We start from the raw sequence: 288358 nt of genomic DNA, 5'->3' as shown, positions 1-288358 counted from the left end.
TCTCTCAGCCAATAGCTCTAATCTCAATACTTGTTAAACGTAGGTATACCTGCATATATTATTTTATATCTCTGTTTTTGCCAATCATGTACTCCTTATTGTATGCTACCAGGGCCTGACTGGGAAACAAAATAGAGATGGGCACTATAATAAAGGTGGCTCTTATTAGTGAATCAGATAGTTAAAATGTGGCCCACATTTCCAAACAGGGCAGTTAACTTGCAAAAACGCATTGTATAGGTGTTTTGCAAGGTATGGTATACTACATATTTGTGCTTGGTGAAGGCAATGTTTGAGGTAAAAGAGAACTTAACAGTATAAACCAGCCAACAAGACCATACAACAGGCCCAACCCCCTCCCCCCAAAATACTGCCCACACACTGGAGACATGTTCCATCCCCTTCATGCCAGTCTGTCAGACATCCTTGAGTTTTTATCTTCAGCAGGAGTTAGGAGTTCTTCAGTTCTCTGCTTCAGCAAAAGTCAGGAGTCTTCCTTCATGCAGCTTTGCCTTCTTCTGATGCAGTTCTCAGAATGTTCAAGGTCTCTCACTTTTCATGGTTTTTAGTGGAGGGGGGACGGAAAGTTCCAGAAAGTGGCACCTCTAACCTATCCAAAGATGGCACATCATCATACTACCCCTGTCCCAGTACTACTCCATAGCATCATGGAGAATTTCAAGATGGTGTCTTCAAGTTGTCACAATTCTCTAATATCCTTAAGCCACTGTAGGAAAATGAATTAGTATTTGGGGGTTGTGACTACCCACCTAAAGGAATAATTACAACCCTTGTTAGGGTGAACCCTGTAAGTCACTAAATTAACCTGCGCTCAATCCCCTGGTAGCTATGGTACAAAGCAGACAGGCCTAACTTAGGACAATGTTTACCACTGCTTTCTCCCTGATAGACATACTGTTAGGAAACCATGATATACAATCTGCAGGAAAAACTTGAACCCCTAGAAAATACTTGACTTAAAAAAAGTAAACTCCATTAAACCTCCTACCCAGCTTTTTATTTATGGGGAGGTGTTGTCCACATTCCTGCATGCAATCAGCTGTACTAGGGGTCTATTGTCCATCTGGAGAACAAATGGAAGACCCAGGAAAGATACTCAGTAATTAAGTGTGATGAACTAGCCTGCAGCAATAACTTTTAGAGTCATTCCTATCAATTTTTTATAAAGTGGAATGATATTGCTCCGCTTCCATGAATATGAGATACAATCATCCTTTATACAGTGGTCGACAACTGTATAGCCCAGGAATTGGGATAGGATTTTCATACACTCACTGTGATTGTATCTGGACATACTGCTCGAGAACATTTCAACTCATTGATTACTTTAGTAATTTCGGCTATAGATAAATCTTGATAAGCAGTGGAACAAGGAGACTTAAGTGTCAAGGAGGCATATTGACCAGCTGTAGCAGCATATAAATACTCCATATGCAGCCATCAGTGATTTTCATCAAGTGACATTGTTTTATTGGTTTAGTCTTTCTCCAAACATTTTGCAATAATAAGCCAGCATTTGCTGGTATTTGTGGTAACTAGAGCACGATGCATGGACCACCATATATTTCCCACTTAAGAAACCTTTTGTTGCTTTTTGGTCATTTTAAAGCACAATATTGCCTTGTGTGATTTGCTAAAAGGGTGAGAAGATAGATGTACCAATTTAGCAAACCTGCTATGACTAAAAGCGAGTAGGTTCTCATATGAAAGTATGTTTATGTTGTTTTAGATGGAGTCTATAGCAGTTTGAATTAGCATTTTTGTTGTTTTATTGAAAATGTGACTGTTTCCATAAACTCTGTTTGAATGGGATCTTACACTCCTGTTACACCAAGAACCATTTATTAAAAGTGAGTCAAGTTGACTGTAGAGCAGTGAATAGCTGGTGATGATTGCTCCATAGGTTTGTGCTTAATGAAATACTGGATACAGATTTAGAATCCAGATAACGTATAAATGCATAATCCAGTAGAGACTTAGGGACTGATTTGGATGTTGGGCTGGTGTCCAACATCCTGAGGTTTCCCTGAGGGAAAACCGCAAGGGGATTCTGCTCCTCTTCTGACGGGCGTGTGAGCCTGTCGGAACAGGAGCAGAACAGTAAGCCTTCCCGACATGTTGGAAAGTGGCTTTGGGAGCTCCTAGAGGGTCCCCTTTCCCACGGCCCTCCTCATATGGGCCGGGGAACTTATGGTGCCCTCCTCAACATCCCTGCACTGTGCGGCAGCCATTGTGCAGGGATGTTTACCAACTTCCATTATTCAAAGGGAGCTTGTGCCGCCGGCGTTTTCAGCCAGCTCACAAGCACTCATTGGAAAATGGATGTTTCCGACCACAGTATGTGCAGTGGCATCCAAATTAAAGTGTCGGAACCGCTGACCTATGGTCTGGCGTTTTCTTCCCTACAACGGTGTCTGGCGGATGCAAGTCCACCCAACATCATAATGAGGGCCTTAGGATTTCCACATTGCTATTTTGCCAAATGTAATTCTAGTGCCCATTCTAATAATAATTGGACTTGCTTGTCTTTTCCTTTTGTTCGGGATTACTGGATCTGCTAGCTTCCAGACAATGTCAAGCTCAGAGCAACTATGCTTCTTATAGAGAGAGGAGGACATTTTGGAATGAAAACCCTCAACAATTATAAAAAGGGCATTAGGAAATAGGTTTTCTACATTTAGGATTGCTTTCTGAAGATGTAATAAATCATTATTAAAATTGTAGGTGGGTGAAAAATATACATTGCATATGCGATATTGTAGATGCCATCAAGGCAAAAATTTAAGAGAACACCAATCTAATGAATTGCCACCCCCTGTCTGATTTTAATAAAATACACAAACTCGTTTTAACATGACTTTTTTAAAAAGGAATTGATGGAACCGGGAAGACCTTGAAATCATTGAATTCAAATTTGTTACATAAGCTAGTTTCTTGAAGGCAACCAACTATAAATTATTCAAAAAGAGCTAAAAAGTTAGGATATGCCAACAGGTTTTTTCTGCCACCTAAATGCCAACTACATAAGGAGCAAGAGTTTCTGACATCAGGCAGAATTTAAAACCTTAGGGAGCCAAGAACAATAGTCCTTACCCCTATCATCTGCGTTGATCAACATCTAAGGCTTTTTGTAGATCTGTCTAAGGCCATTTTGCTGATAAGCCTTTACATTTTCAGCCTTGAAGTTAAATATAAAAGGATGGAGTTTTCAAATACTATAAAACAGTTTTAAAATGCTTTTACGTTCAAAAAGCAACTCTTCTCCAAGGTAGAAAAAAGGTCCGAAACTATGATAGAAGGTTTCGACAACTGACCTGGGATCAATTTGAAATCAATTTTAAATCATATGTCAGGTATTTGCTAAATCCAACATCATTTGAGTGGGTGGGATGAACAAAGTAAAAGGCATAGTTAATGAATTCAATACACTTTTATCAGTTTCCAGGGGATAATTCAAGAGTAGTTTCTGATCTCGTAGTACCCCAGAATAGTTCCTAACCGAACATGACGTCCTATGAGGCTTGGCAGTTATGGCTGGACTGTTCCCATGAGGTACAGGGTCAAGACTGATTTGCATATGGCTGGGTTCAAACTTAAATGGCATGGTGAGCAAACAAACAATGGATTTAGGCCCAGATCGCTGTACTGAGGTGAATGTATGACATTGTTCTGCATTCTGTCCATCAACTTGTTTTTGCATTTGTCACCCTGAGAGTGGGAAGGGTATGCCCAGCCGTGGGTCTTGTGCTCTCCATGCCACTGGAATCAAGCTATCCTGGCAGAAGAGGGGTGAAACCTGGAAACCGGTCCTAGGATGCTGGTTTCCAGTCCAGGGAGGACCTGGCTTGGCAGTTCGGCTGGACTGTTCCCATGAGGCACAGGCTCAAGACTGATTTGCATATGGCTGGGTTCAAATTGGAACAGCATGGTGAGCAAAAAAACGATGAATTTAGGCCAAGATCTCTGTACTGGGGTGAATGTATGACATTGTTCTGCATTCTGTCCATCAGCTGTTGTTTTTGCATTTGTCCAATGAGGCAAAGCCTCATTATTTGCACTCACCTCTGGTGTACTGACTTGATGGCCTGCCTGTTTGTTTTGACAACTTACTCCTTCTTGTAAAGATTTTTGTATTTTCTTTTCTTTGCTGGTTTCTTTTTAATTCTCCTTTACTTTGCACACTTTTCCCCATTTTGATTATTAAGCTCTTCTTTCCCTTGACTGGAGTGAACTCCTTGCCTTACATTCATTTGTGCTTGACAAGGAGGACTTTGAGTCCGATATTTGAATTATCTTTTAAAAAAAAAATGTTTTAATTGAGCAGAGCATTAGATTCATGAAATACATAGTATACTTAACTTCATTATTAAAACAAGTTTTTCCAAAAATTGAAATGACACCCTCTCCATACATAATAAAAGAAAGAAAAAAAGGCTACGGCTAAAGCAGCTAATCATACACACCTTCACGAATAGACAACGTGCACATTTATCTTAAAACACAGCACCAATGTTGAAAGTTCCTACTGCGTTTAAAGTGCAATACCAATAAAGTGCTAGTGCCTTCTTATCACCTAAAGCCCTCTTAGCTACAACATTTTACAAAAAAAAGGAAAATTATGGCTGTGGCGACTGATAACCTCATTGATTAGAAAAATACAAAATACGTCATTCTATAAAGTGCTAGAACTATGAAAGTGCTAGAAACATTTGAATTATCCATGAGTCAGAATCTTCATGCTTCCACTTGAATAAATGGGGGATCCTTTATCTGCATTGCTTTCATATACCAGACGGGTCCGTTTCCCTAAGGGAAACTTGAGTTTCTACTTGGCCACTTTGATCCAGGTTTGCTCACTACCTGAGATTTATTGTTCTCAACCAAATTTCCTTTCTGGGACTTACGAACTCCCTCATCTGATGTTAGAGTCTTCAGGTAAAGGGAGAACATTGACAATGACTGCTCCTGAACCATAAGTTGTTTCTTTTTTATTTAAGATTGAGAATAGAACGAAGTGCATGCACAACATCAATGCAGAAACAGAGCCCTCTGAGGCTAAGAAATGCTTTCCCCTGTGCCTGTTGTTTGCACAAAAGAGGCGTTACGTTCCATTATGGAAGCATGCTTTAGCAATAATTAGTTTTTAGTCTCTGTAACATCCCTCATAGAATTGACAAATTCCTCATTCAAAAATCCAGGTATCCAATCCTCTAAGGTATGGCATTCATTAAAGAATGGCAGAGAATAGGCGTAATATGCCTATTGGGGCTTTAAGATATTTAGAATCTGTCCTTCTAGAGAAGAAGACCACATTCAATGAACAGGTCCATGGTCCAGTTGAAGCTTGGGCAGGCAAGGGTGTAATGTTCTTTGCAGATTTGGTTAGTTATTTGGGGTAGAATCACCATGGCTCTATGCTCATGACTGGTTCTTCAGTTACCAGATGTCGACAAGGTCTTGTGGACCTTTCTACTGAGAAGTTTCTTTGTTAATATGTTCATATTAGTAAGGGAGCATAACAGATATAGCCAGCACGAATGTCAACATTTTCCCCCACTGGTTGCCCTCCAAAGGGGACCTTTTATAGGGTATATGCCCAACCGCAGATTCAAATCACAATTAGTCCAATTATTATGCCCTGTTCTCTATCTCTTGACAGCCAAGCAGGAATCTGCAAATTTGAGGGCCAGAGTTGAGAGAGCTCAGACTGATATCCCAGCCTGTAACAAGTCACAATCAACCCCTGATGTCCTTCTCTCCACATTAAGACTATTAAGATGAAAGCTTTGTTTTACATTTTGTAAATTATAGCATTAAAGTGTCATAGGGTGGGGGTTGAAAGGAACCAAAAAACACTCAGAAAATGGTCTTTTTAAGGAAGTAATCCTTAACAAAGAAGCAAACTCGGAACCCCAGTATGTACTATGTACATCCCTTATGATGATGGTGATGACGACAAAGACTTATTCACAGTGCTTCTCTGTGTATATTTCGGTATGAAACAGAAAGATAATCTATTCCTATAAACTAAAATAGGCATAAAATCCTCAGAAAATTTTGAATATGAATGAAATTGCACAAGGGATGTGTCTGAGTTTCATGGAGAAATGAATGACCCCTATGTGCCAAATACAAAACCATACCTGAATTTGTCTCCTAATTTGACACAGGAAGTCAAAAACGATATATTAGTGTAAAGCGATATCTGTTGGTGACAATGTGTGAAGTATTTAATCATGCCAGTATGTTATGTTAAAAGCATTTATTAAGCGCGAGTACACCAACGCTTGCTTGGTGCTCAAGTGAGGATAGGGGCCATGGCAAGAGGGAAGCTCAATCAGAGTATGCTTGGGTAAACAGGCAGGTCTTTAGCTGCCTCCTGAATTGGGCAAGAGAGGACAAAGACCTTAGCTCCACAGGAAGGGAATTCCAAAGTTGTGGTGCAAGGACAGAGAACCGAAGTCCGCCATACTTCTTCCGTTTGGCATTTGGAATTTCCAGCAGGTTGAGATGAGATGATCTAAGGTTACGAGAGGGACTGTAACAGTGGATACACGCCGAGATGAAAGCCGGACCATTGCCATCTAGTGCTTTAAAAATAGTACAGCCCATCTTAAAAATGCACCGCTTACTCACTAGGAGCCAACGTAAGCTTTTCATTAGTGGGCTGACATGATGCCATTTAGGCTGATGAAAAATCAGCCTGGCCGCCTGATTCTGAACTAGCTGAAGACGCCGAAGCTGGGATGCTGGAATGCCCACGTACAATGAGTTGGCATAATCCAGACAAGAAATCACTAGAGCAAGAGTGACCAAGATCATGGCTTCCCTGCTCAGAAATCTGCTGATCTTCTTTATTTTACGCAACTGAAAGAATCCAGCAGAGACTACGAGCTGATTTGAGATTTCATAGACAAATCATTGCTAATAATAATCCCCAGACTCTTCGAAGAAATAGCTGGCGTAGGGGGATTACCACTTTTAGGGGGCCAAAAATTTGAGTGCCAAGGGATAGCCAACCCACCTGCGAGGTTTAGCTCAGTTTTCTCCGGATTCAATTTCAGCTGGTTGTTATTCATCCAGTCACTTATAAAAACCATTGTATCTTGGATGTTGGACTCAGATGATGGGGATGAATCAACATTAAACATCAGTTGAAGATCGTCAGTATAGTAAAAAACACTGACATTCCTTTCCCTCAGAGAGTGAATTAGGGGTAGAAGATAAAGATTGAAAAGAAGTGGAGAAAGAGAGGAGCCCTGGGGAACCCCACAGGTAATGTGTCTATTATTAGAAGAAATATTGGCAAGGCGTACCGCTTGTGTCCGATTGCTCAAGAAGGAGGAAAGGCACTTGAGGGCCAGACCCTGGAAACCAGTTTTCCTGACACGGTCGATAAAAATACCATGGTCAATCGTGTCAAAATCCGCCGATAGATCCAGCAGAATCAGGGCCTGAGTAGTACCTAGATCCGCCCCCCCGAGTACATCCATAACAGCGAGGATGACAGACTTGGTCGAGTGTGCAGGTCTAAAACCAGCCTGGCGAGTGTCCAAAACCTGGAAGTGTTCCACTACAGAGCTGAGACAATTAGTTGCATGGGCCTCTAAAACTCTACCCAGATAGGGCAACAGTGAGATGGGCCGATAGTTACTGAGAGCGGACGGGTCGGCGCCCAGTTTTTTCAAGATTTTCCGGGACAATGCCAAGCTCAAGAGAATTATTTAACAATAGCCAGGGAGTATCAGGACTAGTAGTAAATGCTTCTCAAAGCATATGCGGGGGACAGCAATCCAGGGGAGAGCCAGAACTGACCTTTTTTAATGGGTTCAGGAATGTTTCTTCCTAGATCGGAGGGATTCTGTCAAGATGATGAGGACAGAGAACTTTTTTTAGAGCAAGTCGGCCACATGCCACCGAAGAGATAATAGCCTTGATGGTGGCTATCTTCTCTAAAAAATAAGAGTTCAGAGAGTCACATAAAAACTGCGAGGGTACCGGCCTAGGCGTGACTCTATAGATTTGGAAAGTTGGTCAACTATAGAGAAAATCTCTTTAGATTTGTTAGATGCATTAATTATTTTTTGAGAGAAGTAGCTAGCCTTTGTTTGGGTAATCAGATTTTTATATCCTGTCATCAGGGCTAAGAAGAAAACCTTTTTTCTGGAAGTTAGTGGCGATGCCATTGGCATTTTGCTTGTCTAAGTGCTAGTTTCTTTGATTTAAGATCTTCCGAAAACCAACGTTGAGCGTTGTGAGGTCTCATAATCTTGTTTTTTTTTGAGTGGTCGACCCAGTCACTGACTGACTTAAGCCATAGGTTGATATTCTCTGCCTTGATCTGAGGATCTTCTATTGGGGGAGGAGAGGTAGTGTTTAAACATAGTCGAAAGAGGTCCATATCTGCTCTATTCCAATTTCTGTACATTTGATTCTCTATTAATTTGGATTTAGGTGGGAGAGTACATCGAAGAGTGAATCTGGTCAAATAGTGGTCTGACCAGGCACGCAGAGTTATCAAGGGGATGGAAATCTCCAAATTAGAGGTCCACACTTGATCTAGGGTGTGCCCTTTTATGTGGGTGACATCCCTCACATGCGAACAGCAATTCATCCCTACGAGCAGATCGACAAATTCCCTTGAGCTGGAGCTTTCCTGGATATCTCCAGGCCAGTAGTTAAAATCCCCAATTATAATTATCCTGGCGTGGTTGATGACAAAGTGAGATATCATTTTTCCTAACACCTGAGGAAAAGTAGGCATGTTGACTGGTGGTCTATACAAATAAATGATAGCTGAGGGGAGTCAAGTTTTAAAATCAGAAAGTCAGTAGCTGACAAACCAGTAGTTTCTAAGCCTGTAAATTGATGATCCTTATGGATGATTGCAGCAAACCCGCCCCCAACTTTCCCCGAAGACCGATTGGCTTGAAGGATGTAGTAGCCATCCGGAATTGCCGCTAGTATGTCTGGGGCGCAATCATCGGTCAACCATGTTTCGGTTAGAAGGAGAATGCCAGGATTTTCTGTTTGTAGGAGTAGTGAGATTTCCACTTGTTGTTTCTCCAAGGATCGGGTGTTTAAATATTTAGCTGTAAGTCCTGAGGGTTGCTGAACCCAAGGGGGAGGGGAAAGGGGCCGAGGTTGATTCCTGGGGGAAGGATCTAAAATTAGTTCAGGAAAATCATGTCTTTGTATAAAATGTATCACCTGTTCAAGGTTCAATTTTGTAGGCGCGTCGATTTGAGGCTTACCTTGCCACAATTTTAGCTCATTAGTAGAGTATCTGTGAAAATGGACATAAGGGGTGGCCCCTCGCCCTGGCCAGCCTTGGACGGGTGCAGACGGGCTTTCCTTTGGCAGTAATAGATATCCTAAACACAGATAACATCCATACACATCCTGAAAGTTGGAAAGCAATCACAAACAAAGCACACAAATACAACAATAACCTTGTTCAATTCCATTGCCTCTGCTAACCCCATATGGTAGCCCAGTAGATGTCACATGCACAAAATCATTCATGCTAACTCTCAGGACCCTAATGTATAATCGGTACACAGTCAAAATATTGAGTTGTAAATATCGACCTACCAAAATATCGTGTTTGAAATTTCGAAGGTATAGAATATCGATGTCAAGAATATCGTTGGACAGAATATCAACCCTAAGGTAAGTAATATCGAAATTATTTATATCGATGTAAGTAATTTCGAAGTTAGTAATATCGATAGCATATATATCGATGTCACTAATTTCGATGACACTAATATCGATATTTGTATGATTTTTTTGTTTTTTATTATGTATGTGTTATATGTTTTACTTAAGTATTTAAAATAAATAATATTATATGTGTATTAATTTTATATATTAATAACTTTATTTATAAGCAAATTATATGTTTTAGTACCGGAGCGGGTTGTGGGTTTATAGGGGAATAGGGTGGGAAGTAATTTAATTATGTTTAATTAATTATTAATTAGTAGGAAATATAAATTATTTTTAATGAATTGCTAATTAATTTTAATTAATTGGAAATTAATTTTAATTAATTGATTAATTGATACATATGTTCTGTAGCGGGTGGTGGGTTTATAGGGGAATAGGGTGGGAAGTAATTTCATTATGTTTAATTATTTATTAATTAGTAGGAATTATAAATTATTTTTAATTAATTGCTAATTAATTTTAATTAATTGGAAATTAATTTTAATTAATTGATTAATTGATACATATGTTCTGTAGCGGGTGGTGGGTTTATAGGGGAATAGGGTGGGAAGTAATTTCATTATGTTTAATTATTTATTAATTAGTAGGAATTATAAATTAATTTGAATTAATAGGTAATTAATTTTAATTAAGTGGTTATTAATTTTAATTAATTGGTAAATAATGTTAATTAATTCATAAATAGATAAATGTGTTCTGTTGCGGGTAGTGTGTTTATAGGGGAATATGATGGGAAGTAATTTAAATGTAATTAAGTAATAATGTTTTTAAATTAGTTGTTTTGTTAATAATATAATTGATGATTAATTATTAGTTGGTAATTAAATATTATAAAATGGTATTTTTTAATATTTATTTTTGGTTAAATATATTTTGATAATCATGTCTTTAATAATTATGTATAGGTATTGTGTATGGTTTATATTTATTTAACAGTTTATATTTGTATTACTAAAAAAAGCTTTTATTTATAAGTATGTTATTTTAACCCCTACGCTATCCAACACTTTCCCTACTGTTGCAGTCTCTAGAGTTGGAATAGTAATTGTTACCCCTACGCTTTCCAACACTTTCCCTACTGTTGCACTCTCTGGAGTTGGAATAGTAATTGTTACCCCTACGCTATCCAACACTTTCCCTACTGTTGCACTCTCTGGAGTGGGAATAGTAATTTTTACTCCTACGCTATCCAACGCTTTCCCTACTGTTGCACTCTCTGGAGTGGGAATAGTAATTTTTACCCCTACGTTATCGAACGCATTCGCTACTGTTGCACTCTCTGGAGTGGTAATAGTAATTTTTACCCCTACGCTAATCAACGCTTTCCCTACAGTTGCACTCTCTGGAGTGGGAATAGTAATTTTTACCCCTACGCTATCCAAAGCTTTCCCTACTGTTGCACTCTCTGGAGTGGGAATAGTAATTTTTACCTGCACGCTATCTAACGCTTTCCCTGTTGTTGCAATCTCTGGAGTGGGAATAGTAATTGTTACCCCTACGCTATCCAAAGCTTTCCCTACTGTTGCACTCTCTGGAGTGGGAATAGTAATTTTTACCCCTACGCTATCCAAGGCTTTCCCTACTGTTGCACTCTCTGGAGTGGGAATAGTACTTTTTACCCCTACGCTATCCAACGCTTTCCCTACTGTTGCACTCTCTGGAGTGGGAATAGTATTTTTTACTCCTACGCTATCCAACGCTTTCCCTACTGTTGCACTCTCTGGAGTGGGAATAGTAATTTTTACTCCTACGCTATCCAACACTTTCCCTACTGTTGCACTCGCTGGAGTGGGAATAGTAATTTTTACCCCTACACTATCCAATGCTTTCCCTACTGTTGCACTCTCTGGAGTGGGAATAGTAAATATTACCCTTACGCTATCCAACGTTTTAAATAATTAATGTTATAAATATTAAAAGAATATTTAATTATTTATATTTTTTACATTTTATTTATGTTATTGTTTTATGTTTGTAAATGTATTAGTAAATTAGAATATATTATATTTTTTTATAAATTAGTAAAATAATTATTACTACTTATTTTTCACTACATATATATTATATATTTACTGTATATATTTAATTAATGTATTATTATTAACCCCTTCACTGCGGCGGCTGTTCCGCCGCAGTGCTAGGGGGGAGGGGCGGCCGCATGCTGGTGACGGAACCGCTCCGTCACCAGCCTCAGTTGAGCTGTACTCATGACGGAGCGGTTCCGTCATGGCCCGCCCCGCTCAATGGAACGTCCAGCGCAAGCGCGGAATTCGCGCTGTGCAGGCGTTCCGAGCGGGCCATGACGGAGCTGCTCCGTCATCAGCACAGCGCACCTGCAGCTGATGACGGAGCGGTTCCGTCATCATCATCCAAGGTGTTAAATATGTATTATTTATTAATTTTAAACATTATTAGATACTTTTAACTATGTACATTTTATTTATTAGTGTTATTTACTTTATTTGACATTTATATTTTTAAAAAAAAACAATATTTTTAACATCGATATTTTTAACATCTATATTATTTTTTCGATATTTTTGTACTTACCATGTTGTAGATAGGATGTCGATATTCTTGCCCTCATATTTTTGACTCGATAGTCCTGTAGGTTGATATTTTGTAGGTCGATATTTTGTCAGTGATCCTGTATAATCTTCAAAGAAGTTTTGTTAACGTTCTGTAATAAATCAATCAATAATCTCTTCTTACACATTCCAGTTGTAAGTTACCATCCAGTTTTAAAAGTTACTAATAGCTCATAATAACACACATAGACTGCATTGCTATTTTCAACACTCGAATAAGTAAAAAGAAATACAAATAATCAAAATCCCTGCATAACAAAGAATTTGTAATCAGATTTGTTTTCCGTTGCTCTCAAGTAATTGAATTAAAGTGTTAATAAAATATTTTAGTAATTTATTAACAATTAAGGATTCAGTGTATAGTAGGATGTCTCACACTTCTCTTGCTGCATGAGTATTATCCCTGCAGGGTGTGATGATTGCCATGACATTTGGGGGCCGATTATGATCGCGGACGGACTTGCGTCCGTCCGCGATCACTGAGGAGGAGGGGACGTCCGCATGGGCTGCGGAGTCCCCTCCTGTGCGATTAGGATGTGACCCCCACCCTGGAGGTCACATCCTCTATTTTTAACATTGCTGCGGGTGCGGCTTCAAGCTGCACCCGCGGCAATGTTAAAAATGCAGTCATTGCATGTGCACGCAGAAAGAGGCAGGCACCGCGCGGTGCCTTCCGCTTTCTGCATGCACATGCAGGGGGGTACCATAGGTACCCCCCATGTGCACCCCCCACACCCCCTCCACCTAGGGGGCCCGCAACGGGCCCCGCAGTGAAGTTCCGTATGCTTTTCCACGGCGGAAAACCGCTGCGGAAAAGCATAATTAAAAGCCCATCCTAATATGGCGGACGGTGTCTGAGAGACACCGTCACCATATTAGAGCTTTTCAGCCGCGGTTGTAATCCGACCGCGGCGGAAAAGCTGCGGACAGAAACCAGGACCCACCAGCCATCCTAATGTGGCGGTGGGTCTTTGGTCAGTCCGCTGCGGTTTTTCCGCATCCTCTGGGCCGCCAGTGGCTTCCGCCGCCCCCAAGGATGCGGAAAAACCGCAATCCTAATGAGCCCCTTAGTTGGGCGTGGTTTGTTTGCTGAACTTGATTTCTACTTTTGTCAAGATTCCTCCCAAATCCGGGATTTATCCCTAGCTGTCATGAAGCTCCAAAAGGGGTAAGATTTGTCTGGTTACCAGGCATATCACTTTCTTTTTAAGCAGGTATTTCCTGTACCTTCCTTTCGGATTTTCTTATGTGAATGTCCTAGTGCTTTCATTCAGAGGTGTGCAAACATTTCACGACCTGGACAAAACTTGCTCATGCTATGATATTGTGTAAAGTGAAAATGAGCTGAAAACAATAATTTCTTTATAACATCTGCACATTTTTTCAAGTGAAATAAACGTGCTATATGGTACCATGGATGATGTGGGCTTGTGGCTGAGTGAATGGAAGCTTGTTCTACAAATCTATCTGTATAAACGTATCCCAGGGTTGCTCCAATCTGTTGGATTCATTGATTTGGAGTGATGTAGTATGGATCAGTTACAGATGTCCCTTCACAAATGTTTCATTGGGTCTGGTATGTGGTACTGCTTTACTACTGCTGAAATTTGCATTTCCCTCAATGGTGTTATTGTGTGCCGGTGTGAAATAATAATACATCATTTGTTGAAACCCATTTTGGTTATACATGTATTAAAAAGTGGTTAAAGTAAGGACTTTGCACCTCAATCTGTTCTTGAAAGCATTTGCCTGCTTGGCACACTATTTACTGTTGTGCCTAGATCAGAGAAAAAGAAAATGTTGAAGGCGGGATGTGAGAATAGAGCTAAGTGAACCAGTCGGAGAGAGTAGCTGGTGGTTGATGATTAAGTAAATCTTGAAGCAAAACACATGGGAATTGAGTGGCAAAGCTATTTCGTGAGTAGTGGTGCCATATTCCTACCTTAATCGTGAATTATGCCTGAATTTCCAGGCCTGGTTCACAAACATTTTTTAGTCGTACTTCTCTACTTTCTCAGTATCCAGCTGAGTGGACTAGTGCATTCACTGCAGCGATATGTGCTATACACCCTCACTGCTGGTTCTGATCACTACAATTATACTCACCCTTATAAACATGGGGGCAAATTTACTAATATTTCTTGCAATGTAGTGGAGGAAGTGATTTTACTGTGTTGCATTGCTTGAAAGGGTGAGGGCAAAATTGCACCCTTTTATAAAGATATGGTACAGTTATGTTCTCTCTTATCCCTGGAACGCTTGTGGCTTCCTAGTGTCGACATAAACACCCCGGTGTCATGTCGCAAGGGTGCTTGTACTGTGGTCAAGATAATTTTTGTGCAGGAATAAATACCTTCTGGGCCACAAACTATCCTTTAAGGCTATTGCCTCTTCGCATATGTGTTGCAGGATGCAGTACACGGGCAAAGAGAAAAAATTGAGGAGAAATGAAGCTATTTCTACTCGTTGTACCAGCCTCAGAAAGGCAGACCATTATGGCACAAGCTCATGTTTACAAGTCTTTGTAAATATAGGTAGGCATCAAAATACATTGGTGGAAGCACAGGAATACCATCATCATCCATGCAGTGCTTACTTGGTGCAAGGCATTATTTTTGTAAATCCCAAAATAGATTGTGCGTCAGGGCCCATATACTGCAACTGCACTAAAAAAGTAATACAACGCCTACACAAAATCTGTGTAAACCTGGCTCTGGGTGAAAAATGTCCACATTGTACAAAATGTGGAACACAGAAAAACAAATACAGAAAAAAGGGCATTAAAAGGATAAGGCTTAATTTTAGCGAGGGGTATGCATTTGGTACTACGTATCATAATTAATGGTAATGAAAGCTTTTGAACGTTCTGCAATAACAGTCTCCATTAAGACTCAGTTTCAAGGAACCTTGTTAGGTATTTAGCTTTCAGGACAATATTGTGAGTAATTAAGTTAATTAATTTTTCAAGGATATTACCGAGCCCTTGCTGCGTCTGTCAGTTCCCTACCAATGACTAAAGGCAGACTCTGAGCTATTCATTATTTTAATATCAACGATTACCCTGCAATTTAGGCATTCTACCCAGCAATGAATGTCAGCAAGAGAAGCCGATTACCAGCTCTCGTGAGGTGACTTAAAATATGTGATCTAATCGTAATGCTTCACAGAATGAGCAGAGGGGAGTATACCTTTTCAATAATGTCACAATTAGAGAACATTAGGGTGTGTTCAAAGAAGGTATTGCAAAGTTAAAGTTATTCATGTTGCTTAAAATTAGGAAACCGGTGAGAGAGGGTGACTGTGCCAATATTTCTGTGTAATAACCCTACTATTTGATATCAGTATGATGTGTGAACCCAATTTGTTTTGATTAATAATTAACTCCTTGCATGCTCGTGACGGAACTGCTCTGTCCCGAGCATCGGTTGAGCTGTGCTCATGACAGAGCGGTTCCGTCATGGCCCGCTCGGCGTGCCTGCGCGCCGCGAATTCCACACCTGCGCTGGACGCTCCATTGAGCGGGCGGGGCCATGACAGAACCGCTCCGTCATGAGTACAGCTCAACAGAGGCTCGTGACGGAGCGGTTCCGTCACAAGCATGTGAGCGCCGCTGGGCCCCCCCTCCCCCCTAGCGCTGCTCCAGAATTGCCGCCGCAGCAAAGGGGTTAAAAGAATACAAAAAAAAATTAGGAAACCGATCATTTCAAATGATTGCACACTGAGTGCAGATGTATCATTCAGTTGTGTCGCCCTTGCGCAACGCAATGGGGTGCAGAAGAGTTGCAACTACAAAGTCAGATTTATTAAGCCCAGAAAGGTCACCTTCATGGCCTTGCGTCGATTGATTAATCTAGAGTGATGCAACTCAGTTGCATTTCTCTGCCCAAGGAGGTTTTCCATGGATAGAGCATGGGTGTTCTCACGCATCCACACATGGATTTTGGGACATTCCCAGACTTATCATTACTGGTAGACAGGGGAATTCATCAAATGGAATGCCTCCCCAAGTGAGAAGTAACAAAGACAAACATCTTTATACTCCTTGGGGCATATTACCAAGGGGGTTTATCTCCGCTTTTTTGGCTTTAAAAGCTAAGAAAGCGGAGATAAAATAATCTCCCTATTACCTAGCTGTCGCTAACACCAGTTAGCGACAGCTAGTAGGAGATAGCGACCATCTTGGGTCCCACTTTGCATGTCAGTAATAATTATCACTAATGACATGCAAAGTGGGCGTGCCAAGATGTTAGCGACTGGAAACAGTTGCTAACATCGCTATCTCCTATTACCAACTTTTGGAGATATTCGCGCTAAGCGCGAATATCTCCAAAAGCTAACACCTGCCCTGAGCAGTTCTTAGCCATGTTATCCAATGGGAGGTGGATAACATGGCTAAGAGCATTAGCTCGGTAATGCATGAATATCGCTGACTTTTCAGCGATATTCATGCATTGCGGCGATTTTTATCGCATTTGCGATAAACCTTGGTAATACCAAGGTTTACTTGTGGTAAAAATCGCCGCAGCTCAGCGGTAAAATTTTGTCTCTAACCAAGCAATAGCGATAATTATCGCTATTGCTTGGTAATATGCCCCCTTGTTTCTTACTCTGTGTGTTCTGCATACTGCAGCACACATAGAAAGAGGAAAATGCCTCAGAGGATTGTTTTTGTGCATGAAAGTACCCCCTCTTACACAAAAACAATCCTTTCTGCAACACAGGCAACCTTGTACTGCAGCGCAAGGGTGCCTGCATTGGCGCTGAGTCAACAGTTGTAATGTTAAATACTGCGTATTTCTGCCCTTTCTCGCAGCGCAGCAAGGTGGCTTTCTGCGCTGCGTGAAAGCTTGATAAATCTGCCCAGAGTATTTGCAAAATCAAATTTGTTTTTTTTGTTTTAATCTATTCTGAAATACATGTAGCTGGAGCCTCCTTTCGGAGGCATGAGATCAAAAACACTACCCCGGTAATTAACCTTTGATCAACACGTTTTCCGAAATGATCTTCGTTTGTTAAACAAATCTAAAATATTCATGAATTTATGTAAATTTTAAGAGATGTGCTCTTTTCCCTACAAATGCAGGCGTTTGATAATTTTACGGATGTGTTGTTCTGTATGTGGTTCACTTTACCAAGGCTGGGACAAATCCTGCCATTTTAATATCAAATGTACACATATAAAATGTGCTGCCCATATTGTGTCCTTCAGTGAATTTGTCGTGGTTTGTGAGTACATTAAAATAAATATATTGAAGCACAGTTGTCACTATAGGGAATTATTAATAAAATAGCTTGGTAAATACGGATGTCTGTCTTTACACTCCTGTGGTTTATTACTAAATGTGGTGCATCCCTACTCGCCCCCACCCAGCGCCTTTCCAAGGCAGGTCATTAGTAGACTGAGCTATCTGAGCACACACTATTACATTATGCAAATAGAAAGTAGGGCAGGTGGTATCCAAACCCATTTCTTCCAAAATGAAATTATAATCCTATTATGATGTTCTTGTACGCATCCATTTATTTTTAATTTTTAACAACATTGCCTGCAATAATCTTGAATTAGCTGATGAGTGCAGCTGCAGACATTTCTTCTCAGAAATGTCAACTTTTACATATACATGTGGGCCGGATTTCGCTGGCGTGTATCATACGAGAAAAGAAAGATTCCTAATGCAACTTGACAAGATGCAATGCAGTTGTCACCCTGAATCAATGATTTATGAAACTGGCATTTTTAATCAGCTTCTGTAGCTAAAAAGTGCAAGGCTTGAGCAGAAGCACGTGCCACACAGTTCACCGTGCACTTGCTGATTCATGTATGCCAAGCCGGTCTGTCATGATTAATGCCCAAAGCATGCATTTTGCATTAATCCTGTCTTGCAAAATTTAATGGACCAAGATAGAGAATCAAATGAATACACGCAAGTGTACCATACCTCTAGAGAGCACTCGCTGATGGCTGGAGAACTCATGCGCGAGGGTGTGCTTGGGATGCCTTTGAGATCATTATGGGATGCTGACATTATTTCCTGCTGATATTTCCGAAACTGAATGATGCACTATTATTAAATCAAACTAGAAAAGCTTTGCAATGGGTTTATGGTTTATATTTCATGTGTATGATTTATATTTGTCAGGTGGAATATGAATACCGTCAACTATCTTCCTCAAACAAGATTTTGCCACTTATTCTTATTTTTATGGATGAGACAATTCATCAATTAAGACATATTTGCTCCATTTCGCATCGTTTTTTTTCATTAGTTCATTATGAACTTGAATCACATCAAACTACTTTTTGGTATTTTTTCAGGGCAGTGAAAAAAAACGCATGATGGAGCACATTTTCAAAAAAAATACACCAACGTAGCGGAGCACACAAAGAGGCTACACTGTGTTGTGTGACCAGGAGGGAGCACGGAGCGCCATATCTGCAGAGATATGGGGGCATATTACCAAGCAATAGCGATAATTATCGCTATTGCTTGGTTAGCAATAGCGATAATTATCGCTATTGCTTGGTTAGCGTGAAAAATTTACCGCTGAGCTGCGGCGATGTTTACCGCAAATAAACCTTGGTATTACCAAGGTTTATCGCAAATGCGATAAAAATCGCCACAATGCATGAATATCGCTGAAAAGTCAGCGATATTCATGCATTACCGAGCTAATGTTCTTAGCCATGTTATCCACCTCCCATTGGATAACATGGCTAAGAACTGCTCAGGGCAAGTGTTAGCTTTTGGAGATATTCGCGCTTAGCGTGAATATCTCCAAAAGTTGGTAATAGGAGATATCGATGTGAGCGACTGTTTTCAGTCGCTAACATCTTGGCACGCCCACTTTGCATGTCATTAGTGATAAATATCACTTACATGCAAAGTGGGGCCCAAGATGGTCGCTATCTCCTACTAGCTGTCGCTAACTGGTGTTAGCGACAGCTAGGTAATAGGGAGATAATTTTATCTCCGCTTTCTTGGCTTTTAAAGCCAAAAAAGCGGAGATAAACCCCCTTGATAATATGCCCCATGGTTCTCTCCTCCCCTCTCTCTGGCACTGATTTTAGCCGCCGAGCGCCACACACACACACCTTAGCACCATAGCGCTAGAGTGTGTGTATAAGTCTAGCATAGGTTTTGTACAGGCAGGGTACCCTGCCTGTACAAAATGCCATGCCTAGACAAGTTTTATAGCTTTTCCCACTTTGCATGTGTGTTGTACAGTGCAGCAACAATGCAAAGTGGGAAAAGAAAGGAGAAATAAAAGCATTTCTCCTGTTAGCACCTCCTTTGAAGTGGTGTTACCCTTTGAGGCTAGACCCTGTCTACAGTTCTTTATAGATAGGGTTTTGCGTCAAAAGGCATGGGTGGTTGCATGGGAACGCCCATGTACCACCCATGTAAGGCCCCTTTGGCGCTAAGTCACGCCTACCAGTGCTTTGCGCTGCTTTGTGCTACTTTTAGGGTACTTTCCAGCACAAAACAATTTTTGTACTGGAAAGTAAATTCCCCCAAAAACATTTAGTGCTGGTTAGCAGCACTTTTGTGACGCTAACTTCATCGCAAAATGTTTGAAAATCAAGCCTGATATTTCTAGTGTTAGGAGCGCGATTCCAGTTTTCGGCCTGCTTGTACTGCTCTACAAGGATATTAGAATTATAACTAGTAGATGTCACTTAGAATGTGACGGAGGTATGTTCTGAAGTTATTAGTGTGCCTTTGTCTGCCTGCTGTAAGGTTGGTGGTTTCAGAGAAGCGTTTCAAACTGCATTAAGTATATTTGGAACACACCTGCTGTGTCTGGAGTCGTACACCACAACACTTTCGTTTTGGGATGAGCAGAAATCCAAACATGGCCTGTACCTGGAGTTATCAGTTCAAGGGCCTGGTTTCAAGTAGCAAGAACTAGTAGGACCATAAAAACGCATGCAGAATGTATGTTACCATGCAGTAACACTTCACCAGTACATGGTAACTACGATTGAACCCCATGAAGTGGTGAATTGTCACGTGGAACTGGATTTTTCCAGTTGTGAAACCACAGAGAATTCCTGATTCTTTAGTGTTTAAACATCAACAAAAAGAGAGGTAGGGAGAAGGCAACACTCTTATTCCCCACTAGTCATCATAAACAACAAAGAAAGAGTGTCCATAGTTTGTCAAGAGAAACAAAGACTAGAGCACAAAGGAAAACAACACCTGTTTGGTGTGTTTAGAAAGCCCTCACTCACTGACCTGGCCGGTGACATGCTTCATCATTGGGCCCCACTGGGAGTGGCCGAGTTCCACCCCAGAGTGCTTGAACGCCAGATTTACTGCGGAGCGGGTAATGTGAAGTCGTGAGTGCTAAGTGATTGTGTTGGTGATTAGAGAAAGTGTTAGTGGTGGGTTTAAAAATGATTTAATTGTATCAAAAAATGTTTTATTATCTGATCAATAAGACATATTAAAATAAGTGTTGGAAATTGAATGGCCTGTTTCCACTAAGTTTAAGTGATGGTCAACATGTTTCTGCCAATGTCGGTGTTAATTTACCTGGCATTCGTCAGGACCTATATTGGACTAAACCCCAGTGGTATGAGCACGCTAAGGCCCACCCTACCTAGGGACGTGAAAGTAAAAGTAAATTTAAAAAAGTGCAAAAGAGGAGTGAACACAAAGATTCCCTTTTGGTTGTCACAATTCTGATTTTAGAGGGTGAAATTCCTTCCTGGTAAAATTGGTTCCCATGATAAAACAAATGGGAAAACTGGGTGAGGGAACACCAACCAACTCGTGATCATGTAGAGTAGTATCCCATACTATAATTCTATTCCATCTGACTCATAATTAGGGCCAAACTGGAGGTGAGCCCATGTGTGAAATTACAACATAAGACTTCCCAAATAATCTTGAAATGAGGACATAGAGGTGTAATACAAAAAAACGAAAGGCTATGTGAGCACTCACAAAAGCCAAATTATTTTCCCATTGCTTTGTAAACTGCATTCATTATATCTGGATTATAATTGTAGCATTTACATTTTGTTTTTTTTCTGCACCATGACTTTATGTAAGGTAAACGTGGCACATAATACACAAGACAATTTACATATTGAAAACAATTTCCATCAGATTTTGAACCAGGTTCTTGGTTTCATTTACTTGCTTTTATTTATTATTTTATTTATGTACCTCCTGTTTCAATGCAAGAGCTTTTTGATAGGTATGTATAGTTTAAAAGTATGACCGTGCCACGGGACATTATTGTTTCTTTTAGCCATGTCCCTCAGGGCCTGCTGTGGCTTCATCAGCATTTGGAGAGGCCATAGAGAGTGAGGAAAGTAAGGCATATGAAGGCTGAGCACAGCTTCCATACCTTTCCCCATATGGCACCAATTTACCTTTGTACGTACAGAAGAAGCCAGGAGCGAGGTTGTGCAGGCTAGTCTGGTAAAATGTTTGGCAGACAAACTAGGGGTCATATTTAAATATAAAATTCTCTTAGCAAGTACAATCGTCTCAGTCCGTGGGGTATATAAAGTCCTTCTCAGCAGGCTAATCTGTATTGCAAAATCGTTGATTATGAAAGGGAAGACATGCTCATCCAAAAACAGGCCTATGAAAAAGTACTCTAACTCCTGAGGGCCATTCAGGCATGATGTCTATTTCTCATGGTGCCCTCTGGGAGATATATATATAAGTCTGTATGTATAGCTTTACAGAGGTCATACAAAAATCTAGACTTCAGCTTTGAGTTGATGAGGATGAGCCCGAGAACTCAGACTGATCCAATGCTCACATTGGCAGCGATGGTCCAGTGCATCAGGGATAGGCTGATGGTTCCCTTTGATGATCCTTACTCAATGAATGAGGTATTTTTTTGGGCCTTCTCCTCCACCCCCTCCATTATTCTTATGGGCTCATTGAAGTGAACAATCTTTGCAATTTGGAAAACAACAAGGAAAAGACTTTCATGAGTGGACTCATGATCAGAGAGAGCCCCAAATGAATACATTCTGAGCATCCACCATTACTTCTCTATCACAGCCAGCCAAATCCTGACTATGCTGAGTTAAATTTGGTTCCAGTGGGAGAAAGTTTAAAGCTTTTTCTAGACCCTTGGAGAGAATATTTAATGAAACAGTGGGTATTACAGGTTATTATAGCCGTTTATTAGCTATAGCTCAAGTCTCATCCTCCAAAACCATGATTTTGCTGCACAACTCTACCTTAGGAACTCTATAAGTAAGAAAAGCATTATTGCAAGCATTCAACAAGTTATTCTAAAAAAATGCAATAATGAAGGTTCCCCATGAAAAGAGAAAATATGGGGCTTTTTGATCCTGTTTTTAGTTTTAAAAAAAACCTTTGAAATAGTTGTGCCATATCTATGGGTCTGATTACAATCTTGGCAGACAGGGTTACTCTATCACAAATGTGACGGATATCCAATATGCCCTATTAGAATTATTAGAATTTGATTATATCCTATGGAACTTGTAATATGTCCGAAGGGATATCCATCATGTTTGTGAGGGAGCATATCATCTGTGTATCATGCGTTCTCTACCATTCTCTACCATTAGAGAACGTCCCTCTGGGCACTGCTGTGTGTGAATCACAATGGCATAATTCAGACTTTAAATTGAAGTCTCAAACAATAATTGAGTAAATGTGAACTCAAGTTGAATCCAATCTTTATTCATGCCATAAAGATGTATGAGTTTCTTTTCAACAGGGGAATATCATCCTGACAAAGTATCAAACAATCTTTATCAATAATCAGGCTCAAGGTTGGCCCTTCATCAGGGGTAATCTAAACATGAAAAAATAATGTAACGTTAATTCGGTGGGGGATCACATCCTGTGAACATCTCTCTGATCGTATACTATTTACAAGCTTCAACAAAATGCAAATATGCAGGGCTGTATTAACGTTATTAACCAGTTGACTCTGGTAGTGCAAAAACGTGACGTGATTCATGCCAAAGTTCAAAGCGGAGTGCGGTTTGTTTGAAAGAATGTGCGTCGCAATATTTAAAACAGGTGACACATGTTTCCAATGTGCGGGTGTCAACATCTAACACACGTTGCTTGAATAATGTGCGTCACAGAGGCGGGAGGTAACTCAGAGGTTCCCAAAACCAAATTAAAAGACAGAGGCTACCCTAGAAAACTAATATCTCACTCATTTAAGAGAGACCGTTTTTATAACAGAGTGGCAATATTCAAGGGCAAAAAGAAAAAAGAGATGACCAAGTTGGTGTTTGTGAGTCAATTCTATGAAATCAGCAATAAGATAAAAAATTTGAAGAATAAACATTGGAAAATACTGAACAACGATGAAAGTGTGACATTAGAGAAACCTATTTTTGATTACAAAAGAAACACCAATCTCCGGAACCAACTGGCCCATACGTACAGGGAGGAATTAGCCCAGAATCAAAGGACGATTGACAATACAAGAATGACTGGAAACATTAGATGTGGCAACTGTTCCCTATGTGCACAGTGCATTGTGAAGGAACTTCAACATAATGGATGAACCATAGTTGCTCAGACTCTTAACAACTGCGGTAGCAAGAACATCATATATCTGCTCAAATGTCCCTGTCGACAAGCTTATGTGGCGGAGACTAGCCGAGAATTGCGTGTCCGCCTCCTAGAGCATCGATCTGCCATTAAGACTAGGAAGATAAATGCTCCCTTAATGGTCCACTTTTTAGAACAGGGTCATAAAGAAACTGATTTTGAATGGTACATTTTGGAAAATGAATGTCACAATGAACAGAAGAGGCGGTAATATGGAAGCTAAGAGGAAAGCGAAAGAGCAATGGTATATTTGTATCCTGAACACTGTCAGACAGGGCCTTAATTCACGAGAAGAATGGGAGCAACTCCTGAAATAGAATTGAGATGAGACGTCTTTTGATCAATATTAACACTACACAGGCATAATGGGTGGGCTCTATGCCTATGAACACAAAAGTCAAGCCTGCTAATTCAATACAATTTAGTAATAATATCTTTCGGACCTATAGGCGAGTGGGCATTACAATTGCTAAAAATTGAAATTGTTTTACTATTAGGAGGCATCACTCACTAGTAATACTTATGGGTGATTAAAATAATAAAGTCTTTTAAATATAGATTATGGACAGACAGTGTGCCATAGATGCCCGTCTTCATAAAGATGTAAAAAACAACTGACTGAAACCGACCTTGAAATGGTGGCCTCCAGGGGGGGTACTTAGTCCGTTATTCGGGTAGTTCACATTAATTGTTGGGCATTCTATTTTAGCAACATTCACTAAAATTAACAAAAGTTTCATTTTTATTTAAATATATATTGGGGATTAACAGCTTGCCAAGTTTTAGCATTGAGTATAAAAAAGGACATCTTAAGATGGCGGCTACTGCAAGGATGTTTAGTCCTCGTTTTATTACCATAGACTTGAGTGTTAGTCATTGTGGCCGGCACTTTATAAGCGGAAACGGAAGCAAGTCGGCGTTTACTGCTTTGCCCTAAGGAATCCGGAGCAGGCTCGGAGACTTGTTAGTCCCAGGAAGTTTTTCCCTGTAGGCACGCCAGAGGGGTATTTCAGGCTGAGGCTTACTGTCGGGTGTTTGGGTTAAGGGAGCCCGTATTTTTAAGCCCGGAGCATTAATGGATCACGTTTTATAGAATTAGTGTAACTCCATAGAAGCGGTGTTAGTTTCTGTAGTCGTTTGACGGTTTTTCGGAACACGGGCCCCAATTAATTCTTATCGCATTTGGGAGAAAGGAAGTCTTAGCTTTAACTTTGCATAAACCGGACAAATACTTAGATACATCAGGGAAGTAGAGTCGGGTGATTAATATCAACTTGATCACATTTAATAAATGTTTGTAAGTAAAGTCTAGAGTAGGCTTATGCAAAGGAGGGCTTAATTTTAATCTTGCCTAAACTCTACATATACCTATATAAGTAGACAATGAAGTTAGTGATAGGCCATGATCATTAACATCAAGTAATTATCGATCAAAGATTAAACCTTTTGGCTTCATATATTACTGTGGCCTTTTTTGTTATACAGGCGGGCTTTTGAAGCATATTTAATGAGGTGCAGCCCATATCTATGTTTTTTTAAAATAGCTGAACAACTGTGGGCCATAGCTCTGGTGGCCACAAAAGTTTGGACCTGAGACACAGGTACTATATACCTTATTCATGTTTTTTTGGGATCACTGACATAATATAGAATGACAAAATATAGACTTACCAAAATATAGTCACCAAAATATAGAATGCCAAAATATCGAATTCCTATCTACAAACAGGTAAGTACAAAAATATCGAATCCAAAATATAGTCTGTAAAAAATATAGTCAGTCAAAATATCGAATTTTTTTAAATGTCTTAAAAGTAATTTAAAATTAATGAAATAATAAATATAATTAACTAAAACATACTTAAAAATAGTCAAATAACCTTAAAATTAAGATATAATTAATTTAAGTTATTAATAAAAAAATGTACAATATTTTACCGTAGGATAGCAGGAGGGTAAAATTTAATATTACCACTCCAGTGAGTGCAACAGTAGGGAAAGCGTTGGATAGCGTAGGGGTAAAAAATACTATTCCCACTCCAGAGAGTGCAACAGTAGGGAAAGCGTTGGATAGCGGGAGGGTAACAAATACTATTCCCACTCCAGTGAGTACAACAGTAGGGAAAGCGTTGGATAGCGTAGGGGTAAAAAATACTATTCCCACTCCAGAGAGTGCACCAGTAGGGAAGGCGTTGGATAGCATAGGGGTAAAAATTACTATTCCCACTCCAGAGAGTGCAACAGTAGGGAAAGCGTTGTATAGCATAAGGGTAAAAATTACTCTTCCCACTCCAGAGAGTACAACAGTAGGGAACGCGTTGGATAGCGGGAGGGTAAAAATTACTATTCCAACTCCAGAGAGTGCAACAGTAGGGAAAGCGTTGGATAGCGTAGGGGTAAGAATTACTATTCCCACTCCAGAGAGTGCAACAGTAGGGAAAGCGTTGGATATTGAAAGGGTATAAATTACTATTTCCACTCCAGAGAGTACAACAGTAGGGAAAGCATTGGATAGCGTGGGGGTAAAAATTACTATTCCCACTCCAGAGAGTGCAACAGTAGGGAAAGCGTTGGATAGCGTAGGGGTAAAAAATACTATTCCCACTCCAGAGAGTGCAACAGTAGGGAAAGCGTTGGATAGCGGGAGTGTGAAAATTACAATTCCCACTCCAGATAGTGCAACAGTAGGGAAAGCTTTGGATAGCGTAGGGGTACAAATTACTATTCCCACTCCAGAGAGAGCAACAGTAGGGAAAGCGTTGGATAGCATAGGGGTAAAAATTACTATTCCCACTCCAGAGAGTGCAACAGTAGGGAAAGCGTTGGATAGCGGGAGGGTGAAAATTACTATTCCCACTCCAGTGAGTTTAACAGTAGGGAAAGTAATGATTTAATATATTACTAAAAATAAATGAAATATCAATACCAATAAAACATTAATTGAAATGAATAACCAATTTAATATTATGTAATAATTAATTAGAAATACAACTACATATTAGTTATTAAAAATTAATAACCTATTTATAATTATTCAACAGCGAATTAATTTTAAATAACAAAAACTAATTATTAATAAAAATTAATACTAATTAAAAACTTAACAGTAAATTCATTATCAATACACAAAAAGTATTTTTAATATGTAATTAATTACAATTACATTACTTCCCACCCTATTCCCCTATAAACCCACATCCCACTACAGAAAATACATTAATACAATTATCATAATTATCAAATATTTAATTAATACAAAATAATTACCAATTAATAAAAATTAATTGCCAATTAATAGAAATTAATTACCAATTAAAAATTAATTAATAATAAATTTAAAATCAATACGAATAAATGAAAAAAATATTTCTTTATTACAATTAAATTACTTCCCACCCTATTCCCCTATAAACCCACAACCCGCTACAGAAAATAAATTTAGAAAATTAACATAATTAACAATTAATCAATTAATACAAATTAATTGGCAATTAATACAAATTAATTACCAATTACAAAATAACAATAAATTCAAAATGAATACCAATAAATAAATAAAAATATTTAATTAATTACAATTAAATTACTTCCCACCCTATTCCCCTATAAACCCACAACCCGCTACAGAATTAAATTACGCAAAAATTAAATAACATAAAATTCATTACTTAAAATACATTAAACATACATTACAAAAATTAATATACACTTTTCACCTATATACTAACATACAAAACACTTTAAAAAAAATGATATTATTAAAAAATAGATATATTTAATGCCTATATTGTATATTTCGATATTTTGACTTCTATATTTTGAAAATCGATATTACTTACCTTAAATTCAATATTTTTAACCACTATATTGTGTCCATTCGATATTTTGTCCATTCTATATTTGATTTATATATGACTGTTTACCGTTTTTTTGATCAGAAATAAAATAGCTGAGGAAAAACTATATTGACCAGTAGAATTCACGTTGCTCTATTTATAGTTCAACCCATGAGGCTGTGATCCCTGGTCATTGTTTTATGTTCGGCGGCCTAAAGAATCAAGTGGCATTACAAGAAAGGCTGTTAAGGTAGAAAAAAAACTTTGAAATTAACCAAAAAACTGTTTTGTAAGGATTAAGCAAAAACAGAGAATTTAGAGAGGCGTTATTGGATATTAACACATACTATGTTGCCCATGGTTATGTATTATATCTCCTAGGGAGGACATTGTGCACCCTCATATTGAGTGGCAGTAGCAAGGTTTTCTGGTGAAGAAAAAGGTTACTGTGAAAGGAGAGATATACCATCCTCTAGTCATTTCAGAATCTGTTGGGTAATACCCTGGATACCACATTTATACGGTGAATGTGCATGTGAATTGTTGAGCCAGTCTATTGGATAAGTGGCATGAATCAGTATGGAAATCACCATTTGAGGAGCCAAGACTGTAATATAGGAAAAGTTCATTTTAAGTATTTTAATGAAGAGAAAAGTTGTTCTGACTTTTTTTTAATTAATGCAATATAATGTGAGCAGCAAATGTGAGTTGCATGTAATTGATTTCTGTGTACACATATCTCATACATATATTTTGTGGTACTGTATTATTGTCTTTTAGATGAATGATTTGGGAGATTTGTATTGTGCAATTGTCAGCCTGAAGAAGGTGGTGAACAACACGATACCACTGAAACATGTTGCTTCTTTGTGAAAGCATTTAAACAACACCTGGCTTGTATAGAGCAGTTTGTGGTTTAAGAAGATTTTGAAAACACATCTAGTTGTTTTATATATAGAAGGAAAGGAATGTTATTGATACATCAAACTGGGAACATCAGCAAGTAATCCTATGCATTCGAAGGGTCTAATGAACTTTTGATATACAGCAGGTTGTTGTTTGTTCGCTTTTTTATAAGGTTCTCCCTTGATTATAGGAATGAAATGTTTTTAACACGTTCCATGCTCCCGTCGGCCAACAGCACTACCTCGCGGGTGCGCGACGGAGCCCCGCCTACTCAATAGAACGCCCGCACCGCGGCGGATAAACCGCCACGGGTAAGGCGTTAAATTATGATTGTATTGATGTAATATTTGTGTTTATTTTGACATATTTTATGGTATCTGTTTAATTACAAGTAACAATAAATACAGAATATTTTTGATATTATACTCTTGGTTTCTATTTAGTGCTGGTAAGTGTCTTATGATTGAATGTGAGTTGGTTTTGCTGTATGCTTTATAAGGAGCCCAGAGGGATCTTTTGTTTGACATACGTGTCTACTGTTGGTGTCCTGTCCCTTTGGCAAGTAGGACCCCTCTTGCCTATTTATGTAATTTGAGTCAGGTACAATGTATGCAGGGTGGGCGTTCCGTCGCAAGGAACCCTCATAAAAAATCGTAATGAAATCTACACGATTTCACTGAATCACTTTTACGACTCCGATGCATCAAAACCTTACGCCTGGTTGTAGCAGGCATAAAGAGTGATGCAGCACAGCAAGTATAGGCTGCCTCTGAGCAGTGCTGGAGTTGGGTCGCACTTGCGACACGACTCCAGCCCTGCGTCACCTTTGCGCTGACAGATCAGTCACACATCTATCTATCCTTGCCCCACGGCGCATCCACCATCCATGGTGGCGCAAGGGGTTTCTAACGTGACACAAAATATCTGGCGAATTCCTTCTAATATGCAGGGATGCGCCAGTTATTGTAAATCTGCCCCTTTGTTTTTAGGAAAAAATGGCACCAACAAAAGGTTTGCTGTGTAAAGTCACCATCTTCCCGGTTTTCAGGAACATGTACAGCTGAATGAACAACCCTTTATTTTTTACCACAGTTTTGGCAAGAGGCAGACCTAATTTGTGTGGTTTCAGCCTATTTCCAGTTTGTAGAAACCTATGTGTGCTCCTAGAAAGCTACAGATTTCTGAAAAGTAGACAACATTTTGAATTCATCAAAGGATTCTGTGTGTAGATCTCTCAAGTGTTTGCTAAATATATTAATTGCTAAAATAACAAAAAAAATTGAAAATGTGTAGGAAAAAACAGCCATTAGTGACAATGTTTTCATCTGTAACTTCTTGTCAAAATGGGTGACTTACAAAAGCAATATACCTTTGCATTTGCTAGATCCTTCAAATCATGGAAATATATGGGGTTCATGGTTTGCCAAGAGCCAACAACTGAGCGGCACCTTAGAAAGATTTTTCATTGTTTACCGACTATACAGCAACTCAAATGATAAAATATAAAGTGAGAAAAATGGGTATGGAGGGCACCTATGTATTTCTGAAATGTGCGCTAGTTTCCGAGATTAGGAACAGTGGTTATTTGCACATCTCCGAGTTTGTGGGTAACCATACTACCATGTGATTTAGAGGGCAATTTTCAAAATCTCTTATTTCTTACACATTGGTTTACATTTGGAAGGCACAAATGCAGAGAAATCCAATTGGTAATAACAAATGTTCTACAATTATGGTACCTCACTTGCGTGGGTATGTCTAGTGCCTGTGACAGGAAAGGGTAGTACTTAATTTGTAGAAGAATAAGTGCTGGTGCCCAAAAGCTTTGCTCAGAAGCCCGCACATGGCACCGGCACACAGAATATCAAGGTTGCAGAGCCTGTAATCAACCTTGTGCCACTCTTTACCGATTTACAGGAACTCCTTGACTATTTATGTCTCTCTTGCAAATTCCTGCTTTCTCCCACTATGACGGGTTTTCCGCCTTTCTCTTTCTCTCTGCTTGTGTTGGATGAGATAATATTTATGTCACTCCTATGCAATGAGAGCCAGTGGCCCATACCGGACCCTAAAATAAATGCAAGAGGCCCCACCGCCAACCACCAGCTCAAATTAAACACTGGAAAAGGGCCCAAAACGCAAAATGGACACATCAGATTTTCCTCTGAAAACTGAATCAATGTAATGTAGATGGATGTAGATTTTGGACCCTAGCTCAACCTGCACCTAGGGAAACGTAGCAAACGCACACATTTTTTAAATTTAGATATCAGGGGAATCAAGGGTGAGGTGACATGCGTGGCTCTCACAGTGTTTTCTTACACAAAAGCCCTTGAAAACCTCAAAGTGACGAAAAACACACATTTTTCACACTGAGGTGAAACACAAAATCCCTACCAAGAAGCATTCCCCCAAATCTCCCGATAAAAATGGTACCTCACTTGTGTGGGTACGCATAGTGCCTGCCCCACGAAAGGCCTAAAACATAATGACTGGATTTGAAAATGGACCTAGCTGTGGTATTTGGGCCCAAGCGCAGAGATCACCTAATGAAACCTACCAAACCCAGACATTTGTAAAAACTAGACACACAAGGAAGTCCACAGTTGTGTGCCTCATCTGGATTCTATGATGTTTTTCTTACTCACAATACCCTGCAACCTCAAATTCTGCCTAAATTGTGCACTTTCCTTGCATTTAAATAGTGTAAACTTCGTAAAATCATAGGGATTCACAACATTCTTAACAGCCAGCATTTCCTTGCTTCTCAAGATAAAAATGCTGCCCTTCGTATGTGGCTGGGCCTAGTGCTCGTGACAGGCTTGCATTAAACCAAGGTCAGTGGGAGTCTCTTCGGGTGAGAGACTTTCTAGAAGTAGATAGTCACTTATCCGCCACAACTGCAGTAGTACATGGGTGAGATTAAACCTAAAGTCATTAGTTCAACACCTGTTATTTTATTTAGCCCATCCACATAAGCTATGTAATTACAGGTTCTTAGTACACTGCACCTCAGAAAAGAAATGGAATGGTGGTTACATGATTGATAATTTGGGTTTCCTCTTGCCCCACTGATCCCATTGATGTTAGCAATTGATGACAGTGACATAGGCTGAGGAGAAACATTGGGGGATCACAGAATACAAAGGGTGTAGTCAATAGTGAATGCAAATTAGCCTTCAAACTGTAAATAACTGTTTGAAACTTACTTTCTCTGACATCTTTCCTCTGTTTCATTGGCAGATAACACACACAACCACTCTGGGGGTCGGAGACAGCTAGTTCTGGGTCATGGCCAGCAGAGCAAGCACGCTGGTTGAAAGTTTCCATAAAAGGGGTCAAAACTAGCAAGATCATGACTTGCATCTTCTTATGTGTTGTATAGCTCCCCCTCCCCCTCTCCCTAAGTTCATTACTGGCATGTGTCCTACACCTATAGGGTTTTATTCTGTTACTTGGTCTGTGCTCCCTTTTGTTAGCCTTTGTGCTACTGCCTGTTCTACCTTTACTCCTGCATTCCTTTAATACCACAATAACACCATTGCAGCATTTGGTCTGATGGATTCCTCAGTGCCAGACCATTCAGGGTCCCAGTGCATTTCCAGGTGCTTATATATTTGATCATTCTTCATTCATCGGAACAACCCAGTGAGTCATTCCTAAACTTTGCATGCAACCATATGCTTCAATGGTCCTGCATTTTATCTCTAATATTGATGCATTATCTGTTTTTCTAGGACTTTGTCCAAACCCCAATGTTATGCTTCTCTAGCATTTTCCATGCAAGTACCAAGGCTATTTTGTGTGTTAACATATAACAGTATTGTTTTTTCTCTCTCTTTCTTACACCTAAACTTCTCCTTCCCCATTCAGAACTCGGCAGGTTGTTATGCTACTCTGCCTCTTGTAATGTGCATAAAGAGAGTATGGTGGTGTAACTTCTGATTCCAGTGCTCCATATTCTCTCTCAGGAGATGAGCATTCCTCCCATGCAACAAAGTCCTAAGTTAACCAACAAAGGGTTTAAGAGATCATGCCGTCCAGCTGAGGTAGCCAACTCTTTGCAGTAATTGGAAGAAAAATATCTCCTATCTCTAATAGCAACATTTATTGTGAGGTTGTATAATGTAGTTGCTGACTGCCTGAGTAACATCTTCCCATCTTCCATCAATCTGCATTTGAGTTGGGAGGATTTTTGGCACTGATCGACTATGTTGTCCATGACTCAATCAATTTGAATCCAGGAAGGGCACGATTCTTCCAGTATTTTACTCAGAGAATCAGAGCCCAGAGACATGGCTGATGCATTCACTACCCTTCCTACGGCTAACAGAGCTTCTTTATACTTTGCCTCAAATTCCCCTACTTCCTATGATGCCTATGAATATTCAGACAAGCAACACAAATCATGTTGATATCACCTTTTTGGCCAAGTAGATCATGGTTCCCCTTGTGCCCTGCCTATCACAATGACCTCTAGTTTACCTTCTAGAGTTCTGCACCCATTTATTGGGCCACAACTATTTTATCATGCCACATTCCACCTGTAGGCAACAGCCTGGAAGTTGAAAGATTAGTGTTTCAACAAATGTGTTGCCCAGAGGGGATAGCATCTTGTATGCAAGAAAGCTGTTGTTCTTCCACCTAAGTCTCATATGTTAGTAGGTATTGATCACGTTTTTCTAAATGGTGTCATAAACAAGGAATACAAGCCTTTTCAAGCAACCCCTTCAGAATGTTAGACTTTGTAAGGATCAGTTTTTTAACTATCTACATATCCCCTCAGGGTTCCGTCGGCAGCCATCACAGCTTGTGGGGAAACCAACAAATTCTTCAACTTCAATAGGGGATTTAGAGAGGAGCCATCTACAAAGTTTTTAGCACAAGAAGCCATGCACGTATGTTAGAATGGAATTTGCCCTTGGCCCTAGAAGGTATGTATTACTTGCTGTTTTAACTTTTGGAATAAATGATATTGTTTTGTTTTTAACATCCAAAGTAGTTTTTTTGCTTGCTGTTATGTCTGCTCACCAGTTGGAGGAGTTAGATGCATTAATTATAATTATGTCTTAGCTTAAGATTTTGCCACTCATAGTTAATTTATTACCTGGACAGGGGCTTGTTCCTAAATCTAGTTCTAGATATAATCTATCTCAGGAGATTGTATTGCCAGTGTTTTATCTGCCACTATCAGCACCTGAAGAGGATGCCTTGTACACTTTAGATGTAAAGTAAGCAGTCCTTATTTATTTACAATTAAGAGTAATTTCATTTGTGCAAATCACATAGTCACATTTGGACCTGTTGTTAATGCAGAAAAGCCATCACAGCTATCATTAGCTGTTGGGTAAAATTTACAACTGTTTCTGTGTACAAGTCTGCAAAACAAGAGGTGGCGAATTACATTATTGATTTTTCTATTAGAGGAATATCCTCTTGGGCAGATACTAGGAATGTTGTATTAGCAGAAATGTGTAGAACATCTACTTGGACTTATTCAGACACAACTGTAAATCAATCTATTACAGCTTGCCTTGTGGTGACTTCAATCGCTCTGCTGCTCCCAAGATTACCCGAATAAAGGAAGGAGAGCTGCCGCAGTTGATGCCGCGGTGAACTGAAGGTCCCACAATCCTCCTTGACAACTTATCTGTGCCTCATTGCACCGGATCAAAAGGCACACTGCAGTCTCTGAGGTTGAGGGCTGTGTTTTATTGTTGTGATCACTGTTGCCTGGGTCAGGATCTTACAGTTTGCCTTGTTGTGACTCCAATTGCTCTGTTTCTCCCAAGATCACTGGACCGAAAGAAGGAGAGCCGCCGGATTTATACCTCTGCTGCTGGGAAATACAAGTCCCACAATCCTCCCTGACATCTCATCTGTGCCTCTTTACAGTGGATCAAAAGGCATGATACAATCCCGCAGCGCCGGACACATGCGGGCTGCGCCTGGGCAAAGCCCAAAACAAGGGTGAGTCGGTCCGCTCCCATTAAAGCCCGTAGGAGGCTGAGCCAGGCGACCTCCTTTGGTTCTTCAATGAGGGTCTGACAGTGGTTAAGTTTCTTGCTCCTCATCATATTTTAAGGTACTGTTGTTACTACCTTTGAGACCAAATTCTGCTTTCTGTGCGCATCTACTTTGGGATGTTATTTGACTGGACTGAGACTATTTGTTCTTTGCTTTTTTAAACAAGCTGCTTAATGTGCTCTTACTGTATGACCCTACACTGAGAGGGCACTTCTTCTATTTTATCTCAGTGTTATTTCCAGTAAGTCTTTGCATCCCTTGCATTTGTGCTCAGTGTGATAAGTAGTGTCTTCTGCCTAAGAAGAAGGGACTCTCTGATTACATGTTAAGGTCATTGCACTAGCATCTATGGGGAAAAGAAAATGGCTGACGCTCAGGCTTAACTGTGCAAGGGTGTCTGCATTTTAGTACAGAATGCAGCACATATTAAAAGAGGAAAAAAATAGGAGAAATAAGGCTATTTCTCCTCATTGCACCTCCCTAACACCACTCCTGGGGTGGCGTTAGAATCTGATGCATTCCCAGGTTTACGATTCCTCATAAATCTGCGAATGCTTCAAATTCCATGGGTGCTGTGTGGGAACACCCACAGCAACACCCATAGAACGCCCCTTTCACACATTGTTCTGTGTGTAAGAGACACATATTTACAAGGCCGTGAAAAGCCACACAAAGTGGCTTTGTTTGGCCTTGTAAATAGGCTGTGGAACATTTAGCCACCGGAGCGTCAACAAAGTGCCGCTAGGGGCCTCACAATTGAGGACGTAAAAGGGCAAAACTGGAGCCATCTAGATTTACCCAGAAATGTGTTAATGATAATATGGGGTACATCATGACGTGCCCAGAAAAAAATTCACACCCTGGTTTTTAACAGAATATAAAAGGCTATGCATGTCAATTTCAGGTAGCCGATCAGGCTTAAACCTACTCTTGTGGTTGTTCCACATAGATGGTTTAATGCGGCATGTTCCACGACACATAGACATTTAAAAGCAGCACTAAAACACACAGCACATAATCCCATGGATATCAAAAGAGCCAGACTAGACTATCAAAGAGCTATTGAGAATAGGAAGAGGGAAATAAGGGAAGAGGCCTCAGAGGCACTATCCATGGTCGCCTCTTTAAGAGATACCCCTAGATTTTGGCAGGTTATAAATCATACCTTTTTTTCAGATCCTGATACCTCCAAGGTGGAGTTCATAATCACGGAAGATCAGTGGGTAACACATTTTAGAGGTATTTTTCAACTCATTGACAGAGAGTTATTGCAAATCAATCACCTAGATTGCTCCCTTTGATAGATCGAGCCCCATAACCCCTAAATACCCACATTGAGGTGAGTGAATGGGTGCTAACAATTAATAAATCTGACTATAGAAAGACACCCAGCCCCATCGGGTACCAGTGGAACTTTTTGAGACAAACACTGACTTATGGGACCCTGGCTTAACAAATGATTTAAGAAGTGCCCTGGAGGGAGCAATTCCGGAGTCGTGGAGATCTGCTATTCATGTACACATTTTAAAAATGGGAGACAAACTAGCTCCGGCCTGTTTTAGGCCTATTTCTCCAAACAGAGGAGCAAGGGAGGAGTGGTTTGCCCACTCCTAATTGCACATTGTACTTATTTTTGTTTCACTATTTTTGTACTGCTGATTCTGATCTAATGTCATTTGAGATTTTGTCTATGTAAAATCAATTTTGATGTACTATGAATTGCCTATTTCTCTATAAAAAACATAGCTGTACTAATAAGCGCTACGTCATGTTTATATGAACAGCTTTTGTAGTGATTGTGGATTATTTGGACCAATTTAAGTCATAATATTGAGTTTTGTAAAGAAAATCCTCCAGGAACACTTTTTGCTTTGTGAGTTACTTTTATAAAATGGCATTTTCTCTGCTCTTACTTCTCATTGTGCCTTACAGCCTGTCTCCAATACACGTCTGGAGTGGCTGAGAGCTACATTTTGGGCATGCCCTCTAGACAGCCACAAGCACCTGGACTCTGCCATCTGTGAGTCCAGCACTGCCAAGTGATGCCAATCCAATCCTGGGCCCTTAAAAGCTGACTACCGCTGTAAGAAACAATCCAAATCAATGCAGACAAGCAATCAATCAGTTTCTTGTTGAGCACGACTAATCACCTGTTAGGGTCTCAAGACGCTGTGGGGGGGATCTGCGGTTCAGTCTAGGAGCCAGATCTTGAGGTCCTTCCTGAATTACTCTTTCTGGGCAGGGAGGGGGGAGCGTATACTTACACCTGAATAGGCAGTGTCTTGTTTCCCACACAGAGGGCTTATTACCCCCTATTGATAGTCTGGAGCCAGAGCTGGGAAGAAAGGGGGTCTGTGTACTTCAAGTGCCTGCTTTGATGTCACCCCCACTTGAAAGGCACAGCTGGGTATAAGTACTGGGCCTCTCTCCCTACCAAAAGAATACACTACTAGGCATGTGAAACACTCTGCCAGGAGTAAAGACTGCTGTGATACAAGGAATGCCATTCTGCTCGACAGCTGATCTGGAAGAACTGCTCATCTTCTTTGCTGTGCTGCTTGCTGCCTGCTAATCTCTGCCCTGCTGAGAACAAGGATGGGACCCATCTCACTTGAACCCAGAGTGACGACAAGGGCTTGCTGCCTTGCCCCCTGTTGTGAAGTTTCAGGGCCATCAAATACTTCTTTCAATGCTGCGACAGCACCTGGACTCTGCCATCTGTGAGTCCAGCACTGCCAAGTGATGCCAATCCAATCCTGGGCCCTTAAAAGCTGACTACCGCTGTACGAAACAATCAAAATCAATGCAGACAAGCAATCAATCAGTTTCTTGTTGAGCACGACTAATCACCAGTTAGGGTCTCAAGACGCTGTGGGGGGGATCTGCGGTTCAGTCTAGGAGCCAGATCTTGAGGTCCTTCCTGAATTGAGCCAGCGACAGTGACTGCCTGAAATATAGAGACAGGGAGTTCCAGGTCTTCGCAGCATGGTAGGAGAAGGATCTTTCTCTGGCCGAGGTCTTGAGGATTCAGATGATGGTGAGGTTTCATACGTGGTCTGTGGGTGTGTGCGGGGACTAGTGTACCAGGTGTTGTCCCAGGTGGATGGGCGGGAGCCCAGGAGGAAGATTTCGTTCTTGTCTGAGTTGAGCTGAGGCAGGTGGCATCTACCTTGATCCCTTTGTGAAAGTTGCTCTTGGCTGCTGTGGATTTATCGGAGAGATAGAATCAACTTGGTGTCATCAGCGTAGGAGATGAAGTGGCTTTTGACAATGGCTGCAAGGACATGTAGATGTTGAAGAGGGTGAGGCTCAGGGAGAATCCCTGAGGTACCTCGCAGCTGATCTCTGTGGGTTCTAAGTGGAATGGTGAAGTCTGATTCTCTGTGTCCGGCCCTTGAGGAAGGAGTGGATCCATTCTAGGGCTTTGTAGCGGATGCCGGTTTAGTGGAGTTTTGCACAGAGGCTGTGGTAGGAGTTGGTGTCAACGGCCACTGAGAGGTCCAGGAAGAGGAGGTCTGCAGTTTTGCCCAGGTTGAGCAGGGTGCAGATGTCATCTGTAGTGCCAAGGAGTGCAGCCTCGGTGCTGTGTTTGCTTCTGAAGCCTGATTGGGAGAGGTTCAGGTTGTGGTTTATTTATGAACTCAGAGAGTTGGGCGTTGATGGCCTTCTCGATGACCTTGGCTGGGAACGGGAGCAGAGAGATGGGTCTGTAGTTCTTGAGGTCTGTCAGGTCGGCAGAGGGTTTCTTGGGCAGGAGGTGGATCTCGGCATGTTTCCAGTCTGTGGGGAAAGTGTTGGACTCAATAGAGCTTTTGATGGTGCAGCAAAGTTCAGGGGCAATGGAGGTGCTGGCTCTGTTGAAGCTGTGGTGAGGGCAGGGATCTGAGGGGACTCCAGAGTGGATGCTCTTCATGATTCCGAGGATGTCGTCTGAGGTGCGGGTGGTCCAGTTGGACTGGGTCTGCTGGTGTCTGGAGGAATTGGGTTCAGTGGTTGCTGGTGGGGTAGGTGGGTCTTAGGTTGTAAAGCTTTTGCGAACTCCTTGATCTTGTGTTGGCAGAAGGTGGTGAGGTTGCTGCAGAGGTCTTGGGAGGGGGAATGTCTGCTGTCTCTGTGCTGGGTTTGGTGAGTTATTTGACCTCTGTGCTGTTGTGTGAGTTGGCAGTGACGTGTTCCTCTATGGCAATTTTTGTTGTTGTTCTGAGGAGGTGGTGGTGTACTGTGAAGGCGGTTTTGAAGGCTGCATGGTATGCCACGATCTAGCTTATCCTCCATATATTCTCGAGTGATCTGCAGGTGCGACTCTTTCAAGGTGGGAGAGAAGGAGTTGGCTTTCTTGGAGTACTGCTTGTCTGTGGGTTTCATGAGGGGATTCAGTGTGTTGGTGCAGTTGGCGATCCATAGGTGGAGGTTGCTTGCTGAGGAACTAGCATCCATGGATGTCGGTGGTAGACTTTTGCTGAAGTAGGTGGTGAGATGGTCTTCAGTGAGCATGTTCCAGATTCTGCAAGGATAGCAGTGGGCATGGTGGTGTACAGTGGGTTTGGTGAAGGAGAAGTGGATGCAGTGGTGGTCTGTCCAAATTATTTCAGAGGTGTGGCTGATGGAGATGTTGTTGCTTGTGGAGAAAATGCGATCAAGCATGTGTCCTGCTGTGTGGGTTTTAGAGGACAATATTTTTTTGAGTCAGATGGTGGCAAGGTTCTCCAGTAGGGATGAGTGTTGCGGTCGTTGAGATTGTCATGGTGAAAATTAAGGTCGCCGAGGAGGATGTAGTTCGTGGAGGCAAGAGAGGGGTGTGCGATGCAGTCAACTATGGATTCTCTGAACGGTGGATGGGTCCGGGAGGTCTATAGATGAGGGTGCTGCAGACTGTGGTGTTCGGATTGGTCTGGACCTGGACGTGGAGGTGCTCCATGTTGGTTGAGTGGTCACCCGAGCTAGTTGTGAGGCAGATGGTACTTTTGTTTATAATTGGCGAGGCCTCCTCCTGGTTGGATGGTGCGTTCCTTGTGGATGATTTTGTAGCCATCAGGGATAGCGGTGGCAAAGTCCGGGGCTGAGGTGCGGTTCATTCAGGTTTCTGTGTTGAAGGCGATGTTGGGGGGAGATGGATTCAAGCAGGTCCCAGATCTCCATGAAGTGCTTGTATAGGGAGCGTGTATTGAGCAGGATGCACTTCAGGCGGTCGGTCCAGTTCTTGTGGGTTGTGCAGTAAGTGTGTCTGATGTAGGGAGGCAGGTGAAAGTGCAGTTGCTGTTGCAGTTGCGGCAGGTGAATGGGCCCTGAGTGTCATTCGGCGATGCAAGGTGGCAGGTGGTGGACGAGGAGGGTGCTGGCATCGTATCGTTGGTAGGTCTCGGAACCATGGTCTGTGGTGCTGGGAGCGGTCCAGGATCGGATGAACACAGAAGGGTTTGCCTTTGGCACACCTGCTGCACAGCCACGCATCGGCTCCTATTAAGCAGTGTTGGTGAGGAGGATGGCTGGACAGCTGGGAGGTGGGACACTGCACTGGAGGGGGGCAGGGCTGTGGGGAATGAGCAGCAGCCAGGGCATTAAGCAGAGGCACAGAAAGGCATGGATTAAGAGGAAAAATTGAGGAAAATAGAAAAAGAGCAAAACATAGCAAAAAGAAAGTAGAAAAAGAAAAAAAAGCAAAAGGCAAAAATGCAGAAACAGGAGGAAAAAAGGAAAGACGAGAGACTTTCCACTTGCCACCAGGGATGAGTCACAGGCTGGTGCCTGTGGGTGGAGGAGTGCCTCGAACACAGGACCTTGAAGCACAAGGGGCAACAACTACGAGGTGGAGCTGTGCGGTGGGGGAAGCAATGCACTGACACAGTGATGACTTCGATCCAATAGGAAATGAAACATTGTCCTTCAGCACAGGAGCTGATCAGCAACACAGTTTTGACACTCTGAGCGGCTCAACAACAATACACAATGCAGCTTGATGACAACGCATTGCCTGCATCATAAAGGGGTTCGCTGACAAAGGTTTCATCGTGTGCGTGGATTAGAAGTGATGCATCGAGTCTTTGGTGTCGACACGTTCTCCATCCAAGGTACTTTTTCAGCAGGACCTTCTTGAGTCCTGTTGGCGGCCTACCCTCAATTGTTGTCGGCCTGAACTTTGGATCTACCTTTGTCCAACATGTCCTAAAGTAACCCCGAAGTGCTAGTTGCTTCTAGGCACTACATTTTAATTTAATATTTAACAATTCATAACTCCGGTTTTCTTATTGGATTTTTGCTGTTTTACTCATAAAAATTAAAATATATTTTTCTAATCCTTTGTGGAGTATTTTGTATGGTGTTTTCATTGTGTACCTGTGTGTTTATATTGCACACGTACTTTACACATTGCCTCTTTAAATAATCCTGACTGATCTGTGCCAGGCTACAAGAGGGTGGGCACAGGTTATCTTCTAGTGTGTATCTAGCTGACCCTGACTAGAGTGGTGGTTCCTGCTTGGCCAGGGTACATACCTCTGCCAACCAAAAACGCCAGAGCTAACAAACCTGATGCGATGGCCTATTAGGCTATTAGAACGGTATTACAGATCTAGGCCCAGATTACAAAGAATTAGCATCTAGTTTACATTACTTTTCTAACAAAAACCCAACAAAATGTGTTAGTTTGAAATTTAGCAATCATTTATTACAAGTAACGCAAAGCAGCGCAATGCACTTCCTTGCATTAATTTGCGTCATGGGGGAATTCTATGACTGGAGCATGGACATTCCCAAGCAATCACACATGAGTTGTAACACAAATCCTTATCCACAAAGAATTCCAGACAAGAATTTGAGCTAAAATTCTTCACTTTCCTGAGGCAGGTGTAACAAGAAAAAATATTTTCATTTCTTCTTGTGCTTCCCTGTTGGCATGTGTGCTACATTCTACAGTATAACAGCATAATTTTACATAAGGGACATCTTCCTGCACATAAAGTATGATTAGCACAACACAGGCACCCTTGCACTATAGTACAAGTGTGTCTGCATTGGTGAATTGCAGCTTATAGTGCACCACCACAAAGAGAGAGGAGAATTTTATTAGAAATGGCATGGTTGTGATCTCTCCCTTTCATGCAACACAGCGCCACAACTTTACTTGCTTTTTTGTACTGCGGAATTTCTCTGTTAATCTGGGCCTTATTGATAACAACGTTGTTCTGGGCCAGCTACAGATTTATGGGTAAATGGATGGAGGATAAAGGAAAGGTAAAAAACACAAATGTATAAAGCAAATATGCTTTTCTAGGTTGAAGTGACACTGAAATTATCAAACTATGGCTCAGGACGCTCCTCACTCTGTAAGAACAGGGAAAAATAATTCTTGGACTATGAGTAATGGACACAAATATAAATGCTTTGTGGATAAAGTTTTATGAATATTTTGTGTACGTTTTGTACAGACGGTGTCCGAAAAACAAAAAATTGGTGAAATTATAACCAAAATAATGAAGAAAAATCACTTATAAATAAATGAGATTTATTAAGAATAAAAAATCCAACTATGCATATTGTTTAATTCGTATGTCTCGCACAAAATCAAAGTAAAAAAAGCACACAGTATTGGCATTCTTTTGTTAATTATTGGTCAATTCTTACATCAGAATTTATGCAAGGAGGCCCATTTCCAAAGTAGGATAAAATAATTCTCTTCAAGGAAATTATAACAATTATCAGCTAAAGACTGAATGATAATATCAAGATCCACCACGCTCCCTGATATGCTCATGTATACCTACAATTCATTTAAGATGGAATTTGAAGTCGTTTCTAGTGGGAAAGTAGAATGTATTAGAGAGCGAGATTGGCACAGCTCAACTCTTCCATATCGCATACTGCTAAGGAGGACAATAAAAAAACAAAAGGTGCAGGGCGAAGACTGGTAAACCAGCTAGCATGAAAGCTGACAAGCCGCAGAGCGCAACGTGTTGGCAATCGCCAATATACACCGTTTCTATAGTCAAATACCTGTCTTCCTACATTGACCTCGAATAATATAATCTGCATGCAGAACCACAGAGCTTCCTCTGCTCTGATGCCCCAGCTGCCACAGGTTGGTATCCCACATACGCTGTCCTGTATAAGTATATGTACAAACTCAAGTTTCTCTTCTGACTATGTGCAGACAGCATTTTCATTTCCTGACAGTTTCACTTTCTCAGTCACTCTTTGCACATAAATCTCCCTAGGAGTATAATTTGCTAACTGAAATAATTGTTTTAGTCCCAAGCAATTGGAAAAATGAATAATTTGTTCAATTAAATTGCCTCTGATTCGAATCAGCAGTCGGAATCGGGCTTTGGGGGACCATGAGTGGGCCCTCCTTCACCCGGAGCCTTCTCAATCAGGCCCATGGGGTACCCATGCTTCCCCCCTTACCAGCCATGCACAGTCTGGCTGGCACCAGGGGGATACCCGCCACAGGGGGCCCGATTTTCCCCTGCCACCTCTTTCTTCAATGGGAGCCTATGATTTCGGTCGGAACAAAAGCTCTGATTGAAGTCAATGGGAGTCCAACCAAATCGTATCTGGAAGCATCCGGATGCATCATACTCAGTCCGGTGGACTCTCCCGATCCGATTCGGTCAGAAAACAGTCCCATACCCATTCGGTCTGGAAGCTTTCCAAACAGCATCGGAATCGAGCCCTATAAAGTGAAAGTACTGAAGACCACTTGTGACCTTCTTTTTAGATTCTGTTTCAACCTGGTGATAATGGGATTTTGAGCCCTTTCCTTAAGCAGCCATCTTGCAATCAATAAACTCAGAGGTTATTCCAGAGGTTAGTACCCATCATCAGGGGAATATCACTTGACTTTATAATGAAATCATAATGAGGTGTACTTTCTTTCTTAACACGACACAGCAACTATTAAATGTGTGAAAATCGAAAAGAACAGCTTATGGATGCAGAATGAATTTCAGCACTGAAATGTGTTATCTTCCAATAAATTATCATCCGTGGAAGGTGAAATATTAAATGTAAATCAGCTTTTGTCCTAATCTAAATTACCAGGACATGTCCTTTCTGAATGTAAACACAAGCAACCACAGACAGGTTTCCACCTGTTGAACTTGGCCCTTTCTGCATGGTCACCTCCAAACATTTTGCCTTCACCCATCCTGTTTTCAAAAGTTTTTATTGGCATTAGAACTATATGTACTTTATCACTGCTAACCAGTGCTAAGATGTTTGTGCCCTCTGCTTTAAAGATGGTAAAATTGGCTTTCACCCAATTGTTAAATTTAACTTACCTGTAAGTCCCTCGTATATGGTAACACCGGTACCCAGGGCTCATACGTTTGAAGCTACTAGTGGGAAGCAGCACACATTGTGTCACCCACTAAAAGTAGCCTTTTAAAATGTCTCAGGCCTGCCATTGCAGCGTGTAGTGCAGTTCAAACTACCGATTCGACCTGGCGAACTAAACCTTCTGCCAGGCTAATCCTTGCTTTTTAATACTTACAACCCACCCCTAAAAGAGGCTCTAAATAGCCCATAGAGCAGAGTGCATTGTATTTGAAAAGAAGGACATGTGTTTTTAGGATTTACATGCCCTGGTAGTGAATGTTGGACCTGGCCCTTTTTGCAGGGTCACATCCAGAAATGCTGCCTTCCTTCTCCTTCTTTTTGCTGAATTTGTTTTTGTTGGCCTTAGGACTCTGTGAACGTTAACACTGCTAACCGGTGCCAAAGTGCTGGTGAGCTCTTCTTAAAACATGGCAAAATTGACTTATACCCAATAGGCATATTTTGTTTACTTATGAGTCCCTAGTAGAGTGGCACTACCTGTGGCCAGGGCCTGTACATTAAATGATATTAGTGGACCTAGAGCAGTGGTTGTGCACATAGAGGCACTGATATAGCAGCCCTTTAAACATGTATCAGGGCTGCTATATCAGTGCCTCTATGTGCAGTTCTACACTTCCATTTCGACCTGATATAATAAACTTTTGCCGGGCCCAGACCTTCCTTTTTAATACATTTGTCACTAGGCTAGGCTTCTATTCCCTGCACAAATCAACCATATTGTGGATGACCCATCACTCTTCTTTGACAACCCTGCAGATGTGTGTGACTAGATAGAAAGTCAACAAAATGGAATGACAGCACAATATCTCACTGCCTGCCCGCAGAGGCACTAATGACGACAGAGAGAACTATCTGCAGGGGCCTTTTGCTTAGGAGGTGGATGGATCTGAGCAAAGTAGTCGCTCTGGTGGCTCTGGGTCAAATGAGTATCTCACTACTCAGCAAAGAGGGAACATTTGTCGGAATCATCCGGTGCTGGCATGTACTCAGATTTGGCCATGGAAGGCCTGCATTTGACCCTGCATGCAGCTGATTATCTATAGTCTACCTCCCTCTGACGCCCTTTCCTGTGTCACTAGTGAACCGGAGATCAGAGAATGGACTTGAGACCAAACTTGATTACTGGCCTGAGATAGGAGAAGAACAATATCAGGGGCTACACATCGAGCTAATTACTTGGGATGGTGAGCAGGAGGCAACCATGCCACAATTGGATGTACTGTGATAGGTAGTCCTCCACTGTTGCTCCTCAGGGCATCCTTTCCACTGGAGCAGAGTTGTAATGAGGTTAATGGTTCGACGAGTTTTGGGCACCTGACCGTTGTCAGTGCCCCTTGGGCTGCAGGAGTTTGGAACAGTTTGACTAAGTTAAACAGGTACATGACTTTCAGGCCACTACATCCCACATAAGCATCCACTAAAGTGGGGCAACCCCAGACACCAGTATGCAAGCCTATGAGAATGTTTACTGCTCAGGGGCCAGGGAGACAATACTACTGAATCTGACCTTGCTAACACATGACCTTTCAGCTACCTAACTGTACCACTCTCAGGTGAATGTCAGAGGCATTCAAGCTGCCCATAAACTGCATCAGGTATACTCCTATCTGGAAAGGAGATGAGTTGACTTTTCCCTCCGTCAGGAAACACACAGCAGGAATTGAGATCGCAAGTCTACAACAGAGATGGAGAGGACAGATTCATGCCACAAATATTTCCACATTTGCCAGGGGAGCACTCATTTGGATCTCGGCAAGGGTCCCTTTCAGATGCACCAAATAGAAGGTAGACAAGGAAGGGAGATACACAATCATTTGATGGGATCTTGATGAGGCACCAATAGAGCTTTGAAGTATCTATAGCCCCATGTTTTGTTCCTGGAGTCCTTGTCCTGATATTATATTAGGAGACATCACTCATGTGGTTAGAATTAAGCCCGGGCGGAATTCACGTAGCCGCGCTATGCAAACCTATGCAAAGCGGCAAAAAAACTCCTCAACGCTATGCGGAGTTCTGCGAGCATGCACAGTTGCTTGTTCCACATGCTAGTGAGATGTTTCTGACGTTCGCAAAGCAGTTTGCGTGTTCGTGGGGAAATATCGCACACACTTCACCGCGCAGTCGCCAATGGGCGTGGCCATCTTGTTTTTCTACTCTGCAAGGTTCTGGCCCTTTTTTTCATCCCTCTCCAATCTTTTCAATCCTTTGTTTCTTACATTGTTTTTTATTTATTATCTATCCCTCTCTCTACCTAAGTGTATAATTTGCATTTTATTTCTACTTTTACTGCGTTTTTGTACTGTTTTTCCATTACTTGCTTTTCATTTTTTTTACTTTTCTACTTCTTCTCCTGACTTTATTTTTACTGCTACATTTTCTTTTCTGCCCCCACCCCTCCACAACCATGGCTGAATTTGAAATTCACTTCTTTCATTGTATGCAGCTAGAGGGGGGAGTGGGCGATTGGTTGCATACATTTTTTACCTGTCCAATGAGTGCACAGTTCTGGGAACAAGTATTAAATGCCTTAAGTAAAGGATTGTATGGATGGATTGAACCAGAGGCAGGGATGGCACTTTTTGGATCCTACAGACATAGGCAAAATCAAACATTAAGAAAAGAGGCTGAAGTATTTATTACTATTGCTTATTTAGTTGCTCGATTGTTGCTCCTCCAGAATTGGAAAACAAACAGAGTACCTACCTATCAGGAATGGTAAAACAGGATGTGTTGAATTAAGAAGTTTGATGAGGCACATGCAAAAAGGGTTGGTGATACCAAAAGATTCTCTTGGCAAATTATGGAGGAGATTGAAAAGGAAGCAGGGTAAGATCCAGACCAACAGCATTTAAAATCCTTTTTTTTTTATGCTAAGGAGAAACATAATGATCATATTAGAGGGATTGTGGCATTTCGGTGAAGAATATTTAAATGTTTGGAAGGTTTACTTTTAAAAAGATGGTTTCTTGAAGAGGTAGAGATTGAAATTTGACGAGATGCACTTTTGAGTTATAATGGTTTCTGCTAAATTAAGCACTAATGCACTTTTATTATAAGCATACCAAAGTATTTCTTAAATACTGGGACGGTGTGATTATATTTGTATGTGTAGTGTAACCTATTATGGATTGCTCTATATACAGGTAAAAAACTTACCAACGTAAAGAAGGTCTACTTTTGAATAAGAAGGGCTCATAAGAGAAATTTGATGAATTGCACATTGAATAAGTAACAGCTGGTTGCTATATCTAGCACTGTTTCACTCTATTGAAAGTACTGTTGCACTCTATTGGAAGTATCTCTGCCTATCTGTTTTTTGCACATCAACACTTTGTTGGACATGACATCAGCACTTTGTTGGACATAGTAAGGATGCGATGTAATGATGAAATGACAATTATGAATATGCTGCATCCTATACATAACATCAGCACTTTGTTGGACATAACAAGGATCCAATGTAATGATGAAATGACAATTATGAAAATGCTACATCCTATTTAAAAAGAAATTAAAAGGAAAGATTCCTCAATGCCATTGCAAGTAACTCTAGCTCTATCTACCCTGGTCTCCTTAGGTATTCTAGATAGCTTTTTAGGTGATAGTACCAAGTATGCAGTCTTTATTAGTGAGTGTCAATTGCCCTTTATGTACATACCTCAGGCCTTTCCTAACATCTCCTACCTAAAAGGAGTGGCAGTAAATTGGTCCATACCACTATTCGAAACAAACAACCCCATTGTGCACATGTGCACTGCTGTTAAAGCAACTATTGTTTGCAAAACATGTGTTCATCATTCTTGTGATAAAGAGCTGCTAAATTTGTGGAAAGACACAAGAGACCTTTTAGCATATATTACCACATTCAACCAACGTATTGCAATCCTGCGTATACCTGTTGGTTGTCCTGATACAGTTCCCCACCTAGCAGACATGCTGCGATCCAGTGTAGTTTGTTTTCTTTTCTCCCATCCCAATCCCTCTTTCCCCTTGGGAACTTCCATAGGTACTGTGTTATCTAACTTTCGCTGCTACCAGGGTTAGTTCTGAGAGGGAGTACTGTCTAGTCGTCACCCCATTGTAACTACCTGGAGTTCAGGTGAGTGGATTGTGACACCAGCCATAAATGTGAATCCTCCAAGCCTCTACTTCAGACTCCTTGACTAGGGAAAGATCAGAAGAGGACTAAACCAGCTATCTGAGAGTTGAAAAAATGCCTACCGACCTGGGACTGATCTCCCTCGTGTACCCAGGAGAAGGAAGTGGACCTCCTGTTCAAGGTACAGGGATACAACAAGCTACAAGAGGCCTTTTTTGCACCTGTCCAGAAGATCATTGGCAAGTGGACCTGGAAAGCATGCTGCCTGTCACTCAGAGTCTTTGAGTGCCCCCCTTCAGGTTCTGGGATTCTCTAGAAGTGTACTACTGTGGTGGATTTGGTACCTAAAGGACTAAAGTCAAAAGGTAAAATCTTTGACCAGGGTGTACCTGGTTGGTTTTTCCGACCCACACTCCATCGCAGTCACATCAAATTGAGGCTAGGTCCAGGCCTACAACAACCATTTCCTATTTTTCATATCTTTGTCATTGTGTTTCTCTTTTCCTAATTGGGATTTTTATTGTTTTGTATTTCAACACCCTGACAAGGATTGTGGCTATTACATGAGTGGAATATATACCCAGTCATCAAATAACTACATTTCTCACAGTGTCTTAATCCAGTATAGTTGGAGCTCAACAAAATAAACTGTGTTCAGATTGTCATGCTCATACGTACATTGTTCTCATAATTACAGCCACAGTCAGTTGTAGTAGAGCATAATTAACTGTGTTCAGATGGTTGTGGTCATTCTTAGGCATTTACCACATGATTGCAGCCACAGGGAACACGCTTTACTAATTCATTTGCTTCTTCAGGAGATCCAAATAGGTGGTCAATCAACTTTTCCATTCAGGAAATAATGGAAATATATTACCAAGCAATAGTGATAATTATCGCTATTGCTTGGTTAGAGACAAAAATGTACCGCTGAGCTGCGGCGATTTTTGCCGCAAATAAACCTTGGTATTACCAAGGTTTATCGCAAATGCGATAAAAATCGCCGCAATGCATGAATATCGCTGAAAAGTCAGCGATATTCATGCATTACCGAGCTAATGCTCTTAGCCATGTAATCCACCTCCCATTGGATAACATGGCTAAGAACTGCTCAGGGCAGGTGTTAATTTTTGAGATATTTGCGCTTAGCGCGAATATCTCCAAAAGTTGGTAATAGGAGATAGCGATGTTAGCAACTGTTTCCAGTCGCTAACACCTTGGCACGCCCAATTTGCATGTCATTAGTGATAAATATCACTGACATGCAAAGCGGGGCCCAAGATGGTCGCTATCTCCTACTAGCTGTTGCTAACTGGTGTTAGCGACAGCTAGGTAATAGGGAGATAATTTTATCTCCGCTTTCTTGGCTTTTAAAGCCAAAAAAGCGGAGATAAACTCCCTTGATAATATGCCCCAATGTTATTAAATAATCTGCGGAATAGTACAGTAGCAACTTTGGATCACCTAAAATTCAGCAAATTAATCGTTACTAGCCATTTAATACCTCAGCTAGCTCTTTGTTTTGTGTGTCATTCAGTTAATAGCATTAAAGGCTCTATTAGGGATGTCTCGATGCAGGGTTGTTAATGCCGCGCCTCCTGAAACAATGACACTGAGGTTTACATTACCTATGATAATTAAAGGGGGATTAAGAGTTGAACCAACACATTTCGTAAAATGAGGAATTACCAGGGAAATCTGTTTTTCCGATTTCAGTTCCCCTAATAGCTTCTCGTTTTGTCCCCGAATTTCACCCGGAGGTTTTAGCTTCTTTCAGCAGCTGAAAGTAAACAGATCTGCAATATTTTGGCAGAACCCAAGGAGTCCAATTGGTCAAATAATTGCTGTTAATTGCTCCATCTGGACTAAAAGTGATCTGATAATGGTCAACAGGCACTTTTAAAATGCTAAATAAACAAACATGACATGGCTTGTTTGTAGATTATGTGGATTATGTGGATGAAATTGCCTTGTAAAGTTGTTTACAGAATTATAAGGAAGTATATTTGTTTCTTTTGACGCTTAATCCTGTAATTTGCAATAAAGTAACAAACTGAAGACCCTGTTGAAAATGTGTAGGTTTGTCAATGCCAGAGAATAAGAATATAACTAATGCAAACCCTAAAAAGACGATTTGATTTCTACTTTCACTTCATATTCTTCAGAACTCCCTCGTGCCTCAAGATCTAATGTAAGAGCAGAAGCTCATATCTACACAATTGCATTATTTGTAATAACATTCCCAAGTGATGCAGTTAGATTTTTTAAACTAATCATTAATTGTGTTCAGGTAAGTTAATATGGATAAAAATACACCGCTAAGAACACCATTACACAAAAGAAAAATAATGGAATTTGTTTATCTGAAGTTTTATATTAAGTGCAAGCTAGACAGAGACAGAAATATCAGGAGAATAGCTGATGCTATTCAACCCTAAATCCGTTTAACTATATCTGCCAGAGTTCTCATGCTGCGCAGAGCTGCAATATAATATATCAAATTTCTGAAGAGGTTCAAACCATTACAGGACAGTATGCATTAACTTGAACCCTTTCAGAAAGGCTCTTGCTATGAAATATCACTATGAGTAATGCAAAATATACAAGATATATTTAAAATGAAGTGTTTCAGAAGATAGATTACTAATTTGGAGAGGGGTGACCTATATCAACTAAACAAACACATTCTGATTACATCTAAACCTCATCTCACGAAAACAATCATTAAAGGTGATTTGCTCCTTCTATGTGTGCATATTGGGAAAAGGGTGCAGCCAGACACTACATAATATATCAGAAAAGTTTGCTCCTTTGCAGCATGGTACATGCAGTCCACAAGTTGTGCTCCCATCAGTGTTGACTGCAGTGTCAACACTACAGTCATCACTAAGGCATTACGCTCCCTTTAGTGTTGACTGTAGTATTGACACTTCAGTCAATACTAAGGGGAGTGCAAATAATAGACTGCATGTGCCATGATGAAAAGGAGCAAACTACACCCTTAGTGTTGACTGTAGTGTTGCTACTACAGTCAACACGGAGGGAGCTCAAACTGTGCACTGCATGTACCATGATGCAAAGAGTAGACCTTTCTGAGTTATGATTTAGTGTCCGGCCACACCCTTTTCCCTGCCCAAACCGATTTTCATGACCTCTTCAACCATTTATCACATGTTCCTAATGTTCCTTTTTCAAAAAATTGCATTCTGACCCATTGATTACACTTCATCCAGCCCAAGTTGGAGAGTACAGCCTGAGCCAGAGAATATGGCCCAGGTGTGAAGAGTGCGGCTCAAGTAGGAGATTCCGGCATTACTGCGGAGGTAAAGATACGACTCGTAAATTACCTCTGTGAATACTTTTATCTCAGATTGCCTTTGTGAAACTGATCCAATGTTACTGTCCTTCAAGAGCTAGCCTTAAAATTGTCACTGCCACCTGGATCATACATACCTCCAGAAAGTTAATGTTTTTCAACAACCACTTTGGTGCCATGCTCTCAACCACAATATCGCACATAATTCCTGCTTAGAAAATCCAATACTGCCCACTGCATCCATGTAGAGTTCAACCTCATCAATTGAAATACTCTTGCCTCTGCACAATGAAACAACATTCAATTCAGACAAAAATATGTGACATACTTTTAAATATGCTTTAACTCCCTTTGACAGCCTGGTGAGATGTGGCCTGTGCCGCAATTCTATTGTTGCTCTTCACAACCTCTTAAAAATAATCCTCCCTGTGGGATTACTGACTAGCAAATTTAGGCCAGTCAGTGTCTGTATCTTCAAAAATGGTTCCCCTTTTTGTCAACATGCAGAAATGAACTGATGTCCTGCAGGTCTGTACTTTCTAACTGGGAAACATTCTCTTATTTAACCGTGTCCAGCTCAGTTCTCAAGAAGGAAAACAGTGTTGCTGGTCCGTCAAATTTCTTTGGCGCTAGTGGTACTCCAATCCTCACTGTCATGGAACGTAAAGACTGCAAAAATCTTCAACGTTCACCTGACTGATCCATGTCAACAAACAAATATTAGTCTAAGTAATTCACATAGTCCACTCTCCTGCTCACATCTCCTCTCCAGAAAAATACTGACATTCTCAAAGACAGCTCTAGACAACCTATCCCCAAGGACAGCCACCTATAACAAAAGCATTTTCCATTCACCACATTTTCCTCCTCCATCCTCCCATTAACCACCAATGCATTGCTTAATTCATAAATATTCTCAGATATGGGTAAACCTTGGATAATGGGTGAGGCACCACTTTTTGATGTCCTTTGTTTGTTTTCCTTAGCATCACTAGTGCCTACCTGATTGTCTTCCCTTGACATCTGATCAGCCCAATGTGCTCTGTAGTTCTGTCATGACATTGCGCTCTGGGATTGACACCTCTTCAACTGCAGCACTTGTGTAGGAGTCTTCAAGATAATTCACAATCATTGCCCTTGGTCATAATGCCAGTAATTCTCCTCTCTCTTCAACTGGTCATCACTTATATCAGGTGCCCTTGCTTGTTAAGGGGGCTGACAGAAAAGATCCCCATGTTCCTCCCCCTCACGTCAAACCAACAGTTTGCATGTCTCCTTTTCAAGGCAAAATGTTGATGCACTCCTTGTAACTTCCAAAGTGCTCATCATGATACGACTAGGCATCAACGCTCCTAAACCCATCTTACAAATGACGAACATCCTTCCCAAACTTCAGTCACATTGATGCAAGATATAGCTCATCCTTTCACATGACACGCATGACAAATGCCATTCCTGCTATATAGTTGTTAAATAACCTATACACCTGCTGGGTGGAGGACTTTAACAATGTATAGTGTCTCACTAAATATAGTGGATAGTGACTAAGGACCATATGTATCAAGCCTTTTGCGATTCGTTAAGGCTGAAATTTGCAGAATTGTGTCCTTAGCGTATCACAAACGGCCTTTTTACCGATTTTAAAATGTAAGAAACATTAGCAATATAAGGAATCGCAAAAAATTGCGATTCCTTATTTTGCTTAAGCATTTAAGGAATCGCAATTTTGCGATTCCTTAAATGCTATGTATGAAGCTTGTTAGACTTGCGATTTCAGGTTTAGAAATCGCAAATTACCACCAACTTGTAGTTGGTGGTAATTTGCGATTTATTGTAAATATGCACAATTGTGCATTTGTGAGGGTGGCATATAATGCACATACATGCCCATTGGGCATGTATGTGTGCCATATGCACACACATGTAATTTACAGGGGTGCACCCTTGCAATAATTCTCAAATTGCGATTAGCAAATTGCGAATTCGCAATTTGAGAATTATTTCGCAATCATTCCTATGGGCCTCCTAGCCCATCGGAATGCATTGGAAATTATTCCTTAATTGCGTTTTCGCAAAATGCAAATTCGCAATTAAGGAAGATTAAGGAATCGCTAAAAAAAAGCGAATTTCTTCATAAATACCATTTTGCGATTCCTAAATAGCGATTTCTTAAAAATCACTATTTAGGAATCGCAAAACGGAACTATGATACATATGCCCTAAACTATGTGAATATCTGTATCACTTTGTCAGTTGTTGTGTAAACTGGTTCTCCAGTTGGTTACTAGCTATGTAAAAGTCTATGTTAGTTATTGATTAGTTAACTGAGTATTTGTATGGGAGAGTGAATGTGTGTGTGGTTCGGAAGAGGGTGTGTGACTGCCCAAAGATGTGTGAATAGTTGATTCAGTAGATATATGAAGTTAAAACTACATGTTCTAACAGTTGTTTGGGTGAGTGAATATGTTTATGGGTGTGGTGATGAGCAAATATATTTCTCAATGGTACATGTTCAACAAATTATAAAAATAAAAGGCAGTGGATGTGTCAGTTGTATATAAATAAGTATACATAAGACTCAATGATTGTGTGAGTGACTGTATGGATAACTGTATACTTATAATAATGATTTTATAATATACTAAATATGACTTACTATCAAAATGAATAGATGAAGTGGTGTTTGTATAAGTGTGTAGCTAAATAAGTATGTAAGTATGATCCATTGTTTGCATAAGTGAGTAGGATAACTTCATATGTGAATTAAGTATGGGCGAATTTAGCGAATCTCGCGTTCGCGAATTTTGCGGATTTGCGAACTCGTAATCCGCAAAATCATCGAATTCTCGCGAATTTGCGGATTTTTTTTTTTTTTTGTGTTCGCAAGGATTTCTGCCAGTTCGCGAGGGTTTCGTACCAGTTCGCAATTGCGAACTTACATTTCGTCTCGCAACGGTCGCGATTATGTTGTTTCTACGTCTGGTTCATCATCACAGGTTCCCAGCACCCTCTGTTTCACCACTGCCACCCTCTGTTACATCAATGCCACCCTCTGGTTCATCATCACTGTAGATTATGGGGGGGTAAAGCAAGTACACCAGCCCTGCTTCAACTGACATGAATTAATTTGGGGTTAGTTTATTAATGTGTCACTGTTTTAAAATTCCAGTCTGGCACCTGCTTCCTTATCTGTCATTTGCTTTCTGTTGCAGTGCATTTTTTTTCCAGGACCTTTGTGGCCTACTTGTAGCTATTCTATGAGCCTGCTGTAAGGGTCTGAGCAGGGTCATACAATTGTTGCAACTAGCAACTGAATTCTGGAGGGGCCCCAGTCAGGAAGCACTACAGGGAATTGTTACTAATGATGAGTTTGAACTCTTGCACCTGCCGAGTGCTTTCAGTTTTGCAAAACTCGTTTTACTGCAATTTTGCGGGATTTGCAGGGCGCGAACACTCGCGAGATCGGATTCGGAAGCTGCGAATTCGTGCAAACATGCAATTTGTTTTTTGCGGCATGTTAGTTCGCAAGGTTTTGTGCGTTTTTGCGAGACGCTCGTAGCGCAAGGCGCGAAGTTACTCTTGCGGTCGTTCAAGGGCGCGGCCATCTTGTTTGCCTGACGTATTTCCGTTTCCGGGCGCGAGGTGTAATCTCGCAAAGTGTGAGGCTCACCAGTACAGTTTCGCGAGTGTTCGCAAGGAAAATCTCGCGCGAACTTACTCGCGCGGTCGTGAACGGGCGCGGCCATCTTGTTTCTCATTCATTGCTATGGTTCTGGGCATGGTCTTTGTATCCTCTCTAAATCTCTGCCATCCTTTGCTTGTTTGAAGTTTTTTTATCTATTTTACTTATTATCTATCCCTCTATTTTTCTAGCCCTATATTTTTGTGTTTACTGCTACTTTTGGTTAATTTTAAACTACTTTTTTAAACTCTTTTCTTTTCTTCTCTTCCCTATTCTATTTTCTTTATTCCTTTCTGCCCAGACCATGGTGAAGGGAGCCGGGAAGCATCCCGAGAAGGGGAAGGGTCCCGCACCCCGTGTCCGGCTCCCGTGCGGGCGTTTGAGGGGGGAGGAGGTCGTACCCAGGGAGATCTTTACCCCGGAGGAGGTGGGCCAACTCATTTTTTATGTTCAGCGCCGCCTCCCCAGGACCATCATGGGAGACGGCAATATCAGTGCCGGGTACGGGGTCCGGGAGCGCAGGAAGCGGTGGGAGAAGGTGTGCCAGGCCATTTACCACCACTCTCGGGTCTGGCGCACCTACAACCAGGCCACCCACCGCTGGACGGATGTCCTGACCCGTGAGCGAGATCTGCTCGACCTCCTTGGCCTTGAGATCCCCGGGTTTGGTGAGTAGTAGTAGCTATTTCTTTACTACTATGTTTTCTCCTGCTGTGTTATTATATTGCAAATTTTTGTTTTTTACCAAGAGCAATAATGCTGCTCATTACATTGCAGGTAAAATATATTTCAAAATCTTCTGTGCATTTCAGGTACACTGCTCTCCTTCTTCTCAGTAGTGTTGCTACTATGCTTATTTGTTTTAGATTTTGTGTTCATTTCATTGGCCTGTGAAATTATGTATGAGTGTAGTTTAAAGAACTGCGTAATGCTACACACTAAGGTTCAGATTTTTAATTACCGGCGCATCCCTGCAAAGTAGCAGGGATGCGCCAGTAATTGTGCGTCACGCCACCATCACCCATGGTGCGCCGTATTTACAATGCGGCGCACCATGGGCCCAAAACGTCACCAAAGCGTTACGCATCTGTGCCGTAAAGGCGGCGCATTGCTGGAGTTGCGTCGCAACGATGGTGCAGCTCCATCAATGCTCTGGGGTGCCCTATCTCCCCAATGCTGCGTCAAGCCGTACGTCTGCTTCAAGCAGGCGCAGGGTTTGAGTCACGCATCATTGTCCTCAAAGTGACTGATTGAAATCTTGTAGACTTCCCTCAGCCACTTTTAGGATGCGTTCCCTTGCGCCGGAACGCCCCCTATTGGCGCAGGGCTTTACAACGTGATGCATCTCCCATATGCGTCACGTTGTTAATATACACCGCACCATTGCGCCTCTTTTGTGCTGCCGCTGCGTCACAAAAGTCACGCAACAATGAAGCAAAAGAGCCGCAAGGGGCTTCTAAATCAGCCCCTACAGACTCAAGTCCAGTCCTTCCTTTGTACACATGGCGATAAGAAGAAATAGTGGTGGTGGATTGATAGTTTGAGTATTTTAATGACTGGTTAATGTAGTAGGAAACTTTAGTGGTGTCGCTGATCTTCAATCACGATGGACTTTGGCTGTCACTTCGCGTGCTGCGGACTGCTGCCTGCCAATCCTAGGCAAACCTTTTTAGTACTTTGTTTAGTGAGTTACATAAGGTAATTTCCAATTCGACGGTCCGCAAATCAAGCAATACTAAAGTAATAACGTAGTCAACCACATGAGATTGGTCAATAATATATCCTGTGGAGTAGTTGTCTATTTGCTATTTCGCAAAAATATTTTGTTACTTCTTTTGAAATGTTTGATTTGGCTGACAAATATCATCCATGTTTTCTGTTTTTCTTTCTTTCATGTTGTACATCAGCTTCCCCCAGGGGCAAGAGGAGGACACAGGAGGAGGAGGAGGGTGCTGTTGACGATGCAGGCCAGGACCGGGCAGGCGAAGCCTCCTTTGCTGGCCCCAGTAAGTTTTAATTTTATTATAGAGTACTTATTTTTTCCTAGCGTTCCTCATTCGATTTTTTCTAAATCGTCTTTGATCTTCTTGTAGACAGGATCTAAATTCTTATCCTGCCTTGACTATGACTCCGTGTGGTATTACTAGATTATTCTTATTAGTCTGTCTGTGTAGCTAACTAAGATTGCACATTTGGCATTTCCATTGGACTCCCATTCTAGTCAGCAATAGCTCTATGCACTGAGTGCAGTCCTCTGGGATTGTCCATAATGTCTTTTCAAGTATTCTAAATGTTTATGCTTTGACAATTGCCAACAATAAAAAGGTGAATGACCACCAAGAAAGAATAAGATACTACTTTACTTTTGGTTTGGATAGGAGGACAATCCATTCTACTACTGTTGCAGGGACAAATCTGCACAAACAGAACTATGGACACTAAATAATGCATTGCGTAGCTTATCAATTATAATAGGTGCTGTTAGACTTTCCACATACCTCAGTGATAACAGACTTTGTAGTTGAACCCCCAATCTCCTTACTGACTAGATAGTGTGGCAGAGTCATTTAGCTCCCAAAGTCACCGATGGCAGAGGCACGGACTTATGCTTGCAAACATTCCAAAACCTTTAGCTCATCCACTCTAGTCTGGAGGACCAAAAACCACAGAGTCTATTTGAGTGTAAAAGCTTTATTAAAAGTGAACACATTTATTGAAATCAAGTTTGTCATAAAAGTAAACGTTTAACTGGAAATGGAAAAGTGCTTAGTGCTGACGATTAATTGGACAGATTTCTTGTGGTCGAGCCGAGCTCTCACCTGGTTTGAACTTGATCCTGCTCGTGTTCTTAGAAGTCAAGCTTCTGTCTGTTAGGAGAAAAAGTGGTGCATGTTAAAAATAAAAAGCAAGCATTCATCAGTTGTGCCAAAAAGTGCAGCAAGACAACAGCCTTCCCTGGAAAAAGGGACATTTTTACTTTACAGTAGACAGTCACAAATTATTAAATTGTATACTGTTTTTTTCACATTTCTTTCTTCCTCCTAGACCAAATATTATATAGTAGTGAGTAGTGTATTCTAACATTATTAAATGTACTTTGTAGGTGGAACATCTGGAGGCGGGGCCAGCGTCGAGGTGGTGGTGGCATTGGACGAGGACAACTCTGGGGAGGAGGCGGTGGAAGTGCCGGACAAATCTGTGGGGGATGACACGGTGGTGGCGGTCAGAGGTAAGCTATACATTCCTTACTCCTTTGAGATTGAAGACTGCAGAGTGTGCTTTCTGCACGGGTGTATTATAAATAAACCAGGTAGTAGCCTCCTCTAAATGTACTTCGACTTAGCTGTGAAGTTTTTGGCGAGAAGAATCCCAATCAGATCTGAGGTGAACTTGATGGAAGGGATGAACGAAAAGTGAAAGAAGGGTGTAAGTAAGTGTGGAATGACGAGAAATGTAATGATGACTGGCAAAGAAGAATGATATGTGTTTGCTTGGTCCCCGAGGTGGCTGGGAAGGAAAGAATATGGTATTGTGCATGGCTGGGTGAATGATGAAGCAAGGATGGGTGTAAGGAGAACAGCCTGGGTGGGTGAAACAGAAACTGTATGTGTGCATATACTTTGAATGGATGGATGCCTGGATCATTCATGGTACTATCTGACTCTTAGATAGCATATGTGTATCTAGAGAGAGTAGACGGTCACTGGATGAACTAAGTGTTACATTGAAGAGCATGTAACACCGCACCCGCACGTCCGTTCCAGTGTAGGAAAGGCAAGGAAAAGAAGTTGTAATTTTGTCCAAATACTACCATGAATAGTAGCAGTAGTTTGTATTGCAACTGCAAGCACAGCATATATCCGGTTATTACGGTGGACCCTCCCTACCTCTCTTAATACCTTTAGTTTAGTAGTAGTACGTCATTCATGTGTGGGAGTATCACTGTTCACTCAATAATAAGCAAAGCACCTAAAGTCATCCCATATGTCATCAAATACATCCCATGTGAAGTGATAGATAATCAGATTATTTAGCTTCTTTATTTTCCTTTTCTAATACTCATTTGCACTGTAGGGTGAAAGCTAAATTAATTAAGCAGTAGCCCTTTTAACAGAGTATTCTCAGTGCCACCCTTAATAGAAAAGTAAGAGCTTCACCACCTGCATGTACTGGACCGGTACAGTAACGCAAGTCTGTCTCACTCACCATGGTGTGCGTCTGTTTTTCTCGGGTGCAAGTTCACTGCGCTGGCATTATGCCGGCTTGCATAAGATAACGTACCAATTTTCCTAAACAAGAGAGAAGAAGAAGAAAAAGACTGGTGTACTGTCATAGTCGACTGCAATGGGAGTCCATAGTGCTTGTAGAATTTGTTCCTTAAACTCCCACTAATGTTAGAGCAAGGATGAAGAAGTCGGAGGTTACATAGATACTGTCCTCAATAGTTATGTACTGTGCTTTCAATTTGCTACTTGTACTGTGACAACTTTCTGCTCAATCATTTTGTGTTAATCTTAAGGAGCATTGGTTACAGACTATGTCTTTCTTTCTTCATGTAGTTGCTCCTTCCAAATCCAAGACACCATCAAGGAGGAAGGAGCTGGCTTGAATGGCCCGGCAACGGAGGCTGGGTGCCACTGTCGCTGAATATCGGCGGCTGGTGGCCCGTGAGGAGGAGGAGACGCAGTCTGGTACAACAACAACGTCCATGGGGACAGCTGCATCCTCCTCCGTGCGGGCTGCCAGCCAGCGCAGTGCTCCAGCGGTACGGAGCCGGGCTACCAAAGCCAAACGCCAACGCTGAGCAGCAAAGACAGCAGCTGCCCCCCACAGGATTTGCAAGGCACACCGGCGCCGCTTATCCCTCAGACTGCCCTACCTGGAGCAGGAGGTCCTGAACTATAAGAACTTGGTGGAGGGCCTCCGCTTCGAACTTGCCACCCTCCGCAAGGAGCATGATGCCCTGGCTGCTAAAGCCAACAGCACCCTGCCATAGTGTCCCTTGCCCCTTTTTTAGAGACTTTTGGGGGGTGGGGATTGGGAGTTGGGTTTTTTGGGTACTTTTGAAGGACAATCGTTGGGGTTAGGGAGGGTCTTGCGGGAGATTATTTTGTTAGGGCTATAAAAATATACTTTTTGAAACTTTATCTGACCATACCTGTTTTTTACTGCTTTTGAGTCTGGTGGGTGGGGGTTTAACAGTAAGTTTGTTTTCCTGAATAGTCCTAGGACTTTAGTAGTACTACCGTCAATCTCTCGTCTCTCCTAATACTCCATTATACTACCTCCAACCAAACACCTATCTTACCTGTAATTTCTGTTTGCAAGTAGGGCTAGGCCCAGGGCTGGCTCCACGGGAAACTGCGAATAAGGTTGGCAATCCTGGGCGGATAAAATTATCTCATAGCGGTGGTACTAGTGGTGTGACACAGTGGCAGTTGCATGCCTATGAAAAAAAAGAAAATGAAATCTGGTTTGTCCTCCTGAGCAATACAACGGTACAATAGAGAATATAGCAGGTGACAGTACACTAGAACAGTGCCACATTGTAGCCTAACAAATGGTAAAGTATAACAACTAATTCGGTTGAAGTTCTTTGACATTAGCCATGGGTCTTTGTCAAGCAGAGTAAGAATATATCCTCGGATTTCTTCACCAGCCTGTTGGTATCACCTTATCCTCCCTAGCAAGTGTGTGGATTTATTGCTTTAATTTAGTCACACATCAATCAAAACCACACAGCCCAGGGGAAGAGGGTTAGGGTTTGAAAAATGGATGGGTACGGGGGTTTTGGGAAAGGTTTTGTGAGACAAGAAAAAATAGCACAGCATGGACAGACAATTGTGAACATAAACAAATCTTTGGGTACAAACCAATCCATCAATCTTTGAAAGTGCATGCACTACTGCATGCATGTCAGTGAAAAGTAAGTAGTACTTTCGACAACTGTGGAAGAAAGAATGCGACAGTACAGGGAGTGTGTGGAAATATTGATAACTATATTCAACATAGGGTCTCTGTTGCCAGATACCTGAGAGCCTTGCTGGTCACTATAAATCCATTCACAACACTCAATGGGGTTGGTCTGGAAGGTATAGTAGATAGAAAAGGAGAAATTGCTCTTTTTCTAGGTGTCCCCTCACTCACCAGGGTTGCCCCTTGGTGACATGCTTCATCATTGGGGCCATCCCAGTCCTCTACGGGCTGGGGCGTGCTGCGACTTGCGAATTACGTAGGAGCACTTACAAATGACTATGTGTGGTGCAGATGTGATAGTGGAGTGGACTAAGTGATGTGTTGAGGGATCAATTTAGAAGCAGAGAGAGATCCAAGAAATGCAGTCACAGTCATAGAAAAACACAATGGATACTGTATCTGTATGTTGTTGTAGTTGTCCTGTTGAATTTGGTAAGTAAGTTGCATGCAGAAAAAAATTCCTCTTATTAGCGGCACTCCTCCATTGCAGCTGACGCTTCATCCATCGATGTTGGTCACCACCAGAAGACACCCTGTAAAAAAAGCACAGCATGGACAAACAATTGAACATAAACAAATCTTTGGGTACAAACCTATCCATCAATCTTTGAAAGTGCATGCACTACTGCATGCATGTCAGTGAAAAGTAAGTAGTACTTTCGACAACTGTGGAAGAAAGAATGCGACAGTACAGGGCGTGTGTGGAATTATTGATAACTATATTCAAGATAAGGTCTCTGTTGCCAGATACCCGAGAGCCTTGCTGGTCACTATAAAACCATTCACAACACTCAATGGGGTTGGTCTGGAAGGTGTAGTACATAGAAAAGGAGAAATTGCTCTTTTTCTAGGTGTCCCCTCACTCACCAGGGTTGCCCCTTGGTGACATGCTTCATCATTGGGGCCATCCCAGTCCTCTACGGGCTGGGGCGTGCTGCGACTTGCGAATTACGTAGGAGCACTTACAAATGACTATGTGTGGTGCATATGTGATAGTGGAGTGGACTAAGTGATGTGTTAAGGGATCAATTTAGAAGCAGAGAGAGATCCAAGAAATGCAGTCACAGTCATAGAAAAACACAATGGATACTGTATCTGTATGTTGTTGTAGTTGTCCTGTTGAATTTGGTAAGTTGCATGCAGAAACAAATTCCTCTCATTAGCGGCACTCCTCCATTGCAGCTGACGCTTCGTCCATCAATGTTGGTGACCAGAAGACACCCTGTCCACTGCCTGCCTGGCGGATGCTGAATTGTGGCTCGCTAATGTGAAGCCTGACTCCATCCTTTTTTCCCCATTGCACAGACTGAAACCCGGCCTGTAATTATTCAACAAAAAACAGGAAGTGATATAATATTACAACACCACTGATAAATAAATATAAGGTATGTAGGCTGTGGAGTGCAAAAAGTCACACTTTGATTTTCCTAGTAGACAGTACAATTTTTTTGAAAGTGCGTACTCTGTCTGAGTCACCTTTTGAAGGATAAATAAGTATGGGCAAATTAATGTAGCGGATCTTTCCCCTCAAACTAGGTGTACTGTAAACTGTGTTTTAGAACAAAATTAGATCTTCCCAGCAGTGCTCCCACCCAGACCCTTACTAAAGCCAGTTGCAAAAATGTAGAAGACCCCCAATCAAATCGCAAAAAACGAGGCCTAGCAGAAAACTGGTGACAAAACGTACTTTGAAAGTAAAAGTAGGCCCAAATACCCCCTTACCCACCGTGGATTGCATTCAAACCACTTGCAAGCAACCAAGCAAAAGTATCCATAGCCAGCATCGCTCCAAGACTTGAAAACCCCCCCACCCAAACACATGCAATAGAAATACTGCTAACCCTAACGAACCCTAAGTTAAGAATAGTGGCAAAGGCATTCTTTAACTATGCCAAATCCCCCCTTTCCCACCATGGATTTTCTTCAAATGATTTGCAACCAAAATTACACATTCTCACGAGTGCTCTAAGACACCCGAACTCAGTTGCAAAAATCTAGAACACCCCGAAACACATGCAATCCTGCTGCTAGGGCTAACCCTAACTTTACAAAAAGTGCCAAAAGGCTTTTCGGCGTGGATTTTGTCCCAACCACTTCTACCCGGTATTAGACCTTCCCAGGAATGGCCCAAGACCCGCAAACCCACCTGCCAAAAAGCATAACACCCCCAAAAAGGCCAAAAGCAACATCTCCTACTTACAATATTTCTCGGCCTTCGGTCCGAACGCGCTGCGTAGCTAGGCCATAAGACCGGTTTGCCACCACGGATTTCCTGAAAAGCAAATGCAATCAAGATTAGAGTGTCCCAGCAGTGCTCACAGACCCCGAAACTCACCCACAAACAGAGGGAACCCCCCCTAAGAGCACCTCAAAGGCAAGCAAGTCATCAAAAACACAAAAAAAATTCCGCCTGGGATTTGGTCCAAACCACTTTTATCCAGTATTAGAGCTTCCCAGCAATGGCCCCAGAGCTGTCAACTCACCTGCAAAGAGGTAGAACAATACCCCCACAAGTGCTGAGTCTTTCTTCATTGGGCGTAAACCAGCCCTCTGCTTTGATGGAAATAGGAGTCTGGAGGAGGAGGATAGAGGAGCATGTTCTTCTGAACTTGTGAACCTGAGGAATGCAGACTGCGGCACCTTCAAATCAATTAGCAAACAAGTGAAGACAGTTCTGCTGATGGGCTTGTTTTTGTGATTATCTGATTAAAGTTTGAATTATATTATCTGTGCACAACAAAGAAAGACAGACACACAGGAATAAAAGTGAATAAGGACGAAAAAGAAAGTTATTGATTCGTTGTCTCATTTTCAGGGCTCGGTATCACGGTCCGTGAATAAGAATAAGGCTTCGTCATCATACTCTGCAAATTCAGGCAGGGTGAGGTCAGTGTCACCTGACAGAGTAGAAATTCCCTCATCTATGTTGCTGTCCACCTCGTCTTCATCCGGCGCGCTTTCTCGTACTCTGAAATCTGGTGGTATGAGGTGCTGATTCATCTTGATCATTGTTAACCTCTCCCCATTTTTGGGCGAGAGGCGGCTCCGTTTGGAAGTTACAATGCCACCAGCAGCACTGAAAACACGTTCAGAAGACACGCTTGCGAGTGGGCAAGACAAGTAGTTTAAAGCCAGGTTGGTAAGCTGTGGCCACAATTCTTTTTTCCCATGCCAATACGCCAATGGGTCAGTATTAACATAGACCTCTGTTGAGTCATTCATATAGTCCTTGACCATCGAATCAAGGTTCTCCTCCAAGGTTCCTCCACTTTGCTTAGCTGTTGCTGTGACCTTTTGAGAACCAAACCCAAGCCGAGCTAGCCAATCCTCTTCAGCCTCCAATGTTACTGTTGTGTCTGGTGGTGCAGATGATCCGGTTGCCGGTCTCTTTAACGGCTGGAGGTCACGTGTGCCGCAGCCTCAGGTGCAGAAGAGGATTGTTGTGACTGGGGATGGCCTGCTGATGCTGATGTACTGCCTTTTCCTTCAATTTGCTGCCGTTCTCTTTTAAACCTCTTGGCTGAGGAGGCTATCCACTGTTTGTACTTTTTAACATCTTCATCAGCAAAAGGAAAGAATGCTTGGCCTGCCAGCGCCTTTTTGTAGTGTGGATCCAGAATAGTAGCACAAATGTAATGCTGGTTTGAGTGGATCATTTTAAGACGTTCATCACGTTGTAGGTGCTCTAATAATTTCTCAGCCAGAACAAAAGGGTCTTGGTTTTTTTCATCTTTTTCAAACACAGAACACACCTCCTTCAGTTGGTGCTCCAGCATGTACAACAATGGGATAGCTTTTCCCAAATTACAGTCCTCCTTGCTGACTGCACGGACGAAGCATGCGTGTCAGGCTTTTAACTATGTTCCATTGTCAGTGGGTGGTTGCGTTCATATTGCGCTTCTGTAAACAACATCTTTTTAATGTTGCCCTGGACCAAGCATTTACGGGATGATCATGATGATGATATCTTCGACCCAGTTACGCTCGCTGATGAACTTTTTCGCATTGGTGTCTCACTCTCTCCCACACTCTTAGTGTGGCTCACATGGGGTTTGCTGCTGACAGGGGTACTGGGTGTAAGTGAAGTGTTTGAATCGTCTTCTTCCTCCTCGTCATCATCAGATGAAAAATCAACGTTTTCATTACGTCCAATTCGGGCTTCCTTGATCGCCTCTAGGTGCGCAAACCATTGGACAGTGCGCGTTCTCCTAAGATGACCTCTCTTCCCTCCGGTACCATAGTTGGTACCAAACTTACCACGACTAACTCGAAGCTTACAAATGCTACAAATGGCTACGTTTTCCTTTTTTGGGCAAACACTAGAGAAGTCCCAAACTGGAGACTTGAAATGTCTTTGGGGGCCGGAGGAGGCGGCGATACTGGTGGTGGTGGTCCTGCTGCTAATGCCAGATGAAGTGGAGGATGTGGATTGCCGAACTTCAGTACGTTTTGCACTTTCACCACTACTAATTGAGGTCGAGGTGGATGGAGGTCCCTTCTTGCGAGGAAGAAATATGGAAGCGGTAGGTGTTGGTGTACTAGTTAACTCCAAATCCAATGATTGTTGTGTTTCCTTTGACTCCTCGTCGACATCATCATCACGCTCAGCAGCTTCTCGGGATAGGGTCAAAATGTCTCTTTGCTGCATGCCCGCTGGGGCTGCAGTGACCATTATGATGAGTGGCTCGTCGTCGTGAGGGGCTTCATCAGCAGCAGTATGCGTCACTTCTTGTTGAGCCTCATCACACTCCATAGCTATGAGTTTTTCGACGACCTTCCTTTTACGCTTAGGTATCTTTGTCAGATCATGGTGTGCCTCACTCTCAGACAGCCGTGGTGGCCGTGGTTCCCAATCTTCATCCAGATCATCAGAAGGAGGTGGGCTTGAAGAAGATGTAGACACCCCCCTTGATCTTTTCCTTGCTAGGGATGCGGAAGACAATGAATGATCATCAGGAGGAGTGGCTTCCTCAAATGATACCTCTGTCTGATTGTCAATTTCCTGATGTGCCCCTACTTCGGGAGGAACAACTATTGTGGGCACTTGTGACCCTCCATGCACCTCTGCTTGCGCATCTCCTTGCGCTGCCTCTCCTTCCACATGTACTTGGGCTTGTACTTGCACATGTTGTTGTTGTTGCGGCTGTGGATGTTCAACACTTGTCAGATGAGTTACAACAACCTGTGTTGATTCAGGGACATTGCTGCTACTTTCTTGCGATGCGCCAACATCACTGGTCGATGGTGATTGAAGAAGTACACTGACTGCCTCTGAAGCACTCAAGGGTTTTGACTTAAGTTGGCGTGGTGGTGGAGGCACTGAGCCCAATGGAGCGGGGGTGCTGCTCCCAGCTTGGTCCCCAGCAGATCCCGCTGCAGCTGCAGGCGTACTTTTTTTTTTACTCCCAAAAAACGCGGGGCCGGCACACCAGCCTCCTTGGTACCTTGCTTCTTCTGCTCCTTACTAGCAACTTTCTTGCTAGAGGAGCTACGGAGACCTTTTTTTGGGGCCATCTTCTTCAGAGCAGGTCAGAACAGCAGGCCGCAGTTGCACGAGTTGCAGAGTTGTCTGAGGCCAGACGTGACGTCGCGTGACGTTATGCTGCACACACACCGCTGCAGGACTTCTTCCTGGCACTGGTGGTTCTCTTGAGTCTTGTGCACCTAAAAGCAATGGAAGACAGAGGAACATCAGTTCAGTTATACACCCCAAAAAAAATTGAAAAAAAAACTGAAAAATCAGCACAATCCCATGCCCTCCATGATGCTTACATTCAATACACCCCACAGAAAGACTAGGCCCATGCAAGACTCAATACCCCTGGTGAAAAGGCCACAAGTACAGCCCCCAAAAAACGAAAATCACTGAAAAATCAGCACAATCCCATTCCATCCATGCCCTCCATGATGTTTAAGTTCAAGACACCCCACAGAAAGACTAGGCCCATGCAAGACTCAATACCCCATGTGAAAAGGCCACAAGTACAGCCCCAAAAAACTAAAATCACTGGAAAATCAGCACAATCCCATTCCATCCATGCCCTCCATGATGTTTAAATTCAAGACACCCCACAGAAAGACTAGGCCCATGCAAGACTCACTACCCCTGGGCATAAAGGTTGAAAAGTAGGCAAACTGGTTGCAGGCCTAACAACACTGCCTGCATTCAAAATGGCCACTTGCCTCCCAGCACATGGCCAGGGCCTGTAGCAGCACTCAAAATGGCCCCCACCCACATGGCCTGTCCCCATGAACACCCCCCAAAAATCGAAAAACACAGAAAAATCAGCACAATCCCATTCCATCCATGCCCTCCATGATGTTTAAGTTCAAGACAAGCCAAAAAAAACTAGGCCCATGCAAGACTCAATACCCCTGGTGAAAGGGCCACAAGTACAGCCCCAAAAAACGAAAATCACTGAAAAATCAGCACAATCCCATTCCATCCATGCCCTCCATGATGTTTAAGTTCAGGACACCCCACAGAAAGACTAGGCCCATGCAAGACTCAATACCCCTGGTGAAAAGGCAACAAGTACAGCCCCAAAAAACGAAAATCACGGAAAAATCAGCACAATCCCATTCCATCCATGCCCTCCATGATGTTTAAGTTCAAGACACCCCACAGAAAGACTAGGCCCATGCAAAACTCAGTACCCCTGGTGAAAAGGGCACAAGTACAGCCCCAAAAAACGAAAATCACTGAAAAATCAGCACAATCCCATTCCATCCATGCCCTCCATGATGTTTAAATTCAAGACACCCCACAGAAAGACTAGGCCCATGCAAGACTCACTACCCCTGGGCATAAAGGTTGAAAAGTAGGCAAAAAGGTTGCAGGCCTAACAACACTGCCTGCATTCAAAATGGCAACTTGCCTCCCAGCACATGGCCAGGGCCTGTAGCAGCACTCAAAATGGCCCCCACCCACATGGCCTGTCCCCATGAACACCCCCAAAAATCGAAAAACACAGAAAAATCAGCACAATCCCATTCCATCCATGCCCTCCATGATGTTTAAGTTCAAGACAACCCGCAGAAAGACTAGGCCCATGCAAGACTCCATACTCGTGGTGAAAAGGCCACAAGTACAGCCCCAAAAAAAGAAAATCACTGAAAAATCAGCACAATCCCATTCCATCCATGCCCTCCATGATGTTTAAGTTCAAGACACCCCACAGAAAGACTAGGCCCATGCAAGACTCAATACCCCTGGTGAAAAGGCCACAGGTACAGCCCCAGAAAACGAAAATCACTGAAAAATCAGCACAATCCCATTCCATCCATGCCCTCCATGATGTTTAAGTCCAAGACACCCCACAGAAAGACTAGGCCCATGCAAGACTCAATACCCCTGGTGAAAAGGCCACAAGTACAGCCCCAAAAAACGAAAATCACGAAAAAATCAGCACAATCCCATTCCATCCATGCCCTCCATGATGTTTAAGTTCAAGACACCCCACAGAAAGACTAGGCCCATGCAAGACTCAGTACCCCTGGTGAAAAGGCCACAAGTACAGCCCCAAAAAACGAAAATCACTGAAAAATCAACACAATCCCATTCCATCCATGCCCTCCATGATGTTTAAATTCAAGACACCCCACAGAAAGACTAGGCCCATGCAAGACTCACTACCCCTGGGCATAAAGGTTGAAAAGTAGGCAAAATGGTTGCAGGCCTAACAACACTGCCTGCATTCAAAATGGCCACTTGCCTCCCAGCACATGGCCAGGGCCTGTAGCAGCACTCAAAATGGCCCCCACCCACATGGCCTGTCCCCATGAACACCCCCAAAAATCGAAAAACACAGAAAAATCAGCACAATCCCATTCCATCCATGCCCGCCATGATGTTTAAGTTCAAGACACCCCACAAAAAGACTAGGCCCATGCAAGACTCAATACTCCTGGTGAAAAGGCCACAAGTAGAGCCCCAAAAAACGAAAATCACTGAAAAATCAACACAATCCCATTCCATCCATGCCCTCCATGATGTTTAAGTTCAAGACACCCCACAGAAAGACTAGGCCCATGCAAGACTCAACACCCCTGGTGAAAAGGCCACAAGTACAGCCCCAAAAAACGAAAATCACTGAAAAATCAGCACAATCCCATTCCATCAATGCCCTCCATGATGTTTAAATTCAAGACTCCCCACAGAAAGACTAGGCCCATGCAAGACTCACTACCCCTGGGCATAAAGGTTGAAAAGTAGGCAAAAAGGTTGCAGGCCTAACAACACTGCCTGCATTCAAAATGGCAACTTGCCTCCCAGCACATGGCCAGGGCCTGTAGCAGCACTCAAAATGGCCCCCACCCACATGGCCTGTCCCCATGAACACCCCCAAAAATCGAAAAACACAGAAAAATCAGCACAATCCCATTCCATCCATGCCCTCCAGGATGTTTAAGTTCAAGACACCCCGCAGAAAGACTAGGCCCATGCAAGACTCAATACCCCTGGTGAAAAGGCCACAAGTACAGCCCCAAAAAAAGAAAATCACTGAAAAATCAGCACAATCCCATTCCATCCATGCCCTCCATGATGTTTAAGTTCAAGACACCCCACAGAAAGACTAGGCCCATGCAAGACTCAACACCCCTGGTGAAAAGGCCACAAGTACAGCCCCAAAAAACGAAAATCACAGAAAAATCAGCACAATCCCATTCCATCCATGCCCTCCATGATGTTTAAATTCAAGACACCCCACAGAAAGACTAGGCCCATGCAAGACTCACTACCCCTGGGCATAAAGGTTGAAAAGTAGGCAAAAAGGTTGCAGGCCTAACAACACTGCCTGCATTCAAAATGGCAACTTGCCTCCCAGCACATGGCCAGGGCCTGTAGCAGCACTCAAAATGGCCCCCACCCACATGGCCTGTCCCCATGAACACCCCCAAAAATCGAAAAACACAGAACAATCAGCACAATCCCTTTCCATCCATGCCCTCCATGATGTTTAAGTTCAAGACACCCCGCAGAAAGACTAGGCCCATGCAAGACTCAATACCCCTGGTGAAAAGGCCACAAGTACAGCCCCAAAAAAAGAAAATCACTGAAAAATCAGCACAATCCCATTCCATCCATGCCCTCCATGATGTTTAAATTCAAGACACCCCACAGAAAGACTAGGCCCATGCAAGACTCACTACCCCTGGGCATAAAGGTTGAAAAGTAGGCAAAAAGGTTGCAGGCCTAACAACACTGCCTGCATTCAAAATGGCAACTTGCCTCCCAGCACATGGCCAGGGCCTGTAGCAGGACTCAAAATGGCCCCCACCCACATGGCCTGTCCCCATGAACACCCCCAAAAATCGAAAAACACAGAAAAATCAGCACAATCCCATTCCATCCATGCCCTCCATGATGTTTAAGTTCAAGACACCCCGCAGAAAGACTAGGCCCATGCAAGACTCAATACCCCTGGTGAAAAGGCCACAAGTACAGCCCCAAAAAAAGAAAATCACTGAAAAATCAGCACAATCCCATTCCATCCATGCCCTCCATGATGTTTAAGTTCAAGACACCCCACAGAAAGACTAGGCCCATGCAAGACTCAATACCCCTGGTGAAAAGGCCACAAGTACAGCCCCAAAAAACGAAAATCACTGAAATAATCAGCACAATCCCATTCCATCCATGCCCTCTTTGATGTTTAAATTCAAGACACCCCACAGAAAGACTAGGCCCATGCGAGGGGAGGCAAGATGGCGGCCGTGTGAGACGGCCGGAATGCAGCTCGCGTGAGGAGGAGTGCAATGTTGAGCGATGACCCCCGCAATCCCCTGCCGAAGGCTGTGTTAGGGCGATTGATGCAATCTTAGCGCAAGGTCTAAGATGTGAGACGGAGGGGAGCGGAAAAAAAAAGAACACGTATCGAAGCAAAAGCGGCTTTATGAAATTGACGTGTAGCCAGCCGCTGAAGCGGCTGTTACTGGATGTGGTTCAGCTGACGCGGCGGCTCAGAGGTGGAGCAGTCATCGGACTGCAGGCGGACGGAGGCGGCCGCGGCGGAGCTCGCGGAATTAACCTTCAGGGACAAAGCCTCGCGGAGCCTGTTTCAAAGACGGCGATTTCGGCAGAGAAGGAAGTCCCGCGCTGGGGATTACGGACAAAAAGAAAAACAATCGAATCTGGATACAATTCTCTCGAGAGACAGGGAGGAGCAGAGGTCTTACACTCTGGAGGGTGCTGGAGAATTGCAGACGGACAATATTGAAAACGGCAACGTCCCAGGCGGTAAGGAGGCATTTGGGCCAGAGGAAAGGCGGAGGGTAATAATGGCTCCCAAGATGAGTGCCAGCGCTAAAGCGGCTGCTAGGAGAAGAGCAGCAGCAGAGCTAGCAGAGTCAATGGCAGACATTGATGGTAGCAAGAGGAAGAAACAAGGCTCCCCTCTAGCTAAAAAAAACGCACAGCAGGGTGTTAGTAAAAGGAACTCCGACAATCTGGGCACTACCCCAATATCGGATATCTTCCAAAAAATGAGTAAGAATAAGGATATTAAAGATTAGAAGGGAGATAACACACAGGTTCCCCAGGATAATGAAGAGGCATCCCCTGACCTTACAGTTGATGGTCTTGCCGAAAAATTAAATACTGTAGTAACTGTGGAAGGGGAAGAACAGCAAGCGGAGAATCCAGCAGCAGATCAGCTGGGTGACTGTAAAGCATTACACCGTGGTTTAGAAGAGATCTTGGAGGAAGACACAGGGGGAGTAGCTGCAGTAAAAAAGAAGCTCCAAGCTAGGCATTTTTCTCGGTATCTGAGGGTGGTGAATGGTCTGAGGAAGAAGAAGATAGCTTGGATCAAGAAATCAGTGACATAGAGACGGGCAGCGATCTGGAACCTGAGGAAAGTAGTCCCCCAAGCACAGCGGTAAAAATGGTGGTGAGAAAGAAAATACACAATCAAAAAGGAGAGCTACCACAGTCAAATGCTACTTTAGACAGCCCAGAGGGGGACTCAGCACAAATGTCTCTCCTGGAGGTTATTCACCAGGAGATACTGGCGCATAGAGAGGAAGCAAGGCAAGAGAGTCGGAAGTCCCAGGCGGCTGTCAGAAAAATGCAAGGGGTTGTTAAAAAGCTGACTACGGCCTGTGTGAACCTGGGCGAGCGAGTGACCAATCTGGAAGACAGAGTGGTCTCCACAGAAGCTGACTCAGCAGCCGCAGTCAATAAAGTCGATACGCAAGCAAAACAGCTTACTGATATTCAGTGGAAACTGGAGTCGTTAGAAAATAGATCGCGGCAGAACAACCTTCGTATCCTGGGAATCCCTGAAGGGGCAGAGGGCACAGATATGAAGTCATTTATCGTTAAACTCTTTGAGTCTGCCTTCAAGGAGTTGAAGGATTGGGTTTTTGATAGGGAGATTATGAGAGCACATCGGACCCCAGCTAATATTTATAAAAATGCGAAGGAGGGAGATAAGCCTAGGGCAATCTTAATTTTTCTGGGCAACTTTAATTTGAGACAAGCAATCTCTGAGAGGGCGAGACCTGATAAAAAAAAGACAGTTGACGAATATACCTTCTTCGTTCGCCCTGACTTTTGCCATATCACAGTTGAGAGACGCTGGAGATTACGGCAGATGATCAAACCTTTTCAGGACAAGGGTATGCAGGCCTATCTGATCAACCCTGCCCAGCTCAAAATAATTCAAGACGGAAAAACATTTTATTTCTCTTCGGAGATTAAAGCTAAAGAGTTTTTGATGTCATAGATGGAGTAATTGGATTGTTAAAATGTTAATCTCAGGTGGGAATGGGGTTGCTGATATATAATGTTTCTATGTGTAGTGAACAGAGTAGGGGATATTCTTTTGTTCTGGGTCTCATCGAGGGAGTATAGATAAAACGGTAGAATCTAACCCGGTAGATAGGTTGTGAGGTGGAGGGATCTGAAAAAGGTGGCGGGCTACAAGGGATCATAATGTAAATTTGGTGGGGGTTAAAACCTAAAAAAAAATAAAAAAAATCGGTAGTATAGTGGGGATAAGACTTCTCTAATAAAAAAAAAAGGGGGAAAAAAATAAAGAAAACTTTTAAGGGTCACTTCTCCTCACGTTGAGCTGCAACCATCACGTGCACAGACCAGCGGTCTGAGCGCCTCTAGACAAGGGGGGCAGTCGAGGGGGGGCTCCATCTTGGAGCTCGGTAGGGGGAGGGAGAGAGTGCAGAGGGAGGAGTGGGTGGGGGTGGGGAGGGAAGGGGGGTTGAAAATTTTGAAAAATCACGAGATGGAAAGGAATAGTTTTCAGGTTGATATCAGTTATCTGGATAATAGTCAATGTAGGAAAGGTAAATATTTAAAATATGTCAGACATTAGAATCTGTACTATTAACACGGGGGTTTAAATGATTGGAAGAAGCGGCAGAGATTGAGCCATTTGGTTAGAACAAATAATATCGATATAGTCTGTGTTCAGGAAACCCATATTCCCTGGAATAAAAGTAAGATCTTGGAAATGTATGGGTATACCCTGATTGGATGTTCCACTCAATCATCAATGATAAGAGGAGTGGCTATATTAGCCAAAAATCATTTGGGCGGAGCGAAACGTATTAAAACAGATGGTTCAGGAAGATGGTTATTAGCGGAAATGAATATGGGGCTCACACTGTGTGTAATATATGGTCCGAATGAGGATGACCCTATGATCTACGATAAGTTAGAAGAGGAACTGGCTAATTGGACTGCCCCAATGATAGTATGCGGGGATATGAATATTTCTGTAGACTGGCACCAGGGGAATAAATATACAGGCCGCAAACGAAAGGTTAACGCAGCTATAAGCTCCATGATCCAGTCTCACGGCTTGGTAGACGTATGGGGGGAAAAAATGCCAGGTGATCGTGGGTATACATACTTCTCCCATCCAGCACAAAAGTATTCTAAGTTAGACTATTTTTTTATTACAATAGGGGAGATAGGTAAGGTTAACATTCAGAAATTACCAAGAATAATTTCTGATCATAATCCTCTGATACTCTCTTACAAAGTTCCCAGTGTATTAAGGAAAACTTCTAGATGGACATTCGATAGAAAATTATTAAATGATGAAAGGTTTTTAAAGCATATGAAAAGATGGTCAAAGGAATTTTTTGATTGTAATAGATATAGCGCCTCTAGAAATGGGGTTTGGGAGTCGTTTAAAGCTGCATTAAGGGGAGAGACGATCAGCTGTGCAACAAGAATAAGGAAAGAGGATAAAAGCAAGATATATAAGCTTATAGTAGATCTGGCAGAAATAGAGAGATATCATGTTGACGAGATAACAACCGGTAAAGATAGTGGGGAGACCACTAGAAATATGGCCAGGATCAAGGGTGACCTTTTAAAAATAATTACTCAGAAAGAGATATGTGAATATCAGACACAAAGAGCAAGGCGTTATGAGACAGGTGAACAGGCTGGTAGAGTATTAGCACTGCGTATAAGACAAGATTTGAATAGAAATAAAATTAGTAAGATAAAATACAATGGGAGAGAATATAATGACCCAAACTCTATAGTACAGGCGTTCCAAGAATTTTATCAAAATCTTTATGATCAGGAGCCAGGAGTGGCATTACCTATGCAAGACCAATTTCTTATAACACCTAGGGTGGAGGAGGAGGATAGAGATCGATTGGAATTGGGTATAACAAGTGAGGAGATAAAAAATGCTTTGAGTGAATTGGCATTGGGTAAAGCAGCTGGTCCAGATGGGATCCCAATTGAGGTTTACAGGGCTTTGAGTGAAGAAATTCTTCCCATACTGGAGGATCTTTTTAATGGAGTTATATGCTCAGGTATTATTCCAGATACGTGGAAGCAGGCCAATATTGTGGTATTTCACAAAAAGGGAAAGCCAGAGGAGAATCCCGGCTCATATCGGCCGATATCTTTAATAAATACAGATGCGAAATTATATTCAAAAATATGGGCTAAAAGACTAGGAGGGATTATAGGTCAACTCGTATCACCCTGGCAGCATGGGTTCGTCCCAGGGCGAGGCACCACTGAACATACAGCCAGGGCTATTTCATTATTTGATGCTGTTACTGCTACAGGGGGTGACATGGCGATGATTTTATTGGATGCCGAGAAGGCGTTTGACCGTGTGGTTTGTGATTTTATGTGGGAGGTGTTGGAGAAATGGGGTTTTGGAGAAAAATGTAGGAAAGGCATTAAGACTATGTACACGGACCCAGTTACCAGAATCACTACTATGGGGCTCCAATCGGAGGAGGTAACGATCAAAAGAGGTACACGCCAGGGTTGCCCCTGTTCACCCATACTGTTCTCATTATACATAGACCTGTTAATCAGGAAAATTCTGGCTTCAGATAAAATATCCCCTGTTATATCTCATGGTCACACTACTAAGATATTGGCGTATGCGGATGACCTGGCAATTGTCACAAACAAGCCGGATATAGCAATGCAGGAGCTAAATAACTTGGCTCAGCAGTTTGGGACATATTCAGGGTATAAACTCAATACTGAGAAAACTATAATAATCTGTACAAAGAATATTCAGAAAAGGGATCAAAGATATGTCGATTCCGCAGTTTATTTAGGAGTTAAAATTAATGCTGACGTGGGTAAAATCATTCAGGAAAACTATTTGCCGGTACTGGCGGCGATGGATAAGGATTTGAGAAGAATCGATGTACTACATCTGTCTCTGATTGGTCGAGTGAATGTTCTTAAAATGACAATGTTTCCAAAATTATTGTATTTATTCCGTGCTATTCCCTTATTAATTGATGAAGCCCTGATGAAAAAAATGGAATCAGTTTTCTCACAGTTTCTCTGGCAATATGGTAAAGTGAGAAGATCGCTAGCTAAACTGTCATTACCATTAGAGAGAGGAGGGCTAGCAGCTCCTAATCTCAGACTGTATCATTGGGTATGTTTATTGCTGCATATGAAACATTTATTATGCTCTGATACTCCCGCATGGTTACCTGGCTCTCCCAGAATCCCCACAATTTACGAACTAGTAATCGGTGAAAAAGCCAAGGGGATTTTAACTCGGGAAGTTAACGTGCAATATTACAAGAGGAGTAAAAGTAAAGTGATGTTAAGTGTATGGGGTGTATGGAATTTAATGTTGAAATTTCTTAAGATTCCTAAGATCAACGGAATTTTAGACCTTTGGAACTCAAGCCCATTTATACATCTTGGACAGAATAGGAATAGCGCCCTTTGGAAAAGGTTGGGTATCCGGTGTTTGGGCGATGTTATGAGTAAGGAAGACCTGTTAGGGTTTGAGATCTTGCAACAAAGATACGGTATCCCAACAAATCACTGGATGCTGTATAACCAGTTAGAACAGTCAGTGAAATCTATAAGACCTAGGATTTCTATTCAGGAGTTAAACCCGATTGTTCAATATATAAGGAATGGGGGCAGAAAGATTAAAATAGGGTATGGTCATTTTTTACAGGGCATGGAAGAGGATGTTGCGCAAGTAGAAAACGCCTGGGCCCTTAGAATAGGGGATCCAAATGTAGATGTGGACTATGCCCTGGCATTGAATAAGAAAACATTAAGAGCAACCAACCTAAAAACACAACATTACAAGATGATTTTTAATCTGTATTACACCCCCGCGAAGCTGTTTCAATGGGGTAAAAGGGATACAGACAGATGTCCAAGATGTAACCATGGCCCAGCAGATCTTACCCATATGTTTTATTCTTGTCCAAATCTTAAACCTGTCTTAACTGAAATGGAGAAGTTTTTATCGGGGCTGCTAGAGGGCCAAATCTCTCTATCCCCAACTACTGTGTTAATTGGCAGGGATGAAAATCTTAAAGTTGCACATGAAGCCGAAGCTTTTGTCTTTCTGTGTGTTGCAGTGTTAAGAATTTTAATAGCGGCGGCCTGGAAAGATCCAGTAGCCCCTTCATTTCAGATCTGGCTTACTAGATTGCTTGGGATTCACAATATTGAGGAGTGTTTATATAATTTTAAGGGACAAAAGAAGAAAGACTATGGTAAAAAAATGTGGGCACCTCTTAGCAATTGGAGGAAAACAAGAAGATGAAAATGTCGAGTCCATGCCGGAATGTAAAGCACTTTAAGATATTGTCTTTTATCTTTTCTTGTAATCTTAAATGTATTCTATTCTAAGCTGAACGTTTTATAGTTTATAAGAAATAGGCAATTGTGTATATATGATTCTTCTTAAACCCCCGTGTATTTTGTCAGGTTATCTTTTTTTTTTTCTTTTATCCAGCTGATATTCTAACTGTATTTATGATCGTTTCGTTTTTGTATTCTAATCCATCTCAATAAAAAAAAAAAAGAAAAAAAAGAAAGACTAGGCCCATGCAAGACTCACTACCCCTGGGCATAAAGGTTGAAAAGTAGGCAAAATGGTTGCAGGCCTAACAACGTTGCCTGCATTCAAAATGGCCACTTGCCTCCAAGCTCATGGCCAGGGCCTGTAGCAGCACTCAAAATGGCCCCCACCCACATGGCCTGTCCCCATGAACACCCCCAAAAATCGAAAAACACAGAAAAATCAGCACAATCCCATTCCATCCATGCCCTCCATGATGTTTAAGTTCAAGACACCCCACAGAAAGACTAGGCCCATGCAAGACTCAATACCCCTGGTGAAAAGGCCACAAGTACAGCCCGAAAAAACGAAAATCACTGAAAAATCAGCACAATCCCATTCCATCCATGCCCTCCATGATGTTTAAGTTCAAAACACCCCACAGAAAGACTAGGGCCATGCAAGACTCAATACCCCTGGTGAAAAGGCCACAAGTACAGCCCCAAAAAAGGAAAATCACTGAAAAATCAGCACAATCACATTCCATCCATGCCCTCCATGATGTTTAAGTTCAAGACACCCCACAGAAAGACTAGGCCCATGCAAGACTCAATACCCCTGGTGAAAAGGCCACAAGTACAGCCCCAAAAAACGAAAATCACTGAAAAATCAGAACAATCCCATTCCATCCATGCCCTCCATGATGTTTAAATTCAAGACACCCCACAGAAAGACTAGGTCCATGCAAGACTCACTACCCGTGGGCATAAAGGTTGAAAAGTAGGCAAAAAGGTTGCAGGCCTAACAACACTGCCTGCATTCAAAATGGCAACTTGCCTCCCAGCACATGGCCAGGGCCTGTAGCAGCACTCAAAATGGCCCCCACCCACATGGCCTGTCCCCATGAACACCCCCAAAAATCAAAAAACACAGAAAAATCAGCACAATCCCATTCCATCCATGTCCTCCATGATGTTTAAGTTCAAGACACCCCGCAGAAAGACTAGGCCCATGCAAGACTCAACACCCCTGGTGAAAAGGCCACAAGTACAGCCCCAAAAAACGAAAATCACTGATAAATCAGCACAATCCCATTCCATCCATGCCCTCCATGATGTTAAAGTTCAAGACACCCCACAGAAAGACTAGGCCCATGCAAGACTCAATACCCCTGGTGAAAAGGCCACAAGTACAGCCCCAAAAAACGAAAATCACTGAAAAATCAGCACAATCCCATTCCATCCATGCCCTCCATGATGTTTAAATTCAAGACACCCCACAGAAAGACTAGGCCCATGCAAGACTCACTACCCCTGGGCATAAAGGTTGAAAAGTAGGCAAAATGGTTGCAGGCCTAACAACGTTGCCTGCATTCAAAATGGCCACTTGCCTCCCAGCACATGGCCAGGGCCTGTAGCAGCACTCAAAATGGCCCCCACCCACATGGCCTGTCCCCATGAACACCCCCAAAAATCGAAAAACACAGAAAAATCAGCACAATCCTAGTCCATCCATGCCCTCCATGATGTTTAAGTTCAAGACACCCCACAGAAAGACTAGGCCCATGCAAGACTCAATACCCCTGGTGAAAAGGCCACAAGTACAGCCCCAAAAAACGAAAATCACTGAAAAATCAGCACAATCCCATTCCATCCATGCCCTCCATGATGTTTAAGTTCAAGACACCCCACAGAAAGACTAGGCCCATGCAAGACTCAATACCCCTGGTGAAAAGGCCACAAGTACAGCCCCAAAAAACAAAAATCACTGAAAAATCAGCACAATCCCATTCCATCCATGCCCTCCATGATGTTTAAGTTCAAGACACCCCACAGAAAGACTAGGCCCATGCAAGACTGAATACCCCTGGTGAAAAGGCCACAAGTACAGCCCCAAAAAATGAAAATCACTGAAAAATCAGCACAATCCCATTCCATCCATGACCTCCATGATGTTTAAATTCAAGACACCCCACAGAAAGACTAGGCCCATGCAAGACTCACTACCCCTGGGCATAAAGGTTGAAAAGTAGGCAAAATGGTTGCAGGCCTAACAACACTGCCTGCATACAAAATGGCCACTTGCCTCCCAGCACATGGCCAGGGCCTTTAGCAGCACTCAAAATGGCCCCCACCCACATGGCCTGTCCCCATGAACACCCCCAAAAATCGAAAAACACAGAAAAATCAGCACAATCCCATTCCATCCATGCCCTCCATGATGTTTAAGTTCAAGACACCCCACAGAAAGACTAGGCCCATGCAAGACTCAATACCCCTGGTGAAAAGGCCACAAGTACAGCCCCAAAAAACGAAAATCACTGAAAAATCAGCACAATCCCATTCCATCCATGCCCTCAATGATGTTTAAATTCAAGACACCCCACAGAAAGACTAGGCCCATGCAAGACTCACTACCCCTGGTGAAAAGGCTACAAGTACAGCCCCAAAAAACGAAAATCACTGAAAAATCAGCACAATCCCATTCCATCCACGCCCTCCATGATGTTTAAATTCAAGACACCCCACAGAAAGACTAGGCCCATGCAAGACTCACTACCCCTGGGCATAAAGGTTGAAAAGTAGGCAAAATGGTTGCAGGCCTAACAACACTGCCTGCATTCAAAATGGCCACTTGCCTCCCAGCACATGGCCAGGGCCTGTAGCAGCACTCAAAATGGCCCCCACCCACATGGCCTGTCCCCATGAACACCCCCAAAAATCGAAAAACACAGAAAAATCAGCACAATCCCATTCTATCCATGCCCTCAATGATGTTTAAGTTCAAGACACCCCACAGAAAGACTAGGCCCATGCAAGACTCAATACCCCTGGTGAAAAGGCCACAAGTACAGCCCCAAAAAACGAAAATCACTGAAAAATCAGCACAATCCCATTCCATCCATGCCCTCCATGATGTTTAAGTTCAAGACACCCCACAGAAAGACTAGGCCCATGCAAGACTCAGTACCCCTGGTGAAAAGGCCACAAGTACAGCCCCAAAAAACGAAAATCACGGAAAAATCAGCACAATCCCATTCCATCCATGCCCTCCATGATGGTTAAGTTCAAGACACCCCACAGAAAGACTAGGCCCATGCAAGACTCAATACCCCTGGTGAAAAGGCCACAAGTACAGCCCCAAAAAACGAAAATCACTGAAAAATCAGCACAATCCCATTCCATCCATGCCCTCCATGATGTTTAAATTCAAGACACCCCACAGAAAGACTAGGCCCATGCAAGACTCACTACCCCTGGGCATAAAGGTTGAAAAGTAGGCAAAATGGTTGCAGGCCTAACAACACTGCCTGCATTCAAAATGGCCACTTGCCTCCCAGCACATGGCCAGGGCCTGTAGCAGCACTAAAAATGGCCCCCACCCACATGGCCTGTCCCCATGAACACCCCCAAAAATCGAAAAACACAGAAAAATCAGCACAATCCCATTCCATCCATGCCCTCCATGATGTTTAAGTTCAAGACACCCCACAGAAAGACTAGGTCCATGCAAGACTCAATACCCCTGGTGAAAAGGCCACAAGTACAGCCTCAAAAAACGAAAATCACTGAAAAACCAGCACAATCCCATTCCATCCATGCCCTCCATGATGTTTAAGTTCAAGACACCCCACAGAAGGACTAGGCCCATGCAAGACTCAATACCCCTGGTGAAAAGGCCACAAGTACAGCCCCAAAAAACAAAAATCACTGAAAAATCAGCACAATCACATTCCATCCATGCCCTCCATGATGTTTAAATTCAAGACACCCCACAGAAAGACAAGGCCCATGCAAGACTCACTACCCCTGGGCATAAAGGTTGAAAAGTAGGCAAAATGGTTGCAGGCCTAACAACACTGCCTGCATTCAAAATGGCCACTTGCCTCCCAGCACATGGCCAGGGCCTGTAGCAGCACTCAAAATGGCCCCCACCCACATGGCCTGTCCCCATGAACACCCCCAAAAATCGAAAAACACAAAAAAATCAGCACAATCCCATTCCATCCATGCCCTCTATGTTGTTTAAGTTCAAGACACCCCACAGAAAGACTAGACCCATGCAAGACTCAATACCCCTGGTGAAAAGGACACAAGTACAGCCCCAAAAACGAAAATCACTGAAAAACCAGCACAATCCCATTCCATCCATGCCCTCCATGATGTTTAAGTTCAAGAGACCCCACAGAAAGACTAGGCCCATGCAAGACTCAATACCCCTGGTGAAAAGGCCACAAGTACAGCCCCAAAAAACGAAAATCACTGAAAAATCAGCACAATCCCATTCCATCCATGCCCTCCATGATGTTTAAATTCAAGACACCCCACAGAAAGACTAGGCCCATGCAAGACTCACTACCCCTGGGCATAAAGGTTGAAAAGTAGGGAAAATGGTTGCAGGCCTAACAACACTGCCTGCATTCAAAATGGCCACTTGCCTCCCAGCACATGGCCAGGGCCTGTAGCAGCACTCAAAATGGCCCCCACCCACATGGCCTGTCCCCATGAACACCCCCAAGAATCGAAAAACACAGAAAAATCAGCACAATCCCATTCCATCCATGCCCTCCATGATGTTTAAGTTCAAGACACCCCACAGAAAGACTAGGCCCATGCAAGACTCAATACCCCTGGTGAAAAGGCCACAAGTACAGCCCCAAAAAACAAAAATCACTGAAAAATCAGGACAATCCCATTCCATCCATGCCCTCCATGATGTTTAAGTTCAAGACACCCCACAGAAAGACTAGGTCCATGCAAGACTCAATACCCCTGGTGAAAAGGCCACAAGTTCAAGTTCAAGTCCAAAAACAACTTTATTTCGATTCATAACGAATCATAAAAAGCACGTAGACATGAAGTACATAATTAAGGGGTACAGTTACATCGAGTTGCAGTCGCTGTTAAAATAGAGCAATTAAAATATTTACAAAATTTTAAAAAATGCAGAAATGTTTCAATAATTCCATCGGGTGTTGTCAGAACTGTTAAGTTATCTATTTCCAGAACGTTTTTTAAGGCGAAAAGCAGCTACCAAGAAGTTAGCGACACTAAACATAGTTAGTGGTGAATCTAACTTTTTTAAGTAAAATAGGGCAGGCTTGATTTGAACGAACCCCTTGTTCTTAAGCAATGGAACAATATACTTTTTCCTGGGCAGATCATATATACCACAGAAGAACATAAAATGAGCAGTGTCCTGCAGAGAAAAACCGTCACATTTGCAGGCCGCTAAGTCCTCTGGCTTGGCCCATACCTTCGAATCATTTAACAGAAAGTGAATCTGGTTAAGTCTTAGTTTGGTTAATAACCAGCGATGTAATGGAATAGACACTACTGTTAAATAAGGTTCAATGGCCGATGTAGTTTTGGAAATATAGTGCTCCCTCACAGTGGGTTTCGCAAGCTCACAGCTCTCCCGCTCCATTTCTCTCACTTTGGAAAAAGTCACTTTGAACCATTCCAGGTCATTCTTAACGATGCAGTCTGGTTTATGGAAGAGATCTGGGCGGCCCAGGGAAGTTAGTGTTTTTTTAATATATGCTAGCCACAGGATATTTTTCATATTGTCCAGAAGTAGGCAGTCTCTCATAATTGTGTGGTTCAGAGTTAAATTGGAGTTCAGCCATGTTTTTAACCACATCAAGATAGGGGATTGTTTGATGATGTCACTGATGTACCCCTGGCCTAGTTCCATATGGACAGAAAAAGTGGCTGTAGATTGAGGTAATCCTAGAAGCATACGTAAAAATCTGTTTTCTTCCATCTGTATTGATTCTATATTGTTGGAATAACCCCAGATAGAAGCCCCGTACCTTACTACTGAGATTGATTTCGCTCTGTAGAGTGCCAGCATTGCTTCCGTGGGCTTACCACCCAGACGTTTTGAGAAGCCGACAATGGCGGCGGCTGTTCTTTTCATGGCGTTGGTTTTAACGGATATTTGAGGTGCCCACGTGCCCTTATCGTCGTATACTACCCCCAGGTAGGTAAAAGTTCTCACATTGGAAATAGGAGTATCAGCACAGTAGAAGGTCTTCAAGTCCTTATTTTTTCTGCCGCCTACAGCCATAACATGGGACTTGTCTGTGTTGATTTTTAAATCAAGGGAGGTCATAAAGGCATCGAAGGATGTCAATAGTCTTTGTAGCCCAAGAGGAGTACGTGCCACGAGCACCGCGTCGTCCGCGTAAAGGAGGACCGGGGTGGTCAGTCCGCCGAAACGCGGGACGTCGAGTGTTGCCAGCTCCAGTGTGGATTCAAGGTGGTTAATATAGAGTGTAAATAACATTGGGGCGAGGATACACCCCTGTCGCACCCCTCTGGTAGACTTGAATCCAGCTGTACAGGCTCCTTCCTGCGTCATCCTGATGGATGCTTCTAGGTCCCGATGAGCCTCAGCCAGAAAATGAACCAAGGTAGGGTCCATCCCCAGTTCCAAGAGGATGTCCCACAGCCTGGACCTATTCACTAGGTCGAAGGCTGTGGACAGGTCCATGAACCCTAGGTAGATTGATCCGCTGGATGCCACTGTATATTTGCCTAGGATCAGATGTAAGTTGAGGCACTGGTCCTCCGTCCCTCTTCCCTTACGAAACCCGTATTGGGCATTTTATAAGATGTGCTTGCTGGCAGCCCACTCGTCGATCCTTGCCAGTATCACTTTCCCCAAGATTTTGAAAGACGAGTCAATAAGTGAGATGGGGCGGTAGCACCTCGGGTCTCCCCTCTGGCCTTTCTTGAAGATTGGAATGATGGTGGCATGTGACCAGGAGACAGGCAAGCTATGTTTCATGGCGGCATTGAAGACGTTGGTCAAGATGTTTGCCCAGAAAGAGACATTGGCCATGAACATGTCGGCTGGGACGCCATCTGGGCCTGGCGCTTTCTTCCCTACTGTGTTGGTTATGGCTTTTTCAACTTCTTCCATATGAAAGGAGAGTGCTGGCTTGAGGAAGTTAGATTTGAGGATAGTAGGTGTTTCGCATATTTGGTCACTCCCATAGATGATTTTAAAATGAGCTAACCAGTCCTCCTCACTGATGTTGGCCTCTAGGATATCATTAGCTTCTCCAGAAAACAGGGGATTGTTTATAATGGCCCAGAAGCTGGTACTGTCTCTTAAAGTGGCCTTTTCCATTAGTGAGGCCCAGGCATCCTTTTTAAGAGCTTCTTTACGTTCATGAATGATATTATAGTATTCTTTTCTTAGTCTGGCAACTTCCCCTCTGTCCCTAGGTGATTTTTTTTGTTCATTCAGGAGGCAAGTGTGTGCTTTCAAGCAGGCTTTGTTAAACCAGCCCTTGGTCGGTCGAGTCTTTTTCCTGGATTTAACTGTAAGTTCATCAGAAATTAAAGCACACAAGGTATCAAAGGCGGTGATTACATCCACCCCCTGTTTAGAGTTGTCTTGGCAGATGTCTAATTCACTGCGGGCTTTGCTGCTTAGAGTGTTGAAAAACTCAGTTGGAACTACTTTGGACCACTTCAGCCTTCTTCCTTGGTCCGTGGGCCGCACAGCCAGCTCGGGCATTTTGGTTGTTCCCTCCTTGAGTAGGCCCGCAGAGCTGGCAAGCTCAAGGATTACTGGGTTATGGTCACTGAACGCAGCCACAACTGCGTTGTAAAAGACAACTCAACTTAATAATCCAGGGGAAACAAAGATGTAGTCAATGATGGATTCGGAGTTTCTAGCACTGTATGTCATGACCCTTTCACTGTAGGCATTGAACCCCGGTTCGTAAAGGTCCAGGTTTGCAAGGAGGTTTTCTAGTGCCAGTCCTTTAGGGTTGTGTTCAAAGTGTTGGTAATCGCCTGAGGTATGGCAGTCAGTGTCTTCAATGTGGCAGGAAAGCCTACAAAGATGCGTGTTAAAATCCCCCATAATTATAATGTGCACCAAAGTGGTTTTGACGTTCTTTAAAATTAATCAAAAAAGACTGTAGAGAACAGAGATGCTCAGTGGAGTGTCCGTCTGCTACAGAGTTATAAAAATTAATAAGGATGTATTTGTGACCATTGGATAAGCTGATCTCTAAACACAAGAAGTTGGGGGAGTTAGTGGTTATTTGTTTAACAGTTCCCGCCAGTTGGACAGTAATCAGGATCATAAGGCCCCCTTTGTACCTTCCACTAGAGGATCTAGTAGCTGGGACAAAGTAAGATGTGAACCCAGGAACCCAGAAATTGCTGTTGCAGTCCCATGTTTCTTGCAGGGCTATGATGTTATGTTGGTTCAGAAGGTTCAGCCAAACACTGTCCTCCCTTTTTGAGCGAAGGACCAGCTATAGTCTGGTTCTGGTCGAGTGTTAACGGGATGAGAGGGCAAGCTGGGTGTCCTATCGAATCCCCTGCCTTGGTCGTAACCCAAGTTCGAGAAAGGGTGAGGTTTAGGTTTGGGATAGAAAAAGCCAAGGGTACGGCACGGGGCCCAGCAATTAAACCCTCTAGGGGTGAAGCATCCCAGAGTAATCTGCGGGCCTCTCCCGGATTATTGAAGTTGATTATCAAACAATCTCCCTCAGTTGTTTTGTTAGTTCGCCCGATCCAGCCCACCCGCCGAACAGAGATAATGGCATTGGAAACTTCATTGTCTCCTGAGCAGGTCGAATTTGCCCAAGACTTAGCCCTGGCTAACAATTGGGGCGGATGTTCATGTTCACCTGACTTAAGTGGGGGAACATTTACCAAAATAGCTACAAAAGGGGCAGCCTCGGGAGGTAAGTTAATAAAAGGTTGATGAACAGGTTTGGGTGGGCTAGGTAGGTTCTGTTGACCTATAGTAACAGGAGCAGCAGGCTTATTTGTTACTCCTGTTAAACTGGGGATGACTATCGTGGTAGTTGCTGGTCCAGAGGGCAAGTTGGATGCAGCACTCCTGGCAGCTGGGGAATCTTCCCTTGATCTTTTACTACCAAAGTTTGGTTGAGGACATTTAGTGCCTAGATCCGCCGGCGTAATACCTTTAAAAACAAAAGTAGCTGGTTCGGCAGTTTTATGGCATACATTCAGGCGTTCACATTTCCTTAAGATGCCATTGACGCACTGATGTAAGACGTCTATGATATCTGAGGCTATTTTTGTGAGTGTGGGCTCTATCTTGTCAGTGATTACTTTTTCCACCATGTCTCTGATAGCCTTTTCAAGTGAGCCCACTGTGCCCTTTCCTCCCTTGAGATTCTGCGTATTCCTTTTTTTATACTGTCTTTTTGTCTGCTTTGTGCTTGATGTTCTGCATGCTCGGGCTGAGCTAGAGAGTTTGGGAGTAGCCCCATTAGAGTCAGCAGTAGTAGGGTGGGGAGGTAACGCAGACTCCTTAGGCGGGGCAGTAACGATTTTTGGCTCAAGGGGAACAGATACCAGATTGTGGATGGCTTGTACTCTCCTTGCTATTCAGCTATGGTTCTAGCCCCAGTTTACGTTCAGTTCTTGCAATTTCAGTGGTCAACTTCCCCACCTCCGAGGTCAAAAAAGAGAGAATGCTATTAGATTTCCTGGGGGCTTTATCCTTGGGTGTACCACCTACAGTAGGGGAGGGTAGCTTTCTCTTACCCATTTTGAGCCTGAGTCCTGGATCCTGGGTCCTGGGCGTAAGGGGGGTGGCCCGTCCTGTCCCTCGTCGGCCCTAGACGGCCACAGACGGCCCGCCCTCTGCCCGGGCTCCGCCCGGCGCCGTCCGCGACGCGGAGGAAGCTGTTCCCTTTTGTGCGCCTCCTGGCGCTTTCCACAGGAAGAGGAAGCGGTGATGATGCAGAGCAAGCTGGGAGCTGTAGTCCAGTCACAGCGTTAGGAACCCAGCGGCGCTGCGTGGTTGAGCCTGGCAGGTTGGTGCAGCGTGCAGCATGCAGTGTAGCGCTATGACCCCTCCTGGAGCCGGTGTGCGCTAGCAATGTCCCCCGCTCCTCTGTGGGAGCTGTTCCCTTTTGTGCGCCTCCTGGCGCTTTCCACAGGAAGAGGAAGCGGTGATGATGCAGAGCAAGCTGGGAGCTATAGTCCAGTAACAGCGTCAGGAACCCAGCGGCGCTGCGTGGTTGAGCCTGGCAGGTTGGTGCAGCGTGCAGCATGCAGTATAGCGCTATGACCCCTCCTGGAGCCGGTGTGCGCTAGCGATGTCCCCCGCTCCTCTGTGGGAGCTGTTCCCTTTTGTGCGCCTCCTGGCGCTTTCCACAGGAAGAGGAAGCGGTGATGATGCAGAGCAAGCTGGGAGCTGTAGTCCGGTCACAGCGTCAGGAACCCAGCGGCGCTGCGTGGTTGAGCCTGGCAGGTTGGTGCAGCGTGCAGCATGCAGTGTAGCGCTATGACCCCTCCTCGAGCCGGTGTGCGCTAGCGATGTGGTGAAAAGGCCACAAGTACAGCCCCAAAAAACGAAAATCACTGAAAAATCGGCACAATCCCATTCCATCCATGCCCTCCATGATATTTAAATTCAAGACACCCCACAGAAAGACTCAGTCCACCCACCACTGAGTACCCCTGGGCAAAAGGCCCCAAAACAGCCCAAAAATCGAAAATTCCAAAATTGTAGTTGCAGCAACTGTAATGCCCCAAACAAACTTACTTGTGAAATTTCTAATCCAAAAGTGATCCAAAGAAAGTCAAAAAGGCCTCAAATCCAAATATCCAGCAGCATCCACAAAAAGTAATCCTTCCAGCTCCAGATCCAAATGAAAAGTGACCAGGAGATGGACAAAGCACTGGGAGGAGCCTGCTGGACAGGAACAGGAAGTTGAAGACTGTGGGGCACTTCCTTCCTCCCACCCCCCCCCTCCCCAAAATGGACTCCTCGCAAAAAAAGTGCAGGCAAATGTCAACCTGAGGAGTTATTCAGATAAAAATCATCATTTCCAGAAGGTTTATGCTGCTTGCTGGTGGATTTCTTGTGCAGAATTGCAAATTTTATATTTTCGCGAGTGCGAGATTGTTGCTGCTCGCCGCATCTCCAAGCTCGCAATTGCGAAATCGCGCGATACGTGATCACGCCGTACTCGCGTTGACAAACTCTTGCTGTGCAAGTTGGCAAGCCACGATTACGTAATCGCGCTTGCCAAATTCTCGCGGGATCCCGCCGCAAGATCCAAAATGGCGCAGCACTCGCAAAATATCGAGAAAAACAACTCGGCAAACGCTGAATGACGGTAAGTGAACGCAGGGGGCGGCAAAAATTGTATCACCCAGAAAAAAAATCCGCTGCGTGCGAATTTAGCGGATTTTGCGGGAAATCCGCGCATCTCGCGGATGGCGAATTTCCCGAAAATCCGCAAAATCCGCGAGCGGAGCGGATTTTACGCCCATACTTAATGTGAATAGGTTGTGTGCTGATGTGTAATGTTGGTATAGGTGTATACATATTTTTGATAGTGTTCTATTGTTCATTGACATTTACAACAAGGGGTGGTGAGGGACAGAGTCTCTGAATTAAACAGAATACTCTCACCCAGTCAAGAGATCAGGGCTAGATCCAACACCGTTTTTTAGCTCACTGCACCATCCCAGTTTCAGAACCTGGCTGTATGCAAATTAGTCTGTTACTGTCCCAGTGCATGATGGGAACAGGGCAAACCAAACTACAAAAGCCAATTCTTACACTGGGAAGGAAACAAGCTACCGGGGACCGGTTTCTGGCATTTCAGCCGTCTTCGGCCCGGCTTGCTTGAATCCTGATGGTGCAATGAGCAAGGGACTCACATCTGAGTATACCCTTCCACGCTTAGGGTGGACAAAAATATTTACAACAAGGGGTGGTGAGGGACAGAGTCTCTGAATTAAACAGAATACTCTCACCCAGTCAAGAGATCAGGGCTAGATCCAACACCGTTTTTTAGCTCACTGCACCATCCCAGTTTCAGAACCTGGCTGTATGCAAATTAGTCTGTTACTGTCCCAGTGCATGATGGGAACAGGGCAAACCAAACTACAAAAGCCAATTCTAACACTGGGAAGGAAACAAGCTACCGGGGACTGGTTTCTGGCATTTCAGCCGTCTTCGGCCCGGCTTGCTTGAATCCTGATGGTGCAATGAGCAAGGGACTCACATCTGAGTATACCCTTCCACGCTTAGGGTGGACAAAAATATTTACAACAAGGGGTGGTGAGGGACAGAGTCTCTGATTTAAACAGAATACTCTCACCCAGTCAAGAGATCAGGGCTAGATCCAACACCATTTTTTAGCTCACTGCACCAACCCAGTTTCAGAACCTGGCTGTATGCAAATTAGTCTGTTACTGTCTCAGTGCATGATGGGAACAGGGCAAACCAAACTACAAAAGCCAATTCTTACACTGGGAAGGAAACAAGCTACCGGGGACCGGTTTCTGGCATTTCAGCCGTCTTCGGCCCGGCTTGCTTGAATCCTGATGGTGCAATGAGCAAGGGACTCACATCTGAGTATACCCTTCCACGCTTAGGGTGGACAAAAATATTTACAACAAGGGGTGGTGAGGGACAGAGTCTCTGAATTAAACAGAATACTCTCACCCAGTCAAGAGATCAGGGCTAGATCCAACACCGTTTTTTAGCTCACTGCACCATCCCAGTTTCAGAACCTGGCTGTATGCAAATTAGTCTGTTACTGTCCCAGTGCATGATGGGAACAGGGCAAACCAAACTACAAAAGCCAATTCTTACACTGGGAAGGAAACAAGCTACCGGGGACCGGTTTCTGGCATTTCAGCCGTCTTCGGCCCGGCTTGCTTGAATCCTGATGGTGCAATGAGCAAGGGACTCACATCTGAGTATACCCTTCCACGCTTAGGGTGGACAAAAATATTTACAACAAGGGGTGGTGAGGGACAGAGTCTCTGAATTAAACAGAATACTCTCACCCAGTCAAGAGATCAGGGCTAGATCCAACACCGTTTTTTAGCTCACTGCACCATCCCAGTTTCAGAACCTGGCTGTATGCAAATTAGTCTGTTACTGTCCCAGTGCATGATGGGAACAGGGCAAACCAAACTACAAAAGCCAATTCTTACACTGGGAAGGAAACAAGCTACCGGGGACCGGTTTCTGGCATTTCAGCCGTCTTCGGCCCGGCTTGCTTGAATCCTGATGGTGCAATGAGCAAGGGACTCACATCTGAGTATACCCTTCCACGCTTAGGGTGGACAAAAATATTTACAACAAGGGGTGGTGAGGGACAGAGTCTCTGAATTAAACAGAATACTCTCACCCAGTCAAGAGATCAGGGCTAGATCCAACACCGTTTTTTAGCTCACTGCACCATCCCAGTTTCAGAACCTGGCTGTATGCAAATTAGTCTGTTACTGTCCCAGTGCATGATGGGAACAGGGCAAACCAAACTACAAAAGCCAATTCTTACACTGGGAAGGAAACAAGCTACCGGGGACCGGTTTCTGGCATTTCAGCCGTCTTCGGCCTGGCTTGCTTAAATCCTGATGGTGCAATGAGCAAGGGACTCACATCTGAGTATACCCTTCCACGCTTAGGGAGGACAAAAATATTTACAACAAGGGGTGGTGAGGGACAGAGTCTCTGAATTAAACAGAATACTCTCACCCAGTCAAGAGATCAGGGCTAGATCCAACACCGTTTTTTAGCTCAAGCAAGCCGGGCCGAAGAAGGCTGAAATGCCAGAAACCGGTCCCCGGTAGCTTGTCTCCTTTCTGGTGAAGAATTGGCTTGGTAGTTTAGTCTGCCCTGTTCCCATGATGCACTGGGCCAGGGACATACTGATTTGCATATAGCCAGGTTCTGAGCTGGGATGGGGCAGTGAGATAAATAACGGTGATGGATCAAGCCCTGATCTTTGGACTGGGTAAGAGTGGTCTGTTTAACTCAGACACTCTGTTCATCACCACCCCCTTTTCTAAATCGTTTTTGGCCACTATAGGTGTGGCAGGGTATACTCAGACATGAGTCCCTTTCTCACTGCTCCATCAGGATTCAAGCAAGCCGGGCCGAAGAAGGCTGAAATGCCAGAAACCGGTCCCCGGTAGCTTATCTCCTTTCTGGTGAAGAATTGGCTTGGTAGTTTAGTCTGCCCTGTTCCCATGATGCACTGGGCCAGGGACAGACTGATTTGCATATAGCCAGGTTCTGAGCTGGGATGGGGCAGTGAGATAAATAACGGTGATGGATCAAGCCCTGATCTTTGGACTGGGTAAGAGTGGTCTGTTTAACTCAGACACTCTGTTCATCACCACCCCCTTTTCTAAATCGTTTTTGGCCACTATAGGTGTGGCAGGGTATACTCAGACATGAGTCCCTTTCTCACTGCTCCATCAGGATTCAAGCAAGCCGGGCCGAAGAAGGCTGAAATGCCAGAAACCGGTCCCCGGTAGCTTGTCTCCTTTCTGGTGAAGAATTGGCTTGGTAGTTTAGTCTGCCCTGTTCCCATGATGCACTGGGCCAGGGACAGACTGATTTGCATATAGCCAGGTTCTGAGCTGGGATGGGGCAGTGAGATAAATAACGGTGATGGATCAAGCCCTGATCTTTGGACTGGGTAAGAGTGGTCTGTTTAACTCAGACACTCTGTTCATCACCACCCCCTTTTCTAAATCGTTTTTGGCCACTATAGGTGTGGCAGGGTATACTCAGACATGAGTCCCTTTCTCACTGCTCCATCAGGATTCAAGCAAGCCGGGCTGAAGAAGGCTGAAATGCCAGAAACCGGTCCCCGGTAGCTTGTCTCCTTTCTGGTGAAGAATTGGCTTGGTAGTTTAGTCTGCCCTGTTCCCATGATGCACTGGGCCAGGGACAGACTGATTTGCATATAGCCAGGTTCTGAGCTGGGATGGGGCAGTGAGATAAATAACGGTGATGGATCAAGCCCTGATCTTTGGACTGGGTAAGAGTGGTCTGTTTAACTCAGACACTCTGTTCATCACCACCCCCTTTTCTAAATCGTTTTTGGCCACTATAGGTGTGGCAGGGTATACTCAGACATGAGTTCCTTTCTCACTGCTCCATCAGGATTCAAGCAAGCCGGGCCGAAGAAGGCTGAAATGCCAGAAACCGGTCCCCGGTAGCTTGTCTCCTTTCTGGTGAAGAATTGGCTTGGTAGTTTAGTCTGCCCTGTTCCCATGATGCACTGGGCCAGGGACAGACTGATTTGCATATAGCCAGGTTCTGAGCTGGGATGGGGCAGTGAGATAAATAACGGTGATGGATCAAGCCCTGATCTTTGGACTGGGTAAGAGTGGTCTGTTTAACTCAGACACTCTGTTCATCACCACCCCCTTTTCTAAATCGTTTTTGGCCACTATAGGTGTGGCAGGGTATACTCAGACATGAGTCCCTTTCTCACTGCTCCATCAGGATTCAAGCAAGCCGGGCCGAAGAAGGCTGAAATGCCAGAAACCGGTCCCCAGTAGCTTGTCTCCTTTCTGGTGAAGAATTGGCTTGGTAGTTTAGTCTGCCCTGTTCCCATGATGCACTGGGCCAGGGACAGACTGATTTGCATATAGCCAGGTTCTGAGCTGGGATGGGGCAGTGAGATAAATAACGTTGATGGATCAAGCCCTGATCTTTGGACTGGGTAAGAGTGGTCTGTTTAACTCAGACACTCTGTTCATCACCACCCCCTTTTCTAAATCGTTTTTGGCCACTATAGGTGTGGCAGGGTATACTCAGACATGAGTCCCTTTCTCACTGCTCCATCAGGATTCAAGCAAGCCGGGCCGAAGAAGGCTGAAATGCCAGAAACCGGTACCCGGTAGCTTGTCTCCTTTCTGGTGAAGAATTGGCTTGGTAAGTTAGTCTGCCCTGTTCCCATGATGCACTGGGCCAGGGACAGACTGATTTGCATATAGCCAGGTTCTGAGCTGGGATGGGGCAGTGAGATAAATAACGGTGATGGATCAAGCCCTGATCTTTGGACTGGGTAAGAGTGGTCTGTTTAACTCAGACACTCTGTTCATCACCACCCCCTTTTCTAAATCGTTTTTGGCCACTATAGGTGTGGCAGGGTATACTCAGACATGAGTCCCTTTCTCACTGCTCCATCAGGATTCAAGCAAGCCGGGCCGAAGAAGGCTGAAATGCCAGAAACCGGTCCCCGGTAGCTTGTCTCCTTTCTGGTGAAGAATTGGCTTGGTAGTTTAGTCTGCCCTGTTCCCATGATGCACTGGGCCAGGGACAGACTGATTTGCATATAGCCAGGTTCTGAGCTGGGATGGGGCAGTGAGATAAATAACGGTGATGGATCAAGCCCTGATCTTTGGACTGGGTAAGAGTGGTCTGTTTAACTCAGACACTCTGTTCATCACCACCCCCTTTTCTAAATCGTTTTTGGCCACTATAGGTGTGGCAGGGTATACTCAGACATGAGTCCCTTTCTCACTGCTCCATCAGGATTCAAGCAAGCCGGGCCGAAGAACGCTGAAATGCCAGAAACCGGTCCCCGGTAGCTTGTCTCCTTTCTGGTGAAGAATTGGCTTGGTAGTTTAGTCTGCCCTGTTCCCATGATGCACTGGGCCAGGGACAGACTGATTTGCATATAGCCAGGTTCTGAGCTGGGATGGGGCAGTGAGATAAATAACGGTGATGGATCAAGCCCTGATCTTTGGACTGGGTAAGAGTGGTCTGTTTAACTCAGACACTCTGTTCATCACCACCCCCTTTTCTAAATCGTTTTTGGCCACTATAGGTGTGGCAGGGTATACTCAGACATGAGTCCCTTTCTCACTGCTCCATCAGGATTCAAGCAAGCCGGGCCGAAGAAGGCTGAAATGCCAGAAACCGGTCCCCGGTAGCTTGTCTCCTTTCTGGTGAAGAATTGGCTTGGTAGTTTAGTCTGCCCTGTTCCCATGATGCACTGGGCCAGGGACAGACTGATTTGCATATAGCCAGGTTCTGAGCTGGGATGGGGCAGTGAGATAAAAAACGGTGATGGATCAAGCCCTGATCTTTGGACTGGGTAAGAGTGGTCTGTTTAACTCAGACACTCTGTTCATCACCACCCCCTTTTCTAAATCGTTTTTGGCCACTATAGGTGTGACAGGGTATACTCAGACATGAGTCCCTTTCTCACTGCTCCATCAGGATTCAAGCAAGCCGGGCCGAAGAAGGCTGAAATGCCAGAAATCGGTCCCCAGTAGCTTGTCTCCTTTCTGGTGAAGAATTGGCTTGGTAGTTTAGTCTGCCCTGTTCCCATGATGCACTGGGCCAGGGATAGACTGATTTGCATATAGCCAGGTTCTGAGCTGGGATGGGGCAGTGAGATAAATAACGTTGATGGATCAAGCCCTGATCTTTGGACTGGGTAAGAGTGGTCTGTTTAACTCAGACACTCTGTTCATCACCACCCCCTTTTCTAAATCGTTTTTGGCCACTATAGGTGTGGCAGGGTATACTCAGACATGAGTCCCTTTCTCACTGCTCCATCAGGATTCAAGCAAGCCGAGCCGAAGAAGGCTGAAATGCCAGAAACCGGTCACTGGTAGCTTGTCTCCTTTCTGGTGAAGAATTGGCTTGGTAGTTTAGTCTGCCCTGTTCCCATGATGCACTGGGCCAGGGACAGACTGATTTGCATATAGCCAGGTTCTGAGCTGGGATGGGGCAGTCAGATAAATAACGGTGATGGATCAAGCCCTGATCTTTGGACTGGGTAAGAGTGGTCTGTTTAACTCAGACACTCTGTTCATCACCACCCCCTTTTCTAAATCGTTTTTGGCCACTATAGGTGTGGCAGGGTATACTCAGACATGAGTCCCTTTCTCACTGCTCCATCAGGATTCAAGCAAGCCGGGCCGAAGAAGGCTGAAATGCCAGAAACCGGTCCCCGGTAGCTTGTCTCCTTTCTGGTGAAGAATTGGCTTGGTAGTTTAGTCTGCCCTGTTCCCATGATGCACTGGGCCAGGGACAGACTGATTTGCATATAGCCAGGTTCTGAGCTGGGATGGGGCAGTGAGATAAATAACGGTGATGGATCAAGCCCTGATCTTTGGACTGGGTAAGAGTGGTCTGTTTAACTCAGACACTCTGTTCATCACCACCCCCTTTTCTAAATCGTTTTTGGCCACTATAGGTGTGGCAGGGTATACTCAGACATGAGTCCCTTTCTCACTGCTCCATCAGGATTCAAGCAAGCCGGGCCGAAGAAGGCTGAAATGCCAGAAACCGGTCCCCGGTAGGTTGTCTCCTTTCAGGTGAAGAATTGGCTTGGTAGTTTAGTCTGCCCTGTTCCCATGATGCACTGGGCCAGGGACAGACTGATTTGCATATAGCCAGGTTCTGAGCTGGGATGGGGCAGTGAGATAAATAACGGTGATGGATCAAGCCCTGATCTTTGGACTGGGTAAGAGTGGTCTGTTTAACTCAGACACTCTGTTCATCACCACCCCCTTTTCTAAATCTATTGTTCATTGACAGCATGTATGAGTGAATCTACAGGTAAGTGATTAGATGTGTGTGTACATCTAGGAATCAATGAGTGGGTGTTTGAATACTTGTATTGCTGTGTCAATGGATTCAAATATGATACTCTGTATTTTACAAAGAGTGATGAAAGATTTTACTAGTATATGAAAAGGTGTATGTGATTGTCACGTGGATGATGTCATCAGTGATGTCATCATTGATGTCATTTGAGATGTTATCAGTGATGTCACTGACCATGTCATGAATGATGTAACATGTGACATCATCAGCAGTGGATTGCGGGTGCGCGAAATATAGTTAGTACAACTAACTATATAGGAGCAATTTCAATGGTTTTTTAAATGCTAATTCCTAACTATATAAGGCCTGAAACCTATGGTTTTTTCAGTGAATTTGCAAGGTTTTTTAAATGCTAATTCCTAACTATATCAGGTGTGAAACCTATGGTTTTTTTCAATAATTTTCCAAGGTTTTCTAAATGCTAATTCCTAACTATATCAGGCGTGAAACCTATGTTTTTTAAAATAATTTTCCAAGGTTTTCTAAATGCTAATTCTATTAGCGGATAACGTTTAAATATGTTAATATCCTTGTGGGACCACCTGAGCAGCCCTAGGGGGTGAGGGTGTTTCTACCCGGGCCCCTTTTTGTTTTTACACCTCTCTGCAACGCAGCCCCCTGGCGCGTTTGCAGAGGGGAAACTAATTCCCCTTGCATACTGGGGGGTCCCTGGGGGCCAACAAGCCCACCTGGAACCTCCAGTATGCGCCAGTGGGCTGCATTGCAGGGAGATGTAATGAGGCCACACCCTTTTTTACACCTCTCTGCAACGCAGCCCCCGGGCGTGTTTCCAGAGGGGGAACTAATTCCCCTTGCATACTGGGGGTCCCTGGGGGCCAACTAGCCACCCTGGAACCTGCAGAATGCGCCAAGGGGCTGCGTTGCTTTGCCCCGGGGCGGTGGTCCCCGGGGAAATGTGGGGGATTATGGACCCCCCACACTTCTTTATCACTATGCCCCCGCGATTTGATCCCCCCGGGGGGTAATTTTTTTAAAAACAGACCAGGTTTTTTAAATAATTTGGCCTTTTTTTGTCCTTGTGGGACCACCTGGGCAGGCCTAGGGTGTCAGGGTGTATTTAGCCTGCCCCCTTTTTGTGTTCTTCACGTTTGTTTTTTTTTGCTTTCTTTTGCCTTTGTCTATCGAGCACTGGTTAGAAGTGTTGACAGCCAATGAGCATGCAGCTTTCTCGGGAAGGCATGCTGATTGGCTGCCACTGTCTGTCAACACTCCAAATGAGGAAGTGTTGGCAGCCATCTTGTGCCTCGGTAGAACCCAAGGCACAAGAAAGCGGTGAAACAAAGTTGCAAAACACGCAAAGGAAGCAGGGTAGAAGCACCCTGATTCCCTAGGCCTGCTCAGGAGGTCCCACAAGGGATTTTTAAATCGCGGAGTACGCGCACCGTAGGCGTACCATACAGAGTAAAGTAAGCTTACAGTAAGCTTACCGTACTCGTACGGTGCGCGTACCCCGCGATTTTTCAAATTCTTTTGGGGGGGGGTCTGGGGGGTCCTTGTGGGACCCCCTGAGCAGGCCTAGGGGGTTAGGTGTTTCTACCCTTCTCCCTTTGCGTGTTTTGCACCTTTGTTTTTCTGCTTTCCTGTGCCTCAGTCTACGGTGGCACAAGATAGCTGCCAACACTTTCTGGTTTGGAGTGTTGACAGACAGTTGACAGCCAATTAGCATTCAGCTCGTGCTCGGAAAGGTACATAGTACAGTAAGCTTACAGTAAGCTTATAGTAAGCTGCTATAGATATATATGTTTTTTTCTTTTGATTTTCTCAGGTACTACTGGAGGGATTTACACCATTTAAACAAAAGGCCCTACTGCGTACCAGTCCCTACCATTTTGCCAAGTTTGGTGCAATTCCGTTCAGCGGTTCGCGCTGTAGCCGCGACTAATCGTCCTATGGAAATTAACATGGGGAAAACAAGTTTTGGGACCCCCCTTTTTTCTCGGCCCCCGGTGAAGAATCCCCTGACACTTCCAGGGAAGGAGCGGAGGGTAACGGGCCATCTTCTTTGATAAATTCACAAAGATTCATCCACCGGCGCAAAAGTTATTCCCAATAGAATGTTGCGGATTTCCTATGGAAACTAGGTCCTAACTATATATACCTACTGGCGACAGCCAGTAGGTAATATATATATATATTTGAAAAATATAAAAAGTAATCAAATTAAAAATACTAAACATTAACATACAAATATTATTTTGACAATAGCGTGATTCAAATTAAACATTAACAAAACACACAACACACTTTACTATAAATTATATTAATTTCGAAAAATGAATGCAGTTTACATATAAAATATTTTTATAAACTATTTAAAGTCTAAAGAAAAAATGAAATAATATTAAAAAATAAGAGCAGACAAAAATAAAGAAAAGGAACACAAGAAAAAGTGTTGCACTTCAAACTCTATTTTAGGCAAAAGTAGGAAAAGTGTTGTTCTTGGAAGGAATAGATTTACTATTCCCACTTCAAAGTGAGGAAAGCACAGAAAGTGTTGGACGTTTGAGGAGTTATATTTACTATTCACACGTCAGCTTAAGCAGCAGTGGAGAAAGTGTTGGACTTCGAAAGGTTTACATTTACGTTTTCCACTCCAATCTGAACAACAGTAGGGAAAGTGTTGGATGATTTTGGAGGGGGTTCAAATTACTATTCCTACTATTATAAGGTTTGTTAACATAAATACCTATTAATAAATGCCTGTTATTAAAAATCCAACATTCACAAATAGGAAATTGTCAACCCTCTCCTAAAGAAACCATTGGCGGACCCCACCAACCTCAAGAACTACAGACCGATCTCCCTACTTCCCTCAATGGTCAACAGCCAACTCGCCTCCTTCATTGACAAAAACAACAACCTCGGGCCCTCCCAATCAGGTTTCAGAATAAACCACAGCACAGAGAGTTCCCTCATCACCCCAACTGACAAAATTTGCTCCCTCATCAACAAAGGTGAGACTGTGGCCCTCATCCTCCTGGTAATATCTGCGGCCTTCAAAACAGTCCTGCACCGCACCCTAGCCCACAGACGACACAATGCAGGAATCCGAAAAAAAGCCCTCGACTGGATCTGCTCATTCCTCTCCAATAGAACACAGACTTCCCCTTTTCATCTTGGAGCCCACGCTAATGACCTTCGGAGTCCCCCAAGGATCATCCATCAACCCTACACTGTTCAAAGTCTACCTGGCCCCTCTTGCTCCCATTGTCAGATCACAACTGAACATACACAAAACAGAAGTCCTCCTTATAGGCCCACATCCCGATTCCTGGAGCAGCACCTGGTGGCCCCCAGCTCTCGGGAAACCACCCCCACCCAAAGACCACGCACAAAACCTCAGATTCATACTGGAGTCCGAACTCCAAATTCACCACAAGATCATGTCGTCACCTCCTCCTGCTTCCACACCCTCTGCCTCCTACGTAAACCTCTCAACTGGATCCCCCTTGAACACAGGAAAACCGTCACCCACGCCCTAAGCAGCAGTAGACTGGACTATGGCAACACACTCTACGCTGGGATCAACAAGAACCTCACCCGCAGACTCCAGATCATCCCTAACGCCGCCTCCTGACTAGTCCTAAACCTACTGCCCCACTGCCACATCACCCAAAACCTTAAGCACTACACTGGCTCTCCATCAAGAAAATAATTATTTCAAGCTTCTCACCCATGCCCACAAAGCCCTCCACCACACTCGCCCCACCTACATGAACCATCCCCTCTCATTCTACACACCCCAAAGATCCCTCCCCTCAGTCCAGCTCGCCCTCGCAACAGTACCACGCATCAAAAGGACCAGAACAGGAGGACACTTCTTCTCCAACCTCGCAGCTAAAGCTTGGAACTCCCTCCCTCTCTAACTCCGCCAGATACCAACTGTGTCCAAGTTCCTGAAGAAGCTTAAGAGCTGTCTGTTCGATGAATCACCATGAGCACCCTACCCGCTTACACCTGATAGGACAGGGATCCTCTCGGCACCCTCTGACACCATCACTGAGCCCAGACGAGCAGCACCCCCCCAGCGACTTGAGACCCTTTCAGGTAAGTAGCTGCGCTTTACCAACCCTGATTGATTGAATCAACTAAATCATTTATATAATTACCTTTTACACATTGAATAAAAAAAAATAATTGTTCAAAACCAACCCTATTCCCCAACAAACCATACAAAAAGTGAAAAACTATGAATTAGTAATTTAAATAATATAACTACTATTAAATCAAATGATTTACATAATGAAGAAACAGCAATTGAGAATTTAAAAAACTTCTCTTCCAGTTCCTATCTAAAGCTAACAACCCAATTCTAAATAGCAATTTCCTTACATTTAATTAGTAATTTAAAAGTTTAAAATTTGCAAACTCTAAAAAAATTAAAACAATTAAATTAGGAACACTAACACATCAAATCAATAGAAATTATGAGTAATAAATGAAAAATTATTTTAATACAGTAAACAATATTATATTCAATATTTTTAAAAATGTAATATTTGTATACATTACTTATACAAATTATATTATGACCTTGTATATTCTGTTCATCGAACTTTGTGTACTGACAATATTTTGACATGATAATCATGCAATTCATTTTTTTTAAACAGTAATCTTGTTATTCACCATCGTGAGAGCATAGGAAAACATAGTTTATAATTGCTGAGATACTGCTAGCATTCATCAGGGCCAAGGTTTATTACATTTAATAATCATCTGCCCTCTCCATAAAGTAGTCATTTTTTTATTTATTTCGGGCCACTAAATTATTTTATTGATTTTGTTGGTTCCACTCTCACATGACAGGACTCACAAGTATCACAGGTGCTAGTGATTTGATGTCACTCCACTGCAATCTATTACACATGGTCTTCAAATTCACATGTTCATGTTTTTATGAAAATGATCATGGTCAATACTAATAACTGATCATCTTATCACCAAAGTGATGCATTCAAGTCATCATGTTTAACTTGATGATATGAATATGGTTCCTGAAATATCTCAAGTATCTAGCACTGGTTAAATGACAATTCCTGGTTTGCAGTTTTTCGGTCTCGCTCTCGAGACCTATTGTCGTCAAGATGCCTCTCAAGGGAGACAGACCGGGGCACGCGCAGCGATTATGGTCTGTGGACGCGCACGTCCAGCCCGGCAGAATTTCGGTTCCATTTTTAAAATGAGTTCAAAATGTAGATAATTAATAAGCGTTTTACTTTAGAGGAAGAGTAACACACAAAAAGAAAAGGAGACACTCGTAGCTCAAATTAAATCTCCGCTTGAGTGAAAGAGCAGAAAATGCTCGATAATGACTTGCAACGATGTTCAGAAACCTCACTCTTTAGTACCCGATGATTTGATAAACACTATACAAAGCGTATTGCAAGATCATTGGAATTTCTTTTTTAATTCAGGGATTTCAAACCTACTACTATTTTGAAGTTCGAAAACGGGTCAATTTGAGTTAGCTTGGAGCAATAAGTTCTAGAATGAGTGTCCGTGCCTTTTACTATGGAACAGTGCAGGGTTTACCTAAACTAGTTTAAAATAGTACAATGTAAAGATTATTTTTATATTATATTGGGCCAGATAATAGGATTTAGAAGCAGTACCAAATAGGGACACATTAATTTTAATATTACTTTAACACGACCACTGATATTCAAAGGCATTATTGTTCTGAAGCTTGGGATGCGTGTCTGGCGGAAACCGTTGTTTCCATTACATATAATGAATTGGGAATACCATTGAGTGTCACCGGTGTAATGGTATCTGTCTGAAAGAATTTGACATGAATAGAGCTGTGAAAAATAAATCCTGTCCCAGGAGAATTAACTCCCCTTATGTAAAATGTTACTGAAAACGTAGTGACCATCAAGTAAGTAGATGTGAAAGAGGATTTTTTTTTTACTACAATCCTATTTACAATGAATATCCCATAACAATTTTGGGACTATCATAATTAAAATAATAGTAGTGTTGGGTATTTGATCACAGAATCCTCTTTGGCGGGTCAGCAGTGTATACCATCTCTGATACCTTCCGATATGCTATAATTTATATTTGGACTAAATTCCTCCAAAAGCAGGGCTTTAGGTTGGTAGGGTCTCAAAAAAAAAATATCGGGAAATTGGTCCTTATTCCGCTCTATATTCCTTTACATTTTGCCTGTAAAGTTATTGTTACTTTACATTTACAGGCAAAACTTTTTTTGATTTCTGAACAGTGTACACACCGTTAAGGTAATTCATTTAAACGATATAGTCTCAGAATTCGAATTATTTACTAGAAAATCAACTTTTTCTCATTTACCTGATATTCAAAACAGGAGAGACCTATTGGGGAGGCTTATAGGTCTGGTTTGTTTTAGGTGCATGGCCGTTACTGTGTCATACATTTGGATGCAATAGCTGTAAGCTCAGAGAGGGACCAAAAAGCTGGTCATGTGGCATGCTATACTAAGCACAGGTATTTTTATTACGTGTTTTAAGCAGCATCAGTTCTCTTCTGCTGTGCTGATCTGCTGCTCTCTTCCAGATACACCCTTCTGTAACCGTACACACACATACATACAACCACACACACAACCACACAAACACACACAACCACACAAACGCACACAACCACGCATACACACACAAACATCACCCCACACACAACCATCACCCCACACACAAACACACCCCATCACCCCACGCATCACCCCATGCATCATCCCACGCATCACCTCATGCATCACCCCACGCATCACCCCACGCATCACCCCACGCATCACCCAACGCATCACCCCACGCATCACCCCACGCTCAACCACACACAGAACCACACAGACAACCACAACCACACCCAACCACGCCAAACCACACCCAACCACACCAAACCACACATACAACCACACACACAACAATACACACACCCAACCACACACCCAACCACACACACAACCACACGCACAACCACACTCACGCAACCACACACACACACAACCACACACACACAACCAAACACAACCACACACAACCACACACACACACACACATCTATCTATAGCCCTCACTCTATCTATCTATCGCCCTCACTCTATCTATCTATCGCCCTCACTCTATCTATCGGCCTCACTCTATCTATCGCCCTCACTCTTTCTATCTATCACCCTCACTCTATCTATCTATCGCCCTCACTCTATCTATCTATTGCCCTCACTCTATCTATCTATCGCTCTCATTCTATCTATCTATCGCCCTCACTCTTTCTATCTATCGCCCTCACTCTATCTATCTATCGCCCTCACTCTATCTATCATCCTCACTCTATCTATCGCCCTCACTCTATCTATCGCCCTCACTCTATCTATCGCCCTCACGCTATCTATCGCCCTCACGCTATCTATCTATCGCCCTCATGCTATCTATCTATCGCCCTCACGCTATCTATCTATCTTGTGCCCTCACGCTATCTATCTATCTTTCACCCTCACTCTATCTATTTTTCGCCCTCACTCTCTCTATCTATTTTTCACCCTCACTCTATCTATCAATCTTTCGCCTTCACTCTATCTATCTATCTTTCGCCCTCACTCTATCTATCTTTCGCCCTCACTCTATCTATCTATCTTTCGCCCTCCCTCTAGCTATCTATCACCCTCACTCTATCTATCTTTCGCCCTCCCTCTAGCTATCTATCGCCCTCCCTATAGCTATCTATCGCCCTCACTCTATCTATCTATCGCACCACCACAGCATCACTCAGGGGTACCACAGCATCACTCAGGGGCACCACAACATCACTATGCGCTACCACAGCATCACTGAACGCCACAGAATCACTCGTCACCACCACAACATCACTCAGCGCCACCACAGTATCAATCTGTGCAACCATTCAACAATAACTGGTTCAAATATTTTCTCTCAATGTTTCAAGCTTTATTACAAATGTCACAAAAATATGTTATTATTTCACTTCTGTTCTTGGATTTTCGTCACAATAAAATACACTGAACATATTCTTCACAAAAGTTATTTACAAAAGTTTAAGCTATTGGCATTATACATTACAATAACTTTTATTTAAGTATTAATTATTTAAAAAAATTAAAAGCCATTGTTATTTGTAATATCAATACATCTAAGTCACGTAAATACAAAACATGTCGCATTACAAATGCTATAGGTGTCACATTTGCAAAAGATAAAAGTATTGTCATTGTAAATGACAAAGCTATTAATTTTGCTACTTTCAAAACCAACACATAAATAAAAAATGTGTCATTTACAAGACCAATAGCTCAAACTTTCCTAATGCGAGACCTATTGCATTGCAAATGCTTGTTCTGTTAAGCTTCTGAAGTAATTTTTAATCGGCAGCTCATCGTATTGAAAACAAAATCATTTTATCAACAAAATTACTGGAAGTGTTGTATTATACATAGAAATAAAGAAATTGACCTCCAATGGAAGCTAAATAAAATATAACATTGCAACTACTTTCGATGGATTCTGTGTTTAAACCTTTCAACACATCAAACAGTCAGAAGGTATGAAGTTGAATACAATGTTAAACATACCCTGAATTTATGATTTCACACCCAACCCATTCATTGCCTCAAGAATTAAAGGTAAACATCACTATGATTTTGACCTATGAAAATGTTTTTGTTTGTTTCTACTAAGGGCCTGATTACGTTGTCTGTCGGAAACTCCTCCAGCCGAATCGGTTCTGGAATCGTTTCTGACCGAATCGGGTTCTATGAGTCCGACCTACCAATTATGATGCTTCCGAACATCGTTCGGTCAGACTCACATTGACTTCAATAGGTGCCTGTGTTCCGAACAAGAATACAGGTGATCCAGCGGTCAGGGATTGATCATTTTTCACAAACAAAGTCCCAGTTACTTCACCCAGCTAATCTATTCACGCTGGGTTCAGTGTGATGCAAGTTTATATCCAACATACTAAATACACAATAGAACCTGCATTTCTTTCCTTACAATACATATATATTTGTGGCGACGGATCTTGCAGAGTTGAATAGCTGATAGCAATAATATGTGCTCATCAATACTACTAAATAATAAGAGACTCAGTGTGTAATTTATCATGTTTATCAAAAATAATGTGAAACAAATGCTGATCAAGTACCGTCATACAAAGCAAATTATAGATTATCACGGAGAACATGTATTAGTAATGAATAGAAACACACTCATATCAAATAAACAATGCATTGAAGGAGTGGATAGGCGAAGAGAGAATAGTTTGAGTCAAAATACTTTTGCAAATGATTATGCAAAATCAGGGTATTATCAACACTAATCCAAGTAAGAATAAGGGAAATCTGCCCTCTGGCCAAAGGGCAGTAAGGCCCTTCATGAAGAGTCGAGTGGCAAAGATTAAGTCAGGAAACAGGTACACCTCTATCTGGAAACATGAAACCGACAACTGTGACAATCTCCCGCTATCTAAACACCAGCCGACCTAACGACACCCCCCAGGGACTTTCAATTATATCTAAAAACCCAAATGTCCAACACACATTTGTTTCCATATGAGAACGAACTCCGCCTCTCACTGGCTAAAGATGGGGGTGTACTGTCACACCACTCTCATCATGACCATTTTATTCAATGTCTTTTTGTCTTACAGCAGATTCTTCCCAAGAAACCACTTTGAACATAATCGTAGTACATATTTCCTGCAGCACATTTCGTGTATCAAGTCTTTGCTCTTCCATCGTTTGCCTCTGTCATCTCGTGAAGGAAGTTGTTCACTTCCACTGATTATCTTATTTGCTCCGTAGTTTTACAGTCACACAAAAACATTGTCAATGACAACCTTTGCATTCTCTCTTCTCTTTTAAAAACTCACTTTAGGTCATTATATTTTTCCACCAATAATTTACCCCAGACTGGAATGCAGAAGAGTAGGCCCATGATTGCTTTTCTACAGAAAATAAACACTAACATTATTATTTTCATGAAATATAATTTCATTACACACCATCCCAGCATTGCACTAACCCATACACAACCTGTGTTATTTTCCCCTGTAACCATAAATAATATCCACAAAAGCAGCCTTAGTCTTTTTATCAAAGCACTTGCGGCCTAGTTTTCATGCATTAGTACCCGCATGTCCAAAAGCATTTCCCCTTATTTAAGCTTTCTTTAGTAAAATTTGCACAGCACACTATTAATGTATGTTACGACGGGTTTAATCCGAGCAGGTTTTATTTTTGCAAAACCCTCCTCCATCACAGGCTCCCACTGAAAAAAGGGGAAGTTGGGGAAAATCTTGCACCCTGTGATGGTCACCCAATGGTGCCTGCCACACTGTGCATGGTCGTAAAGAGGGGTCCCATGGGTACCCAACGGGCCTCAACTGGAAGCCTATGGGTGAAGGGGAGCCTGCTACAGGCCTCCAAAGTCAGATTCTGACAGCTGTTTCGTGTCGGGCAGAACAATTCGGAGCTGCTGTCAGAATCAGACATTCTAATCGCTCGGTCAGAAACAGCGTCCATAGAGCTGTACGATTCAGCTCCTAATGACTCAGGCTGTCCGAATGCCAATCAGAACTGAATCGGACAGCCCAAACGGTTTCCTTGCATCGTAATTGGTTGGTTAGAAATGTATCGGATTCAGTCGGAAACAAAGGTCCGAATAGTATTCTCCGAATCCGAATCCTCTTTGGAGTCTTTGCGACCGAAATCGCAATCGACCCCTTAATGTCATAGCGCTCAATTTCGAGTCTCCTGGTCTTGCACCGCCAGACTTACAGTGGTGCAGCAGTGGTAGTCCTGCCTCTACCTCATTATGTGACCGCTGTTAGGACCTGCCACCGCTGCACCGGCTCTGTCAGAGAACTACAGTTCACCAGGCATATTATGAGTTTCCTCTCTGCGAGCCTTTTCATTAGGGGCTCACCACCATGAAAAGGCTGTTGGAGGGGAAGCAAACGGGGCTCTACAGGGCCCTCATACCTCAGCAGCCATGGAAAGGCATTCAGGGGGGCACTACATGTGCCCCCCATCTGCCTGCACCCCCAATTCTTCACAGTCCATGCCATGCAGGATCATTTTTGCTGTTCTCACTGCAGTGCCATTTTTCAGGCACCGCCTTGGGAACAACAAACAGACTATTCACCTGCACCAGTTTAACTCATAATCAGGCAGTTGGTGTTTGCACGACTTTGGCACTGTGTTGCTGGCAGAGAGCCTGTGCAGGAGCACCAAAGTCGTACTCAGCCCCTTAGAACTTTGAAAGGACAAATAATCTGAGCCAAAAGTCTAACTTTACGACTTGGTATTCACAGAAGTCACTTATGACTTTTAGTATTCACAAAAGTCATTTCAGACTCGTATCTTTATGTCTGCACTCTGGACAGAATTTCCGCACTCAGGGCATAATTTCTGCCCCCGAGCCATAAATTCTGCACTCGAGCTGAAATCTCCCTTGGTTGGATTAGGTGAAGTAAATTAACACCACCTGCAAGACCTACACCACAAACGATAAAAAAGCAGCTCACAAACAAGGAACGGGTTTGTCTACAGAGAGTTCTTGCTTGCCCGCTCTGCGCTTCACTTCAGGAAAATGCGCCACCAGAATAGGAACAAAAATTACACAGATAAGGGGACCAACATGATCTTGGAGTTCATTGTGAGGCACCACAAATGGTTCCATGGTTTCCCCGCTTACTGCACCAGTAGCACATAGAAGGCAGCTCTATGGCAGAATTTAGCCGCTTCAGTCACAGCATTGGGGGGAGGATGTGCGCACTGTCTATGACATCAAAAAGAAGTGTCAGGACGAGAAGAGGCGGGTGAAGGAGAATTACGCCAGGATTGGGATGGCCAGAATTCTCCCAGGTGGACAATCCGGACCCCGCCTCCGTCTCACCACACTCCTTAATACAATCCACCCCCACATGCTCCATGGGCTGCCTGTGAGTGATGTCTGCAATGTGGTACCAGGTAAATGTGATCACAAGAACAAGTATATAAAATAACTGTCTGTGTTGCACCCCAATTGTGATTAAGGAGGTTGTCCTAAGTATGTTTAAAAAGTATAGTGAGTCAGAGCCTCATGTGTCTACTTTTGTATGTTGCACCACAAGTCCCCAAATCCTTCAAGTTAGAAATGGCAAATCCCATTTCAAATATCGAAAACTGGGGCCAGTAGTGCTACAGCATATACCTAACACTGTTAAGTAGCAATTGATAAAGTGCCCTTTCCACTTAGCCAGATGCACTTAGCCAGATGCAGCCGGCGCAGTCAAGAACGTGGGGCAGTGCAGGAGCAAATTGACAGACAACATAATAGGGAAAATAATACAAAATGAACAAACAAAACAACTTACCTTGTGCTTGCTACATAACCCAGCACAAGGTGAGTAAATCCTTATTTTAAAACACCATTTTCCCTAATATGTAATCTGTCTATTTCCCACCCTGCCCCGCCATGCCCCCCCCCCCCAACACCCCACTGCTCCTACCTGCAACAGCTGTGGCTGCACTTACTATACTGTTAACATGCAAAAGCTCTGAGGACATTTCTGACAAGTTGCACATGTACATTTTCGATTTGGTGTCTTTTCTCTATTCTCCCCTATTGACACATTCAGCTAGACTACAGTCAACCACAGTAGCAGAGGTACCTGCATCTGCTGGAAGGAAATGACATAATCCAGAGCAAGGCATACCACCCTCACAAACTGGTAAGTAAAACTGGTCAGGAAAGGGGCAACATGCATACGTTGTCAGCAGACGACAGAGGGACATATAGGGCACGATTCTCAAGGGTAACCGGAGATGAAAGTCTAACTTTACGGCTTTTAGTATTCCTAAAGGACATTTACGTTTAGTAAATGCCTTTTGTGAATTCCAAACATCAAAGAATAAGATATTTTGGCTAAGTATACCTTTATGATTCGGGCACTAAACAGTTCCAGAACTTTGAACTCAACCCTGGAATCGAGTGCCGCAACAAGTCAGATAGGAGTGTCCACTATATTGTTTTGTTTCCGGCCCAAAACCTGGGAATCCAATATTAACAAATATAACAATGATGAAAAAGAAGTGAGATTCAATTATCAGGAGTATTTACAAAGTGTCTAGTATCCAACTTATTTTGTTTATTCAATACATGAAATTGTCCAGTCAACCCAGCTGGACTGGATGGCATGAATTTGGGACATAAACCAAACAATGTAGTGGACCTTCCTTTTGCAATTGTTGTAGTATAAATTTGCTTCTAGGCACTGGGGCCATTAATAGTTGAGGGTGGGATCACTGATGATATTTAGTGTTACACACTTCTGCAATGGCAGGGCCTACACTGCTTGTCCTTATCTTTTGTGTCTGATATTGAGTGCATCACATGTGGCAGCTGGAATGTTGAGTGGCAAACAGAATTTTCATTGGAGGTCCAATGATGTCCTCCCGCATCCCATTACCCCTGGTTGCTCATATGGGGGAAAATGGCGGCTGCTAGCTAGTAGTGGTCGCAGGCTCGCTACTCTCTCCCCGAGAACACATCAGCAGAAACACTAAAATGGATGAATCTGAACCGCGGGCATAATTTCTGTGGATTTAACCTACCCGCGTCTCCTTGCGCGTTTCTTTTTGGTTGGGCTCTCGGTTCCTGGGTGTATTCGGTGGAGCATTTGTCAGACTGCTGGTGCAAGGGGAAATTTGGCGTGTTCAGCGCTCGGCGCCTGGCGTTTTGACCTGCGGAGGTGGCGGTCAGAGGAGGGGCAGTGCCTTGCAGATGGCTGAGGCTGCTGCAAGGATAGCACAGAGAAGGGGCTGTGCAGCGAGAGTTTGTTAACGGAGGAGCTCGGCACCTACCCATTTGTTCTCATGTGTTCCTGTTAAGCTGGTTGGTTAACCCTTACAGTCAAAAATACGAATACCAGGAGACAGGGAAGGAGTTGATAAGGAAGGGGGTGACAAGGAAGGAGGTGATTTGGATAAATTAAAGGAGGCTGTACCAAATGCATGTCTGACCTCAATGATTCCGGTAAGGAGAAGGGGGAGAGACTGGGGGTCAAAACGGAACTGTGAACAAGGAGTGTAGAGACAGGAAAGACAGGACGGGGACTTGTGCACTAAAAATAAAGTAAACAGGTACACTCTCAGGAGCAGGGATATTTGGGGGGCAAATAAAACTCCCCATGAATCATTTGATAAGGAACCGGTACTGTCAGAGCCTATGGCGATAAAACAGAAATTGAAAGTAGTAAAAAATGCCAATATCATACTAAAGTCAAAAGTCCCCACAGCAAATTGTCAGGAGTATTTAGAAAGTGTCTAGTATTCAACTTATTTTTTTTATTCAATACATGAAATTGTCCACTCAACCCAGCTGGTTATATTTGTTAACATTGGATGGCATGATTTTGGGACATAAACTAAACAATGTAGTGGACCTTCCTTTTGCAATTGTTGTAGTGTAAATGTGCTTCTAGGCACTGGGGCCATTAATAGTTGAGGGTGGGTTCACTGATGATATCTAGTATGACACACTTCTGCAACGGTAGGACCTACACTGCTTGTGCTTATCTTTTGTGTCGGATATTGAGTGCATCACATGTGGCAGCTGGAATGTTGAGTGGCGAACAGACTTTTCATTGGAGGTCCAATGATGTCCTCCCGGATTCCAGTATCCCCGGTGACTTCTAATACAAGGTTAGCTGTGACATCTGGTCGGGGACCACACACTGGGCAGATGCTGGGCCCTGGTTAATAAATCCAAGAATCATGAACCTGAATGCTCATGCTCATAAAATGTGGCTTTAAAGTCCGCAGTATGTTGTATGTGTTCTACATCACTGTTGTCCTTCATCACAATATGCCTACATATGGCATTCAACCACATACCATATCGCATCATGGTGGATAATGATAGAATGACACTAAATGTATGGCAAGTGAGTGCAGAATATACATAAAATACCATATTGTGTCAAATGAAGTGGAGCAGCCACACCTGAATTGTAATTCAATGATATGAAAACTCTCTAGCAAAATCACACTGGACGACATTTATTGAAATTGATGTGGATGAGGGTTGCACTGATTTCAGTTAGGTTGTGTTCTTTTGGGAGGGGTGTATGGGCTGCTAAGGTGAATGTTGAGGAAGTAAAATATTCATATCTGGTCTCTGAAAAGCACAATGCAAATCCAGTGTAGGCTGCAACCAACCAAACTTTTCCACACTATGGTATCCTAGTCAAATGTAGAATTCCGCTTGCCTCCTCTTCTACCGTATTCTCATATGTAAGTGAGAGGATAATATATGAGGTTAGTATGTGTGCTGTACAAGACATCATCCGTTGTCAGCTAAGTTCTACCATGATGTTGTAAATGGATTATGGAATCAGAGGACACAAAAAAGATTTGATATAACAAATGTGTGATCTCGCAGTCCAAAATTAGCGTTGTGACTTCATGGGGAGAGAGGCACAAATGAGCCCAACAATGCACCTGACTATTGGGCAGCTCACATATGAACTCTACAATGCAATGTATAAACTGATGTGCTAGTGTGAAACTGGTCAGCCTGATGATGTGCACTCCTTTAGACTTATCACCTTACAACATTCTACTCATGATACATGATGGTCATAATGATGAAGGTGTAATCCAAGTAAGGCAGAGGTGTCAAGAATATGTATCCCCTTCCTTCAAATATCAGTTACATTCTCATACACGTTTGCCTGCTGATGTGTCATCTTGTTGATGTCAGTGCTGCGTGGAGGTAACAGCTGGCAACTGCTGCTGGTGAGCAGGAGCTCACATGTAAAGTCCAGGAGGTAAACATGCCACACACTAGCCAGGAATAGCATTTCAATGGTCATTGAGAATGACACATACTTGTTAGCTCATAACTACCATCTTGTGTACTTAAATATGGACATGTTTGTCTCATAACCGCTGCTGACAGGATGCCATCAGTGCAGCGGACAGCACCATCCTGTGGTATGCTAGACATCCTGGCTGTAGCAGAGAAACCCACTCGCATCTGTTAACATGCAATGAAGAGTTTCCCTATAATGGATTCCAAAATCATTCCAAAGATACAAATCTCCTTCTGCATAGCATCTGCAGGTGGTGTTTACAAAGTTACATACATATAATTTCATAAAAGTGAGTTTCAGAAGTGCCTGTTTGTAAATTAGTACTGCAGAACACTGAGTATGGCGTCACTTCCCTTTCCAGCTGCTGGATCGGGACCGCTTCCTCAGCTACACCTATGAGTAGACAGGTTCAGCAGTTGACACCAGGGACACAAAGCTGAGGCTGGAGCTGGTGAGTTTGCTTGTGCATTGTACATCCCCAATCAACACCTCAGTGCAATGGTGTCTGCTATCATGTGTAGGTGTACCTAAACAAGGTCACATGTGCTTCATCTGTTGATGCAAAGAATAGTAGAACCAACCCTTGTGGTGCATGACATCTCATACTAGGTCAATTACTTATACTGTTGTAACCTCTGTCTTTCATGTAATGATGATGATGAGGAGGAGGATGGACCCTCCACCAGTGGTGGGCAATGGGAAATTGAAGGGGAGAAATCACTGCTCTTGCAAGCAACAATGTCAGTTGCTAGTACTGGGTAACAGTAGGAGGATGAAGTACCTGTGGAGGCTGCTGAATTTGAAGATGAGGGATATTATCTGGCTCTCCTCACAAAGGATGAGGATTCAGATGCCCTGGCCAGAACATTTATCACATTGGCCAAATGTGGCAGGGTCACACACGCTCCATATGGCAGAGTGCCTCAGACTCCAAAAAACAAGATTGCCTGTCCTCAGTATGAGCCACAGCTCACACACACCCCAACACACACATCACTCCCTCACGGCCCTCACATCCAGGACAGATGTGGTGGTTCCCCTACACACTCCTTCCTATATAGTTTATTCCAGGCATTCTCTCCACCATCTGAGGGAGGTACCAACCCTGTTGTGGTGCAGGTATCCCCAGGGCACCAATCTCCTGGCCACAGACTGAGGAAAATCCAGCCCAACATACAACCGATGGCCGGGCTGCTGGCGCAAGACGTCTCTTAGTTCCCATCTTGAACAGTTACCAAATAAAGAGACGGGCGCTGGAAGCAGGGACACAAGAACATATTTTATTACTCATGAGGAGAGCCTGTCATTTCGGACACGAAACACGGTGTCTTCAGGAGGTGCTCTAACAAGTTCTCTGAGACTGTGTCTTTTATACACAAGTTTATGATGCATAAACATTCCTTATTAAAATAAAGACATTGTGAAGCAAGGAAAAGACATCCCCGATACCCCCCTGTTCCAGTTTATTCCAACACGTGGCTACAGTAGAGGTCCTCACCCCCCATACAATGGGAGGGGGCTACAATGCAGCAGAATGTCCGCTGATTCCTTTGGAATGTGTGCGCCTGATCGGATCTCAGGGGGTGGGGAGGTCATGATCAATAGTAGCTCCTTTGAAGAGGGGCGAGTGCATACAGTAGCGGGCAGTAAACTGTATCCTCAGGCTAAGGGATGACCAGCGGTCCGTGCAGACAATCGGGCTCAGTGGAAGGGGTCATCAAAGGAGGGGTATTCATGAAAAGAAGGGAGGTGTTGGTCAGGCGTGGGGTGTGATTCCCAGGGGCAGAGTCGCTCAGAAGGAGAGGTCTTATGACCCGTGCAGGGGAGAGCGGGGGCAGCCAGAGTGCACGGAGGAGGGGTGGCGGGAGTTTAACAATGGGCAGAGAGGCCATGGTGTCTAAAATGGCTGTTTGTGTGTGTGCGTGCATGGGTCTATGCTGGCGAGATGATGCGGTCAACCCTTCACGGTATTCATTCTGCTTACAGTGAGGGTATGATGAAAGCAAATGAACGCCGCTTATGTGCATTAACATTGTCATTTTCCACAGTCGCCGCTTTTTAACATAAGTTAGTTCATTTTCCTGTTCTTCCCAATTGATGGGCGTACATATAGTCGCGTGTGGTCAATGAGATAGCGTTTGTCAATACTAGCAGATTGTGTATAACCATGAACAGTCGATACGGTTGGCAGAATGCAGTACATATGAAGTTACATTTGGTGGGTTATTCATCTAGGGATCAGCATACTACATACTATAGACGTTTCTGACTTTCTCTTCGGCGGTATCAATGTACAGTAAAAGTGACCGATAAACATTTTGAAAACAATACAAAGTGGTTGAGGGAGGAGTTCAGTTCAGTACAAGCAATCAGTCAAGGGAAAGGGGGATGATATCTTCGTCACAGTGTCTTTTTAATAATGAGCCATCACTGGTAGGCTCCAGTAGTCAATCTTCTTTCGTTGGCGCTGTTGAGCACCGGAGGTGGAGCTATAAGTCCAGCTCAGATCCAATCTTATGCGTTGCAGGGTGCGATCTGTCCTCTGCTGTTAGATCACAGTCCTGTTCTCTAACTAATCTTTTTAGGGGTGCCTCACGCTCGGCACCTGCATTTCCTTTTCCTTCCGGGGCAAAACCCTATTTTTCCTAAATGTCGTTCCTTTTTCTGAGTCAAAATCCAGGGGTTAGAATGGGGGTGTCGTTGGGTAATCGAGGGAAGAGAGGGCGGGGTGGAGTCAGATTCTTTGAAGCAGACCCAGGGAGCAAATGATAACGAGCAGGCAGGCCCATTGATCGGGCTCAGAGGGGCGGGGTACTTCTGGCACAGGTTAATCAGCAAACAGGGGGCTTCAGGGCAGCCTTCATTCTTTCATTTTCCAAATTTGAAAGTGGTGCCTCGTCCCGCGTCTCGTTGCTCTGCGGCTCCACCTTTGGTCCAGGTCACACGTGCTTCATGATCTGTGGTCAGGCTGAGCGTCACGTCCAGCCCCTCTCCTCCGGTTATTGTGTATCCTTGAATGAGTACAAAACAGGTTTTTAGAGGAAACAATGGAATATATTTATACATTTCAATTCCGTCCCCAATCCTAAGTGGTTGGGGATATGTTCATCGGTCACGGTCTGAAGTCATGACTATGTAGTATGTAAGAGGGCATTTCTACTGTTTCCGTAAGTCTATTTGGCGTTCATTCATGGCGTATATGGGGAGAAGTCAGACTCTTATCGACTGTGTATTCTTATCAAACTCGAAATCGGATCCTTCGGTAGAGACTCGTTTGTTAACCCAAGTCCTAGCAGTCTTACATTTCCCTCCAGAATCAGCTAATTCTTGCGAACGGGGGGTGTACTAACATCTAACATCATGAGAAAGGGACAGAAGCTAAACAATCTTTTCTCGGAGAGCAACGGTTAATCAGGGTCATCAGTTGTAGTTCGGGGGCAACAGTTGTGATGCTGGGGTCAATCGGGAGAGGCGAGGATGCTTTGGACGTCCGCGCTTGGGTGCAGAGGGGTGGGACAATCTGGGCATTGGGGGTTGTCTTTCTAAGGACTGAAAATAGAAGGCCATTGACGTATAGTCCCCCTATAAAAGGCCAGATTAGGGGACATCAGTCGTCTTACCTGCCCTTTCCTTCCTAGCCAATTCAAGTTCCTTTATTTTGCAGAAAGGAGAGGTAGTAATATGGCGAGTTACAATCGTTTGAGTACCTGTCAATTTTGCCGAACACCTTTGTGTTCAAAAAGATCCAATTAGGCTCGTGCCGGCGAGGCACAACGTTACCACATAAAGGAAGAGGGAGCAGGGGGACTCTCATAGAGAGTGAGAGTCGTCCGCATTCTAAATGAACCATTTGGTACACGCACGACAGAGAGAGAGAGAGAGAGAGAGAGAGTGGAAGAGAGAGAGAGAGAGAGATGTGTACAATAATAGGCCATTTAGTGCGCACACAACACAGAACAGCAGGGGTCAAGCAATATAGAAACACAGGCAGAAGGGCGACATGGATCCATACATTACGTACACACGAATTCAGGTGGAGGTGACAGTACATGCATTTACACACAAATGATCCAAGACAGAACACAGAACAGTTTTCTGGCCAAAAATATTTCTTCCTGCATGCTGCATTCTTAATTCACCTGGGCGTTGAGCTTTTTACCCTTTTTCCTCCTCTACACCTCTGCCTAATTGGTCGGGAATTAGCCTGGTCGGGCTAATACTCACAGTGGGGCCTTTGAATCATTTCTCTTTTTCTTTTCTGATGAATGATTTTCCAGGCTGAAGCGACAGGGGGGCATCAACCGGAAGGACAGCGGGGCAGAATTTACTCATTGGTGCGCGTCCTTCTTGGTTGTATTATTTGGGGTATCGGGCGAAGTCATATTTTGCCATACTGTAATACCCCGTCAAGTTTCTACTTCGGACCACTCCCCCAGTTGCTGGGTTCAGAGAGAGAGTCATCTGTAAGTAAGGGAATGCTATATCTTTGTTTGTCCGTCGCGTTTAGGTACCATGTCCAGTTCCCTTTTTCCCCACTCCATCGGTCGTTCAATCATCACTTAAGTCATACACAAAGTTTTTCTCTCATCCTCTCAAATGTGTGCAACGTATAATCAGTCGAGCTATACACATCAGGGCATGTACGCGTGTATTCACATCACACAAAAATCGTCACACTCTCAGGGGCTGTCCCCTCAGACAATCACGATTCTTCACAGTGCTAACCTGACTTTCGCGCCATGGCGTGTTGCTTAGCTCTTCTCCATACTTTAGTCGACGTTCCGACACGACCTGCAGAAAAGAGGGAAAAGGAAAGGGGTGGGGGCAGCGTTTTAAAACATATCAGCGCGCATAAACCCGAAAATGTTTTTACCTACCACATACTCGGCCCATCTCCACAGGATGCGGTCTCTACCATCTCGGCGTTTAAGCCCAGAGGGACCGGTTGCGTGGAAGAGATAATTATTGATGGACTAAGGAAGAGGGATGGTCTACAGTGGTATAAGGTCGTTTTGTCTGTCAGGCGCGGAAACTAGAGGGGCTAGGTGGCATTCCCTTCGGAGTGGTTTAGAGCATTTAAAACAACTTCCTTGATACATGTGGCACATAAAGTAGAAGCTAAATACCAGGGCCTCTATTGATTGCTTTATGCTGCACAAAGGTGAAGAGAACACATATATCAGAAACCCGGAACATTCACATTTTCTGCTTCTTCGCACTACGCCTTTTAACCTTCAACCTTAATCGAGCTGCTTCATCTCACCTATATTTCACTCATATTGGGGACAGCAGCAATACATTCGAAGCGTATTAATTGAGCACTACAATTATACTTGCTTCTTCACAAACCTTTAATTAAAAATGTTGGTGCACAAATACGGGCCTACAACCTCGTGGGCCGGCCACGGGGCAGACTGGAACTGTGCATGAGGGGAACGGAGTCGGCGGTCATTGATTTCATAATAGAGGGTGCGGCAAGTGCAATCAAATCATATCGAAATTTCATTGTGAGCAAGCATCATAAGTGTCGAGAATTCAAACTTTCAATAACCATGGGGTGTAAAAACTTAACATCACTTCATTATCCAAATGTTCAATCAGTACCCATCATATATCAATTCATTGTCAAACCACATAATCAGTACCCATCTTATATCAATTCATTGTCCAAACACATGATCAATACCCATCCTATATCCATTCTTTGTCCAAACGCATAATCAGTACTCATCTTATATCGATTAATGTGCCAAAAACTACATACACATCTCATAACATTAAAGCTGAGCGATCGGGGTACAACAAGGAGCTGAAAGGTTCATTTGTACCGGCGCCATTTTGGGTGAGGCCAGGCATATCCGAGTATAGTCAAAATGTCTCCATCAACTCGGGGGTCGGACCAGAGCCTCTTTCGAAAGTCCAAACAGTTTCGTAAAAAGGGGGTAACAGAAGGTACTGGTGATATGAACCATCAGTCAAAGTGGGGAGGGAGGCAACAATCTTTCCTACCGGGTCATACTGGTGTCCCACCGGAACTGATCACGTTGGTAGTCTTGCAGGATTTTGGGCATTTCAAAACTGAGGCTGGCGCCGGCATGAGTGCGCCGACGTCTCGTGGTTCCCATCGGGGGATGGGGGCGCCCGCGTGGAGGGGTCGGGGCCCCCCGACTCTTATAGAATCGTCAAGGTCGAGGAGAAGAGCACAGGGCGTGCGCTGGTCCGGGACAAAGTGCCGCTTTACGATAGGAACCCCTTTGAGTGGAGCGTTGGGGAGTGTCGCTGGAAACCTCCACCTGGGGAGGTGGGGGAGGCTCGTTCACGCCGCCTCCCCCTCCAGCACACCCCATGCCGTTTCTCGGCTCCGGTATTTACAATGGCCGGACCAGGCGATAGAGGGAGGGGGTCGGAGGCAAAGACAAGACATCCCTCCGCCCGTGTCCTGCAGGGTGCCGTTTCGGGAGACTTTTCATAACGGCCGGCCCAGGCGATACGAGGGGAGGGGGGGTCGGTGGCATGTGCAAGACATCCCCCCCCCTCCATCGTCGCAGCCATCATTGAAGAAAGAAGTGTTGTCGAAGCCATTATTGAAGAAAGAAGTGTTGTCGCAGCCATTATTGAAGAAAGAAGTGCTGCCGACAAGGGACCCCCTCGGCCTTGGCTCCGGCATTCAATGATGGCCAGATCAGGTGATAGAGGGGGGGGGGGTCAGAGGCAGAGGCAAGACATCCCCCCCCGTGGCCTGCAGGGTGGCAGAAGAAGGGAATGGGGAGACCAGTACATTTTCGGGCCATTCGCCCCACGGCCTCTCCTTCCGATGGCGACCAGCCGGGCCCTGCTCTGCACGCGTCGAGGCCTCGCCTTCCGGATGGGCGTAACCGTGGACCTGTTGCACTTCGGGAGCTTCCGGAATGGGGGTAGGTATCTGCTGATTTGTATCTATTTCATGTTACCGTTATTGGGCGTGGCGGGCGGTGGGACAGACATGTTTGGAGCAGTGAGGGGCGGCGGAGCCTAACTACCTCGTGTCTGCCTTGGTGCCAAGCTTGGCTTCTCTCGCCATTTTTTTTATGTTTCTTATTGCGGGTTATTTCTAACGTTTCTTATTTTTAGCAAAGTCGAAAGCTCATCAGTGGCCTACTGATTTTGCTCGATTTCTTTTTCCTTCCTTTTCTAGTGTGTTTCATGCTAAAGTTTCTGTTAACAGGATATGGTCATTACTTCGTATTTTACATATGTCCCTTTTACTAGGGGAGGGTGTCTTCCGGTTAAGCCAGATGATCTACCTCTAATAAATGGTCCGGGTGGAACTAGTTAATCAATCAGCGGGGAGTAGATAGGCATGACAGATTACAACGGGGGACAAAGGTCCGCATTGCCTACCCTTCACTATTTGCAAAGACTAGACAGAATATTTCTATTCTACGTTATTTGCAAACAGAGAATACCTCAAACGAACTATTCCTTGAACAGTAAATGTCCAGACAATCAATCAATCAGTGGGGAGAAAAACAGGCATGACGGATTACAACGGGGACAAAAGTCTGCATTACCTATCCTTCGCTATCTGCTAAGGGAGACAGAATATTCCTATTCCTCTCTATTTGTAGACAGTGAATATCTCAAAAGAACAATAATCGATAAAATCGATAACAAACAATCAGTGGGGAGAAAGATAGGTATGACGGATTACAACGGGGACAAAAGTCTCCATTACCTACCCTTCACTATCTGCAAAGGGGGGGGCAGAATATTCCTATTCTTCCCTGTTTGTAGACAGTGAATGTCTCAAAGAGCAACAGAGCAACCAATCAATCAGTGGGGAGAAAAATAGGTATGACGGATTACAACGGGGGACAAAAGTCCGCATTACCTATCCTTCTCTATTTGCAAAGAGAGGGGAACGTTCCTATTCGTCGCTGTTTGCAAACAGAGAATGTCTCAAAGAGAACTAATACTTCAAATAGCAACCAAAGCTAAATGAACCAATCAATGAGCAATATCAGTATTTAAATACTGATTCCAATACAAACAATCAATCAATCAATCAGATGGATAAAGCCATCCTACCAATCAGACGTAAAGACGTCCTACTTAACCTTACCCGGACCGGACCATGTGGACAGTTCTTCGCCTTCCCTTTCCAGCGCCCGATCGTTCTCTTATTCCATGTTTTTACCGCAGCATTCCTGTGGGATTCCAGTCAGGACAGTAGGTCACTTGAGAGAGGTCCGTTCGGAATCGGTGAAGTTCATTCAATCGGCAGTCGGGCGAGGGCCCTCTCAAGGCAGGTATACTCCAATCGTTTAGACGTTCACCCCATCGTCTGGACCTCTCTTACCGGACCTTATGTCGCTGATGGGCCCCGTGTTGGGACGCCAATTGAGGAAAATACAGCCCAACATACAACCGATGGCCGGGCTGCTGGCGCAAGACGCCTCTTAGTGAGGAGAGCCTGTCATTTCGGACACGAAACACGGTGTCTTCAAGAGGTGCTCTAACAAGTTCTCTGAGACTATGTCTTTTATACACAAGTTTATGATGCATAAACATTCCTTATTACAATAAAGACATTGTGAAGCAAGGAAAAGACATCCCCGATACCCCCCTGTTCCGGTTTATTCCAACACGTGGCTACAGTAGAGGTCCTCACCCCCCCATACAATGGGAGGGGGCTACAATGCAGCAGAATGTCCGCTGATTCCTTTGGAATGTGTGCGCCTGATCGGATCTCAGGGGGTGGGGAGGTCATGATCAATAGTAGCTCCTTTGAAGAGGGGCGAGTGCATACAGTAGCGGGCAGTAAACTGTATCCTCAGGCTAAGGGATGACCAGCGGTCCGTGCAGACAATCGGGCTCAGTGGAAGGGGTCATCAAAGGAGGGGTATTCATGAAAAGAAGGGAGGTGTTGGTCAGGCGTGGGGTGTGATTCCCAGGGGCAGAGTCGCACAGAAGGAGAGGTCTTATGACCCGTGCAGGGGAGAGCGGGGGCAGCCAGAGTGCACGGAGGAGGGGTGCCGGGAGTTTAACAATGGGCAGAGAGGCCATGGTGTCTAAAATGGCTGTTTGTGTGTGTGCGTGCATGGGTCTATGCTGGCGAGATGATGCGGTCAACCCTTCACGGTATTCATTCTGCTTACAGTGAGGGTATGATGAAAGCAAATGAACGCCGCTTATGTGCACTAACATTGTCATTTTCCACAAGACTACCACCTGCCACTCTCACCCCTTCTGGCGGACCTGGTGGTCTCATCAATGGTTGTCTCCTGAAGGGAGGGCCAGCAGATGACCATGATGGCCAGTGGGAGGAGGACTTCTTCCAAAAGCACACAGATGTGAGGCAGAACATTCATGCAATAGCGGCTACCCAGCCAGACGTGTTTGAGAGCCTGCAGGACATGCAGCAAATCCCTCAGGTGGTGAACAGACTGACCCATGTGCCGGACAGGATGGATAGATCGTAACAAGACATATCCAAGAATGTCAAAGGCATTATATTCATCCAAATGGAAGAGAGTGCAAGACACCATACCTTTGACATGAAGATGATAGAGGGCATGCTTAAAGTGATCCATACCCCTTCAAGGTAAACGCAGGGAAGGGAGCCATCACATCTGCCTGCAGGACATCACATCCACACACGTGTACCACAAACTGCGCAGGTTCACAGCATTAGTGCAAATCTACCACCACCCCCTGTCCAGGCACTCCCCCCGATGGAGTTAGGCCCAGATCTCTGTACTGGGGTGAATGTATGACATTGTTCTGCATTCTGTCCATCACCTGTTGTTTTTGCATTTGTCACCCTGAGTGGGACGGGTATGCTCAGACGTGAGTCCCGTGCTCTCCATGCCACTGGAATCAAGCTATCCAGGCTGATGAGGGCTGAAAGCCCCAAACCAGTCCATGGATGCTTGTTTCCAATCCAGGGAGGACCTGGCTTGGCAGTTCGGACTGGACTGTACCCATGGGGTCAAGACTGATTTGCATATGGCTGGGTTCATACAGGAATGGCATTGTGAGCAAAAAACTATGGATTTTGGCTGAGATCTCTGTACTGGGGTGAATGTATGACATTGTTCTGCATTCCGTCCATCACCTGTTGTTTTTGCATTTGTCACCCCGAGTGAGACGGGTATGCTCAGACTTGAGTCCCATGCTCTCCATGCCACTGGAATCAAGCTATCCAGGCTGATGAGGGCTGAAAGACCGAAACCGGTCCTTGGTTGCTTGTTTACAGTCCAGGGAGGACCTGGCTTGGCAGTTCGGGCTAGACTGTACCCATGGGGCACACGGTCAAGACTGATTTGATAATGGCTGGGTTCAAACTGGAATGGCATGGTGAGCAAAAAACGATGGATTTTGGCCGAGATCTCTGTACTGGGGTGAATGTATGACATTGTTCTGCATTCTGTCCATCACCTGTTGTTTTTGCATTTGTCACCCTGAGTGGGACGGGTATGCTCAAACGTGAGTCCCGTGCTCTCCATGCCACTGGAATCAAGCTATCCAGGCTAATGAGGGCTGAAAGCCCGAAACCGGTCCTTGGATGCTTGTTTCCAGTCCAGGGAGGACCTGGCTTGGCAGTTCGAATTGGACTGTACCCAAGGGGCACAGGGTCAAGACTGATTTGCATATGGCTGGGTTCAAACTGGAATGGCATGGTGACCAAAAAAACAATGGATTTAGGCCCAGATCTCGGTTTTGGGGTGAATTTATGACATTTTTCTGCATTCTGTTCAACACCTGTTGTTTTTGCATTTGTCACCCCGAGTGGGACGGGTATGCTCAGACTTGAGTCCCGTGCTCTCCATGCCACTGGAATCAAGCTATCCAGGCTGAGGAGGGCTGAAAGCCCGAAACCGGTCCTTGGATTCTTGTTTCCAGTCAAGGGAGGACCTGGCTTGGCAGTTCGCGCTGGAATGGCATGGTGAGCAAAAAAACGATGGATTTAGGCCCAGATCTCTGTACTGGGGTGTGAGCAGCGCAAGGTAGGCGCTAGGCGCTGGTGGTGAGAGGTGTTCTGTTCCACATTCAGGCTAAAAATCTGGTTGACTTAGAACCGCTGCATTTTTAAACAAACATTTTAAAACCACTTGTGATTTATTTTGGAGCAATTATGATCTTTTTACTTTCATGTGTGAATTTATTTGCGGAACTTTTGCACATTGCTACTTTGCACCTTTACCTCCGGCACTTACCCGGATCTTTTGTCGGTCCCCGTTCCGTCACGGCTGTTTGTGCCGCTTGAACGGAGGGATGCGACTCCTCCCCCTCATTGCCTACAAAAGCGTCAGGGTGATCGGCCGCGCTGGTGTGAGCAGCGCGAGCTAGGCGCTGGTGGTGAGAGGTGTTCTGTTCCACATTCAGGTTAAAAAACTGGTTGACTTAGAACCGCTGAATTTTTAAACAAACATTTTAAAACCACTTGTGATTTATTTTGGAGCAATTCTGATCTTTTTACTTTCATGTGTGAATTTATTGGCTGAACCTTTGCACATTGCTACTTTGCACATTTACCTCCGGCACTTACCCGGATCTTTGGTCGGTCCCTGTTCCGTCACAGCTGTTTGTGCCGCTTGAACGGAGGGACGCGACTCCTCCCCCTCATTCACTTCACTGCCGAAGGCGCGTCTAAGGTAAGCCTGTCTGCGCCCGTCCGCGACCATAACGCGGCCGGGGCCTGGAATGCTGCCAGTGTGGGAAGGGACAGAAGGAGGATCTCCTGGTCAAGGGAGGAGCTATTTGCCCTGAATTCAGAACAGTCCTGCAGAGCGGACAAGGCTGATTTAGCAAACACTAACCTATCTCAGGTATGTCTGCACTGTGGGAAGATGTTCAGCAAGGCTAACTCCACCCGCACACACAAGCCCAAAGCCACAGCGGGACCTCTCAGCTATGCCATCAGAGCAGGCCTGCTGAATTGCTGATCACTGGCTAAACATGCAGAAGATATCTGGCTGCTGTGGGAGGACTCGAAGTGGGACGCCATGTTTCTGACAGAAACCTGGCTGAACGACCACAATATGACTGCCATTTCTCTAGCTGTTCCACAAGGCTTTAAAATGTGCTTTTCGAATCGGGATAGCGACAGAAGGGGCGGGGGTGGCTCTCATTTTTAAAGATAGGTACACGCTCACATCCTCACAGCCGACTACAATTCCAGGGGTGGAAGGAATACATTTTTGCCTCCAAATTAACCCTCAACAGTCGCTGGCTGGGCTAGTTATTTACCAACCCCCTGACTGTATGGAGACCAGCTCATTCGAACTTATGGACACTATTGTCCAAAGCTCTCTTTTTCACAAGCATTTTATAGTAGTAGGGGACTTCAATGTGCATGTTGATAGTGCTGACTGCCCCCTGACGGAGCAGCTAATTTATACTCTGAGCGCCACCAAGCTGTCAATAACTATCACTGGGCCCACGCACAGAGTGGGACATGTGCTAGATTTGATTTTTTCCAACATTAGGGACATGTCAGCTGAGGCGCCACAGCCGCTACTTTAGTCGGATCACGCTCTGATCCCCTTCGTTGTTACATTACCAGTTGGGGGGCAGGAGGTCAGAAGATGCTCTTTTCTGCATAGACAATGGAAAAATCTGCAACCTGAAACCATTGGTCCAGCCCTCGCACGGAATCCTTCGGCATTGACATCTAACACTACGCTAATCTCTGTACTGGGGTGAATGCATGACATTGTTCTGCAGTCTGTCCATCACCTGTTGTTTTTGCATTTGTCAGACATGAGTCCTGTGCTCTCCATGCCACTGGAATCAAGCTAGCCAGGCTGATGAGGGATAAAAGCCTGAAACCGGTCCTTGGATGCTTGTTTCCAGTCCAGGGAGGACCTGGCTTGGCAGTTCGGGCTGGACTGTACCCATGGGGCACAGGGTCAAGACTGATTTGCATATGGCTGGGTTCAAAATGGAATGGCATGGTGAGCAATAATATGATGGATTTAGGCCCAGATCTCTGTACTGGGGTGAATGTATGACATTGTTAAGCATTCTGTCCAACACCTGTTGTTTTTGCATTTGTCACCCCGAGTGGGACGGGTATGCTCAGACGTGAGTCCTGTGCTCTCCATGCCACTGGAATCAAGCTATCCAGGCTGATGAGGGCTGAAAGCCCAAAACCGGTCCTTGGAAGCTTGTTTCCAGTCCAGGGAGGACCTGGCTTGGCAGTTCGGGCTGGACTGTACCCATGGGGCGCAGGGTCAAGACTGATTTGCACATGGCTGGATTCAAACTGTAATGGCATGGTGAGCAAAAAAAATATGGATTTAGGCCCAGATCTCTGTACTGGGGTGAATGTATAACATTGTTCTGCATTCTGTCCATCACCTGTTGTTTTTGCATTTGTCGCCCCGAGTTGGACAGGTATGCTCAGACATGAGTCCTGTGCTCTCCATGCCACTGGAATCAAGGTATCCAGGCTGATGAGGGCTGAAATCCCAAAACCGGTCCTTGGATGCTTGTTTCCAGTCCAGGGAGGACCTGGCTTGGCAGTTCGGGCTGGACTGTACCCATGGGGCACAGGGTCCTGACTGATTTGCATATGGCTGGGTTCAAACTAGAATGGCATGGTGAGCAAAAAAACGATGGATTTAGGCCCAGATCTCTGTACTGGGGTGAATGTATGACATTGTTCTGGATTCTGTCCATCACCTGTTGTTTTTGCATTTGTTACCCCGAGTGGGACAGATATGCTCAGACATGAGTCCCGTGCTCTCCATGCCACTGGAAACAAGCTATCCAGGCTGATGAGGGCTGAAAGCCCGAAATCGGTCCTTGGATGCTTTTTTCCAGTCCAGGGAGGACCTGGCTTGGCAGTTTGGGCTGGACTGTACCCATAGGGCACAGGGTCAAGACTGATTTGCATATGGCTGGGTTCAAACTGGAATGGCATGGTGAGCAAAAAAATGATGGATTTAGGCCCAGATCTCTGTACTGGGGTGATTGTATGATATGAGAATGAGAGGTACCCCTTAAGGAACTCAAGTATGACATTCTTCTGCATTCTGTCCATCACCTGTTGTTTTTGCATTTGATTCCCCCACCTACCCATCCAACACCACCCCATGCCCAGGCACGCCCCCCACTTGCACATCGATCACCACCCCCTGTCTGGCACTCCCCCACCTGCACACCTACTCCCTGTCCACGCACATCCATCAACTGTTCAGAAACCACCAGCACCTGTCCATGAAAAACCCCCTGTACAGGCAAATGCTACAACAACAACCTGCACCTTGGCGACAACCAAACGTATTCACTCACAGTGATCCTTACCACCAAGTTTGCGAAGTCGCAAGCTCAATCCCCCTTGATCATATCATAAATATATTATCTAGTGTGAATATGTGTAAATAAAATCTAAATCTCCTCACAGTCAAAACTAAGTTTAATATTATGTATTGATGGGCAAATGTTTACAATTTTGGTGTCCTAGAGATGTGAGGATGAATGTGTGTGAGTGACACATGCAAGAGTGTAACCTCATCATTTAACAAGCTATCATGCAAAACTGGGTCCTTCTCCGGTGTCATCTGACGATTCAGACCCCGCTGATGAATCTGAGAATCCAATCAAAGTGTTATTCTTATACCTGCCCCAAAAAACGTTTTTTTTGGCAGGCTGAGATTGGGAATAGTAATTGTCTTGCAGATAGGGAAACAATTTTTAGACATTCATATCTTTTTGGACTTTTCTGCTTTTTTTCTTTCATTCAAAGGTATTGAATTCTTGCATTGTTTTATTCAGTTTTTCTGAAGCCAACTTGGATTTTTCAAGGTTATCGCAGCCAAACAGTTCCTTTTCTAAGTTTTTCAATCTCTATTTTGTTTACTATGCTCCAATGCTGTTTCTATCCCTATCACCATCCAGTGCCTAGAACATGTTGTAAAGATATGAGAAAACCCACCCTCGAATTTCTTATCCTCTCTAAATATGCCAGGAATGTGTTGTTCTAATAGGCCTTGTGGTATGGTATTTGCTTTTAAGTATTCAGTTAACATGTGTGCATGCAATTCATCCCACACATGTTTCTTCTTAATTCTTTCTAATTGGTTCTGCCGAGTGCTAACATTCCACTGCTTGGGCTTATCAGTCACATGATGGGATCTGAAAAATACACTGTTCTCAGCAGTATTCTGGGCACTTTGAACGACAAAGTGAGGTTCCTTCCCTTTTCAGAAATGGCCGCCTTTCCCATCCTTGCCTCTAGACGCTTTGGAGACTGGTGCAGTATTAACCTTCATGCACTAAGGCAATTTCTAGGGTCTGTGATGGACACCGGCAATAGCTGGTTCCATCAACTTCTACAGCTAGTTGTTCTACTTAGAATTACATTCACCTAGTACCACTTAGTAATGGCCGCTGCCTTCGCATGTGCTGACATGCCCTCCGCATGCATAAACATCGAGTCGGCCCACCAGCTGATATCAGAAGCCAGAAATGTATCGCTCAGTAGCGAGCATCACCGCGACTGCTGGAAGTTCATCAGCGGACATGTCTCAGTGTATTAGGTAAGGAGATTTCCCCTAGATCCTCCTCTAAGACTATAGGAGGTATTCTAAGCATAATATTGGTGCTACAGTAATTTGTACAGTTTGTCATTTTAGGTATCTGATGCTAATTATTCACAATGTTGGGTTAATTCTAAATACCCCTACTCATTTACCTCACCGTAAATCTACTGCAGAAGCAAGGTGTCACCCAACCCTTCTATCTGGGTGAGTGCGGAGGAGGTTATTACTCCTTCTTTGATTGCATGTGAACTGTGGTGTCAACTAATGCAGTTCACCATTGTTACAGCAAAAACATGCCTAATGAGGGTAATCTATCAATAAGAAGACCATACAGACTGGATCCTAACCTGATTATTGATGTTAGATGACTATATTAAATTATACAACTGGCATAACTGAAGTACCTAGGGTAAGCATAGGTTGTCTCCATTCTAATTGCAGCCCACAATTACCCATGCAGTCACACTAATCCCATAACACATTTACAGTCCCCAGAATCTCCGTCCTGAAGAGACCCCGTAACCACAGAGGGTTAAAACGTCATCGACAATTGATAGATGATAGTCCAAGAAACACTAGAACATACTCTAGTAGCTATGATTTACTCTGAAACCTTTATGGACATTCTTTAGATTCCAATAACCAACTCTCCCTTTTAAGAATTGTCACTGTAGTTATATTCATTGTTTGGTTATGGTCACTCCACTGGGGTCACATAAGTCACAAAATGTCATTATGTATGTGTATGTAAATAGTGTCAATGAACAGTATAAATATACGATAATTTTTGTAAACTACAATTGAAAATACAAATCACTTACTTCGGCTGAAGTGAGTGTCGCATGTGAACTGTTTTGTGGGGCTGTTTTTTTCTCTAGTCATATGTGTATTTTCTCTAGTCATATGTGTTTTTTGAAGTCAATTACTGATTATAACTTAAAAGAAAAATAAATGTGAAGCATATTTACCTCATTGGATGCTTATTTTGCTCAAATCAATACAAGGCAGTAATACCTTGTCAAAATATAAATTATTTTTTAAAAACGAAATGAGTTCCTTGTGAACAACTGTAAATTGGCTGCATACTTTGAACAAGACATTCACAATGAAGTTAAACAAGATAGAGAAAGTAAGACTCAAAATATGTTTATGGAAATTAAATGTTTTGAGATGAAAAAAAAACCTGTCCGTTTGAAAGGGAGAAAGGAAAACGAATAATGCTCTTTATACAGAAAGGACAAGGTGGCTTGAAGGGGGGGAACATAAATAAAATGAGTCAAGAAGCATCAGGGAAACCAGTCTATATACAAGGGGCAAAGTACATAAGTGTTCAAAATAATGTCACAGTCCAACAGGTCAACTATCCTTCTGGTCATCCTCTATCTCCACAATGTCCAGATCCTCAGAATCCTAAGCAGGCTCCTGGCTGGCAGGTGCAGGAACAGGCACCACACAGGGTTGGGATACACGAGGAGTACAGGGGAAACAGTGTGGGGCAATGTACAGGGGAAACATTGAGGGTGGTGTGGGAGGGACATTGGGCTAGGACAGACCACATTCTTGCACCTAAAGAAAGTGTCACTGGCAGTGAGGGTGGCCATGACTTGCTTTTTCCTCTAGCGGCAGACACAACTCAGTGAAGATCTGCAGCATGATGCGAGAGGCCATGTCTGGCGGACCCTCACATGCCTACATTATTGGGTGTCTCAGGTTCAGAGCCAATGTTGGTGTCTTCCTGGGAGCCACTTTGAGGGAGACTAGTTGCAGAGGATGCAGCTGAGGCCCCGATGGAATGGGGGCCTCTAGAGTTAGGGAGTGGCTGATTGCATGCCCAGGTTGTGTTGTGGCCTATCAAGGGAAACCTCACCAAAAGATAGTAGTGAATGGTCCAGGGCAGAGTCGATCTCCTTCCCCCACTGGCCAGAGGTGTCCAGTTCTCCCCCCCTTCATTATCCTCTGCCTCTACCCAGTCTGTAGCACCAGAGTGTCTTCCTGCTCAGTCTAGGTGGGCGCAATTCCCTTGCTTCTTGATTAGAAGGTCCCTCCTCATCCTTTTCTTCATCAGTCGTTGAGAGAGGTCGTCGCCGCCAGTGAACCAAAGATGTCCTGCTCCAAACCGTGTTGTGGTCCTTTTGGCCAGCTAAGGCCCACTGAAATGTAAGACAAATCATAATGAGGTGTTTGTAAACATCAGAACAAAGACACATACCCACATGAGGCAAGTGCAGACTTTGTTCTCCTCTGATCACACTATACAGATGTAAGTGAATTGGAGCCTAATGTACGTATATGTTCACTGGGATATCCTGATGTGACTCGTACATGGACATCTCACTTGAATTCTGATGGCTTGCACTTCAGTACTTACCAACCACAGCTTCTGCATTCTTGTGATCTGTGTGTCCTACCATTGCTACATAGGCAGCTCCCAATCCCAGTCTACAAAAGAAGATCAGAGACAGTCCAGATGGTATTGGAATGGGCTTGTGATATGGAGACTCTTCACTTTTACTTTATGACAAATGTCATCTGCTGTGTAGCATTGTTTGAGACAACACAATTATAGATTGGGGGCATACATCCATATAGGGTCTGGGATACTAGCTTTGCTAAGTGGGCAGTCCAACCTTTTGATATTCCCTCACAAAAGCACACAGTCCAGTGCCACATATTGGCTTTCAAGGAAATCCACCAAGCACTCAAATGTACAATCAAAGTCCACAATAGTTAAGTAGATTTCTTCAGAAATTCTTCTTTTTTATTCCATCATCCAATGTAACTGAAATTCTCAACACAGCCAACATGTGTTTCGTCTTAGTCAGTCTTTGACATTCAGACTTCTTCAGGGCTGTAAGCAATAACAATAACCTATATTTAGGTCACAATTCCAAATGATCTTATACATCAACAAGTCCACAAAATACAATATCCAGTGTTGTATTAACTTTTAAACAATGTTTAAAAATCACCGAATAACAAGTGAAATAGAAACAGTAAAACTAGAAGCAGTACCTAATACCAAGAGAAAACCTAAATCACCCAAGTGTGACAGAACAGCATTGCCCAGTTGGCAGTACCACAGTTTGAAACCCGTAGTAAAGCAAAATAAGTCAATATATTGCGGAGTAAAATCATACCCCTCGAGCTTCAGTACTTCATAACCGTCACCGTAAATAGTTCTTCAAATCTGTCTAAATAAAATTTACACCCTGATCACAAGCCATTCTCATGGGTTCAATAATCAGCGAAAAGAGCCAAATAATATTAAGACTCACCCACAAGAGATAATATGTATCGTGTAGCACGAATTAAAAGTGTCTTCCTCATAAATGTAACATGTAAATGGTAAGTTCAGAATGACGTATAATTCAGCCAGTAACTGCAAATAAAACGTAATAATGAGTGCCTACAGTTCACTCTGGTGGCAAAATTATCTAGACATACCACAACATTACAATCACGACCACTGTCTTACCTGTCAGTATATTAAGTGAAGTGCTCCCATATTCAGGATATCAGTATAAAAGTATCGGTCCATTAACTGAAAAATAATAAAATATCTATGTCTCAATAATCGTACACAATTCTGAACCGTAGCTACAAACGCCACTGAGTGTCAATATTCCGAATTAGTATTTACGCTAACTCCGCAGATTCAGCGCGATGCTTACCATGTATCAACAGTAACCTGCCATCAGTCATTCCGCGTGCTACGCGGACGCCATCTTGTAGTGGCTTTAAATAGTATCAATAACGCGCGCCATCTTAGAGTGGTAAAGTCGTCCCAAATAACTAATAATTAAACTAAAATTGTTGCCACTATAGAGAAAACCGGTAACACCGCAACGAAGGTAATAAAAAGAAATAAGTAAAAAATACAGCCATACATCGGCAAATACGCCACCCGCAAGCTAAATTCCTATCTCCTTGCACACATAAGTCAGCATGTATTCATATGATAAATCGTGTCTTTTCTACATCGGCGAGTACGCAACCAGCAAGCAAATAATACCGCAAGTCATATCTCTTAGCGTCATGCCCCAATAAGAATAAGGCTAATTACAGGGTGAAAGTCATTGCAAGTAATATTAGTTAATATGTCTAACTCGTCTAAAAGCCAAAAGTAAGGGAAGAGATAAGCAAGAGGGCATAGTGTAAGGAAGAAAGTAAATAAATTAGGCAAGGATTACAAATAATACTGTACGTCAATATACATTTTACAGATTATTATATCCAATTGACATTCTGTTAAAATAGGTAACCAAAGACCAGACACAAATAACAGTGAATATAATCAGTCATGTCCTAAATAATATTCAAATTCGTGGTCAATATTTAAACCTAGTTCCACAGCTTTCAATTTCATTAACCACATAACCTCTCTGCGTCGCAATTGTAGTTGTCTATTTCCACCTCTGGGATCACGTTTAACATGATCAATCCTGTGGTATGTAAACACATGTTTGTCTTTTTCTTGGTAGTTCCTGACCATGTGAGAAGCTATGGGATAGCGGGTATCTCCTGTTTTTAGAGCTCTAAATTGCTCCACCATCCTTTCTCTCAGTTTCCTGATAGTGCTCCCAACATAAATCTGCCTGCAGGAACACACTATGACATAGACTACAAAAGTAGTATCGCAATTGATAAACATATCAATACAGTAATCACCAGTCCCATTGTAATTAAAAGTTTTTACTTTTGATTTAGCCCATCTGCACGAACTGCACTTACCACATTTATAGAAACCTTTGGATGTTTCAGTTAACCAATTAGGCTCAGTTTTTTTCACAGGGTAACTGGGACTAATGCAATTTGGCAAAGTACGCCCCTTTCTGAAATTCAATCCAGGTCTGTAGCCAACAAACGGCAGTAAGTCTTTATCCATACTCAATAAGTGCCAGTGCCTTTTCATAATACTGTACAGTTTTGCACTATCAGTACTGAAGTTAGTAATAAAACGAATTTTCATGTCCCTTGTAATATTCTCACATGTTCTTTTATCTAAGGTTTTAGATCTCTTGAGTTTTTTTGCCCTTACTGAAGCATTCTCAACTACTTTGCTCTGGTAACCATGCTTAATAAACCTCTGTGATAAATCTGTAAGGTTAAGTTCAAAGTCTCTGTCATTAGAACAGTTACGTCTTGCCCTCACCATTTCGCCATATGGTATGGCATTAATTTGACTCATAGGATGGCAGCTTTTGGCATGTAGAACTGCATTACAACTGGTAGGCTTTCGATACATGCGACTACACAGTTTACCATCCTCAATGTACAGCTCAATGTCTAGGAACGTGATGCTGTGGGTATCATAGTATAAAATACATACATTCAATCATGCCACTCTCAAACTACGCTATTTACATATATACAAACACAACAAAAAGAAAACATATAAGTTATTTCAACAATGTAATCACTTTGATTTACAAAGAAGCCAAAGAAACATTCATATTTTTTCAAAAACCATTCAAGAATGGGCATCCCATTGCCACGCCACCGGCTTGGAAGTAGAATTCTCCATCGAAATTAAAGTAATTCTTTTTTAATGCGAATTCTGCGAGTCTCAAAATGAAGTCCGTTGGTATTGGGTGAGGTCTTGGTCTTTCCTTCAAAAATGCTTCAAGGACATAGATACCTTCATCTTGCGGGATTGAAGTATAGAGTGAAGTAATGTCCATTGTGACCAATAATTGGGAGTTTTCTTCAAACTTAATTGTCATCAACTTCTTGATAAAGTCCGTAGTATCTTGTATGTGAGATTTTACTGTCAATAAAAAGGGTTTAAGAAAGAAATCAACAAACTTAGAAATAGGCTCCAATAAAGAATCACAACCAGACACTATTGGGCGTCCTGGAGGCGTTTTTTCATTCTTGTGTATTTTAGGCAATACATAAAAAAAAAAAAATCCATGTAAGCATGACGATAGAAGTGGTTGTATGCTTGTGGTGATAAATGGTTAGGCATTGGCAGATAATGATGTGATACATTTTCTCATGACAGATGGTTTGGTTTTCCGGTATCCTTACATGTATTTCTGGTCTCCTAGTGACTGAGAGGTAAGAGGCATTAGCTGGTAGTAGGGACAGGCAGTCTAGTTGCAATAAAAACAGCATACCAATAAGTATCCCCTTTCTCTCTTTACAGACCTTGGTCCTGAAGAGAACTCATTTATTCACATGAGTTCGAAACGCGTAGACTTTTCAAGCCTTAAAATATAAAAACTGTGATACTTACTCTTGAATGGTTTTTGAAAAAATATGAATGTTTTTTTGGCTTCTTTGTAAATCAAAGTGATTACATTGTTGAAATAACTTATATGTTTTCTTTTTGTTGTGTTTGTATATATGTAAATAGCGTAGTTTGAAAGTGGCATGATTGAATGTATGTATTATATGTTGTTCAAATAGTCTAAAAATATTTCTACTTTAAAAAAAGTGTTTTTGAATAATTATCATTTAGGTGTTGTACATAAGGTCTTAAATTTTGCATTGAAAAAATCTTAATTTCTGTGGAGATCTAAAACATAAAACAATCCTCCTTCAAAATAAAATAAATAAACGACACATTTTGGTCATCAGTAACATTTGTTTCACTTTCAGATGTTTAAACTGAAAATAGGAGAGTTAAGTGATTAGCAGCACATGCAATTTCTGTTGTTGGTTAGTAGCTTGTGGCAAGCAGTGCTGTTGGGAGCCCAAACCCAGTAGTCTTTTGTTTAAAATACTTAAGAGTGAGGCAAGGATCTCAAAGTCTGTCCTAACTCTATGGCTCATGATGATCTCTATTAAACCCAAACTCACTGAATGCAATACGAGTCACAGCATTCAACACCCATAGGCCTCAGTGCAGTTAATGTACTTACCAGCTATCTGCTGCTCATGCTTCTCCAGCTGAGCATGAAGGGTCGGCCTGGCTGCCTGCAGGACCCTCCTGTATAATGGCGATAGGCAGGGCCGATGCACAGAGCACTGGGAGGACTGGCTCAAAATCTTCCCGGCCTTGTGCTGGGCCCAGCATTTTAGGTCCTCCTAGGGCTTGTGGCTTGCCCTGGCCTTCTGGGTCTGGACACCCACTGCACCTCGGTTCTCACCAATGGTGGCCCATAGTCTGGCACGCGCTGCATTGATCAAATGGTCCTCAGGACCCCCAACAGCTGAGAAAATTTGGAGATCACCCCCTTTGCTAGTATGCCTAATTCCCTTTCAGTGAAAGGGGGTTCTTTCTCCTCATTTGCCTCAGCCATGTTGGGGGCACTTGGGTTGTACTGAGCAGTAGGATGCAGGAGGATCTGGTCTGTGAGAGAGGATGACTCAGAATGAACAGAAAATGGCTGTCAGCAACTTCCTGTTATGTTTTTCCTGCCTAACAATTCCTGTATGTCATTTCCTGTATACAAGAACGTTTCCGGAATTCCGGCCCAAATGCGTACTCTGCTGCAGAGCTTAGTCTCCATAAGTGGTGCATCAGCTCTGCATACGAGGCCTATGCTCTGCTTGCTGAGAGTACGCATTCTGCGTGCTGGGAGTTCAAGAAATGGACCAGAACCCATTTTTTCATCCAGAATTTGATATACATGAAGAGGTAGGCAGGAAATAAATCACAGAAAGTTGCTGACAGCCAATTTCTATTCATTCTGAGTCATCCTCAATCACAGATCAGATCCTCTGACATCCTGTTCCGTAGCAAAGACACCTACAATGACACATTAAGAGAACATCAGATGACATGAAACAAAAGCTAGAACAGATCATTAAATAATGTTTGGACTTGGACAAGAGGGTGGACAGGCACAACATCACATCCCAGAAGAGTGTGCTCTGTTGCATTAATGATTCATGTAGTCCAAAATGTGTGCTCAACTTGAGTTGAATGTTGTGTTATGGTAAATTCGGGGGGAAGCAGTGCTGTGTATGCCAGACACATGGGGCCTGATTCACCAAGATCTTCACTCACCTTGGGGCCCTTCTGTTGTGGGGGAGTCAAATCTGTTGGGGGCAAATACTCCCGAATGCAATTTTTAGGCCCCTTTGTGATTCAGGCACCCATCCTGAAAAGGTCCTGGGACTCTCACAGGCACACACATCTAAACCTCTGAGTCAATGGATTCCTTAGGGACATCAACAACAATGATTGCTGACATCTGCACGTGACCTTATGCATGGCCAATCGTTTGACTCTTGTCAACAGCTGTGCTTTACATACATTTAGTGCGGCTTCCAAAGTAGTCTGAGGATGGAATTTTTGGTTTGAGTCATAATTATAGGTTGCTCAGGTGCAAAAAGTGTCAACCAGCTGATCACTGACTTGCATACCTCGACCTCTGTTATGTGCAACGGCCCGGTTTCCCAGATTCAGAGCTAGCTGAGATCAAGACATCTGACTCATGACTTCAGAAGACCAAAAGTGCGTTGTATGATGGCTCGAGTTCATATGTGTGCCCCATTGTACCAACGCTGAGGTACAGTGGTTGCATGTCTGTATGATGTGAGGAGTTGATGGGAGAGTGCATTCCCAGCATCACCTGATGAGGGAAGATAGGGCAATAGGTTACATTTCCCTCTTAAATTTGTACAGAACATGATCTATACTTTGGTACATGCAATGTCTGTTGAGGCTATGTATGGTTGTTAATGTGAGATAAACAAAGGAGATGAGGACAGAGCGCTGAAACTTTTCAAACACTCACCCCTGTCACAGATTCGGGTTGAACCCACTATCGTTCTTTAGCTCACCACCTCAGATCAGACCCATCTATATGCAAGTCAGTCTTGACCCTGTGCCTCTTGGGAACAGTCTAGCCCGAACTGCCAAGCCAGGTCTTCCCTGAACCGAAAACAAGCATCCTGGGACCGGTTTCTGGGTAACACCCTTCATCAGCCAGGCTAGCATGCATCCAGTGGCAAAGTTAGCAAGAGACCAACGTATGGGCATACCCTGCTTACTTAGGGCAAACAAAGCAAACACAAGGAGAGATGATGGACGGAGCGCTGAAACCTTTCAGACACTCACCCCTAGTCACAAATCTGGGTTGAATCCATTATCATTTTTAGCTCACTTCACCACCCCAGTTCAGACACATCTATATGCAAATCAGTCTTGACCCTGTGCCTCATGCAAACAGTCCAGCCGGAACTGCCAAGTTAGGTCTTACCTGAGCCAGAAACAAGCATCATGGGACCGGTTTCTGGGTAACACCCTTCATCAGCCAGGCTTGCTTGACTCCAGTGGCAAAGTGAGCAAAGGACCCACATCTGGGCATACCCTGGCAAATTAGGGCAAACAAAGCAAACACAAGGAGATGATGGATGGAATGCTGAAACTTTTCAAGAAATAAACAATTGCACATTATGACCTGTATCACATATAAAAAAATACAAAGACAATGGAGAACAAGAATAACACAGCCTTTAATTCCTCTTGCACAGCATATAACAATGTATTCATTTAGGACATCCTTAAGTTCATTCCTTACCCCATCCAAGACACTCCAGATGTTATCTATATGAATTATTGAACCCCCTCTTCTTTCATACATAATTTCTCCTGCATTAATGTTTTCCACTTTTTAAATTCTCTGAGCAACAGAGAGAACACGTTCAGATTTCCAGTTTGCCAGCATCAATGATCTAGCCACCAAAGCTGCAATAAAAACCAATTGATGTGGTATTGACATCTCAAAGGGTGTTACTGCAATGCCAAAAGGTACCCCATAGGTATTATGAGTAATGTTATCTCCAAGTTTGAAGCTTAACGTAGCAAAAAAACCAAGCCAAAAAGCCTTAAGGTACCAGTACATAAATATCTTATGCAGCCAATCCTGATTCATCTGCTTACACCTGAGACAGCATGAGTCAGCCTCTGGGTACATCTTTTGGAATTTGACAGGTGTAAAATATCAAATCCATTTACTAAAGAAAGCCATTCTCCTTAAATTAGCAACTCATGCTATCTTAGTTTTCTTACGATTATATAGTAGCCATTGATTGCTATCCAACTGACACCCTGTTGAATCTTCAATAGACTGTAGCAACTCCCTAATTCATTTCTCACTCTTCATTGGCTGCAGTTGCAGTTATACCAATTACCTATACCTTGTAATTTAGTAAAAACAAAGCTTTTTCAGGTCTATCTCCAAAGCAACCCTACGCGGTCTAGATCCCAAGCCAAAATGTTTATTCTGGATAAAACTATAGGACAAGAATCAACATATTTGGATTAATCTCCACTATCCTATTCCACATACTGATTTTGCTATTTAAATAGAAATCTTGTACTGCCTTGAAACCTACACGAAACCTCTGACAGCACGTTGAAGTAGATAGATGGAGCTTTAATGGAATACAATCCACTAATTTCAACTGTGCATGGAGTTTAGGAAACTCATACTCCCCCAAATTCTAATAAAACACTCGATTATTATTCTTGGGGTCCGATATCTAGTTTTTTTGGCAGCCTTGGAATTCCTAAAAAGGGGGAGAGACCAATTTTGGAGTCCTTTAACATAAGGTTCAGGTAGAAATTCTCTGCCTTCAATGAAGAAGAATCAGATCTGATTAACTAATCTAAAATAACTGCATCATAATAGGCCAATCCTTCTTTTACCCCATCTAATTGCAATTCCTGAATCTTCAGTCTAAAGGCTTCTTTTTTTGCCAGATGAATTCCTAATGTCTGCATTCACTGCTTGAAAAAAAGATTGCAGGAATTCAACCATAATATTTGCAAACAGAAACAGTAGTGGTGGAAGAGTGCTCATCTTAACTAAGGCAACTCATGCAATTATTGGCATAGGCAGATTCTGCCATGCTTCCAATAAACTGGATATCTTTTTCAGTATAGGTCTAAAATTAAGGGAAAACAAATCATCCAACTTAGAGGTCACATAAATCCCAACGTGCCTAATTGGAACACCCTATGAATAATGAACTTTAAGTGGATCCGGCAATACATCACATAAGCAATTAAATAGGCTCACCTTTGATTTCCCATAATTATTGTGTAGCCTCCACTTTGCGTATACTAATTGATTTGAGCAAAAGCTGCTGTTAGATTGGTTGTATAAGCTGTCAAATATAAAGCCATGTTATCAGTGAATAATTTCAGCTTTGACCCTCATGCTATGAGTGGCCGAATGGGTTATCATTGTCTTACATCACATGCTAAAGACCCTATTAATAAAATAAATAAAATAGGACAAATGGGGCAGCCATGCTGCGTTCACTGCTAATTGTTATCCTACTTGCCAATTCACCATTTATAATACTTGTTACCTTTTCCTTATTCCACAAGTTTTTAAGAAACTCAACTAAACGGGGAGAAAAAGCAAACCTCAATAAAACTAAGAATAACACCCCCCACTGTACCTGATCAAATGCCTTTTTGGCGTCAAGCAATATGAATGCTGATTTGGACTTCTGAGCAGCTAAAATCTCAATTGTGTGCATCAGATAATGCACATTGGTGGCCATGCTCCTCCCTACTACAAATCCATTCTGATCCTCATGAAATACTGAGGCGACTATAGCTGCTTAATGATTTGCCATCAATTTCATAAATAGCCTATAGACGCAATTGAACAAGCTAATAGGTCGATAGGAGTTCAAATTGGTTGCTATCTTATCTTTCTTTAAAAACTAACTACTATCAAGTCTAAAAGAATCCAGAATCTCTCATCTTAGTAAGATTGTATTAATAAGCCTGACCAGAAATACCTTAATTTGCGGTAGGAACAGCTTATACACTTCCACTGGGATTCCATGAGCACCGCATGCTTTTGCATAGCGTCTGGTTTCAACTGCCTGAGTTGCCTGTGCAGACAACACCATACAGGACATGTAGTCGGTGCACCCATGAGCCTAAGAGACCACCACTATCCGCCATGAATAACAATTGTAATCCGGTAGGGGCGCACACCAAAGCCTTGGCAGGCCTTCCGTGGATGAAGGACTACGAAAGTTGTAATAAGGCTCCAAGGGCCAGATGTAGGTCGGCAAATACCGTTCGGTAACAGTGAAATTCGTTATATTTCACTGTTACCGACCGGTATTTAGCCATGTGGGATGTAGGGAAGGAATCGGTAATAAGGAATCGGTAAATACCGATACCTTAATACCAATTCCTTATTGGCCTTTCATTTAAGGAATCGGTAATACAAATTCCTTAAATGAAATGTAGGTAGCACTTAAAACAGTGCAACTCAGCCTTAAGGAATAGCTATTTACCACCACTTCAAGTTGGTGGTAAGTAGCTATTTCCTTTCAAAAAACACTTTTTTGCTTTTTGAAATGTGCCATGTGGTACACATCCTTGCCCTTGCATGTGTGCCACCTGTGCACACATGCACATTTCAGGGGTGCAACAGGGTGTCCTTTTGACACCCTTGCACCCTTGAAATTGACTGCGCAATTTGTGAGTACCTATTGATACTCGCAAATTGCGCATTCAATCTCCCGTTCATTCCTATGGGAATGAATAGGAAGGCATTCCTTAATTGCGACTCGCAATTTGCGAGGCGCAATTAAGGAATGTTTAGGAATCGCTATTTTTATAAAGATTCCTACATGCATATGCTTTTGCGATTCCTTAATAATCGCAATTAAGGAATCGCAAAAGCCTACCTTGATGCATGTGCCAGTAAGTAGCTAAGGACAATAATGTCTCTGGGCTCTACATTATGATGCAATGTGACTTATTGAAGTATTAATCCACTTTTACTCACTCTAGTGTCATGAGTGAGTACCCCGCAGAATGTAAGCCACAAGCAGTACATGAGTTTTACCTTCAGCTTCTGGCATGCGTTTTTAACACCCCAAGCTTAAACTTTTTCAATGCATTTGCCAAAAATGCCATTGAATGGGAACAGTTTCTTCAGGGACAACTCTATACTTCAATGTTATGCAATTCCATTTTTCAAATAGTATGCCAGAATCATTATGTGCACCAGCACAAGACTGAGTTAGAGAAAACATGACACCAATAGAACAGATTTAAAAAAAAACGTTTATAAACAGAAGCACAGCAGGAAGAGAAGCAGTATCCCGATTATACTGTTGTAAAAGGGATATTGTCTACATAAAGGCCTCTTCCACTCTAAAGCATCAGACATTTGTTCATATTTTGACTTCACATGGTAAAGATTGCTAGAACAGTGACAAGAGGACAAAATATCACTTAGTGGTTAACTTGCATCAGGAATATCTGTACACATGTATTTGTTTGGACCAGCGCTGGAAATTATTGAGCACTGTCAGGCGAGAACCCTTGACCACACAACCTTTGCAGCGGGCTGGCTCATTGCTGCACCATTTTATTCCGTGCCGTATGGGTCTGGTGTCCAAATTTGTTAGGGCTGCATTTTGTTTTCACCCTGATCCTGGGCAGTATACAAGAGTACACAGGGCTGTGGGTGTGATGAGGATAAGGAACGGTGGAAGAATGAGGGCTTGGTTTAGATCTGGGTGGATCTGATTCCGCGGTAACCTTTTCAACAGTATCACCGCCCACTTACTTGATGGTCCACCTGCTCTATTTAGATGGTGGACGGTCCATTGATAAAAGAATTTTCACCTGCAATGACTGCGTTATAGATAGAAGTGGCTGTCGGCTGGAGTCCAGCCAAGATTTCTGTTGGGCCAATAATGCTATGCCTTTCTGTCAAGGAAACTGTGTCAGTGATCTCTCCTACTTTGAGTTGGTGGAGGAAATGAGGTAGAAAATTACATTTTGTTCCTGTTTCCCACTTCTGTTTCCATCTTGAACCCCATTGTCCAGGTCCTCCTTTGCTGCTACTACATGACCATGACGCTAATCAACTCTGTTGTAGCCGGGTTTTGAGATAAGCTTCTTTTTCACTTGTCTTACAATGAACAGTGTGTTGACAATTCCTTTAGTCTTGTGTATTTTCATATTACTCTTACGTACCTTTTTTTATGTGTGACGTATTAGTGTACATTTTACATCTTATCAAGGTAAAATGAACACCTGTATTGATACTTAAAAATAATATCCTGTTGTGGTGGTTGTGGGTGTTGTGCTTGTGCTTCCTGTGGGTGTGCATTCAATAGTGGAGAGGAGTTGGCCTAACGGCTAGGGCGGTCGTCCTTGAATCTGGGGGCTGGGTTCGAGTCTCTGCAATGACGCTGAAACTCCTGTGATTCTGGGCAAATCACTTAATCTCCCCATGCCTAACAAAAATGAATGTGTCCTCATGTAATGCAACTGGTGTTATTTAAAGCGCTCTGATACCCGATTTGGGTCAAGTTTGCGCTATATAAAACTCTGTAAAAAAAGAAAATAGGCTGTGTGCTGTTTGTGTTATGCAATATGTAGGAAAACAGGCATAACACATTACCTACATATATCTTAGAAGCAAACACAACATATATGTGTATTGACACATAAGTCAGTAGTAGTTTCTAGCCTCCACTCCACCAGGGACTCACTCCATCAGCAAACCCCCGCTAGGACAACAGCAGCACAACAGGGACATCTAAATAGGTTTGACGCAAACGAGCTGACCATACGGCTAAGGAGTACTGTTAACAAGGATAGGAGTCTACCACCTTGAGAAGGGTATGCCACTTTCATGATGGGAAACAGTCTGTCAATGCGGACGGTGGTTCAGCTAGCACACATCTAAATATGGCAGGCGGGAAATGGTCAGCTTGGTGGAGTACTCGGATAGTCTGCCGCGCAGGAATGGCAGAAGTCCCACCAAGATCTAAATCAGGCCCTAAAGCATGAACGTTGAAGGAAACAGGTTTAAAATTTTCATGAAAGGGTATTATTGAAAGATGATTCGCTTTATCACAAAATGCAAGTGGTAAGTATATTGTATGAATAACAGGATTACTTAGCATTGTTGTCTTTCATTTCATAGCTGCAAGGAAAAGAAAGCCTCATAGCATCCTCAGCAGTTCTAATTGCATATTTTCATCATTAATTTATCACAATCGCTTTTGCAGAAATTATTAAGCAAGTTCATAATGCTACCATATTTTGTGTTGCATTTAGTAAGACGCCAATTTAATGTAATGCCTACTACAAAGCCTACTGCACCTGAAGTTCATTAGTAAGTTACCTATCTTACATGTTGTGTTGCCTCCATTGTGTTGAAAAGACATGCAAAGAAGGACACTATAAGTTAGAATGTTGTTACCAATGTTGTGCTCATAATTGTATATAATAGGGTAATACACATGTAACTATTTTCTTTCACATAAAATAATGTTTCCAAGACCATTGGCACCATATCGCATATTTTAAATCAATGAGGTGTTGTCACAATAATCATCCGCATGTCTCTTCTAATGAATTGTTTGAGGACAATGTGTGCAATATGCAATATGCATTCCCAAATTCATATAACAACAGTAAGCATATGAATTATCAGTGAGGTGTGAAAAGAGCAGCACAAGTTGTTCATGTTTTCTGTGCTCTCTAATTATAAGGTCTTGCATAATCACAGTATAAATATAAGAGGATTTAACTGCTGACTATATTTCCCATGTTGCGTTGTTATATTTGTTGTAATAATTATACGCTTCAATTCATAGCTTTCCAATTTATATCCATTACCTCATAAACTATGGAGATTACAGAGGTTAGAAATTTGCACCAAATTTGCATTGCATAACCTTTTGTTCATTCTCTTGATTGAAAGGATTTATTATATGAAGTTTGAAATAAGCTAATATTTTATGCATAGAAAATGATTTTGTTCATTCAAGTATAATTTTCTGCTGAGCTGAGCCGTTTCATTTTTACTGAGTTAAGTTTCTATTAAAAGAGGCACCATATATTCTTCCAGTTACAAAAACAACTTTAAGAACAGAAGGCAAAATTGAATATTTGTTGTGTCTTGTGGAAGTGAAAGGTTTTGCTTTTTTCTGTGTATTTGCAGTTAAATACCTGTTGGAAAGTGGATTATTTGTAGGGGCAAATATACATCTGATCCTGACAATAAGGCCGCCAGCGTAGTCTAGGGCTCAGAACAGGTCTCAAAAAATGATTCCAATGCTCAACCCTTGGTAGCTTGGCTGCGAGGAGGCAGGCTTAACTTCAGAGACAGGTATGTAAAGCATTAAAAATACAAATTCCGTAATTAATTAAGACACAACACACAATAAAAACCAGTAATCAATTAAGTCACAACATACAATAAAAATCCAACACCAATTTATAAAAATAGTAAATATTTTTTTCTTTAAAATGACACCAAAAAGAAAAAAAATCCAATGAAGGGAAGCAGAGATATGATTTTTTAAAGATGTAGCACTATATAGCACATTACAAACGTATGGCGCCTACTGGGACATCTGGTCTCACTAGACCGAGACAAAGACAAAGTTTCAGGCTGACCGCAATGGAGCCCTGCAGTAGGTCTCGGTCAAAGTTTTTACCTTCTGACTTAGAAACATTTCTTGAGCTTTTCTTCCCTGGGTCCCTCAAAGCTCTCAGTCAGTCCAGATTCTGTGATGGTTAACCAGCTTGCCTTGCAACGAGCTCCTGGTCAAACTTATGGAAGTCATACAACTGGAGCTTTCCAACAGGCCGAACCAGGGATCCAGGCCGGCTCATGGTTGAAGATGAATGGCTTGTCTCCCACTGTTGGTTCCAGTCACCTCTCCCACCTTTGGACTTAGAAATGCATACGGAGCTTATTGTTCAAGGGTCTTTTGCTGCTCTTCACCAGGCTAGCTTCGGTGAGGGTTAACTGGCTTGGGTTTCAGCCAACTCATTGGTCAAACTCTGGAAGTCAGACCTCTGGAGCTTTTCTGTGGGACGAACCTACTCTGCAGGCCGGCTCGCAGTTGAGGGTTGCCGGATTGGCTGGCCAGGTCGAGTTTGTCCACTTATGGAGCTTTTTCCCAAAGTTGCTCCAAACTTTTTCAAACTTCTGGGACTTCTTCCTGAAGTTCTTTTGAGGGTCCCACAGTGTCCACAACTTACTCTAAGGATCTGGCAGCCCAAGATGGTCCTTGAAAGTTTGGGACTTCAGTTCCAGCAATCCACTTGAACAAAACCCGTACAAATCCATTGGTAGTACTCCGGGCTGGGAACTCTTGGTGGGTATATTCCAAGTGAGCTCAGTTAACCTGTAGCTTGCAGGTAGTCCACTCTTTAGTCCTTTTGAAGCATGTTAGTCCACAGGGCTGTACTTCCATGTTGTGCAGCAGGCACAGTCTTAAGAGTGCAGGGCCTGGGTGGTGCAAATCAAATTTCTCAGCTTGAACCCCTCTTCTTCTTGTTTCAAGCAGCAGATTACAGAGCCTCTGCCCCTCTCAGATACTTATTCCACATTTCCGGGGTCAAGCAGGTGGGTTAAACCCTCCTCCAGGATGGTTCATCTCCATGTTGTCCCTCCCCTTTGCATCTGCTCATTCCTTCCTTAATACTGCAATCTGGCCAGGTTCAATGAGTAGGGGTGTAAATGAATAAGGGTTCTCATGCTGTCTCCTCCTTCTATTGAAGATTATTGTTTATGACACTTCTCCCTTCTCAGGCATTCCTATGTAGTAGAACCCTGCCATACCAGAATGGCTCTCTAACCCCAGAGGCTACTTAATACCTAATCAAAGCAGCCTAACTACATCACTTAACTCTAACTAATCGGGACAATTCACTGGAAAGCTCGATTTTGGCTTACAGAAAAGAACATCATATAACGTCTTGTCTGTACATTTTTGGATACATTCAATAATAGCATGTTGTTGGATTTGTCAATACAATTCTAGGAAGTCCTTATATTTTTATGACATCCTTGATGTTAGTTTTACTATTTAATAACTTCTGGCCATGTTAACCTATGCGGCTGGGAATCTGCAATGGGGAAAATGAACAGGGCAATTTCTCAAACACCAGTGCCTATAATGAACTTTTATAAGGACCTTGCCTATATCTACACCTAGGGGAGACTTTAGGGGTTCTGAATATGTCTAAATATTGCAGATCCTCACTCCTCAGTGCTCCTAGCACAAAGGTCGATTTGGGAAAGCACTTTACCACAATGCGGGGAGTGAAGTGTGCAATTTCACTAACCCCAGGACATATAAAAAACATTTTATCAGGACCCACCTTATAAATGCCTGACCCCCCGCCCTCCCCGCCCCAATCCTGAGACACCTAGGGGAGACACTGGGAGTTCCTAATATGCCCAAACATTGTAGCTTTTTTTTTAAGTGCCCCAAACACCAAAAGTCGTGTTTGGGCACAATTTACATTGTAAAAGCAGACATGCAACACAGGTCTGATTTTCAACTGGCCTCAGGTTTCAGCAGTGCACACATGCAGGTGCAGAAAGGCTGCTGGCTTATAAACTGCCATGCCCTGGTATATACTAGGAACTTAAAGGTATTTTCAATCCCCTTGCGATATTATGTACTAGGCTCTTATTGGGAGGTCGTGCTGATCATAGGGGTACCCTAACCCATAGTGTACCCTAGTGTAAGTTGGTGTTTTCATTGTATTCTAATTGTCTTTTCAGCATAGCACTGGCCCTAGGCCTGGTTATATAGAGGCAAGTGTAAGTCATAATCATTCACCACCAGTACCAGTTAGAAAAAAATTAGGGTGCCTAGAGCAAGGGATGACTTTGCAACTATACCCCTCAATAATGTGATAAGAGTGGAATCTATCCAAAAGCAATCTGAAAATGCACTTTACTCACATTTTAAACAAATTAATTCAAAGGTAACGTATTTGTGGAATATGAAAAGGGGGCTATTTAGACCCTGGTGATGCTGTCATCCTGCCAACATGCCTTGCTCCTGCGCCTTTAGTCTAGTAAATGCTGGGGTTCTGATGGGTGGGGGCTCAGCTGGCTCTGCCTTCAGATACTTCTGATTTGTTAGGCCATCTCCTAATAGGCATTCAGGTCACGGTGATTGTTGCCAATCCCTATATAGACAATCACTCATTTTCCATTCTCAGGAAAGCCATGTTAGGCATATCAGTCCTAAGGAATGTGCCAATCCACAGGAAAAAACTCTGCTCTTGAGTGCAATTTTCTTTTCATTCACTTTAAAAAAAACTTCCACTTTGGGAGATGTTTTTTAGGAAACAACAATGTATGCTCACCGATGGCATTAAACCGGGTCCTTGCACAGAAAAAATTCAGTCCCACGTGCAATGACACATCTGAAGGCAGAGAGATCCTACTCTACTGGCATGGTGTCAAAACAATGCAGATTTGCTATGGTATCCCTTATCTTTAAAAAACAGAAGCGGACCCTACAGGGTGTTTCTGCAAAATATCGGGAGACAGAAATATTGAAAAATATATATTGTAATACACAATTATATTGATGCACATATTTCGTTGAATAGAATATCGTTTTTTGAGGGAAGAAATATGATTGTAAATAGTTTTCATATTTTTAATACCGTTTGCACTAATATAGTGGTTAAAAATAGCATTTGTTAAGTTTTTGAAAGTGTTTTAGTTGATGTAATTTAGACTTTTTCATGAATTTGTAATAGTGATTTATAGTACATATACAGTGAGATGGTCTGGAGGACTCTTGTGCCTTAAAAACACTAGAAGGTAAAGGCAGTAGATGACCATCAAAGGACAGAGGGTGGAAGCTTTGAGAGACACAGGAGCCAGTGTAACTAGAACGAAGAACTGGTGGTCCCTAATGTGTTTCACCAAGTAGTTGCGGTAGACAACTATGAGAACCTGTATAAGGTGGTGCAGGTTCCCTTTGAATTGGGGGGAGGTCTCAGGTTCCATGGTGGCTTTCCAGGTTAGTGGCAGTTCCTAGTTTCCACTGGGAGCCAGCACGCTCAAGGGGCAACACTGTAGCACACAAATATATTTTTATCTCTTGTATCTGCCTTATCACGGCGCTCTGCATGTTTAGGGGCAGGCGCTTAGCTTTTTAAAATGTATTGCTTATTTTAATTTGGGTACAGAGTCATCACCTGTTGTGTGCTCCCATCCGCCCCGGTCCATCGCTGCTCCTTCTGCCGTTCGTGTGGAGGGCGGCTCTCTCACCGCGGCTCTTCGTGCCGGTCGGTGGAGAGCGGGCGCCATATTTGGACGAGCCTGAAGGGCACCTAGACCCGAGTCAGTGGTCCATCTGCCCGAGGCTCCCTCGCATAAAGCGGCTGAGGATTGCTGGTCTCCTGTGGCTTTCCAGGTTAGGGGCAATTCCTGGTTTCCACTGGGAGCCAGCAAGCTCAAGGGGCAACACTGGTGCACACAAATACATTTTTATCTCTTGTATCTGCCTTATCACGGCACTCTGCATGTTTAGAGGCAGGTGCTTAGCTTTTTAAAATTTATTGTTTATTTTCATTTGGGTACTGTGTCATCACCTGTTGTGTGCTCCCATCCGCCCCGGTCCATCGCGGCTCCTTCTGCCGTTCGTGTGGAGGGCGGCTCTCTCACAGCGGCTCTTCGTGCCGGTCGGTGGAGAGCGGGCGCCATATTGGGAGGAGCCTGAAGGGCATTTAGACCCGAGTCAGCGGTCCAGCTGCCCGAGGCTCCCTCACATAAAGCGGCTGAGGATTACTGGTCTCCTATGGCTTTCCAGGTTAGTGGCAGTTCCTGGTTTCCACTGGGAGCCAGCACGCTCAAGGGGCAACACTGTGGCACACAAATATATTTTTATCTCTTGTATCTGCCTTATCGCGGTGCACTCTGCATGTTTAGAGGCAGGCGCTTAGCTTTTTAAAATGTAATATTTATTTTAATTTGGGTACTGTGTCATCACCTGTTGTGTGCTCCCATCCGCCCCAGTCCATCGCGGCTCCTTCTGCCGTTCGTGTGGAGGGCGGCTCTCTCACCGCGGCTCTTCGTGCCGCTCGGTGGAGAGCGGGCGCCATATTGGGAGGAGCCTGAAGGGCACTTAGACCCGAGTCAGTGGTCCAGGTGCCCGAGGCTCTCTCCCATAAAACGCCGAAGGTGCGCCTAAGGTAAGCCCGTCTGCGCCCGTCCGTGAACGTTCGGGGCCAGGGGCCTCAGATTCTTGCCAAAATTATATTTACACTGCCTCTGACCTACTTACACTTAGACCCCCTGAAAACCTGTGCCCTCCTTTACCCTTGCATATATTAAAACGCACCTCCCAGTATGGTATGGTATTTCAAAAGTCAAGACCTCAGCAGCTGAATTTAAGCTCAGGAAATGTTCACATACTAGCTCCGCTTTGTCTACTTACTCTACGCTGGAGCTTCGGTGTATTTATCTTAATACACGCTCAATGACTAAACATCAGTTGGATATTTTTCTTTTGTTGACCTCTGAAAAACCAGACATTCTCTTTTTAACAGAAACCTGGCTTACTCAAGATTCATTGCCAGATATTCTTGCATCACTCCCCTCTGACTACTATATTATTATGGCCAACCGTCCACCCGGGAAAATGGGTGGGGGAGTAGTCGCTATCATTCTTAAAAGTCATAAATTTCGAGAACTTCCATCATTGTCTCTTACTGATACAGAGAATATTGTCATTAAGATCGACACCAATAGCGGGGCTCTGTTATTAGTCTTGCTGTATCGTCCCCCTCAATCCAAGCCTACCTTTCCTTCGTTATTAGCAGAACAACTGGATTCTCATGTGACTAACTATTCTAAATTTGTTTTAATTGGAGACCTTAACTGCTGGTTCGATAATGTGGCCGTTGATTCCCAGGCAGCAGAACTTAAGGACCTATTACAGGACATGAACTCAGCATATACAATCTCCCACCCATCAGAAAGGTCACAGTTTGGACCAAATCTGATCCCATAATCTCTCTCTGTCTCCCCCCTCGATACGACCTTGTATTTGGTCAGATCATTTTATCATACACTTTTCACTTATTGTTAATATGACTATTAAGTCGATGCTGCGGCGGGTGGGGAAAATAGGAAATGGAAGTCCATTAACCTACCGGCATTTTTAGATACCCTGGCCACTACCCTGCCCTCAGAATGCAAGGCTATAGATTTCAGGGAGGAGTTGCTTTCACAATGGCTTCGACAGGCTGCGGATATCCACGCTCCCCCTGTGAGTTTTTCCAGATCACGCACGAATGATGCCCATAAATGGTTTACCCCGGAACTGAAGAAACAAAAGCTTGAGATTACCACAAGATAAAGAGACTTACTGCTCTGCTCGGAAAACCTATCAAAAGACCATTCTCAAACATAAAACTGATTACTTTTCGGCCAAAATTTTAAACTCACTAAATAAATCAAAGGAGGTGTTCAATATAGTGAACGACCTCTGTAACAGTGACAGAACAGCTCCTCTCGTAATCCCTACACAAAAATTATGCGACTCTCTAAATGAGTTCTTTAGAAAGAAAATTATCACTATAAAACAGAGCATAATTAGTTCTCCTGCCCCAATCCTGTTGGATGATATATTTTATAACCCCATTACATTAGATACCCTTCCTTTTATCGATCTTAAAACCTTCTCTGAACTTCTCTCGCGTGTTAAGTCTGGATCACCTGATGATATTTGTCCACCTCACATTTTCAGAGAGATAGGTATGGCTATCCCACAAAGCATTCTCTCTTTTTTAAATGAGTCACTTGCACAGGGCAAGGTATCTAGTAGCTTGAAGAACGAATTGTTAATCCCTCTAACAAAGAAACCTGGTATTGACCCACAAGACCTAACTAATTACAGGCCGATCTCCCTTTTACCCTACTTGTCAAAAATTTTGGAAGCCCATGTCTCTAACTGCCTCTCTAGTTTTATTGAAATGTCTGAATACCTGGAGCCGAATCAGGCAGGCTTCCGTCCATGCCATTCTACTGAGACCGTGATATTTGCTGTTCAGAACACTCTTAGATCCAATGTGGATAAATCAGGCTCTTGTGCTCCTTGACTTGTCAGCCGCGTTCGACACGGTTGACTATTCCATTCTTGTCAGCCGCGTCGAGCAGGCCGGGCTCAGGGGACCTGCTCTGAGCTGGCTAACTTCCTTTATCTCTGAACGCACGCAATCAGTTAGATTAGGGACTTTTATGGCCCCAAGAACCTCGTCTACTTGTGGGATCCCTCAGGGATCTTCTCTGTCCCCATTATTGTTTAATTTGTACCTTCGCCCATTATTATATTCCTTAAAAAGTCACAAAGCTATGATTTTTAATTACACAGATGATTTGCAACTTGTTTTTTCTTTAAACTCTGCAGATGCTGCGACTGAATTTCAGAACACTATGACCCACATCCAAAGGTGGATGAATCTGAACCACCTCAAACTAAACCCGGGCAAGACAGAACTTATCTTGCCCGGGAAGAGTGAAATCAGTTGGGGTACTCATTTTTGGCCACCTAACATGGGGGTTCCACCCACTAAATCGCCCATGGTTAAGAGTTTAGGGGTGACTCTTAGTGAAGATTTGTCAATCAAAGGTCAGATAGGGGCGGTAGTATCATCAGCTTCTTTCAGCTTAGAAAGATAAAGAAAATAGCCAATTTTTTAACTCACTCTGCCCTGATCCAGGTAACTATCGCCCTAGCACTGTCTCGACTTGACTTCTCGAATAGTCTGTACTTAGGACTTCCAGCAGGTCAGCTAAAGAGACTGCAATTTGTTCAGAATCAGGCAGCCAGACTAATTTGTAAGCAACCTAAATGGCAGTCCATCAGACCCGGTCTAGAAAAACTACACTGGTTACCGGTGGCTCAAAGGGTTGCATTTAAGGCTGCCTGCATCATTCTTAAAGCCCTGCAGAGTAAGGGTCCCAAATTCATAAGGAATTTGGTACTTAAGTATGCCCCCTCACGTAACCTTAGCTCTGCTCACAAAGACTTGTTAGTTGTCCGTTTGTTTAAGAAGAAACGTCAGGGAGGCAGTTGCTTTCATTTTCTTGCTGCCTCCCTATGGAATTCTTTACCACTGCCTCTAAGACAGTGTGATGATCTTCTTACCTCTAGACACGCCCTTAAGACGTGGCTTTTTGAACAGGCCTACCCTTAGAGTAGTGTGGAGTGTGCCCTCTAAAGTGCTATGTTGTGTTCCCTAAATTATAGCGCCATGAAGCCCGCGGGCGTACGTGCGCTGAATAAATACATATTAACATAACATAACATAACATGAGGGTACCTGTGAGTCCATCCATGCCTGTTGGTTGTCTGCTGAGTAATGATCTGGAGGAGTCCCCTTGGGGTGAGGTAGAAAGTTGGTCATACTTGGAGATGGTGGGGTTGCCTGAGTGGGTATGGCAACTGGTAAGGGTGAGTAGAAGAGCCTGAAGCCTTAAACAGTGGCCCAGGTATCTACCAGAAAGAGGAGTGGTGAGGTGTGGGTCCCTTTCCAGAAGTTCCCATGGTCTGGGAGGAGGCTGACCCTTAGGGGGATGTTCCGGAACCTACAGGAAAGCAAGTGGCCGAACTGGGAGGCTTGCCTGAGCTGACCCATTGGAAGCTAGAAGAGGGTTCCACCATGGAGGAATTATGCAAGGAGCAGCAGGAATGCCCTTCTCTTGAGGGTCTGCAGCGGTATTCACCTGTTACAACGCATGTTTTACTCCGCACTACCACTACAACGCAGGCATTACAACGCATACCGTTACAACGCATTGCGCTGGGGGGCGCTCTAGGATAAGAGGTAAGTTTAATTTACTATCCAACACCTTCCCTAGGGTCCACGGGGACTGGAGTTAGAATAGTAAATTATACTTACCACTATCCAGCACCCCAAAGCGCTATGCGTTGTAAATACCGCGTTGTAATGGTACGCGGAGTAAAAGTATGCGTTGTAACGACATACATCCGTCTGCAGCAGATGGATACATACCAGGCAACTGGCATTGAGTCTGGATCACACTGGATGTACTAGGAGTATGGTCTCAATCATAGTGAGCCAAACTTTGCTGAGCTTAGGGCAGCCTGTCTTCTAATGCTACACCAGTGCTTCAGAGCCTTCCTTCTGGGCCTGGCTCAAGATGTGCCCTTGGCAGGACATTTGAGGCAGGACAAGATCTTTGAAAGGTTTCTCACCCACTTATTTTGGCCCCAAATGTAAAGGAACTATAATACTATATGTAGGACTTGCCAGGCAAGGGGCAAGAGTGGAGGGTGATGGAAAGCTCCACTCCAAACTTTCCCTGCCATGAACACCCCTTTTTAGTGGGCGGGAATCAACATTGTCGGGTCTCGAGACCCCAAGGCAGCCATATGGTAGACCATACAACTTGGTTCCTGTAGGCCATCCCTCCAAGAACAGTGATGGTGCCCGTGGTGGGCCAGGCACTGATAAAGATGTATTCCCACATGGGCTTCCTGAAGGAGGTGGTATCTGATGGGGGTACCAATTTCATGTCCAAGTACATGACTGCCATGTGGGAAGTGTGTGAAATGAACAACACATTCACCACAACCTACCACCCTTAAGGAAATGGGCTGGTTGAGAGATGCAACTGGACTCTGAAGGCCATGATTGGAAGACTGTCTGATGCCATGAGGTGTTAGTGGGACATCGTCTTGCCATGTATTCTCTTTGCTTACAGGTAGGTGCCACAGAAAGGGTTTGACTTTAGTCCCTTTGACCTGTTGTATGGGCATCCTGTCAGGGGTCTGCTTAGTATGATGGAGGAAGGCTGGGAGAAAGCTCCCATGAAGTCTCAAGATTTGTTTACTTACATGCTGGCCTTCAGGAACCAGAATGTGCTCCTCAGAAACTCACTCAGATGAACATTGAAGCAAGCCAGGAGTACATGAAATGCTGGTATTACCAGAAGTCACTCTGGTTGTGTTTCAGCCTGGACAGAAAGTGTGGGCCATGACCCTAGTGGAACCCTGTGCTCTCTAGTGCAAGTGGTCCTTGCCTTTTGAGGTAAAGGAACGCAAGAGCGGTTATCTACCTGGTAGACATGCAGACTCCCAGGAACCCTTTAAGAGTCCTACATGTAAACACCGTTAAACCTTACTTTGAGAGGTCCAAATTGACCCTGCTCTCTGCAACAAATGTCGGAATGGAAAAGGAGGGTGAGCCTCTTCCTGTCCTCCTGTTCGCCAAGGAGCAGGATGGGTCTGTGGAGGGTGTGAACCTCTCCCCAACACTGACCTTGGAACAGAAGAGTAACTGTTGCCAGCTGCTTGAACAGTTTGCCTCTCTGTTTTCCGTGACCCCAGGAGTCATCCATTGGTGTATCCATGATGTGGATACTAGGGATAGTCCACCTTTGAAACATAAAATTTACCGGTTAACTGACAAGGTCAAATTAGGCATCAAGGAAGAGGTTTCCAAAATGCTTGTGTTAGGGGTGATGGAGCCCTCCAAGTGTCCTTTGCCCAGCCTACTGGTGTCGGTCCTAAAGGCTGCTGCATCCAGTGCCACACCTGATATGCAGTTCTGTGTGCACTACCGCGAGCTCAGTGCTTTCACTAAGCCTGACATGCACCCCATCCCCAGAGCTGAAAAGCTCAATGATCGGCTGGGAGATGCCAGGTTCCTCTGTATGTTTGGCTTAACATCTGGGTATTTGCAGATTGCCTTGACCGGTTGGGCCAAAGAGAGGTCAGTGTTTTCATCACCGGAGGGGCACTACCAGTTCTGTGCCATCCCTTTAGATTGAAGAACACCTCGGCCATCTTTCAGATGTTTGTCAAGCAGGTCTTGGCTGGGCTGGAGGATTTCAGTGCTGCCTACCTGGATGATGTTGCAGTGTTCGGTTCCAGCCGGATCACTTTCATCACCTCTGTGAAGTCTTGAATGCCAAGCAAAAGGTAAGCTTGTCTATCAAGGCCAGTAAGTGCCAGTAGGGAAGGAGTCTTGGTTGTAGTTGGGACACCAGGGGCCATATTATGCATGCAGCACTTTTTCCTGGATTGCACTGGGTGCACCTTTCAAAAGGTGCGGCCAGCACAATCCAGGAAAATGTGCCACATTATGGTGAATGTGTTGCCCGAAGGCAGCTGCAACCGCGCTGCTTTTAAGCCGCTCCATGTTTTCACAGTGCAGGCAGCATCTCTCCTGCATTTTTCAAGGGGATTAAAGATACCTTTGCAGTCGGATACAGTGAGGGACTGCACCTGCTTGTAATGGGTGGGATGTCTGAGGTGTCCATGGGACCCCTTCTGCTCCTGCCAGATGGCTGCAATCATGGGGCACAGTGACAGTGCAGCACCTTTTGCACCGCCTCTGTGCCCCAATCTGTAATACGATTCAGAAAAGGGGGTGGTGATGAACAGAGTGTCTGAATTAAGCAGACCACTCTTACCCAGTCCAAAGATCAGGGCTTGATCCATCACCGTTATTTATCTCACTGCCCCATCCCAGCTCAGAACCTGGCTATATGCAAATCAGTCTGTCCCTGGCCCAGTGCATCATGGGAACAGGGCAGACTAAACTACCAAGCCAATTCTTCACCAGAAAGGAGACAAGCTACCGGGGACCGGCTTCTGGCATTTCAGCCGTCTTCGGCCCGGCTTGCTTGAATCCTGATGGAGCAGTGAGAAAGGGACTCATGTCTGAGTATACCCTGCCACACCTATAGTGGCCAAAAACGGTTCAGAAAAGGGGGTGGCGATGAACAGAGTGTCTGAATTAAGCAGACCACTCTTACCCAGTCCAAAGATCAGGGCTTGATCCATCACCGTTATTTATCTCACTGCCCCATCCCAGCTCAGAACCTGGCTATATGCAAATCAGTCTGTCCCTGGCCCAGTGCATCATGGGAACAGGGCAGAGTAAACTACCAAGCCAATTCTTCACCAGAAAGGAGACAAGCTACCGGGGACCGGTTTCTGGCATTTCAGCCGTCTTCGGCCCGGCTTGCTTGAATCCAGATGGAGCAGTGAGAAAGGGACTCATGTCTGAGTATACCCTGCCACACCTATAGTGTCCAAAAACTATTCAGAAAAGGGGGTGGTGATGAACAGAGTGTCTGAATTAAGCAGACCACTCTTACCCAGTCCAAAGATCAGGGCTTGATCCATCACCGTTATTTATCTCACTGCCCCATCCCAGCTCGGCACCTAGCTATATGCAAATCAGTCTGTCCCTGGCCCAGTGCATCATGGGAACAGGGCAGAAACGGCGTTGGATCTAGCCCTGATCTCTTGACTGGGTGAGAGCTTTCTGCTTAATTCAGAGACTCTGTCCCTCACCACCCCTTGTTGCCAATCTGTAATACAGCACAGTCATGGAGGTAAAGGGATTCCCTCATTGGCATGGGGCCACACCTCCATGCAAATGAGGGAACACCATCTTGAGGAAAGGCTGGCACTGTGCGCCAGTGCATTCAGTATTACAGAAGGGGAAATCACAAGCATCTGCATCCCCTTCTGTAATACCAAAGTGCCCCAGGGGCATGCAAAGTGGGCACAAAAGCCTGTTGCGCCCCTGGAACCATCTTCTGTAATACGGCTGCTAGTATGAAGCAGCCGGGTGGCGCCCTTACAACCCATGATTAACACCATTCTGGGTTGATGCCCCCCCCCCCAAAGACCCAGACAGAGGTGAGAAGAGCCTTTTTAGGTTTCACCAGTTCTTAAAGGAGATTTGTCAAGGGCTATGGCACCATTGTTGCCCTCTTGACTGAGATGACTTCCAGGAAGCAGCCCAGGAAAGTGATCTGGACTGAGGCTTGTCAGATCGTTTTTGATGCAATGAAGGCAGCCATTTGCACGGGACCTGTGCTCAAGGCACCTGATTTCTCCAAGGAATTTGTTGTGCAGACAGCAGCTTCAGGGCATGGTGTGGGGCGGTACTCGCACAGCTAAATTAAGAGGATCTAAATAAAGAGGGCATAGACCATCCTGTAGCCTTCATCAGCAGGAGGTTACTTCCCAAGGAACATAGGTGGGGAGTAATTGATGGTGAACCTTTCGCTGTCTTCTGGGCACTGAAGAAGCTTATTTTGGGACTCCCTTCCAAGTTTAGACAGTCCTCAGGGCCCTCAGATGGTCAATGTAGACGAGGGATGAAAACCCAAAACTGTTGAGTTGGTCCATTTTCTACAAAGGATGGATTTTATTGTGGAACACCACCCTACTACAGAACATACCAGTTATAAGGGTCTTTCTAGAAAATTCCCCCTTATTGATTAGAACTCCCAGGAGGTTGGGTAGTTCTCTCTGTTTTCAGCTGGAGGGGACTCATGTTAGACCTGGCATCCTTGACATGGTGTATCCTGTCTTTATGCCTCTACCTCCTGTATTTTGGACTTCATTTTAGCTACTTTATCTACTCTGTGCACTTTACCACTGCTGATCAGCGCTAACGTGAAAGTGCTCCCTGTGTAAATTGTGATTATAATTGGTTATCCATAATTGACATTTTTGATTTACTTGTATGTCCTTAGTAAAGAACACTGAGAGTGCCCAGGCTTGTAAATCGAATGTTACTAGTGGGCCTCCAGCACTGGGTGTGCCTCCCACATACGTAGCCCTGAAAACCTGTCTCAGGTCTGCTGTTGCAATGTCTGCAAGTGCAGTTTCAAACTGCCATGTCGACCTGGCAAGTGCACCAACTTGTCAGCCCCACACCTTCCCGTTTACCACATGTAAGGCATTCCCCTAAGGTAGGCCTAAGGTATCCACTAGGCAAGGATCCACTGTATGTGAAAGGGGGAGATGTACTGGTGTGTTGTGCATATCCTGATAGTGAAATTCTTCCAATTTTGTTATTCACTATTAAAGGACTAGCTCTTCCATAGGTAGTCATCGGCGCTGCCTTGTAAAGAGCTGGCAATTTGGAGTTTGGGCTCTCTGAGCTCAGAATTTAAAAACACATTTTCAGGAAAGGTGGTTTTTAAATTGTGTATTTTAGAAAGTGGGAATTTTCTGGGTTTATCATCCTGTGCCTCTTCCTGCCTGTGGAATCAATGTCTGGTTTACACTGGCAGCCAGATTGTTTGTTCTAGACAGTCATACAAATGGAGCTGAGGTGTGCCCTACATACCCTGATTGCCCATCACCAGGATGATGGGTCTTCCTGAGCTAGAGTGATGAGAGGAGTTGTCACTGACACCGGAATAGGGCTGTGTCTGTCCTCTCACAATGCTGTCTCCTCCCCTCTGTAGTGTGTCTGGAGCCAGGACAGGGCAAGGAAGAATCTGTGCACTGCAAAGACTATCCTTTGTTATGTTATGTTATGTTATAAGCTTATATAGCGCTATATCACCCAGAGGTATCTAAGCGCTGTCAGCGGATACACCACATCAGTGGGAGCAGAAAGCTAGATCACAAAGGTCCCCACGCCTCCTCAAAAAGCACCGTCTTCAGCTTTTTCCTGAACAGCAATAAGTTTGTTTCCTTCCTAAGTTCAGCCGGGAGATGGTTCCAGGCCAGAGGAACTGTGCTGGAAAAGGCTCTACCGCCCTTGGATGTGAGGTTGTACCGAGGGCAGAGTAAGTTACATGCCTCAGCCGACCGGAGGGACCTAGTAGGTAGGCACCTAGAGAGCCGGTCTTTGATGTATTTGGGGGCTGAGCCGTAAATAGCTTTGTGTGCGTACTTCAAATGTCAAAAGGGGTATTGATATTCAACCTATTACCCCAGACTTTTAGAACGTTTCTGGACCAGGAGGAGTCTCTGCCAAGAGGAAGAGCTGGAGTGCTGTCAGGAGAAGTGCTGCCCCTCTGCTGTGTTGCTTTGCTGGGTAGGTGTGCAGTGGCAGCTTCTGCCTTGCAGAGGACAAAGGCTGGACTTTGCATTTTGTATCCTTCTTGTGTGTGCTTGCCTCCTGTTAAAAGTCTCAGGGCTACGAAAGACTTCACCTTTTGCATCCCTGAACTCCACTACTGGGAGTTCTGACCTGCCAAGTGGTACCAATTCCAGTTCTGGGCCCTTGGAGGTGGTTCTCCTTTAAAGACTTGAAAATCAATGCATTGCGTCGTTTTCCTCCCAGCAAGCTTGCCATGGGGTTGAAAAACCAACGCATCCCTGCTGTGCAGCAGGTAAATCCACGAAGCACCTGTTCGTGGTCTGAAGAAGAGCCACAGCCTGAGTCCAGAGCACTGTTCTCTGATGTCTGAGACTGCCACTCTGACTCTGATTCAGGCTCTGCTGTGTGGTTGAAAGAATTGATGCATCACTGGTGCTCAGCTGAAAGAATAAATGTAGTGCCTGTTTCACCACTGCTGCATCATCCCCAGCATGCCTGGATTTCCACGCATCGCACCTATGCGCCAAGTTTACAACGCATCGCCCCTCCGAAAGGAGTCACCTCTGGAAATTGGTGCATCGCTTCTCCTCGCAGTAAGGAATCGACACAACCCTTCTCCTGCCTGCAGCAGAACTGACTCTTTCATTCCCTTGTAACTTAACCCCTTAACTGCTGCGGACGGACAACGGTCGTCACCAGCACTACCTCCCCAGTGCTGCGCACGACCGTTGGCCGTCGAGCCAGCATTCGTTCTTCGAACGTTCAGCACTGGGCGCTGAACGTTCGAAGCTCTGATGAGGTTAAGAACCGACACATTGCTGTGTTTTGTGATACTTTCATCCTTTGCTGCTGTTTTTCATCTTGGATTTTGATGCATCAAAGGAACCTTGTGCTAAAATCAATGCATCCATAGAGTTCTATGGACAGGATTGATTAAACATTTCAAAAGTCATATTTTGTGTTATGTATGTTGGATTTTTGTTGTTTTTGTCTTGTTTGGTTTAGATAAAGACTGTTTACTTTTCTAAAATGGTGTGGTGTCCATTTGTAGTGTTTTCACTGTGTTAATTTGTTTGGTATTTACAAATACTTTACATGTTGCCTCTGAGATAGGCCTGACTGCTCATGCCAAGCTGCCAAGGGGGTGAGCAGGGGTTATCTTAGCTGTGTAATCCCCTTACAATTACTAGGAGGAAGGTCCCTACTTGAACAAGGTGCAAGCGACTTTTATGTAGCAACCCCCATTTCTAACAGTGGTGATGTAGATGGAACATCCCTGCTATGACTGCAATGGATTCAGGTGGCAGAGGACAAGTGAGGAGAAAGGCTAGTGTCTGGAGGGTTGATAGAAGTTCAGTCAATGGTTGATGTATGATGGTCCTTGACCATGGAGGGCTTTGCAGGCGTGCGTGAGAATCTTGAACTGGCATCACTTCTGATGGGGAGCCAGTAGAGATTCCTGAGATGAAGTGATAAGTGATCATTTGGGTAGGTCTAGTATGAGTCTGGCTGCAGCATTCTGTAGGGTCTGGAGTCTTCTGAGAAGCTGGGTGGGAATGCCAGCATAGAGAGCATTGCCATAGTTGGACAGCTGGTGACAAGGGCCAGAGTGATGGTCTTTCTGGTGTTGATTGGGATCCATCTGAAGATTTTGCAGTGCATACAAACTGTGAGGAAGCAGGAGGAGGCGACTGCATTGACTTGTTGTTTCATGGTCAGTTGGGTGTTGAGGAAGATCCCTAGGTTGACGCATGGTCTGTGGGTGTGAGAGATAGTCCGCGTTCAGTTGTCCACCAGCTGTGGTCCCAGGCAGAGGTGCTGGTCCCAAATATCAGTACTGTCTTATCAGAGATGAGTCGGAGGCAGTTGCCTCTAATCCAATTGGCTACGTTGATCATGGAGTTGGAGAAGTTTTTTTCGGCATTGGTGGGGTACTCAGTGAGTAGAGGATGACTTGAGTGTTGTCTGCAAGGGAGATTATGTTGAGGCCATGAGCAGTCTGTGAGGGGCATCATGTTGGTGTTGAAGAGGGTGGAGCTGAAGCGTGATCCTTGGGGTACGCCGCATATGATGTCCTTGGCTGTTCAGGTGAAAGGAGGCAGCTGGATACTTTGTGTGAATCCTGTAAGGGAGGAGGGCATCTTGCTATATGCTGATGTTGTGGAGTCTGTTGGTAAGGGTGTTGTGGGAGACGATGTTGAACGCTGCAAAGAGGTCGAGATGGATCAGGGCCACAGTTTCTCTGTGGTCTAGGAGAGTTCTAATGTCATCTGAGGCAGCAATCAGCGCAGTCCGATTTCTGTGATTGGTGCAGAATCCTGATTGTGAGCCATCTAGTACATGGTTTTGTTCCAGGAATTCTGTGAGTTGTTTGTTGATGGCCTTCTCTGGTATTTTTGCTGTGTAGGGGAGCAGGACGATCATTTTTAGATCACTGGGGTTCGCCAAGGGTTTCTTTAGGAGGGGTCTGACCTCTGTGTTTCCATCTGTCCAGCAAGTTTGATGTGGTGATGGAGGGGTTGAGGATGCTGCTGAGTTCTGTGGTGATTGGGATTGTTCTGAGGTTGAAGAGGCATTGGGGGCAGGGGTCGGTGGGCACCCCCAGAGTGGATGGTAGACATGATAGCTGTGGTGATCTGGGTGGTGAGCAGCAACCAGGTGCTGATCATTTGGCTGGTGTTCGCTAGTTGGTTGAGGTCATTGAGGTTGAGGGTAAAGCGTTAGAGGTCGAAATTGTTGCAGATGGTTGCAATTCTGCTGTGGAAGTAGTCTGAGAGGTTGCTTCAGAGTTCTTGGGATGAGTGGATGATGCTACCTGTGGCTGTGAAGTTGGAAACTTCCTTGACTATTTTGAAGAGTTCCTTAATGTGATTGGCCACAGTGTCAATCTGGGGGTGATGGCTGCTTTCTTGAATTTCTTTATGTGCAGGTGATAGTTGCTGAGGGCTGTTTTTTTAGCAGGTCTGTCGGCTGGGTTCTTTGTGATGCACCATCACTTTTCCAGTTGGTAACAGTTGTGCTAGGTGGTCCTGAGCTCTGGGGTGTTTGAGGTTTTATTGGCTTTTGTTAGTTTCAGTAGGGCAACTTTGTTGGCGCAGTTTGTGATCCAGGTGGAGAAATTCTGGATGGCCTGGTCAAGGTCTGCCAAGGCTTCGAGTTGGGTGGTGGTGAGGGCTTGTGCCTACTGAATTTCAGTGGCCTTGCTTCAGCTATGATGGGAAGAGAAGAGATGTGACTTTTAGTGATGTTGTGCTGGGTGTCGGAGATGGTGAATTGTACGATGGCGTGGTCAGCCAAGATGGGTTCTGAGATGTGGCTGAATTTGATTCTGATGCTTGAGGTGAAAATGAGTGTGTTGCCAGCCTTGTGCTTGGGTTTAGTGACCAGTTGGATGAGGCCAATGTTGATCAGATTCTCCAGGAGGGCAAAGGGATTGGTGTTGTTGGGGTCACCGATGTGGAAATTGAGGTCGCTGAGTAGGACATAGTGGTTGGAATCCATGGCCATGGGGGCGATGAGGTTGGTGATGAGGTCACAGAATGTAAGTCAGGATCCTGGGGGTCTGTAGGCAATGGTCCTTCTTATCATGGTTTTCACATTTGTCTGTAGTTGGAAGTGGATGTGCTCCATGAGAGGCTTGAGGTAGTCATGAGAGATGGTGCATTCCATGGCTTCCTTGAAGATTATTGCAATGCTTGTTTGTTGGTGCAATCTCGGTTTATCATCTTGTAGTCATCGGGAGTGGCAGCCCTGATGTTGGGGTTCGAGGAGGGGTTAAGTCATGATTCATGATGAACACAACGTAAGTGGAGAGGGTGGTGATGGTGTCCAAGATTTCCATTGCATATTGGCAGAAGTAGCAGGTGTTGGCAGGATACCTTGGAGCAGATTTGGTTTATTTGTGGTTTTCTGGGAATGAGTGGTGCAGGATCCTTAGTAGGTAGTGTTGCAGGAGGAGTGGCAGTGTCGGCAGGTGAAGGGTCCTTTGGTTGCTCGTGGTGCGGAGGTGAAGCGGCTGTCGTTTCAGTGTCCGTGATCAACCTCATGGAGTTCCTTGTACGTGTTTCAGAAGATTGCTGGAGGGCCAGGGGTCCTGGCGCTGGGCGTGGTCCTGACTCAGATGGGTGCAGATATGCTTGCCTTTGGTGTGGCGCTGCCATCCAGCTGCCTCCATGTGTAATCCTGGACGGTGGGGTAGAGTAGCAGGGAGGGTAGGGATCGCAAAATGGCAGGAGTAGGAAAAACTGTGGGAGGGGGCAGTGACTGTAAGCGAGTCACCCACGGCCAAAGGCACAAAAATGGCTCTGATAAAATAAACTAAGAGCACCAATAAAAAAAGAGCACAAATAAACATGGGCACAGGTTGCAGAGGGGGGCTGGGGGACATCAGAGGGTGTCAAGCAGGTTGCACTTCCTGGGTCTGATTTGGCATCCACATTCAAAGTAAGAGGTGCAGGCAGACGGTCTGTCAGGGCTGGTGGTAAGAGAGGCAGGAGAGTGACATACTGTACTTGAGGTCTAGAGATGCTCACAGCGCCCTCCATTTGTAGTCCAGGTCGGTGGGAGAAGCTAGCATGGAGGTGGGAAGATGAATATTGTGAAAGAGAGGGAGCAGGAAAAAGAACTGGAGCAGTAGGGGGCGGTGGCTGCAAGCAAATCATCCACAGAAAAAGGCACAAGACTAGCACGAATAAAATAAACTACGGCACCAATAAATAAAATAAGGGCACCAATAAATAAAATAAAGGCACAATAAAACAAGAGCACAGATGGAACAAGGGGCCAGGGGACGTTGGAGGGCGTCAAGAATGTCGTGGTCTCCCGGGATCGAAACAGTGTCCAGAGGCTCAGGGCGAGCTGCAGGCACATGAGGCTGTTAGGGCTGGAGGTACTAGAGGCAGGAATGCGGTGCACTGGACCATAATGGAGGTCACACTACTACTTGCATATTCCATTGGCCATTCTTTTAGTCACTCCAACAAAAAGTATTCTGTACTGGATCCTGCTCCATATTGGTTTTATTTGTAGACACAGAAACAGACAGGTAAGCCTTTCCAAAGAGCCTGGCATACTCCCCCAAACATTCTTCCACCAGAATCTCCATCTCTGCATCATTACATTTTCTTTTTCTCTACACCCCCGTTTTCTTCTGTGGCTCCAGGTTCAATACCTTCACTGCTGTGTTAGGCTGGAAGTCAAACAATGACTGTGCTCTGCTGCATCCAGGAAATACACTTCTTGAAATGGGTGTGGTTTTAATTCCCACAGATGTGACATTCACAAATTGTGATTCATACCGAGTTGCATGTACTGATTCAGTATTTTTAAAATACCGAATTGTAACAACAGCGCAGAGGGGAATGCAAAACAAAAAGAATCAAATCTTATTTGCAGCCTGACGCCCACCGCCCCGCCGCCCCACCGCCTCCTGGGCTCCGATGCTCACACAGGCTCCCAGACTCCCCTGTGCCAATCCAGACGCTACTTTCATGCTGGTATTAACCATCAAGCGAGAAGCCTAGAGATTGGGTGGAGTGGGCTGGTTCCATGCTTTCCATGCTCTAGCAGGGACTGGGAGCCTGTGCTCCTGAGAATACTGATATCTCCAAGCAATCTTGGCAATATCCCAGTGTACCTATTGGTTTGGCCTGCCGTGTACAGCTCACCATAGTGACATGCGGACTGGCAGTGCATGCCCTGATCCCACCACTACTCCTGCACCCGATGGCCCCCCTCTCAAGATTCAGCTACAGGAGTAAAATAAAATGATAATAAAGCAGTTTTATAACTACTTTATTATCATTTTATTTTACATACGTTTGCAGGTTCCAGCAGTGGGGAGATGCTTCTCAGCCATAATGCAGGAGCTGCCTAGCCATAGTGTTGTTTGAGTGTGGTACCAGAATGTTGTCAAAGTACCCATAGACAGAAACATTATGTCCTGAATATCATCTACAAACCATAATCCACATTGGAGTTAGTAATAGAAAAACATGATCAAATCTCATGATATATTTACAAACAATATTTAGGACATAACATGTCAGACAATTTTTCGGTACATGATATTCTATCATAGACTGGCTATTAGATCAAAGTGAAGTACATTAATATGTTCATTAATAGAGACAATTATGGCTTCTCCTTTGAAATCAATGATACAGCTATCTTGGGTCCCCAAACCACATGGATCAAATAAATGACATGGTACATGAGGCGTTTATATTTAGAAAGACCTGACTATGAAAGTAGCTCGCAGTGATTTCACAGATATGGATTGATCATAAGATCTTTGTCTGGAGGTGAAGGGCATTTACACACTTCGGTCTCCCACTCACTGTGCCACAAAATGAAGCTGCACGGGGCGTGGCTTCCGCATCCAGGCAAGATGGAGGCTGTCTTCTGAGCTCCATATATTCACGGAGCTATGAACTTAATCTTCGACTGCACTGAGACCATGTCCAGCGCTCTTGCAGCTGGTCTCCTTCTGAGCTTTGTGGTGGCAAGCTTTTAAGTCAACGCGAGATGTTACTTTCCTGCTTTTCATCGATTTTCGTTGCAGCAAAGTTTTCTCTTCACCTGCGATCGTCCACAATTTTGTGCAGTGCGGCGATCGCATCATTTTTTCCTCAGATGCCTCTTGCGGCCAACATTATCTGAGTGAGCCTTACCTCATTTCTCACCATTTTTCATTACTCCACATTCTTCTCTGGCTTCAAACATGATTTTATTTCAAACCAATTCTGAGGTGCTTTAAATCTATGGTCTTTTTCCAAACCTCTAATTCTTCTTGGTCCTCTGCGTATCTCATTATCAGCATGATGCATAGAATTGGTTTGATGAAATAAGCACCTACTACTGGAGTCTATGTTCATTTTGGTGCCCAATGAGCATGTAATCTGGAGCTGGTTGTTATCACCTCCTCTTATTCCTATATAATCCTACAGTACATTTTGAGCACAAATTGTTGTTGGATCAAGTCTACCTCTACTTTCTCTTGTGCCTGTTCCTGAGGTATAGTGAGCATGTTTTCACCTGCTGTGAAGTGGTATCTCACGAACCCCTCCTTATACTTCTATGGACAAACTCTCTCCTATTCAAAAACCTCTGCATCGTCAGGCACACATCATTAACATGTCTAGTGACTGGCTTAGCCTATGCATGGCATCCTCTTCTGGAACTAAACCTAAAAGAGTCAAGAAAGATCCTCCATCTATGATTCAGTCATCTTCAAATCCGGTCCAGGATGCAAGTTAGGATGAACTGTGTGCACTCAAACCATTCATGAGTACTACCAACGAAAAACTGCAGTTGATTGAAAACCATTGGATCTGCATGGAGAGCAAAATCACTGAAATGGAACAACGTGTGGGCCATCTCCAGGACATATCGACTAAAATTCCTCTGTTGGAAGAAGACTTCCAAAAACTTAAACTTCACACCAAGGATCTTGAAAATCATAACAGAAGGAGCAATCTGTGTATTTATGGTTTACTGGAAAACATTAAAGGCCCGATCTGCTCTCCTTCTTGAAGAAATTTTTGCTGGATGGAGCATCTGAATCAATCAAACACTCACACCCAGTCAAAAGATCTGCGTTTAATCCATCACCATTCTTTAGCTCACTCTGCCACCCCAGTTCAGACATGGATATATGCAAATCAGCCTGACCCTGTGCCTCACGGGAACAGTCCAGCCCGAACTGCCAAGCCATGTCTTCCCTGGACCGGAAACAAGCTTCTGAGAACCAGTTTCTGGTCCAGTCATAAAATCTTTATTTCTCAGGATCTTTCTAATGCAACCAACCCTAGAAGTAAGGAATGTTTGGCACTATGTTCTCAAATGAGACATCTAAATATCCGCTACGGCATATTACATCCCTGTCTCTGCAAAATGTACCTAAAAAGGTGTTTCTCACTCATTTGAAGAGCCAACCAAATTAAAGTTGTTTCTGCAAACCATCACCAAGGCACCTATGGACACAAATATATAATGTTACTTTATCGTTAGAGTACGGTTATTAACCTCTAACTGTTGTTGCTACTTTTATTTCCTAGTTTTATTTTTTCTTTTACCGGTTTCATGGCCAAAATGTTCTCCGTATATTACTGTCTATTTCTCCTCCACTGTTGTTCTTGTCTTGGGTGCTGACATGCCCATTTCTCATCTCATTCTCTTTTTCTTTCAGATCTGGCTTCATGTTCTTGATCTGTCTCTTCTTCTTTCTACCTTCCTTATTCCTCTTTCCATTCCTCTCACTCTTTCCAGCTGCTCCATTCCTTTCTTCTCCTTTCATCCCCTTTCGCCTTTATTTATAACTTCATAAGGGTCTCTTGGATTCAATTCTCCATGTTTTTTGCAATCCTCTTACATTACTCCATTTTTAATATTCAGAGTATTTTTGTTTTTATTTATGTCTTTGCAGTGTTCCTTCATTGTTCCTGTATCCTTGTCTCTATGCTACAACATGTTTAATGTTGGGTTGTGGAACGTCCGTGGTCTAGGTCATCCTATTAAATGTCAAAAGGTACTCTCTAATCTATCGAAATGTAATTGTCAAATAGCTTTTTTACAAAAAAACTCATTGGAATAATTTTGAATCACTCAAACTAAAACGCCAATGAGTTGGCCGAGTTGTTTTCTCACCTGCACTTACTCATAAGGGAGGTGTTGCCATCCTTTGTCACAAATCCTTAAAGCTTCAGGTGTAATCTACTGAATGTGATGTAAGTGGTCGATTGGTAATATTTAATGCCATGGTACATAATAGACAGGTCACCTTTTTACATCTATGGACCGGTCAAACCTGACCCAGACTTTTGGCACATGATTAAATTGAAATTGTCCTCCATTACTACTCCCAATATCATTGTTGCTGGAGACTTTAACAATTGGCTTGATCCTTTTTCCGACAGGAAATCAAATTGCAAATTTAAACCTGATAAATCCCATAAAGCATTTCAATCGGCTATTGCCTCTTGTTCACTCTATTATGTATGGAAGACAAGTAATACTGATAAATATGAATTTACATTTTTCTATAGAGTTCACCATGCCACGTCATGCATTGATTATATTTTGGTTTCAAAGTCTCTACTCCATTCCATCCAATCTTCAGAGATTGGGTCCATTTTTATTTCTGACCATGCTCCTGTCTCTTCCTCATTTTGTCCCTTACTACTTCCAAACATGCCAGATGGAGATTCAATAATTCCCTATTATCTGACGAAACATACGTTTCAGAGGCTATCTCCTTTATGAGCAATTTTTTCCTCTTTAACAAGCCTAATGAAACTTCGATCCTCAACAACTGGGATGCCTTTAAAGCTTCTTTCAGAGCCTTTGCCATTTCCTATACTGCCAAGAACAAAAATAAATTGAATTCCCAATTTCTATCTTGTCTCCGACATATCAAAACTCTTGAACACGCCTACTTCACATCCAATAATCCTGCACACCTCCAGAATTTTGTCAAGGGGAAGTCCGATTTAAATAAACTAGCTACTAATGATGCTTGCAACATTTTACTCAAAATAAAATCTAAATATCATGGGGGCCAAAATAAAGCAGGTAAAATACTGGCAAATTATTTAAAAGTGAAAACGGAAAAGAAAACTATTGGTCCTATTTATAATATCCCCACTAACACTTTACTACACTCTGACATTATAAATGGTTTCCAGTCCTAATATAACTCACTATATATGGATGATAATCATCCTTATGAAAACGATATCCTATCATTTTTTGATAATCTTCCTCCTCCTTCCTTCATACTGGATGTCATGACTCTTCTTGAAAAAGATATTTCATTGCAGGAGATTCTGAATGCCATTAATTCTCTCAAAAAAGCCAAAGCCCCTGGCCCTGACAATTTTCTATTGAACTTATCTCCTCCTTTTCATCCTCTTTTGCTCCTCATTTACTTGAGCTTTTCTCCTCTTTTATATCAAAATCCAAACCTGAAGGTTCCTTTTAGATGCTCCTATTATAATCATTCCCAACCCGGATGAAGAAAGATCATACCCTATGTCAAAATTATTGCCCAACTTCATTAATTAACTATGGCTGCAAAGTTTTTGTGAAAATTCCTGCCTCTAGACTAGATGATGTTATACCTTTGCTCATCAAAACTGACCAGTCTGGCTTTATTAAAAGTAGGCTCTTTTCTGACAATGTTAGAATGTTCTGTAATATTATTACACTGGGGAAAAAATAGTCGGACCCTCATGCTGCTTTATTCCTTGATGCTGAAAAGGCATTTAACCATATAAACTGGCAATTTATGTTTAAAACTCTTTACTGGTTTGGAATCGGCCCTAAATGTATTTCCTTTTTTAACTTATTATATGCAGAAAACGCGCCTGTGTCTCTATTAATGGTCTTTTATCCCCGTATTTTAGGTTACATGGAGATACTAGCCAAGGCTGCCCCCTATCCCCTCTCTTATTTCTTTTATGTCTTGAAAGTTTTCTTGAATGCGTTCATCACTATTCTTCTATAACAGGTTTTCAACACAACTCCCATGAAATTAAATTATCTGCCAATATTTTGGTCTATCTCTCAAAACCTACTTCTTCCTTACCCCCTTTATTGGGCACTATTACAGTGTCAAGGTTAAAATGACGCCCCATAGTGTGAAAATATGACTATGTGAAGGCCTGATGCAGAAACATATGGCTGAGATACCCGCCACCCCCTCTCAACACAATCCCCAAAAGGAAGGGAAACCGGAAACTGTTCTTAAAGTTTTTGGATGTGGGATGGAGTGACCATCCCGGCCGTATTTATTAAAACAAAAAATTAAACATTAAACGTTTTCATGTTATGTACAATTTCATTATCACATTACGATGTTGGGCTAACCTTAACATAATCTCTAATACAGAGGTTCTCCTAGCCGAACTAGCATCCTACAAAACATTCTCTAAGAACACTGAAATTGTACATCCTAACGTTTAAGGGCCAACGGCAAGGTCATAACCGGTGTCAAGATCCCTAACCAGACTTACCCCTCCCACTTAGGAGGGGCGATGGCACAGGGGCTTACCACAAGTGCAACTACTAACAATTTCCCTTGACTTGACGGGGGCACTTAAGACTCGACGCCATTTAAAGGTCGTTCGAACACTTGTGTGTGGTATCTAGAAGGTATCGTTGACCTCTCCCCACCCCACACAACTTACCGCATCTGCCGTCGCAGATGACACTAGCCCCGGGAAATTCCCCAGGAGGGGGCTGTAACCCCTCCTACAAAGGAAGGGGCCTTGACCGCCTTTCCTTTACTTCCGGCGACCCGCCCTTAGACGGGACCGCCTCCCCACTGAGGGGCCAATGGCCACCTCTCCCGAGCGCTCCCATCCGTGTTGGGTGACGCCCACTCATAGGGATCTACCAATTAGTGCTCACCGATCATGACCTTACCGCCTACCAAAAAATAAATACGACAATTCTTCAACCTATGAAAACATTGGTCGCTACGACCGAAGGAACATGCCAAAAAATGCAACATCACATCAAATCACTTTAATCGTAACAACCTAAACGATATTCACCATCTTTATTAACCACAAACTGATACTGTTATAGCCTGTAAACGAAACGGAAAACAAACTTATCAATTCACTTTATTGCACAACAACTTTGCTGTCCTCAGGGGCTGGTGGGTGGGTCAAAATTGGCTCTTCGTTCCGTCCCGAGCTCACGTGTAGCGAGGAGGTGCAGCTTCGGAGCACAAGAACAAGAGGACGTCTTCTGGTCTTGCGCCTTCTTTTATCCGTCTTCAGGGCGGGCGAAAACCCGCCCCTGCCCGCCCCGGGGGCGTGGCTGGCTGCGTCGGTGTCTAGGCCAGCCCACTCTAGGGCGGGAAAAGGCGCGCCCCGGCTACGCCGCTTCGGGCATACCAGCCGAGACGCGCCTCCCGCCCAAAAATGGCTTCCCGGGGGGATCGAGGCACTCATCCATACGTTCGGGGGGACCGAGTGGTCGCCCCTTTCCATATGGCTGAGATACCCGCCACCCCCTCTCAACACAATCCCCAAAAGGAAGGGAAACCGGAAACTGTTCTTAAAGTTTTTGGATGTGGGATGGAGTGACCATCCCGGCCGTATTTATTAAAACAAAAAATTAAACATTAAACGTTTTCATGTTATGTACAATTTCATTATCACATTACGATGTTGGGCTAACCTTAACATAATCTCTAATACAGAGGTTCTCCTAGCCGAACTAGCATCCTACAAAACATTCTCTAAGAACACTGAAATTGTACATCCTAACGTTTAAGGGCCAACGGCAAGGTCATAACCGGTGTCAAGATCCCTAACCAGACTTACCCCTCCCACTTAGGAGGGGCGATGGCACAGGGGCTTACCACAAGTGCAACTACTAACAATTTCCCTTGACTTGACGGGGGCACTTAAGACTCGACGCCATTTAAAGGTCGTTCGAACACTTGTGTGTGGTATCTAGAAGGTATCGTTGACCTCTCCCCACCCCACACAACTTACCGCATCTGCCGTCGCAGATGACACTAGCCCCGGGAAATTCCCCAGGAGGGGGCTGTAACCCCTCCTACAAAGGAAGGGGCCTTGACCGCCTTTCCTTTACTTCCGGCGACCCGCCCTTAGACGGGACCGCCTCCCCACTGAGGGGCCAATGGCCACCTCTCCCGAGCGCTCCCATCCGTGTTGGGTGACGCCCACTCATAGGGATCTACCAATTAGTGCTCACCGATCATGACCTTACCGCCACAGGTCCGGATAGTTGACCGGCTATCCGGACCCCCCACAAAACTCCTACCTAAAGGTCATGCTTTAAAGATTTTAACCAGGCTAGGAAGTCTCCTATGAGTAACTCGTTCCCCGCCCTCGACAGATGCACACCATCCCCCAGATACATACTATCATCATTAATACAGTTATGCGAGATTGAATGCAATGTCTTGGACCGGAACAACCTACTCACTTTGTTATTCAACTTTTTAACAGAATGATTCAAAGCAGGGACCGAGATAGCCCCCCGCCACACTTTTCGTGGAATCATATGAGACCACGCAATTAGGCACCCCGGAACTCTCCTCGCTAACCAACTTACCGTGGAAAGCATAGCCTCCAGGAGCAGTCGTCTACCGGTGGTGACCAAATCATTGCCCCCCAAATGTACTATGACTATGGACGGCGGTGACCTCATCCGCCCTAACAGGCCCTCAAAAAATTCCTGAAACTGGTCAATACAGAGACCGCCCCTTCCGTAGAAGGACACTCTGTACCCGTATTCCCCAGCTACGTGAATCATGTCACCTGCTTTGAATACGTCTGCGGCCCGTCTCACGTATGAGTGGCCCACGACCCACACCTCCTTCTTCACAGCCGGTGACGTTCGACCGCTGGCCTGGAGTTGGGTCGACTGCTCAGTCTGCCCTGCCGCGTAGGCTTGCACAACTGAAAATAAACAAAAGACAAGAGGCGTGAGTACATGAATACAGCTTCACAACATGTGCAATCGCACGTACCTCTTATAACAATTGGAGGACCAGCGCCCCACACGTTTCACTTGTTCCACATTAAGACCCCTGGCTGTAGCTTCAGTGGCAGCCCCTATACGAAAGGAGTGGGTCCCAAATTCGCCCGGGTCCAAGCCCGCTGCGGCAATGGCCATTGCAAGCACCCGCTGAAACTGAAACCTCGTCAGCGGGGTGGCGTCTGCATGCCTCAACAATGTCCCCCCCCATGATGCCACCCTTAGTGCTAGGTAATCTTCTAAGCACTGTACCGGACACATGGATGACTCGGGGTTCCTGCGAATGATCGTACAGTCCCCTCTCCCATCTTGGTCAGTCTTGGACCGGAAAAAGGAGACAATCATCGCGTCCCCCCTGATCTGAACATGTTCCCTGCACAAGCCCCCCGTCACATCCTGTTTGTTCCGTGCAACCAGCTCACTAACTCTCATAGCCCCGTGAAACGCCAGCGTAAATGCAGTCCGGAACAAACTGGTCTCAAAAGGGGACGAGCATGTATTCGGGAGTGTGGACAGTAACAGGGACAACCTATCTAGACCTATCGGTCGTCTCACGTCTACTCTGCGACCCTCTAGGCGTTGCCACCCACGCAGCGCTTTCTGAACTGTGAAAGACGCTGTTGGGTCCAGGATGCCATGGGCCCTGGCAACAAAGGAAATGGCGGCACGATGCCTTTGGGCCGTAGCCACCGATTTCCCAGCCCTGTGTAAAGACATAAGAAAGAGTACTACCCACTCTTCCTGCCCCCAAAGACCCCCTCTCTCTGCCCCCAAAAAGGCTAAATAGGCCTGGAACGCCCCTTCGTATGCCTTCCTTGTCCTGGGTGCTAGACTCTCTCCCACGAGGTGACGAAGTTCGGGGCACCGAGAGACCAGAGAGCTTCGGGGAAGGGTGCCGGCTCCGGGTCCGCTGAAGGAAGGAAACCCGAGAAAGCCTGCATGTGAAAACGAGACAGTGCATCAGCAGCCTGATTCAACACCCCTGGGACATGTTTTGCTCTGAAAACCACGTTCAGTTGCATACATAGTAAGACAATTTCCTTGAGCAGCCTCAAAATCAATTTACAATGGGCTGACTGACTGTTGATGCATTCTACCACGGTCATATTGTCGGACCAAAAAACGACAGAATGATCTCTGAAACCTTCTGGCCAGGTTCTCAGGGCAACGAGAATGGGAAATAATTCAAGGAAAGCGATATTACTCGTTAGCCCCTTCTCGTGCCACCATAGGGGCCATCTTTGAGCAGACCAGCTTGTGCCGAAGATGGCGCCAAACCCTATGCTTCCTGCTGAATCCGTCCATAGCCCAAGCTCTTCCGAGGACACGGCTGGCTTGTTCCAGACGACTCGGCCATTGAAGTCCGCCAAGAATGCTAACCATATCCGCATGTCCTGGCGGACCTCAGCCGATAACCTCGTGCGATGATGACCCTCCTTCAGGCCGATCATCGCTTGGGCAATGGAGCGGGAAAAAGGGCGAGCCATTGGGATTACTCTTAAGGCAAAATTCAATTTCCCCACTAATTGTTGCAACTGATGCAGTGTAACCTTGGGTGTATTTAAACATACTCGGAGGGCTGACCCGAATTGTAACACTTTGCTAGCCGGTAAACGGAAACACCCCTCCCTTGAGTCCAACTCGATCCCCAAAAACTCGAGGCAAGTCGTGGGACCCATAGTTTTACCCGGTGCCAACGGCACGCCAAAATGACCCATTAACCCACAGAATTCGTTTAAGGCCTGGGCACATTCGGGATTTCCGGCGGGGCCAAGGAACAAAAAGTCGTCAAGGTAGTGCATTACATTTCGAAAACCCGTCTTCTTAGTGAACACCCATTGCAGGAAAGTACTGAATTGCTCAAAATAGGCACATGATATAGAGCATCCCATTGGCATACATTTATCCATGTAAAATGATCCCTGGAACCCGAATCCCAAAAGACGCTGGTCGTCTGGGTGTACCGGGAGCAACCGGAACGCTGACTCGATATCTGATTTCGCCATCAACGTCCCGGGCCCCAGGCGATTCAAGATGGCTACAGCCTCATCAAACGATGCGTATCGCACCGAACAAACTTCAGGATCAATTGCGTCGTTCACCGAAAGGCCGTGTGGCGCAGACAGATTATGGATCAGACGAAACTCACCTGGGTCCTTCTTGGGGACCACCCCTAACGGAGAACAAACAAAATCCGGTACCGGGGGTACACTAAACGGGCCGGCGACCCGTCCCCGGCTAACCTCTTTCAGAATTTTTTCCTGCACCACAGATGAATGTTGTAAGACAGAGAGCTGATTCTTGCAAATCCCTACACCCTGAAAGTCCCCCACCGGGATGCGGAAACCATGTGTAAAACCGTTCCGCAGCACCCCGGCAGACGCACGATCCGGGTAATCACTGAGCCAGGGGATCATTGCCAAGGTATCAATCGGGGTTGGTAGGGGCGCCCCTCGGACTAAATTAGACCTGTTTGGCGCCTCCCTTGCCCCCATTCTCACCCGTTCTGGCTCTGCACACTGACTCAGGATGGGATGACCCACACGTACTACATTCGTGCTTAAATTTACAGGACCCCGGAGGCCTGGTACATTTCCCTTTGTTGAAGTTATAACAGAAACCCTTTCTCCCATTATTACCTGCGGGCCTCGACTGGTCGTCGGTGCTCGTACTTGGTCGAAAGGGCGACCCCACATTTTGGCGGGAGTAGTCAACAACATTGCTCCCGACCAATGGCATTCTTAACATTCCCGATTCTTTCATTTTATCCCATGTTAAAGAATCGTAACAATCCCAGGTCAAACTCTTGTTATGTTCCTTTTCCTTCCTGAACAGATTATCATAACAAAACCAATGGTTACCTTGATACGCCGTCGAGTAACCCATAATTCGTGATTGGTAAACGGGAAACTCAGGAAGCAACTCGGGCCTACGTTCCCCCAAAATCGATGTAAAAATACCCCAGGCATTGCCCCAGTTGCCAATGTTCTCATTTACCTTAAAGGCGGCCATTTTTGCGCGCCAAACACTCGGATGCATTAGGTCCTTCTGACTTTTTACATGCTCCACATCATAATGGTCAACAAGCAAGGAAAATATATTCACGTATTCCCCTGCCCAGATCTTCTCCTTTATAGCTAAAGGCACATGTTGTCCCAATCTTTCTCTACGAGAGGGTGCTGACTCGTCCCGTGCAATCGGCAATGGCCGCTTACCTGAACCGGACGCAGCTTCTGCCGCTTGCGGCTTGTCTATCCCTGCCAACGGTACGGCCACTCTAGCCGCCTCCTTCTTCTCACGAAGCTTTTTGATCAGCGCCTGTGCCTCGGCAGCCGTGGCGCCATCACTGCTGTCCCCCAACCATGCTGCTAGCTGTGCTGCCAGCTCGGGGGGCATGTCTTCCCTAGGTGTCGGGGTGACGACAACGGGGATTGGATTCCCCTCGGTCGGTACCGGGGTCGGCGCCTCGAGCGGGGCAGAGGGAGCCGGGACGTCCCCTCCAGCTGGAACCCTTTTCGATCTCTTAGGTCTCCCTCCAGCCGGTGGTTGGCCCGATCCCTCCTCCCCATCTCGCTCCGCCAGCCGCTTCTTTATGTCGGACATATCCTTAAAAAGGGCCCGAACCATCTGCTCGGTCGTCATTCTCTTTGGGCCTTTCTTGGGCATCTCTCCGACGAAGTCTCTGAAAGACAAAGAAAAAGATCAAAACGCTCAAAATTGGCTCTTCGTTCCGTCCCGAGCTCACGTGTAGCGAGGAGGTGCAGCTTCGGAGCACAAGAACAAGAGGACGTCTTCTGGTCTTGCGCCTTCTTTTATCCGTCTTCAGGGCGGGCGAAAACCCGCCCCTGCCCGCCCCGGGGGCGTGGCTGGCTGCGTCGGTGTCTAGGCCAGCCCACTCTAGGGCGGGAAAAGGCGCGCCCCGGCTACGCCGCTTCGGGCATACCAGCCGAGACGCGCCTCCCGCCCAAAAATGGCTTCCCGGGGGGATCGAGGCACTCATCCATACGTTCGGGGGGACCGAGTGGTCGCCCCTTTCCATATTTTCTGTTACAGTAGTTAATTTTAATACACTTTTTTCACTTAGCACACCATCACCACCTAAAGATACATTGTGGTTAGAAGGTCACCTACAATCCATCTCTACACCATCACCAGATGGTGTAGAGATTTGGATTCACCATCCGTATCCCACGTGACGATACTCCGCCATAATAGTGGTCTGATGGGAGTTTTTCAACCACATGTAACCTTTGGTGTTTACCATGACTCAGTTTAGCTTCTAGATTAAGTGCAACACATAGTCTGACTTTATATCTCCTGTATTTTTCTGATTTTGATAGGGTTTGAGATATATAGGTCAATAAACCAACCCACAGACCCCCCTCCACTTTCCTCCTTTTTTAAGTATTTTCTATATCCACCAACTGGTATACCATAACTCTACCATACCCTTTACTACCTTACAAGAATGTTATACCTTACCCTCATTATATATATCTAAATACTCATTAGCATTCAAACTTGGATTATTCCTATTATCCAAATATTTTCCTGATGACTCCACTCCATTTACCCCCCTGCCCCCCTTCTATAATATCTCCTCTGGACTCTTGCCCCAAAGCTTCATTTATATACAAACTTTTAACTACTCATGTAACTGATAGACAGACATCATCAGTTGAACTAGCCTGGGAACAAGACCTCTTGATTACCCTTTCAACTCAAAGATGGGATAAATGATGGTAACAGTTTTTTACCACCTCTAAAGCTGCTAACATTACTCAATCCCTATTTTTCTCATACAATAGAGTGGTTCGCACATCTGGTTTTATTCATTAGATCAGTTCCTCTTCCTCCCCCCCTTTGTTCGTCTTGTTTTTCTTCTGATGACACACTGTTACATTTAATGTATTACTGCCCTACTGTTTTTTATATTCTGGACTTCCATTTGGTCTACGTCCTCTAAGATATTTCAAGGCTGTATTCCATTATCAATTCAAAATATTTTTGTTGGATCCATATCTGATGATATCCGTGACTCCTCTTTGAAGCTGAAATTACTCGATCTTTTTATTGCTCTTGCTTTTAAAGTTATTGTTACTTGCTGGAAAGATAATTCTACAGTTTGTTCATCAACATGGTGGAATCTTATTTGTAATTAGCATAGAATTTCTACTGTTTTAGCGTTAACGTCATCTCAGAAAATCTAATGTGACTTACTCTGGCTGCCCTTCACTGCATATTTATCTTCACACCCTTCTTTACACTAACCTCTTTTCACTATCTTCCCCCTCACTTCTTCTTTCTCTCCCTCTCTCTTCCCCTCTTTTCTTTCCCATTCTCCACTGTAAAAGTTACTCTTATATCATTGTTTTCTTTGTTACGTACTTTTAATGCTTTTTCATTCATTTTTAATGCATAAGTCTGTTTCTCTTTCTGTACTTTAGGCATTTTAGATAAGATTACTTTTTACTATTGTAACATTTGTAAACATGATGGGGGATATTCTCAAGAATGTGTGATAATTACCGCAATATTAGCTTAACACAACTTTGCACATAGTAGTCTATCATGGGAAAATAAAACGGTGTTAGCGTTATGTTCTCATCACAGCAGTACCATACGATAGTCACATGCAAACGCGTCAAATGACCGTAATAAAATTACTATGTTAAGGCAAAAAAAACGTGAAACACAAATGCAAAAAAAGCTGCGATGTGGCCAACCGCAATAAAAAAATTAGCGATACCCAGCGACAGGCCTGCAATTCCCACGTGTCATTCGGGAAAATGCACTATAAAAGCATCGAAAAACACAAACAAAATAATTTAAACTGCGTAGCACCATGGAGGAAACCGGCGCATGTACAGAGGACGAACAGAACCCCACAAGCCCGCAGGAGGACCAGCCTGGGTCCTCGGGGTCACGGAAGGGCTAGGAGAAGAAGAAGAGAAAGACAAAGTTCAGTTTGTAGGAAAACAGGACCATCATTAGAGAGGTGATAGAATACCACCAACAACTGTACGTCACCTCCAACGTGTCATTGGCAAATCAAAATGCAATATGGCAGTCCATCCTGGAGAAGGTGAATGCAGTCAGAGGGAGGGGGAGGACAATTGGAGATGTCAAGAGGCGTTGGAATGATGCGAAGCGCAAAACCAAGAAGAAACTCACTGACAACCAATGCAGACTGGTGGCCGTACAGCGGAACACCAGTAGCTGGATGAGATGGAGGAAATGGTGTCCACAGTCATCAGTGGGGAGACGGTGGCAGGAGTTGGGGGTCCGGACACTGCTCAACATGACCTGACACAACAGCACCAGGGTGAGTACCGAATAGGGACTAGGGGATGGGGCGAGATGGGCACAGTGGCACACATGCACAATTAAGAAGAGCACACTGCACACCCACAATGACTCGGGACCATGTCCTGATCCCCTTGGCACACTGCAGAACACATATAAACAGCAAGTAGGCCACCGTACACTATGGGCACAAAAGGGGTCCCTCGCCACACAGCACCAATCTCACAACTAACCCATGCACATGTGTTAAAACCAGTAAACCTGTGTATCTGTGAGCCACACTGACACTGCAAGTGACACTACATGACGAATAGCATGGCTTGAGTCCAATTATCATGAAATGGTGCGTGTCACAACACTGAGGTGGCTCCGTGTGGAACACATCCAGAAAGAAGCAGGTCGCACTCTGACACATCCACGTGCACAAACACCCCTGACGTCAACAACACATCTGCGGATAAACGATGCCCAAGAGTCCTAAATCCGGACAAGAGCCAAAATTAGCCAAGTCTGCAAAATCTCAGCGCTGTAGAAGCACAGAAGTCCAAGGCACACCACCTCAAAGGGATAAAGGGAAGCAAAATCACAGTTGCAGGGGTGACTCTCCCACAATGCAGCACACACACATAGCAATAACAGCACATCAGCATTGACGACAATGTGGTACAAAGTGCAACACTTTCTCTACAGAACAGACTACAACGCTGGTTCCGCTTGTTCGTCGAAACTGGCCAATCACATCTGGCATAGCAGGAAACTGTGAGATGACACTGTACGTGTACAAGCTCACATCTGTGATGTAGTTCAAATGTCCACTTTCCCGCATCAAACAGTCAGTTCCTCCCAAACTGTCACAATGTACATTGTCATTTAGTCTGTATGTAAACTTGAACAATGTGTCAACATACATGTCAACACAATGTTAAAATGCATCTCCACTTCACATTGCAGAGGAACAATCAACACCTCCTGCAGAGCAGAGCAGACAACTCATCAGTGATGATGTAGAGGACCTCCATACCTTCGACTCCGACGCCCTACAACAGCTCATGGACAGCTATGGCAACCCAACTCCAGGAGCAGGGCAGCCCAGCTGCATTGAGGAGACCCCACACCCTGCACAGACCACACAGCAGGTAGCACCCACCCCCACAGTTGGCTCCCAGCACCTCACCGAAGAACACATCTCATTACAAGGCCAGGTGTTAGACTGCCAGAAGGAGGTGTCTGAACAGGTGCGGGTGGGGTTCGACCTCATGGCAGCCAAACTAGATGACATACGTGGGTGTCTAAGTCACATCGGGGACCACTTACAATCCCTAATGGACACCCACAGTTCGCTCCATGATCTCCAACAAACTATGTCCGACATCGCTGGAGTCATGACTCTGAGAAGAGAACAACTGTCTAGTCAGCGTGGCCTCAGCAATGTCAGCCAAGAGATGGCACAGATGCTGAGGATAATGGAAAACATGGAGCAGATGCATGCGGAAAGAATGGCTGCCACGGATGCACACCAGCTAGAAGTTGTTGGTATCTTCCATGCCCTGCAGATCCTCATCATCGCATTGCTGCCACTAAGGCAGTTGCTGATGAATGCTGCTGGTACTTCTACACACACATCTCCGCCCCCTGGTGTATCAGTGGCACACAGTGCTGCAGACCAAACATCAGCACCTACATGTCAGACAGATGACATAGAGGACGAAGATGCGGGTGATTCCACCTTTGTATTAAGAAGGATCCAGTAGCAATCTTCTCCACCATATGCCGTTTCAGCTTGGTTCTGCCCTCTGCATCATGCCCTGTTACAACATCTCCCATTGTCCCCTGAAACACTCTATGACACTCACCTTGGACCTCGACATGGACTGCCATTTTTTGTTTGCTTACTAATGACACAGCAATCAGACTGAGGACTGTACTCTTCCTCTTCCGATGTACTTGGTAATCCCTAAATGACTCTGGCTATCCCTCCACTGGGTTACAATGAAATGAGGGGTTTGCATGGCCATGTACTTCTCCAGCTCCGACACTCCCCCAAATGTGAATAAATCATTCAAATTCACACAGATGTGTCAAGTCCATAATCGATCAAGTATGAAAGTATGGATGAATGTAAGGATATTGATTGCACAAAAAAGTACACCCTGGGAAAGGAAAGCAATGAGCATGTCTGACCGTGACACACATAGGCAGTGAGATGACTGGGAATGTGTGCTCTAGCTGTGGCCTCATTGCTTTGAAACAACAATCTCTTTTACACAACTTTGCCCTATGCAATGTTAGAAATAGCGCTGTGTATGAAATGTCAAAGTTGTTGGCAAGCCTAAAGTAGTGTCCCCATCACATTTGATAACAGAACATCTCTTCGAATACCTACTCACACTCGACTGGGTGGACACAGCCAGTAGTGATGGATCAAACTGATCTACCTGGCAAGAAGATGGACACCATACTCACATTGCTAAAGACACGTAGGAGCACAGGTCTATCAGCAACTATCCCAACCACAATGTCTGGCTCACAGAGGTAGAGCTGGCAATAGGGACTCCCCCTAAGTGAAATGCGTCAGTCAGTCCCTCACTGTGTACGGACAATGCTCATTGAGGCACACGATTTGTCATTCTAATCACCACTCATCACATTTGAATATTAGTGAAGTTGCGTAGATTTAATTAGCATGTGCGTGTCAGTACAGGCAAGACAAGGGCCATAACATGCAGAACAATGCATCAGACACAAACAGGCAGCATTCAGTCACAGTACAGCTCCATATGACGGGTTATGCATGTGCCTGGGATGTTCTACCATCACGTTGGTGGCTCTCGTAGAACCGCCACTTCTTCTGACCTGCGGCAGTTATTTGGATGATATGCCACAGCTCTGAGCAATTAGTCGTATTTGTGTGCGAAATATCGGTTGTTGTGTACGTAAGTGTCAAGGGCATTCCAAGCAAGAGTAGCTCAAGCAAGGACTTCTGTTTGTGGGGTGTGGATACGTTGGTCTTACTTTAGCGCTGTGCGTAGTGTGGAAGTCGGCATCATCTGCTATGTTATCTCTCTCAGGGGTTGCCTGCCGCATGCAAGACCAAGGTCGGAGGTGCAGATGTCCTTCCGCCTTATGTATTGAGACAAAGGAGCTTTCATCACTAACGTTAGTCTGGCTACTGCTTGCATTCTGGAAATGTGATGTGGCTTTCGCGCTGCAATTGAGGCTAGGCCTTAGGCTTATGTTGCATCAATAGCGATACATACACAATAGTTGACATGTATGAGCCAAGAGCCTGAGTGGCCTTGCGCTCCTTGTACAATCCCTTCGTGCGCGGCCGCCCTTCGGGTGCATACAACATTGCAACATTGTTGATTGCGGGCCGTGTGGCGCCGACACTGCAACAGAGACACAAGCATCAGTTGGTTTCCTGACCAGCCCAGAAATAAACCACACACAGAACCCAGGGATAATTATTCACACTCCTTCGCTGGCCTGTCATACGCCGACCCAGCCCACTCGGATTACGTAAAAAAGGGGGGACAAATACGCTACGTGCCCCAGTTGATCCCACTGCCGGAGGTGACATGGCTGAGTTTGCCTATCACAAGACTCAATCATAAAGGGTCCATGACTTGCGTTGCAAAGAGTTGGTGGTATGGGATACACTGAGGCCGGCACGGGCCTACCGCCTCAGGACGGTGACTTTTGGTGCACTGAGGTAGGGGCACCTTAAGTGCTGAGTGGGTGTGCAGCCTACGATCATGCACCGTCCTGACGGTCCGGACTGGTAAGGATTTGTGTGAGCCCTGCTGGACCACAGTGTAGGCCTGAGCCAGCGGGCAACGCAGGCCTACCGCCACGTGGCGTTGCCTCGCGGTTCACAGAGTTAGTGGCACCTAAAGAGCTGAGCAAGTGTGCAGCCTGCAATGATGCCATGTGCTCTGATATGATCTCTGCCATTACGAAATCAAGATCCAGAATCACGTGTGTTACCTGTGGTGTGGGGCTGCATGATGTGGAGACTACCAATGTCGCGGGCCCCAGGCTTGGAGCATGCACCGGCACATCGTGGGCCCTCTTGGAGACACGCCGATGGCGGAAGGTGAGCAGTGAAGCCTGGGTGCACCGGGGCGAGCAATCAGCGCTGGGTGGCGGGAGGGGCTGAGGTGCAGCAGCCTGTGGGCGCAGGGGCGGGTAAGCGATGATGGAGTGTGTGTAGTATTCTGGGTTTAGTATTTATGTTACTGCACTTCTCTGCTTCTAGCTACTCAGCCAGTGTGAGTGTTCCAGTTTAGAATGTGAGTGTGATTGACTTGGATGGAATGCTTGTGTGACTGGTATGAGGTTGGCAGTTGGAGTATGTGCTGAGTAGCTAGGAGGCTGCTCCTGGTGGGGCTGCTAGTTCCAGCATAATACTTATTTATGGCTTAATAAACCTACTTCTAAACTCAACCACTACTGCCTCATCTACATCCTTACCAGTATGTATGGACCTGCATACTACATTATTTTTGGCGACGTTCTGGAGACTTTCCTGCGCAAAATATGCCTATTTACAAGAGGAGGAGGATGGTGTCAGTTTTTAGTGTCTACTGTTTCTTTCTTCCTTCTTTCCTGGGTTTTGTCTGTTTACCCTCTCGTGGTGTGAAGTCCTTCTCATCCCTGGGTTATGGATAAATTTTACGATTGTATATTCTGTTGTGGATAGTTTTCTTCTTTGCTTGCTTGCTCTCTTTTGTTTTCCAACTCGAGAGGGAGAGGATGTGTAGTATTCTGGGTTTAGTATTTATGTTACTGCACTTCTCTGCTTCTAGCTACACAGCCAGTGTGAGTGTTCCAGTTTAGAATGTGAGTGTGATTGACTTGGATGGAATGCTTGTGTGACTGGTATGAGGTTGGCAGTTGGAGTATGGGCTGAGTAGCTAGGAGGCTGCTCCTGGTGGGGCTGCTAGTTCCAGCATAATACTTATTTATGGCTTAATAAACTTACTTCTAAACTCAACCACTACTGCCTCGTCTACATCCTTACCAGTATGTATGGACCTGCATACTACAGTGTGCAATGATATAAACTCTGCCAATCATAAATCTGGACTCTATTTCAGATAAAGGACCTGGTGGACTGCAGTGTATACTGGCATATGGTTGGAAACACACCAGTAGCAGCAGGTGAGCAGTGAGGCCTGGGTCTGCAGTGTCGGCACTCTCTCTCCCTCTCTCTCTCTTCCTTTCACTGTCTCTCTCTCTCCCTCTCTTTCTCTCTCTCTCTCTCCTTCTGTCTCTCTCTCCCTTTCTTCCTTTCACTCTCTCTCTTTTACTTTCTTTTTCTCTCTCTCTGTCCTTTGATGAGTGGATTACACACCTTCTTATCTTGAATTTTGTCTTGCAGGCTGTGACTTACAGATTGTCCAGAGATGACCCACAATGGCTCTTCCAAATAGTTGTTTTGAGTTTAAAAGAATAGAATAATCTGTTTTGAAATTCAAAGATGAATGAATGACTCTCCTTTTTCTGACCACACATGAATGTTAATTGTTGTAATTGTGCGACATCAGGCGAATTGTTTTGTTCATGATTTCGTAAAGTTGATGTGAAACATCTTTGTCCGGGGGAGTGCCGAGGGGCACCAGGGGGGGAGGATGGCAGTTGTTGTTGTGACCTTCTTGGGTGTCTGAGCTGCATGATCAGTAGCTCCATGGCATCTGTTGTTCTTCTGGTGTGGCTGTTGGCTGGGCTCCCATTTCTGGTCCAGGTTATCGTCCGACTTAATACCAGGAAAGAGCAGATGTTAATTCCCTGCAGCTAACACACCTTATTGCATGTTTTGTGATCTTATCGCCAATCTGGCTGGTCGTTGAGAATGTTGCAAAGTGGTGTTGTCATGGCTTTTTACACAGGAACGCCTACTCTGCAGCTCATTAGCGTTATTTGCCGGTGTCATCCATGGTGATGTTTTTTGCGGCTGCTATCGCAGGAAGACTGGTGATATCGGCTGTTAGCACCAGCTTGTGAATAGGGCGATACATCTATTGCCACTTTAGCTGCGATAAGGTGCCGATAACTCGGCGATAAATCCTTGAGAATATGCTCAATGTCTTTATTATGCTATTCTTCACCTTATGCCAAATGTATTTTTGGTACTTGTAAAAATTATTTAACAAAAAGAAATCAAGTTGCACCTCAGTGATATGGACAAAAGACTGAAACTAGTCCGGAGGCTAGATCTTTTTCTTTCTGGAAGGGATCTTGCCTAGTAATTCATCCTGGACTTTCATACATCAGCAGGACCAAGACTGATCTGCAAATCGCTAGTCTCTGTCTAGAGTAGCTGAATGCTGTCTGAATTCTGAGTAGCCTTGTTGGCAAAGTATGATGCACTGGAGTGTGGAACTGAGAAATTACCAATATGTGAGATTAAGTTAAGAAGTCCACCCATCACAGTGTTTTCTAAGGGTTATATCATAAATGAGAAAGATATGACAACGCAATTGTTCTGTGCTCACTGCACAATTGCGCTCAAACTGCACTTTCTTCAGCAGTAGACTGAGGTTACTTGTCTTCCCTTCAGGAGGTGTTTTGGTCATACTGTGCCAATTGTGGCTGGACCAAGCGGGATTTGCATGTCGTTGCCGTGTGTCTCGCATGACATAGTAGGCAAAACAATGATGGACTGGAATACACCTGGGTTATTTAAAAGTGAATTAATTCAAACATTCTACACATTATTGTGGCATATTAACAAGGGCCTAATCTCCACTCTTTTTGGCTTTAAACGCCAAAAAAGTGGAGATAATATTATCGCCTTATCTACAAGGGGATGGTAACATGCATTAGCGCATGTTAGCAGCCTTTTCCCAGATGCCTCGCTCTGCATCCTTAATGAGATGAAAAGTGGGCATCACTGGGCGTACCTCACACAGGGGGACTTGTAAAATATTGCTAAGTGCACATCGTAATATTTACAAGGCGGCCCACAGCATTTTAACAGATGTAAGTTTTTGGCGAAAACCACAGATTTCGCCAAAAACTATCATCTGCTAAAATCCTGACTAATGTATGTGTAACATGCGAGGTGGATTATTGTGTCACGACCACAGGGTTGTATCATCAAGCATATCGCCTGTTTTGCAGGGAACTTCACTGAAAAACCAGCGATGTTCCCTGCAAAACTGCGATTTCCCCGCTATCGCTGGAAATTATATCGCCATTGTGCTATGCATTGTTAATACAGCGCAAGCATGGCGATAAATTTCAACAATAGCTGGAGTTAATAAAAACTGCGCTAAGCGCAGTCAGTGGTAATTAACGCTGACTCTTGTTGATATGCTCATATTGTTTTGTTTTTCTACTCCTAACTAATAGCATCAAAGTTCTCTCACAATACTCTCTCTTCCAATCAGACACAACAGTGATATAAAGTGCAACCCGGTGCTTGGGAAGAGGGGGAGGCACGGCTGTTGTATTCAGAGAAGCATGGGGATTTTCCTGTGATATATCTTTGAGCATTTCAGAGGGAGAAGCATTTGACTTCTCCTTTATTCTCTCCCCTCATTGTACCATAGGAGGCACACTGATCTATAGACCGCCAGGGCCGATTGGTTCCTTTTTAAGCTCTTTAGGAGAGGCACTAGCGGAACGCGTTTTACGCTTTCCGAAATTTCTCCTTGGTGATTTTAATATTCACTGGGATGCACCTGGCTCTTCAGATGTGTTGGCTCTCCAAGACCTCCTAAGCATAACACACTTAACACAGTGGGTTGCTAAACCTACACACTCCCGTGGACACATGTTGGACCTGATATGTTCCAATTTTACACTCTCCCTTAAAGATCCCTTGCCGGTTATCTGGTCCGACCATGCGGTCATTCACTTTTCTTGGGTAGTGACATCACCATCTCGCCACTCTTCCCCTCCGGTTGGCCCCCAAATACGGAAAATTAATATTCCTGGATTGGTTGAAACCCTTAAGCACTCCCAGATGGCTCTCGCTAGTGATTTAGAGAGCCAAGTTGACCACTTCAATGCCTGGATCTGCCGAGGTGTAGAGGCCACTTCTAAACCGGACCCGCAAAACCACCGACGCGGTCTGCCATCTCAACCCTGGTATACGCCAGCACTCGGAGAACTAAAAAGAGCATGTAAAAAATCCGAGCGGCATTGGAGAGCTGCTTACTCTCCTCAAGCCAAAGCCGACCTCCGTCTAGTTCAAAGAGAATACTATGCTGCAATTAAGACTGCAAAAGGCGCTTACTTTGCAACTAGAATATTAAAGGCAGAGAATAATGATAAGCAGATCTTCTCTATAGTCCAAAGCTTTCTGTCTCCTCTAGCAGAAAAAAAAAAGGTTCCGATTTCCGCAGACTGGTGTGAGGAGATCTCAACCTTTTTCATTAATAAAATTAAGTTAATTGAAGATGGATTTGCCTTAAGTGCAGCGGCCACTTTTCCGCTAGCAGAGGCGCCAGGTACTCTCTCGAGCAATTGTCTGGCCGAATTTACTATGGCTGACCAAACAGACATTCTTGCTCTGCTGAAAGCCCTCAAATCAGGTTCCCCCGCGGACCCTTGCCCGGCAAGAGTTTTAGCTGGAGTAGCGGATTGTGTAGTGGCAGAGGTTACAGCCTTGGTAAACTGGTCAATGCAATCGGCAACGGTACCCAGACAGTGGAAGCAAGCAAAACTTCTGCCCCTCTTAAAAAAGCCTTCAGCAGACCCTCTTGTCACAGCAAACTACCGCCCCATTTCTTTGCTTCCAGCATTGGCGAAAGTCTGTGAAAAGGTGATCTTTCGTCAGCTTAACGCCTTTGTTGAAGAATCTGGGGCGCTTCACCCTGCCCAGTCGGGCTTTAGGTCTTCCTTTAGCACTGAGACAGCCTTGGTTGAGGTGGTGGAAGCCATCAGGGAGTGTACGGACGGGGGCGGCAGAGCGGTACTAATTTTATTGGACCTCTCTGCCGCCTTTGATACGGTCCCCCACCAACTCCTTTTGGCTCGCCTCACAGATATTGGCCTCACGGGGGCCGTTTGGTCCTGGCTGGAGTCCTTTTTGGACTCACGGTATCAGCAAGTTTGGATGCCCCCTCATTCTTCCTCGGCCAGGTTAGTTCAGACGGGGGTCCCACAGGGCTCAACACTGAGCCCACTTCTTTTTAACATCTATATGACCCCTCTGATCTACCTGGCTGAGAAGCTGGGTGCAAAAATTATGGCCTACGCCGATGACACCCAGCTTCTGTTCACTTGGGGTAAAACACAATCTGAAACGGCCACAGCACAAAGGTGTCTGACGGCCGTATTCACTTGGTTGGCACAGGCTAGGCTTAAATGCAACGAGGGAAAATCGGAAATTATACTATATGGTCACTTTCCAGACCAATTTATTGAATTGGTTTGGCCTCCCGATTTCCCCCGTCCTCTCTCCGAGGGGGGCCCTGCCAAGAATCTCGGCATTTGGTTTAATGATGATCTGCGATTTGCAGAGCAGATTAAAAGACTGACGGGCGCCTGCTTTGGGACCCTTAAATCCCTAGGCAGATTTTTCCCTCTCCTGCCCCAGCCGGCCAAAGAAACAGTTTCCAGAGCCCTGATACTGTCCCGACTGGACTATGCCAATGCTCTCTACCTGGGCTCCCCCTCTTTTCTGTTAAATAAGCTTCAGCTTATCCAGAATGCGGCGGCAAGACTTCTGCTGGGCATCCCTAGACACATCAGTATAACATCGCAACTGGCCACACTCCACTGGCTGCCAGTGGCCCAAAGAGTACAATTTAAGGCTCTGGTTCTCACTCACCGAGCCCTACATGATACTGGCCCGGCGTATCTGAAGAAAAGAGTGACACTTCACGTGCCCAGCCGACATCTCAGGTCGGCTTCTCAACGCAGGCTTGTAATTCCACGCTTCAAGCGCTCTAGACTGGGTGGCTCATCTTTTTCGGTTAAAACAGCTACCCTCTGGAACGCCCTGCCGTTCACTCTCAGGGACACTAAAGATCTGAACTGCTTCAAAAAGCTACTCAAAACTCACCTTTTTAATCAAGCCTACTAATACAATGCTGTGCTCTCTCTAGGACTTCTCTGTGGTTATGATCCGCGCCAGGATACTCAAGAGTAGTTGTGCGCGTAACAAATACCCATATAACATATAACATCACTCACTCTTTTTCGCCCCATTACATAATCTGCAATAACAGATATGCTAATAGCACACCACCGATTTTTCAGCACATTACTGAAACATTCCCTAGATAAGCCATACTACATTCTACTATTCTTCTAACTAAGCATAGCCTGTGTTGTATCAAGCTACCCATCCAATAATGAACAAAAATAGTACAGTCCAATAAGGAATGCATCACATTTCTCTTAATAGTTTTTGAAGCTGCTTGATTTGCTGTTTGACAAAACCCATCACATAACATTGAGTATATAACTACAAAGATTTGGCAGCTTTTTAGTTTCAGTTTAAACGTATAAATGATCCTTCACCATTTTACAAAAGAGCTGAAAAACACCTATTTAAAGAACACACCATCATGGTGCAGTAAAAAACCCTGTGGAACCATCTAAATCTCACATAAAATGTTGACTGTGAGTGCCTTTGACCCTGCTCAGTGCTCTGCTTTCTGAAGACCAGGACACCTCCATGTCTGGTTTCAATCTTCAGGCTGCAAGCACTCGGTGCGTGTGGCTGCAGTGAACCAGATAGGTTGACAGTGGCTCGTGCAGTGGACCCAGCAGCACCAGCAATGCCATCAATGCAGGGTCAGGTTCAAAACTTCAGGAAATCAGCCGGCAATCATCCACCTGAAAGCTGACTGGGAGCCTTCAGAAGTCACTCAGCCAACAGCGCTTCAAATGCACACAATGTTCTAATAGTTAATAGTTAAGCATTGCGCTGGCATCACAGACAAATGTAAGACAAACATGCTCAGGATGAAATAGGCGAGGGACGGCACCCAGAGATATACACCCTATGGCTTTTAAGATTACACACGCCTTCCTATTCGACTACCCATATTGCCTTTTTTTAAATGTGTTTTTTAGAGTTTTATATAGCGTGAACTACATCCAAGACATCGGGTATCAGAGAGCTTTACATGAGCATCAATTTGGTTATTGATGGACACATTCATTTTTGTTAGGAAAGGGGAGATTAGGGGCAGATTTATGTTAACTGGCGCATCCCGAGGGATGCGCCAGTTAACGTGCGCCACAGCTACGCCACCCATGGTGCGCCGCATTTATAATGTGGCGCACCATGGTGCAAAAACGGCACAGATGCGTGACGCATCTGTGCCTGATATGTGGCGCATTGCTGGAGTTGCGTCGCAAGCGCGACGCAGCTCCAGCAAGGCTCGGGGGTGCCCCATCTACACAATGCTGCATCAAGACCTACGCCTGCTTCAAGCAGGCGCAGGGTTTTGACGCAGCATTGGCCAGAAAGTGACTGAGTGAAATCTCATACATTTCACTCAGCCACTTTCAGGAGGCGTTCCTGCACAGGAACGCCCCCCCCCTGCGCAGGAACGCCTCCTTATGGCGCAGGGCTTTACAACGTGACGCATCTTCTAGATGCGTCACGTTGTAAATAGGGCACATTGTTTGTGCGGCAGTTGCATCAAATAAAGTGCCACAATTGCGGCGCAAGAGCATCATAAATCTGCCCATAAGTGGTTTGCCCCAAATCACAGGATATTGAGCGTCGTCGCGGAGACTCAATCCCGGTTTCCCCAGCTTCGAGGTCGACCGCTCTAACCATAAGTACATCCTCTCCCCTTTTGTGGTCCCCTTGTGACCATCCTAGTTTCTTTACACTTTTAATACTGAAAGGATAAGTTATATTGAGCTTCTCATGATCGTGTCCAACAATGTACCATACTTTATTTAACAAGTTATCTTATGCTGAAAACCAGGACTTAGAAGAGACCCTGATTGATAACTGTTTTTAAGATATATGAACGTATGATATTTGTTGTAGAATACTTTTATGATTTTCATTAATCGAATAAAGTGGACTTTGACTTGACTTGACTTGATAACTCAATAGTTATAAAATCAGCAGATAAAGGCTGTGCCATATTGCAACAAATGTATGACGCATATTGTGAAGAATGTTTAGGTCTTCTTAAGGATAAGAAGTTAGAGGAAGATTACTGAGGACCTCGCAGGGCAATTTCAGACAAGGCTACAAAGCATAGTTACTGAAGCATAATCATCTGGATGGGTCATGAAAGTGGGCATTGAATTTGTGGTTACAGGGAATCCATGAGCTTCTCATTTCTAGACTCTGTCCAAGATTCACGATACAAAGGACTGGTACCTGGGTACCCCATAGTCTCTGACATCATCCTTGAGAGTAACATCTTACCACTGGAGTATACTATAAACCGACTGAAAATAATTTTCTGCTCTGCTTTGATAAACATCAACCTAAATCAATAAGGGAAAAATTGCCCTTCAATCCCTTTGTGATCCTGAGGAGTCTATTAGACATCACGAGGGAACAGACGCCTTCATACTAATTTCCCCTTTACATTTTTGCACTTAATTTCTTACCTAATAACATGCACATGACTTACAACAACATGCTATTTATGTTTCACTATACAACATTTTGTATCTAATCAGCATTACACCCATATATGTCTGTATTTCGAAGCTGCAAAGAGAGAGATTCAGGAAATAAAGGGGGGGGGGTGTTATTTTTCTATTCGCTATCGAAGCAGAGACAATTTAGGCGGGAAACAGCTAAAATAATGCCTGTTGTGCTTAAAAAATGAAAACACTCGGGATGTTCCCGCCTGAATCGGGTAATTTGGCAGTTAGGAATTCAACAGCGATTGCCACTTACAAGTGTTGAGCAATGACCCCTTCACCTATTATAAAAATATCCATCTGGTCATCTATATCATTGAAGGCCACTCATTGCAGAGCATAACTTCACTCCCGCGTTATTGTGAGCCACATTCCTGTTACATGGACAGGACACAGCATCTTTTCTAAATACTAAAGCAAGGCTTAAAAATCTATCTGCTTGCCTATGTTTTAGTTCCGGAGCAGCAGCAGTGGCAGTAGGTGCACAGGCAAGGACGCCCTCACACTTAGTAAACAATATTAAAAGCATGCTAGGAACACCCACCCCGATAAACCTAGGGCCATATCCTAATCTAATTGTAATTCATATTTTAATTAGTTTAATCCAGTTTTGTGGGCTTTGCTTCCTCCCCGAGAACGTTCGAAACCAAACAGATTGGGGTAAAATAGAGTAAACAAGTTGACTCAGTTGAGCTGTTATAGTTGTTTATGTATACAAGTTTACCTTTCTTTTCTTCTGCCTTGATGACATCATTAGAGACCCTTAAAATGAAAGTGTAAATGTATACGAACATTTTGATGTACTGTTTGCGAAAGGCACATACATGAAAATATAAAAAAAAATACAAATATATCCTTTGCTGGTATAGTTGAATATTTCCCCCCATTGCCAAATACATGTATTGTTCATTTCAAACGAAGAATATTTTCAAGAACTCAAAGGAATGCAATGTATTTTTTGAATAAGCCGAAACTCCATGACCGAGACATTTTGGCTTCAGTCTCGGGAATCTTGTAAACGTGCTATGTTGCAGAACAAGCCCATGTTTAAACAATACATACTGTTTAAAAGAACAATATAAGCATACCTTGAATCACATTTAATAGGATAATTCAGAATCAGAAACATGCATACAATAAAGGTGCCTTTTGTTTAGCCCAATACGATGTAAAAAGTTAAATATGCTCCCACAGTAGACATTATTCTTTAGGAAAATGACATTTCTGACAAGCTGAATGATTTAAACTCTCAATGAGCTATTGTGAAACCAAAAGTAATTGCTTACAAATGTAACAATTACTATCCTTGGAGAACCACCATGTGCTTTGGGCAGAGATCTTTTTTATAATCTCTTTAAAAAGAGAGTTGAAGAAGAAATTGTGAGTCATTATGCAGTTGGCAGAGTCCGCTGGTTATTAATGTATAGTAATAATGCACCGGTGTTGTGTAAAAGACAACTTCATTGTTGCCTCTGAACCGTGTTCCCCTGATTAAAAAAAAATTATCAATAAAACATCCCTATTTTGCCTTTTGTTTTTACTGTTTAGGTGTAGTGTACGCTAACTAGACTTGACGACACACTTTTTCACACTACATAAATATAATTGTTTTGTAAGTTAGGTGCTCAGATAAGTGTAGGAAATGCATTCCTTGATGTTGAGCATATTCGAAAATGTATTACTACATTGCATTTCCCTGATCACAACTGTTGCATTCCATTGAATACTGCTTCTATTGTATTTTATTTTATTGTATTATATTCTATCCTACAATGGATGCATGTTTGCGTCTGTTGCCAGACCCTGCAGCTTGTTATGTGCGCAGGCACAGTATAAGCAGTGGTCGAAGTGAGCGGGATCGGCAGGGCCCGGCGTGCCCCTACTTCTTTAATTTATTGCAATCCGTTCCCCTACTTTTATTTTAACAATGCGCCCAAGGAGGCCATTAATAGTCTAAGTCTATAGATAAGGCTTGGCCGTTCGGAGAAAGAAGGCAAGGTGGGCAGAGAGGGAAAAGGACTCGTATCTTCCTTCTTTCCCAGAGAAGACTGTAGAGAGCCACTCGGGCTCTCCCAAACAATGTTGCCACTTTCACACGCATCCACGCATACCCCGGGGCGGGCTCGCGCCGGGGTATAAATGAGCAAGACGGAAGACTGCTCGGGGTCTTTCCGGCTCATCTCAACACACTGAGTCTGTGTCCCTTATTCTGGGGTCCGAAGGCCACGTGTCAGGCCTTGTAGAGGCCCTCCACAAAGACAAGTACAGCGTACTCTTGTGTTGCTCTGCTGCTGACAGTTGTCTCCCCCTTTCTTCCTTATTTCCTCGCTTTCTGTCTGTCGCTCCTCCTCACTTGCTGTAAATCGTGACTGCGTACCCTCTCTTTCCTCCTTCCCTACATTCGAAATTGCAGCCTCGGGAGAGAGAAATTGAAGGTTCAAAAGACAAAAAATGAATAAATAACTAAACAAAGCATGACAGAGTGGTCCCAAAGTGGCCTGATGTGAATTTATTCACACCTGGCACAGATTAGCGCCACTTTACAGAGTTTGCCAGCAAAGTACTAATTTTATTTTCTCATCTTTCTTTGAACAGCATTGTTTCCCCTGGTGGGTAAGTGCACCATTCCTGGAGGTCCTGCAATACCTGGTTAATATGTAGAGTGGAAAACCTTTAATGTGATCTTATCACTTGTTTCCCTTATTTTAGTTTATAAAATGTCTACCATGACACTGTGTTCAGCACGTGGTCTTTATAAACCATACTGCTTACATTTTGTAAGGATATAAGCAATGGACATTGAAATGGGTCCCTTTCAGGCCCTGTAGTCATGTCCTTAACTTTTCAGGCACAAACACTCACTGATGTCTGAATAAGAGTAAATGTGTTGGGGGCGTGGCTTGGCGCCCGGCGAGGTCGGAAGCGCAGATGTGAGCGCTCCCGGTCGTTTGGGGTTTTCGCCACCTTCAGTGCCGTCCCTGCACCTGCGAGACGAGGTTTTTATGTTCGGACACTGAAGCGGACGCATAGCTTTCATTTGGAGCCCCTCTTGAGCGCCGGAATGCCCGTTTTTGGTATTTTTGCGGCGGACGCGGCTGAGTAAAAGTCGCGCCCGCCATTTTGTTTTTTTTTCCTTCCTCTCAGCGCGGACTGCGGCGCTCACGCTTCAGAACGATGCGACCCTGACACGGAGCCCTGCACGACGTTATGCCTTCAAATGAGGTATTCCTTGCTCATGTTCTTCCTCACCACGAACGCATGCCCTAAGCTGCCTCTTATTGACTTTCAGTGCATTTCATTCGCTTCTATGTCTCCTGAGAGGCCATTTTGAATGAATGGATTGCTGTCTCCTCAGCTACTCGGCAGGTGCACCCAGACATTGTTAATGTTATGCCAATAAGCGCTGTTCTTTCTCCTGCTCGCACTTCTGATAATACTTACTATTTGGGGCAGCTTTGAGCAAGGTTTTTACTCGCTTTCCTTCAAATTGCTCCCCTTGCACTCATGCTGTCTTCTCCTTGACGGACTTCCTCTGCTCTACAAAGTGCCACTTCTCTGTATCCCATCGCCAAGGTGGTTCTTGGCTCTCAGCTCTCGACATCATTCTCTCAACTCCTTAAATTAAAGGATTGGTGGCTGCTTCACCTACCCTCTTTACTTCAGTACTTACCTGCATTTTGCGCAGTTTTTCACTTCCAAACTTCTACGCATACTCCTCACTGCCTCTGGTCTTGTACTGGATAATATTGTTCTTTACCTTTATGGAAAAAAAGGCACTCTCTCGCACCTCCAAGCCTCCTCGACGTGTCTTCATTAAAAACTCTAAAGTCTTCTCAGCGTTGGCGCACCTAGAGGCCTCCCAGGAGTTTATCACTCAAATGTCGCAGTCCAACACGGAGCGGCCCATCCAACCTCCAGGGAAGGTCACGTCAAAACGCCTAAAAAAGGATCCTCCATCGCCAACAGGGTCCACATCGGCTGTCTCCATTGAGCTGTTACTGGAAGAAATTCGAGCCCTCAGACCCTTCATGGAGGAAACTAATTCTAAATTGCAGGTTCTAACTGACAATTGGTCTCAGATGGACGCCAGAGTAACCACAGTAGAACATTCCTTGACCGCCTTACAAGAGTCGTCCTCCAAAGTAACACACATGCAATCTCAAGTTGCGTCTCTTCAAAGGCAGGTCGAGGAGTTGGAGAATCGTAACAGGCGCAACAACCTCCGCCTTTACGGCCTGGCGGAAAATTCTGAGGGGACTGACCCCATCGCCTTCTTCAAATCGTTTCTACCCAAACTTCTCCATCTACCTGAAGACACCACGCTTAACATTCAGCGTGCACACCGGTTGGGTCGCCTTCCTTCTACTTCCTCTCCTTCTTCACGACCAAGGGGTGTCATCATGTACTTCTTAGAATACACTGACCTCCTCAAAGTTATTTCAGCAGCTCGTGCCTCACCTCGCTTACAATGGTCTGGTTCCAATCTTTTCTTTGCGCAGGATTACGCAAAAGCCACAGCTACCCGCCGCAAGGCCTTTTTGGACATGCGACCAGAACTTCGTGCCCTTGGAGCCAGATACGGTCTTTTTCATCCCTGCTTATTCAGAGTAACCTACAACAACAAAACTACGACATATGAAGATCCTGTTCGCCTACGGAGCTTTTTGAATGCAACCCAGGCCTCCAATATGGACTTCTCCAGCTCCTCGTCGGCCTTTCCGCCATGATTTCGGTGTGCTGAAGCATTGAAGTTTCGTTCATTCTGCATGCTTATCGTGCTTGGTTGCATGTATTTTTGTTTGTCTATGCCATGTTTCTCGGCGGTTCTTGTTCTCATGTTCTCTTGCTCTTCCCCTCACATTGCTTTCTTTATCCTTGTTCGTTAGTTAGTACTGTTTATTGCTGTATACTTACGTGCCTTTCTGTCACTCCTTATTGTTGAGTTCGCACCTTCTCTCCTTTGTCTCATTCATTATTGTTCTTTCTTCCCTTGCCTTGCAGGTTTTTCGATGTATGTGGCGTTAATCCCCCGACCTGTTGGTTCGTTTGCACTGGACGCTTACCTCCTCTGCCTGGTGCTCCCCCCTCACTCATCTTCTCGCGTACCCCTCCCCTGGTGATCAACCCTCCCCATCTCTACCCTCCGTAAGTATGTTGTCCCTATCTTTCCGGTTCCTCGCCTTCCTCTTTGTATCTTTTTCACTTCTATGCTCTCCGATTTTTCATGTTGTACAGGTGTCTCTCTCTCTTGATTTTCGAACACTCTTCTATGATTGTCTTCTGCATATCATTCTAACTATTTCTTGGACTACTTTATCCTTTTCACTACACAACTCCCTTCTACATTCCTTTCCTTCACTCTTTTTCTCCCTTACTTATCCTTCTACTCTTTATTGTACTACGCTGATTTTCACCGACTCCCTCATCCTTCTTGACTTTTTATGTTTTTCTTACTTCTCTGGGTCCCTTTCGAATTTTCTTATCTTCTTCTGCTTTTCTTCTTTTTCTTCCCTCCTCTTTGATATGAAATGTCTCTTAAAATAATCACCTGGAATGTTAAGGGTATCAACTCACCTATCAAACGACAACGAATTTTGTCTCATCTTTCACGTTTAAATGTGGACATTGCTTTTTTGCAAGAAACCCATTTGTCTGCTGAAGAATCTGTTAAGTTGAAAAGAAGTTGGGTGAGTGATGTTTATTTTTCACCTGGGGATGGCAAACGCAATGGAGTTGCTATTTTATGTCACAAAGCTCTCTCTCCTTCTATGATTTCTCAAGAGTCAGATACTGAGGGCCGATGGACTTACGTTAAACTCTCCATTAAGAATGTTCCAATTTCTCTTCTTAATGTTTATGCCCCTACTACTGGAGATCCCACCTTTTGGCATTCATTTTCCCAGCATGTCACCAGATTCATTGATGATAATTTCATTTTAGCGGGAGACTGCAATCAGCCCTTAGATCCCTTCTTAGACAGAAATTCCAAAGCACATTTTATTCCTAACAAACCTCACAAATTCTTCTCCCAAACCATCTCCCAAACCATCTCCCAACATAAACTCACTGATGCTTGGCGTCTCTGTAACCCAAGTCTCCAAGAATTTACCTTCTACTCCCCATGTCATCATTCCCAATCTCGAATCGATTACATTTTTGTTACCCACAATATTGCCCAGACCCTCTCTTACGCAGAAATAGGCCCAATTTTACTTTCTGACCATGCCCCTACATTAGTTCAATTGGACCTTTTGCCCAAATCAACAGGCCCGAAACGTTGGCGTTTTAACAATTCTCTTCTCCTGGACCCCAAATTTACTACCGCCTTCACCTCCTTCACTCATGAATTCTTTGCCCTCAACGACAACTCTCCTGTTCCCAAACACACTATATGGGATGCTTTTAAAGCAGCAGCGAGAGACTTTATCATTGGCTATGTTGCTAAAAAACGTAGAGATGCTCGAGAAGCTACCAGAACCATCCTCCTAGACATCAAGAAATTGGAGCATTCTTATTTTACCTCTCGCTCACAGCAAACTCTAACTGCCCTTATCAACGCTAAGATGAATTTTAACAAAAAATCCACAGATGATGCATCATTGTATTTATTAAAGTCTAGTGCCAAGTTTTATGGGGGCAAGAACAAAGCTGGCAAAATCCTGGCTAATTATCTGAAGGTGAAACACAACAAATTAAACATTGAATCTATCTACGACACTGACTTGAACCTTAAACACACAGACGCAGACATTCTCACTACATTCTCCACTTTCTATGAAACCTTATATTCTTCTGAAACTCACCCATCTCCCCATTCACTGGACACATTTTTTTCCACTATACAAAAACCATCACACTTTCCACTTGACCTTTCTCAATTGGAACGCGATATATCCCAACAAGAATTACTTAAAGCACTTCAAACACTCCAAAAAGACAAAGCCCCTGGGCCTGACGGCTTCACTGTAGAATTCTTTCTCCATTTCTCAAAGCTTCTTATACCCAGACTCCATTCTCTTATTGGCACTTTCCTCTCCTTGGGTTCTTCCTCGGGCTCCTTCCCAGACGCCCATATCTGCCTCATACCCAAGGAGGGGAAGGATCCTCAATATTGCAAAAACTACAGGCCAATTTCTCTGGTCAATATTGATTACAAAATTTTCGCAAAATCTCTTGCAGTACGACTCGACCTTCTCCTTCCAGACTTATTGGGTGAAGAACAGTCCGGCTTTGTCAAAGGCCGATTCATCACGGACAACACCAGACTCCTATTTAACATTCTCTCTAAATCCCGCCCTTTACCTCACCCTCTTGCGGCCATTGCTTTGGACGCTGAAAAGGCGTTTGATAGGGTTGAGTGGACTTACTTGTTTCATACCCTCCTATGGTTTGGTTTTGGTCCCCTTTTTATATCTTTAATTTCACTGCTTTACTCCAACCCACGAGCAGCGGTTTGCGCCAATGGTCAAATCTCTTCATTTTTTGATTTAAAAAGAGGCGTTCGTCAAGGATGTCCCTTATCCCCCTTTCTTTTTAACTTGGCTTTAGAACCCTTCCTCTCCAAGCTTCGCCAGAACCCCTCCATCCATGGTTACCAATTATCAGATTCCCACATCAAACTAGCTGCTTATGCGGATGACATTCTGTTATTTGTTTCCAACCCCTCTCTCTCCATTCCTGCTTTTCTTACCGAAGTCCATACTTACTCCCACATCTCTGTTATAAACTTAATAACGACAAATGCGAGATCCTCCCTTTAACCAAATTTACCTTTAAACCAGATTTTGCCGCCTCCAACTTCACGTGGAAACCTTCCCATATCAAATACCTTGGAATGCATGTTGCCCCCACTATCCCAGATACTGTTTCTCTGTGTATGTCCAAATGTGTTCAAAAATTGACGGATCTCACGTCCAAATGGCATCCCCTTTACCTCTCCTGGTGGGGTTGCCTAGACACTATAAAAATGATTCTATCCCCTATTGTTCTATACACGCTCTCTAATATCCCGGTCCCCATCCCATCCAAATTTTTCAAACAGATTAACTCCATTTTAATCTCCTTTCTCTGGAACAAAAAGAAACCACGAATGTCCTTGGCGCGCTTGATTCGCCCTAAATCAGAGGGTGGGGTTAACTTCCCTGATTTCCCCGCCTATCACAAAGCATTCCAATTAAGGCAAGCCTCTTTTTGGCTCCAAGATCCTGATACCCCATGTCCATTATGGGCCAAACTCGAACGCCTTCTTCTATCTCCCTTTTCTTTTTCCGAATACCTCTCCTTCTCTCGCAAACCCGCATCTGTCTCTACTCCGATTCATAAGTTTACCACAAAAATACTCCTCTCTTCTTCTCATTCACCCCCCACCACTGTTGCCGATTTCCTATCCTCCCCCATATGGCATAACACCTCCTTACTCATCCGAGACAGACCCTTTTTCTGGAAATCTTGGCATACTCGAGGTCTGCAATGGATTTCCCAACTTTTCTCTAACTCCTCTTTCTTATCTTTTCATGAACTTCGCACCCTTTATGACTTACCCGCCTCCTCTGCACGTCAATATCAATCCCTTAAAAACACGGTTTTATTGAAATACGGTCTCCTCACTCAACCCAACCTTTCTTCTCCCACATCCACTCTCACCTCCTCACTCCACTTCTTCTTACGCACTGCCCCAAGAGCCACCGCTATTTATAAATACCTTCACGCCAGTGTGACTCCAAGACCTAAATCCAAAGTCGAGGAGTCCTGGGAGCATGATTTGTCTGTCTCTTGGTCAGTTCCCTTCTGGGACAAAATCTGGACCAAACTCCGCAAATCTTCAAGGGCAGCAACACTCACTCAGACATTATTTTTTATTTATAACAGACTCCTCTTCACACCTTCTGACCTGCACAAACGCTTTCCTACTACTCCTCACACATGCTGGTCTTGCTCATCTCCGCAAGCTGATTTACTCCACATGTTATTTTTATGCACTCACGTTCGTAGTTTTTGGTTGCAGGTTTGGGCTCAAATCAATGTGATTTTCCACACCTCCATCCCTTTCTCCCACACACATGTTTTTATAGGTAGCCTTTCCCCTTGCTGGGATGCTGTTGACTTGAAACCCCAAATTGTTGACCTCTTACTTGCTGCTGCTTTCCAACAATTAACAGTTAACTGGAAGGATTTCTCCAAAATTTCTTTCAAAGCATGGTGGTTTAATGTGTGTCATAACCACAGGCTCGATACCACTCATGTTTTTCCGGCATGTTTGGCTGTCAAACGCATGGACTTATGGACCCCAGTTACACTTTATTTGGACTCTTGTAGTAAACGTTTGTTTCATCCTCTACCTCCACAACAAGAGGTTCCCAAACCCCCTTAATTGCCCGATACATTCCATTTCTCCTTCAATATATTATTTTCTCAAAGTTTCTTAATGTTTTTATGATTGCCATATTTCATGTTCATGTATTTTTCCTTTATCTCTTCTTCGTTTTTCAATTTGCACCCAGATTTCTTTTTTATTGCTTAAGAGTCTTTAACTTTGTATCCCATTGTATTCTGTTTTGACACCTGATTTTCTCTTTTTATTACTACCAAATAAAATTCTTTTGAACTTAAAAAAAAGAGTAAATGTGTTATGGTAACCATGATGTCTGTTGTTCCTGCTTACATTTTACATGCTTTCTTTAATCTTGCATTCCTAGTAAGTGTTTGCTTTTTCCTGGATGTTGTTACTTTTCTTTTTCAGGCAGCATATTACTCTTCTCTAGTGCATAACATGAATTGAGTCGTATCCAGGTGTTTATAGCGGGGGACAATTGGGTTGTAGTTGAAGGCAGTGTGAGTTTCTCTCAGTGGAGCAATGTGGTGTTCAGTGGGGGAGAGGATGTGGTACATGGGCCAGAGCTGTCGAAATTTGGAACTGGGAAATCAGGTTCATTCTTCATGAACAGTCCACCAGACCACTCTCCTGAGGGGGCACATTCCCATGCTAGTACTTAGAAGAAGGCCTGCTAGACCTTAGATGCCCTGGTGTCATAACACCAGCAGATGGGCCTGAGTGGTGGCAAGTGTGGATAAACCTTAAAGGCCTGTCCGCCACAGTCCATACTGAAGTTCACCTTCAGGCTTGCGGGCAGGCCTATGAAGCAGCACACCCTACAGCAACAGTGACTCTGTCTCTGAGGTCACAGGACCCTTGATGCCAGTCCGCCTCATCCATTGGTACCTCCATTGGCCTTGTTTCAGCAGTAACAGTGCAACTCACCAGGGATCGACAATGCAGGATTTGCAAGTACAACAAACTGAGGGGCATATTACCAAGCAGGGCGATAGGCAATTATCGTCGCTTTAGCGGCCGTTTTCAGCCGCTAAGCGGCGATAATTCTATTGCTCTATTAGCAAGCTCTCGCTAACAGCAGTTAGCGACAGCTTTAGGCGATAGCGAGCGGTTTGAGTCCCGCTTTGCATGTCAGTGATATTTATCGCTAATGACATGCAAAGTGGGCGTACCCAACCTGTTAGCGACTGAAAGCAGTCGCTAATGTCGCTATCACCTATTAGCAAGGCAGGCGTAGCGATGGAAATATTCCCGCTATTGCCAAAAATGAACGCCTACTCCGACCAGTTCTTAGCCATGTTATCCAATTGGAGGTAAATAACATGGCTAAGATCATTTTGTCGCTAATGCGTGAATATCGCTGTATTCTCAGCGATATTCACGCTATCGTCGGAAAATGTATCGCTTTGGAGATAAACGTTGCTAATAGCACGTTATCTCAGCGATAATTTCCGGCAATGCTTAGCGATAAAAAATTCGTTGCTAAGCCTAGTTAGTGATAAATATCGCTAATCGTTGGTAATATGCCCCTGAGTTCGCAAACTTCACAGTCTCTGTACTTCATGCACAAGCACTTTTAACATGTGCTGCCTGCTTTGGGGCACTGAAATTATGCAGCAATAGAGGACAAAATGATTCTGCAGTGTTGACTAATTATACAGTAAAAAAAGGCTGCAGCGTAATGCAGTATATTTTCTGATGCTTTATCATTTTGACAGTTTTAAACATACTAACAGTCTCTTCAAAGATTTTGCCTCATTAGTTCCAGTGTAACATACAAATGCAGTAGTGAGAAAGGTGACCGGTCAACCTTTGGAAAGAGCTGTCCATTTCGCAGCAACACAAGTCAAATTTTTAGTAACTTTTGTACCGTTTTAGCTACAAACATTTTATTAATTTAAATCGTCCAATTATGCAGCAAATAATGTATTATGTGGCAAATATGGTAGAGCCATAATTATGTGGAACACATTTGCAAACTAGGATATTTTGCCATTCATGTTTGAACTGCTCTTGTCGAAAATGGGAAGAGAGGTGCTGATGGGAGAAACAGCATGGCTCGAAGACTAATGGCTTGTGCTTCCACTTTTATGCATATTTAGGACCTTCTGTGATTGGAAACGTATCCCACTTTGTTGATGTATTTTAATGTCAATAACTCATATTAAATATTTAATAAACATGGACATCCATAGTTGAATTAAATAATGTAATAGGCTGTAACTGGTCGGTGAAATACCAAACAAATACTAACAATAGGGGGGGGGGGTGCTCTTTCTGAATACACCTCTGACTCCGTCTACTCACCCAATCCGCGGGTTATTCCCACCTTCTGATTCTCTGCCCATAGTTCCCTTACTTTTTTTCCCTATTTCGACCACTGAGTATAAGGCCGTAAATGAAAGAGACCACACACTAGTATTGTGGTTACGCAATTGCCTCGAGACGCGGTCTTTCAGGCTCTTTATTGGGTTCCCGTTACATCAGGGGCAGTCCATCATGATCCGAAGTAACAGGTGTTGTTCAATACCACCCCTTGCTTGGGAAGCTGCATGGAACAATCCATACAGAATCCAAAAAGCATGCCTCCTTAGCCCACACAAACACAAATCAAAAGAAAAACAATGTAACTGAGAAAGTAAGATTATATATCATCAGCCGTATGGTGTGATATTTATTAAGACCTAAACATGTGCTGCAGTTCTGTTTCACTAGCTAAAGAATTCCACATGAAAGAATGACAGATTGAACAACCACCACGTGCCACTTTATGACAGAAAGACACCCTCTTACCTCAGAATGAAATCTTTCAATCTTGTGGAGAAGGCAGTGTGAGTCCTCAAAATATATCTGGCCACACCTTGCCAACAATATCCAGCACCCACACATCTGGACGTACAGGAGAAATTCATCCCAGACCTCTCTCTTCATGAGTCTCTTGGACATAGTCTCTGGACTCAGATGGTTTCGCAACAGGAGGAGGAGAATCAACCTCAGCTGACGGAACTCTTGTTGCCTCATAGCCACCTCTTTGTGGCTCCATACATGCTTCCATCCTCGCCTTAAAACTCAGGTCTCAAAAATGATACCTCTTGAAGATGATCTCTTAACCATTCCGTGCAGTGAGCATAGTTCCCTTCACAGCGCTCACCCTCCATGGATCTACTTCGAAAGGCAGTAGGAACTTACACCCAGGACGACAATTTTTTACAAGCACCCAGTCATCAACTTGAAAATGCCTCCAATCAGCATATTTTGTCATTTTGCAACTGTTGCATGCACAAGGCATCAGCAACCTGATCCCGGAACATGGATGGTGCATCAAACAACAACCGGGATCATGCATAGAGTACAAGGAGACACTTGGTTGTGGCATGGGGAGTGAGTCAATATTCACAAGAAAAACATATATAGCACACTCTAGGTTTTGTCCTTTTGCCAGCGCAATTCGCTGACCGCTATTCAGTGTTTGTATAAAGCATTCAGCCTCCCCATTGGCCTGTGGCCATCGAAGAATTATCTTCTGATGATGGATCCCTCTGGAGGTCACGTAGTCAGCAAATTCCTGACTGGAAAATGGAGGTCCATTGTCAGTTCTTATCTCTTTAAACGGACCATGGGTGGCCATGACTTTCTCAAAATGAGGGATAGTTTGGTTTGCAGTCATAGATTCGAGAATTTCCACATCTGGATATTTTGAAAAGTCATCAATGATCACCAGCATGTAGCGACCATCGGGTAAAGTTCTGAAATAACTCCTGGCTCTGTGCCATGGAATGAAGGGGGTGGCTTCAGTGATGAGAGGGGCTAGTGAGTCAGCCTGACCAACGGCCTGACACAGAGATCATTGATGCACAGTGCGCTCCACCCTGTCATCTAGCCCCAGAAACCATACCTTGCACCTGAGTCTTGACTTTGTCCTGACGATCCCCCTGATGAGCTACGTGAGTAAGATCTACCACCGGCTGTTACAATGTCTCTGGAATCACTAGAGAAGCACCCCACAGCAAACACCCTTCCAGTATCACCACCAGTTCATGGCATACATTATGCAACAATACCTACATTGCTTGCGCCTCCTCTGCACAATAAGAAACATTCTGGTTAAGAATGTGCCAATTTCCTAAGGTTACTTCAGAGACCGCCAGTTGCAAACATTCATCAGCCCATGGAGCTGAGATAATCTCCTCTAGGGAGATGGGCAAAGGCCTTGAGCGCTCCACCACTAGCCTGATGTACTCCTCTATGTCTTCGGCGTCTGACATTTCACTAGCTGTGGCAGGTCTCACTGTCTGGAGAGATAATCTGCAGGATTCTGAGACCCTGGTTGGGACACTAGAGAGAAACGATATTCTTGCCGTTGAAAGATCCACTTTTCAATTCCGGGTGGTGGTGTTGATGAGGATCCTGTGAATAATGGTATTAAATGTTTGCGGTTGGTGTGAATAATGAATGGATGACCATAGAGATATAGATGGAAGTGGTGACACCCCCAATGAACAGCAATTGCTTCTCTTTTGATGTGTGAATACCTCTGTTCAGTTTCAGTTAACGCTCTGCTCGCATATGTTACAGGAGCCAATCCTCCATCATCCTGTCTCTAAGACAAAACAGGTCCAAGGCCGTGGGACTAGAATCCACCGACAACTCATGGCGAGGATTAAAGTATGCCAACATGGCATGGGCAGACACCGCTTGTTCAGTTGCCACAAACGCTGCCTCTTGGGTTGTACCCCTCTCCTATACAGCACTGGCCTTGGTTAGTTCTCTCAGGAAGGGACAGTGAGAGCAGTGAGATTTTGAATAAATGGATCACAGTAGTTGACCATCCCCAAGAAACTGTGAACAACACTGACGGTCGTCGGGGCAGGGGCTGATTGAATGTCCTGTACCTTTCTAGGGTCCAGCATAACCCCATGTTCTGAGAAGCAATAGCCGAAAAATGCCACTTCTGATTGAAATAATGTGCACGGTGAGAACGCCACTTGATGTGCACTTCTTATGATGAAGAGTGAGTCCCTTTTCTTGAAGCCTTCAAAACGTTGCCCGCAGCCAACCCAGGTGTTCCTCAATTGATGGGGCAAGCACTAGACTGTCTTCACTGACATTAATGACCCCAAATAACCCGGCCAAAGCTCCTCATATTGTGTCCTAAAAAACCTCAGTGGCACTAGAAATCCCAAAACTCAGGCGTTTATATCTCCTCAAACCCATATGAGTGGAGATTGTGGTAATTGCTCTTTACTTCGCACCCAGCATCAACTGATGATACCCTGCGCACAGTTCCACTGTGGGAAACATTTTGATTCTCTCACTTCCGCTACAATGTCATCAACTGTGGGTATCAAGTGGCGTTCTCACCGTATCACCATATTGGGCAGCCTCATGTCTATGCAAATTCTCACTTCGCCAGGCTGTTTGGATTTATGAGCCACGATGATCGGTGACACCCATGGGGTGAAGACCATTCACCTTTTCGATTACGTCAGCCAGTTCATGCTTACTTAGCTCCTCTTCCACTTTCGGGGGCATATGCAAAGCTACCCGGTGATGTTTCAACGCCACAGGTTGAATGGAGTCATCAATGTGGAGATGTATTAGGAGATCTTTGAGACACCCAAAGCCCACGAACAGGCACGTAAATTCAGCTACCAACTCGTCCACAGTCCAAAAGATGAATACTGAAGGTGAACAACACCAGTTGAAGACGTTCCACTGTCCTGCAGCTCAGCAGCGTTCCAGAGCCTGTTTTGGTAATGTACACTTTCACCATGGTGAAAACTCTTGCTAGAGGGAGAGGCTTGGCCGATCCATAAGCAAAGACTTGAGTGACGGTGGGGCGTAGACATGGGCGCATAGAGACAGTTTGTAATACTGATTGAGCAATATTTTTAATCAACTCTCCTGTATCAATCACAGCCAAAATGTCATGTCCCGAGAGAAGAATGGTGCATTTTGGGATGTGATGTGATGCGATGCATTTTTGCTTGCCCGGCTGCATGGGATGAGTGACATGTACCACGCATTCCATGTTGTCATTGTCCATGTCTTCTTCCTCGTAAGGAGCTTCGGACGTGTGTAAGACATTCACTGATTTAGGTTTCAAACCCTTGGGAACGTTTGAAGATCAACATACTCTGGCAAAATGGTTCAATTTGCTACATGCTGAACAACTTTTTCCTTGGGCAGGGCCCTTGGTGACGATATGGCGCTACACACATGTTGCATGCCTTATGCGCCATCGCTGACTTGGAACAGATTTGTTTCTTTTCCGCCCCCACCATCACAACCGCGTTGACCGGTTCTGTCTTCACTTGTCGTTGTAGGGCCTCCTCTATGTGGGCAGTAGGCACCTTCAACAGATCTTTTGAACGTCCCATGGTAAGCATGTCAACCATAGACTTTCTAGGGACCTGCAGAATGTTCTCCCTCAGCTTGACTGAGGCGCATCCTTGTATAAATTGGGCTCGAATTTCATCGTTCGGTACTGAACATTTGCTAGGTAGATCCCATAAGCAAGTGTAATATGATTCAATAGATTCTTCAGGTGATTGCCTGGTCTGTTGTAACAGGAATCGTTCATTATCATGATTTGCAAGCGGCTGAAAATGCTCGGTGAGTGTCTCCTTCAGAGTAGCGCACTTGTACTTGCAGGCATCACACAGATCTGCACACTTATGGCACAAGGGCTCTCTGTAATCTGAGCCCTGACATAATTGGCATTATAACACTTTGCCAACAATCTCATTATATGATTGAGACAAACATATTTGCAACATCATTAGTGGGAGTACTGTTCCTTGATCACTTTATCCGGTGGCTACTCTCAATTTAATCTAATACACCTAGGAGAACCGGTATACTTGACTCCCTATGCTGTAACCTAGACAGGAGGTCTAACTACTGGACCCCTACATAAGACCAGCCCTGATGAAGTCATAGGGATATCTCCTGGTAATTATGAAACAGATGTTGGCTAAGGCTAAAAGAAAGCGATGAAATAAAGTTCAACACTTGAAGACAACAGACCAATTGTACAAAACTGTAACTGATTTGAATGGTGTGTGCTTTAAATCTATTATCGCTGTCTACCAATCTTAGGATGGTACTAGGGGAGTAGGGTGTATCTTCCTATTATTGAATGCACCACAGGCGTAAATCTTTGTTTCACAACACACATATGTAATTACTACAGGAGTTCCTGACACCTCACCAACACCCAGTTCTCAAATCAGTAGCGTAGGTGAAAGGTGGTCCATTCCCTGTCACAGACTTTCCAAGCTTGTGTATAGTGGCACTCCCAGTTACAGCAGCATAGGGCGTCTTCTGCCTGGGTCTAACGACACTGCAGCAAAGTAGGTCTCGTGCTGCTCCACCCAGTCTTTCCAGCATGCTGCTTGTGCAGACGGGGGACCATCCACCACAAAGTGTTCTAATGCCGGTATTGAGGCCATGGCAATCAGAGGTGTAGAACAAAAACAAACAAAGCCTACGCAGGAGAGATGCAGGAAGGCAAAATGTTTGGGCTGACCATTTAGAGAGGGTGATTGTCCAACAGACAGGGTCAGCGAAGTGAGGAATTTGGCACAATGCAGATGGTCACCCTTGCACACAATGTGCTTAGGAATTTTCACAAGTGGCTGACTTTGCACTCATTTCAGGCTCATGAAAAAATGGGTGCATTCAAGGAGATTGCGCACACATATAATTAAAAAAACCTCAAATGGAGTGGGAAAATTGTATGTACATTTCTTGTCCCCAAGCAGACAGTGCTCACGTGCTGCAGAGTGATTGTCTTGGTAGTGGCTATTCCTGATGTGATCAATAATCTCACCAAGTCCACTGTATCTATATAGATGGCAAGGGCCCCTATATGGAAAGTGACACCATCCTACAGTCTTGGCTTTGTAGCCATCAACACATTTCCTGCTAGAAATCATGAACCTACACTTACATAGTAAAATACAAACCTACAAGTCCAAGAATGCAATAGGCTTGTAGGTAAAATACAAGGTCTAGCTGACTGTGCAATACACGAAATGGGACCACTTAACAGCTGTATGCTATGTGCTTAAACAAGAGAATAATTAAACAATCCCAAAGGAAACTGAGAAATAACAGTATAGGTATGGATAACATGAACCAGAGTGGTGCACCGTAAATGCATGCTCAAATCAAATGAGATTATGACAGGTTCATTGAAATAATGATGATGGCAAAATGTAGCTCTAAAGCAATCGAAAGGACTGTCACTTTGCAGGTGCTCGATTTTCATTTACTGCATTCATTATGCTGGGCTTGAAGTGGGATTTGTCCCTCTAGGTCCGAGACAAGGTAGTAATTAAAAATAGCCGTTAAAAAGTTTTTCCATATGGCCCCTAATTACATCCCTAGTTTAATTTTTATCAGAGAGATGAAGTAGTGTTGTATGTTTATTATGTAAACTGCATTAACTTTTTACATTTCTTTTTAACATTTCTGGACATTGCTGGCCAGTGGGACCAAGAATAGATGCTGGTTTAGGTTTGACATCCTCATTCTTGTACTTCCTCCAGCATTACAGTTGCACTTGTTGCTTTCCCTTCTATAGGCGGGGTGCATTGAATTCTTCATCAAGAAGTTCCAATGATGTAAGATACTTTTGGCACAGTGATTGGGCTGAGTTGTGCTTGCTGGAGCTTTTCAGATTTTTTCAATCTAACAAACATTCTTGTTCTACTGCAATATACCATTGACAATTAGGTATATTTTCTTCATTGGCTATTTTAGCCAGATTCACAAAAATGTGTCCTGACAACTGCTCAACCGTTTTTTGTTAGGTCATATGCCAACAGCCTAGCGTTGCAAGCAACACACTTGGAAGTGTCCCTAAATAATCAATAATTTCCCCAAAATAGCAATGCTTGTTTTGTTCATGTTGAATATTATCACACAATGTAATGAACTCTGAAAAGAAAAGACTTTCTCATATTCCTATAATAGGACAGTGAACTTAAATAAAATATGTATTTGTGTATCCATTTTCTGTGATTGAAAGTTAAGCTCATCAACTATAGTAGGCAGCAATCAAATTGAGTGTATCTACCCATCAGCCTTTACTGACTGGATTGTCCCGTAGATTATGGGCAGAGCAATTTGACAACCTTTAAAGCTCTGCTTCAGAGGTATTGTCAGAACTGGTCTCTTATCTGCTTAAAGTTGAAAAACTAATATCTTCGCATTTTTGCTGTTTGACCATAGGATTATCTTAATTCTTTTTGACAAATCATAATTTTTCAAAGAGTACGCATTGAGATTTAGTTTGGCGTCAAAGCAAATCTATCAGTGATGTTGACTAATGCCTCTAGTTTTTGGTTTAGAGCATTAGAGTATATTGTCTTTCTATTGCTAGGAAGCCCAGAGAACATTTCAATCTTTTCAATGCTGTTGGTGTCTAGGTGGGCTGGTAACACTTCTGCAGACTCCCATAATTCACCATGGGACAGGTCTAGCTCAGATTGGGGAGGGATCCCTTCTGGCATATGGAATAATGCCTTCAGGTTATATGGCCCCAGTTGTCTTAAGCCCATGGCTGGCATTTAATTTGTACTATCCACTTGATCAGTGTCTATAAGTTCAATTAAAGTGTTATCAAAGGGATCAGGGACCTGTAATTTGTAAACCTGGGCCTCTGCTGGGAGGAATGCTTCATACAGGATGTCAAAGATTTAGCATTATTTTAATTGCCACAACCCCTATGGTGACCAAAGTAGTCCTGGGTATTCTGTCAGGCATAGTTGTATGGCTGTGCTACTATCCCAAAACCACATGGTGAATCGTTTTTTGCCCACATTCTTATAGAGTCTATATCAAGTGGTACCTCATGTGTTGTATGGTTGGAGAATAAATTACATCGGTGGACATAATATCTGCCTGAAATTCTGCTTTCGTAGAGTTTAACTCATCATTCAGCAGTGATTGGTGAAATTCATTCTTATGTTGTAGATAAAGGCCTTCTGTAGAACATCTGCCTTTTCTGCATAGTCACCCCTGTTCTTTCGCTTTTTGCTGGACCCTAGATTTTATGGCTTTAGAACTCTCTGCTCTTTACCTATGCAATCCAGTAGTAAAGTGCCTGTTCCCACTCCTTTTAACATGGTTAAATTAGCATATTTCTAATTAACATATTTAACTTACCTCTGAAAGTCCCTAGTATATTATACAAGGTGTTTCAAGGGCCTGTAAGTTAAATGTCTTTAGTGGACTGCAGCACCTATTGTGCCAAAACACTACAATAGCAGTGCAAACATGACCTTAGGCCTACCGCTGTAGCCTGACTATAGCAGTGTAAAAATGTTTTCTTGCCCTGTGAAAATAAACCTGTTTGACAAGTAAAAACCTCTCTTCAAAATATTAGAAAATCACCCCTATGTAGACCTTGTAGCTCACAAGGCAGGCTGCATGTTATTTAAAAGTAGGATATGTAGAAATGTAATGCTAACAATGACAAGCACCCAGACATTTTTGTATTGTGGTAGGCCTAGAGCTCCTATAAAGCCAAAGTGCAGATCAGAATACTAATACTGTATCTTGGGAAAGAGATCAACTAGAAACCTAATTAAAACACAATTTCTAATAGTTATTAAACATCAAATGTAATGGAAATATCAGATTTGTAATAGATATGAAGTAAAAGTAACTTTCAGAAATTTACCTATTTCCTGCTTGAAGTTCCTGGGGGCTTAATTGTATTGATTCTCTAGCATCCCCCAGCCAGCAACTAGGCTTAAATAGATGTGAATGGGTGTGAAATTTCTCCCAGGAGCAAACAAGAGCTGAACTGAAAGGCAGAGATTGCTCCTCAGAAACCCATAGAAAATTCAGAGTGGGAGCTGTGGTCATCCTTTTTGACACTACAGTGTCAGTTCCTGATTCAGTGTCAAATACTGCTTGACCAGTCTGCTAGGCTCACAAATAACACTTGGGGAACAATTGAAAGGGTTCCTTTTGAGTAAATCTACCCTCTGGTTGCTGAAGGGCTCTGATTTTGTCCTGCCAGACGTCTGTCTCTGGGTTTATTGTGGGTACTGTGGCAACCTCAAACTGGATTTTAGTGTTTTATGTGGAAGAACACTAGGAGTACCTTAGTACACTCTCCACACACACTCAGTTGTCAAGCCCAAATTTAGATTGGATGAAGACTTTCAACCGACTTAAAACTGCCCAAAATGTGTAGGTTGGCCAAAGGAACTTTTACCTGTTTAGGAGGTGCAAAGGAGTCATTCCTCCCCACTAGCTAGTGCAGGCATAAATGTGGCACCTCCAGGTACCCACTTCAGAATGCTTCCCGGACCTGCAGAAGATCTGGTGGCTGTGGAGAGCAGCCTTTTGGCTTAGTCTTGAAGGCAGGTGAAGCAGCTTGTTTTACCAGAATTCAATCTTATAGTATAAATCAAGTGAAAAAGAACCACAAGAAGTATTTATAACAATATGTATTTATTATATAACACTATCTAGTATGTTACAATATTTCCTACATGGAGATATATACAAACCACACAATACTTTAGCACAGAAATCATGGTAAATAGCCGAACCATATATTAAGAAAGTGGTATAAGAACCACGACTCGAGTCAGGACAATGCTGAGAGGATGTAGAATTGCTGGGACCCCAAGGAAACACCCAAGGTGAGTAGATAGGGACCCCACGGAGGGCCCGTGCAGTGTGGGAGCACCACAACGGGCACCGTACAACTCTACATATCAGTCACCGTTGGAGTACTAAATATTAATGGCCCTTCCCAGTGGACCCCGAAGAAACCCCGTGGAAGACAGAAGGTTGGGGAGCCACCAGACCTGTCGATACTGTGGTACCCAAGTTACCTAACCCAGGGAAGCTGGGTTCATAGGTGTGAAGTGGCGTCAGAAACCGCTGTCGAACCAAATGGAGTACTTCAGGAAAGTGATGTTGCTGGAAGAGGTGAAAGGAAAAAGAGTACCTGAAAGCAGAGGGGACAGAGTCTATGTCACTCAGGAGTGACTAGGAGACTTGAAAGATGAATGCCCATCGATGTCTGATGCTTCAGGGATGATGTCAATGACCTTGACTCTGCATCTGTGGGGACCAGGTGATGCTGAGGATGACCAGGAGCCAGATACGAGCTGCCCCACGAAGGATGTCGAGTGCTGAAGGGTCGGTATCCGGTGGGAGCACCTACAAGCCTTGTCAAATGCAACCCAAGGAGGAAGTCAAGAAAGTTAAAATGGGAGAGGATAGGCCTATTTGGAGCCCAAAGATCTTCTTGCAAAGGTGACAACAAACCTTTGCAACTACCGGGGATGCTGTACCCAAGGGTTAGGTTAGTGCAGACCCCACAAAGACTACTGGCCTCAAAATTGGTGAGAAAGTAGGACAGGCCTTGGGAGCTGGATTGCAGAACCCACGGAGTCCGGAGGTGCTCTGGATCTGCAGACCCGTTGACTTAGTTGTGGTACCTGCAATGCAGGGGAGAGACTCCTTCACTCCGAGAGATTACTTCTGTTGTCCTTGATGCTTCACAGCTCTTGGAATGTTCCTGTATGATGCACAGGCACAGGCGACGCCGCAGACTGAAAGGGAGATTAAGTCAGGCCCAAATGAAGTCCAACGAAGTCGAGTGTCCAGACGGTAGAAGCGCATTGGTGTCTGATCTGAATCTTATCCCATGGCAAATCCAAAGGCCTACACCTAGGTAAGCCCTTAAGTACCCTAAGGAAAGGGTTAGGAAGATTCATGGTACCCTCCCATGGGAGGGTCTGGACAGGGGGGAGGTTACTCCCATGTCCTTCGTTCAGTGTTGCGCCAGAGCAGGAGCCAATGGCTCCCAGGACTGGTTTAAACTGTACTATGCCAAGGGACACCAAATGTTCCCCTCATGCAGACTTTCTGGTGCTGGCAAGCGCACACACCCAGCCCTAATACACTAAATCCTATGTGGGAGGTGGTCACACCTCCCTGTGACAGGATGCCTGTTGTTCCACTTTCCTCTGCTTGAGCTTGGCTCAGCGGCAGGAGGGCATAACTGTGTCTCAGGTCAGCAGCAATCATTTTGTGCTGTCTGGGTCAAGAAGGCTGGTACCAGGAACACTGAGAGTCTAATGGAGGGCTCTTTCATTGCTTGGAATCATACCTCCCACACTGTTTACTGTGTGGGGGTATGATTCCAACATGTGTGATGCAAAACATGATAGGATTCATTGCAGAAAGTTTTGAGATGGTCATCGCATACTTACGCGGTGCCCTTCTATAAAGTATATGGCTGCTTCACTGACAACCCAGAATAATGGACTACATAGGCTACGGGGTGTCCTGCTAATGCAGTCACACCCTCTTACTTAGAACCAAGCACCCTGCCCTCAGGATTTTAAAGGCCTGCTATAGGGGTGACTTATAGGCTTTAAGAGCTGTGAGCCTTAGATATAGTAAACCTATATCTTTAGTAAGTGGTGCATGCACTAACTTACACAGGCTGCAATGGCAGGCCTATAGTTCCATTTTGAAGGATTTCTCACTGGTGGCACAATGCATGCTTCAGCCCATAGGGGACCTGTGGGGTACCTATGCCCTGGGTACATGGGTACCATGTATTTGGGACTGATAAGGGTTCCCCAGTATCCAATCTGGGATTCTATCTAGGTACTAACACAACAATTTAGGGAGACAGCAGATAGACTGGGGTCCGGATTAGCAAGATCCCAGTCAGACTAGTCAAAAAGAGCATCACATCAAGCAAAAAGTGGGGACAACCATAAGAAGCAGATCTTACTTTCCCACCAAGTGTCGTAAGATTGGCCATCTTTTCAAGCTCCTGGGATATGGCCGGGATGCCCGCCACCCCCTCTCAACACAATCCCCAAGGATGGGAGAAGTCGGACACAGGTTTGAACTTTTGGAAGGCGGGAGGGAGTAACCCTCCCGGCCGTATTTATTAAAATATGAAACAAAATTTAAAACATTAAATAAAAGTTTCATAATTATGTACAATTTTACATTTATTACATTTCGATGAAGACATGTTCTTTGGCTACCTTAACAGATCTCTAATACAAAGGTTTCCTAGCCGAGTCTAACATCCTGCAAATGCATACATTCTAAATTAAAATTGTACATCCTAGCATTACGGGCCAATGGCAAGGTCTTAACCGGTGTCAGATCCCTACTACCAAAACTCACGCCCTCACGGTGTGAGTGGCGCATGCGCAGAGGACTCTACCCTCGTTGCCAACTGTAACTTCCCTTGTCGTGGTGGGGGCCCCCTTTCCACTCGATGCCATCTTAAAGGTCGTCCGAGTTCCCGTGTAATGTATCTGTAGGAAGGACAGCGTGGACTCCCCCCATCCCCACACTCTCTATCCGCCGTCGCGGATATCCGGCCCCTGGGAAATTAGTAGGAGGGGCATCTAGCCGCCTCCCCCCTGGGAGGGGCCTATGGCCGTCTCCCCCTAGGTGACCCATTCTTAGTGGGTGCCGCCTCCCTGTGGGAGGGGCCAATGGCCGCCTCTCCCCGGGCGCTCCCATCCATTCTGGGTGGCGCCCCCCTCTAGGGACCATGAAATTACTGCTCACCGATCATGACCTTACCGCCCAACCAAAATAAATACGACAGTTGTTTACCTACTAAAGAAGGAAAAAATTCTGACATTTCCTCGATGTGTCATCGACTGCTCACTCCTACCAAGAAAAACATTATCCTACAGGCAGAAGTCACATCCTTATCTTAAACAATCCTTTACTTTTCTACAAAGGAAAAAAGGCCTATCTCAGCAAAACTTTATTTAAAACAAACATTGCCATAAGGGGCTGGTGGGTGGGTCAAAATTGCTGCTTGTTCCGTCGAGGGCTCATGAGCAACGAGTGGGTGCAGCCTTCAGAGCACAGGAACAAGAGGACGCTTCTTCGGATTCCCGCTCTATTTATTCTTCTGCGGGAGGGCGTGTACCCTCCTCCGGTACGCCTTCTGGGCGTGGTCTTCGGTGTAAGTGTCTAGGACAACCCCTCTTGGGCGGGAAAAGGCGCGCCCCGGCAGCGCCGCTTCGGGCATACCAGCTGAGCCACGCCCCCGCCCAAAATGGCTTCCCGGGGGGATCGGGGCACCCAACCATACGTTGGGGGGGTCCGAGTGGTCGCCCCTTTCCATATGGCCGGGATGCCCGCCACCCCCTCTCAACACAATCCCCAAGGATGGGAGAAGTCGGACACAGGTTTGAACTTTTGGAAGGCGGGAGGGAGTCACCCTCCCGGCCGTATTTATTAAAATATGAAACAAAATTTAAAACATTAAATAAAAGTTTCATAATTATGTACAATTTTACATTTATTACATTTCGATGAAGACATGTTCTTTGGCTACCTTAACAGATCTCTAATACAAAGGTTTCCTAGCCGAGTCTAACATCCTGCAAATGCATCAATTCTAAATTAAAATTGTACATCCTAGCATTACGGGCCAACGGCAAGGTCTTAACCGGTGTCAGATCCCTACTACCAAAACTCACGCCCTCACGGTGTGAGTGGCGCATGCGCAGAGGACTCTACCCTCGTTGCCAACTGTAACTTCCCTTGTCATGGTGGGGGCCCCCTTTCCACTCGACGCCATCTTAAAGGTCGTCCGAGTTCCCGTGTGAGGTATCTGTAGGAAGGACAGCGTGGACTCCCCCCCATCCCCACACTCTCTATCCACCGTCGCGGATATCCGGCCCCCGGGAAATTAGTAGGAGGGGCATCTAGCAGCCTCCCCCCTGGGAGGGGCCTATGGCCGTCTCCCCCTAGGCGACCCATCCTTAGTGGGTGCCGCCTCCCCGTGGGAGGGGCCAATAGCCGCCTCCCCCCGGGCGCTCCCATCCATTCTGGGTGGTGCCCCCCTATAGGGACCTTGAAATTACTGCTCACCGATCATGACCTCACCGCCACAGGCCGGATAGTTGACCAACTATCCGGCCCCCCTACTCCTCCTAAAGGTCATGCTTCCTCAAACCCCTTAGCCATGCTATGAAGTCACCTATGAGTAAATCATTCTCCTCCCTGGACAAGTGAACCCCATCATTTAGATACATGAGATCACCCCGAATACACCCGTGAGGAATGCTATGCAACTGCGAAGAGCGAAACAATTTACCAACTTTATTGTTAACCCTTTTCACCGAATGGTTCAGTGCTGACACCGAAAGGCCCCCCGCCATACCTTCCTGGGAATCATGTGGGACCAGGCAATCGTGCACCCCGGGATTTTTTTAGCCAACCAGCTAACAGCAGACAAAATTTGTGCAAACAACACCCGTCTACCCAGTGTCACCAAGTCATTGCCCCCCAGGTGTACTATGACTACAGATGGCGGTGACCTTTGCCGCCCTAAGAGACCCTCAAAAAATGATTCGAATTGGTCAAAGCAGAGCCCGCTCTTCCCATGGAAGGCCACTCTGTACCCGTATTCCCCAGCTGCGTGAGTCACGTCACCTGCTTTGCATACGTCCCCGGCGCGCCTCACATATGAGTGGCCCACGACCCATACCACTCTCCCTCCAGACGGTGATCCCTGACCGCTGGTCTCCTGGTGCTGGGTCGACTGCAAATTCCGCCCCGCGTGACAGGCTCGCGAAACTGTAATTCAAACAAAAGACAAGAAGCGTGAGTGCATGTCAATTGATCTTTACAACATGTGCAATCGCACATACCTTTTGAAGCAATTCGAGGACCATCGTCCCAACTGTTTCACTTCCTCCGCACTCTGACCCCTGGCTGTAGCCTCAGTAGCAGCCCCTATCCTAAAGGAGTGGGTCCCAAAATCGCACGGGTCCATGCCCGCAGCAGCGATTGTCAGTGCTAGCATCCTCTGGAACTGAAACTTCGTCAGTGGGGTGCCATCCTTGTGCCTTAGCAAACTCCCCCCCATGTAACCGCCCTTAGTGCCAAGTATTCCTCTATACACATTATCGGGCACGTGGGGGACCCTCGCACGCGCTGCATGACAACACTAGGTTCCATAGCCCCCTGGTCGGTCTTGGACCTGGCTATCGAGACCACCATCGAATCACCCCTAATTTGGACGTGATCCCTTCACAAGCCTCCCTCAACGTCTTTCTTATTCCTTGCGACCAGTTCGCCCACCCGCATAGCCCCATGGAATGCTAATGCGAAAGCTGCCCGGAACAGAACTGCTTCGAAATGGGAGGTGCATGTCTCGTCTAGCTTCGCTACCAGTAGAGACAACCTGTCCAAGCCAATCGCGCGCCTCGCATCTTGCTTGCGACCCTCGAGGCGCTGCCAGCCGCGAAGGGCCTTCTTAACCAAAAAGGAACCTGTTGGGTCTTTTATGCCATGCACCTGCGCCATGAATGAAATGGCCGCCCTATGCCTACTGGCCGTAGCCGCCGATCGGCCTTCTCTGTGCAGCGCTACCAGGAACCCCAGGAAGGATTCCTCCTGACCCCAGCTCTGACTCCCTGTTGGACCCAAAAATGTGCAATAGGAACGAAATGCTCCTTCGTATGCCTTCCTTGTCCTGGGGCCTAAGCTTGCTGCCACGAGGTCTTGTAATCGGGGGCACCGATTAGCCATAGTGCTTCGGGGAATGGTGCCACCACTAGGTCCGCTGTAGGCAGATAACCCCTGAACGCCAGCATATGTGAACGAGAGAGTGCATCAGCTGCATGATTCAGTACGCCTGGCACATGTTTCGCCCTGAACTGTACATTCAGTCTCATGCAAAGCAGCACAACTTCTTTCAACAATCTCAAGATCCATTTGCAGAGTGCTGCCTGTTGGTTAATGCATTCGACAACAGTCATATTATCAGACCAAAACACCACTGAGTGGTCCCTGAAGTCGTCAGGCCATGCCATCAGAGCCACCCAAATGGGGAACAACTCCAAGAACCCAATGTTACCTGTGAGACCGCTGGAGTGCCACCACGCCGGCCATGTTTGCGCCGACCATCGATTACCTAAGATGGCGCCAAAACCCACGCTCCCCGCTGAGTCAGTCCACAGACCTAGTTCATCTGAAGACGCTGGCGGCTTGTTCCACACGACTCGACCGTTGAAGTCCGCCAGAAATGCCAACCAAATGCGCATATCCTGGCGAACCTCTGCCGACAGTCTCGTTCGGTGGTGCCCCTCTTTGAGACCAACCATAGCTTGCGCAATAGAGCGTGAGAAGGGGCGGGCCATTGGTATCACCCTCAAAGCAAAGTTAAGCTGACCCACTGTTTGTTGTAACTGGTGCAGGGTCACTTTCTCCCTGCCCAGGCATTGCGTCAAGGAAGCCCTGAACTTAGCCGACTTTTCCATCGGTAAACGGAAACATCCCTCCACTGAATCGAGCTCAATACCCAGAAACTCTAGTGAATTAGATGGTCCAACCGTCTTACCTGGTGCCAATGGGACTCCAAACTCCCTCATGAGGATGCAGAAGTCGTGCAGCGCCTGCGCACATTTCGTATCACCGGCTGCTCCCAAGAACAGGAAGTCATCAAGATAGTGCATAACATGCCTATGCCCTGTGGCCTCGGTGAATGCCCACTCTAAAAAACAACTGAACATTTCAAAATAGGAACAAGAAATGGAGCAACCCATAGGCATGCATTTATCCATGTAATAACTCCCCTGAAATGCGTAGCCTAGCAAGCGCTGATCCTGTGGGTGTACCGGGAGCAACCGGAACGCCGATTCGATATCTGATTTCACCATCAGCGCCCCAGGCGATTTAACATGGTCACGGCATCATCGAACGATGCGTACCGCACTGAACAAACTTCTGGGTCAATGGCTTCGTTCACCGAGGAACCCCTTGGAGCAGACAGGTTATGAATACGTCTAAACTCCCCTGGGTCTTTCTTCGGGACAACCCCCAACGGGGAACAGATGAACTCCGCCACCGGCGGGCGATGAAAAGGCCCTGCCACTCGCCCTAAGCTGACTTCTTTTGCAATTTTCTTCTCTGCCACGCTTGGGTTGTGCTGTATCGATAACTGGTTTTTACAGAAGGAGTCCCCCCGAAAATCCCCCGCCGGGATGTGGAAGCCATGTAAGAATCCCTTCCTCAACACCCCAGCGGATACATGATCAGGGTATTTGTTCAACCAAGGAGTCATAGCCATGATATCAACGGGTGTAGGCAATCGGTCACAACGTTCTACCTCACTCCTGCTTAGACCATCCTTTTCCTCCCGTCCCGCTATTTTTAGATCTGCATGTACTCTCCGGGTGTGAGGAATTCCCACAGCCCGCACACACATGCTTGAACCTACATGTTCCCTGTGGTCTGTTACAGTTGCCTCGATTGAAGCCCCAACAAACCCCACGCTTGCCGCCATTCCCGCCGGTCTTAGGCTGGTAATCCCCACCGGCGCCCGCTCGAAAGGGCACCGCGGGCTTTTGGCGGACGACCCCTGACCCACTCCTGCCTGGCGAGGACATACCTGCCGCCCCTGGCAGGAGCTGTTTGTGCCATGACACCGAGTCCAGGCAATCCCAAGTCAAAGTAGCATTGTATTCTTTCGCTTTCCGGAATTTCATGTCATAACCTTTCCATTCCTCCCCCTCATACATTGAATAAAAATCCATAATACGATTTTGATAACAAGTTAACTCAGTCATCAGCTCGGGTTTGCGTTCTCCCATAACTGCAGTAAATATAGAAAAGACCTTAACCCAGTTCGTTACTGTCTCATCCACCCTGAATTCCGCCATCTTGGCGCGCCAGACGCTCGGGTGCCACAAATCCTTCTGGGTTTTAGCATATTCCATCTCGCGATGGTCAGTTAATAATGAAAACATGTTAACATATTTGTCTCCACATATTAACTCTTTCGTGGCCAAAGGGATGTGCTGTGCCACCTTTTCCCGCCTCGAGGGTAATGAACCCTCCCCCGCCATTGGCAATGCGAGCTTACCCGGTTCGGCCGTTGTTCCCGCCGTCTTCTCGTGACCAACTGCAGGTCCTACCGGTGCCACCTGTGGGGAAACAAGAGGAACATTCGCCTTTGCGACATCTCTCGACTGCCGCAATTGCTCGATTAGTAGTCTGGCCTCCTCGGCCTGGTCTCCAGGGGCCACTAATCCCCCTGCTTTTTTCTTGAGCCATGCCGCCAGCTGGATGGCCAATTCGGGAGGCATCTCCTCATCATTACCGGGAGTAATCACAACCGGGATCGGCTGCCCCATATCTGGATTTGGTACCGGGTTGTCTACCGGCATGAGGGGGGCGACTGGGGGTACCTCTGGAACCGGGACCTCCCCCGAAACCGTCCTCTTCTTGGCCCGTTTCCCTCTACCCTCAGGGACGACTCCCGGCAATGCCGGGATTATTACCTTCTTAGGGTGACCCGGGTTGCTCAGTGCAGCCAGCTGTTTTTTGACCTCCGTCAAACCTCTACCGATCGATTGGACTTGTCCGAGTTTTCAGTCCATGCAAGCCATCCGGTTCGACAATAGGTGTAACACCTTGTCCGTCTCGGAACCCTTTCCTGCTTTCTTGCCAGCCTTGATGTCGAGTATTCTGCTCCTAGCCGATCGACGAGGTTCCGGACTCTTCGAACTCCAAGTAACTGAAAGAGAAACAACAAGATTACAAGTTCTCAAAATTGCTGCTTGTTCCGTCGAGGGCTCACGAGCAACGAGTGGGTGCAGCCTTCAGAGCACAGGAACAAGAGGACGCTTCTTCGGATTCCCGCTCTATTTATTCTTCTGCGGGAGGGCGTGTACCCTCCTCCGGTACGCCTACTGGGCATGCTCTTCGGTGTAGGTGTCTAGGACAACCCCTCTTGGGCGGGAAAAGGCGCGCCCCGGCTGCGCCGCTTCGGGCATACCAGCCGAGCCACACCCCCCGCCCAAAATGGCTTCCCGGGCGGGATCGGGGCATCCAACCATACGTTCGGGGGGACCGGGTGGTCGCCCCTTTCCATACAATAAGCTACAAGAAATCTTTCCTTGGAAGTGCCCAGGTGACCAGCGGCAACTGGACCTGGACTGAACACTGCTGTTAGTCTCTGCCTGATGCCTTCTTAGAGAGAGAGGGGTTTGAAGCGCATTCCTGTGGTGGATTTGGACTTAAAGAGCCAAGTCAGAACGTAAAATCTTTAACCAGCACAAACCTGGTTGGTGTGTCCAACCCATGCACCATTGATGTCATCCAAAAATTGTGCCTAGGTCCAGGTCTACCGTGACCATTGACTATCATTTATGCTTTGTTGTTTTTGGCCTCTCATTGAATTGTGAACCTTTTGTCATTTTGATGAGACTTTGTTCATTAAATGTTACTATATTTTCATAATTTGGTTGCAACTTATATTGTTTTGCATTGTGACGTTATTGTTGTTGGTTTAGTTCTGCATACATACTTTACACGAGCTAAGGTTGTTTGCTCTGGACCACAGCTAACAGGAGATTGAGAACATGTAAATTTAGTGACTTTGAGAGTTCATCTTGACAAAGATTGTGACCATTGCTGGAGGTGGGTAGTCATCCATACCCAATAATGATCCAATTTCTTAAACCATGTTTTTCTTTATTTAAATGACTTGATTTGTGGGCCACTTCAGGTAGTGTTTAATTGAGTCTCCTGCATAGCATTTCATACTAATCCTAACTAAGCTCTTTTGTCGTCTTGGTTTTGTTTGAGTTTGCCACATCTCACATTATTTTTTTAGGAGTTTTGTGCCTTGCAATGCAGTTAGAATCTCCGCAGGTGCTAGTGCGTCTTAAACCTCCTACTAAAGAATTTAAAATGTCTCAAATATCCCATGTTTTCAAGGCTTCACAGGAACATTGAAGGTCTGCTCAATATGAGCCAAAATCTGACTTGTCTCACTTCTATTAAGTCCTATGAAGTTCACTTTGTTAGAAAATGTTCTTTTCTTTTTACATTATTTACCCCGATTATTCATCATTTGGCTACATGTTCTTAATTATTTAGGGAATTGTTTTCACTAAATCTGTCCTTTTCTGCAATAGGGTTCATTTGTCTGAATTGATGTGTATTGGGTAGGTAATTTTTTTGATTGTGTATTGGGCACTGGTTATTTGCACTTTTTATTTGTCTTAACATTTCATAAGAATCTTTTTTCAATAAAAAATAACCAAATATAAAAAAAGTATTCTCTGATGCCATATGTCTGCCAATCCATTCTTCTACTTTGTACTGAGAGAGGTCTATAGTTAGAAAAGTGGTGAGTGTTGTTTGTTTGCCAGCTAATCAGTGGTACTTTTCCATCACTTTACTCCTACGGAACGTTTGCTTTGGATACATTAAATGATACCTTTATGTAGTCAATATTATCATGAACATTGTGATCTGCTGCTAATCCTATGTTTCTATAAACCTTATCCATTCTGCGTCCTATTTTTTCCTGCATGTAATTTTTAGTGAGTGCACTACTCTGAGTTTTACGGACTCTCGCTTCGTTCTAATATGCAAGAAAAATATGAATGTGATAAGATTGTTACTAACTTGCCATTTTCAGGACTAGTACATTCGTAACCTAAGGCATCAATGGAAACAAAAACATTTCAGTAGTTCACTGAGGACACAGACCATAGACTCATTTACTCGGCAGAACAAGTGTGTTGCCTTAGTTTTAGATTGAGATCCATGACAGGCTTTTGATTGTTTTTCTAAGGAAATGCACAGTATGTGGAATTTTGAATTGAACTACTCTGTGGCTTTCCTTTCATAAGATGTTCTTCCACATAAACGTTCCCCTGGCATGACATTTCTCGGTAATGCATTGGTTAGCTCTGTTAAAATGAATATTGTTACCATTATATTATGCAAAGAAGAGATTAGGAGTCGTATTACATAATTCGCTGACGGCTACCTTGTGTCTTTCATAGTTGAAGAGCTGAATCAGTGCTTTTTTGTCATTTACCTCCTGGGGCGATGTCAGTCATAGGGTGCACCTTCCCTGTTTGTGCCACAGGACACCTTTCAAATGGTGAGCTGGGTGCAAACAATGTCAGTGTACACTACTAAAATTAAATTGCTGCCTGCACATTACAGAAAAGTTAGTGATCTCCCTGTTGGCGGATGCAGTGAGTGACTGCATCCAACAGCATGGGGATGTTTTGGGGGTTCATGAGACCTCCTTCACCCCTTGAGATGGCTGCCTTCAGGAAGCACACTAACAGGTGTGCCACCTTTTTGTGGCTCACTGTGAGCCACTCGTAGGGGCCTGTTTGCATAATGCAACGCGGATACAGAGGCAAAAAATTACTTTTTTACAACTATATTATTTCAATGATATAGTTGTAAAAAAGTAAAAAATATTGTTTTTAATTATTTTGTTGTGTTTTTAGTAAATATGTTTATTTTATTATGGTTTGTAAAATTGGTATTTTTTTAATACAAATTGTAATTTTAAGTGATTCTGAATGTTTAATTTAATTGCAAATAGTAGTTATAATTTTGTAAAGGATTAATAGGTTTTCAGTGGGGTAGGGTGGAAAGTAAACTAAGTAATATTAAATTATTACTTAATTAATTATTTTAAAGTAAGTATGTGGTTGATATTATTTGTGTGTATTATGTATTAATTTTACTTACATTTTAGGTTGCTAAATGTGTAGGTGACCAAGATAGGTTTTAAAGAGGCTCTGCTCGTGAGGAAGGGTTGGGTTTCGGACATTGCCTTCTCTGAAGCCTTGAGAAAGCGTAATGGGGTTCTTACCCTTATTTCTATACACTCGGATTGTCCATAGTCACATCTGACCATGACACTAATGGGAGATGGCTACTTACTCGGCTGAGCAATGGTTCTCAACAGTTATATGGCAAGAGTATTTTTGCATGCAACTCGGATGGCACTGAGTTCTGGCGCACAATCAATAAAAAACATTCTGATATTCCTCTACGTTCTAAAACAATTGTAGGTGGGGATTGTAATCTTCCTTTGGGCTCTATCTTGGACAGACACTGGGACTTCAGATACAGAGGCCCTAGGGCACACAAACAATTACTTTACATGTCCCATCAGATATTAGATATATGGAGTCTACATAGTCTGCAGGGCAGTGATTTTAAGCTCTTCTCCTCACCCGATTCCAGTTTTTCCACATTGACTATCTCCTTTTGAATGCCTCTCTTCTCCAGGATAAGTCTGACGCATGGATCCATCCAATTGTGTCTGATCATGCTGCAATCTCAAAGTCCATTCTTAGCATAGCCCTCAAGGTTGGGAATCATACATGGCACTTAAATAGTGATATTCTGGACAATGAGTCTGAAATGAAACTGAAAGAGGTTATATATAGACATTCCAATAAGAAATCCCTTCTGCATTATATTAGACAGTTAAAATAATCCTTTAACTCTATTGTTTGTCAGAGAGCCTATCTGGGGGTTCATGCTCAAAAATCTCGTCATCTTCTGTTACATAACAGAGCTGGTAAACTGTTAGCACGTACCCTTAAATCCACCAATATACACTCCCAAGTTGCTCATATAACAGGCAATGATGGTTCACATAAAGTTCTCAATAAAGACATCCTCGAGGTATTTAGGGATTTTCTATGAAAGGTTATACACCCCTCAATTGTTGTGCGATAAATCCACGTCTGGAGTTCTTTCATCCTCTTTCATTGCTCACAGTTTCTGACGCTGATAGGTTGCGTTTGAATAAACCAATAGATTCTGAGAAAATTGTTAAAGCTAATAAAGCCATGCTGTCGGGCAAGGCTCCGGGCCAGGATGTCATTCCAATCATCTTCTATAACTTTTACATGTTCAATCATTGGTCATTTTAAAAGAGTTTTTGATCAATGTGCCTTGTCTGGCAGCATCTTGGGCTGGGTCGCTCTGGCCGCCATTGTGGTCATTCCAAAGGAGGGCAAGGATCATTCTGATTTAAAAAACTACCATCCTATTTCCCTTTTAAATATGGAAGCCAAAAATCTATGTGAAGTTCCTATCCAATGGATTGAAAGCCTGTATCCCTAATGTAATTCGTATCTCACAAATTGACTTTGTCAAAGGCCTTCTCATAAGGGATAACATTTGCACCTTCAGCCATGAATAAAATAGGCTAGTTTATCACCAACTCCTTCAGCTGCAATTGCTCTTGACACAGAAAAGGCATTTGATAATGTTCACTGGCCTTTTCTAAATGCCGTTTCATAGCTTTTTGAAGATTGGGGTTAAACTCTAAAAATCCAAGTGTTTTAAATATTTGTCTTTATTTAAACTTTTAATCATTTGACTCGGGCGGGGCATGTAGCACCCCAAGCTTACAAATTTCTATCCAATCCGCAATCCCCACAGCGTTCAACTATTTATACCACAAGGTCCAAACACTTTGATAAAGAGGTTTCTGAACATATTTGCCTGAATGGCTTCTGATTGGTAATCTCTCCCTATGCAATAAAATTTCTCCAGCCTTTATTCTTTCCAAATCTTTTTTTTGCTACATAGGACACCTGCTCAGCTATATAAATTGAAGCTAAGGGATAATGATTGGTGCTTGAGTTGTGATCTGAAACCAGGCACACATCAACACATGTTGTTTGATTGTATGCTAATATCGGAATATTGGGCATCTATACAGAGACACTTATCAAATATCCTTAATGTTCCTATTGCCCTATCCTTCTCTGTGGTAATATTGGGTCCCTGAGCCTCAAAGTCCAATCTATCCCTAGATAAGACTGACATGTCACTACTGGACTTACTTTTAACTATTGCAATTGAAGTGATTCTCACAGAATGGAAGTCCTTCCAAAACACCTATTATTTCTCACATGGTGGGCCTGGGTATCTTATCTTCTTCGCTCACATATGCTGCACTCCAATAGACACTCCACTTCACTTATCTCTAGCATAGTCTGGCGTTACTTTGACAATTATGTTCAACTTTGCTCTCAAATCTCCAGGGCATACACCTCTGATACCCGAACCATTTAAGATTTTTCCTCCTTTTTTATTTTACTTATGAAGCAGATGCTCCACTATCTTACCCCTCCCTCCCTACCCTTTTCCTCCTTTTGGTCTCTTTTCCCCTGTTTAATAATTGTAGTATTGTTTGTGATACAAGGCTTGTTTTCTTTCAGTCTCTACGCAGTATCTTTGGATATATTTGGATTATATAGGTTACATTGGTTTACGTACAATTTCCATATTTACCATATGGATATGTTGTTATTTTGAATACTTATATACCTTACCATGTTTTTTTTGTCATTTTACTATTGCCCTCTGACTTTTGTTTATATATGCTTTTGAGTCTTTTATATTTTCTACACATGTACTCTTTGTCTAGCCTGTATCGCTCATTCCATTTACTAATCTGTATTTCCATTTGGATTAAACTTAAATAAAATACTTTGAACAAAAAAAACAAAAAAAACAAAGGTTGCCATAAGGTCAAGAATCTCAGTTATGGGATACTCACAAGCATTTTATAAAAGGCAAAACCTATAGTGTGTTGTTTAATTGAAGATCTCAAACTGCAGTTCACTGCCCAAAGCCCCTGTACAAAAACATAACTCTCACACTTAACAACCTGGTTAGTATTCCAATAAATGTGTTCTTGTTCTAAATTCTAATAATGGTGTGAATAGAGAATCTATGTAAGTGCTGTAGGGTCATCATAGTGGCCAAAACATAGATTTGTACTGGCTTAGTGGTTCTCCTTCACATAACAGTTGGTAGGTGTAGTAGCTAATGGCGGAGTTCAAAGCACTCTTATTTTGTAGTGCTTTTTTAAAAAGAAAGTTTAAATAAAACTTTGTAGGACGTCCTGGTGTTAATCCTATTAAGCTATCATTGACATAAATATTTCAGGATGGTGCACATACTAAATGTCCTCTGTTATTTTTAAATGCATATGGATCGCATTTCACTCAAAATAACTTTTTTAGAAAATAGCTGTAAAATGTGTGCATTTTATCACAGCTGGGACCAGTAACTTGTGTAATGATAATGTTTAAAGATAACTTTCCAGGGGGATGGTGGATTCTCCACATTTCACAGATGTAGCCTATTTAAGTACTGTCTGTGTGCACAGTAATCATAGTTTTTAGATGCTAGGTAATGGCCACCCTGACATACCACAGCTACAATCCACATGTTCAGATGCAAGTCATTCCTATCTCTATAAATCCAGAGAAAGGTATGCCTGGTTCCCCGTATTATGCGTTTCCAGTTTGCAAATTTTCTTTAGCTGAGCCTACCCCCTTCTTATACCACCCTTAACACCTCGAAGACTCTGGTGTAGAATCTTTCCTAGACCAGGAGCATGCATATGAATTATGCCATACAGGAGCTGCGGTCAAGCATTACTTTATTCTTCTGCTTACACTCACACACTGTGCATTAATTTCATACTTCCCATTAACCACACCCAAACACTTCCCGGCATATTACCTATTTCCTCTTTAGAGTCATACCTGAACCACGAGGGTTCTAGTGCACATAACATCAATACTCTATTTCTTTCCCTTTGTTAAATAGAAAGGGGTAGATGGTTGTATGACGGAATTCTGAATGCCATTACAAGGAATGGCTTTACAACAGAAGTTTTGCACCGACAAAGGCAACAAAAGTTTTTCCAATTATGTTTTGTGCAACAACTTTCCAATTACAATGAATGCCTTTACCACACATTTATATGCATTTTACATATACCATGAACCCTTTTCTTAATATATAACTATAAAGTCCATGTAACCTTTGTCTTTTTCAGTTACTATATATATATATTCAATGAAAAAACAAAAGTTACAAGGACATAACTTCATCTAAAGTGCTGGAATTATGTGTCCTGCCGCATTGCTAGTAATCATCAGTGTTCTGCATTGGGCCTTTGTCCTTTCTGAGTTGCAGTGAACTTTGATTTTGATGGGAAATGTCGTTCCAGATCCCAAGGGACTCACGTATGGCATTTTGGCGTTCAACAGCATAGCACAGCACCTTGCTGCAGTGCCCTATGCCAAATGAAAGGTCAGGAATGCACCGTATTTAAGCAATATGGTGCATTCCTGTCCTTTCTGCCTGCGCTGGTGTTTTTTTTTAATCTACAATCAACGAGAAATGCTCTGATTTCAAGAAGATAGGGCCCAGACAGACCAGTTAGAGGCAAGAAAAAACATGGTCACTCAACACCGGAGGAAGGGTAAGTTTTACCCCGGGGTCTGTTGAAAAAGTAAAGCTCCTGGGTTGACCATGGCCCCTGTTCTTCTACAGGCCAGTGCATTAAAATAACTGAGCCACCATCATAACAGCCTATAGAACAAGTTGGTAATCATTGGACCATTCAGTGCACAACTTAAATTTCTTACTTAAATAGAAAAGAGAGGGTAAACCCCACAAAATAGTGCCAGTAAAAATAATTTGTGAAAATTATGTTCTGTGAAACTAGAAACATAAATTGTAATCCAAGTGTCCCAGAGATCCCAGAATTTTGTTTTCGTAACCCGCTTTTTTGCACTATCAAGTTGTGAAATTCTCTGTATTGAGCCAATCTATTCAGTTTAAGTAGGGGAAGAAGGGAGGATCCATTTTACACATAGCTCCTTTCGCGCCAGAACGATCTAAACAAAAAAGAGCGCCTTCTGTGTTTTGGAAAATATTTGATTATCCGCCCCATGTGGGATCACACCAAAAATAACCGAGGATCCAGTCAACCCAATTTCTCTACCCATAATATCAGAGATGGTCTTACCCACATGTTTCCAAAAGGGTTGATTTGAAGGACACTGCCAGAACAAATGGACCTCATTTGTGTTGTTCTCATCACATTTCGGGCACTTCTTTGTCACTCTGTTCCCCATCTTCAACAATTTCTGTGGTGTCCAGTATGCCTTATAGACAGTGAAAAGGTAGTTTCTCTTTAAAGGTGCAGCTTTCACATATGACCACAAAAGAGACATAAATACTTGCCCTAAGGTTTTGAGGTCTTCACCTGGCAGGTCCTTCTTCCAGCTCTCTGTGAATGGGTTCTGCACATCCCTCCCGGTCTTGATTATCAGCCAGTACCATGCTGCTACCTCTTTCCGCATTGTGGATCTTGTGCAGATCCCATTCAACAGATCACGGTTCCCTTCTATCTCCTTCCCTATCGATTTTATCCAACTCGAGATCTGATATTATTTAAACTTTGAAACCAAGTTGTTTGAGAGTCTAGAGAGGCACTGCCATGAAATCAGCTCATTGCCCACAATTATTTGCCCCACTTTATTATCCCAGGTTTATGCAGGAGAAGTGCAAGTGCATCCAGTAGGCATGCCGGGGTGTCTGGAGAATCCCATATAGGTGCTTTGTCATTATAATATGGTATATGCAGCATTGACCTCACCTGTGACCATACTTAAGTTGCAGCTAGGAGGACTTTTCAATCTAACCTTCTTAAAGAATTTGGGGTGGCCAAATTTCAAAAGAAAAAAATCTGCTCGATTCATGTAACTCATAGTTAGAGCCTTGAAGAGTGGAGAAAAAACTGAGCTTTCTTTTAATAGTTGGTGTGAATTTTTCAGGTGGAAGGCACAATAATGTATGTAAAGGTCCGGGGTGGATATGCCGCCATGGACTTTTTCCCTCCTAAGCTTCTTCTGAGAAATTCTCATGTTTTTCGTGTCTCAGTTGAAAGAGGAAAAAAGCCCCTGTACTTTTCTAAACCAATTTTTTTTTGAGAATTCTAATGGGATAGAGGAGACTAAAAAAAGTTAACATGGGTAAAATTGAAATTTTTAAAAGGTTCGACCTACCCTGGATAGACAGTGGAAGCATCTCTCATGCCTGAAGCTGTAGTCTCACACTCGTAGTTGTTTTATCAAAATTCACCTGTGCTACTTTATCTATATTATTAACTATTTCAACCCCAAGATACCTTATTTCATGTTTTATAAGACTGCTCTTATAGGGTGTGTTCCATGTCATTACTTATGTTTTTTGCTGGTTAATTATGTATCCAGATACTCTCCCAAAGTTCTCCAACAGCTCCTATATCTCGGGGAGTGAGTGCTCTAGATTCTACGTCAAAACTCATGAGGTCATCGGGCATAGACCTATTTTCTTTTCCCAGCCATTACAACTAAAAGAAGAGATGCCCTGGCAAGCTCTTAGTTTGCATTCTAATGGTTCAATATACATATTAAACAGAAGGGGTGAAAGGGGACAACCATGTCTGGTTCCTCTGGAGATCTTTATTTGTTTTGTTAATTTACCATTAACATGTACGATTTTGCAAACTTGTGGATTTTCATTTGGTTCCAGGATGATGGTAATAGTGGCTTCTTTCCAGGATGAGGGGAGGTCTTGGGCAGATATAAAAGCAGAATTAAACAAATGGAGCTAACTCTTCCTTAAGAATAATATAAATTTCATTTGGAATGGCATCAGGTCTCACTGCTTTTCCTTTCTTTAGGGTAGTAATAGTATGTGGAATTTCTTCCAAAGTAATAGGGTTACTCAGCTTATCTCTATCAGAATCTGGTAGTGTAGGAAGTTGCAAACCTGAGAGAAAAGTTTCAATATGTTCTTCGCTCAAGATTAAGTCTTTCAGAATAGATATCTTAGAAGAATTGGGCGGTGACCTCTTCAATCTCTACGTCCTCTGAGATGGTTGTTCCAGAGGCCGGGCATTTAGGATCTTTTACCATATTCCTGGCGTGGTTCACTTTGGCTTTCCACGCGAGGAATTTGCCACATCCCTCTCCGTACTCATGATGGGACAGCCTACTTGCTTCCCACTTCCTTTTAGTTATCGCTTGTGGATAGTCCGATAACGAATTTTTGGCCATGGTTAGTTTTTGTATGTTGTTTAAATCGTTCGGAGCGTTTTTTACGCCACCTGTTTTAGATGTATTGTTGCTTCTAGAGTTTTTTTTCCTCCCTCACTTTCTTATTTTCGGCTATTGAGAGAGAAGTTAATAAGCCTCTCAAAAAAGCTTTATATGTATCCCAAACTTTTGCGGGGATGCAGAGTTTGAATTAAATAAAAATAATTAATTAGTGTCTTTTATTAACCTATCAATAGCTAGGGGTTCTAAAAGTATAGAGCAATTTAATGTCCATCTTCATGGTGGGGGACTCTTTGGTAAAATGATTCCCAAAAGGATGGCTGAATGATCGGACACATGTTCTGGGGATGACTGACTTTGATTGTGTTCTTGCTAGAGGAGCAATCTACTGGGAAAAAAAATGATCCTAGATCAGTGATTTTTCTTATGGATGGTGAAATTTCCCCTTGTTGTCCGGGGATTACGTCTCTTCACTCTCCATATAGCCAGAAGTCCTATTTCTAACATCAGTTATTTCAGGACCTTTTGTGCGCTTTGTGTAACCCCTTGCAGCTCTCCTGGACGCTGAGTCGTACCTGGGATCCAAGACTAAGTTAAAATACCCCCCCCCATTATAATAGGACCATTAACGTCAATTAAGTGGAGAAACAAGGTTTGTAAACAGGTCGGGTCATCCATATTAGTGCTGTAATAGCCCACGAAGGTAAACCAAGAGCTGTTGATTTCTGCCCTGGCAAATGCCCACCTACCAAGTGGATCTACAATAACATTCCCTAAGATTGCTTGTGTTGTGTTTTAGAAATAATGTTAACTCCTTTCGTAGGGCAAGTCTGAGTGGTAGAAATGCAATGCTCTATCCATTTTTTATTTTTGAGGTTCCCTACCCATTCTTCTTTACATAAATGGGACTCTTGGATAAGCAGAACATCATAGTCCACCAGGCGCAAGTATACTAGGAGTTTCCTTCTTCTAGGAAGAACACTAAGCCCGTTCACATTCCAGGATAGGATTTTCAGATTTTTGGGGCACTCAGTTCTACCCAAATCTGTCAAGGGAAAATAAGTTGTGTAAGCATGTTTCCTGTATCTCCCCCGAAGAGAAATTTAAATTTCACTCAATTGAGTAGTTTTATTCGTAGATTAGGACATTTTTCCCACATTCTCCCCACCCTGTGCCTAAAAACAAACCCTGTGCTTTTGTATTTTATTTTAATTTTTAAACGCACCCACCCTTTCACACCCCGGGGAACCCTCCCTCAACTCTGGAGGTATACTAGAGTACCTCCATTTTCAGGCTCTCTCCCTTTCTGGGCAGACGTAAAAAAAATTGAATGTTTTTCAATTGGATGTACTTTTAATCTGGTCTATCAAGGACTTGACTTCAATGGGGTCTCTAAAATTATACATTTTATTTTTCCACATCATCTCCAAGGAGGCGGGTAATGGGAGTTTTGCAGCGGCACCCAGGCTCCTCAATTCTTGTAAGTGTTTTCCCAACTCCCACTGCCTGTCCTGCATGGTGCGTGAAATGTCCGACCTGATACAGAAAGACCAGTTCCCTTCATCATATACTCCTTTTTTGAGGCCCCCAGCAAGAATCTTTTCTTTAATTAAGTATGTTTTGAAGTTCACTAAAATTCTTCTCTGTTTTTTTTTGCCAGGCCTTTTGGTAAAGGGGTCTCAATGAACTCTTTGTATATCACTTTCCAGGGACTGTTTCTCAATCTCTGGATGAAGCTCATTAAGGAGGTTGATGACAAAGGACGTCATGTCTCCCCCCTCAAGGTCTTCTGGGATATTTAGGATCCTAATATTGTTCCTTCTTGCGTTATTCTCTAAGCTTTCAAACTTGTCTGTCAGTTCTCTATCCCTCAGGTTTAATCTCAAGACCTCTGATGTATTTTTGTCGACATGTTTTGAGAGGTCTTCCACTACTCCTACTCTTTTCATTGATTTTAAGTTATAATGTTTCACAGACCCCTTGGATCTTTTGCTGATTGTTTTCTGACACCGCAAATTTCTCTCTCATTTTGTATATTAGAGTAGACAGTCAAAGTCTCTGTAGAGGCCTGTTTAAATGAACTGTGACCTGTATCTTGCTCCCTCAGACCCTCTCCCTGCTGGGGTGGTTGACTCCGTGGGATGTCAGGGCTGAGATTAGGACTGAGACTAGGACTGAAATCAACTAACACCCGTGTAGAGTCACCTCGGTCATTGGCACCGGCATTGGCATTGGCTCTGTTAGTGCTAATGGAGAGAACCTGTTTTCCAATAAAATTGTATAATTTCTCACCTCCATTACTCTTGCATTTGTTTTGCCGCCGGGATTATCTTGAGGCTTATGGGTGAGGCTGGTGCTGTTATCTGCGGTTGGGAAGGTGGGGATTTGAGACTGTGCTTGTACCTTAAAGTATGTGCGGAGTGAAGGTGCAAATCGATAACTGGTTGATTTGGTTGGTTTAACTGATTTACTTCTGGTGGCTTTTTTGCTCTCTATAGGTGAGGGCTTATCCACTGACACATTTTTCTTTTGTGGTAAGGGGCAAAATGTTGCGATCTTTTGGTGTGACTGCAGAGTTAACGAAGTAGTCACTTCGGGTAGAGCCTCAGTGGGGGATAGATCTTGTTCCTAGAAGTCTCTACTTCTTAAGGTGTATCTGTTCAGCTTGCTGTTTTTATGTGGTTCCCCTGAGGTCTGCTGTTCTCTACAGCCTCTCTTCCCCTCTTTCGACACCAGCTCCCGCACCCTGTTTTTCCTCCTCCTTACCGGGGTTATTGAAGGGGACTTTCCATCATCTAAATCTGCCCCACTGTTGACTCTCTGCTCATTCACACGATCTCTGGCTGCTGGAGATAGGAATAAGCGCCTACCCCTCTGGAAGCTGAATCTTGCTGCTACGAGTTGACCTCTAATGATCTGTAGTGTAGCCTCTACCCAGCTTCCGCCTCGCGGCGACCCCGCTGCTGCCACTGCCACCGCGGCTCGAAATTCAGGATCCGGCGCCGGCAAAGAAAAGAAGAACGCAGAATCCCCTCTCGCCCCCTTCGAGGTCGTCAGCTCTAAATGCCGGTGAGGTTACTTCCAAGAAGCCGTAAGTGTCCTGTTTGTCCTCCGAGAATGCGCAACCACTCTAGCTAGAAGCCGCCATGTTCCCCCAGCCTGCGCTGGTGCAGTTTTGGCAGCCTAGCGCCACCTTAGGCACCCTTGCACCATGGTGCAGACTTCCCCTAATTGCAGGCACGATATTGCATAAGGGCCACCTTCCTGCACAAAAATAATCATAAAAGATGTTTTGCAGCACACATAGAACGTGGAAGTAATTAACATATTTTTCCTTGTTATGCCTCACCTCGGGAATACATAGGAACTGTGGTCCCATTGGATAGTTTCATATACATGGAAAGAAACATTATTTTACAAAAAAAAAAGAAAAAAGAAAATGTTTCGTACTAATCACACTGGACTTATAACGATTCATAAATTTGTTAACACAGTGTTAAAAAACAGTGCCCAAGGAGGGGAAAGGGAGGGTGGGGGTGTTGTGATTAGGGTGAGGATGAGATGGTGAACGTACAGAAGTGTGATTCATTCAGTATATTATTTACACAACAGGAAGGTTCGCAAATTAGCCAAGATATTCACACAATATCCATAATTCAAATAGCCGTGATCAGATAACAAAAAACACAGTAATTCATCGCTGTTGTTGTAACTGGCTAGTATATCAGATGTCGATGTTTCAACCCCAGTAGGATTGCAGGTAAGTGGGTCCCTTACGCCGGTGTCTTCCTCAGGTCAGTGGTACTGAAAAGGGGAGGGAGGGGTTGGTACCCTGAAAAGGTCCTTGTGGCCCTGGGTGTGAAGAAGATGGGTGCGTGGGCTCTAGTGAGGCGAGCAAGACCAAAGTAACAAAAAAGGGGGGTCAGATTCCCTAATGGTCTGCACATAGGCCGGGCGTATCGCTCAGCCAGGGCCTTGAAATATTTGCAATTATTTAGTCATCACATTGGGCAAAGAAGCTCCATACAAAGTACTCTTGCGGCTCCGTAATATGCCTCTTTCCGTTCTAGTGAGAGTACTTGGAGCCCACGCACTCAACTAGTGTTTTTCTTTTATCATGAAGGAGAGCTATAGTTGTGCTTTTTGGGGGTTATTTGCAAATGTGTTGGAGTATAGGTCTCTACGCTGGCATCATACAGACACACTCTATGTCGGCGCCAGCCATAAATAGCTCAGGAAACTTCACAATGTACAAAACGCCACAGCCTGTCCGGTCCTCGACATCCCCTGCTGCAGCCACATAACACAACACCTCCAATAACTCCACTGGCTCCCAGTCAACAAGAAAATCACCTTTAAAGCTCCTCACACATGCCTACAAAGCTCTCCACGAAGCAGGACCACCATATCTGAATCACTGTCTCATATTCCACGTAACCACCAGACAATATCGCTCCATCAAACTTGCCCTGGTAACCATCCCACAGATTCAAAAGACCAGAACCAGAGGAAGATCCTTATCCTACCTCGCCGCCAAAATCTGGAACACCAGGCCCCTGCACCTCAGGCAATCTCGACACTTACCCAATTCAGGAAGGATCTCAAGACCTGGTTCTTCCACTTAACCTCCACGCCCAGACAGATCAACATTCCCCTCCCCCTCTAGCAGTGTGAGTAGCTGCACTCTACAAACTCTGGCGTGTGTGGGTTAAAGCCTTTTTGGTTATTTTCAGAAAACTGAGATAAAACAGTGATTTACTGCTACAAGTGAGTTGAGGGAATTCTGTCTTTGCTGTGTTGAGCATTAGGTTGCTGATATCCAATTCTGAATAAGTTCTATTACATAGCCTTCATGTTTTGAAGGTTTGCAATCTACACATGTAGACAAGACACCCATTTTCAGCACATAGACATTCTGTTCACCATTTGCACTGTAGTGTTATTGTTGAGGTAACACATGAACTGCTACAATCCTGTGTCACAGAAACTCATGCATTTTTACAGGGTGTGGACTGGATTGCAGTTGGCGAGATTGTGCAGGTCTTGGATGCAGTTTTTCAGTAGAGAAGAATCTGTCTTGTTCCGAGATAATTCTTAGAGTCCTTGCATCAATGCAACAATTCCCATCCAAATTTCCAATATGGCTTTTCCTCTAGATATTCCTTACCTGTACTCAACATACCCATGTTATTGTCAATGAGAAGTCTCCATCACTTAAAGCTAATCATGTTTTCCTATGCTTAATTGCTTAATTCAGGCTGTCCAAATAGTGAAAATAGGGGCCTCTAGTCTATTGATTAAACCATATTGATAATAGGATTTTGGTCAGACAAACCCCACATTGTAAACTATCATATCTGAATGCAAATTTTTCACCATTATGGGCTTCTATTATTGCAAATATTTTTGAATAATTTTACTTTTGTGTATGTATGATGTTGATACAGGTTGATCAGCCGACGCTCTAGACATTGTCAATATATATATATATATATATATATATACACACACAGCGAGAATTCCTGCCGATCATGGAGGAAAAGACGAGCCACACCAGGTTGTCGATGCAAAATGTTGTGGGTTTATTTGGCAAATAGCAGAAGACATGCTTCGATCTCGCCTGAGATCTTATATATATATATATATATATATATATATATATATATATATATATATATATATATATATATAGCTTCATGAGGCATCAAATGAACAATGAACCATACACAGTGAGTCTGCCACAATTAAGTGATCTGCGTTAATCGTACATAATTGATTGTGCAAACCACATACCATAGAAAAATTCACACATATTTTGTATTTCAGACAACAACTTCTTGCCTAACCTTCAGATATTTACTATTGTCCATTTAAGAAATGCAGCAAGATATTACCCACGTTTCTCATTCTTAAGGGTGCGATGAGATAGTGATGCAGAAGTTGCAGCAATACATACACTTGAATATGTTAAATAAAATATATTGTTTTTAGTTGCACAATAAAAGACCAAATAGGTGTATGTTTTTGAACACTGTTTTTTTGGAAAAAATTCTTTGACACAAATATGTCAAAAACTCACTGGTGAACCTAGAAAAAAATTTGAAATCACAATCTCACTTGTTCCAAGGGACTTTGTGAACACACCCTTACTTACATCTTCAGCCCTAAACATAAGTGAACTGTTTAATATACTACTTCCTAACTCTCCTCAAGTTACCAAAAGAACACAAACATTACCCCACGTTCCTCCCAATCTGAAATTCAACCCATGAACATACCATTTTCCTACCTCCCTTCATAGTGGAAGAGGTCACATAAACAAAGAGTACTTTGCCCTCCATCCTCGAGCCTAACCACAACTGACCTCCAGCTTAAACTCAACTGCAGCACACCTGTAGCAGAAGATAATGTATTTGTATTCAGTGTCAGTGGTTGCTTAGGTGTCACAAACAGACCAGAAGTGCTTAGTCTAGGGAGCAACCCTTGCAGAAGCATTACTCGTTGGAGCATCACACAAATCACAAGTTTGCTTTGAGAATAAACAGAGCAAGCTTTCCACATTTGAAAAGTGTAAGAAATTGGGTTGTTGGTTGATGGGAGTGTGAGCCCTGGTCAAGAAGAACCACAATCCTTGTCAGGGTAAGGCACAAGCAAACCCAAAAATTACTTGTGCTCCAACCCTTGGTAGCTTGGTACAGAGGAGTCAGGCTGCACTTAGAGGCAATGTGTAAGGTATTTGTGCAACACTTCAAACAGTAGAACAGTAAAGGTGCACTACAAAGTAGCCCACAACAGACTTAGAAGAATAGAGTAGTTTTCAATAAATAAAACAAGATTTAAAAGACAAAAATGCAATCAGTAGAACCAGAGTTACAGATTTTTAAAGATTTTAATGAAAATAGAATCACAAAGCACAAAGCACCAACCAATGATATCTGGTTGCACTGGACTGGAACAAAGTCACAATTGCGGGCTGACTGTGATGGAGTGTGGACCGGCTAAAGGGTTGTTAAAGTCTGGGTTGCAGAACGTTGCGAGGATCCGTGTCGAAGATGCGTCACACAGCTGAGGCGATGTGTTGGTTCCGAGATGCTGCAAGGCTGCGGTGTGAGGCCCTGTGCTGTCGTCAAGGGTCATCTCTAAGAGGCATTAAAATGCAACATCCGGTGTAGAGTATGCAGTGTGCAGTTGTGGCAATTTGTTGGTTCTGAGCAGTGAGGCTGCGATTTGGAGTCCTGTATCATAGTCAAGGCTGCTGTTGATGGAATATGCGAGGGCCCATGCTGAAGTTGTAATGCGCAGTTGGGGTGTTGCGTTGGTTCTGATTAGTGCCGTGGTGATGCACATCTTTGCAACAGGTCTAAACCATGAAGCAATGGTGCTGTGTCAGTTCTGCCCAGGGGTGCAGCATAGAAGACACATCGGTTCTGCTTAATTCACAGTCTGCCAAGCATCTTAGGCCCAATTTCAAGGCTCCAGGACTGGGTTGGCACCATTTGGTAGGGTAGACTTGCAGATGGCAGCCTTCAGGTGCATGTGCAAGGTTGTTAGATGCCTTTTATGTCCTTGAGGCTTCAGATCAGGAGCCAATCATTTAGACCTTGAGATGGGGGTTCAGTCCTTTTCACCCAGGCAAGAGGGCAGCAGGCATCATAGCATGACAGCAGTTCTTTCAGAGGAGCAGCCTAGCAGAGTGGCAGTTCTTTCTGCAGCACAGCAGTCCTTCTTTCTTGCAGAGTATCCAGAGGTGTACTGAAGTGGTGGTGGCTTAGGTCAAGTATTTATACATTTGTGCCCTGTTGTGGAAGGTAGGAGAAGTGTCTTCACAGTACTTTTGAAGTGCATGAAATGCTCTACCTCCCCTACTTAGGCTCCAAGCTTTCTGAAGTGACAATACAGGGTCATTACTAATTTTATGTGAAGGCAGGACGCAACACATTCAAGTGAAAGTAAGCTCCTCCTTCCCATCCTGCCAGTGATGGCACATCTAGGAACACCTAAGCTTCCATTGGTGTGCGTATGTGTTAGACCTGGCACTTTGGCGTGAGTCTCCCTTCCACTTTTTGCTGATGTGCCTCAGATGTTTTGCTGGTGTTAGCTGCTCAGAGCACTGCGCCACGGCCAATCCGTGCCGCAGTGCAAGTGCCCCAAATGTAAAATGTATACATTAATTGATTTCCATGATTGGCTTATTTTGGTTTACTATCAGACCCCAGTAAAAGTGCACCTGGAGTGCCAGGGCTTGTAAATACAAATATTGCTAGTGGGCCTGCAACGCTGGTTGCACCACCCACAGAAGCAGCCTTTTAAAATGTGTCTAAGGTCTGCCATTGCAGAACCTGCATGCAGTCTGGTGTCAAGCCCAGCTCACCTGAGATTACGGTCAGTTCTGCTGGAGAATGATGACTGTCCGATCCCACCCTGAAACCCCTTGCTCCAGCACACTAAGTATGCACAGTGCACAAGGAACCGGGAGCTCCAAGGAAGGGGGAAGTGGAGAAAATAAAAAAAGAGAGAGAGAACACCTTCTTGACTTCACTGGGGAAGTTCTGATGCAATCTGCGGGTCACCCAAACTTCTTGTGAATAGATGCTAGGTGAGATATAAACAAGAACAGGTAGGCTCTACCAATCCCTAGCTGTGAACCTGGCTAACCCTTTCTTAACCTCCCTTTCTAACTTTGAATAAATACCTCTCTAATCCTGGTCTTTGGCCTCCAGGCTGGTGTGTTTCTACACTCTGGGATGTGACTTCTAAGCAATGAAATATCTATAAAAAAAACTAAACAAAATGTGGTGAGGTTTACTATTGTCAGCAGTTCCTTTTTACAATTACCAGCACTTCACATTACAGTACTCACTCACTTGCACACGTGCTCAGGATTCTCACAACAGGGATTTCTGTACTTTAACAACAAGTACTGTGCTTATACGTCTTGTTCAATGCAAATGTTGTTCTGTACTTTTAACTCAAAGTACAGTGCTTTGAAATCCTCTATAAATGTTTATGTTGAAGGTAAGTTAAACACTGTTCAAATCACAAAAGGTCCCAAATCAGGAGTTCCAAACCCGTAGAAATATTGTCTTTAGTTCAAAATTATCAGAGTTAAACTACAAAGGTGTATCTGAATGTCCGCACTAAACTCAGTATGCTGCTCTTGGAGCGATGACTGCCGGTGAGAAAGGAGTCTTGAACTTACTTGGTTCTTGGAGATGAGTTAACCCGATCTAACCTTGATCTTTGTTTCTTTTGTTGTAGGTGGAGCCGATTGGTCAAGCGGGGAGCGGAGCCAAAAGACGGAAGAAGGAAGAGGAAAAGACCACGCCCCTTCTCGATGTCGCCAGGCAGGTCCAGAAAGCTGCAGGAGCGCCAGCGCGGGGAAAGCCGTCCTCAGGTGAGCAGGTAAAGACGAGCACTAGCACCGAAGGATTCTCGATGTTTGCCTTTTATAGGCAAAGGCTGGGTGTGTCCTCACGCGCTGGACGTTGATTCAGAGAATCGTGCAGCGCTTCCGTTTTAATGTAAATGTGCAACACAGGCGATGTACCCCGCCCAAGGGTGACTGTTAAACAAGCCTTAGTAAAAGCAAACGGCACATCAGACTAACACTGCATTCACACCCAAAGCCTAAAGAAGAGCTGAACAAAACCCTACATAAGGCCTAAAAACAGTGGGGGGGAACTAGTCAGTGGAGTGGGGCACTATTACAAGGGGAGGCTAACAGGATGCACATGAAGAACTACATGGGCAGGTTCACACGATGTGGCAAAAAGGTTTTAACAGTGAAGCCACTATTGAAAAGAGAGGGGACAAGCTTGTTGTGGCGCGCGAACCCTAACAGTCGCCCCCCTCAAAGGCCCTCCGACCAGACGGGGTTTCCCTGGATGAACCAAATAAAATCGTCTAAGTAAGCGAGTTTAATCATAACCAGAGCATATCGGGCACTTTTTCGTCTTCCACCGAATGCATCCCCTGCCCAAATAAGGTTGGAGTTTGGACTAACAAATCAATACTATGCAAGGCAAGGCCACTTTATAAAAGTTTGGAATCAAATAAAATCTGATCACCAAAATGAAATATCGCACTTGCTATGGAGAGAATTAAATAACGACTTGAACTCCACAGCATGGCTCTATCTTAGGGAAGCACTAAAGGATTTTGCGGTTAAGTCGATATGGGAAAATAACATAACCAAGACATCGTTTAGGAAAATAATTAATAAAACTGCAAACCACCTATCCATTCTAAATGATAAAGCTACCCTTACTAAGAGAAAACACGCCTGGGTGATAATAAACGGATATAAAAAGAAGGAAATTCAACAATATCTGGTAACCCCATGGACGGAAAAAAACAAACAGGTGCTCCTTAAAGCCAGATTTGGAATAATGCCAGTATTGTGTCACCTCCAACCCTGGGAGATCGGTAACTCGAACAGAATGTAGACTGTGTAACAGTGGTCAGGAGGATATTCTTCATCTTCTGTGTATTTGTCCTGAACTTTTGCAGGAGAGAAAAACAATGCTTACATTTCTTTTCAAGGCACGAGGCATACGGTCATGCAGACAGGCCCTGATTAAGTGCTTGCATTCAAATGATATTATATTAAATGCTACGTTTGTAAAGTTTCTAATGATAGTTAAAAGGAAACTAGGAGTTGTAACTATTTTAAATATTTAATCTGACTATAAAGTCAATGCAATGATATTTTAACTGTTCTTATACATGAATATAGCTTTTATTGTTTTTCTTTTAGATGTGTATATTGTAAGATTTTAAATAATCAACACAATAAACTACTTTGCACTAAGTAAGTGAGGAGAATGAACATAAGACGCTGGCTCCCACGAATTCTCTGTTTCATCGTATCCTTTCCATGCCACTAAATAGAATAAACGTCCGTAAATTCGTTTTGCATCTTTTATACTCTTTACTTCGTATTCTAAGTTCCCCTTGATTGGAATAGGTGGGGGCGGTGGTTCCGAATGAGTTTCTGGGTCATAGGGCTTGAGTAGGGACACGTGAAAGGTAGGGTGTACTGGATAGTCTTTAGGTAAATCTAATTTGACTGTGACTGGGTTTATTATGGCCGTGACACTGAAGGGTCCAATCAACCGGGGTTGTAGTTTCCGGGACCCTTCCACATTCAGGTTTCTCGATGAAAGCCGTACTTTGTCACCAATCTGGTATATCGAGGCTTTAGTTCTGTGTTTATCTGCTTGCCTCTTCATGTTTTCTTTGTATTTCACCAAGTGTTTTCTAGCCTTGTCTTGAATGTCAGTTAATTTAGCTAATCTGTCCGTTACTTTTAGCAGTAAAGAGTCCTCGAGTTGAATAGGTAAGGATCTTGGATGGTACCCGTGCATAAAATAGAAAGGAGTACAATGCAATGCTACATACTCTGTGTTATTGTAAATGAATTCTGCTATTGGGAGGGATTCCAACCATTCACTGGTATAATCTGCTAATAAACAACGTAGTGCCTGTAGTAACGTTTGATTTAATCGTTCTGTTTGTCCGTCCGTCTCAGGATTGAATGCTGTGGACAATGCTACGTCTATTTTTAACTTGTTACATAAGGCTTTCCAAAACTTAGAATTGAACTGACTTCCTCGGTCTGACACTACCTTGCTGGGCAAACCATGCAAACGTACTATTTCTTTGAGGAAAATATCTGCAAACTCAGCTGCTGTAGGCAATTTTCTTAGTGGTACAAAATGTGCCATCTTAGATAGAAAGTCTACTACCACCAAAACATTTGTGTAAGATTTCATCACGGTAAACCAGCAATAAAATCTGCACTCACAGTGTGCCAAGGTTGCGTGGGAGATGGCATAGGTGTTAAGAACCCTGCAGGGGCCGTGTGAGAGTATTTTTGCCTTGCACAGATAGGACAGGTAAGGATGAATTGCTTTATGTCTACTCTCATAGTGTCCCACCAAAAGTGTTTCCGCACATTTTCCAGGGTTTTAACCCAACCAGGGTGTCCTGCCAAGGGAGATGCATGATGCCAGGTCACAACTTGTGTTTGTAACTCTGTGGTGGGCACATACAACAAGTTGTCATGATACAGTAGTCCTTGATGTATAGTGTTCTGAGGTGTTACTTGCATATGTGCTTTATACAATTCTGTCATAAAATCTGTCTGCTGTATTGGTGCCAACATTTTTTGAGGGGCTATAATGGGTTCCCCTTATTTTTCTTGTTTTGATTCAGAGGTATAACCATATCTAGATAGAACATCAGATGGAATTTGTTGCCCCCCAGGTCTATAGGTAATTACAAAATCAAACATTCTGAAAAAATGTAACCAACGCATCTGCCGTGGTGTTAAAGCTTTTAGAGAGCCAAAGAATTGTAAATTCTTATGGTCAGAAAAGATGGTGACATGAAATTTTGCTCCCATCAAGTGGTGTCTCCATTCTGAAAAGGCTACTTTGATAGCTAAGAGTTCTCTTTCGGCCACAGTGTAATTTTGTTCGGCTGGTAACAACTTCTTGGAATAGAAGGCTATAGGATGCAATTGCCCATCCACTATGTCTCATTGCGAAAGAACCCCCCCTAAGGCTACTTGCGAAGCATCAGCTTCAACAAAGAAAGGCAACTCAGGGTCAGGATGTTTTAGAATCGGGCTGAAGTGAACTCTTGTTTTAGCTGTTGAAAAGCGTGTGCTGCTTCCTCAGACCAAAGGAACCGTTGTCCTTTCCGCAATAGAGTAGTATTGGAGCTGCAATATCAGCAAAATGAGAAATAAATCTCCTATAAAAGTTGGCAAAACCCAAGAACTTCTGGACATCCTTAACAGAGGATGGTTTAGGCCAATCTGTGATAGCGCTTATCTTTTTTCTATCCATGGTTATCCCTTCTGGTCATAAGCAGTAACCTAAAAAGTCTACCTTGCTCGCATTGAAAGTACACTTTTTTAATTTGGCAAAAAGATGTTTTTTCTTTTAACTTTGTTAGTACTGCACGGACATGTTGGGTATGTTCTTCTTGGTTTTTGGACTAAATGAGTATATTGTCAGTATATACTATGACGCATACATCCAGGAATTCATGGAGAACCTCATTTATAAAGAATTGAAATGCCGCTGGGGCGTTACATAACCCAAAGGGCATTACAGTGTATTCAAACAGTCCAAATTTGGTTGTAAATGCTGTTTTCAACTCGTCCCCCTGCTTGATCCTAACCATGTGGTACGCCCCCGGTAAATCCAGTTTGGTGTATACTGTAGAATGTCTTAACTGATCTAGCAAAACAGGTATTAGAGGAAGAGGGTATTTATTTTTTATCGTAGCCTTGTTTAGAACTCTATAATCTATGCACGCGCGCAGGGATTTATCGGTTTCGGGATAAAAAAAGCGGCGATGACACCGTAGACGTAGTAGATCATCTAAATAAGTTCTTAAATATTTGGTCTCCTCGTCTGTTAAAACATAGACTCTGTTATTTGGCAAAGGGGCCCTTGGGATAAGGTCGATACGACAGTCATGAGACCGGTGTGGAGGTAACACACTAGCCTTCACTGGATCAAAAACGTCCTCAAAGTCATTATATTCCGGCGGGAGAGTTAACTGCTCTTGTGTTAAGTTAGCGCAATGTATCACGGTCCTCTGTTCTGTCCCTGCTTCCTGATAGCAAGTGGTTCTACAAAAGGAGGAATCCAACGTGACAGTTCTATTTATCCAATCAATTTTCGGGTTATGAGTAGTTAACCAAGGAACCCCGAGAATTAAACCAAAATTTGGAGTGTCAATTAGATCAAAGGTTATGACTTCGGTATGTCGATTTTGACAAACCATGACAAGCGGCTTTGTTTGTTTTGTGATTAAGTCTGATGTCAATTCTGATCCATCCACAGCACACACTGCTTCAGGACAGGGCTTTAAACACACTGGGAGTCCTTATGCCTCAGCTAAGCAATTATCCACAAAGGTCCCTGTCGTTCCTGAGTCTAATAGTACAGGGAGAGAATGTCTTATCTGTGTGGTAACAATTAAAAAGATCTGAATCAAGAAATGTCGTGGTATGTGAGGCACCATGAAAGCGGCTGAAGTGGAGGTTCTATAATTCTGTTTCCTCGAACAAGTAACCTCTACCCTTGTCGAGTTTATTCGTTTCATGGCTCATTTGACGAGACAGAGGAAACCGTCACCTTTCGTGAGGTTTTGGGTTTTAATGGGCATTCTCTGGCAAAGTGACCTGCCTTGCCGCAACATAAACATAACTGCAATTTTCTACTTCTCTCTTTTTCTTCTGATGACAGTGGTCCTTAAGTATTCCTATTTGCATAGGTTCTGGCTCTGAAAGTTTAGTGTCTGTGTCTTTTTTCTCATGTCTGACGAATGTTAGCTGTGATTCCAGTTTTCACCTATCTCCCTTCCTTTCCCCAATCTGTGTTCCAATTTCACCACTAAATCCACAAAGTCAGAATAATCCTCAGGCAAATCAACAAGGTGTGCCAGGGCATCTTTCAAATCGTCTCTCAATCCTTTATAAAAAAGAGAGACACGTTTCTCTTCTGGCCACTGTGTTTCTGTGAGCAAACGATTGAAACTAGTGAGGTATGTCAGTAAATCCTTATTGCCTTGTTTTAGATTTAGGAGTTCATTATCAATTGCCTGCATAAAAGTGTGTTTTTCAAAAAGACGAGTCATAGCTCGTTTGAACTGATTCCAATTATGAAGGATCGTATCATCCCTGTCCACAAAAGGTATAGACCAGTTGGCTGCTGTGCCACCCAAATAAGACAAGACAAACGCCACTTTTGTGGCAGCAGTAGGGAATTGTGGAGGTTTACAGACAAAATGTAGTTGGCATTGATTTACAAAAACATGGAATTTGCTACTATCCCCATGAAAACGTTCAGGCGCAGCCAAAGGCACAGCACTAGGAACGTTTACGGTAACCTCAACTGGGGGAGAACAATTAGTTTGTTTTGGTCTTGTCCCTGACTCTGAGGCTGTTTTAAACGACGGCGTAAAAGCAATATGTCACTGGGATTCTCTAGGTTTATATCTGCCTAGGTCCTGTTTCAATGGGGCATTTTCTAGTTTTAGCCTCTCTATTTCTTTTTGCATGTGCTGTAACAATTCTGACACTGACTCGGTATGAGCCAGATCTTCATTCAAGGCCTGCGCCATATCTGTAGGGTCGATGGCCTGTGCTTCTTCCCCTAAAATCATTGTCCAACAGAACTGGTGTGTGAAGGCTAGTGCTTCTGTCAAGCCCAGCTCACCTGAGATTACGGTCAGTTCTGCTGGAGAATGATGACTGTCCGATCCCACCCTGAAACCCCTTGCTCCAGCACACTAAGTATGCAGAGTGCACAAGAACCAGGAGCTCCAGGGAAGGGGGAAGTGGAAAAAATAAAAAAGAGAGAGAGAACACCTTCTTGACTTCACTGGAGAAGTTCTGATGCAATCTGCGGGTCACCCAAACTTCTTGGGAATAGATGCCTGATGAGATATAAACAAGAACAGGTAAGCTCTACCAATCCCTAGCTGTGAACTCGGCTAACCCTTTCTTAACCTTCCTTTCTAAATTTGAATAAATACCTCTCTAATCCTGGTCTTTGGCCTCCAGGCTGGTGTGTTTCTACACTCTGGGATGTGACTTCTAAGCAACGAAATATCTATAAAAAAACTAAACAAAATGTGGTGAGGTTTACTATTGTCAGCAGTTCCTTTTTATAATTACCAGCACTTCAGATTACAGTACTCACTCACTTGCACACGTGCTCAGGATTCTGACAACAGGGATTTCTGTACTTTAACAACAAGTACTGTGCTTATACGTCTTGCTCAATGCAAATGTTGTTCTATACTTTTAACTCAAAGTACAGTGCTTTGAAATCCTCTATAAATGTTTATGTTGAAGGTAAGTTAAACACTGTTCAAATCACAAAAGGTCCCAAAGTTTGGGGGGGGGGTCATGTAGGAGAGTAGGGTCTGCAATCCTATGATCACCCAGATTTTTTTGCTTTTGTTTCACTGGTTTACGACTTTCCCTGGCTGTGGGCCTGCAAATCAGACCCACAGCCTAGCTATTCTCTCACTAAATTGACATGTGTACCTTAGGTGCATTATGCAATTGGAACTGGGCCACCTTATCAGACCCTGTAACTCAGGACATAGGTGTACCCAGGGCCTACCAGGGGCTGAAGCATGTATTATGCCACCCCTGGATGGCCATCTAAATCTGACACAACTGGCTGCACGACAGCTGGGGCAAGGTGGTGTAATCACCCTTTGCTTTAGATATAGTATACCTATATCTAACCCTAAAAATGGACACACAGATTACTATCAGTCACTCCTATGGCAGGCCTAGACAATCCTGAAGGCAGAGTGCTTGGAATCGTGTGAAATGGTGCTCTGGCATGAGCTGAGCCCGTTTGCAGCTTGCGGAACCAAGTCCTAATAGCTGTTCCATGATAACGCATACCATATACTCTTAAGTGCATTATAATCCTCGCGGTTAAATGCTATCTTTGGTATTGCTTTATCAAAACATGTCGAGTAAGGTGTCATACGAATTGGAATACTAACCCCTCGCCAATTCTGGCGACGGGGTTAGCATTCCACACTTCTAGAGGGACAGGACATGTACGTAACTGTGAACCCCGGTTAAAGTTAACTGAAGCCTCAGCTCCACAAAATGGATGCTGCCACCACAGACACGAGTCTGACCTCCTGCTGCTGGGAGTCCTTCCAGCGAGGAGAGCTCGGACAAAGGGTTTCCTGTCCAGGGCGGTGCTAGCATCATCCCAGACAGGGTTTTGTGTATCCTGGGTAGGCAGGGCTTTACAGGAAGGTGACTGCAGAGTGGCACCCCGGTGCTCACTACGCATCTGCCGGCTAGAACCAGTTCCAGGGGCACACCAGCCCCTGGCCTGGGGAAAGTCCGGCATGGGAGAGGGGTGTAACCACCCCCCTTCCTGGTCCCACCCCTAGGGCAGGACCTAGTCGCGTACCCACCCCATTCTTTAGGATAAAGGCAGGAGCGGGGACCCTTCCAAATTAGATCATCTTTGAATCAAGAAACTACTTTCTACGAAAGGAACTCTCGACTTCTTCTCAAGATTTCTCCCTTGTGACTAAGGAGTAGTCACCCTGCATCCGCAGGCACCATCTAAGAACTCTGCGGTTTGCTGCACGTCCTTCCTCAGGAATACGACTGACCAGCACGACGAGACCCAGCTTCCCTGGCACCTCTGACCTCTACCTACCTCTACAGCTAAGTTGAGAACCGTAGGGGCGACGAGACCTCGAGGGACCGGCCATCATCAGAACTGCACGACTTCTATCCAGCACGACCACCGAGGGATCCTCTGGTGAGTGCTTTGGGGTCCGAGAAGCCCCGTCCCTGAGCAGCTCCAGCACCGAAGTCCAGCCTCCCAGCATCTCCACGATCTGCGTGGGGCCCTTCTGCTTTTTGCTGCTCACAGCGTTGTTTGGCTACTAGCCCGCTGGCTTGTGGCCTTCTTAACGACGCCCGACGACATCACTGCTGCTGGTCTGGTTGCTCCAGACTGGCCCTTGCTCCCTTCCAAAAGAAGAGCACCCCGGACCCTCCTGGTCCACTCAAGACGCCATTTTAGGTCAACCGCGTGGGCTTGAATTTGGCAAGGCTTGTTGCCCCAATCCTGGGTCCAGCGACGTCGACAGCATCATCCATCGTGGGACAGCTCGCACCTCCATCCTGGTCACCGACAACGCCTCCTGGTCCGTGAGATCTGCAGAGCACAGCGTCGCCCACTCACCTAGTCGAGGTGACTACCATCCGGTGCCCTCCTGGTGCCACCTGACTACTGGCTAGTAGTCACGAACTTGGTCCCCTCTGCTTTCAGGTGTCATCCATCTTCGATCCAGGCTTGGATCACTCGAACTATCTTCACTGGTCGCCTGCCAGCAACTTCAGGCTCCTGGTTCGTCTACGAGGATTCCCGACGTCTTTTGAGACCTATGCAGCTGCAGCCCCTGGGCTAGGTAACTTCGGCATTTTGGTGCCCCGGCATAGCCTCACTATCCAAGGGTCAGGATCCACTGTCATTTTCGATCTACCTTATCGGGTTCGCCCGAGAACACTAACTTTGCTTTTACTAGCTCCCATAGACTTTGTCCCGCATCCCGCGTGAGAGTGCACACTCTGCACCCGAGCCTCCTAGGCCTCCTACTAGTAATCTGAAGGTTCAGTAACGTAGTCCTAGCGATTCCAAAGCCTATTAGTACAGTACTTACCTGCTAGTAATTTCGCATTCCACTTCCATAGTATATGGTTTTCCGTGCCCCTCGGGCATTTGTGTAAATTGTGCAACTTAAAGTATTTTCATAAGAGTGTTGTTGTGTGCTTAGTACCCTGTCCTCATAAAGAGTACAGGGCTGTTGTGATCTAAATAAATACACTGTTTATTTTCATAACACTTGTGTGGTGTCCTTTCACTTGGTGTTCAAGGGGTATATGTGATGGTATAACAGCTGGCTTAACACGCCCTCTAGAGTTTAGCCCGAAGACTGCTCGTATCCACGCTACTAGGATAGCTGGTCTATAAGGTTGACTTACAACCAATCACCATAAGGGTTGTTTGGACTGATACAAAGTGCTCACTAGAATAGTGAACATTATATATCAGGCCAACTTCTCACATTGGTGAGCAGCGGTTGGGATTTGAGCTTGCTGTTGTTTTACCACACGTATCCTAAGAATATCTTGTGAAAGATCACATAAGTACTTCAGGTACATATAACTTAGCTTAGAATACTCTGAGTTCTACTGAACCAGCTGTTGTAGCTCCTCAAGGCTTAGCACACCTTGGCTGCAACTCTTAGCAAGGGATCAGTAGGCAAACAAATAGTGTAGGTAGGTGCATCACTTACACCACACTAGAATCAGCATGTCAGACAAAGGAGGAAACTCTGAGTCTCCCCTTGTGTCAGTGGACCCTCCACAGGTCACTTCCAGATATGCTGCTCTTAGCTTCCAGGAGATGAGACAAGTGTGTACCACTAGGAAACTAAAACAGGGGTCTAACCCCACAATTCCATTCCTGATTGGTCTCTTAGAGACTCATGATGCCAGGAGGGCTGTAACCCAGACCCTTCTAATCCAGATGAGAACATGCTCCCCCTAGAGGGAACCACAGGTGACCCTGACCTTATCCATCTCTCTGCAGAAGGTGAAGAGGAGGATGAGGATCTAGAGCCATCTGAGGACGAGGCAGACAAAGGTCCAGAAGTAGTTAGCCAGCTAACTAGGGACAACTTAAGCAGGCATGAGAATGGTACTAGGAGACCCCTGGGGCCCCTCTCAGGCCAGATTAACATTGGGAATGGACGAGTTAGGTCTCTATCAAGAGGCTCTAACAGATCCATTCGAACCAATGGCTCTCAGGGCTCTTTTCAAAGAGGGATGACATCCCCTCAGAGGAGAGTGTATGAAGTCAAAGTAAGGGAAGTCAATCTGAGGATTGAAAGGGAAGAACTTGCCCTGGCCAAAGAGAGACTTGCCTTTGCGAGAGAGCAAAAGTTAAGTGGACAAGATTCCACTGGTGGCAGCATTCCCCCAAGGGAAAACAGGAGTTTAGACACTAGACACCTGAGTAAGATAGTGCCCCCCTTTAAGCAAGGGGATGATATCCACAAATGGATTACTGCTTTGGAGAGGGCCTGCACTGTACAGTGTGTCCCCCAGAGTCAGTGGGCAGCTATCTTGTGGGTCTCCTTTGAAGGTAAAGGTAGAGATAGGCTCCTCACTACTAGAGCTGAGGATGCTAACAATTACCAGGCCCTGAAGAATACACTGATTGATGGGTTTGGCCTAACCACTGAGCAGTACAGGTTGCTGTTCCGGGATACCCAGAAAACTCAGTCTCAGGACTGGTCTGATTTTGTCGATTGTACCACTAAGGCTTTGGAGGGCTGGTTGCTGGGCAGTAAGGTTACTGATTACACAGGATTGTATAATTTGATCATGAGAGAACAAATTTTAAACAATTGTCAGAACCAGTTGTTGCATCAGCATCTTGTTGACTCAGATCTGACCTCTCCCCAAGAATTGGGTAAGAAGGCAGACAGATGGGTCAGAACAAGAGTTAAGCAAAACCAGGGCCAGAACCAGGGTGGTCAGAAGAAAGCAGACCAGAAGGGTAAAGATTCTAAGGGTGAACAAAATGACCAGAAGTCTTCGACAGGTCCCCAACAACCCAAAGAGGGGGGGGTCAGGCTTCCGAGAAAAAGAAGAATCAAGAAGGCCAATCAAAAAGGTGGTGCCAATACTGTAAAAGTAAAACTCACTGGTTTAGTGAGTGCACCAAGAAAGGAGGACAGACTCCTGCTACTGCACCCCCTAAGGCACCTGTGCCCCCTAGTACAGCCAGCAGTAGTAGTGCACCTCCCAAGGGATTAGTTGGGTTAAACTTGGGTTCTGAGGGGTATGACAACTTAGTTGGCACACTCACTCAGGCTGTCCTTGTCTGTACTGGGGATATGGATATATCCCCTGATGTCAGTCCCAATACTCTGGGCAAATACAGGCAGACACCTTTAATAAATGGAAGAATGGCTCAGGCCTATAGGGACACTAGTGCCAGTGTCACAATGGTGACACTTAACTTTGTTGACCCTGGCCAGATCATGCCAGGTACAGATTTCCTGGCGACCAATGCAAGCAATGTCACTACCAGTCATAGTATGGCAATTGCTGCTTTCTCCTGGGGAGGGGTAAATGGCCAAAAGAAGGTTGTAGTTAGCTCAGACCTCCCAGTGGATTGTTTGTTGGGTAATGATTTGGAGTCATCACAATGGTCAGAAGTGGAGCAGAGGACTCACATGGAGATGTTAGGCTTGCCAGCACATGTGCTTGCTGTGACAAGGTCACAGGCCAGAAGATGCCCCACTGAACAGGTGCTGGATCCTGGAACAATGGACCAGACACCTTCCAAGAAGAAGAGCAGTAGGGTTAAGGCGTTGCCTTCCCCCTTGCCCCAGGTTGAGGATCAAGTCTCCGAGGAGGCTGACCTATAGGAATTGAGGGAAACTGAGCCTAAAGAATTTGAACTTGATCAAGTTGAATTTCTGGGCTCAGGGGGACCCTCAAGAGAAGACCTGGGTAAGGACCAATTAGACTGCCCTTCCCTTGAACCCCTCAGACAGCAGGCTGCTGCTGAGGCTGCTGGGAACACCACAGGTACCCACAAGGTATACTGGGATTATGGACTCCTGTACACTGAGGCAAGAGACCCCAAGCCTGGCATGGCCAGGAGGCTGGTTATCCCCTTGTCTCAGAGAGGTTTCCTTCTTACCTTGGCCCATGAGGGTCCCTTAGCAGGACACTTAGGCCAGACAAAGACTTGGGACAGGCTTGTCTCACACTTTCACTGCCCTCACATGAATGAGGATACCACGGAGTTTTGTCGCTCCTGTGTCACTTGCCAAGCCAGTGGTAAGTCAGGTGACACAACAAAGGCCCCTCTTATACCAATGCCTGTGGTGGGGGTGCCCTTTGAAAGAGTGGGGATTGACATTGTTGGTCCAATGGAACCCCAGACAGCATCAGGGCACAAGTTTATACTGGTGGTAGTGGATCATGCCACCAGGTATCCTGAAGCTATTCCCCTTTAGGACCACTACAGCACCTGTTGTGGCAAGAGCCCTAGTTGGAGTGTTCTCCAGAGTGGGCTTCCCTAAGGAGGTTGTCTCTGACAGAGGTGCAAACTTCATGTCAAGCTACTTAACTGCTATGTGGAAGGAATGTGGTGTCAACTACAAGTTCACTACACCCTATCATCCACAATGCAATGGGCTTGTTGAAAAGTTCAACAGGACCCTAAAAGGGATGATTCATGGACTACCTGAAAAGCTCAGGCGTAGATGGGATGTCCTGATTCCCTGCCTTTTATTTGCTTATAGAGAAGTCCCACAAAACGGGGTTGGCTACAGCCCTTTTGAACTTTTGTATGGACATCCTGTAAGAGGACCATTGTGTTTGGTGAAGGAAGGATGGGAGAGACCTCTCAAAAAGCCTGCAACCAGCATAGTGGACTATGTACTTGGTCTCCGCTCCAGGACGGCTGAGTACATGGAAAAGGCATCTGAAAACCTTAAGGCCAGTCAAGAACTTCAAAAAGCTTGGCATGACCAAAAGGCTGTCCTGACTGTTTATCATCCTGGACAGAAGGTGTGGGTGTTGGAGCCAGTGGCCCCAGCAGCACTCAAAGACAAATGGTCTGGGCCCCACACAATTCTTGAGCAAAAGGGAGAGGTCACCTACCTGGTGGACCTTGGAACTCCCAGGAGCCCCCACAGGGTGCTCCATGTCAACAGGCTCAAAGCATATGTCGACAGGAAGGACATGAGCTTGCTCATGGCCATAGATGAGGGACAGGAGGAAGAGAGTGACCCTCTCCCAGACCTGCTCACTCAGAATCCTGATGATGGGTCAGTAGATGGTGTTGTCTTTTGTGGCAGCCTCTCTGAACATCAACAGAAGGATTGTAAACAGGTTCTTCAATCCTTCAGGCATATGTTCTCTCTAACACCCAGTCAGACCAATTGATGTACCCATGAGGTTGACACTGGCGACAGCTTGCCAGTCAAGAGTAAAATCTATAGGCAGCCTGATCATGTTAGAGACTGCATCAAAACAGAAGTGCAGAAAATGTTGGAGTTGGGAGTCATTGAACCCTCAGATAGCCCTTGGGCTAGTCCAGTAGTTCTAGTGCTAAAGCCTCACACCCAGGGTGGTAAGAAAGAGATGAGGTTTTGCGTAGACTACAGGGGTCTCAATGCAGTCACTAAGACTGATGCCTACCCAATACCAAGGGCAGATGAACTTATAGATAGATTGGCTTCTACACTACTTGAGTACATTTGACCTGACAGCTGGGTATTGGCAAATCAGGTTAGCTGAGGATGCCAAGCCCAAGACAGCATTTTCTACCTCTGGTGGGCATTATCAATTTGTGGTAATGCCCTTTGGTTTGAAAAATGCACCTGCCACCTTCCAAAGGTTGGTGAATCATGTTCTCACTGGGCTGGATGACTTCTGTGCAGCATATCTTGATGATATTGCTGTCTTTAGCTCCACCTGGGAGGATCACCTGGTCCACCTGAGGAAAGTGTTAGAGGCACTGCAAGCAGCAGGTCTCACTATCAAGGCCACCAAGTGCCAGATAGGGCAGACACAGGTTGTATACTTGGGCCACCTTGTAGGTGGAGGCCACGTTCAGCCACTGGAGAGCAAGATACAGTCAATCAGGGGCTGGGCTCCTCCAACCACCCAGACTCAGGTTCGAGCTTTCTTGGGCCTGACTGGTTACTACAGAAAGTTTGTCAGAAATTATGGATCAATTGTGACTCCACTTAATGAACTGACAAGTAAGAACATGCCAAAAAGGTTCAGTGGACAGCAGGCTGTCAAAAAGCATTCGATGACCTAAAGCATGCCATGTGCACAGCACCTATCCTCAAGAGTCCAGACTACTCCAAACCATTCATTGTCCAAACAGATGCTTCTGAGTTGGGTGTGGGAGCTGTTCTATCTCAACTGAATTTTGATGGTCAAGACCAGCCCATTGCTTTTATAAGCAGAAGGCTGACCCCCAAAGAGAAAAATTGGTCAGCTATTGAGAGGGAGGCCTTTGCTGTGGTTTGGGCCCTGAAGAAACTGAGGCCATACTTGTTTGGCCACTCATTTCAAGATTCAGACCGACCATAAGCCCCTCTTATGGCTAAATCAGATGAAGGGTGAAAACCCCAAACTGCTTAGGTGGTCTATTTCCCTATAGGAGATGGATTTTACAGTGGAGCATAGACCTGGCACTGATCATGGCAATGCAGATGGGCTCTCCAGGTATTTCCACTTAGACCAAGAAGACTCACCTGGTCAAGGTTAGTTTATTGTCCCAAAGTTTGGGGGGGGGTCATGTAGGAGAGTAGGGTCTGCAATCCTATGATCACCCAGATGTTTTGCTTTTGTTTCACTGGTTTACGACTTTCCCTGGCTGTGGGCCTGCCAATCAGACCCACAGCCTAGCTGTTCTCTCACTAAATTGACATGTGTACCTTAGGTGCATTATCCAATTGGAACTAGGCCACCTTATCAGACCCTGTAACTCAGGGCATAGGTGTACCCAGGGCCTACCAGGGGCTGAAGCATGTATTATGCCACCCCTGGATGGCCATCTAAATCTGACACAACTGGCTGCACGACAGCTGGGACAAGGTGGTGTAATCACCCTTTGCTTTAGATATAGTATACCCATATCTAACCCTAAAAATGGACACACAGATTCCTATCAGTCACTCCTATGGCAGGCCTTGACAATCCTGAAGGCAGAGTGCTTGGAATCGTGTGAAATGGTGCTCTGGCATGAGCTGAGCCTGTTTGCAGCTTGCGGAACCAAGTCCTAATAGCTGTTCCATGATAACGCATACCATATACTCTTAAGTGCATTATAATCCTCGCGGTTAAATGCTATCTTTGGTATTGCTTTATCAAAACATGTCAAGTAAGGTGTCATACGAATTGGAATACTAACCCTCGCCAATTCTGGCGACGGGGTTAGCATTCCACCCTTCTAGAGGGACACGACATGTACGTAACTGTGAACCCCTGTTAATGTTAACTGAAGCCTCAGCTCCACAAAATGGATGCTGCCACCACAGACACAAGTCTGACCTCCTGCTGCTGGGAGTCCTTCCAGCGAGGAGGGCTTGGACAAAGGGTTTCCTGTCCGGGGCGGTGCTAGCACCATCCCAGACAGGGTTTTGTGTATCCTGGGTAGGCAGGGCTTTACAGGAAGGTGACTGCAGAGTGGCACCCCGGTGCTCACTACGCATCTGCCGGCTAGAACCAGTTCCAGGGGCACACCAGCCCCTGGCCTGGGGAAAGTCCGGCATGGGAGAGGGGTGTAACCACCCCCCTTCCTGGTCCCACCCCTAGGGCAGGACCTAGTCGCGTACCCACCCCTTTCCTTAGGATAAAGGCAGGAGCGGGGACCCTTCCAAATTAGATCATCTTTGAATCAAGAAACTACTTTCTATGAAAGGAACTCTCGACTTCTTCTCAAGATTCCTCCCTTGTGACTAAGGAGTAGTCACCCTGCATCCGCAGGCACCATCTAAGAACTCTGCGGTTTGCTGCACGTCCTTCCTCAGGAATCCGACCGACCAGCACGACGAGACCCGGCTTCCCTGACACCTCTGACCTCTACCTACCTCTACAGCTAAGCTGAGAACCGTAGGTGCGACGAGACATCAAGGGACCGGCCATCATCAGAACTGCACGACTTCTATCCAGCACAACCGCCGAGGGATCCTCTGGTGAGTGCTTTGGGGTCCGAGAAGCCCCGACCCTGAGCAGCTCCAGCACCAAAGTCCAGCCTCCCAGCATCTCCACGATCTGCGTGGGGCCCATCTGCTTTTTGCTGCTCACCACGTTGTTTGGCTACTAGCCCGCTGGCTTGTGGCCTTTTTAACGACGCCCGACGACATCACTGCTGCTGGTCTGGTTGCTCCAGACTGGCCCTTGCTCCCTTCCAAAAGAAGAGCACCCCGGACCCTCCTGGTCCACTCAAGACGCCATTTTAGGTCCACCGCGTGGGCTTGAATTTGCCAAGGCTTGTTGCCCCAATCCTGGGTCCAGCGACGTCGACAGCATCATCCATCGTGGGACAGCTCGCACCTCCATCCTGGTTGCCGACAACGCCTCCTGGTCCATGAGATCTGCAGAGCACAGCGTCGCCCACTCACCTAGTCGAGGTGACTACCATCCGGTGCCCTCCTGGTGCCACCTGACTACTGGCTAGTAGTCACGAACTTGGTCCCCTCTGCTTTCAGGTGTCATCCATCTTCGATCCAGGCTTGGATCACTCGAACTATCTTCACTGGTCGCCTGCCAGCAACTTCTTTCTTCAGGCTCCTGGTTCGTCTACGAGGATTCCCGACGTCTTTTGAGACCTATGCAGCTGCAGCCCCTGGGCTAGGTAACTTCGGCATTTCGGTGCCCCAGCATAGCCTCACTATCCAAGGGTCAGGATCCACTGTCGTTTTCGATCTACCTTATCGGGTTCGCCAGAGAACACTAACTTTGCTTTTACTAGCTCCCATAGACTTTGTCCCGCATCCCGCGTGAGAGTGCACACTCTGCACCCGAGTCCCCTAGGCCTCCTACTAGTAATCTGAAGGTTCAGTAACGTAGTCCTAGCGATTCCAAAGCCTATTAGTACAGTACTTACCTGCTAGTAATTTCGCATTCCACTTCCATAGTATATGGTGTTTGTGTAAATTGTGCAACTTAAAGTATTTTCGTAAGAGTTTTGTTGTGTCCTTAGTACCCTGTCCTCATAAAGAGTACAGGGCTGTTGTGATCTAAATAAATACACTGTTTATTTTCATAACACTTGTGTGGTGTCCTTTCACTTGGTGTTCAAGGGGTATATGTGATGGTATAACAGCTGGCTTAACACGCCCTCTAGAGTTTAGCCCGAAGACTGCTCGTATCCACGCTACTAGGATAGCTGGTCTATAAGGTTGACTTACAACCAATCACCATAAGGGTTGTTTGGACTGATACAAAGTGCTCACTAGAATAGTGAACATTATATATCAGGCCAACTTCTCACATCAGGAGTTCCAAACCCGTAGAAATATTGTCTTTAGATCAAAATTATCAGAGTTAAACTACAAAGGTGTACTTGAGTGTCCGCACCAAACTCAGTATGCTGCTCTTGGAGCGATGACTGCCGGTGAGAAAAGAGTCTTGAACTTACTTGGTTCTTGGAGACGAGTTAACCCAATTTAACCTTGTCCTTTCTTTCTTTTGTTGTAGGTGGAGCCGATTGGTCAAGCGGGGAGCGGAGCCAAAAGATGGAAGAAGGAAGAGGAAAAGACCACGCCCCTTCTCGATGTCGCCTGGCAGGTCCTGAAAGCTTCAGGAGCGCCAGCACGGGGAAGGCATCCTCAGGTGAGCAGGTAAAGACGAGCACTAGCACCGAAGGATTCTCGATGTTTGCCTTTTATAGGCAAAGGCTGGGTGTGTCCTCACGCGCTGCACGTTGATTCAGAGAAACGTGCAGCGCTACCGTTTTAATGTAAATATGTGCAACACAGGCGATGTACCCCGCCCAAGGGTGACTGTTAAACAAGCCTTAGTAAAAGCAAACGGCACATCAGACTAACACTGCATTCACACCCAAAGCCTAAAGAAGAGCTGAACACAACCCTACATAAGGACTACAAACAGTGGGGGGGAACTAGTCAGCGGAGTGGGGCACTATTACAAGGAGAGGCTAACAGAATGCACATGAAGAACTACATAGGCAGGTTCACACGATGTGGCAAAGGGGTTTTAACAGTGATGCCACTACTGGAAAGAGAGGGGACAAGCTTGTTGAGGCGCGTGAACCCTAACATCTGGTACTGTCATGCTGGCTGGGCAAGTGCACCTACTTGCCAATCTCTAAACCTTTCCTTTACTTCATGTGAGTCACCCCTATGGTAGGCCCAAGGGCGGGGTGCATTGTAAACATAAGGTAAGACATGCCCTGATGTGTGTGTCATGTCCTAATAGTGAATTACAGCCATTTTAGTTTTTCACTATTGTAAGGCTGCCTACTCTCCATAGGCCAGAATGGGCTGCTGGAATTATGACACTATATAATCCCAGCAGACTCAGGGAGCATGGTAGAAAGTCAAGTTTAGTATGCCTGAAATCAGAATAATAAAATACTTATTTTAGTAAAGTTTATTTTAATATCCTGTGTTTGCAAATGCTACTTTTAGAAAGTTAGCATTTGCTTTCATAACCATTTCAGCCCGCCTCTGCTAGGATGTGTTTTTGCTGTCTGGGTTGTGTGAGTGACAGGGCTGGGGATAACATGTGGTGAATGGAGGGATTACACCAGAAGCGGGTGGTGGGAGTGCCCCTTGGCTCTGAATAGGGCTTGCTCTGCCACCACAATGCTGGCTCCAACTCTGGGGAGCGACTGATGACTCTGCCCGACACCTGGCCCAGGAAGAGGGAGGACTGTCAACAAGGTACTCCTGGACTGTACTTGTCATCTCAATGCTGCCCCTGCCCCTCACACTGAAAGAAGAAGGCAGAGTTTGCAAAACAAAGTGCTCCAGGACTAAAAAGAACTATGCAAAGGCCCCCCTGGCCTGGAAAGACAAAAGAAACTGACTATAAATGTAGGTGCCCTGCTCCTAAGAAATCAGATCCTGCTTGTGAACCAAGACGCTCCCTCTGCCTGAGGAGAAGGAACCAAAGGAAGCTGAAGGAGAGAGACTGTCCCTATCCTGGGGGACTGACTAACAGTGGGAACCTTGCTGCTAAAGGAGAGGAAGAAACTCTGCAGAAAGACGGAAGAAAACTTTGCTTTTATTCCTACTTTCTACAAAAACTTGTGCTTCACAGCTCATCTCCAAGGGCCTGGAAGAGAGCTGGCCCCCTGACCTGAGCCCCAGGACCGTTGCGCTCATCCCCCGCCTTTACTGAAGAGTTGCCGAATTGCCTGTGTCCCCGCTGCTGGAGCCGTCGCTGAAAGCGCCTCGAGAAACTGCCCCTTTAACCAGCCCGTGCTGTGCCTCCTGACTCCGTGTGGCCCACTTCTCCTCGAGCCGGAGTCCGCAGTGAAGCCTATTGGCCCGCCTTGCACAGTACTAACCTTTCCCCGGTGAGCCGCATTGCCACCGCCTACACACCGCCCGAGATGTCCAGCTCGTACCCTGCAAGGGCACGGCCCGCACTCTTCAGCCCCGAAGCTGCCCCGCACCTAAGGAGTACAAGTACGGCTCGTACCTGCCCCGAAAGTGCCGTCCGCCGCTTCAAAACCCAAAGGTATGCCACATACGCCTGACGCGTAGCAGACGGCACTGTGCTTTCTGAAGCCGCCTACACTAAAAGCGTACACCATTGCACCAGCCGGCAGCGTCCCTCGAAGTACGTTTCGTACGCTAGAAGCGTACCCAGCTGCGCCCACCTTTGCTCAACCTTCCGAGACGTACCGTCTGGTTCCCTCAGCAGTACGCCTCGCACCAGCCTGCAGCGACCCCTGTGAAGTTACGGCGCGCCCGCCGTCTGAGTGTCCGCCAGCCTACCCTTTGCCCCCCAGTACAGGGCGTACCTGAGCCGCATTGTGAGCCGCCTTGTGCCTTTGAATCCGCACAGGCCGCTCCGTACCGCCTGGTCTGCATTGGGAGCCCCTGAGCACCACAAAGGATCGCCTGCGCCCCGGACCCTCCGCTGTGCCCCCTCGAGGTCCCGCCTATATGCCCGCACCGCTATGTCCCTCTAACCACCGGACCTCCCAGGAAGGCCCCGCCGAGGAATATCTTCTTTCCTGCCCTAAAGCAACAATGTACATTGTTCACAACGCCCCTGGGGGCCTGCAGTGACTCTTGCCTGTCTATGGTAGGGAACCCCCGTAAGGCAGAACCGCACAAAAGCATAGCCCCATCTAAGATAAAAGCATTGTGGGCATTTCAAACCAACGTCATTTATGATCTAGAGACGCTTTGCTGAAAAGAAAACGCACTGAAATGTATAGACTGACTCACTTGCATTATTAATTCATTAGTCACGAACCAAAGACCCTTTTTATAAGAAAGTATCCATTCCAACATTAAGAAAAGTATTGTGTGCATCATAGATTCAATGTTATTTATGGTCTTGTGGTAACTGCATAACTCCTGATATTTTTACATAAAGTATACGTATTTTTATATAAAATACAGCCTGGTGTCCATTTGTGGGGGTCAGTGTTTTTACTGTGTATAACCATGAATGCTTAACTGACTATTGCGCCCTGAGGATTAGCCTTGCCTGCTCGTGCCACGGAACCTAAATGGTGAGCAGGGGTTATTCTTGGAGGGTAGTTCCCTTTCCCTGACTAGAGGACAGGGTCGCTGTTTGTCACAAGTGCCTACCTGTGCCATCCAGAGACCCCCAATTCTAACAGTATGTACGACAAATACACAAAGTTCAACTGTCAGTTACACCCATTCATGTGACCAGAGACAGACACTAAATGGATAAGGCAAGAAAGTGTCATCTTTCTTAAAGTGGCAATGTCAGAATTGTATTTTAAAATCCGACTTTGCCATCAGTTAGGATTTTAAATTTGGATTCCAGGGACACCAAACATGAACCTGTTATCTCTTCCCATTTGGGATTTACTATTATAAAATGAAATTAGACAACCCCAATGTTTCCCTATAGGAAAGATTATTTTCACTACCAGGGCATGTAAACATAAAAAGTAGATGTTCTACTTTTTGGATACATTACAGCCAGCCCTCTGGGCTGTCCAGGTCGTCCCCTAGGGGTGTCCTATATGTATTAATATGGTTCAGGTGTAAATGGCAGTTTAGACTGCACACATAGGCTCTGCAATGGCAGGCTTGATACATGCTTAAAAATGTTTTGGTCAGTGGGACTGTAGTGTGCTCTTCGTACTGTTATCTGCTGTCAGTTGCCTCAAGGAACAAATAATTCAAACCTTGCTTCAAAAAAACATTGAACATTTTCAAAAGGAAAGCCGCTTTGTTTCCAACTTTTGCAATGTTGACACTGCAATGTGTAAATGCGTTTATACTGAGCATTGACTTTTTAATACATAGGCCCTTATTTCTGAGGCCTTGCGTCAGTTTTGCGCCGCCGGTGCGTCACTTTTTGTGACGCACCAGCGGCGTAATATATGCACCTTGTTGCGCCATATTTAAAAAGTGACGCATCTAGGTAGATGCATCACTTTTTAAACCCCTGCGCCACATTATACCTGCGTCAGGTATAATGTATGCAGAGGGGGCGTTCCCCCGCAAAAAGCCTCGTAATAGTGACGCAGTGAAATCTATGAGATTTCACTGCGTCACTTTTAGGATGATGTTGCGTCAAAATCTTGCGCCTGCCTCACAGCAGGCGTAAGACTGACGCAAGCCCTTTCACATGGGGCTTTCCCCATGTGAAAGGACGCATTGCTGGAGTTGTGTCACTTTTGTGACACACTCCAGCAATGCGTCACTTTTGCGCTTACAGATACGTCAGAAATACTGACGTATCTGTAAGTCCTTGCGACATGATGCGTCATACATTAAATATAACGCATCATTGGTGTCGCAAGGAGTGCGCAGTGAAAAGTGACGCATCGCTGTTTTCGCGCAGTAATGCGTCACTTTTCATAAATGAGGCCATAGTAATTTGTGATTTTGCCTGCTCCAATCTTGTCACTTTGAACATTCTATGCTTTTTTAATCATTTTTATGAGATGGGGACCTCTATTCTTCTATGAAACGGCTATTTTATACTGGCATACACTGCATTTGCACTGCTGAATTAAAAATACATAGTTGAGAATTGTCAGACTTAAATAAATTCGAGGTAAATTGCACAGTTCAAGTAAATAAAGATTTGCTGCTGCATTTTCACCACCAAAGCATAACTACCTTCATTTTCCGAGGTGCAAAATGTGACTCACAACCATTTGGCAATCAAATCTGTCATGTTTTGTTTTACCTCTGAGGCCTCCAGGAATATGAGACACCCCTTGTAAAATATGGGAGGTGATCCAGCTTCTCCTCACATACACTTGAATTTGGTTGTATAGCATGATTTTTCATATGTTCATTTTGTTTGAATTGTGCGAACATCAATTTCTCTCTGGTCCTTTGCCAACAAACATGCAATGATTGGATTTATTCATATAAACAAGCGCCTCAAATTAAAGCAAAGGAAAAAAACATTTCATTTTGTATCACATCAGAAGAATCTGCCTGTTTAATATTTCACGCTGCTCAACATTAGAGATAAATTGTTCAGAATAGTAAATGAGCATTTATGAAGTCAGCCACTCGCGACCTTCAGCTGAAGGTCTGTAAAGCTGAGATGTGAGCTCTGTGTTACATCAGCAAGGACAGGCAGATTCATTCTTCATCGCTGCCACTATTCACTAACTAGGATGTAACTCTGAGTGGCATGACAATTCAGATCAATAACCTTGGCCTATATAACAAGCATCCCATTTTTCAAGCTCAACAATTTTTCTTTTCCCGCTGTGATTCCTGAGGAAGGTGCACAATACATTTCTAGCAGATGGGAACTAATAGAAACATTTATGCATCAGTGTTATGCACTGAATTGTGTTTTGTTGTCATTTTGGAGAAGCGGGAGCGATGCTTTGAATTGGCGGGGTTCCCCCCCGAACTCAGGTTTCCCCTAAATGACTTAGAGGCGAGCAAAGCACTATGACAGCACAAGTGATGAGCTAGTGTTGCTATCACTCTTGAGACTGTGGAATCTCTCTTGCAACCTTAGGATAGTTAGCTTTCCATTTTCAAAACCTCTCAATTGATCGAATTTGGGGTTTTGACTGAGACTATCATTCCTGACCTGAAGGTACCAGTAGGCTTCCCACATCACTCTCCTCTCACGAGGGCATAAGTTGTAAACCAAGGGGCATATTTATTAAAATATCACGCAGCTCAGCAAGTCGCCTTGCTGCACTGAGTGATAGGAAAAGGGCAATAATATGCAGTATCTAACATTATACGGCACTTTCCTATCTTTTCCCTGCGCTGGCGCAACATGTGCTGCCTAGCGACAACTTAGACACCCTTGCACGGTGGTCTAAGGGTGCCTGCGTTGTAAGCAGGATTGTTTTTATGCAGGAAGAGACACCTTTCTGCACAAAAACAATCCCGAATGGCAATTTTCTCTTTCTACGTGTGCTGCAGAATAGGGAAGAGCCGTTTGCAATGCCCCAACAAATGGGCTTGGCTGAATATGTGAAGGGCCCATTTGCACTGAGGGAATCCTATTCGAAAGAAATTATTTTATGCACTTTAGATCCCATCCAGAGACCTCGTCTTCAAGTAGCCATTGTGACAACATTTAATGATGGCTGGTGGTGTCCAATACACTGGAAATATGTAAAAGTATAAGGGTACAGACAACAAAGTTCCCTACCATCACACATAAATAATCAAGTACAAAAGCCATAATCAACTTAGTGTTCATCCATTACTGAACGCCTTTGAAAAGGATTTAGCATCTAGTCAAACTTCAATCAGGCCTATAACTGAAATGTAGCTCATGTAGATACGCAAGATTGGAAAAAGAGTAATAGGACTAAAATTAGTTGGCTCTCTTTGGACACAATATTTCATCAAATGGTATACTATGGATAATTCAAGCTTTTATATGTCACATACATACTAGAATAGTTATTGAGTAGCTAGTGCTAAATTGAACTGCCTGCCTCTTTTACTAATTGTAAAAGTGTGCTATGGTATCACACCTTAGGAGACCCCATAAGCATGTTAGAGGCAATACATGTTAACAATACAGTCCAATAAAGAGTTTTGATGACTTTGAGAGTGACAAGTTTAACATTCCTCTGGTGTTAAATGGGGTGAGTTGGTATTATCTGCTACTTGTGCTGCCGTCATCATTGATACATTTTCAAGGAACACATTAGGTTTTCTATCAGAGGGGAAGAAGAAGCAGCTGAGTTAGTGGGGCTGCTGAAGACTTACGTGCATCAAGTGCCTAAAAATTCCCTAATACAAATCACAAGACAGCCTCTAAAGCATGTGTTGTGTAACACATAGTGGTAGCTGTCCTGTTGATACCTCCTTACCTTTTCTCTGTCATCTCCTTTTCCAGCTATTGTGTCCTTGCCCAGTCGAATGCCTGATTTGTTTGTAGTACTCCAGTCTTGATTCAGTGCATATTACTATAGTCGAAGTTGCCCATTTTTTACTTATAGGCAAAAGCAGTTGCAATAGAGGAATTTCAAACATTTCCCTAAGGATTTCTTTCACCTTGCTCTTTTCTATTGATTTTATTTATCCTGGCAGCTCTCTCCAATCCCCCCATTGGCTTCTGAGTATTCCAGCAATATCTTCTTGTGCTCTTTAATTTCTGTGATGCTTAACCACTCTGGTATCTTGCTTGACTTTAATTCCTTGTTCTCAGAACTTTTTAAAGTAGATCATCTCTGGGCAGGGCCTCTTCCCTTTGCTTTCACTTTGCATCAAGTTGCACAAAGTATGCCTGCAATTGCTTAGGTTTCTTCCCTCGATTATCTGACCTTCATCTTCAAAGATATTCCCAGACACTCTCTGGCGGTAAAAAGGACCAATGAACTCTCTCATGCAGACTGGTTTTAGGTATAGTAGGAGGAGTACTCTTATTAGTTGTTATTAGCTAGTGTGTAAATCTAGAAAATAGAACATGTGGAAGACGCTTGAAGTTTGTTCGGGTTCTGGAAGGGATTGAAGGCGCTGGTAATTGTCCTGGTACCAATAAGGACATGACAAAATAGGTGGCAACATTAGTGACCAAACATTTATAATGTACAGATGATAACAGTGAATGTTAAAATATTCCCACAACAACGAGTTGCTCAACATCTACCAGTTTCTAGGTCAAAAGATATGGCTAGAGTAGACCCTGTATGATATTTCTTATACAATAAAACAAAAGTGTCAGCCTAAAGGCTAAAGAAGTGTTAGACAGCAGCTGAATTTGGCTTCTCTTTAGCTATATATTTGGATCTCTCCTATGAAACAGCAAGAACATTATAAAGAACCTATCCCAAAGTTAAAGCTGTTTGTAATATAATTCCTGGGGTAGCAACGTGTAACAAAATAATTTATTGGAAGAGGACATTTTAGTTTCAGATTGAGTAAGAGAAAGTGGAGGATTTTTTTTAAACTGAAGGAGTAATTCTTCATAGTACAATGAAAAATTAAAGGAAGAAAGCAAAAAGTGGGAGTTGGGAGAATGAGTGGTTGGGTCACTGTTAGACCTTCTTCTCTCTGATAAACATGAATGTCACAATATTTAATGTGGAAGGCATGAAAGTGGAGATGCCTTCTGCCTCACTTTGACTATTGTCTTCAAGTAAGAGCAGTCAGTCTGTGTCTAGAAAATGAATTGGAAGCAGAGTAAAAATAAGAGTTATGGGCCAAGGACATTATAGAGAAATGCTTTCAGCTTTAGCTATTTCATCAAATGTAAATGAGCAGATTAATTTTGAAAAATGTAATCAAATAAGAAAATAATTATAGAAAGAGAAAACTGCTGTATATTTCTTGCAGTAACCCAATTCCAGGACTAAAACAATGAAATGTTTAGATAACTGCAGGTGGGAAAAAAGCATTAAGACACAACAAAGTGAGAAGTGAATAGCAGGATGGCTATTGTAAAATATAAATTCATAGGGACATGCTTAGAAAACTTTGAGGCAGGTCAGACAGCTTGTTGTAAAAGGCTAGGGGGGCACTAGGAAAACTTACTTCTTGAATAAGCCAAAATTAAGGGAACTAAAGGGGTCATTTTAACACTATATATAGAAGATATTTGGAGGCTTGAATACCATGAGTTTCTCAGCTATTGTTGTTTCATTTCCAGAATTCAGATTATTGATTTATTTTGTATTGTCAAAGAGCTTTGAGAAGCCTCTAGTTGAATTAAAACTAATCGTCTGCTTCGGTCAAATCTAAAACCCTTAGAATGTCCATGCAAATGTTGCCACAAGCTACAGGATGTTGCTGACGTTACTTTGACTCTTCAACGTTATCTGGTGCTAAGGATCATGTTAAGTCTGATATGCATGTTTTTTATGTTGTGAACAATGAATGTTTGTTTTGAGCAGATTATCACCCTAAGGTTTTTTAATCCTTGAGTGTTGTATATATTTTTTCAGTACAAGTTACATCACTTTATAGGTTTCTCAAACAGTCTGAGGTTTTGATCGTTGCCGTACAAAAACATAAATTTCCATATGTACTATAAACACTTTTTACATCTCACAAAACAATTGGAATACATTAATACATTACACAATACACTTTTCAAAAAACACTTTTAGCAATATACTAGGCTGTACCATACCAACTAATTATGACACCAGACCTACGTTATCCTGATTTTGTCTAATATAGGACTGGTCATGCAAAGGCATGAAACTTAATAGGTAGTATTTCATGTGGTAAATCTAAAACATTCGAGTGGCCTTTTGCGGAATATACGTTTGTGATTTCAACGAACACAACTAAGCCGACGCATTTCCAAGCCCGTTTCTCATTCATCGGGCTTTTCTTCAGGGCTTTTAGTTGGGTACCTTCCTGAGTTGCATATGCAAGTCTGTTCTGGTGGGTTCGAACTCTTGGCTGGCGGTTTGATTATTGTTTATTAATTTTCTTAGTCATGGATGTTGTCGCTACATGTCTTTGTCTTGTAAGGTTTAACGGCTTTACGGGAGCTGTGACTGTCCTGGGATTAATTTCATCTGATCTTGGAGGTATGGGGTCCCCGTCAAAGGCTACAGGTCTTCTTCTATTATTAATTAAAACTATCTCAAATCACGGGGAGGGTGGTAACAGCGCTGCAATCCTGTTTCCACTGTCATTATGATATGATTTCCCCTTTTGTGCTTTATGAAATTGTAACCATGTAACCATGTTGATTGTTTTATTCTTATCATCTTTTTGCTAGTATTGGAGAGAGTACTGCATCTTAGAGCAGGTTATTTAAAATAAACATTTTAAACTATATTGTGTCTCTGATTATTCACATTGTGGACTAATATGAGTGTTAGAGTGAAAGAGTGTTCATGATTCCCACTATTCCTGAGAGTTTACTAAGTTGCATGTTCTAGGTTGTCTAATCATTGGTAGCTACGCTGTAGTACAGAGAACGAATGAGACACTAATGCTAGTCGGATTGGGGTTCTAGGCACTGGGGTGGGTTTTTTGGTACACCACAATACACCGAGGTCCCGGCTTCCTGCTCATAATTCTGTGCATGAGCAGAATTCCTGCAACAACCCCAGATCCGATTGCGCTCTGATAGATCAACGTTGGAGTCATGTCCATTAAGGATTTCAGATAGTTTTACAAGATGGAATATGAGAAAAAACACCAATGACCTAGAAGTAACCTAGAAGTTAGGATCATTTGTGCTATACTGACGTGGAGCTTCAACTGGGATCCCTGCTCTGCATATATAAGTAGGTGGTTGCCGAGGTTTAATTTCTGTTAAATGAGCACCAGGGCCAGAATAGAACCTCATTGGTTCTAAGAACAGTCCAGAGATATATTATTTTTCAAGGGGACACAGGCCATGTAGCACCCCTCCCTGGACCAACTTTGGCTCCAGGACCTCCATCCCCTAGGGTATGGTCAAAATTCAATAAGCGAGGGGTGTGTGAGGCCAGCACCTTTTAACGATTTTGGCCCCGGGTACCCCCGCCCCATAGATGATCAGATCTCAATGGGGGGCCATTCAGCCTCCCACCCAGGCCAAATTTGGGCATGCTGTGTGCTTTGTTGGGCACCACAGGGAGCATTAATGCCCCTGCAGTCCCAGCTGGCTCCCCTCATTCTGCCGGAGCCAGCAATCCTCCTCCATGCAGGGAACTGCTAAATATACAGCTCCCTGCATGTGGGAGCAATTCTTTAATCTGTTTCCCTGCTCATATGACAGCGGGCAGGGAAACAGAAAAAAACTCCACTCCCAGCAAGCGGGAGCAGTTTGACAGCTCCTACTTGCTGGGAGCAGAGTCAGGGTTTGCTCTCACTGGGCGGGTTCTGTCACAATTCTTGCTAAGTGAAAGCAAATAATTTCCTGATGATGGGCCCACCGCGGGTACCCAGTGAGCATCTTGTGGATGGCAGGGGGAGCCTCAAGATCACTTCTGGCCCAGCCGGCTCCCTGCCTTCTGTGGTAGTTAGCATTGCTTTTGCATACAGGGAGCTGATGGAAATACAGTCCCTGTATGTGTGAGCAATACTTTCATCTCTTTCCCTGCCACCAGTCATGCAGGTAGGGAAAGAAATTAAAACTCTGCTTCCAGTAAGCGGAACACCAGCTGTCACAGCTCCCACCAAGCAAAAGCAAACAGCTATCTCTGGAGTGTTGGCATCTAAGGAGATAGTAGGTAGGGACATAGATGAAAGGTTTTAAACTCTGCTCCCATCAAGCAAATGCAGTTTGACAGCTCCCGCTTTCTGGGATCAGACTTAATGTTTGCTCTCGCTTGGCAGGAGCTTTCACAGATTCTGACAAGCAAAAGCAAACCACTATCCCCAGAGGGTGGGCACCTCACGAGATAGCAAGAGCCGACCCTGGAGGCTGGTGGTCTCAAGGGCCAATAGAGGCTCCAGAAGGGGGGCTGCAAGTCCCTCTTCTTTACTATGCATGGGCCAGCCCCAGGGAGGTGGAGATCCCCGGTACCATATATGGCCCAGGAGGAGGCTGCACTGCCCCTCTGTCACTTTTATAATTTGCATAGTCACCAGGGAGGTGGTGGTCCAGGGGGTATGCAGGCCCCCCTTTAATTATCTTTTTTTGCTCTGGGGAGTTGATGGTACCCAGGGATTCAAGCAGCCCCACGAAGGGGGTCTGCACGCCCCCCTCCATTTAAAAAAAGCCCTGGGGAGGTGGTGGTGACTGGAGCTCAATGAGCCCAATTGAGGGGATCCGCATGGTCCCATTATATTTACTTAAAGCCCAGAGAAGATGGTGGTCCCTGGTGCTCAAAGGAGTCCTAGGAGGGTTACCGCATGTACCAGCTCCTAATTTTAATGCATCTGCCTCCAGGACCTGCCCCCTCTGAGGGCAATACTGTAAACAAGTGAAGGAGAACACACTTGTTTTTTTGTTTTTGCTGTGGACTTGCAACTCTGCCCAGATTTTGTGGCAATTTTTGTTTAATTTTTTTTCCATCCTAGTGGCTCTCTGGGGGATCCTGGGTACCAGAGGAAGGGTCCTCCAGGGATACCCCTTTTCTTTTCTTTCTTTTTTTTCTGGGCCTCAAAAAAAAATTCCTAAAATTGCTTCCTTGTTGAAGTGTTGGCAGTCAAACAGATCTGTGCATGAGATGGGGAGGGGTTGCATCCCTATATATAAAAAAAATTGGTTTTCTTTTGATAACTCTAAAAGTACTGAACGGATTTACACCTAATACCAAAAAGGGTACTTTCTGAACCAAGACCTACCTTTCTGTCACATTTGGTGTAATTACGTTCAGCGGTTCAGGCTGAAGTCATGTTGAACATCCCTATCGGAATTAGCATAAGAAGTGCACTAATATGACACTCGTTTTTTCTCGGCTCGCGCTTGCCTAATAGCCCATAATTTTCATGCACAACTACAATCAGGGTAACTTTTTGGGGAAAATTTTGTTAAGATTCGACAATCAGGACCAAAGATATAGGTAAGTCAAAAAAGCTATTCATATGGAAACATGTTTCTAAATATAGCACTCTACTGACAACCATTAGTAGGTAATTTATATGTTTGTATATCCCCTTTTTGGTTCAGCTACTGTAATGAAAGTTTCAGGATGATCCATTAAGCATGGGCAGTGAAAAAAGGGGGTTCCTAAAACGTGTTTTCCCTATGTTATGTCTATGGAGAGTATTCATTTTTTTAAACATGACTACAACCTGAATCGCTGAATCGCTGAACCGAATTACACTAAATTTGGCCGAAAGCTAGATGTTGGTCCACAAAGCATGCTTTTTGTGATTTGCTGTAAATCCGTTCAGTAGTTTTTGAGATATTTAAGTTCAAATGCAGAATTTTGGGGATGCAGTGAACTCACAGATCATGCTTTAAATTTGATTGGCTGCAACACTTCAACTAGGATGTGTTGGCAGCCAGCTTGGGACTCGACTTGAAGCCCACCAAAAAAGTTTTTAAAAAAAGAGAAGGGGGAATGATTGGAATCCCCAGGTTAATTGTTTTTTTAATTTTGCTGCAAATTCACAGGTGGACCCATGGATTAGCAGCAAAATTAAAACAAAAAAGATGCACATCCTCCCATGTGTCTTTTTGATGAAGCCCTGGGCTGGCCAAATCCTGGGGGCAGTTTTTATAATAAAGCAGGAGTGCCCATGCAGCACCCCTGTGCCCTGGGGACCACTACCTCCCTGTGGCAAACAGTAATAAACATATAGGGGGCCCACATTGCCTCTCTCAGGCCACCCCCTGGGGCTATTACTAAATGTGTGCATGGAAGGCCTACTTTGCATTCCATGCAACCCCAGGGATGCCACCTCCCCAGTGCTTTAAATGAATTCATTGTGGGGGACCGCACAGAACCAAAGACTGCCATCTCCCTGCATCATATTATTTAGAAAAATGCAGGGGAAGCTCGGCCGGCAGTACTGGGGACTGCCACCTTCCCGGGGCAAATATAAAAAAATAATGAAGGGATGCATTGTGGACCACAGGGGATCACCACCTTCTCTGGGGCTAAAGTAAACATTGGAGGGGGCCACGGTGCCCATCTCCTGGAGCTATATATGGCCCTGGAGACCGCCCCTCCAACAGGGCCAGCTCCTGCCATATCCTGAGGTGCCCACTCCCAGAACATTGCAGTTTCTTGTGGCTTGGTGGGAGGTTCCCACCAAGCCTCAGCAAACACTCTGCTTTCAGCAAGTGAGCACTCACAAATGCTCGCACTTGCCGAAAACGTAGCATGTGTCTGTTTCGCAGACTGTTGTCAAGTGAGCAGGAAAAGGAAGGAACTGCTTTGAGATCGAGAGCGATGCATGTTTAGGAGCTCCCTGGGTCTCAAAGAAATGCAGGAGGTGGGAAGCTGGCAGGGACCACAGGGGCCTTGAGGCTCCCCTCTCAGCCCCCAACGAAGATGCCAGGCCCGGGGGTTGGGGTCCCAGGCACTGAAATCAGCCTGGTGAGGGAGGGTTGCATGGCCCCTCCTCTTTTTCTAAAATACGTAAATAAAGGCCGAGCCCCAGAGGATTGCAGCCCCAGGGCAGAAATTATCCAAGGGAGGGGTGTTGCGTGGCCTCCTTCCCCTTCAAATAGGCCTTGCTGTGGGGAATGGGGCACCTGGGGCCAAAATTGGCCCAGGGAAAAGGGGGCCATGTAGCACCCCTTCCCTAACTAACAAACAAAACACAACAGCACATCACTGGAGACCCACCCCCTTTGAGGACAATTCTGCAAACACGCCTCTTGACACACATATGGTTGTAGGATGAAGTCCCCTTGGATGCTGAGGGTCCTTGAGGGCCAATAACCCTTTCTGTTACCTTCAGTAAGTGCCAGACAGGAGATTGCAGAGAGGTCTTTGGAGGCCTCCTCCCCTTTCTCCACTACTCTCAAATGCACCTCCTGGTGCACTACTGATTGAAGAATAACATCCACTTTACTTCTGAAGCTCCTTGTGGGCCAACTACCCCTCCTGTTTCCTCCAGTAAGTCCCACACAGTGAGGGGATTGCTGAGAGGTTGTTTGTGGCCACACCCCCTTTCACCAACACTCTGCAAACACATCACCTGGTGCGCTACTAGTTGGAGGATGAAGTCCCCTTGTCTGCTAAGGTTCCTTAGGGGCAAACACTCCCTCTTGTTACCTCCAGTAAGTCCCACACAGTGAAATTGCTATGAGTACTTTAGAGGCCACACCCCTTTTATCCACCACTCTGCAAACATGCCCACTGGCACACATTTGGTTAGGGGATGAAGTCCGCTTGGATGCTGCGGAATCTTGGGGTCTAAGAAGTCTCTTTGGTACCTCCAGAAAGCCCTACACAGCGGATTTCCTGAGAGATGGTCGGAGGCCCTGCCCCTCTCATCCACCACTCTGCAAAGGCAACTACTATTAAAAAATCATAGACATTCACTGAAAAAAACATAGGTTACAGGGACTTTATGGTTAGGAATTAGCATTTAAAAATCTTAGAAATTCACAAAAAATACAGAGGTTATAGGGACGTTACAGTTAGGAAAGGACATTTTGAAAACTTAGAAATTCACAGAAAAAAAGGTTACAGGGGCCTTATACTTAGGCTCAAGTTTCACTCATGCAAAACCAGTGAAATTCAGAATTTAAGCTAACTATAACTCATGCCCCTGCAATGCAATGCTTTTGACCTCACATATTACATCACTCATGACATGGTCAGTAACTTCATCCATGACATTACAAACGACATCACTGTACAATTTGTAATTGGCAATTCTCATTATTTACTTCAGAATCACTGTTGTTACTCATTTATATCAAGCTGCTAACAAGCACTAACATACACAATAGTTCTGGCTTGTTTTAGACATAATTGGGTTGTTTATGTGCTATGTTTGGATGCAGTAATCAGAAAGAGGCACCTGAATACTGGCCAGGTAGTATGCTGTGTAAAACGCAGGATTGTATTTGAACTGTTCTAAACAGCGCCATTAATTACTTATGCCACACCCCTTTTAGAGACCACCTTACCTTTTTCATACTAATAAATCACTGTGATCTATAATAGGTTTTTGGCTACAGACAACTAAAAACTGTCTTGTAAGTGAGAATGGGCAAAAGAACAACAGGAGCAGGCAGGAGAGATGCACATGGGCAAGATACAGCACAATATGGAGCACAGAGGGGGAAGAAAGATTCACTAGAGAGACAGCTAAAAAACATGCACTCTTGAAAGGTTTTTACAAAAAGCTGAAAACAGGAGCACCTGAAAAATTAGAAGTGGCAGGACAAAAATAATGTGTCCATCCTCCAGGGGAGGAACAAACACGCAAGGAGGAAGAAAAACCCACACAAGCTGCAAATAAAATGAAGCCAATGAGATTGACAATGAAGCCAACCAAAGGTAAGCATTGGTTAGACTCTGAGACCACAGCAAGCTAACAATCTGTCTCACAAAAGACAGCATATGCTTTGTGTAGTAAGTTAGACATAAAAATAGATATGCGGAAAATTGTGTGACCTTTCTATTTGTAATTTTTGTTTTTTTTCTGTACTGAAATTAATATATAATATGATTAACCCAAAGGTGGGTGGATGTGTGTAGAAGTTTCTAACCAGGGTATCTGTTGGCTAACAATCTCATGCAAATCTCCAGTGTCTCAATTTTGGGCTTTTCAAAAACATCTCAGCACAAAACAGCAATTTCTTCTAGACAGCAACCAATTAAATAATCAACATTAAATTCATGATTCAATTTTTTATAAATACAGCAGAATTATATTTTTTCATTCCCAATGCAGCACTGTTGATTTACACACAGCAACCTGCTGCACGAAATTTAGTAAAACTGGTCCTCAATGTTTAGTTCCAGAGTCCCAAGATTATCACTATTCACTGGAACCATTCAGAGTGGTAGATAGCTGACTTTCGGTCAAGACATTTGTTCCATGATGCTCAATATACTTTTGTTTTCTTTTACAAAAAGAAATTAAACATTTAGGGGTTTATTTATGAGAGGCTCGTAACGGTGGGGTGTAACTTTCTTTGACACTCTTGTGGCACAAGCTTCTCAATCATATCTATGAGGCAATGCTTAGCCACCCTGTGTGGCTATGCATGACCTCATGAATAGAGAATAAGACAAAGCAGCAGAAGTCGCTGTGTTGTCTTACTCTGTGTCAAGGAGGCATTTCATGGGCATTGCTGTGGATGTTCTCACGCATCACCCATGGATTTTGATGAAGTCCAGATTTACTTAAACATGTAAACCTAAGACAGCGCGTAAACACTTAGGCCTTCCCAGAGCAGGCATAACAAGGAGAAATATTTCTATTTCTCCTCATTTTTGCTAGGCAGCAAAGAGTGCGCAAGCGGTAGGGAAAAGGACAGGAATTTCATAAATATAGTGCAATCCTGCCCTTTCACATTGGAGTAGATATGCGCAGCGCGACGTCTTGCGGCGCTGACCTTTGCCAATTATTCATAACTTAGGCCCTTAGTGTAAAAAGAGATTCACAACACACATGCTGTAACTTATAGCAATTGACTAAAATGCTAGATTGAATCTGAGTAACGTATTGTCTGTATTTACTAATGCGGAATGTACAGATGCCATTTTTTTATGACTCACTAAAGGGCTTTTGTGACCCCCACATAAATCAAAATAAAGACTGTGCAAGAAAAGGGTCTATTCTCCATCATATTTGTAACATGGCAAGTATCCTCCTTTTCCTCTAACAATTACTCTAAAACAATTTAGACAGCTCTGAAATAAGATTCTTTAAAAATTTGCTGCTTTAGGTTTATGATTCAGAATGGAAAAAATACCCGATTTCAATCCTTTTCCTAATATTTGTACCGGTCTTAACTTAAAAATATAGAGAAGGCTGGTAAACAAAATGGTCAGGGGCTACTCTAAATTGTATCAGTGGTTTAACGACTTGCCTGGTAACTGATTTGCAAACCCTCCATGTAGTGAAATATTACATTAGCTTTATTAAGAATGCCCCTTAAGCAATGGAACTATATTCACTATACTCGCTTTAAAATATTCACAGTGTACTAAAATTACGTGTTGTCATTCAAGTTTAAAATGAAAATTTGTATTATGGTTCTCCCATGAGACAGCATGCAGCACAATGTGCTGATTAGCAAGAAATAGAGAAAATCAATGACTCCGACTTTAACTTAAATTGGTCTGAACAACATTTTCCTTTTCCCAGAAAAGCAAAGCCATATAAAGTGGAAATAATTCAGACCATCGATCATCTAAATGTCACAGGGGGGCATATTTGGCTTTTAAAAGCATTACCTCTCTAACTGAAGAACGTCACTCAATCAACATTTCACTTCCTTGGTGTACTCATAGTTTGCGTTTGAGAAAGGAAATTAAATACTAACAGCGAACAGTCGCCAGCCAGTCACATAGCATAGGTACCAAACGATGTCTACAAAATTGCCAGCATAATTAACAGATCAAGTAATAAGCAGAGGCATATACACCATCCATCCTGAACTGTTCAATATAGTAACACATCGCAGTAAAGATTTAGTATGTGAAAAATGTCTTTGACGCACAGTGACAGCAGAATTGGTTTGTGTGCAAGCATGCTGACCATAGACGTTATTCACTAAAATCATAAGTTAAATTGAGTGGGTTGTGTGGGTGTGACACATTATTCAAACCGTTTCATCCAGATGCTTGACAAGGGATGGATTGTATGTACTTTGTGGTTTTTCCACTGAGCATTTTTTTACTCAATGTGGTCCTTGGTGTGTTTTTCAGGATTGTTGCTGCCCTCAAAACTAAAGGGCTTGATTAAGAGTTTTCCAGAGTGGGCAGAACACTACAAATAGACGATATACCTCATCCGCCAAGCTTGCTGTCCCTGTGCTCAATTTTGAGTCAGGAGAAGCACCAGGTTTCCACTGCCAGAGCCTCGCTCTTTTTTCATTCCCATTTTCACCATACAGGGCACTGCGAAAAATGAGCAGAAAACATATAAACTTCCCTCATGCACAGAGAGAAAAACTTGTTCTCATCAGAGACATTTCTTCTTTCTGTAATGTGATGACAAACCCACACTTTGGTAGTTTGTTCTCTCAATACAAAAAAGTTTGTTGAGTGGCCACTATAAATATGGCGCCCACCTGGCAAACCTTAAGTGTTGTGAAGGTAGCCCCCTGAGACGCGACTCCTATCACAAGACAGAGGTCTCTGTCAAGCAGGCAGGGATCTCTCCATAGGATGGATGATCCCTAGCTAAGATGACAGAGGCCATGAGCTCTACTACCAGGGCAGATCAGTGGCCTATCCACTAAAGTACTAAATTATCATATAATTTCCCTACAAATGCTATCCCTTAGGTTGCAATAGAATCTAAAATTGCAGAAAGATCCTCTCTTCACCGAGCTACCTTTAGTATATTTGTCTGGTGAAGACCTGTGGAGGACAAAGGATGCATAAGTTTATCATTGCAACTGAGTTCTTCTTTCTACATGTCAAGAGTTTCTTTTTTCAAATCATTCATAGCAAGTTTATTTTGTCCATTTCTTTAGACCACTCTCTTTGGATTTCCCACGAGTCAACAAGTCACACGAACTCCTTTGACAATCTGGACTAACAATTTTAGTGGCATCCTGGATTTTTAGCATTTTATTTCTATTGACAAGTACTCCTTTCCTTGGGGCGTGGCTTGGGCGCCGATGGCGATGGTCGCCTGAGAGCTCGGCTCCGGGACTGAGCCCGGAATTATCCTGTAAATCGGAGGCTGCGGGGCACCCCAGACCCCGCATTCTGCTGAGCGGACCGACGGAGACCTGCCGGGGCCCCTGGTGGGGCTTGGACGAGGGTTGATTCGGAGTGGACCCGAAGTTTGCGGAGTTGCGGAGTGCGACCCAACATGGCGCCCGGACTTCTTTGTCCCCCTGGTCGGACCCATTGACTCGGAGGAGCGTCGCGAACAGCGACTTGCGCCCGGCTTTGCCATCCCCGGCTGCTCTGTGCACTGGATATCAATTGGATCAGACTTTTTATAACGAATCTGCACTCGGCTGGGTGACTGGGCGGATGCCCACGGTATAGGGGACCCCGGGAGCGGACGCCCTGTGATCCAGGCGGTGGCCCAACTCACGACACCGCACCTAGCTACGTTCTCCTGGCCAGTCCACTTCCATGGGAGGCGCGACACTTTGGCGCCACAAGTCGACCGGTGGAGTTGGTGACCCTCACCCCGGGTCTCTAGCGGCTGAGCGGGCCTGCCCAACTCGGCGGCGGTTATCTCCGCCCCCTCATCGGTGCCCTCGGACGCCATGGCGGTGGCGTGAGCCGAAGCGGAGAAGTCTCCACAGGCCCTGGAGAAGGAGGTCTCCCATACTTGATTTGAAGACCAGTAACCGGGAGGGTCGTGGTCGGCATCTGCACCCGGAGACGCCTACTCCGGGACTTTCACGGAGTGCCCCCGGTGACATGGGGAAACCTAGAGGAGCCAAGGGGACTACCCCGACTGCCTCGGACTCGGAAGCCCAGGACAAAGAGGAACATGGGGACCCAAAGAGTTCTGGTGGCGCACCGATGCAACAACAGTTCGACCGCGTCCTGGAGGCGATAGCGACCACGAGATCGGCCCTCCAACAGGACATTGCCCAGGTGGCGACAAGCCTAGGCCTCCTCAGAGCGGACCACGGTAAACTGTCGGACCGGGTCAAGGAAGTGGAGAGCTCGGTGAAAACCTTGGAGCCGGCGCAGCGAACCTTGGCTGCAACGATGAAGGATGCCTTATCCCGAATTGCGACCCTGGAGCAGAGGGCGGAGGATGCGGAAGGCCGCAACAGAAGGAACAACATCCGTGTAGTGGGCCTCCCGGAAAAGATCGAGGATGGCGACATGGTGACATACTTGGAGACCTGGCTCCGTGACACGGTGACCCCGGAGGGACTATCCTCCTTCTACACTCTGGAGCGTGCCCACAGAGTCCCGGCGCGGCCACCGCAACAAGGACGCGCCCGAGACCGGTGGTGGCGCGGTTATTGCATTTTCGGGACAGGGACCTAATCCTTAATGCCGCCAGACATAATGGTCCTTTCAAAGTGGCGAACAGTCAGGTGAACATCTTCCCGGATAACACCTACGAGACTCAACGCAAGCGGTTCTCCTTCCTGGCGGTCAAGCGCGAGCTCAGGAGCGAGGGCATCCAGTACTCGCTCCTCTATCCTGCAATGCTCCGCATCATTGTCGATGACAAAACTCAGTTCTTCGACACCCCGGAGGATGTCTGTGCCTGGCTCGAGCTCTACAGGGCAGGGAAAGATGGCTTCGGCTCCTCGTCCCAACAGACGGATGAGCCGTAACAGAGACGGCGATCCAGGAGGATCAGGAATCGCCGCGGCCGCACGGGAGGGCCCTCAACTGCAGAGACGTCGTCGGAGCGGAGAGGAGTGTTGGAAGTATTGTCAGAGTTGTCTGGTGCACGAGACGAGGCCATTGAGGAGGAAAACAACCCGGGTGATGAGGAGGCACCGTCGGAATCGGAGGACTCAGTGACTGACAGTGCCCATACACCGGTGATCACACCGAAATCGGTGGAGGACCTTTTGGACGGACAAGGGTAACGGGGTGTGCTGCCTTATTTTGGGTGGGGGCCCGGCAGGGGGGAGGCGGTTGCCGTCCATTGCTGCTGACAAAGAGGGTGGGAGGGGTGGGGTGCCCCTGTTTCTGCCCCGAGGGGATTGTTGGTACTGTTTAGGGCTTGTTTTAGTCCTGGTGGCCTGAGCGTCGAGGGCCCACTGCCTCCGCCCGGCCCGCACCTGGCCCTTAAGGCCTTCCTACGGTGGCGACCGTAGGAGTAGTAGGGGTTATTGCGTTGAGAGAAGGCGAGGTTTGGATGGGATCTGGATGGTGCAGTTTGGGTCCTGTTCTGGGGTGGGTGGGTGGAAGTTCGGTTTGTTCTTGGGTTGTTTGGTTTTGGTTGGGGAAAATGGCCGCCATCAGTGCTGGGATGGATGATATCTTTTCTCTGCGGGAGCCCGGACGGGGAGACTGTGCGAGAACAATATGGGACAATGGCTGATGTTGCTAACTTGAAATGTGTTACTTGGAACGTAAGGGGGCTTCATACTATGACCAGGCGCCACAAAGTTCACGCTTATTTAGTGCGTAGGGGAGTGCAAATGGCGCTGTTGCAGGAAACTCATCTGTCCAGAGCGGAGGGGGCGGCGCTACAGCGTAGATGGAGGGGGCAGGTCTTTTCCACGTCGTACTCCGCGTATGCCAGAGGGGCGCTAATATGGATCAGAGCGGGGGTCCCCTTCCAAGTCACGAGAACAGTGATAGACCCAGAGGGACGTTACGTGGCCATCTCGGGCACTCTAGGAGGGAGGGACTTGAATGTTTGCTGTGTGTACGCTCCTAATGTGGACCAGACTGCCTTCCTCTCCAGGTTATCGGGCTCGTTAGCCCACTTTTTCTCCGGGCCCCTTCTGCTTGGGGGAGACTTCAACTCCGTAGTGGACGTGGATATTGACCGCTCCCATCCACCACTTCCCGATTCTCCGGTTCGTCGCACGGCTAAAGGTCGTCAGGATTGGCAGACCCGATGGGGTTTGACGGACATCTGGAGGGCGCATCACCCCGCATCTAGGGATTATTCATACTTCTCGGGCCTGCACGAGTTGCATGTCCGACTGGATGCCTTTCTTGGGTCGCCCAAACTGGTTTCGGCAGCGGTCCGATCTGAGTACTTGTCCAGAACTATTTCGGACCATAACCCACTCCTGCTGGACCTTCGCTGGTTCCCCGGGGCGCCGGCGGTGCCCACCTGGAAGCTGCGACCCGAGATTCTTGAGGATAGTGTTTTCAGAGCGGACCTCGGAGACAAGGTATTGGAATATTTTGCGTCCAACGGCGGCACCGCGAGTACACGAGCGTTAGAATGGGACGCTTTTAAGGTAGTGGTGAGGGGTTACTGTATCTCTAAGAAAGTGGGTATGAGGCGCGTTATCCTGGCTGACTTAGATGCAGCGGACCAGCAACTCCGCGAGCTTGAAACTCGCCGCCCTTGACACCCGGAATTGCAGGTACGGACGGCGGAGGCGAGGGAAAAGGTTGCGGCAGAGGTCGAAAGGCTTCGCTGTTTTGATTATAAAGCCTATACGGTCCGATCCATTGCAGAGGGGGATAGATCGAGCGCGTTGCTGGCATGGTTGGCCAACCCTACGCGCCAGTCCCAATTGATGACAAGTCTGCGTGGGGCAGACGGCACCGAGGTACACACCCAACCGGAGATTCTTAGTTGCTTCCGGCATTATTATGAACGTTTGTACCGCAGTCGCTCCGCACGAGACCCTGCCCGGCTCGATGATTATCTACGTCCACTGGAGCTCCGCGTAGTGGAGCAAGAAGTGGCGAAGGCCCTGGGGTCCGACATTGAATTGGGGGAGATCCGCGGGGCCATTAAACGGATGGCGAGAAACAAGACCCCGGGCCTGGATGGCCTACCCGTGGAGTTTTATGCAGCTTACGCTGATCTCCTAGCCCCTCGATTGTTGGTGGTCTACAGGGAGGCGAAGAGGCTGGGGCGACTCCCGAGCTCGATGTGTGAGGCGCTGGTGGTCCCTCTCCTCAAACCGGGTCGAGACTCGTCCGACCCGGGGTCTTACCGCCCCCTATCAATGTTGATGGTGGACTATAAAATATTGAGCAGCATCTTGGCCTCGAGGCTGCTGGGACACATGAGTTCCCTAGTGCATTAAGACCAAGCTGGTTTCATCCCACGGCGAAACACGACTATGAATATTCGCAGGCTGATCCGTTTGCTGGGGGAACCATTTGTGGATGCCCCGTCCCCGGTCGTCTTGTCGGTGGACCTAGAGAAGGCTTTTGATAGCCTGGAGTGGGACTACCTCTGTACGGTGCTGCGGAGATTCGGCCTCGGGGAGGGCTTTGTCAGGTGGACCGCGGTTCTCTATGCCTCTGCATCAGCCAGGGTCCGGGCAGGTCCACTGATTTCCTCACAGTATCCGGTGGAACGAGGCACACGGCAAGGGTGTTCACTGTCCCCACTTCTCTTTGCGCTAGCGGTGGAGCCACTCGCGCTGCACCTTCGGTCGGGAGCCCACTATACGGGCTTGTGGACGCCTGCGGGCCCGCATTATGTTTCGCTGTATGCGGACGACCTGTTGCTCTTCCTAGAGGACCCGCTCGACGCCTTACGTGGAGCGGCGGTGGCGCTCACAGAGTTTGGGGAGGTTTCGGGCCTCCGAGTGAACTGGTCCAAGACCTGTCTCTTTCCGGTACGCAAAGGTGCTCCCGCCCCTACCCTAACTAGGGAGATTCGATGGGAACCCGACTGCTTTAAGTACCTTGGGGTGTTCGTCTATCACGACCAACCCGACCTCCTGGATGGGAACATTGCCCGCAGCATTCGAGCACTTCGAGGCTGCATGGACTTTTGGGCCACGCTGCCGCTGTCGGTGGCGGGACGGATCGCCCTGCTTAAAATGGTGGCGCTTCCCCGGCTCTTATATTACTTTCGGACTCTACCGATCTGGGTTCCACCGGCCACGTTTCGACTGTTACGCTCTATGGTGGTCGGTTTCCTCTGGGGGTCGGGCCGCCGGCGGGTAGCCCTCAAAACCCTGATGAGGCCGAAAGACGAGGGGGGGCTCGCGGTGCCGGACTTTGAAAAGTATTATCTGGCGGCGCAGCTCCAGACCTTCACCCAGGAGATCGCCAGGGAATTCCGGGGCCCGGAAAACGGGAGGGGAACGGGCATGGCCAGGCATGTTCTCTCCTTTATAGTGCTGCGACAACGTTTGGCCCTGCGGGATTTATCGATGGAGGAGCGGACTGTCCGCCTGTGTTGGAATCGGGCTCACGCCCGAGGCCAACTGAGAACACCTTATGCACCTGAAATACCGTTGGGGATGCTGACGGCCCTCCCCCATGGAGGGGATTGGTCACGTTTGGCGGCCTGGGAGGATGCCGGCTTACAGCTGGTTGGGGATCTGTACGAGGACGGAGTACTCTTGTCCTTCCAGGATCTTATCGACCGATTCGAGATCCCCCGTGGTGATTTTCTGCTGCACTCGGCCATTGTCCGAGCAATCCAGGCACACTGGAAGAGCGGGAAGGAGGAGCCCCCCTTATCTCAGGTGTGCCAGTACGTGATGATGTCTGCGGGCACGGTGAAGGCGGTCACTTGCCTTTATGGCAGGTTGATTAACGAAGGGTTGGCTCCCCTTGCCACTCTGAGAAACCGCTGGGAGGAGGACATTGGCAGGGAGATCCCGGAGACGACCTGGGCCCAGTTGGTGAGACGAGCCTGGAAGGGCACACGTAACGCCCGTTTCCAGCTGGTCCATTATTACGTCCTCCACAGAGCGTACCTGACCCCAGTGAAAATTAGGCGGTATTTTGCCACGAATTCGGCGGAATTCCCTAGGTGCCCAGCTCAGGAAGCGGACCTCCTGCATATGTTATGGGCCTGTCCGGGATTATCATCTTACTGGCAGGAAGTAGAGAAGACCCTGGAGGAGGTGACGGGGAGATCCTTATCATTTGATGCGGCGGTGGGGCTCCTACACTGGTTCCCCCATACCCCCAGGAATAAAATTTCTAGTAAATTTATCGACCTAGGGCTCCTCCTTGCTAAACGAGAGGTGACCAGGACCTGGAAGGCATGAGTTGGTCCGACAGGCAGCAGATGGCACAGTGAGCTTTTGAAGTGGGCGGCAGGGGAGAGCGCGCTGAGATATCAACTAGCTTGGAGGCAGCGTAATGAGAAGGCGCAGGAGGCCGCGTTGGAGTGGGAAATGTTGGTGCAGGCCCTCAGGGATTATTGTGCCCCCAGCGACTCTGAAGATGAAGAAGCGACTCGCCCTGAGTCCCGGTAAACGTTTGCACTGTTAGTCCTATTGCTTTCCCCGTGGGTCCCATGGCAGATCCTGTGGCGGTAGCTCCCAGACGCTGGTGGCGGGGGTGGGTGGGGTCTCTTTTGGTTAGTAGTATTTTGAGGGTGGGGGTTTTCTTTTGGGTTTGTAGGCTTGTTTGGAAAAGCAGATGACGGACAGTGGATCATCCGGACCAGCTCAAGCATCCTGCTGAGCCCCCATTGCATATCGCCGCCCGACCCCAGGGTTGTGGGCCGGATGGCTGTGTACGAAACTTACGGGGGGGGCCAGAGGGTTTTACTATGTTGATATTGCTTGTGATACAATGCTGGTCGATATTGTAACGATTTACTAATTCCTGCAATAAAAATATATTTAAAAAAAATAAAAAAAAAAGTACTCCTTTCCTCTGGAAAGAAGTTTATTTTTCGATTACATACCTGATGTAGTTCAGCTGATATTTTCTTCAGTCTAATGATATTGCAGCTTCTATGTTTGCTGCTGCTGGAAAAAGTCAGTTCAGAGAAATGTTATACATTTCAAGTAATGGGAGAGCGCTGCAAATAAAGAAAGGCCAGCATGGGCATTCAAGTTTATGAAAGTATTGATTTGGGCTTTAAAGTCAGTTGGTTGCAACTTTTTTTGGAACGCAGCTGAGTTTCCAGAACTGTTCTTTCTAGCGAGTTAATTCTTCAAGTAACAAGCAGCTCAAAATATCTTGCTCTTTTGCAAAATAGCTTTTTATGGGTTCTTAATTAAGGTATGACACTTAGATTATGATAGGGGCTAATTCCTTTTATGGAACACGCTGTCTATTTACTCTGCCTCTAACTGAAACTTTTCTTGTTGTTTCTGTAATTTGACTAATCTGAATAAAAATTACAAAAACTATACTCTCTTAATGAGAAAGAAAGCTTTGAAACAATTTCAACCTCTTATCATTGACTGAACATTAGGATACTGGAAGTTGATGAATACATTTGAAATCCATTTAACTATAGTTTCATTCTAAAACGGTGGCCAAAACCCATTGGTCTGTAGATGAAGGAATGGCAAAAATGGGAGGGCTTTGTTGTATGTTCTTTGAGTTTGCACTGGCCATTAATTGGCCCCTCAGATTTCTGGGCGCTAACAAGGTCTACCACTCTGCTTAATAGAAGAGAGAAGATTGATGTTTGATTGATTCACAATATCGTGGTTGAAATATCAACCTACAAAAACATTGTATCAACAATATCGACTGACAATACTGCTTTCATCTAAGCATAAGCAGTAAAGTATTGGTTTAGTGCTCTTATTCTTACATCTACTTACCTTGGCAATGTAGTGGCTGTCCATATTGTTGATGCAATGTTTTAGTTAGTCTACATTTTGACTTTAATATAGCAAACTTACCCCCAATTTATTGACGATGGGAGGCTTATTTCATGATATTTTTGTTGAAGGCAAACTGATTGTGTAACGCAAACCTGAAATGTAACAGTGGGTTTGTTCTAAAACACAATAGACTGCGTCATTAAAGGAAATCACATAACATTAACTAGATCAAGGCCAGATCCGGTTCCAACAGTAGTCCTATAAAACCCAAATTTAAGTGAGTTTAAAAAAATGTATACTAGCTGAGTCCTATATGACTGTGAACGACATCCATCCTTGTTCTGCTAGTAATTAGCAGGAATAGAAGTGGGATCATGTGTCCACCTAATTCAATCAGTATTAGCCGTATAATGTATAATGTTTTTGCGTGATTACATCAGTATTATAATTTTTAGCAAATTTTATCTAATTTATCCTGATGAAACATTACTGTGTAGGTAAGTATTTGTATTATTTTGTAGAATTCCATTTGTGTGTCGAATTAGGAAAGCACTCTGGGCCTTATTCCTCAATATTTTGCCTAATTAAATATGACAAGCCTCTACAAAAGTTAGTCTCCGATTATAAATCCTAGATTCTAATTCACAAATTCAGGATTACCCAACATTTCCAATCAGTGATTCCATGTACAAATGCTGTAGTGTCCCAAAATAGGCATAGTCAACAGTAATGGTAAATGTGACCTGCGGTGAATTTTGCAACTTTGTAGGCAATCACACAATTAGCGTCTGCAAATAAAAATATTTTATAGGGGTGTAAGAAAATAATTGTGGGAAAATAGGATATTAAAAAGCTATTCCAATGCTCTTCTTAATGAAGCCGTAGCCTGTGGTTTGTCCATTCTGCAGAGGTTTAGGACAATCCGCAGGAGTGCTCAGATGTTCCAGGTGTGGCACATATCTGTCCACCGGCCTCTCTGCCATCACCACGCAGCTGCAGGCCTTATTTATATCCGTGTTGGTGCAGCCACCATGAGCTGCTCTTCTGGCGCGTTCTCCACCCTTCTTTGGGTGGTTCACTCTCTTCCAGTTTCTGCTCTCCTGTCGGTTTTACTCCTGTAGTCCCTTGCTTCAGCGTCCCTTAAGTTCCTGCCCTATCTGGCTCCTTTTGGCCTCTCTCCATACACTCTGGTTTAGTTCTTCTTTTTCTCAGGTCCAGCCCCTCTGTTCTCTTTTCCAGTGCTCTTCTTGTCCACTGTGCTCCACTCTTGTGCTACCTCCCTGCTGTGTCTCTCTTGCTCTCTCTCTGTTTTGCAGTCTCTCTTGTTATCTCTCTGTTTACTTCCTCCCTGTAATCTCTACTGAGTTACAAGTACTCGCATTACATTCAAGTAGACAATACAGCTTTAGCATACGTTTGAAGACCAATTGAGGGAAGGGATGTACTTCTTAATGCTTGTTTAATGTTTGACATAGAAATGTATAAATGTGGTTTTGCAGCTATCTGAGCTACTTGTAAAGTGCCTATTCAAAACAAGGACCACTTCATAGCGCTTCTAATTTCATCAGCCTCGGGGTAGGGAGGTCCAAAACATGAACAGGGACTCAAGCCTTTGACCGGAGGTCACACACAGAGCTCTGTAAGGGGGTGGCAATAAGGTATCTCACTTTCTATTGTTAAAACAAAATAAACATTAGTATAAGACTCGTTAACATCGAGGGTTGCAAGATGGCATCAGTCCTGAGCCTTCATTTAGAAAACCTGTTGTATTCTGGGAGTTATAGTCGTGGTCCATTTCAGTTAAGCAAAGGGACCAAAAAAACAGTTCACAGAAAATGCTCAAGACTGGAATATAAAAACCCATCTGTCATGAACACAGTTTTATTTCTAAAAATCTGGAAATATTGCATTTCAATATGATGTTCTGTGAGATGCATTTGAATAGCAAATCTCCACACTTTCAGAATGTGTATGACCTTTCATTGTTGGGTCTCTTGTTCACTGGCATTAATGCTGTTGTGTTTCTTAGAGTTTATGGCGGTCAGTGGGCAGCATGCTGGCAATGGAATGGTGCACTGTTTAGTGATGGGTTATAGTGGAGAATATCCAGCTACACCTTGAATGGCAAAGCTTGCAGCATTCTTTTTTGTAAAGTTGAGTTACTGTGCCAAAATCCCAACAGTGGGAAACCCCTCCAGCCCAGCAACAGTTTGATAACAGTAAAACCCATTTGAATATATAGAAAGTGTACAGCAGTCCTGCATTTTCCACCACCTTGATCAAGCAGTACACGTGAGAATGCGACTTGCTCCTATCACTACTGCTAATGTACACTTTCTTTATATATTTCACAGCGACTTGAAAGCACCATGCTGAAACCTTCAACGTTCTGCAAGTGATGAGTATGAACCTTGTTGAGGCAGATTCGGCTTTTTTTCATATTGTCCATATTGGTAATAGTATAAGTATAGTACGCTTTATTTATAGGGACTTAAGTCTAACATAAAGAGCTATAAGAAAAAATACAAACAATTTTGTATTGCTGCTGTTGGAAGAAGGCAAAACGAATAGCGTATCTGAAGAAAGATGACTAAGCATGTCTGTAAGTGGCCTTTATGTACTTCATTGAGCATGTATTTAATAACCACAACACATTATGAACCTTTCTTAGTACATTGGCACAGTATTTGACTTTGTAGCTGCTACTGATATACAGTGCAGAGACCTCGGTACACAAGGCTGTTGGATTCATGCATATAGGAGGAAACCGTCAGTTGTAACAGTAATTTTCCCTATATAGTTATGTCAATACCTAGTAGCAAAATGAATTTAGTATGATTGAAGTGACTCACATGCTTACTTTGTATACCAAGTGGTGAGAAAGTTAAACAAGTAATGTTTATTGCGCATTCAAAATGATCAAACATGCTGTGTGTTTGTCACTCTCTGGCTACTGCGGCAACTGATTGAGACATACCTTCACAGTCACAATGGCCTTAGTTCCTCAAATTTGTGTGAAAATGCAACATTTGCCCACTCTTTCTTCAAAAGGTTCTCAGGTGAGAATCCCGATCCACCCATATGGCGGTCGGGCTGGCAAGCTGAGCTCGCTTGCCATGGGTCACTTATACAGAAGTTTTACGGCTCACAGCTTTCAAATGTCACCAGCCGCCACTGAGAGTTTGTTTGTATTTTGTGTTTAACACACAGTAACTTTAATATGTCTTGCTTTTTAACTTATGAAAAACTTTAAGCCTCTTAACACTAAAGCACACTTAGAGGCAAAGTAGACAATTTGTGCTTCTCAAAATGCTGATAACCCTCTGGCAATGTGCATAAAGTAGAAAGCGATTAAGGAAATATGTTTATTTTTACATCATATTTCAGAAAAATTTGTAACTATTTTGTTTTAGAGTCCCCTTGACTCGTACAAGAGGGTTACAGGTTTCGGGTTATATTCACCACTACTTTCCAGGCAGAAGACTAAGAAAACAAATATATTTAAAAGCACTATTAGAGATGTAAAATATTTTCTGGCAATAAACAATGTGTCTATGAACACAGAATAAATGCACTAAAGAATAAAAAAAAAACTCAAAAGGCCTCTTGATTGCCCATGATGACTTTCCTGATGTTTATCTGGGGGTGCTGCTTCTGCTCTAGCACCCTTTATTCATAGTAACTATCAACAAAGCAGATAATGATAACTGATCATGTACACATAAATGATAGAAAATGTCTGTTATTCCATGATACCGATCCAATCACATGCCTCTGAGGTTAAGCCAAAGTAGTGAACAGCTAACAAAAACACAGACAGCAGTAGGAATGAAAGTTATGACACAGTTGCAGGAAATTCACACCCTGCTGTCCAGCTGAGTGGTTGGAGGCAGTTGTAATAATTTAAACTAAGGGGCTTATTTATGAGATGCTTGCGCTGCCAGACCGTCTCTTTTTGTCCTGCTTAGGTGGCACAAGCCTCTCTATCATATCTGTGAGGCAACGCAAAGTCACTCCGCGTGGCTTTGCATAGCCTCATAGATATGGAGTAAGAAAAAGCAGTGCAAGTCGCTTCCTTGCATGAAGGAGGCCTTCCATGGGCGTGGCGGTGGGTTTTTCCATGCAGCACCCATAGATTTTGACGATGCCCCAGATTTACTTAATCATGTAAACCTGAGGCAGCACGAAAACCTTATGCCTCCCCAGAGCAGGTGTAACAAGGAGAAATATTTTTATTTCTGCTTGTTTTTTCTTCTTTCCATGTGTGCCCTGCATTCTGCAGCGCACATAAAACGAGAAAAACACCTCTTGGGATTGATTTTGTGCAGGGAGGTTACTCTTCCTGCCCAAAAACAATCCGGCCTGCAACAGAGGCACCCTTGCACCATGGTGCAAGGGTGCCTACATTGGCGTTATGCAGCACATTTTACACCAGCACTAGGGGAAAAGACAGGAACGCACTGTATTTAACAAATACGGTACATTCCTGCCCTTTCACATTGGCATTGGGGAGCACCTCAAGAAGACTTGCGGTGCTGCCCTACGCCAATTCCTCATAAATTAGGCCCTTAGTTTTAAGTTATAGATAGCTCATTACCTTTTCAAGAATATTGAGGTCTCAGTTCTTCAAATGGAAAAAAGATACCATCTTTCGTGACACAATGATCACCTTCACCTAGATTACTCCTAT

This window comes from Lissotriton vulgaris, chromosome 8 (assembly GCF_964263255.1).
Source record: "Lissotriton vulgaris chromosome 8, aLisVul1.2, whole genome shotgun sequence".
In the NCBI taxonomy this organism is placed as follows: Eukaryota; Metazoa; Chordata; class Amphibia; order Caudata; family Salamandridae; genus Lissotriton; species Lissotriton vulgaris.
This window is presented reverse-complemented; position numbering follows the sequence as displayed.